General features: G+C 38.4%; 3 protein-coding genes across 7 annotated transcripts; 2 read left to right on the top strand and 1 right to left on the bottom strand.

The window, feature by feature from the left end:
* Positions 1 to 1,265: 1,265 nt before the first annotated feature.
* On the bottom strand, positions 1,266 to 12,692 carry CCNA1 (cyclin A1). Of its 3 annotated transcripts, none has more exons than XM_044250660.1 (9): positions 12,666 to 12,692; positions 11,977 to 12,165; positions 7,135 to 7,381; positions 6,824 to 6,948; positions 5,769 to 5,992; positions 4,423 to 4,627; positions 3,042 to 3,155; positions 1,799 to 1,932; positions 1,266 to 1,530 (listed from the first exon to the last, which is right to left on the bottom strand). In XM_044250660.1, the coding sequence occupies exons 2-9, from the start codon at positions 12,139 to 12,141 to the stop codon at positions 1,479 to 1,481; spliced, it is 1,266 nt and encodes a 421-aa protein (XP_044106595.1). In that variant the 5' UTR covers positions 12,142 to 12,165; positions 12,666 to 12,692; the 3' UTR covers positions 1,266 to 1,478. The 3 variants fall into 3 exon arrangements, with proteins under 3 accessions (XP_044106595.1, XP_044106594.1, XP_044106596.1); XM_044250659.1 differs by lacking the exon at positions 12,666 to 12,692 and adding an exon at positions 12,546 to 12,647; XM_044250661.1 differs by lacking the exons at positions 3,042 to 3,155; positions 12,666 to 12,692 and adding an exon at positions 12,546 to 12,647.
* Positions 12,693 to 80,921: 68,229 nt separating this feature from the next.
* Positions 80,922 to 119,689, top strand: SPART (spartin). 3 transcript variants are annotated; one of them, XM_044249598.1, is made up of 9 exons: positions 80,922 to 81,098; positions 84,805 to 85,616; positions 89,653 to 89,850; positions 92,431 to 92,595; positions 96,024 to 96,147; positions 101,228 to 101,422; positions 102,502 to 102,660; positions 102,740 to 102,830; positions 118,063 to 119,689. In XM_044249598.1, the coding sequence occupies exons 2-9, from the start codon at positions 84,807 to 84,809 to the stop codon at positions 118,334 to 118,336; spliced, it is 2,016 nt and encodes a 671-aa protein (XP_044105533.1). In that variant the 5' UTR covers positions 80,922 to 81,098; positions 84,805 to 84,806; the 3' UTR covers positions 118,337 to 119,689. The 3 variants fall into 3 exon arrangements, with proteins under 3 accessions (XP_044105533.1, XP_044105531.1, XP_044105532.1); XM_044249596.1 differs by lacking the exon at positions 80,922 to 81,098 and adding an exon at positions 81,255 to 81,434; XM_044249597.1 differs by lacking the exon at positions 80,922 to 81,098 and adding an exon at positions 81,256 to 81,434 and having other exon boundaries at positions 92,431 to 92,586.
* A 4,837-nt stretch (positions 119,690 to 124,526) lies between these two features.
* Positions 124,527 to 239,479, top strand: LOC122907435 (spermatogenesis- and oogenesis-specific basic helix-loop-helix-containing protein 2-like). The gene is given in 19 exon segments (XM_044250296.1): positions 124,527 to 124,609; positions 126,175 to 126,254; positions 138,682 to 138,792; positions 138,883 to 138,897; positions 138,900 to 138,919; positions 157,722 to 157,820; positions 158,044 to 158,097; positions 163,277 to 163,353; positions 188,525 to 188,600; positions 198,444 to 198,658; positions 208,430 to 208,491; positions 208,572 to 208,676; positions 210,256 to 210,355; positions 212,426 to 212,536; positions 231,146 to 231,293; positions 231,443 to 231,534; positions 232,433 to 232,554; positions 237,520 to 237,776; positions 239,459 to 239,479. Coding segments are annotated over 19 exon segments (1,848 nt in total).
* The last annotated feature ends 48,879 nt before the right edge of the window (positions 239,480 to 288,358 follow it).

Below are 288,358 nucleotides of genomic sequence, written 5' to 3'. Positions count from 1 at the left end.
TTTTATATTAATAATTTCTCTTTTTTTAAAGATTTTATTTATTTATTTGACAGAGAGATCACAAGTAGGCAGAGAGGCAGGCAGAGAAAGAGGGAAGCAGGCTCCCCACTGAGCAGAGAGCCCGAAGCGGGGCTCGATCCCAGGATACTGAGATCATGACCTGAGCCGAAGGCAGAGGCTTAACCCACTGAGCCACCCAGGCACCCCTGTATTAATAATTTCATTACGGCTTGAAACAAATATAAAATTTGGAGTTAATTTCACCTACTACCATTTTACCAAAACCTATCTGAGTCTAATCTTTTCTATGTACAGGGATCTAGAAAACATGCTTCCTATTGTTCTTGCCTCTAGGAACCTTCTGGGCTGAGCCCAGGGCAGGCCTGGAGACAGGACACACGGCTCAGAAAGCTCATCAACACAGCACAGAAAGCCTCCAGGACCTACTGGTTTGAGATTTACAAAATTTCCATTCAGTCTCCAATAAGCACCACCCTGTATCAGGTCAAGCGTACTCTGGATTTTCCTCTTAATCTTTAAAGAAACTTAAAACACGTGTTTGGTTGCTTGGTTGTTTTTTCAGTTCTCCTCATCTTGCATACTGTGTAAGTGCTGTTGCAAGGGGCCATATATGAACGTACAGTGAACTGTAGGATCATGAATGAGTTAAGCTAGAGCAGAGCTTAGTATGGATAGATCCCAAGGGTCAAATGTAAGGGGTTAGCTTCATTCCTCTGAAGTCCCATCCTGTGTTGAAATTTGCTTTTTCTACCTCTTGGAGCATCTTCTACAGCTGAAATATATGCTTGATGGGTGACGAAACAAAACTGACATAAGGGTATCTATAAAATGAGTGTTGCATCCCTGGATTAGGATTAGATGTAAGCCACCCCTCAGAGGTACGTGACTGCATTTAGTCTCAGTTCACTGTCTTTACTCTGCAGGGTCCTCAAGGAAAGCTAGAATAGAGAGGGCCTGTTTATATCCTGCAACAGTGAGTCTAAGCTTGGAGTTCCTTCCTTGGCCAATTTATGGTGAGCTGTGTGAAGAGTAAAGTGATAGGAAGGAAAAAGTCTCAGGCGGGCCACTCACAAAACATGAAAAATCTCTGAATTCCTCAAAACACTTAATCCTAGTAGCATGTCAGATTTATGAAACCAGCGTAGGAGAATTCTTGAAATAGAGATGACATTTAGAATGCTCCCCACTAAAATTCCAGGCGAGCATATGGGCCATCCTAATTAGTAAATGAGTGTAACACATGGTCACAAGGCAATTTGTTTGTTTATTGTTTAAAAAATGTTAGATGATATTACAAGCTACTAACATCTAAGAGGACCTAACTACATTTACATTTTTAAAAATATGGCATCTATCTTGGAGCAACACTAGTTGACCCAACCTGCAGAAACCTATAAAAGTTAAGACGAATTCGGTTGATCTGGAGGTGAAGTTCTGAAAGTGCTTCCGAAGGAAACTTATTGCAGAGGGAGAATCGCAGGTGGTTCCATCAGAGACACGTGCATGTACCTGAAATGAGACCCAAAGGACTTCAGTTTTATAAAATCTCAGGCCATGGAACTTTCCAGGAGTTTCAGTAGAAAGAGAGAAAGCTTTCTGACTGTATGTACTCCAGGCTGACAAATTATAAATCTAGACCTTTCTATACTGATTTTCCTGATTTAACATGCAAGACTAGCACAAGATTTCTGATTTGTTCTATTTTCGTTCTGACATGACTATAACCTATTAAAGCTTTAAATTAGTAAGCCTAGAGAAGAAAATTTCAGAAACTTACTTTGAAGCCTTATACTTCTCCCTAATTGCTTGCTGAGGTCGATGAGGTATATCAAGGCACGCTTTGTGTAGTTCACTCAGGCAAGGCACAATTTCATTTAATGAATAGCCTGTAAAGGCAGCAAGGGTTTCTGGCTAATCAAGACAAAAGAAAAAAACTGTGTCATATAACTTTATATCAGAAAGCTGAAGATTAAAACTGTGAGATTAAAAAAAAAAACCTGTGAAATAAAGGAAATTTAATTACTTAGGAAGTATCCACAGTCATCTCAAAAGAAACTGTAATCCTCTGTCAGTGACTTTAGAAGTGAAATATTAGGAAGAAGAGCCAGAGTTCTTCATTTGCTCATATTATGTAATTTTTTAAAAAGATTTTATTTATTTATTTATTTGTCAGAGAGAGAGAACGAGCACCCACAAGCAGGCAGAACGGCAGGCAGAGGCAGAGAGAGAAGCAGGCTCCTCGCTGAGCAAGAAGCCCGAGGCGGGACTTGATCCCAGGACCCCAGGATCATGACCCAAGCTGAAGGCAGCAGCCCAATCAATTGAGCCACCCAGGCATCTCTCATATTGTGTGTTTATAATGCTCAGTTTGGGGCCAGGTTATTTATACTGATTCTCTCATGGGCAGGATTTCTACTGGTCCCTAAAGAGCCTCTATTTACATCTTATATATGAAAGATTCTTAGTGAATGCAGAATAGTAAATAAGTATTCTAGAAAATAAAAGTAGATACCTCACTTCTTTTAGCACAAAAGTGAGCCTTCAGAACCAAATCGAGGGGCCCATTTCCAGTCTTGTGTCTTCTTGGACTAAGAGGCAGCACTACCTGCCCTGTTTCCCCGAAAACTTGATGCAACCTTCTGACCATCCTATTGGATCCAGGTTGTTTAACACACAGAGGACAAAAGTCAACAATGTTTGGTTGAAGTGCTCAATGCTTGCACCACAAAGGCATTCTCGTGTGAAGTGGGCATTGAGGTTTCCAGGCCTGCTTCTTCTGAATAAGCATGCCACACCATCTCCTTGACTTCCTGCAATCTCTACTCAAGGCCATTGAGTCAAAGCCATAAATGCTGACCTGCAAGGCTCCATGGCATGTTGCCATCTGTTGGCAAGACAATCGGTTCCTTATCAAACTAACTTTCCCTCTTAAAAGGCCAGTCCATTCTGAGCCCTGAGAGTTACTGAATAGAATCCTAGATAGGCCTTAAATTTCATCTAGAAAGTAGTTAGAATCTTACCCAGAAGTGCCTGTTCACGGTATAGTTTGCCAGGCAATAAGCTGCTGCTGCTATCAATGAAGGAAGATATTTCAAGAATGGGTCAGCTTCAAGTAGACTCAGTTCTGCTACATACTAAGCACAAGAGAGAAAATTCCAGGGGAATTAGAAATTTGACTAAGGTTACAGGTCAATCTAAAAACATCAAGGGAAAAAACTGTCTTATCTTTGTTTATCCTGTATCCAGTGACGAGCAGACAGAAACAGATGCTCAAAATTATTCACTGGGTTAATAATTGCTATGCCTGTCCATAACCGGAATAACATTTATGCTGTAGTAAATGTCAGTATACAAGGATTTGGCCCACCTGCACAGTATTAGGTTACTTTTCTTGTCTTATATTAGTAGTACTGATGCATGCTAGTCACGTAAAGAAGCATTGTTCTGCCACTGGAGTGGGATTAGAGTCTTTGGCCAATGGCAAAACTATGACCATGCTGAAGTTATTAATTATAATACCAGCAAATGCATGTGGTTCAGAGGCTAGAGTACCTGTGAGATTAGAAGAAACACACTGGGAAATGTCTACATACATCCTTATTACTCTTTGAGTAGCATAAACATACCAGATATACTAGATCACAGTGGCTGGTCACCAAGTGTTCTGAACCAGTACTTCAGTGCCTTCCACTAAAGTCCTGTAACCCCAGATAACCAAATAAGGCTTTACTACTTCATATGTTAGAAGACTGGTGCCAAATCAAACTGCATTTACTTTTTTCCCATTCTGTAAACTAAGAAGAGGAGTTGCCTGCACGTGGTCTATATTTGACAAGGGAACCATTTCCAAACTTAAATTTCCTTTAAGAGTTGGGTGATCAGACAACCTGTGTCTGTCAAACAGGATCAACAGTATTGTCTTGTAACCAGAAATCACGATCCTAGAGTTAGCTCTCTTCCATTGCTAAAAAGCTCCTCTGGACCGAAGACAAAGCATTGAAAAGGAAGGAAGAACTGAAGGATGATCAGAAAAGGCTACTTTATCTCACGAAACAAACTGTGGGTTGCTGGGGGGAGGGGGGTTGGGAGAAGGGGGGTAGGGTTATGGACATTGGGGAGGGTATGTGCTTTTGGGTAAATTGGAAGTGGAGGTGAACCATGAGAGACTATGGACTCTGAAAAACAATCTGAGGGGTTTGAAGTGGCGGGGGGGGTGGGAGGTTGGGGGTACCAGGTGGTGGGTATTATAGAGGGCACAGCTTGCATGGAGCACTGGGTGTGGTGAAAAAATAATGAATACTGTTTTTCTGAAAATAAATAAATTGGAAAAAAAAAAAAGAAAAAGAAAAGGCTACTTTATATCTCCCTGGCTCCCAAGTTCCCAGAAGTCACGTGGCTTACCTTGGCCAGATTCTCCGTTCTGACGCACACTCCTTGTCTCCTTAAGTACTGAAGGAGAAACTGGTTGGTGGTTGGCACTGTGAGATCAAAAGCCAGGACCTTGAGGAGCAAGTGTTCCATTCTTAGCAGTTGGCGTTTGGTATAAGTATCATCAGTTATGTAGACAAATTCGTCTACTTCAGGTGGATATATTTCTTCATATTTCCTATGAAGGGTAAAGAGTTTTTGAAAGTAAAGCTTGGAACCTATAGGGTTCCTTCCTATGTTATCACAACCAGCCTTTTGCATGGCCCTTGCAGACTTGTTTACTTCATACCCACATATCCACTTAAATATCATTAAATGGTACTGGATTGAAAATATTAGAGATCTCATACCTAGTGATGCCAGAACAAGAACATGAGTATTACAAGGCTATGTTGTACTTACTGCTACCAGGAGTAACAGAAACAATTTCCACCTGAGAATTTTGGGGTTTGACCTCTGATATGGTGAAAGATTCTGAATGACACACACAGATAAACTCATCTTAATTCTATGAGCCCCACTCATCTTGTGGAAAACAATGTTATATTAAACACTATCACAGAACAACAACGCCTTAGATCTTAGATCTTAAGAAAGATCATGTTCAGAAGAAATAAATAATAAAAATAAAAAGATGTTCAGAAATCTCTACTGAATAAGCAAATGATGCTAGGGATCCAAGAGTAAGATAATGATATAATTCCATTGTTATCAACTTTTTTGCTCTTGCTTTTGTTTCTGTTATCTGTAGTTGGCAAGTTTCTAGACATTAATGACTAGAATGTCTGAGACTAGAAGAATCAAAGAAACTGCCATCCACCAACAGGTCACTGAATTTAAGGCAGTTCAGGCCTAAGCCAGCTCTTTTTTGTACAAAATGATAGTTTGTTCACTGTAACCAAATAAATTGTGTTCTTACCGGTCATTTGCAAGATCACAAAGTTGGCTTTTGTATAACCAAAATCTTTTATATAACTAAAATATTTTTGTATTAGAATGTAGTCAAAAGACCGCACTGCAAAATAGTTAAATTGGGTCTTGAATTAGAGCTGATGGCTGCCTCCGTCATGATACTGAACTTGCTGCTATAAATGTTAAACATCTGAATTAAAGAGTGAACATGTGTTAAGATTCAGTTTCTCAATAAATGCTGCAAAAATGATGATATTTTATCAAGGGAGGCATGAATAAGCTTTAATTATCGAGCACTGCTCGATAATGGGAGCACTGCTCCCATTTATTTCTTCAATAAATGGAAAGAAAATCAAGTGTTTTGACAGGTTGCAGTTTGACATTATTTAAGCTGAAAGAACACTTACGAAGCCAGAAGAATGGCTGCTGTTCCTACAAGCTGCAATTTCCCTCTCAGAACAGACATGCATGAAAGAAACCTGTCCAGGAAGTTGACAGCCAGGTAGAGAGTCTCTGCTCGAAGCTTATACTCTTCACCGACCTCAACGAGCCAGTCCACCAAAATCATTCGCATGCTTTCTGTGATGTCTGGTTGCTTCCTCATGTAGTGTGCTTTGGGCCTGTGTCTTATCTGTTTGGGAAAAGAGTTCTGATACTTAAATACTTGCTATGTCAGAAAGATCACTCCATGGTACAGTTGCTATTTAAAAAAGGATCTTGTGAGCAAAGGTTAGGAAGAAACTGATCAAGAGCCAAGTACATCTTTACTATGTGGAATAAAGTATGAAATTCTGGTTCTGTAATACAATTAGGTAACAAATAATTAACTTAAAGCAGGGGGATAGCAATATGGGTTATTCCTAAGAGTGAAATACCTAATGTATAAAGCCTCATGGAGAAATAGTGCAAGTAATTGCTACTTGCCTCACAACTATTATTATTATTATTATTATTTAAAATATTTTATTTATTTATTTGACAAAGAGAGAGATAGCAAGAGAGAGACAGAGCACATAAGCAGGGGGAGTGGCAGAGGGAGAAGCAGGCTTCCCGTCAAGCAGGGAGCCTGACACAGGGCTCGATCCCAGAACCCGGGGATCATGACCTGGGCCGGAAGCAGCTGCTTAACAACTGAGCCACCCAGGCACCCCAGGGTTTTTTTTTTAAGATTTATTTATTTGGGAGAGAGAATCCCCAGCAGACTCCCCACTGAGTAAGGATTGAGCAAGATTGAGCGGGGCTCAATCCCAGGACCCTGAGATTTTAAAGTAAGGTGAAATCAAGAGTTGGATGCCCAACCAACTGAGCCACCCAGGTGCCCCATAACTATTACCTTTCATAGACAGTCCTATGTTTAGATGTCATAAGAATGCTATTCACTAGTGGTTTTGGCCAAGAGTTTATAACTTTCTTATTATTGTTTTGAATGCTGGAAGTTGAAACAGAATTTGGGAAAACTCACTTCAGCTTCTCTAAGATACTGATGAATTTCTTCAGCATATTCAGTCACGTTTATCACATCTGTACCAAAATCTGAAGCATCTTCAGACTGGGAATGGAGATATGAGTCTACCACCATTGGAGAAACTGCGGGGGTTCAACATGACCAGGTAAGACATCCAATTTAAAAATTCATTCCATCCACTAGCCCTCCACAGGCAGTTGTGAAAGTAAGACTTTACTTCATGGATTTCTCCTGCTAGTTACATGCTACTGAATACAGCAGGCAATTATGGATATAGGGTCCTGTCGGCCTGAGGTGAGTCAGATTACCTGTGTTAAAATCCAGCAGGAAGTGAAGGTCTGACTTGAGTGCGCTGGTGTCTACCTCATACATATTCTCAAATGCCATCCCATCTTTCCCTGTGCCGTCGTCTCTGTCCCCCTGCTCAGGCTCATCCATGTAGATATCAAATACTTGCTTGGCTGGCACCTGGACTGTGCAGTCAGAGAGCACGTTCTTTCCAGCTGGAGGGAAGACATTTTCTGATCCAGAGAAACACCTGATTGTTGTGATCCCCTAGGAGAGGGTTAAGTTTTCTGTTAGAGGCCACCCCAAAGACCATATAGGTGATGTAAGCCTGTGTGACTCAAACCAGCAGGCTGGGAAGAGGAGAACAGTCTTAAATGGAAACATCTAGATCTGCAACTTAAATTCAGAAAATGAAGCTTCTGAAGTATGACTTCTTCCTTATCTTTGTCTACATGTGACATTTGGGAAAAGAGCTACCTCTAATTTGTCATCTTCCTCGCATAATTATCGAAGGGGACTCAAGATTATAGAAAAAAGAGAAACTATAGCTTTCCTCCAAAATGAAATAGGTAGGGGGGAAGGAGATTGTTAATTGGCTTTCATACCTCTAACCTTACAGGACTGTATAAGTACCCAGCAAAGCTCTTGACACACAGTCACTGAGTTCCTGTAGTCTTCTTCCTTAAACAGCTTTTAGTAAGCGCCTTTATAAAGTTCCCATTTTATACCCAGATATTTAGAAACATGATCAGTTTAGAAACTCGTACTACTAACTGCTCTTACAATGCCTCAGAATCTCTTGCATGACACAGTGTAATTACCCTTGGGGAAACCTACCTCTCAATCGCTTCTCCCTTCTATTTATTCCTATAGCATTAGCAGTGGGAACGACTATGTACACCTCCTCCGTGAATAAGCACATTAAGGTGAGTCATTGTGGACAGCCTGAAGGTCAGCTGAACCAGAACAGGTGGGCAAGGTTTATGAATCTGAGTTATATTTATGCAAATGTAAGGTCTGGCTACTATATTCATATTTGACTGCTAGTAATTAATCTTGTTGTTTACTTTTGAAGCTACTTTCAAGTTAGTATGTGTTTTCCCTTCTATCTAGCCAGTTAAATATTTGGTTTCTAGTAAGAAAAAAAATTTTAAGATTTTATTTATTTATTTACTTATTTATTTTTAAGAATTTTTTTATTTATTTATCAGAGAGAGAGAGAGGGCAAGCACAGGCAGACAGAATGGCAGGCAGAGGCAGAGGGAGAAGCAGGCTCCCCGCCGAGCAAGGAGCCCGATGTGGGACTCGATCCCAGGACGCTGGGATCATGACCCGAGCCGAAGACAGCTGAGAGAAAGTGAGAGTGACAGCATAAGTGGGGAGGGGGTAGAGAATCAGGCTCCCTGATGAGAGGGAGCCCAACTCAGAGCTCAGTCCCAGGACCCTGGGATCATGACCTGGGCCAAAGGCAAATGCTTAACTGACTGAACCATCTAGGCACCCTAAGAAAGAATTCTTTATGGTTAATACTAAAAAAACAAAAACAAAAACAAAACAAACAAACAAAAAACTAGGGAATATATAAAGGACCAAAATCACCAAGTTACTAGAACCATGATTCCAAGTCACTACCAAGTTTGGCTTTTGCTCCAGCGACATATCTACCAGGGTTGAGATATACATGCATTCTTGAGCATCTATTATGTACCATACATTGTTCTAGGTGCTCAGAATTTAGACAGGAATTAAACATTCAAGAAGGGCTGCCTTCATGCAGTTCACATTCTAGCATAGGGTATGGGGGGAAGATAAATAAGATAAGACATGTTACGTCAGATGGTGTGTTCAGTGCTTTAGAGGAGAATAATACAGGGAAAAGAGAGTCCTTGACATTTTAAATAGTATGGCCAGGAAGGGTCCTAATGAAGAGGATAGAAGTAAGCAAAGATACAAAATGAGGTAAGGGAGTAAGTCACACAGATAGGGGGTAAGAGCATTCTGAGCAGAGGAACAGCATGGGTAAATACCCTGACATTCAAGTGTGTCTTAAAGACCAAGCAAGGAGCAGAGGACAGAATGAGAAAGAAAGGGGTATAGGTCACGAAGTCAGAAAAACAAGAGAAGCCAGATCAGGAAGGCCTTACCATAGACTATTTAAGACTGTCTACAGCTCAGAGGTGGGAAGCCACTGGAACAGCCATGGAGGAGGAGTGTTATGATCTGATTTATGTCTTAATAAGATTGCCCTGGCTGTATATATGTTTAGAGAGCAAGTAAGGTGACCAGTTATTAAACCTGCAAATTCTTGATGAGACACAATAGGGATCTGAACCAGTGTAGTAGTAATAAAGTCTGAGAAGTAGAGATTCTAGACATTTTAAAAAGTAGAGCCAAAAGTATTTTCTCGGCAAATTAGATGTGGGGTGGGAGAAAAAGAGTCAAAGACGACAAAGGTTTCTGGGCTGAATAATAGGGTGAATATTCCATTTACTGAGATGAGGAAGACTTTGCAACAGCTGTTTGGGTCTAGGGTTAGTGTTTGATTTTGCACAAATTTGAGATGTCTACTGATTCCCTTGGATCCAAGGGGAGATGTTAAGTAGGCTGCCGAATATGGGCATCTGTAATATAGCTAAGAGGTCCAGACCAGAGATTAAAGTATGAGTCATCAACAGATAGATGGCATTTAATGCTAAGAGGCTTGAGAGGTTGCTAAGGGAGTGAGTGCTGATTCAGATCAAATACCAAGTCCTAGAGCACTCTTTTAGATATTGAGGAGGAACAGCCCATGAGGTAGGTGGAAAACCAGGAGAAAGTAGTGTTCTCTAGGCTGACTGAAGAAATTGTTTCAAGGAATAAGGAATAATCAACTGTGTCAAATGCTGCTAGATCAATCAAATGAGGAAAGAAGAATTAGAGACAGAGAGTATTCATTCAGCAAATACTTGCATGCTACCCTGGCCAGACACTGTGCTAAGCACTGAGACTACAGCAGTGAACTTGACATCCCAGTCTTCGTCCTGATAGAGCTTATAGTTGAGCAGGATAGATATACTCTCAAATTATTGCTATAAAGTGGACAGTTACTGCAAAGAGCTTTGTAGTTAAAAGGGTTTTAAGATGGAAAAAAAATACAATAAATTTGCATGCTTAGGAGTTTGACTTACTAGACAAGACTGAGGAGAGAAAGGAGAGTTGCCAGAAATGAGATCCTAAGAGGCAAGAAGGCATAAGGTATCCTGCACATAGGGGTGAGGGGGTTCACCTTGTATATGAGCAGGGACATGTTAAGTCTTGTAGCAGGATGGGGGTGGCAGAGTATATGACACAAGGGAACATGTGGAAATTCTGTTCTCGTTGCTTCTATATTTTTAGGAAAATAGGCTAACAGAGTCATGAGCTGAGAGAAAGGATGGAGGTAGAGGTTTGGGAGGATTAAAAAGAAATCTAGAAAACAGATTTCCAAGGAGGTTGTAGAGGAATAGAGCAGGGAAATGTAGAAGTAGTACGAGGCAACATAAAAGGTTAACTAATCATTACGAATTTAAAGAGACCCTGGACAGCATGGGCAGAACTGACGATTCGTAAGAATCAGGTTTTCGTTTAAAAGTTTAAAAAAGTAGGGCGCCTGGGTGGCTCAGAGGGTTAAGCTGCTGCCTTCGGCTCAGGTCATGATCTCAGGTCCTAGGGGTCCTAGGATCAAGTCCTGCATCGGGCTCTCTGCTCAGCAGGGAGCCTGCTTCCCTCTCTCTCTCTCTCTCTCTTTCTCTCTCTCTCCCTGCCTCTCTACTTGTGATCTCTCTCTGTCAAATAAATAAATAAAAATCTTTAAAAAAAAAAGTTTAAAAAAGTAAATACTGCTAAGCATATTGTTTGTTAAAACTACTTTAATTTTATTCCCAAAGCTTTGAACAGATCACTTTGGGTATTTCTCCCCAACTAATCAGATGCCACCAAGAGGCATGGACGGTCAGTGAATGAAGGGCTTCTAATCTGGTCTCTACCATGCTTTTTTTTTTTTTTTTTTAAACATTTCCTAAACCTCTGAAATTTTCTCACCTGCTAAATTGGAAGAATTCCTGGCCTACGTACTTCACTATACTATTGCCAGCATCATTCCACTACAATGGGAATTAAAAGCTTAAGGCATAGTTACAAGAGGCTTATCTAATAACGGACTCAGGGAAGCTTTTTTCTATCCCAAAATTCATTCTTAAGGATCCAGACCCCTCGTTTGCATTCTTAAGTGTCTGATTTTGTTTCCAATCTGTTAAGGGAGATACCTATGATAAGTTAAGCATAAGCAACTAATATCTAATGTCCCATGATCAATTTGCCCAGCTGCCTTTGGTCAGTCCTGGGGAGATGTCTACTTTCAAAGCACACTTTTGGAAGTAATTTAGCTTAGCTTTTTCCAATCTGGATTCTAACATCACCTCCAATGAACATAGCAAAGATTATTCAAGATTGCCTCAGGCACAGTCTAGATCAGTCTGACTGATTCTAGATCAGTTCAGACTGAACACCACTCTGATCTAGAGGAACCCCAGTTTCATAGTTTATTTTGGTACATTAATTCTTCCTCTTTGCCCAGCACTTAAATAGCTTTACCTATACTTAATTTAAACAGTTCCTAGACCTATTTCCTTGCTATTGGAATAAATAATATAAATAATTATTCACTATTTCTAGTGGAAAAACGGACCAAAGTGATCTTTAACAAAACCAGTGTCCCTAGAGTCCAGATTTCAAGGCTGGAATACTCGAAGATATTTGCGGGTAAAACTCCAAGAGAAACCCATCTCCCACCATGGCATGATAGCCCTCAACGACCAACTTCCACAGCAGTTCTCAGTCATTACCTGGCCACAGGGCCTCCTGTACTGTCCATTCTCAGTTAGCACCCCTAGGACTGTTCTTTGTGGGGGATCCTGGCCGAGCTGGGCTCTGGTTATCATCTGACAGGCATCAGGACCTCGAGACACTGGAGCTAGGGCTACTCCGCTCTTGGAGCTGCTGCGATGCATACCCTCAGTCTCCACACAATGCAACTAATCAGGGAAGGAGAAACAGACAAGCCAATGGTTAGTCAACCTCTTCCACCATGGGCTCCAAGCATGCAGTGAATGTCTAGGAGAGAGAGCAGAACACATATGACCGCTGCAATTATTAAGGCTGCAAGGAAGGGCATGAGCCTTGGTGCAAGCAATCAAAGCCCCTTCGAATCAAAACAGTGATTTGAATCTCTCCGGGCTTTTTTCCAAGACCTGGTTGAGGCTGGAGGGAGAGATTAATCCTCACAAAGCTCCAAGCAAGGTCACTAAACCCCACGTTAACTGGGGAGTCTAAAACTGCAAGCCCGAGTCTTTTCTGACTGCGATGTTTGTCTCATCCCTCCTACTCCCACCGCTCTCCCCACCTCCCTGCAAACCAAAGATCCAGGATACATCACTGCGGGAAAGTAAGTCCCCTTCCCAAATGACAAGCGAGGTTCTCCTCCGCGGCCCTCCTTCCACCAGATACAAGGCCCCAAAACCTGCTTGGAACCCACAGCGGGCCTCGCTCTTCTCAGCCTTATATCTTTATATAAGTCTCGAACAATTAGCAAGTACACACGGGGATTGGGAATGAGGGGCCGCCGGAGGGGGCGGGGCGGGGGCGGGGCGGGGCGGGAGGGGACGAGGTGTTAATAGATTCCAGCGGGGGCGCCGGGCTCCTAGCCGCGGTGGCCACGGCGCTCAGCGCTAATTACTTTCAACCCCCCCGCGTCTGTTGAATCAGCCAATCAGCGGCGCTCCCGGGCCTCGCGGGGGCCGCTTCCATGCCAACCGCAGCGGGCGTGCGCGCCCGGGAGCCGCATCGCCATGACGACCTCCTCACCTGACACGCTCCGGGCTGACGCGCCGCGATCCCTGGGGGTTCAGGGCCGGGCGGGGCCAACGGGCGGCGGCCCCCGGATCCCCACGGATCCCCGGGCGTGCCGGGGCAGGCGGTAGCCCTCAGCACACGAGCCCCTTCAGGCCGGCGCCCCCGGCCTGGGAGGGAAGAAGGCGGCCCACCCCGCGGTGGCCCGGGTTTTGGAAGGGACTGTTTCCGCAAACCCGTTTCCCCAACAGCCGCTAACTCCTCCCGCTAACGTCTTTTCCCCGGCCCGCTCCTGAGAACCTTGGCTCGGGAGAGCTACGCGGGGCCCTCGGGGCTGCGCAGGCCGTGGCGTTTTGACCGCGCCCGCCCGAGGGCGCGGCTCGCTCCGGGTCCCCGGCTCACACACCTACACTTCCTCCCAGAGAGAGGCAGAGTTGCAGCGAGTGGGTTGGCCCAGGGTTTGAGCTGGGGCCTCCTAATCCGTGGTGGCGGCTTGCCTTCGGTCATTTTGGATCCGTGTGCACCAGAGGCCGCACCTGGCCGGCCCGGTTCCAGTGCATGTGGCCCGGACGGGCGGGAGAGTTTAGGGGCTTTAGGGTCGCACGTGGTGCTCGTGGTGCGCGCAGTTCCCACAAGAGGTATTCCCGGATGGGTTCCAGCAGGCACGGAGTGAATCGGGTCTAGGAACAGCGAGATCGTGTCCCAGGAAGAGGAAGGAACACAGGCGGCAGCACTGGGGCCTGGGACGTTGCGGGAACTCGGAAGTGGGGGTTGGGCAGGTGGCCTGGCCACGTGGGAAGGGAACTCTGTGGAACTGGAGGCCCAAGGCGAAGTACGGAGAAAGCAGGGGGCCATACCTAAGGGGCGAGGTGGGAATAAGGGGCAGGGGCCCTCACAGAGGAAGGGAGGAGAGGGTCAATGAAACCAGGGAGCTCTGGCACCCTACGGAAGTAACTGGCAAAACAGGTAAAGTCTTTATTATTTTACAAATGTGCGTGTACATGCAAACACATTGCATATATAGTGTTACTCCTTTCATTTAGTTTTTTAATTTTTTTTGAACACGCATCCCTAAATTTCTAAAGCAGACACCCTCCCCAAGGCCATTTATTTATTTATTTATTTTAAAATTTCTTTTCAGTGTACCATAATTCATTATTTAGGTACCACACCCAGTGTTCCATGCAATACATGCCCTCCTAATACCCACCACGAGACTCACCCAACCTCCCACCCGACCCTTTTAAAACCCTCATTGTTTTTCAGAGTCCATAGTCTCTCATGGTTTGTCTCCCTCTCCAATTTCCCCCAACTCCCTTCTCCTCTCCATCTCCCCATGTCCTCTGTGTTATTTCTTATGTTCCACAAGTAAGTGAAGCTATATGATAATTGACTCTCTCTGCTTGACGTAGTTCACTCAGCATCTCTTCCAGTCCTGCCCATGTTAATACAAAAGTTGGGTATTCATCCTTTCAGATGGAGGCATAATACTCCATAGAGTACATGGACCATATCTTCCTTATCCATTTGTCCGTTGAAGGGCATCTCGGTTCTTTCCACAGTTTGGCAACCGTGGCCATTGCTGCTATAAACATTGGGGTACAGATGGCCCTTCTTTTCACGACAGCTGTATCTTTGGGGTAGATACTCAGTAGTGCAATTGCAGGGTCATAGGGAAGCTCTATATTTAATTTCTTGAGGAATCTCCACACTGTTCTCCAAAGAGGCTGCACCAACTTGCATTCCCGCCAACAGTGTAAGAGGGTTCCCCTTTCTCCACATCCCCTCCAGCACATGTTGTTTCCTGTCTTGCTAATTTTGGCCATCCTAACTGGTGTAAGGTGGTATCTCAATGTGGTTTGGTTTTGACGCAAACGCCATTTAAATGGTCACTGTAAGAAACAGTTATTGCCTTCTTCCTTATTTTTTAATGGAAATGATTGTTAGTCTTACCAAAAAAAAAAAAGAAGAAGAAGAAGAAAGAAAGAAAGAAAGAAATCTTTTGAGTGTTCTTCGTTAGCGAGCTGGGTATGCATTATATTAATGGGAAAATTGAAGTATTCTACAGAAAGTTCAGATGAAAGCATTTGATCCAGTCCACTGTTGAGGAAGTTGGGAAGCATCTTGGAAATAAGTGCAGAGTGCAGAGTGCAAGATACTGATCTTGCTTATTATGAAACTAATTTTTATCATGTTTATCACTGACTTTCCTTCATTGGGAGGCAAGGATCCCCTTGCACCCTGGAATTCTGTACCTTTGAAAATGAAGGCAACACAGGATCCCTCTAACATCTTGATTGCAGCCATAGATGAGTGACATGCAGGCAGGAGCCAACTGCTCCACTTTGCAAGGTGCCTCTACCTGGTAGAGGAAAAGGGCCTTTCTGCCCTCTCCTAGTGCTGGTTTTCAGAAGTGTTCCCGAGAGTCCTCCCCAACCTGGTGACACTGTTGTGATTTCTGGGGACACTGAAGGCCTCAAGCGGTGAACTCTGTCAAAGAGCTAGTCTTGTTTAGAGCCTTGATGGCTTTGGTGGTTTCAAGAGCTCTTTGCACTCAGGGGACCCGACCTTCTGTGCGTCTTTTTTTTGTTTTGTTTTTAATTTGGACATGTAGTTTATTGCCACAAGTCTGTATGTCACAGATGCCAGTACTTGTTTAAGAAGCTAATGAGCTGGGCGCCTGGGTGGCTCAGTGGGTTAAGCCACTGCCTTTGGCTCAGGTTGTGGTCTCAGGGTCCTGGGATCGAGTCCCGCATCGGGCTCTCTGCTCAGCAGGGAGCCTGCTTCTCTCTCTCTCTCTGCCTGCCTCTCCATCTACTTGTGATTTCTCTCTGTCAAATAAATAAATAAAATCTTTTTAAAAAAATTAAAAAAAGCTAATGAGCTCTCTTATTATCCGATTTCCTCACAAAAAAATGACGGAAGACCTCACTCTGCCTTTCTTCTCAAACAAAGGAGCCAGTACAGTGTTTGTTCTTGTAGCCTGTGGTTTTGATCCTTTTTTCTGAGATTGAAGCTTGAGCCAGGGGAAAGGCGGGTAAGGGATAGCGGTGCTGCGCTCCTTGCTCTGCAGCACAGGCAGCGTCCTTTAAGTTGGGTGTTCTCAACCTTGACCTAGTCAGGTGCAGAAGACCAGGCTACTAAGTTGTCTAGTGTTTCTTAGCTGTCTGGAGTGTGAAAGCTGCCTTTAAAAAAGAAAACTTTTTTAACAAGGTGAGATCCTCGGATTATTTCATGATAATCCGAGGATCCTTATATATATGAAATATTATTATCATTACTTCTTACCTTCCTCTCCTCCCGCTTTGTTAAACTTGGCAAAGGGAAGTGATAGCGGCTTATGCTTTTATTGTGCTGCCTGAGAATTAAGTGTTAGTTGTAGTCCTCTGGTCAGATCTTAAATTAGGCAGTAATTCAGATGAACTGATATTTATATATATTTTTATGTGTATGCATATAAATCCAAGTATTTGTATAACTTGTACAATATTATGGCTTTCTTGACTTAAATTTTCACCAAGTATTTGAACAAGTAATTGTTATAGGATTTTTTCTCCCTTGGTGCCCCTGGTTCTTGGTCAAGCAGCTTCGAAGAATGAAGAGGTAGGTAGACCACAGAGTGGTGGGTAGCAAAGCAAGGTTTATTGAGCGATAGCTAAGCGATAGCACAAAGCTCCAGGGGAGGGAGAGGATCTGAGAGGGTTGCCACTGGAGTTTCTAAGTTTAAGGGGCTTTATGGACTTGTTACTAGGCAGCTTTAATCTGATTAACTCTCTCTGTGCCTGTCATCCAATCAGGCTTTGTCATCTGCCTGTCAAGGGAAAAGAGTGGAGGACTCCTTCCAAGGTGGTGTAAAATTCTTTTAAGGGTGATTTCCTCTTGGAGGGGACCAGGCATCCTTTTCCCTGCCTAACTGCCTTTCAACTACGCTTCATTACAGTGATTTATGTTTAACAAAAAACAAACCCAACTGATAAATAAGTGCACAATTTTCATTAAGAATTTAAACAAAAAACAGCCTTATAATTTAGAAAAATAGGAGTGGAAAGAATAGAACAGACTTTCTCACAAACTTTGCAGTTTTAGTGAGATACACAGTTTCACTTTACTGTTGTTTTTATAGCAAAATCAGGATTAGAACTCAAAGTTAAGTCAATTTCAAATGTCTACATGTTCATATCTTGAGAAGTGAACATACATTTAATTATAAATACATCTTTAATATCTAAAATATTGAGGGAAACATACATACCGATATAACACTTTCTTAGCTTAAAAATTATGTGGTCAGCACTTCTGCCTGATACTCAGTACTGAGCTAGTTTTGACACTGGGATCAATTTCCATAATAAGGATGGCAGCTGAATTCTTTGCTAGGATTTTTTAAAACCCAGTGGTCCTGTTAAAATCAATTCCTTTCCCCTCCAAATTACAATTCAAAGACAATCTTTTCTGTTTGCCAGCAATTACCTGGCATTTCAGAAGCTGTTATTACTTCTATTACATTTGCTCATGGTAGCTAGTAATTAACCTCCTGTTCAAACATTTCAGTTTTCATTAATTTCTCTGAAATCAAATTGATTTTCAGCATAGGGCTAAAAAAGGGATGAAAAATAGAAGAGCCCTCCCCTTTTTTTAAGAACAGAAGCCCATTTAAGGACATATTTTGTCTTTTCATGGGCATACAACTGCCATTTTATACATTTAATTTCAGAAAATAACCATATAGTGTGGTGAGGGACAGATGTTGGGGCTGGTGGGCAATTTGTGACATAGTTACAGGAAAAATGACCAAAGGATCAAGTAAGTCCAGTTTGAGAAGCATCCCAAAATGTATAACCTTGGGAAGCATATTTCCTCACATGGTGCAAAGTGGATCCTTCATTCATTCACTCATTTTACAAATATTTTTTGAGCACCCACTTTATACCAGGCAGTAGCTGGATATGGAACAACAATTAAAAAGATTCCTGCCCGCAAGGAGCTTTTTGTTCCGGGCAATGAGATGGTAAACAGATAGTTATGGTGCAGCATAATTAGTGTTTATTTCACCATGGGGAACATAGATATATAAACAGCGAGCAGTTGGAGCTTAGAGAAAAGGAATAATACATGCTGTGGAGATTTGGAAGCAGTATCTAGATCTGACAATAAAGATGATTAGTGTAAAAAAAAATTGGCAGGGCAGATGGTATAGTCTACATATATCCTAGAAAGGGGGAGCCCAAAGAACAAGAATTTTCAGCTGTGTTTATCCAGTACCTTCCAAGATAGAGCAATAAACTGTGATGTCCAAAAATATCCCTCAAGTATGTCTCTGCTGGCTCAGGGACAGACTCCACAGCAACTATCTCATGAAGTCAACCTCCCAGGAACTTGGGTAAAAGGAAGAAGATTCTAGAGACTTCAGTTACCAAGACATTGTCCCTAATAATATGCTCCACTAGAGAAGGAAAATTAAAATCGGACACCTGCGAGTGCAGGGTGCAGAGTTAAGTTTTCAAGGAGTATCCTCTCCAAGACCCTGTGCCAAGAGAAAAACAAGTCTCAGTGGGATGATGAAGCCATTCTAGTTTAAATCATTTAAAACGTTTTGAGTTTCCAGATCTTCAGTGAAAAATCAATCTATTGTAGAGGAAGTCAAGAATCTGGATTTTACACAGTCTTTCAGAGGTCTAAAATTCATTTCATAACTCATGTTAATATGAGGTCATTGCATCCTTAAAATTACCTATCATTTACTGGTTATATCCTTTTATTATTTTTTTATGGTTATATTTATTTGTCAGAGGGGGGAGAAACTGTGAGCACAAGTAGGGGGAGCAGCAGGCAGAGAGAGAAGCAGGCTCCCCACTGAGCAAGGAGCCCACTGCAGGACTGGATCCTAGGACCCTGGGACCATGACCTGAGTCAAAGGCAAAAGCTTAACTGACTGAACCACCTGAGCATCCCTGGTTATTTCCTTTTAATTAATAGTCCTGTTTATGCCGGTTTTTCTGTGCAAATCAGTTATTGTAGCATCCGTTCTGTGAGAGTGGATTCTATAAAATAGATTTCCTATGTTTCATATTTATCTCTAACTCAGTCTCTAATTTTAAAATGTTATAGAATTTCTATGTCAGCTGCCTGTGTCTTTTATTGTCTAGATAAATACTGCGAGTGCAGGCTCAGATACATCAGCCATTTGTTAATATTGTCTGCTTATTGATATTTTTTGTTAAATCCTACTGCCTATAAATCACAGAATATTTGTAAAATTTGTTTTGCACTACCTCAGTCTGCTCATCTACAATAGTATCAATTGTGGAACAGTGGTCACAGCAAATGACATTAGTTTCTATTCTAAACTTTGATTGTTAGGAGAACAAAGTTTTCCATGCTAAAGACAAAAAAAAAAAAAAATCCAAACCTTGTTGCAGAATTGTTAAACCATTTTGACTACTATCAGAACTATCTAGCCTAAAGAATTTATATAGTCCTCACTTGTGAAAATTCTATCTGGATAGAAGAAATCTCAGACACATATAACTTTTCCTATAGCAACAATGAGTCATAAAGTTGTCTGCATGTGTATGTGTTCTTTTTGGGGCATTTGATATCTTTTCTGACAAACTAAGACAGCATGGTGGTTTATTCATATTACCAAAATTGTTTATTATCGTTAATAAACAATTTTTCTAGTCAGTCAGTCAAAACCATTGTAACCCTCTGAAATGCATTGTGTTTTGTATATGAAGAGCAATACATTTTAAGTGTGATTGACATAAGGGTTACATAAATGAGTAAGAACAAGTCTTAAAGTTCAGGGTTATAGAGAAAGAAATATACATAAGTGATTTGCCACAAGGTAGAGTAAGGCTATTGTCTAAAAAGTCCAGAGAAAGTTCTGGCTAACATCCAGGTATGTTTTCAGTTAATTAAGGGAATCAGGAAAGGTTGTTTGAATATGGCCTTTTTATCCTTAGCCTTGAAATTTGAATATTTGGATAGGCCCCATTTGAGGAGCCTATTTTAGGAAGGGGGAAAGTGCTGTGTAAGTAAAGGAATGAGGAAATTGCAAAATATATTTTGGGGAATGATGATAGTTCTCTGTCCTCTGAGGTTATAATACACAATATAGGTTGGTGATAGTAGGCATTCTGAAATGTTATCTCAGAACATTGAGATAACATTTTATAAGGTCCTGAATTCCAGAGTAAGGAGTTTGCTGTAGGACTTTTGAACAGAGAAATGATGGTATTAGAACTAAGTTTATAGGAAAACAATCTGAGACCAATAAATTGCCCAAAATTTGGCTAGGAGATGCTTTGGGAAACAACTGCTGGAGGAAATGAGGACCTGAGCCAGGACCATGCTGTAGGCACAGAAAGGAAAAAGGCTCATGACCCTGGAGTCTACATGACTTAGCAACCGATTGTAGGTTGGGCTTGAAGGAGAAGATGTGGGCAAACAATTTTGCAATTTCTAGGTCAGGTTGATGGAGGAATAGTAGGGTGGACAAAAATGTTGCAATGCCAGATTAACTGGATTCAGAGGAAAAAGAAAGTGAAGAATGAATTTAATTTTGGACATCATAAGGATAGAAGCTTTTTCTAATAGCTGCCCAGGATCACCACTATTTCCCTCCACCTCCAACCCTATGTATATATATGAGTTACAACGATATTGAATATTTTACTTCTTTTCAGGGATTGATGATGGGATTGGAGGTAGAGGTAGATTGTAACACAGTTTTTTTTTTTTTTAATATTTTATTTATTTGACAGACAGAGATCACAAGTAGGCAGAGAAGCAGGCAGAGAGAGAGGAGGAAGCAGGCTCCCCACCGAGCAGAGAGCCCAATGCGGGACTCGATCCCAGGACCCTGGGATCATGACCCGAGGCGAAGGCAGAGGCTTTAATCCACTGAGCCACCCAGGTGCCCCTGTAACACAGTTTTTAAGTGTTGATCCAGTATTCCTACCACAAAATAATTATTAGTGTTTAGTTGCTAATTCCAGGAAAAAACACAAAGAATTGAAGATCAACAGCTTCCTATCTCCTCTCAGGATCCCACTCTTCTATTCAAGAGGTCTTCTTCCAGAACCATCAGCCCATTGAGCTCAGGGACTGAATCTTCTTCAGCTTTGTAACATCATTTCCTGGAGCAGTACCCATGACATAGTAGCATAGTAGGCACTTAATGTGTAGATTGAATGACTGAATCATAAGGTGTACTTTATACTTGTTGCATATAAATGAGCCAATAATGGCCCCTGTGTATTGGCCCTATGTTGTTTACTTTACAGCAGGCCAGGACCATTAGCTCAAAAGCCTACTTAGCACAGAACTCAAATTCTGGCACATGCAATTGTTTTAAATATGCCCATGTTTTCTAGTTATTTGGAGCCTGCCTGCTTTGCATCTCCTACAAAACTGCACTAAATATCTGTTAGCCTTAGATAAACAAACCCTGGAATTATAAAAGCCCCCAAGTCACTGCTGCCCTTCTGTCTAACCCAGAGACTCCCCGTTGTGCTGCAGAGTGACATCACCTAGACATGAAACCTCCCCTCTCTGATTCCTCTCTTCTCCCAAGTTCTCTTGCTTTCGTCCTCTTTTGGGTGGTGGTCCCATGCCACCATCTCCGAAGAGTTTCCCATCCACACCGCTGCACCCATTCCCCCAAGCAAACCGCTCAAAGCACCACCCAAATGAAGCTCATTGTGTGCTCCTGCCACCTTGTGGTCATATCTTTTCCCAGATCGGCTTCCAAATCCGTGAACGTACAATACTGTAAATGTATAAGAGGGGAAACACTAACGTCTTTAAATTGCTTTATCAAGACTATATGGATTTTTTTCCCTTCCTTTTAGTAACTTGAGAGTTTGGCACTCATTAAAAAAATTCTTCGACCTGGCAAGCTAAGAGGCTACTTGGAGGTCATTTCACTAATCCCTGCCCTATATAGGTGAGGACACTTGGGTTGGGACTTCTCTCTCTTTCAAAATTCAACTTCTGAAAGTGCAATTACATAGAATAACACCCAAGAATTCTAAATCCAGGGCTTCCATTAAGAAAATGATCATAAATAGCTTTAAAAATAGCAATAATCTGAATATTATGCAGCCATATAAAATAATGCAGATTTTTAAATAACATACAGAAATGTTCATAATACATTTTAAGACATAAAGTTAAAAAAAAGCTAAGTTTAGTATGTTGCATTTTTATTTAAAATTTTTATGTGCTTAGAAAGGCACCAACAATAAATACCAAATATTAAGTAGTTATCTGTGCATAATAGGATTAGCTGATTATAGTTTAATTTGCTTGACTTCTCTATAGTTTCTAAGTTTCCTATCATAATGTTAATGAGTAAGAAAAAAGTCATTATTAAAGATTTCAATTATCATGGCAAGTTATAGGCTTAGACCAGCAGTACTGCCCAATAAAACTTTACAGTGATGGAAAGGTCTTTTATCTACACTGTCCAATATGATGAGTGGCCAGTTGTAGTTACTGAGCATTTGACATGCCAGTCCAATTGAAGAACTGAATTTCTAATTTAATTTAATTTATGTAGTCACATGTAGCTGGCAGTTACTCTATTGACCAAGACAGGACAAAATATTTGGTGGTTGGGATCAGTCACAGCTCATTCATAAACATCGTAGGCTGTCTCATTCTACAGTGTATGCAAATGTGAATGTTTTTCTTGACTAGCTTCCTCCTAAGTTATTCTTTTAAATTATTCTCATAAAGTTATATTCTTTTATAAGTTATTCTTGTACTTCATAATTTGGGATAAAGTGCACCAACAAATAATGAGATGAAACCTTGTATTCAGTGTAGGTTCTTTGAGAAACATTGAGTTTATGCAGTTCATGAAGAAGACCCATTTATACATGAACAAGGAGGGACACCCGGGTGGCTCAGTTGTTAAGCAGCTGCCTTCAGCTCAGGTCATGATCCCAGGGTGCTGGGATGGAGCCCCATATGGGTCTTCCTGGATTGAGTCCCACATCGGGCTCCCTGCTAAGCAGAGAACCCTCTTCCACTCTCTCTTCCACTCCCCCTGCTTGTGCTCCCTCTCTCACTGTGTGTGTGTCTCTGTCAAATTAATAAATAAAATCTCTTAAAAAAATAAACAAATGATGAATGCTCGATAAAATGCTCCTCCTTTTCCCTGGTCAGGCAATTGTCTAGAGAGAACCAGAACAACAGAAAGATCAAGCTGGATTCTGTTAATCTGGTGAACTAATCAAACTTTCACCATTTTTTAAAAAAGGTTTTATTTATTTATTTGACAGAGAGAGAGTGATCACAAGTAGGCAGAGAGGGTGGGTGGGGAAGCAGGCTCCCTGCCCAGCAAAGATCCCGATGTAGGGTTCAATCCCAGGACCCTGAGATCATGACCTGAGCTGAAGGCAGAGGCTTAACCCACTGAACCACCCAGGTGCCCACCATTTAATTTTATAGCTATAACTATTGACTTAGACTTGCCGAATGCTGGTGTAACAGTTAATGTAAACTGAAGCTTAAGCTTCATTTTTGATACTCAAATTGTATGTTAAATTTTGTAACCAAATTTGTCCTCTCCTTCCATAATTTAAGAATTCACCTTTCTGACTGATACCAGTGTCTGTGAAATCTTCATCTCTCCACCAGTACCTCATCAGCACCCAAGATCTGTCCTTATTTGGGATTTATTGTTTTGTTTCTTCTTGAGTGAGGAGACACTTTTTCTATAGGAACACACTTTTGCTTTCCAGAAAATAAGTAGCTAACTTATGTAGCATTGTGCTCACAATTCTCTTTGATGTTACCGGAAACAATTTTTATCCTGAGTTTTCTTGTTTGAGGGGTTGATTTTTTAATAGATTCCATAGTGGTTCCGCTCATCTATTAATTTACCTGATAAAGCATGGACACTGTAGTGATTAAAAATTCTAGAGAGGTGCTGAGAATATATTAGGGACATTATTAAGGTAAGTTTTTTGGGTAGAAATTTTCTGGGAGAAATCTTTGTAATTACAATGAACATAAAAGATATACAGCTATAATTATGAGTTTCTTTGAATTTCAAATCCAAGAGAATTCATTTAGAACAGATTACAAATTTTTACTGAAGATGGCAGAAACAGTTGCTAAAAAGAAGAGAAATGGAGAGTTTGTAGGAGAGGGAAAGGAAGCTGATATGCTAGAGGGATCAGTCTAACAGCACGTTGCTGTGCCAATTCAGAAACTCATTTACCCGATTAATGAAAACAAGTTCAAATAAACAGTGATGAAGTCATGTATACTTTATAAATGGGATTTGGAAATAAGAGAGTACTCTGAGCAATACCTGAGGTGGTGAAAATAATAGATACTTTGTTTGTTTCTGTTTGCTTGCTTTGAATCCACCCCAGTCAATATTTTATCCCTCTGGAATTGAACCATTTTTAAGTTGTATTTGTTTTGTAAAAAAGTTAGTTCTTGATCCTTTTACTCAAAGAATACGGGGAGAAAAAAACAAATTTGTTTTGTTGGTAAATCAAGAGAAATAGCCAATATGGAAATGTCTCAAATCCTGATTAAGGTTTCTGTTGATTTCAAGTGAAGATCAAAGTAATATCAAGGGAGAAACATTCCATGACAATTGAATCTCATAGGGAAAAATAAAGAAGGGAGGCCATGTTCCCCACATACATTGGGATGCAGTGTTCTGTCTTACTGCTAAGGTTAATAAACTTCAATCTGGGGGCGCCTGGGTGGCTCAGTGGGTTAAAACCTCTGCCTTCAGCTCGGGTCATGATCCCAGTTTCCTGGGATTGAAACCGGAGTGGGGCTCTCTGCTCCGCAGGGAGCCTGCTTCCTCCTCTCTCTCTCTCTGCCTACTTGTGATCTCTGTCTGTTAATGAATAAATAAAATCTTAAAAATAAATAAATAAATAAACATCAATCTGTTAAGGGTCAACCAACCATCTGTCAGTTCAACAATAGCAATGCTTTTTATGTGATGAGTAAACTGGAAATTCTAACACATAGAAATGACTTAATAATCTGTAGCAAAATATTCTAAGAATGTCTCAGTGTAGAACTGATTCAAACATATCTTTTTAAATTTTGATTCAAGTTATTAATCAAAAAGACTTAGATGAATCTTTTTTTTTTCTCTAAGTTATAGTTCACCTCTTAATTTTCCACTTTGAAGCTGGCACTTTTGGGGATAGAATTGAATCTGAGTTATATAGAAGCAAAATTAAACACCCCTTGTTTTTGTTTTTGTTTTTGTTTTTGTTTTGTTCTGAACATTGTTAAGTTTTTTGGGGGACAAAATGTATACTGAACATTATCTTTGGGAAACTCCTATAATTTAAAAATTGAAGTCTATTATATTCTACATATATATTAAATAGGAACTATTTTTCTCATACTAAGTACTGTTTCTCAGAACTTAAATAGGCATACCCCCCCCCCAAATTCTGATTTCCATGGTGCTTCTAAAAAACTCTTAAATCTAGCCTCTACTACTATCTTTGATTTGTTTAATTCATATGTAGAACTTTTTAAAAATTTGGATGAGGGGCACCTCATCCAAGGTGGATTGGTCAGGCATTGGACTTTTGATTGCGGCGCAGGTCACGATACCAGCGTCTTGAGATTGAGCCCCAAGTTGAGTCCTGGTCAGGCTCCATGCTCAGCATGGAGTCTGCTTGAGATTCTCTCTCTCTCTCTCTCCCCCTCTCCTGGACTCTCTGGCCAGAATTAGCCATGGATATTTAAAGACATGACAGAGGAGCCGATGCCAGTGCTATAACCAGAATTTTAGTGCAACCGTGTCCTCTTTGAGAACAGGACTCTCGAAGGTTCTTCACCTTTGGGGCTCCTCACCTCTCATCATCTTTCCTCCTCCAGCAGCTGCAGCCTGTAGCTCTCTGCTGCCCGATGCCCGGTCTTCCTATAGTGCTTAGAATGTTTTTGGTAAAACTTAAAATACATTTGCAACATCACAAAATATGTATTTTTTAACTTTATGAGAACGTTACTTCTGAAACCAGATCCTTTTTTCCTCATCAATCTGAAATTATCCATTTTTAAAAATTCATTCAACGTTATTGAACTGCTACTTTATGCCAGAAGCTATCACAGGATAACACAGTAAGATAGAAAAGACAAAGCTCTTGCTGTCCAGGACTTTACTTCCCATTGAGGGAAACATAAACAGATAAATATATAATGAGAACAAGTGAAAAGTGCTAGGAAGAAGATTTAAAGCAGGTAAGAAGTGAAAGAGAGGAGAACCTACCCTTTATAAGGCGTTCTGGGAAGACCTCTGATGAGGGGACATTTGAGCGGAAATTCGAATAAAGAGAGAACAGACCCTGTGGCTATCTGGAAATAGCTTGAGGCAGAGGAACCAGCAAGTACAAAGACCCTGAGAGGGAACCTTTTTGGCATGTGTGTTAGTTGGCTAGGACCACCATAACAAAATACCAGAGGCTAGGTGGCTTAAACAACAAAAATTCATTTTCTCAGAGTCTGGAGGCTGGAAGTCTGAGATCAAGGTGCTGGCAGGTTTGATTTCTTCTGAGGCCTCTGTCTTTGTCTTGCAGCCGGCCACATTCTCCCTGTGTCCTCACGCGGACTTTTCTCTGTGCATGCACTCCTGTTGTCTCTCTCTCTTGTCTTACAAGGGCTGTCCAGTTGGGTTAGGGCTTCATCTTTATAATTTGAACCTTAATTGAACATTAATTACCTTTTTATAGGCCCTCTCTCCAAACATAGTCACAGTGTGGGTTAGGGCTTCAACATACGGATTTTAGGGGGACATAATTCAGTTCATACAGAGTGTTTGAGAAAGAATGATGTCAGAAAAAACACGTATCAGTATTGCCATCCAAAAAAAGGACATTTGATTTATTACAACTCGTATTCATGTGTTTATTCAGGAATTTTTTATTAAGCATTCACTCTGTGTGAGATACTGTGTTTAGGACAGGGAGATATAGTCTTTTTTTTTTTTTTTTTTTTTTGACTGAGGCAGCAAGAAAGGGAATGCAAGCAGGGTGAGGGCGGTGAGAGAGGGAGAAGCAGGCTTCCCACTGAGCAGGAGCCCAATGCGGGGCTTGATCCCAGGACCCCGGAATCATGAGCTGAGCCAAAGTCAGACGCTTAATGACTGAGCCATGCAGGCGCCCCTGGGAGATACAGACTTGAACATGAAGAATTTGCTGGGAAGTTGGAGATGGGGTAACAATACACTGAGCACGATAAGACACATCAGATAAATGTGACTTACAAGAAGAGACTATGGCAGTTTTTAATTTGATGCCCTTAAACTTGCCTTTATCTTGTTTTCTTTCTTGCATCGCTCTTTTTGACTGAATTATTCTTTAGTTACACCCATTAAAGAATGGGAACAGTTTTATTTTTCCTGATAAGGAACAACTTCCAAAAGAAAGACATTTTACTTTGTTCCCAAGAGCCCTTAACAGAAATTTTATCTCCTTGATACTTACTTTATTATCAGCAATCTCTTTGGAGCAAGATGTGTACTATTCTTTAATGCGTTTTGGCTACCCACTGTTGCATAACCATCCACCCCAGAACTTAGTGGCTTAAAACAACAGGATGTATTTTGCTCTCAAATCTACAACTTGGGCAGGGCTCCACTTGGTGTTGGCTGGAACAGCTCAAAGGCTGGACTCCTCGGATGGCTCGTTCACTCGCATACCTGGCATGCGGTGCTGGCTGTTGGTTGGGACCTTAGCTGGGCTTTCGGCCAGAAGAGCATAAATGCATCGCCTCTTGGTGTGGCTTGAGCTTCCTCACAATGTGATGACTAGTTCAAAGAAAGGTGAGACATAGAGACAGAACCAGGCAGAGGCCATGTCACTTTTCTAGCCTAGCTTCAGAAGTCCCATGGCATCACTTTCACAGCATTTGATGTGTGAAAAGTGAGTCACTTAGGTTGGCCCATATTCAGAAGCAGGGGAATTAGATTTTATCTTTCTATGGGAAAAGCATCAGAGAATGTATGACCATGTTTTTAAACGACCACCCCATGTACTGTTAAATAGCATAGAGAATTTCTGTGACTTCAAGGTCTGAAAAGACCTCCCCTCAGGAGTGATAAGGAATATCAAAGCCAAGACTAGTACAGAAGGTGAATAAATATTATCTGAATCAGAACATAAGGCAAGTTATTTGTGAAGCATGTTTTGTTTTGTGTTTTGCAAAATTAGCCCTCAGAGAAAAGGGAGTTATTGAATATTCAAAGTCCTTTTGAAAATTCTCATATGATGGGGTGGTATTCTTTCAATTACTCTATAAATTACAAAAAGCTATTTATAAAGATGCATTAACCAATCCATGTTATATTGGGAATGTGGTCTTTCATGGTCTTTCATGGAACCAGTAAATGCGGAGCCAAAGTCTTGCTCATTAATTCAGTCAGGACCTTCCTATTGTAAATGTTGTCATGCCGATGTAAACAAGGTGATCAAAATCACGTTTTGGGGGGGGGTTCTTTTTTTTTAATTTTATTTATTTATTAGAGCAAGAGTGTGTGAACTGGGTGGAGACAGAGGGAGAAGCAATCACCCCTCTGAGAAGGGAGCCCTATTGAGGGAGTGTTTCCAGGACTCCAGGATCATGACCTGAGCCAAAGGCAGATACTTAACCAGCTGAGCCACCCAGATGCCCCCAAAATCATGGTTTTTTTTAAAGCAATTTAATAAGTTGTTTATCTTGTGGAAATAACAAACATATGTCTTACAAGATAATGAAAAACAACTGTCTTACTGCTTCACAGTTGGCTCTTTTTTCCATGGATGAAATTCCCAATTATAGCATCAGATGCCAATTTAGTTTTTATCTCAACTTAAAAATTGTTTTATTTCAAAGGACATAATGCTGGGAAACTGTTAAATGGCTTAGAAGGTGACTCTTCTAAAGGTGGAGACTCGTGTCAAAATATAAGTAAAGAATTTAAGCAAAATTCTTTCCGAAATGAGAATATTTCTAAATAAACATATTTTAAAAGATGATTTTAAATATGACTATATAACTGAATTCATTATTACATAGTTGAAGCAAACATTAACTATCTTATTAACATCCATTATGCTTGTATTTTCAGGTTGACCAAAAAGCTTTTTCGTACCTTTTCATTATGAAGACAGAGGATAAGCTCTCATTTAGGGTGGTTTTTCTAATCAACATGTATAATATTTTTAAATATTAGCACTCTTTAATTTATGAATTTATTATTTTCAGATCCATACATAACATAGTCTGTGTTTTCACTAAATGGATTTCGTTTCATTTTGTATCATTGTGTGAACACTAATACATATTTTTAAAGAGTAAATTATCAATATGATTAATCTTTGAACACAAGTGACCCAATGCAGTATGTACCATATATATAAAGGCCCATTCAACATAGAGTTCATTGAAGTAATTCAGAAGGTCTAAATTTGTCCCAATGAGCTCCACCAAGAAATGATAGGATCCTTGTTAGAGAAAGCTCTCTTCTCAGTCTGTGAGGTAATGGGAGCCTGACAGTGATGCTCCGGGCCATGTTCAGAGCTGGAAAGTCCAGCGCATGCTGTCTTCTGTTGGAAAAAAGCTAGAGCTCACACATCTGCCGAATCAGGTAACACCCTAAGCTCTTCTGTGTAGACTGACATTTTCTTACACTGAATTAAATAGGGTTGTTATACTTTCAATGCATTTTAAGAATATATATTGTTCTATATCTCTTATAATGAAATTAAGGAAAAATATTGTCCTTTTTCTTTTTCATTGTAATGTTAATTTTTTAAGTATACTTTTTAGCTCATAGGTAATAGTTATGTCTAATGTTTCATTTGTCCAGCACTTGGATTCTTGAGAGGCTAATGCACCATTATTCTGTTTGGTTGTTCTCCACAAGCCCAGAATGTTAGGAAGAGCAGAAGCTCAACAACCCTCTGCAGACTGATAAAATCAGTTACTTATTTCAAAAGATTTTATTTGTTCTTTGTGGGGGGAGGGGCAGAGAGAACTGGAGAGAGAGAATCCCAAACTGACTTGGTGCTGAGTGTGGAGCCCAAAGTGGGACTCGATCTCATAACTTCGAGACCATGCCCAGAACTGAAATCAAGACCAGTTGCTTAACCGACTGAGCCACGCAGGCACCCCAAAGAAGTTACTTATTTCTAAAAACAGAAAGATGTGTCTTTTCTATTGTGGTTAAATAGGACTGTTGACTCACTAATTGGTTTTCACTTAGAAATTATATACAATAATTTATTATTTAAAATAAGTAAACATCATTGTTTTTCTTTGAGATGAAGAATTAAATGAAAATTGAGTACCTGTTCTGAATAAGGATGATTTTAAAATCAGGTCACATTAAGATCGCTTCAAAATGGGGGGGTTTTGGTCAAAGGGTATAAAGTTTCAGTTATGCAAGATGAATAAGTTCTAGACATCTACTGTGAACCACAGTTTCTATAGCTAACAATACTGTATTATATTCTAAAACATTTGCTACAAGGGTGTATCTTACGTTAAGTATTTTTACTACCAAAAAAAAGGAAAAAGGAGGAAACTTTTGGAAGTGATAGATATGGTTTGGCATTGATTGTGGTGATGGTTTCACTGTTGTATACTTATTCCCAAATTAATCAAGTTGTATACATTAAATATGTGAAGTTTTTTGTATGTTAATTATGACTAATTAAACATCATTTAATTAAATGAAGTATTTTTTAAAGATTTTATTTATTTATTTGATAGACAGAGATCACAAGTAGGCAGGGAGGCAGGCAGAGAAAGAGAGAAGGAAGCAGGCTCCCTACAGAGCAGAGAGCCCGATGCGGGGCTCGATCCCAAGACCCTGGAATCATGACCTGAGCCAAAGGCAGAGGCTTTAACCCACTGAGCCACCCAGGTGCCCCAAATGAAGTGTTTTTTGTTGGTCTTCTTTCCCTGTGAGAGAAGGAATGTGAATTAGCATGACAGTTGATTTGAGTAATTAAATAGTATTCAGGATTAATTAGATTTGAAGCTTTGTCTTCCCAACTATTCTGAATCAGTTTTCTCATGATATTTTATGGTATAGTTTGTTGAAAAGAGTTACCTGCTATTACTCTTGGTCTCATTGGTAGATTCAGTGCTGACAGTACTATTTAATTCTGTTATTACTCAACCACTGTATAAGGATTGCATAACTTTTATGAATATTACATATTAATCTTTCAAGTTCTAGGTGGCTGAATCTTTATCTTGTGGGAATATGTACTCCTCAACAATGAAAATATTGAAAAGGAAATTAAAATTTAATAAAGCTGCTAAGTCAATGAGATTGATTTCTTTAGAGATAATTTCCCTTGTGAGATTGTAGAAATATAAAATTCATTTTCAAACATTTGTCTGCAAAGCTTTTCAGATTTACTTACACTAAGGAGATAACATTGAAGCTCCAGGAGAAAGTATTTCAGCTTTAAAGGCGTCAGAGATTTTTTTTTTTTTTTTAATTTGCTTGCTAAGACAAAGAAAAACATTCTAGCAAAGGTACCAAGTTACAAACAGCCATATATTATCTAAATTTGCTTTGGAAAGAAAATTAAAAAGGTTTGTGGAATTGTTTGATGCTATTTCTCTTGCATGGTTTTCTTGAAATTCTGAAGCCACAGAATGAACAAAAAGATCAGCTGATAAAATGCTTATATTTGGAACAAACCACTGCTCAGAAATGAAGATGACAGTATCTCTCAAGCTTTTGATTTTAATAATGATTTGATGAATATGCTTATTTTTAATTTAACAAAGAATCACACTTACCTACTAAGAATCAAGAATAAGATAGTCTGCTTCTCGCAGTAGGGGAGATAAGTGGGGCTTTTCATTTTGTTTTGTTTTTTAATCCTCCTGCAACAGAACATCTATCTAGATGCCAGATGTATTTCACCAAAAAAAAAAAAAAGTGTAGCTGAGATCATACAAAAGTAAGAGAATGCTTAAGGATCTTACATAAGAAAAGAATAATGTCTGAGTGCTAACCTAGTTATGAGGTCTCAGCTGATCTCAAAGTATCAGAAGGGAAGGAAAGGGAAGTAGAGTCTTGTTTCTTCTTCTTCCTCTTCCTCCCCCTCCCACTGTCCTAGCTCTTCCCCTGCCACTGCCTGTACTCCTCCCTTGTAGAGTCAGTTTATTAATAACCACCCTGAAGATCTACATATGCTGCAACTTTCAGGTTTACAGAGGAGCTTTTTACCATGATCTGTTAGGAATCCCAACTCTCTGGCGAGTTCTTCAAATACTGAAATAGAGAAACTGCTCAAGGGACCCTAGCCTCTCTTTGGCCCAATATGCATGCATAGATGAAGGAGAAAGGGAGATACAGGCTTCCAGTTATGGAATGAGTAAGACATGAGAACAAAAAGGCATAGCATTAAGTAGCCAGGGATACTGTAGTAGTGATGTGTGGGGACCAATGGTAACTATACTTGTGGAGAACATGTGAACCTTGTTGAATCACTGCGCTGTCTCCCTGAAGCTAATGATGTAACATTGTATATCAACTATACTCAATTTTTTGCCAAAAAAAAAAAGGAAAAGTGAGTGTACATTAAAAAAAAGAAAGAAAGAAAGAAAGACATCTTCCTAACGATATACTTCAGAAAGAAGTAAAGTTCTAGAAGGTAGAACTGAGAGAAAGAATGGTAAAGAAGTTTCTAAATATGGATACATAGACACAATTACCAAATTTGGGAGATAAAATATGGTAGGGTCATCAGACCATTTAATCTGCTTCAGAAATCTCTTCTCCATCATATTCCTTTCTCCAGTCATGGGAATTTTCCAATATCTGAGCAGCCTTGGCTTTGTCTTTCAAAGATTTTAACATGTAGGCTCCCTCTTTCTCCTTTCTTTCTCCTCTCTCTGCTCTCCTTTCTCCTTTCTCCTCTCCTCTCTCTCTCTCTCTGTCTCCTTTCAGTGCTATAGATGGAAAATTTACAGATTTAGGACTTTTATTCATCTTTTCAACAAATATTCATTGAATGCATGCTATATGCAACAGATTGTTTCAGGCAATGAATATACAAAACATCTTGCTGTCTAGATACATATATGAATGAGTACATGGACTACAATGCTAAAGATGTTGTGATAGAAATATTCAGATCAAAGAAAGGAGTAACTGATTCCGAAACTTGAGGAGACTGAAAAGACTTCATAGAAAAAGTATTTCCAAGTCAGCAGGAGAAATCAAGGACATCCCAGGCATAAGTATGCATGTGTGTATAGAGAGGATTGGTATGAAACCCTATGACATGTTAGAGGAACCTCAAAAAAAGTTTCACATGGCCTTGGCATGGAAAAGGAAGGCTTGAGTCCATAGCAAAAGGTAAGACTGGAGAGAAAATCAGAGGGTTAGCCCATGAAGCACTTGTCTACCACTCTAAGAAGTTTAGGTCTTACTGCATGGACAGCAGGAAATCATTGGAGGGTTTTTAAGCTGGGAAGTTACATAGTTTGCCTTTAAGATGTCTCATGTGCCATTGGTGTGGTAAGTAAACAAACAAAAGACATAATTTCCATTTAAATACCAAGATATATAGCCAATCTGTAGAGCAATGTAAGAAAACATCTGAAAATTTAAGGGTAAGGTCAGAAAATATGACCATCTAACCTAAAAAAACAGAGAATTAACAAAATGCTGATGAGATTAACCAACCTTAAAATACTTCATAGATATATGCATCAGCCAGATAAGCTTTGTAGAGGTGTAACATACATATATCAAGAAGACCAGACAGGCCCTCAACTCCCTGAGACACCAGAGAGCTACTGAAGAGGATCCAGTTATTTGGATGAGTATGTCTCCAGAGTTGCCAAGAGCTTTCATCATTGGTCAATAACTAACCCTCTTCCATCTCTGTGCTTAGCCTTTGATTTACTCTTCAGAGCAGATACCAGGACAGAGTGCCCTGAGCAAATGCAGGTACCGAATTATTCTGCCAGCTATCACTCCCATTATAAATAAACAGTATTTTTCAGGTCTGTTAGTCTTTTTATTTTACTTTGAATAAGTCAACCCCCAGAATTTCATCAATTTCAAACAAACCAGTAATATTTATTTTTCTGAGCCTAACAAAGCTGAGTACTATGAATTTATCCAAGGTAATGCTCACCTGCAAGAAAGTTTCTCCTATGGTGCTTGGGTGGCTCAGTGGATTAAGCCTCTACCTTCGGCTCAGGTCATGATCTCAGGGTCCTGGGATCAAGTCCCGCATCGGGCTCTCTGCTTGGCGGGGAGCCTAATTCCTCCTCCTCTCTCTCTCTGCCTGCCTTTCTGCCTATTTGTGATCTCTCTGTGTCAAATAAATAAATAAAATCTTTAAAAAAAAAAACAAGTTTCTCCTTGGCAATATCTCTATTGCAATAATATATATGAATGTCCTAAAAAAAAAAAAAAAAAAACCTGTCCTCCTCTTTGCTCCTTCAGTCTATATCCAACTATGCACCATGAAATGGTAGATCTCTGAATTTTATTCCGGAAACCTGTCTTCAAGTTTTCATTGGTTGAACAGCTAGTTGCCTTTTACCCCATAAACCAATGGTAACATTTTAAAATTCACTGGGAGAATTTTAACAGATACATGTTTTAGATTTATGAGTTTTGGATCTAAGGCTTTAAAATAAATTAGGACCAGTTTCATCTTAATAATTTCTGTTCACTGGCCATGCCTGAAATTCTGTACATTAACATTCCACAGATTTTTAAATTTTTTTTCCTTTAAATTCAATGAGCCAACGTATGGTACATTCTTGGTTTCAGATGTAGAAATCATTAATTCATCAGTTGCATAAAACATCCAGTGCTCATCATATCACGTGCCCTCCTCAATGCCCATCACCCAATTACCCACCCGCACCCACCTCTCCTCCAGCAACCTTCAGTTTGTTTCCCATAGTTAATCATGGTTTGTCTCCCTCTTTGATTTCTTCCCATTCAGTTTTCCTTCCCTTCTGCTGTGATCCTCTGCCTTGTTTCTTATATTCCACAAGTGAGTGAAGCCACATGATAATTGTCTTCTCTGATTGACTTTTCTCTCAGCATTATTCTCTGTAGTTCTGTCCATGCCAATGTAAATTTAAGTATTCATCACTTTATTTTTTTTTTTTAATTTGACAGAGAGACAACAAGAGAGGGGACACAACCAGGGGGAGTAGGAGAAGGGGAAGCAGGCTTCCCACTGGGCACAGGGAGCCTGATGCTGGGCTCAATCCCAGGACCCTGGGATCATGACCTGAACCAAAGGCAGACGCTCAACGACTGAGCCACCCAGGCACCCCAGTATTCATCCTTTCTGATGGCTAAGTAATATTCCATTATGTGTATGCATACCATATCTTCTTTATCCATTCATCTGTTGATAGGCATCTTGGCTCTTTCCATAGTTTAGCTATTGTGGATATTGCTGCTATATAAACATTGGGTGCATGTGCCCCTTTGTATCACTACATCTGTATCTTTGGGGTAAATACCCAGTAGTGCAATTGCTGGATTGTAGGGGAGCTCTATTTTTAACATCTTGAGAAATCTCCATACTGTTTTCCAGAGTGGCTGTACCAGCTTGCATTCCCACCAACAGTGTAAGAGGGTTCCCCTTTCTTCACAATCTTTGTTGTTTCCTGACTTGTTAATTTTAGCCATTCTGACTGGTGTAGGGTGGTATCTCATTGTGGTTTTGATTTGTATTTCCCTGATGCCAGATGATATTGAACATTTTTTTCATGTGTCTGTTGGCCATCTGTATGTCGTCTTTGGAGAAATGTCTGTTTATGTCTTCTGCCCATTTCTTGACTAGATTATTTGTTTTGGGGGGTATTGAGTTTGATAAGTTCTTTATAGATCTTGGATACTAGCCTTTTATCTGATATGTCATTGGCAAATATCTTCTCCCATTCCCTAGGTTGCCTTTAGTTTTGTTGACTGTTTGCTTTGCTGTACAGAAGATTTTTATCTTGATGAAGTCACAATAGTTCATTTTGCTTTTGTTTCTCTTGCTTTTGGAGATGTGTTTAGCAAGAAGTTACTGCAGCCAAAGTCAAAGAGGTTGCTGCATGTGTTCTCCTCTAGGATTTTGATGGATTCCCGTCTCACATTTAGGTATTTCATCCATTTTGAGCTTATTTTTGTGTATGGTGTAAGAAAATGGTCCAGTTTCATTCTTCTACATCTGGCTTTCCAATTTTCTTAGCACCATTTGTTGAAGAGACTTTTTTCCAGTGGATCTTCTTTCCTGTTCTGTCAAAGATTGGTTGATCATACAGTTGAGGGTCCATTTCTGGGTTCTCTGTTTCATTGATCTATGTGTCTCTTTTTGTGCCAATACCGTATTGTCTTGATGATCACAGCTTTGTAATACAACTTGAAGTCCAGAAATGTGATGCCCCCAGCTTTGGTTTTCTTTTTCCACATTCCTCCGGCTATTCAGGGTCTTTTTTGGTTCCATACAAATTTTAGAGTTATTTGTTCTGGCTCTGTGAAAAATGTCAATGTTACTTTGGTAGGGATTGCTTTGAATATGTAGATTGCTGTGGGTAGCAAAGACATTTTAACAATATTTACTCTTCAAATCCATGAGCATAGAATGTTTTTCCGTTTCTTTGTGTCTTCCTCAATTTCTTTCCTAAGTGTTCTATAGTACTTAGGGTACAGATCCTTTACCTCTTTGGTTACTTTTATTCCTAGGGATCTTATGGGTTTTGGTACAATTGTAAATGGGACCGATTCCTTAATTTGTCTTTATTCTGTCTCATTGTTAGTGTACAGAAATGCAATTCCAGTATGAGTTTTAGCAATTTTGGCGTGGAGTCTTTTAGATTTTCTACAGAGTATCATGTCATCTGCAAAGAGTGAGAGTTTGACTTATTCTTTGCAAATTCAGAAGCCTGTCTTTCTTTTTGTTGTCTAACTTCTGAGGCTAGGATTTCTAGTACTGTGTTGAATAACAGTAGTGGAAGTGGGCAACCTGTCATGTTCCTGATCTGAAGAGAAAAGCTGTCAGTTTATCCCCATTGAGAATGACATTTGCTGTGGGCTTTTCATAGCTGGCTTTTACGATATTGCAGTATATTCCCTCGATCCCTACACTGGAGAGTTTTAATCAAGAAGGAATGCTGTGTTTTGTCAGATGCTTTTTCTGCATCAATTGAAAGGATCATATGGTGCTTGTCCTTTCTTTTGTTAATGTCATGTATTATTTTGATTGATTTGCAGATGTTGAACCTTGCAGCCCAGGAATAAATCCCACTTGGTCATGGTGAATAATCCTTTTAATTTACTGTTGGATCCCATTGATCCCAAAATTCTTCATAAGAATTTTGGCATCCATGTTCATCAGGGATATTGGTCTGTAATTCTCCTTTTTGGTGGGGTCTTTATCTGGTTTTGGGATCAAGGTAATGCTGACATCATAGAACAAGTTTGGAAGTTTTCCTTCCATTTCTATTTTTTTTTAAATAGCTTCAGAAGAATAGGTTTTAGTTCTTCTTTAAATGTTTGGTAGAATTTCCCTGGGAAGCCACCTGGCCCTGGACTCTTATTTCTTGGCAGGTTTTTGATTACTGCTTCAATCTTCTTGCTGGTTATGGGTCTATTCATGTTTTCTATTTCTTCCTGTTTCAGTTTTGGTGTTCATTTTTATTATTTTTTTTTTAATTTAATTTAATTTTATTTTTTCAGTGTTCCAAAATTCATTGTTTATGCACCACACACCCAGTGATCCATGCAATATGTGCCCTCCTTAATACCTATCACCTGGCTCACCTAACCCCCCCCAACTCCCTCCCTTCCAAAACCCTCAATTTGTTTCTCAGAGTCCACAGTCTCTCATGGTTTGTCTCCCCCGCCGGTTTCCCCCATCTCACTTCTCCTCTCCATCTCCCAATGTCCTCCATATTATTTATTATGCTCCACAAGTAAGTGAAACCATATGATACTTGACTCTCTCTACTTGACTTATTTCACTCAGCATAATCTCTTCCAGTCCCATCCATGTTGATACAAAAGTTGGGTATTCATCCTTTCTGATGGAGGCATAATACTCCAAGTATATATGGACCATATCTTCTTTATCCATTTTTCCATTGAAGGGCATCTTGGTTCTTTCCATTGAAGGGCATCTTGGTTCTTTCCACAGTTTGACAATTGTGGCCATTGCTGCTATGAACATTGGGATACAGATGGCCCTTCTTTTCACTACATCTGTATGTTTGGGGGAAATAGCCAGTAGATACATAGGGTCATAGAGTAGCTCTATTTTTAATTTCTTAAGGAATCTCCACACTGTTCTCCAAAGTGGCTGCACCAACTTGCATTCCCACCCACAGTGTAAGAGGGTTCCCCTTTCTCCACATCCTCTCCAACACTTGTTGTTTCCTGTCTTGTTAATTTTGGCCATTCTAACTGGTGTAAGGTGGTATCTCAGTGTGGTTTTGATTTGAATCTCTCTGATGGCTAATGATGATAAACATTTTTTCATGTGTCTGCTAACCATTTCTATGTCTTCTTTGGAGAAGTGTCTGTTCATGTCTTCTGCCATTTTTTGAAGCATGTTTATAAGTTTCTAGGAATGCATCCATTCTTCCAGATTGCTTAATTTGTTGGCATATAGTTGCTCATAACATGTTCTTAAAATTGGAAGGGGAGGTGAATCATGAGAGACTATGGACTCTGAAAAACAATCTGAGGGGTTTGAAGTGGCGGGGGGGTGGGAGGTTGGGGTACCAGGTGGTGGGTATTATAGAGGGCATGGATTGCATGGAGCACTGGGTGTGGTGAAAAAATAATGAATACTATTATGCTGAAAATAAATTAAAAAATTGGTTGAAAAAATTGTTTGTATTTCCTTGTTGTTGATCTTAATATCTCTTCTTTCATTCATGATTTTATTAATTTGGGTCCATTCTCTTTTCTTTTTGATAAGTATGGCTAGGAGTTTATCAATCTTATTAATTTTTTCAGAGAACCAACTTCTAGTTTCATTGTTCTGTTCTACTGTTCTTTTGGTTTCTATTTCATCAATTTCTGCTCTAATCTTTACTATTTCTTATCTTCTGCTTGGTTTAGCCTCTATTTGCTGTTCTTTCTCCAGCTCCTTTAGGTGTAAGTTTAGCTTGTATATTTGAGACTTTTCTAGTTTCTTGAGAAAGTCTTGTATTTCTATGTACTCCCCTCTTAGGATGGCCTTTGCTGCATCCTAAAGGTTTTAAACAGTTATGTATTCATTTTAATTTATTTCCTTTAATTTTTTAAATTCTTCTTTAATTTCCTGGTTGACCCATGCATTCCTTAGTAGAATGCTCTTTAACCTCCAAGTATGTGAGTTCCTTCCAAAGTTCCTCCTATGCTTGAGTTCCAGTTTCAAAGCACAGTGGTCTGAAAATACATAGGCAATAATCCCAATCATTTAGTACCAATTGAGACCTGATTTGTGACCCAGTATGTTTTCTATTCTGTAGAATGTTCCATGTGTACTCAAGAAGAATGTGTATTGTGTTGCTTTAGGATGGAATGTTCTGAATATATCCATGAAGTCCATCTGGTCCAGTGTGTTGTTCAAACCCTTTGTTTCCTTGTTAATCTTCTGCTTAGATGATCTGTCCATTGTACTGAGTGGGGTGTTAAAGTCCCCTACCATTATTGTGTTATTATCAATGTGTTCCTTTAATTTTGTTGTTAATTGGTTTCTAGAATTGGCTGCTCCCAAGTTAGGAATGTAATTATTTACCATTATTATATCTTCTTGTTGGATAGACCCTTTAAGTATGATATATTGTCCCTCTTCATCTCTTACTACAGTCATTGGTTTAAAATCTAATTTGTCTGATATAAGGATTGCTACCCCAACTTTCTTTTGATGTCCATTAGTATGATACATTGTTCTGCATCTCCCCACTTTCAATCTGAAGATGTCTTTGGGTCTAAAATGAGTCTCTTATAGACAGCATATGGATGGTCTTGCTTTTTTTTATCCAATTTAATATCCTGTGACTTTTGACTGGAGCATTTGGCCCATTTACATTCAGAATAACTGTTGAAAGATACGAATTTAATGCCACTGTATTACCTGCAAAATCATTTTCTGTATATTGTCTCTGTTCCTTTATGGTCTGCGTTACTGTGGGGGTTTCTTTTTGCTTACAGAATCCCCTTTAATATTTCTTGCAGTGCTGGTTTAGTGATCACAAATTCCTTAAGTTTTTGTTTGCCTGGAAGCTCTTTATCTCTCCCTCCATTTTGAATGACAGCCGTACTGGGTAAAGGATTCTTGGCTGCATGTTTTTCTCCTTTAACACCATGAATTAAAAAAAAAAAAAATATATATATATATATATATATGTATATATGTATATATACATACATGTATATACATATACATACATACACATGTATGTATGTATATGTATACACACATGTATATGTATATGTATATTTTTTTAATTCATGGTGCTAAAGGAGAAAAACATGCAGTGTGTATATATGTATACACACACACACACACACACACACATATATATATATATATATATATATATGTATATATAGAGAGAGAGAGAGATCATGCCAGCCCTTTCTGGCCTTCCAGATCTCTGTGGATAGGTCTGCTGCCAATCTTAATGTTTCTAAGTTAAGGACTTGTATCAAGCTGTGTTCAGGATTTTCCCTTTATCTCCAAAATTTGCAAGCTTCACTATTATATGTTGGGGTGAGTGTTGATCTATTTTTGTTGACTTTGAGGGGGATTCTCTATTCCTCTGTACTTGAATGCCTGTTTCCTTTCACAGATTAGGGAAGTTCTCAGCTATGACTTGCTCAAATATACTGTCTGTCTGTCTCTCTCTCTCTCTCTCTCTCTCTCTGTCTTTTATCTTCCTCTGGAACCCCAATCAAATATATGTCACTCTACAGAATTGTTGATTTCTCAAAGCCTCCCCTCATGATCCCTTAGTTGTTTTTCTCTTTTCTCAGCTTCCTTACATTCCAACATTTCATCTTCTATGTCACTGACTTTCTCTTCTGCCTCATTTACCCTGGACACTAGAGCATCCCTTTTAGACTGCATCTCAGTTAAAGCATTTTAATTTCAGCCTGATTAGATTTTATTCTTTTATTTCTGTACTAAGGGATTCTCTAGTGTCTTTTATGCTTTTTTCAAGCCCAGCTAGTATCTTTATAATCATAATTCTCAATTCCAGGTCTGACATTTTACTTCTAGCCATATAAATCTACGGCAGAGAGTATTTCTTTTTTTAATTTCTTTTCAGCGTAACAGAATTCATTGTTTTTGTACCACACCCAGTGCTCCATGCAATACATGCCCTCCTTAATACCCACCACCTGGGTCCCCCACCTCTCACCCCCTGCCCCTTCAAAACCCTCAGATTGTTTTTCAGAGTCCATAGTCTCTCATGGTTCACTTCCCCTTCCAATTTCCCTCAACTCCCTTCTCCTCTCCATCTCCCTATGTCCTCCAAGTTATTTGTTATGCTCCACAAATAAGTGAAACCATATGATACTTGACTCTCTATGCTTGGCTTATTTCACTCAGCATAATCTCTTCCAGTCCCATCCATGTTGATACAAAAGTTGGGTATTCATCCTTTCTGATGGAGGCATAATACTCCATAGTGTACATGGACCACATCTTCCTTACCCATTCATCCGTTGAAGGGCATCTTGGTTCTTTCCACAGTTTGGTGACCGTGGCCATTGCTGCTATAAACATGGGGGTACAGATGGCCCTTCTTTTCACTACATCTGTATCTTTGGGGTAAATACCCAGTAGTGCAATTGCAGGGTCATAGGGAAGCTCTATTTTTAATTTCTTAAGGAATCTCCACACTGTTCTCCAACGTGGCTCCACCAACTTGCATTCCCACCAACAGTGTAAGAGGATTCCCCTTTCTCCATATCCTCTCCAACACATGTTGTTTCCTGTCTTGCTAATTTTGGCCATTCTAGCTGGTGTAAGGTGTATCTCAATGTGGTTTTAATTTGAATCTCCCTGATGGCTAGTGATGAGAACATTTTTTCATGTGTCTGATAATGGCAGAGAGTATTACTTCTGGTTCTTTCTTTTGTGGTGAATTCCTCCTTCTAGTCATTTCTCTTCTAGTCATTCCTCCAACTAGTCCAGAGAAGAATAGATCAATGAGAGAAGGAAAAATAAATAAAGAATTAAAAATTTAAAAAATATATCAACCATGACCCTAGTGAAATATATACCAGACAAATCAGAAGTCAGAAACCAAAAAAGAGAGAAAAGGGAGGGAAAAAAATATAATCAAACAGATCAACAGAGCAGCGTGATACACTTGGTCCTGGATATATTTTGGTCTGTTTGCTAGGAGACACTTGATCCCACAATTATAAAGATAGGGGGAAAAAATTATATATACACACACACATATATATGTACACACACACATATATATACAAAACTAAAATTGAATACAGTGAAAAGAAGCCAAATATCTATAAAACATGACAATAAAAGTAAAAGTTTAAAAAGATGTAAAAACAGGGGCACCTGGGTGGCTCAGTGGGTTAAGCCTCTGCCTTGGCTCAGGTCATGATCTCAGGGTCCTGGGATCAAGCCCCGAATCAGGCTCTCTGCTCAGCAGGGAGCCTGCTTCCCCTCTCCCTCTCTGCCTGCCTCTCTGCCTACTTGTGATCTCTGTCTGTCAAATAAATAAATAAAATATTTTTAAAAAAAAGATGTAAAAACAAAGAGTTGATATAATAAGAAACTAGTTGAAAAGGAAAACTTTAAACTGAAAGATAAAAGAATCACAAGAAAAAAACCTGAATTCTATATACTACTTTCCCCTAGCGCTGGTGTCTTGCTATTCTGCGTGCTCCATACCCTTGGTATTGGCCTGATGTTCTTGCTGGTCTTCTGGGGGAGGGGCCTGCTGCACTGATTCTCAGGTGTCTTTGCCTGGGCGAGTTATACCACCCCTTGCTGGGGGCCAGGCTCAGTGTAAGCTTCTTTGGTTGGTTCTACCTGGCTTTTATTCCCTAAAGGCTTTCCATGCCACTCCAGAGGTTGAAAATGAAAGGGTCCAGCCCTGATCTCCAGCTCTGGAGCTAGAAGACCGTGGCCCCCTCTCTTCAGTAAACCCTCAAGGAAGAGCAGTCTTCACTTTTGTATGCACCAAATTCTGCAGAGTCCTGTGGTGTGCACCCATGCGTTGCCCCTTCCAGGGGAAGGAAGAAGGTCACTGAGTTTCTGCCCTCTGCAGGGTCCACGTATGGAGAATGGTCACCCTATCATGCTGCAGTTTGCGGTTTATGTCAAACAGAGCTAAAAGCCCACTCCCAGGCTTGCTATCTGTGGCCAGTTTCCCCGCTCTGATGTTTGGGAACTGTGTCAGCTCAGGCACCACTGTCCTTTCTGTGACCCCCGGGGATCCTGAGACCACACTGTCCCACCCAGGATTCATCCCACTTCGCCACTTTAGCACCTTTCAGGCAGAGATGTCTCTCATTGGAGCATACTTCTAAAAGTCCTGATTTTGTGCTTTGGAGCTCTATCACTTTCCTCTGGCCAGTTTACAGAGGCTCCCTCCCCCATGCCATTTATCTTTAGGTATATCCCCTTAGATTCACTTCTTCATATCTCTTACCTTGCAAAAAGTGGTCAGGTTTCTATTTGTAGGATTCCAGCAATTCTCTTCTTACAACTCAGGTTGAATTCACTGGTATTCAGAATTTGATAGCTATCTAGCAAAATTCAAGGGACCAGGATGAAACAAGGTCCCCTACTTCCCTGACATCTCGCCTCCCTCCTAGCATTCCACGGATTTTAATAAAATGTTTAGGAAGCAGTTTTAAAATTTCCATTGACTCATAATTTCAAAAAATTTAATGCTTACTTTTTTTAAGGTTTTATTTATTTTAGAGAGAGAGGGAGAATGTGAGTTGGGGGGAGAGGAAGAGGGAGAGAATCTCAAACTGAGAGCAGAGCCCCCATATGGGGCAGGTCTCAATCCCAGGACCTCAAAATCATGACCAGAGCCAAAATTAAAGAGGCGGTCAGTCACCCAACTGGGCCACCCAGGTGCCTCTAATGCCTACTTTTAAACATCCTCAAATTTGTTCATATTATAACAAAAAGCAGGTTTTGAAAATAATTGGAAACATTTCAAGCACCATCTATCAATCTCCCAAAAGAAGTTGTAACCTTTGTATATAATGACATTTTTGTAACTAAATTTACACATCTTTTTGGTTACAAGATATATATATGGTACGAATTAATTATCAGCTTCAGACCGTACCTAAATCTTGTCACTTTTTAAAGTTGTTAATGAGCGTGATGTTCTGTAAAAGCCAATGCTTAAAACAAATAATTAATGTACTTTCATCCTGAAGTAATCACTAACTTGCTATCACATCTTTTTCTTTTCCTTTTTTTTCTTATTTCACAGCTATAGTATTAATTGGCAAATACCAGCTGCCTAGTCAGTCTGTATCTCACTGTCCTTTAATTCCTTCTCCAACCCACATACTATTCTAAACACTCACTGCCTTACCTCCATGTCCTTTTGTTCCATTCGGTGACATCCACCCTCATATTTCCAAACTGGATCAGCCACCGCTGATTTTACAACTGTCAGCATATTGTGATGGTGAGAATAAAAATTTGTTCTGGGATAGCTGAACGTGTAGCTTAAGTAGAAGCCAAAGAATAGCTTCCCGCAACTGCATCTTATAATCTGTGATTTCTCACTCACGCCTCATAATCTTGACTCGCCGGTGGGATAGGGCTTGGTTAGAAAGAATCAGATGATATGAGTACAATGATGTGCAACTTCATTCAGCGGCAGTATTTATTGAGCCCTATCCTCTGTGTAGCATTATGGACATGAGATGCTAGGTTATATTTTAAGATCAAGCATAGACTCAATCCCTTTCTTTGGCTGATACTCATAAGAGTTTTAAGAGAGTCTCCCGCTGAGAAGGAATTGCTGTACAAGTAACACCTGCCTTTGCAACAACATGAATGAATCTAGAGGACATTATGCTAAGTGAAATTGGCCAGACAGAGAAAAATGCTACATGCCTTCACTTAAATGTGGAATCTTTAAGAAAGGTTGAACTCATAGAAGCAGAATGGTGAAAGAGTGGGGGAGATGGGGAAATGCTGGTCAAAGGTAAAAGCATTCAGTTAGAAGAAGAAGTTCTGGGGATCTAATGTACACCATGGTGACTGGTTTATCATGTGTTGCCTGCTTGAAATTTGCTATGAAGTAGACCTTAAGCATTCTCACGCACACGAGAGTAGCTTTGTTTAAGTTGATATACGTGTCAACTTAATTGTGGTAATCATTTCACAAAGTTTATGTCAGATATTCATATGGTATTATACACTTTACAGATGTAAAATTTGTCAATTCTGCCTAAATAAAGCTCAGAAATCAGTGATGGAGACTCTTCTGGTTGGGATGAGACTTTCATAGATGCACAGAGCTAGAGGTGACATAAATATTAACATGGTTATCATCCTTGTAGAGTTTACAAAATATTTTTTTTCTCCATTTAAGAGGCTTAAAGAAGTCAAATAACTGACTATGGTCACTCAGTGTGATAGGCTGAATAAAGGATATAAAAGTATCCACACCCTAATCCCTGGCACCTGTGAATCTTACCTCACATGGTAAAAGGGATGTCATAGAGGTAAAGGTAAAGATCTTGAGACAGGGAGATGATCCTGGATTATCTGGGTGAGTCCAAAAGAATCACCAGGGTCCTTATGAGAGAGAGCAATAGAAAATTTCAAGAGGGAAGGAAAAGATTGGAGTGATGGGAGGCAGTGGTTATGAGCCAAGGAATGTGGGAGCCTCTAGAAGCTGGTAGAGGCAAGGAATGGACTGTCTCCTGGAGGGACCAGGAGCCCCATAAGGCTCATTTTGGGCTTTTGAGCTGCAGAATTGTGAGGATAAATGGGTGTTTTAAGACACTAAATTTGTGGTATTGTGTTATAGCAGCAACACTATCACCAATGAAACTAAGAAACACTGGTGTTTGCAGTGCTGGGGAGACTATGGACTCTGAAAAACAGTCTGAGGGGTTTGAAGTGGCGGGGGGGGTGGGAGGTTGGGGTACCAGGTGGTGGGTATTATAGAGGGCACAGCTTGCATGGAGCACTGGGTGTGGTGAAAAAATAATGAATACTGTTTTTCTGAAAATAAATAAATTGGAAAAAAAAAAAAAAGAATTGATACACTTGTCACTCGGCACTCATAGTGCTCGAACTGTCCATAACTTGCTGAGATTTTTCAAAATTCCACATCATCGGGTAAGTGTTATATCGAGTTCAAGCCTTTTCCAAGGAGAAAAGAAGACATCCTTTTAAATTGTATGGTTTAGAAATTTTCTTTCTAAATTATAGATGCAAAGGGAAATTACTACTTTTTTCAGTTGCCCAATAGGAAATCTCTTTGGGCTTAGACAAAGTTTTAATTACTCCCTGAGTGATTAACATTCTTAATATTAAGCATAACTAGAATGTCATAAAAACAATTTTTTAATAAAGTTCTCAAATGGGATGGACTTGGTAGATCTTAAAATTACCCTGCTACTCTAAAATCTTATTTCCAACAAGTATTGTCTTGTTTTACACAGTTTCACTGAAAGTATAAACACCAAAATATAGTCTGTATTATAGCTTCTAACTAATGGTCCCATTATTGTCTCCAATAAATCCTAATGCGGTAATAATAGGTTTGTCTTTTTTTTTTAACTGCTGCGGGTTTTTTATTTTGTTTTGTTTTTGTTTTTGAAGATTTTATTTATTTATTTGACAGAGAGACACCATGAGAGAGGGAATGCAAGCAGGGAGAGTGGGAGAGGGAGAAGCAGGCTTCTCATTGAGCAGGAAGCCTGATGTGGGGCTTGATCCCAGGACCCTGGGATCATGACCTGAGCTGAAGGCAGAGGCTTAACAACTGAGCCACCCAGGTGCCCCAATATGGTTGTCCTTTACCAGAATCCGTTCAGCCAATTTGCTGAGATAAAAGAAAATTATATTTTTTTAGCAAGAAAGATTATAAAGCTGATTTCTCTAATGCTTTATGATTCACATAAGCCAAAGTTAAAAGATGATATATATTCAAATTTCAGAACTCTAGTGGTTACTTGGATTTCCTAAAAGAGTTTCAGAAAGAGAAAAAAAGAACAGTCAATCCTATTTCAGGGAAGACAAGTGGTATTATAATTTAAAGTAGGCCATTTTTTTTTTTTTCCCACAAGACTTCCCCCATGGGCATTGTTTCTGATGGATGTGGGAAATTGTGTCCGGAGTCAGAGAAGCCATCCTAGAAAGAAAAGTAGGACTGTTTGGGCTGAGAATAGGAGGAGGATTCCCATTCCCTTCTTGGCCAACCTCAAACAACTCCCAAAACATTCAAGTTTTAGGAGCGCCTGGGACCAAGAATATTTCATACGAATATTTCATATCTGAGAATAGAAAATAAAGAAAGAGGACCTGGGACTCACCCTCATGCCACTATAATCATAATTCCTAGAACAGCGCTTGATATACGACAGACACTCAATAGTATTTATGGAATGCATGCACAAGTGAATGAATAAATATAAAAGCAGTTGCTTCCCTGAATCCCTTTTTTAATAACTAATGACATGTCTAAATTGCACTAAGCTTATTTACTGCTAGTGGAATCACCATCATTCTCAACAAACATTTGAGATGGCCGGGGGTATTGGATATTTTATCAAGTCAAGTTAGTTTAATTATCAAAAGATCTTCCTCTGAAAGCAATGCCTTCTCCAACTGAGCATATAACAATTTATTATTCTTAAGGAAGGAAGAATCCCCTGTGGCTTGATAGGTTTCATAACAACTAGTTGTTTTTGAGGCTGCCTTGCAGACTCAGTGGTCTAAGAAGGGAGAGAGCAGGACACTTGGATCCAACAGTCTCTATCCCTGAAATAGAGACATGTCACCAGGATGAGGATGTAGTTATCTCCAACCAATATGTATCATGTAATGTTCTTCATCATAAGAGAGCTGAGATTCTTGATTAGCATTTGATATAGATGAATATGGTAAATGACTTCCTCCCAAGCTATAAGCATCAACTTTTCCACAGAAGTCTGAATCTGTGAAAACGAAGAGAGTGTGGGGCACCTGGTGGCTCAGTGGGCTAAGTGTCTGCCTTCATCTTGGATCCTGATCTCAGCATCCTGGAATTAAGCCCTGTGTCAGGCTCCCTGCTCAGACGGGAGCCTGCTTCTTCCCCTCCCTCTGTCCCTCTCCAACCCTGCTTCTGTGCTCTCTCTCGAGCATGCTTACTCTCCTTCTCCCTCTCTCAAGTAAATAAATAAAACCTTTAAAAAGGGGCAGGGGGCACCTGGGTGGCTTAGTGAGATAAGCCTCTGCCTTGAGCCTAGGTCATGATCTCAGGGTCCTGGGAGGCCCATGTCATGATCTCAGGGTTCTGAGATCGAGCCCTGCATTGGGCTCTCTGCTCAGCAGGGAGCCTGCTTCCCCATCTCTCTCTTACAGTCTCTCTGCCTACTTGTGAGCTCTCTGTCTCTGTCAAATAAATAAATAAAATCTTTGAAAAAAAAAAAGGTATTTCAAGCCGTGCCTCTAGCCTGCCTTCACAGACATAACACACGTGTACTGGGACGTGGGGAGAGTAATAAGGCGAGGAAGTGGGTGGCACATGCATCTGTCCTGTCAGCCCTCAAATAAACAGGGCAGCAAAGTTAAGAACCTAAGCCAGAGGGAGAGAGTAAAGCATGATATACAATCTCCCAGTCACAGGCGGAGGGACGGTTAAGGGCATAGATGGAAGGTGCACATCTCAGGCAAGGTAACATTCCATGGAGGAGGGTGAAGCCAGATGAAGAGGGAGGGAGCCTGACTGGTCAGGCAGCAATGGGCTCAAGTGTGATTCTGGTGCAAGCATGGTCAGGGTGGCTGTGTGGAGTTCAAGACAGAGGCAAGGACATTGATTAGGAGCAAATATCAGGAGGGACACATTAGATCTGGAAGTGGCAAGCTGAACTATAGGAAGACATAAAGTTGATCTTTGTTTTGTGATTTTTTTTTATTGGGATAAAACAGAAAAACCATGAAGTGTACCATTTTAATTATTTTTAAGTGTATAATTCTGGGACATTAAGACTATTCACAATCATTTCAAACCAAAAGCAAGGCAACAAAAGCAAAAATATACATGTAGGACTACATCAAACTAAAAAGCTGCACAGCAAAGGAAACCATCAACAAAATGAAAAGGCAACATATCAAATCAGAGAAAATACCTTCAAATCATATATGAAGAGTTAATATCCAAAATATATAAAGAACTCCTAGCACACAAGCAAAAAAAAAAAAAAAACTGATTAAAAATCAACAGAGAATGGGTGCCTGGACGGCTCAGCATGTTAAGCATCTGCTTTCAGCTCATGTCATGATCTCAGGGTCCTAGGATCGAGTTCCGTCAGGCTCCCTGCTCAGCCTGCTTCTCCCTCTGTCTGCTTCTTCCTTTGTTGCTCCCCCTGCTTGTGCTTTCTCTCTCTGTCAAATAAAATCCTTTAAAAAATCAGAAGATCTGAATAGATATTTTTACAAAGAATACCTACAAATGGCCAACAGGTATGTGAAAAGGTGCTCAATATCTCTAGCCATCAGGAGAATGCTAATCAAAACCACAGTGAGAGATGACCTCATACCTGTTAGAAATGCCTACCATCGAAAAGACAAGAAATAAGTCTTGGCAAGGATATGGAGAAAAGGGGACCCATGTGCCCTGTTGGTGAGGATGAAAACTGGTGGAAAACAGAGGTTCCTCAAAAAATTAAAAATAGAACTGTCATGTGATGCAGCAATGCCACTTCTGAATCTTTGTCTGAAGAAAACGAAAACATTAATTCAAAAAGATATCTGCACCCCTATGTTCCTCGCAGCACTTTTTACAGTAGTCAAGATACGGAAGTAGCCTAAGTGTCTGTGGGTGGATGGCTGACAGGCCGGCAACCGCAAGCTCTCGCCTAGACACAGAATGCCTTACCTTCTGGGAGCCCAGAGTGTGAGCATTTGGAGCAAAGTGAGGCCTCCTATGCTGAACTATTGAAAAAACAAAAAAATCAAACAAAAAAAAACCCTGAATTTTTCTTAAAAGATTTTTTTTATCTATTTACTTGACAGAGATCACAAGCAGGCAGAGAGGCAGGCAGAGAGAGAGAGAGAGAGAGGAGGAAGCAGGTTCCCTGCTAAGCAGAGAATCCGATGCGGGGCTCCATCCCAAGACCCTGGGGTCATGACCTGAACCAAAGGCAGAGGCTTTAACCCACTGAGTCACCCAGGTGCCCCGAAAACAACTGAATTTAAAATAAACCTGCCAAAGGGAAAGAGTTGTTAAATTACGAACTTTCACACCAGTTGTCTAGTAAGAGAGAATCGACACACACTTCTAGAATTAAGAGGTACTTCTTTAGAATGCCTGAATTGACCGGTGAGTGCAGCAGTCTATTTTGTATGCTGTGGTCTGTCTCCTTTTCAAAATCCACTCTTTTGTGAAAGTGGTAAGCACGGAGTTGATTATTTAAAAGAAAAAGAAAAAAAGAATATTTCCCTCTGAGGGAAATCCAGGCTCTCAGGCAGTCTTCGCACCACCACAAAGGCGATTTTGAGCTGCTGAGAGAACTTGGCTTCAAATGTATCTTCCTTGCCAAATTCTCTTCAGCCTAGGGTCTTCATTTCCCTCAGGAGCAAGGCTCCTGAGGGAAATGTCTGTAGTGTCTGAGAAATGTCTGTAGTGTCATTTGCGAATATCTTCTCCCATTCCGTGGTCTGCCTCTTTGTTTAGTTGACTGTTTCCTTTGCTGTGCAGAAACTTTTTATCTTGAATAAGTCCCAAAAGTTCATTTTTGCTTTTGTTTCCTTTGCCTTTGGAAACATGTCTTGAAAGAAGTTGCTGTGGCTGATGTCGAAGAGGTTACTGCCTATGTTCTCCTCTAGGATTTTGATAGATTCCTGCCTCACGTTGAGGTTTTTCATCCTTTTTGAGTTTATCTTTGTGTACAGTGTAAGAGAACAGTCAAGTTTCATTCTTCTGTATATTTCCAATTTCTGTCCAATTTCCCCAGCACCATTTATTGAAGAGACTGTCTTTTTTCTATTGGATATTTTTTTCCTGCTTTGTCGAACATTTGTTGACCATAGCGTTGAGAGTCTATTTCTGGGCTCTCTATTCTGTTCATTGATCTATGTGCCTGTTTTTGTGCCAGCATCATGCTGTCTTGGGCTGATATACAAGATCTATAAGGAACTTCTCAAGCTCAACACCCAAAAAACAAAGAATCAGGTCAAAAAATGGGCAGAAGACATGAACAGACACGTCTCCAAAGAAGACATACAAATGTCTAACAGACACATGAAAAAATGTTCATCATCATTAGCCATCAGGGAAATTCAAATCAAAACCACATTAAGGGGTGCCTCAATGTGTACTATAACTGGGTGTTATATGCAAACAATGAATCATGAAACATTGCATCAAAAACTAATGATGTACTGTATGATGACATAACATAATAGAAATTTAAATTTAAATTTAGAAAAAAAAAAGGAACAAGGCTTCAGATTTGACACACATCTCCCCAAGTCACACTTCATATACAGCGGCTCTTTTTTCCTTGAACGACCAACAGAGTGGTCTGGGGAGCAGGAAAAGGGAGAATAGGAAATGGTCAGTGCCCGGTATCAGAGGAACAGTCCTGACTGTAGGCTGAGCAGGAAAGTCAAACTGCTAACTGAGCACTTGGCATGGGCCGGTCACTGCCATTATTCCACTTTAATGGGCTCACAGTGCCCCCTGCAGGGAGGAGAGGAGGAGAGGAGAGGTTTGGCTGTGTTTTAGGTTATTTCACTATTTGGGTAGAAACTGGAGAAGCTGAAAAATATGAAGGAGTTTAGCTCCTTCATATTTAATGAATAGGAGTTTAGCTTTCCCAGCTTGCCCCCGAGCTCGCCAGATTTGTGGTCAACAGAATCAGTACATCTGGGAATGATGACCTTTCTTTCAAAAGACAAGCAGAAGTCATTTAAAGTTTAATCTTAGGGGTGCCTGGGTAGCTCAGTGGGTTAAAGCCTCTGCCTTCAGCTCAAGTCATAATCCCAGGGTCCTGGGATGGAGCCCCGCATCGGGCTCTCTGCTCAGCAGGGAGCCTGCTTCCTCCTCTCTCTCTGCCTGCTTGTGATCTCTGTCAAATAAATAAATAAAATCTTTTAAAAAATAAAAATAAAGTTGCATCTTAGAGAAACACATGACCCCTTTCTCTTCGCCTTAATTGACATATCTTGCAATTTTTATGACTTTTATGATTTTTAATTCTGTGTATGCAAATTAGTCTTAAATGATTATAATTATAGCTACACCAAAGTACATTTAATTTGTTATCAATCTATTTTATAATGTTTCAATGGCCACATTAGTCTATTAATATTAAGTTGCTGGATAACAATGTACTTAATCATATTCATATTTTTGCACCTTGACGCTTTGGCCTGTATCTAATCTAAACGATGTGTACAAATGACTTGTTTCCCCTGAATTAATTTTTTAGGATAACAGGCATAGTGATAGATGTGGCAGATGTGTAGACTCTTGAGGAAGAAAGATTTGAATTCAGACCTGGACTTTTCCACTTTTAGGCAATGTGCCTGTGGGAATATTAATAATTCTCTCTGAAGCTCAGATGTCTCCCCTTTATAACAGGGCTGGTAAGACTTTGATGACAAAACACAAATACTGCATCTAATATGTGGTTGCAGTGTAGTAATAACATAATGAAGGGCAGCTATTGTGTTGCAGCAAAGATTATTAAGTTTAAAATTAAGTACTCCTCCTTAAGGAGAAGTAAAATTAGGATCTCCTGACCCTCTGCTTCCGAATCCCAGTCCCGGGCACCTGGGTGGCTCAGTTGGTTAACCAAATCCCAGTTCAGCAACACTGTAAACACAATGCCTATCTAGTGGTCCCCATCTCTCATCCACTTAAAGAGGATGTGTTTTTCATTGCTGGACTAGATGTCAAGGTATCTACACAGTGGAGAGCAGGGAAGAAGGGGCGCCTGCAGGGCTCAGTCAGTTAAGTGTCTGCCTTCAGCTCAAGTCATGATCTCCAGGCTCCGGAGTCAAGTGCTGAGTCAGGCTCCTTGCCCAGTGAGGAGTCTGCTTCTCCTCTCTCTCTCTCTCTCTCTCTCTGCCCCTTCCCACCACTTGTGCTCTCTTGCTTTCTCTCTCTCTCTCAAATAAAATTAAATTAAAAATCTTAAAAAAAAAAAAAGAGAGAGAGAGAGAAGGAAGAGGAAGAGTTCAGTGTAAGGCAGATGGTGCGTGGAGGGACAGTGTTAGAGCACTGATAAAGGACAGACCCTGGACCGTACAGGAAAATCGGAGAATGTAGGAAAAGGCTTTTAAAAAGTGTTGCCCCAGATTATGAACCATATCTCTCTAATGTTCTTCAGTGAATAAAAATAAAGAATGTAAACACTTCATAAAATTTGTGGCTGCTGATTCTGCCTCTGGAATGTGACTTTGCTCTGCAAACAATGTGGATCCCTAGATGTGGAAGAATTAAACATCATCGTCATCTTTACTAATATTATCACATACTTATCCATAGACTGGAGATTATAGTATGAGGGGTGAATTCGTTTTCATGACTAAGCATTTCATGGATTACACTGATCTGAGTGCCTTTCAAAAGGGAGTACCAAGCTCTTCCCCTGGTCATCCGCTGTACCAGGGCCTCCTGCTGGTTGAAGTAGGTCAGTCATCAAGTATCCTCTCTAGAAACCTGAGTATGTCTGGGCTTGCTGGTGGTGGGACTCAATCTCGGCGGGGAGGGGAAGGAAGGGATGCTTCTGGAGAATGCTGTTGTCTTCATGAGAAGTAAAGGCAAGACAAGGAATTGGCAGCTCTTCTCTCCCCAGGCCACTTCCTCTGGCCCTTCTGGCAGGCATATCACGGTGGGGGCAGGGATGGGCGATCGTTAATATTTAACATCTCAGCAGCTCCACAAGTAAGTATATACAACTATATCACAAATCACAAAAGGTCTAATCTAGACTTATGAGGCTAATGAGAATGGCAGTTTCAGCCTTGAAGGGATCCTCAAGGACTTCTGTTTTCAGAGTTCAAGCAGATCTGTTATCTTCTTGACCTGAATACCTAGTGAAAAACTAAAAACAATATCCATATTAGCTCAAGGTTATAATTAAATGGAAAGCAAAATTTAGAACAAGAGCAGAACCATGGATGTAGACCAGTTCACAAGAGTCATAAAACATTACCAGCTCTGTAAATAAATAATGCCCCTGGCCAGAGTAAATAATTAGGAGGTATCCATCTTTGCATATGAATAGCTGTAGAACTGAGAATATTCACTTACTAAAGCAATGGCCACTTAAGTAACTCAGTCTAATTAAAGATGAAAAAAAATGTAAGACATCTAGAAAAAGGAGCTGTTTAGATCTGCCAGTCTATTCTGATAAAAGTCCTGGAGTAACATGATAGCTTCTGCCTGCTGTAATAATTCACAACACCGCCAGGAGAGTCAAAGCATTGTGTTCGGTTCGCTTTTGGTTTTTTTTTTTTTTTTTTAAGATTTTATTTATTTATTTATTTGACAGAAACACAGCAAGAGAGGGAACGCAAGCAGGGGGAGTGGGAGGGGCAGAAGCAGGCTTCCTGCTGAGCAGGGATCCCGATGTGGGGCTGGATTCCAGGACCCTGGGACCATGACCTGAGCCAAAGGCAGACGCTTATCCAACTGAACCAACCAGGCGCCCCAAAGCATTGTGTTGATAAGTTTTGTGTAATATTGGAATCTCTTTAGTAAAATATGATAGATGTTTCTGGAAATGTGAAGTAGTCAAAGATGTCACTGAGTGAGTAGCTTTCAAAAAAAGAAATTATTTCATATGTTTAAGCCATTTTAATGGGGAGCTTAAAGTTCTATTGAACAGATTAAATGTAGCAGAAAGTTCTAATTCAGAAGCATGAGATGAAAAGAAGTTTGGAATTCTTGAGATGGAGGACAGTGGCTAGGATACTGAAGCCCGAATCATGGTAACCCTTACTCTTACACTTATACACACAGAGAGCACATACTAAAAATATACATGCAATTTTTAAAATTAGTCATAATGGCCATGAATGGAAAAGAGATGCCTTAGTACCTGGGAAGGCCATTGATTGGGCAGAACTTAGAAGGGCTGGGATGAGTGGCTGGTTTCAGCAAGTAAGCAAAACTTGGATCCTTTTAGTACTGGGGTGAAATTCTCCCACCCCGTGCCATCAGCACCAGCAGCAGCACTGTTTCATCTGTTCCCACTGGACACCCCCGGACTCACCTCTTTCTGCCAAATGCCAAGACTCTATGAGCAGGAAGGGAAGTGGGAAGGAGGGGCGGGAAACAGAAGAGTGGATCTTGCTTTATCAGCTTAAAAGAGGGCCATTGGCTGGCTCAGCTAATAAGGCATGTGACTCTTGATCTCAGAGTTGTGAGTTCAAGCCCCACCTTGAGGGTACTTAAAAAAAGAAAGAGCCTTGCTAAATAAGCCTCCAGAATTGTGTTTAAGTGCTGGCCCTCTAACAAATCAGGTTGGTTCCTCATATTGGCAGATAAAAAGAAAACAGGGCATGTAACTATACCTCTAGCATAAGGTATCAGCCTTTTAAGGAATTAAGTCACATAAGTACCTTAAGAAATTATGGTTTTACCTGGTGGTGGGTATTAAGGAGGGCACGTATTGCATGGAGCACTGGGTGTGGTACATAAACAATGAATTCTGGAGCACTGAAATTAAAAAAAAATAAATAAAAATTTTAAAAAAGAAATTACGGTTTTTATTTCATACAAATAAACACCCTTTCTCCTTTTTATTGCTGTATGATAGATGTATGTATGATAAACATAATTTATTCTCTAGACCCCTCTTTGGAGATAGGGACCTACCACATTGATTATAACCACGCTGGTTATAAAGAGGCATTAACTGAAAAGCATTTCCTGTGATTAGGGGTATAAAGCTGTTTCCCTGTTATTAAAGACTATCAGCTAAATACTACAAAATAAAAATTTTAAGCCGAATCCTTCCACAATCTTGGGCTCATATCCTGCTTCAGACAAAAATGAACACTTGGTACAACAGACACGATACTGCCCCTCTATGCATGTTAGCGAAACGCACCGCGAACGTCTGGTCTTGCTGCCCTGACTAGACGGGCTTCGCGCGCTTCCATTTATTTTGTGTTCTGGGCAGCACAGAACGTTTGGCAGAGTTTTGGACCACAATGGCTGAGGGATTAAAAAGGGATACATGCTAGTGATAATTCTTAATCTGCTGCAAAAATAAAACAGAAGGAAAACTAGGTATTAAAACGCAAGATTTACAGTGGCTTGAAATCCTGTGAAGGAAATAGTCAAGAAAACAGAGAAATCGGTGGGCAGTTGGTGAGGAATAGGTGGAAAGTTCTTTGACGTGAAGAAAAACAACCATTATCATCAGGACTTGCTGACAATGGACAAACCGTGGAGCAGAGAAACTATTGCCTAAGGCACATTCCGACTTGAAGGGATTTGAAAAAAAACAGAAGCTGGGACATGGGAATTCTGCTAAAAAGCAGCAGTTTTCCGAGCATGTTCCTGGACCAGCAGCATCAGTATCACTTAGAATTTCTTTCTTTTTTTTTTTTTTTTAAAGATTTTATTTATTTATTTGACAGACAGAGATCACAAGTAGGCAGAGAGGCAGGCAGAGGGAGAGGAGGAAGCAGGCTCCCCGCCGAGCAGAGAGCCCGATGCGGGGCTCGATCCCAGGACACTGGGATCATGACCTGAGCCGAAGGCAGAGGCTTTAACCCACTGGGCCACCCAGGCGCCCCAGTATCACTTAGAATTTCTTAAAAACTAACTCTTGGGCTCCCTTTACCTACCAAATTAGCTAGGTGATTCTAATGGCTGCTGAAGTTTGGGAACCACGGGGTTACGTTTTAGCTGGGCTTTTATTTCCATGCTGTGTCACCAGCTATGTGTGCATGTCTATATTTAAAATTTTGGTTTGGAATAGAAACCTTTATAGTTTTGCTTGTTTTAAGCCGGAGATGTTAGTGGAGGAATAATCAACACAAAGTGGAGTCACTAAATTATAATAGGTAAACTTTTTCTTTTTAAAGATTTTATTTATTTATTTATTTGACAGAGAATGAGAGAGCACAAGCAGGGGGAGCAGCAGAGGCAGAGGGAGAAGCAGACTCCTTGCTGGGCAGGGAGTCCGATGCAGGGCTTGATCCCAGGACCCTGGGATTATGACCTGAGCCAAAGGCAGATGCTTAACCACTTGAGCTACCCAGGTTCCCCTATTAAAATGACAGAAAAAAGCCAACAGGAAAATAGGCAGATACTTTTTTGTTTTTATATTCTTCTTAACAGTCAAGTGTGAATCACTTGAAATTCTCTTGATTTAAACATAATATTTGTTTTCATTTGGAAGGAACCTTAGAAACATCTATTACCACCTTCTCGTTTTTTACAGTTGAGGAAGCCGATGGGGTAAGGATAGAACTAATATGCCATGTTAATCAGAAATTCACCATCCTGATTCTAAGGCAGAGGGATTACAGGTAGAAGTTTAAATCCGTAGCTATTCTTGATTTGGAGGGAAAATAAAATGTGCAAGCACATTTTATAAAATTAAATGGGCCATTTAACTGCCTTCCCCATCTCCTGGCTAAGACTCGGATCATGAGAGGAACACATGCTCTCTCGCAGGAGGCCAGGGCTCCGCAGAGCAGACCGTGGCCCCAGCTGCAAGGCTGTCTTTGCCAGAGGAATGAAAGAGCCTTTTCACTGCCTGCTTCTTCCTGCCCCCATGCCAGGCCCAGCCCCAGCAGCAGCAGCCCCACCTTCCTTCTACGAATGCATTCTTCTGTTCTAGAAGGAAATCATAAGTGACCTCCCAGGGAGGATTGCTTGTGAGTAAAGGAATAAACTTCACGATAATTATTAATCACTATTATTTTACTTATGCACTATATCCCTCCTTTCAGAAGGTATTTAAGGAAGCACTTTGTTGTTTAAGGGTCTGGATGTCTGTCCCATCCCCTACCAGGCCTCAGAAGGCAAGGGGACGGAGTCAGCCGTGAATCCGCGTCTCAGTGCTTCCTGCAGCGCTGACTTGGCTGCCTTGCACACACTAAGGTTCCAAATATCCACGGACAGAGGGATTAGGGAAAGTGGCAAGGGAAATTTTCCCATTTGTCAGATGAGAGGGATAATTCCTAAGAACTGAATCCTTTGGGTTTTGCTTTACTTTTAGGAGTAAAGATAGTAAGAGCACACAAGGTCACCCTGAAGTCAAGCATGGCAGCCCAGGTCCTTAGGTATTTCCAAGTCTGGGCAAAGAGCATTTTCTAAGAGGGTAATGCTGGGGTTGGGAACCATTCCAAACCAGAGTCCAAGCAGGCTTCACAACTGGGATAAGTTTTGGTTCCAAATGAAAATGAAAACTCAGAGTTAACCAAAAAAGCAATGGTGAAATCATTCTGAGATTTGGAAACAGATTGTTATATGTCATTTAACTAAGGTGTCTGCCAATACTCTGATACCAGTTATCCTGAGGAGTATAAAACTAGAATGTCAGATAAACTCTCCATTGCAATACTACTAATCTATTCTTTTCCTACTACAGCTTCTGCAATAGATCTTAAGTGACTAGATGAATTAATATGATTTTTGTCTTTTGTTTTTGTTTTTTCATTCTGTCTGGGCCTTTTGCTATTTAAAGTCTTAATAAACAGTGACGTGGACAAGATGTTGACATTTGGAAGAAAAAAAGCTAGGACAATGACCGTGGCAGCAAATTAATAGCTGATTTAGTTTAGAGGAAAGTGGAAGTATTTGAAGAAAAAACCCTACAATTTATTTTTTGAAACATTATATTTATGCTCAAAAAGATTTTGGTTTGATACATTAGGTTTTAAATTTTCACTTTAGTAAAACTTGATTAAAATATAAAACAAACATCTAAATATATAGATAGCTTCACTTTGTCAATATTGAATTTGACACACACAGTAACCAACCAATTAAGTTGACAGATGTTTTAGTTTCTAACACCTTAGCTTGCAACTCTATTAGGAAAGGCGTAGAAATGACATATTAGAAATAGCTTCCTATTGGCGATTTTTTAAAAGTTAAGAGGCATAAAAATATCTTGGCTGGGCGCATGGAGATTGTGGGGAAGTCATATTCTATTCCAATGATTGATAAACATGATCTGAACACTGAAATTTTCTCTGTTTTGTTTTGGATGGCCCTTCTTCCTCAAAAGCTTTCCAGATTGGTTTTTCTTTATTTGGAAGTTCAGGTAAGCCCTATGAGGGAAGAGGCCCTGCCTGTGTTGTTTATTCCTGTATGCCTGTAAGCAGCTAATGAAGTGCCCGGCTCATGTGCATACAATAGAAGGGAGACAGAAGCAACCTAAGAAACAGTATTTTGTTGTTGTTGTTGTTGTTGACATGTGTAAAATATCTTAAACTGATCATTTCCTTAAAAGAGAAACAATGGGCTTTAAAATTTTGTAGCCGTGATCATTTCATGAGTTGTCATATACATACCTTGAATCCTTTTTTTGTTTGTTTGTTTATAGTATTTAGATTTCAACTATGTTGCAGCAAGAACAGGGAATGCACACAAAAAAGTATGGACTGTGAATGTGCTGAGGAAAGTGATTATTTATACTTATCAGAGAATGTATTATTTTTTAAAAGCTTAATAAAAGTAATTTTAATATATGTGTCTATGGTTATGTTTGAACCAAAAATTTTTGGGGTTAAGGACTATCCATCACACTGGTGAGTGAGAAGGTGTCACCAGGGGAGCAGAAGTTCTGCTTCTCCTTTGCCTGTGTGACTAGCAAAGCTGACAAAACATGGACATCTACCTCCCCATTTATTCTCAGAATCCCTGCTCTGAGAGGAGCTCAGATTACACTATTTTAAAAAATGCACATAGGCTTCCAGGCTTTTATAACTAACATGCTTTCAGAATTCAGCTGTCCTCAAAATTTCAACTGGAAACTGAATGGAGTATCAGAAATAGAGTCAGTGTTTCATACGCAATAGGTAAACAGGTATTTGACTGTGTCTTTGAAGTTGCTGAATCAGAATTCCTATCCAGGCAAGAAGATGAAAGGGGAAGAGAAATATAAGATTAGCTTCAAAATAATGAGCGAGTCTAGAGACTTGGAGGGAGGTGCCCAAGGCAAGGGTGGCTGTGGTGGTGCTGATGGGGTTGATGGTGGGGAGAGGGGTGTGATCATCTCGGTGGAGGAAGAGGACAAGTTTCCAGGGCAGTTGTGGCATTTGAGATAGATCTAGAAAGCAAAGAGTATAGAAAGCGTAGTCTGTTCTGGAACATCTGAAAGTGCAGTGTGGCTGAAGCGTAGACGTGTCCAGAGAGGGAAGGAGGAGGGATGAGGCTGAGAAGGGACATCTGGCCAGCTGTTATGGAGACCCTTAGACTCTTTCTAAAGACCTTACATTCAGTTTCCAGGCAATGTGGAATCATTAAAGAATTTTAAGCAGGAGAGTAAAGTGAACAGATTATGTTTTAGAAAAATGTGGTCACAGGGGCACCTGGGTGGCTCAGTGGGTTGGGCCGCTGCCTTCGGCTCGGGTCATGATCTCGGGGTCCTGGGATCGAGTCCCACTTCGGGCTCTCTGCTCAGCGGGGAGCCTGCTTCCCTCCCTCTCTCTCTGCCTGCCTCTCTGTCTACTTGTGATCTCTGTCTCTCAAATAAATAAATAAAATCTTAAAAAAAAAGAAAAAGAATAAGAAAACTATGGTCGCAGATGGAGAAAAGATTGAGTTAGAGAGACCGGAAAGAGGAGCCTATTACGGAAACCCAGGTAAGGAATGACAACAGTCTGAACTAGAGTGGCAATAGTGGGATGTTGAAAGACACTTTGAAGGTAGAGTTCACAGGATTTGCTCGTGGTTCTGTGCGAGAAAGGATAAGGAAATCAGAGGATGAGACCATATCCCCAGTACCTGGGCACCCTAAAATGAGGAGATGTGGCTTTACTCCTCTCATTCATTCCCCAAATATTTGTCTACCAAGGATTCTATTTCAGGCATTCTGCTCGATTGTGGTGCTACAGAGGTAAATATATAGGGTTGTAATTCTAAAGGCACCAACAGTATATGAAATTACATCACTCCAAATTACATCATTACAAAGTCAAAGCACTAAGGATAAAGTTGAAAAAGTATTCTAACATGTATAAACAATATCCTTAGTAGAAACCCAGTAGAGAAGGGTAGATATCTATAGGCAGTTCTTAATAGAAGAAACACATAAAGAGATGCTTGGCTTTCCCAAAAACCAAAGAGACGTACATTAAAATAACAACAACTAAATATTTAGGGGGAGAGTCAAGTGGATTGATAAAAATGAAAAAATAAACATAGCAACATATCCCAATTTTATAGACTGGAACACACACACACACAGACATGAAGGAAAAATGAAAAATGTAAACACTAAATTGTTAATAATGCTTCTTCCCAGACCATGAGGTTATAGATCTGGCGGTTTTCATTTAATTCTTCATGATTTTTTGTATTATAAATTTTTTTCTTCTCAACTATGCATTACTCCTATAAGCTGAAAGTAACTAATAATGCTATTTCTAATTCAGAAAAAAATGGTAAAGAGCATTGCATGTAGAGGGGATGGGAAGAGAGCCATCTCAGCAGTGGAAAGGAGTTGGAAGTGTGGCATGTTAGAGACCCATAGCACTTCAACATTCCACAGCATAAGGTGCCACAGACAGCCCAGAAGTCAAGCACCAGCAGTTAACACTTACCCTAAAAGTAGTAAGGAACTAGGTACAGTTTCCGATCAGGAGAGACAGGGTCTGTGAGCAGATGCCTCTGGGGTCAGCATGGAGAATGGACAGAGGGGAGTTGCTGAGTGGTCGGGAGGTCACAGTAGGAGGCCAACGGGTGATGGGACCTCCCGTGGCAGGAGGACCCTCGTCAAGTTAAGTGTGTGAACTTCCTCTGCCTCAGTTGTCTAATTGTAAAACAGAAGTAAGAATAGCACCTGCCTTGAGGCTGGATGTGTCCTGAAACTAATGAAGGTCAATTTTCAGGACCCATCCCTTGTGCCTATGGAAGTGTTTATTTTTTAGTACTAATTTTGATATTTGTAATTTCTTTTATTTTCTTGTGATAAGAACAAACATGAGATCTATCCTCTTTAAAAAATATATAAGTGTAAAAAATATATAAGTGTTCCATATAGTGTTATTAACTGTGGTACTATGTTGCCTAGCAGATCTCTAGAACTTATTCATGGTGTGTGTGATTGAAACTTGATATCCATTGATTAGCAACTCCCCAACTCCCTCTGCTGCCAGTCCCTGGTAACCACCATTTTAGTCTTGGATTCTATGAATTTAACTATTCCAAGCATCTCATACATGTAGCATCATGCAGTATTTGTCCTTTTGTGACCGGCTTCGTTCACTCAGCACAATATCTTTCTTTAAAGTTTATCCATGTTGTAGCATACTGCAATATTTCCTGACAGTTGTATTTTTCTGTTCTTTATCTTCAAAAGGGTCGGACCCTATAATGGTACAAGTTTTAGGCTTCCGGGAACTCGGAGCCATTTCTGACAATGCTTAGGATTGCCCTCAGGGTGGAATGAGCTAATTTATATTGATTGTGTCACCCACAGTACCTGCCAGAGGGGTGTCAGCTGTTTGTATTATGAGAAGGTTTGGGGCCAGTATGAAGAATGAGAGCTGAATAGGGCTCAGGGCTGAATCCTGGGGGACACCAGACTTTAACAATCAGATTGCAGTGGTGGTTACATGAATCTGAATGTCATGGTCGCGTATACTCTCCCCGCCAAAAAGCACGTGTAAAAACTGGTGAGATCCAGCCTTACAGTTAACTGTACTGTGCCCGTATAGATTTCCTGTTTTTAATACTGTACAATTGTTTTGTAAGATGTTATCCTTGTGGAAAACTGGCTGAAGGGTACTTGAAACCTCTCTTCTTGCATCTTTTTCCGAGTCTTTGTTTCAAACTAAAAAGTTAAAAATAATTGGAAAAAAAAAGTTAAAAATATTGGCCTGACCAAAACAGTCAAATAGTTTAGAGTAAGATATTGTGTGCTGATGTTATTTTTATGGCTCTCTTGAGCAGTGATCTGATTTCAGGCTAATTTTAAAAGAATGCAACCAACTGCTCAAGCTAAAACAGCTGTGACATTCCTGCTATCATCTGTCTCCGGTCCATAGGAACCCTAAATCTTTATAGAACAAAAAAAAAAAAAAAAAAAAAAAAAAAAAAAATCAGGCAGAGGCAAGACGACAAGGCAGGAAAATTCTGAGAAGGGGCTGAGCCAACAGGGAGCAGCTTGGCATTTCCCTGTGGCACTGGGTATTGTAGAGAAGGAGAAATGCCTAGTCAACCCAACCTTTGACTTATTCCTAAGACACTAGGAAAACAAATTCTATTTCATTCACATATTTCTATAGAAATATTAATAAAGGGAAAATAAAATCAGCTGGAGTTTTCCTTTTTTTGGTTGTCTGTTGCTTTGAGAAAAAATAAAATCATTAATAACCTTTAGATTTTCCTCTTCTCATAGATCCTGGGGGATAGATGGTGTGTTTGATGTGTTTGGTTCCATGCTACTCAAAATTTGGTCTGTGGATGCCAGCAACATTGTCATCCTATGGGGACTTGCCACAAATACAGAAACTCGGGCCCCACCCCAGACCTACTGAAGATGAATCTGTATTTTTCAAAGTATTTAGAGGATATGTATGCACATTAAAGAAAAGCCTTGGTCTTGCCAATCCTGTGTTTCCACCTTAGTCATGATCACCAACAGAAAATTAATAAAGAGGATAATTACTGCCAGCGGTTGGGAAAATAACTTCCCATCACCAAAAAGATCCAAGGAGTAAGATACTAATTTTTAAATACTCTATGAACAAAATCCCATTTTTAAAAAAGATTTTATTTATTTATTTGTCAGAGAAAGAGTGTACAAGCAGGGATGAGGGGCAGAGGGAGAAGCAGATGCCCCCGCTGAGCCAGGAGCCTGATGTGGGACTCAACCCCAGGACCTGGCATTTCGACCTGAGCCCAAGGCAGCTGCTTAACCAACTGAGCCACCAACGTGTCTCACAAAATCTCATTTTAAAAAAATCTTCCTGTTCCACGTGATGGTCTGCTTTCTTCTACTGGTTTTGGGTTAGCAATGGAGAGGCAGTGAGCTAGGGGGCCTTTGCAGGCATCAAGCCACCCCTTATTCCTAAGACATAGGTGGGAGAGCTTGATAGAGGAAAGGGCCCACACTTGTGGCCCCTACAGCTTCCACCTGGCCAGCCAGGAGCTTTCTTTTCCCTATAGTGTGGAGGTTGCCCTCGGCACTGGAGCTCAGAAAGAACCAGAGAGGAAAGAGGCAATAGGGATTCTGTATCCTGAGGTATGTCCCTGTCCGACTCCCGTGCTTCCTTCTGAGTGTGATACTGGAATGCGTGTTTTGTTCAGTGACGGACTCACTCTCGGACAGGTTGTTTAACAGTGATGTAGTGAATCCATTGCACTCAGTTATGACCCAGGAGATCTGGGGTTAGCCAAGCCCGTCCTGGACAGGTCACCTCACTGAACATCTGGTTCTTCTTCCATAATACATGGGTAATATTTGCCCACATCTGGTGTGAGGGCTGGAGTGATAATAAATGCCCAACTAAAATGAAGGGCCATAGGGATCACATGACATAGTACCTGCACAGGCCTGCTGACAACTGCGAAGCCTCACACAAGCATAAGACATTTTTATCATTGATATTCACGATGGCAAGAGTTGGTCTTAAAATCAAAGAGCAAAAATATCAATTGCAAATATATCTGCTGCAATTAGTACAGCTTGATTATAAGAATATTGTAACATGAAAAGTAAGTAGTAACCATAAATAGTAAAGCTCAGTAAGTTTTCAGTTTTGGCTTTCCATTAGAATAAAAAGAGGGCTTTCATTCACGGACCTGTACCCCTGGGGATAAAAATATATGTTTATAAAAAATAAAAAATTTAAAAAAAAGAAATACATTGTAATAATGAAAAAAAAGAGAGCTTTCAAAGAATGCAGGGATTTTAAAAATAACTATGGTAGTTAATGTTCCTTGAGATTTATGAACTATGCTTTTTATGATCTATTAGGTGGAGCCACGTGAAAGTGCTTGTATCCGCATTTTAATATGGCTCCATCCAATATTTGCGTTACAGTAAACTTAAAAAACAGATGGGAAATCTGCTTTGGTGGTGCTTTTGTTGACAACTTCATAGATTCTATGATTCAGAACTTTGTTGTTAGAAAGTTTGGATATACCACCCTTAAAAAGACAAATTCTTTTAACCAGTTGAGGTTCTGCTTCATGCATTTTGTTCCCCAAAATTTGAGGTAATGAAGATGGCATGCATTATTCAGAAGATTGGAATAGAAATGGATATACTGTGATTTGCTTCCAGTTGGAACCAGTTACATTATATCAATGGTGAAATCGATATAGACAACATTACTGGGTTAAGGAGCAATATTGTTACCATGAATTTTAGCTCTATGATAGTATGTCTGTGCCTAATGTAAATATTAGAGAAAGAGAGCAATTCCCATGACATTTCTGGGCAGAGTAATCTAACTATTACAGATTTCCAAGTTATAACTGAACTTTTAGAGTCTTCCTGGCACCTCAAAATGTTCTTTGTCCATGGAGGTATTAAAGGACTACAGGGAATAGGAAAGTGTTGCTTTGGGTTGAAAGTGGTGGCTACGTTAACATACCGATGTAAATATTGTTGTGAACATTCAGGACTTAAGGGTAGGGGGAGGGAGTGGGGGCTATAAAAAAATTCTTACCACCTTATGCAAAAAACTCTTATTTGAGAAGTCGAACTCGTTGTTTCTCCCGCACAACACACTTCTTCAGAGATTTTTCACAGATCTGTGAAACTGGTGGGTGTGAAACACCCATAGGGTGTTTCTGAGAGTGGAATGAGGTAATATGGACACAGATATTACTTGGGAGATACTAAACAATTGTTGGTTCTCTTTCTCCCCACTTTTCCCATATGTACAATCCTCTCCAGTGTCTCCCATCTCAGTAAATGCATCTAGAGGCATGTCCAGTTGCTTAACCCCAAATCTGAAAGACACCCTAACACCTTCTTTTCGTTCCGCCTCCCCTCCCCGCACTTAAACTTCAGGGAACCTATTAGGATGGCTCTAGGACTCATCACTCTGGGTTGCAGATTTCTGTTTTACATGTTATTTTATTGGTAAAGGAGGAATTTTCTCCACAGATAAAAAATTTAAGTACCAGTAGAACTATATACATATAGGGGTGCCTGGGTGGCTCAGTGGGTTAAAGCCTCTGCCTTCGGCTTGAGTCATGATCCCAGGGTCCTGGGATGGAGCCCTGCGTCAGGCTTCCTGCTTGGCAGGGAGCCAGTTCCCCCCCCCCACCTTCTGCCTGCCTCTCTGCCTATTTGTGATCTCTGTCTTTCAGATAAATAAATAAAATCTTTAAAAAAATTATTTATATATATATACATATATATATATATATACAATTTTAAAATCACCCAAGTGATTTTAGGATAAACTAGCTACAATTTGTCCAGCATCTGCTATGTTCAAAGTGTATTTTTGAAATTTAACAACTGCTTAAATCATGAAGTAGTTATTATCACTAATTCATTTTACCACGAGGCAACCGTGGTACAAATGGGTAAGTAAATTTACCCAAGATCACAGAGGTGATCAGTGGCAGACTGAGAATTTGAACTCAGGCAGCTGGTTTTAAGGTCTGTACTCTTGACCACTCCATTCCTCTGCCCTTTGTGAGGTACAGAACACTGCATTCCTTATCTTATTTAATCCCCAATGTAGTATTACAAAGTAGCTCTTGTTACCTGAATTATACAAAGGTGGGAACTGAAGCACTGAGGGGAAATTGCCCAAATTTATGAAGGTGGTAGGTGTGACAGCTAGGAGTCCAACACAAATTCATCTGATAGTCCATGATTCTAGTATATATTTAATTTTAGAGTCAAATCAAAGAACCCAGAAAATTTGTAGTCTTGACAAAATTTTCTCTGTCCCAGGATGTTTCAGATTCTTCCAAATTATGTTACCTTTTGGGAACTGGATAACCAACCCTAAGATACTGTGTTACAGTGGAAAATGCTAAGTTTTTTTTTTTTAAGATTTTATTTATTCATTTGACAGACAGAGATCACAAGGAGGCAGAGAGGCAGACAGAGGTGGGGTGGGGCAGGGACTAGGCTCCCCACTGAGCAGAGAGCCTGATGCGGGACTCGATCCCAGGACCCTGAGATCATGACCTAAGCTGAAGGCAGAGGCTTAACCCACTGAGCCACCCAGGTGCCCAATGCTAAGGTTTTAAAGTCAAAAATTCCAGTTTAAATTATAGTTCTACCTCTTATCTGTTGTGAGATTTTGATTACATTACTTAGTGTTAAAAAACTTCATTCCGATTTGCAGAAAGTGGGAATTCAAAGATAATACATGGAAACTACTCATACTGAGCATAGAGTAATAGTTACTCAACAAAACATTAATTTTTGACAAAATAGTAATTCTGAAAACAATCTTTAGGAATCTTGGCTTTGTTAGGTGTTTGCTGTGTTGTTTGGAATATATTAAACTTCCTGAGCTTCCATTTCTTAATCTGACAATAGCCTCCTTATTGGTTTGTTGGGGGGTGAAATAAAATGAGAGAGGTAAAAGGACTAGCTAAGGACATTCTGCACAGCTGGGCTTCAAAAAATTGATACAACTAAGGCCCCAAATTTGACTTTTCAGAAAATTTAATGGAAACTGTTTTCATCTGAAATAGGTAAATACCACAGTCCGTCCTTAATATATCCTGATGGAGAAATTTACAAACTCCAAGAGAGGGCTTAATACATGCATACTTTCTGTGGGCTGTTTAAAACTGTTAACATTTTAATTTCAGTGGGAAGCACCCACTGTTACAAGTAAAGCTTGTGATTAAATACAGTTCAGTGATGCTTAGCTATGCTGTGATCTGACACCATAGGAACTTGTCTATACGTAAATTAAAGAATTTCTCTGGTTGACAGAACTGGTTCTTTTAAAAAGAAACCAGTATTTTCAAGTTCCACCTCTGTCCTGAATGTGATTTTGTAATAGCCAATAACTTTTTTGTTGGTAATAACAATACCAATTGTTCCAAACAGACTGAGCCTATAGAAAAAAAAAATTCAAATTTATTTGATTTCTCATTTTCATATGGGCCCAAGTCTTTGCAGCCATACTAGGTTGATGAGTGTTTTTTTAAAGTTTGTGTTGCTTTAGGAAAAGAGACTTTATTTTGAAAGAAACAGCTTCAATTAGAAATCCAAACTGACCAAAAGAGAGAGAGAGAGAGAGCACTAAACAAACTGTTCAGAAAACAAGTATGATTAAATGATGAAGAAAGAATTTCTGGAAAGAATTGTTTGAAAATTTTAACTATAAAAATATAACCCTTGGCGTGCCTGGGTGGCTCAGTGGGTTAAAGCCTCTGCCTTTGGCTCAGGGCATGATCCCAAGGTCCTGGGATCGAGCCCCTGCTGAGCAGGGAGCCTGCTTCTCCCTCTCCCTCTCCCCCTGCTTGTGTTCCCTCTTTCACTGTCTCTGTCAGATAAATAAATAAAATCTTTAAAATATATATATAACCCTTGGTATATTTTTATAAAGTGCCACAAAATTAGCAGGCTTTTTTTTTTTTTTAAATTTCATGAACAGCATCATTGCTTATGAACTCTCTATGAACTGATGCATTCAACTCTGTGTTTTGCTGAGTATTGTGTTCCTGGCTATCTGCTCTCACATCAGTTTATTTGGGCAGGCAGGCTGGGATGGACCAGCTCCAAGAACTGAGAGTGCTGGAGAAGGAATTTCCAGATCTAGATCTTTCCATTGAAATTGCCTGGATATTGCCAGAAAAGTGTTAGCTGTTCTGCAATGGGAATCCCTCCAAGACAATCAGGATACCCAATAATGAATTCCTAGTGTTCAATGGATTTTGCCAGCAAGTCATCACACATTTTTTCCTCTTAGCTTCTCTAATAAGTGACATACTCAAGAGGGAAAGGAGCTAGTGTCTAACTATTATCAAGGCCAATCAGCACTAAAGATAGCTTCTTGAGAGTCTTTATTCTTATAATCCCTAATTACATGGAACTTGAAAAACCTTTATAAGTATACATGGGATGCGTAAATATAATCGCAATTTTAATAATGTTGAAGACGTAACCGTTTTGGTGTTTTATCAAGGAGTTCTCTTTCACATTCCACTTATAGGTTTCTTCTGTAAAAAGACAAGCAGTGTTACAAAAAAAAAAAAAGACAAGCAGTGTTTAAACAGAAGTTCAAACTTCAGGTGTATTCTTGATTCTCTCTGACTGAAGGGCACTGACATTTTCTTTGAGCTCCATCTTTACCTCTTGTAGAAAATCTGATGCTGTCTTTGAGACGTCCAGAAATTCCCCAAAATTCCCAAGGGGTTTACAGTCTCAAGAACACCTCTAAGTCTGGGCCTTTACTTTCCCTAATTGAGCTCATGGATTCTCCCAGCATTATTCATATACTTGTCTTGTTCGGTCCCATGTAAACAGGATGGGTATTGAGACTATTTTCTAAATTTCTTACCAAAACAAAACAAAAACAGAACACAAAGAATTTTTTGAAAACTATACTGACGGATTCAGGAAATTTAGGCTTCTTACATCACAACAGCAAAAACAACTTCAAATGCAAAATCTGGCAATTTTTTCCTTCTGAGTCCTTTGTCAATCTACCATGTTGCTTTTCCTCCGTTCTCAGTTGTCACTGCCCCTCATTCTTCCTCCACCTGCTGCCAGTCTGCTCATTTCTAATGTAGTATTACAAAATGCTCTAAGTATTCTTTCATTTATTTTCTCTTATTTGCCTGTGTCCTTGGGGACTCACCCTGACCCTAAGTGGCTTACCAAAACTTCCTTAAAGCAATGCAGCTGCTATAAGGTCAATTTTGGTGTTTGGTTTTAAACTCTTCTGCCATTTCATTATGCATTTTAAGCATATAGAAAACGAAGTACTTTACTATACCAGCCATTAGCCCCTTTATAACATAATATAAAAAATACCAACTTGGCTAGAACAAAGCCGAATCAGGCTAGTAAGAAATACTAAAGGAATTATTTTCCATACTATGATTGGTTTTTTTAAGGATATGTATATTTGCTAAGGAAGAGACTCAATATTTCATATGGAAATATAAACTTACAAGGCCTACATAAGTATCTCTAACTCTATAAGTACGAAATTACTTTTATTTATTTATTACTCCATTTTTAAAATATTGCATTTGTCCAACATCCACTGTTTGCTCAGCAAAGGGAAATTATACTGTACTAAGAACATCACAATTATTGACCTTTGGTCAAATTCGTGCTTTCCACATGCAAAAAGTTTAAGGAAGAAAAGTGTAATGACATCATACATTGAAGACCTAGCCTCATGTGGAACTTTTAGAATATTATCATCACATAGCCTTCAACATATTGTACTTACTGGGAGTTTTATTTTACATTGAGTCATTTTATTGAATTTAACATGAGCTGGGAGCAATTAGGTAATAACACCAGTGATAACCTAAATCAGTTCATGTTATGTGGACAGAATTTCTCAACCTTTACATTTATAAATATTAAAATTAGAATAGAATTGAAGCTGAGCTCTGTCCCATTCTAGAAATAAATGATAATCATCTAGAAATATATGAATTAATTGAAAACAATTCCTGTCACCTCTTCAAGATATATTTCCAATAAATATATATTTTTGTTTAACAAATACTTATCCAAACATAAAATACATACAAATAAAAATAGTTATAATAATCCTTCTACCCAGGAGGTATTTTTCAAACTGCTTTAAATATGATACATACACCATAAAGTTCACTCATTTTAAATGTACAATACAATGAATTTTATTATATTTACAGAATTATACAATCATCATCACAATCTAATTTTAGAATATTTCTATCACCCTAAAAAGAAAACTCCATGCCCATTTATAGTCCATTCCAATTACTAACCATATCCCTAGGCAGCTACTACTTTCTGTCTCTATATATTTGCCATTTAAAAAAATTATAAAAACAGAATCATACAATATATGCTCACGTCTGGCTTTTTTCACTGAGGTTCATCTATGTTGCTATTTTGGGGACTGAATAATATCCCACTGTATGAAATTACCACATTTTCAAAAATCTATGAATCAGTTGATTGATACCTGTTTGGGTTATTTTTACTTTTTGGCTATCTTTAAAATGCTATGAACATTTCTGTCAAGTATACCTGTACACTTTGTATATGTATGCCAGTATTTGTATTGTTTGTATTATAGATGTTCTATTTCCAAAATAAGGCAGGATTCAGTATCAATTGTATCTCAGTTTTAACAATGCTGAGAAACTCTTCCATCCAAACTAAATAAAGAGAAATGGAAGGAATTTTATAATAACAGCATTACTTGATATTTTTGAACGAAGAGAAATGAAAATATGAACACAATTTCACTTTTGATGGGAATTGCAGGCCATAAAGTAAGACTACATATAACTTTTTAAACAAACAAATTGATTACCAAAATATGGCTGCATCATTTTACATTGGTATCAGTAATACATGTGGGTTTCAATTTCTCCACATCCTTGTCAACACTTGTTAGTATCTATCTTTTTTATTACAGATAATCTACTGGGTAAATAATGACATATTGTGTTTTTTATATCCATTTTTCTAAATACTAATTACTTTGAACATATTTTCATATCCTTTCTGGCCATTTGTATGTCTTTGGAGAAATGTCTATTCAAATCCTTTGCCCATTTTAAAATTGCATTACATATCCTTTTAGTTATTAAGTTATAATAGTTCTTTATATAGTCTAAATACAAATCAGATATAATTTGCAAATAATTTCTCATAGTCTGTGGGTTGTATTCTCCATTTCTTGACAGTGTCTTTTGAAGAGCAAAAGGTTTTAATTTTAATGATGCACTATTTACCAACTTTTCTTCTATTGCTTATATTTTGGGGGTAGTACTAAGAAACCATTGTTTCACCCAAGTTTATGAAGATTTACTCATGTTTTCTTCTAAGGGGTTTATAGTTTAAGTTCTTACCGTTAAGTCTTTGATCCTTTTTGTGTAAATTTTAAAATATTGTATGAGATAGGGATCCAAATTCACCTTTTTAAATGAATTTCCAATTTTTCCATTTGCTGAGAAGACTATTTCTTTCCCATCAAATTTTCTTGGCACTTTTGTCAAAAATCAGTTAACTTTAAATGGGCTTATTTATGGGTTCTTAATTCTACTCCATTGTTCAGTTCTATCCTACATATGTTTGTCCTTATGCTAGGACCAAACTGAATTGGTTACTGAGGCTCTATAGTAAATTTTGGTATCAGAAAGTATGGGGGAGCTAAGATGGTGGCATAGTGGGAGGACCCTACGCTTGCCTCGTCCCTCAAACACAGCTAGATAACTATCAGATTATTCTGAATACCCAACAAATTGATCTGTGGACTTACAGACAAACTGCACTAGAGGGAGGGAAGAGGCCACATTGTGAAAGGTAGGAAGTGTGGAGATGGGCTTTAGGGGAGAAATGGATCATGGGTGCTGCAGAGGGGAGAGAGCCCTGGTTGTGGAGTCAGGCAGGAGGGAATGGAGCACGCAAGAATATACACAAGGGAACATCCTCAAAGCCAGTGGCTGGGTAAACAAGAGGGGCTGATTTTCCTGAATTTTTGTAACCACTGAACTCAAAAACTGGAGTTTTAGAGGTCCACAGCCTTGTCTGGGATATGCCTTGAGGGCACTCCCCTACTCCAGGAAAGAAGGAATGCAAGCAACCCTGGATGGACGGCACAATCTGAAAATCACCAAAGGCACATAGGGAGAGACTGTTCACTCTTCCTAGAGTGACATTTGCAGAGTTGCTTCTCAGGTGACAAAAGATCCAGCTGACAACCATTTCCCTCCCCGGCCCCTCAGCATAGGCAGAGAGACACCTGCTGAGGGCGGCTCACCCAGACACTGGAGCTTTAGCCTGCTTTGTTCCAAATTGCACACTCCTGTGCTCTAGCATGACTGCCCTAATCAGTCAAACTTGCATCAGTCCCAGCATGGTAAGACATTCCCCTGGAAGACCAGTGCAGGTCCCCACCACACCAGGTCCCTAAAGTTTGGAGTTTTAAAGTCAGCAGGTTTAGCTGGGATAGAACTCAAACTGCAGTGCACTGCTCCAGGCAGATAAGGAACCCAACCCGGAGAAGACAGCATGAAAACAGCGACCTGAAAAATGCCTGGGATGCACTAGGGGACATTATTTGCTCTTCTGAGGGTGTTTCCCTAAGAGTAACAAGCACTGAGTACCCTCTCTGGGCACAAAGGAACTGGTCGGCGCTGTTTCCCTTCTCCATCCCACAGCATAAACCAACTTCACTCAACAGCACAGTGCCAACCCTGGCTGCCTAACCTGCTTACACCAAGTCCCACCTCCCTGCACTCTGCCGGTACTGCCTTTCTTGGGCAAGAGTGCCTAAGGACCAGCACAGCAGGCCCCTTCCCCAGAAGACCAACACAAAATCCTGAACGCACCATGTCTACAGACCAGAGTTCTGCAAGGTTTCAGTTCTAGCAGAAGTAGCATCAGGTTTCATTTAACAAGCAGACCAGAGCACATCTAGTTAAAACTCACCACTCTGGCCAAGGGCCAAACACTACCCACTGCAAGCAAGAAGAACTTTTGCAGATGACTGATCGAGGGAAAGAGCAGCCAAAACACAGCAGCAGAGTACTAACAGCACATACCAGAGACACTCCCTGGAGCACCAGGCCCTCGACTCTATATGGCCTCTTCTTTTAAAAGCCATTACTCTCAGGAATAGGAGACATAACAGGCTTTTCTAATGCACAGAAGAAGACAGAGACCTAGACAACATGTCAAGACAGAGGAATTCATCCCAAAAGAAAGAACAAGAAAAGGTCACAGCCAGAGATCTAATTGAAACAGATATAAGTAATGTGCCTGATGGGAAATTTAAAGCAACAATCATAAGGATAGTCACTGGACTTGAGAAAAGCTGGAAAGACCCTTACCATAGAGATAAAAGAGCTGAAAAACAATTAGACAAAAATTAAAAATGCAATATCTGAAATTTGAAAACAACTGTCTATAATGACCTCATGAATGGAAGAAGCAGAGGATCAAAAAGTGATATAGAAGATAGAATTATGGAAAATAATGAAGCTGAACAGAAGAGAGAAAGAAAAACTATGGATCATAAGAGCAGACTTAGGAAACTCAGTGACCATATCAAATATAGTAATATTTGTATCATAGGAGTCCCAAGAATAAGAGAGACAAAAGGGAGCTGCAGGTTTGTTTGAGGAAATAAAAGCTGAAAATTTACAAATCAGGGGAAGGAAATAGACATCCAAATCCACAAGGCACAGAGAACTTCCATCAAAATCAACAAAAGCAGGCCAACATTAAGACATTTTGTAGTTAAATTTGCAAAATATAGTGATAAGGAAAAAAACAAATCCTAAAAGCAGCAAGACAAAAGAAGTCCCTCACTTGCAAGGGAAGACCCATAATCTACCAGCAGATCTCTCTAAAGAAAACTGGCAAGCCAGAAGGGTGTGACATGATATATTCAACCTGCTGAACTGGAAAAATGTGCAGCCAAGAATACTCTACCCAGCAAGGCTATCATTCAGAATAGAAGAAGAGATAAAGAATTTCCCAGACAAACAAAGACTAAAGGAGTTTGTGAACACTAAACCAGCCCTGCAAAAAATATTAAAGGGCATGCTTTGAGTGGGAGGGAAAGACCAAAAGTGACAAAAACTAGAAAGGAACAGAGAAGAGTCTCCAGAAACAATGACAAAATAAGTAATAAAATGACACTAAATATCTATCAATCAATAATCACTGTAAATGTAATTGAACTAAATGCTCCAATCAAAAGACATAGGGTATCAGAATGTATAAAAAAATAAGACCCACCTATACACTGCCTATAAGACCCATTTTAGATTTAAAGACATGTGCAGATTGGAAGTGAGGGGATGCAGAAATATTTATCATACAAATGGACATCAAAAGAGAGCCAGAGTAGCAATACTTATATCAGACAAACTAGATTTTAAACCAAAGACTGTAACAAAGGATGAAGAAGGGCACTATATCATAATAAAGGGGGCTGTCAAACAAAAAGACCTAAGAATTATAAATATTTATGCCCCAAACTTGGGAGCACCCAAATATATATATATGTGAAACAACAATAAACATAAAGGAATTTATTGATAATAATATAATAATAGTAGGGGACTTTTATATCCCTTTTCCAACAAGGAACAGATCAGCTAAGTAGAAAATGAACAAGGAAATAATGGCTTTGAATGACACACTGGACCATATGGATTTAACATATATATTCAAAACATTCCATCCTAAAGCAGCAGAATACACATTCTTTTCAAGTGCACATGGGACATTCTCCAAAATAGATCACATACTAGGTCACAAATCAGTGGTCAACAAGTACAAAAAAACTGAAATCATACCATGCATATTTTCTGGCTATGATGTTATGAAACTTGAAATCAACCATAAGAAAAAATTTTGAAAGATAACAAATACATGGAGACTAAACATCATGCAACTAAAGAATAAATGGGTTAGTTAGGAAATTAAACAAGAAATTTAAAAAATACATGAAAACACAATCATCCAAAACCTTTGGGGTGCATCAAAAGTGATCTTAAGAGGGAAATATATTGCAATACAGGCCTACCTCAAGAAACGAGAAAAATCTCAAATAAACAACCTAACATTAAACTTAAAGGAGCTAGAAAAAGAACAACAAGCAAAGCTTAAAGCCAGAAGAAGAAAGGAATTAATACAGATTAGAGCAGAAATAAATAAATGATATACAAACTAAAAAAAAAAAAAAAAAAAAGAAAAGAAAGCAGAAAACATAAACAGAACAGATCAATGAAAGTAGGAGATGGTTCTTTGGAAAAATTAATGAAATTGATAATCCCCTAGCCAGACTTATCAAAAAGAAAAAAGAAAGGACCCAAATAAATAAAATCACAAGTGAGAGGGGAGAAATAACAACACCATAAAAGTATAAAGAGAAAATTATGAAAAATTATATGCCAACAAATCAGACAATCTAAAAGAAATGGACAAATTCCTAGAAATACATTATATACATAACTACCAAAATCCTAATAGAAAACTAGAACAGACCAACAGCCAGCAAAGAAACTAAATCAGTAATCAAAAATCCCCCAACAAATAAAAGTCCAGTCCAGATGGTTTCACAGGGGAATTCTACCAAACAGTTAAAGAAGAGTTAATACCTTCTGTTCCAAGGAACAGAAATAGAAAACTTCCAAACTTGTTCTGTGAAGCCAGCATTACCCTGATTCCAAAAACAGATAAAATCTCCACTAAAGGGGCGCCTGGGTGGCTCAGTGGGTTAAGCCTCTGCCTTCGGCTCAGGTCATGATCTCAGGGTTTTGGGACTGAGCCCCACATCGGGCTCTCTGCTCAGCAGGGAGCCTGCTTCCTCCTCTCTCTCTGCCTGCCTGTCTGCCTGCTTGTGATCTCTGTCTGTCAAATAAATAAAATCTTAAAAAAAAAAAAAACTCCACTAAAAAAAGAAAACTACAGGTCAATATCGCTGATGAACGTAGATGCAAAAATTCTCAACAAAATACTAGCAAATCAAATCCGACAGTACATTAAAAGAATCATTCACCTCAATCAAGTGGGATTTATTCCTGGGCTGCAAGGGTGGTTCAATATTCACAAATCCATCAATGTGATACACCACATTAATAAAAGAACAGAGAAGAGCCATATGATTCTTTCAGATATAGATAAAGCATTTGAAAAAGTACAACATCAATTCATGACAAAAACCCTCAACAAAGTAGGGATAGAGGGAATACACTTCAACATCCTAAAGGCCATACGTGAAAAATCCACAGATAATATAATCTTCAATGAAGAAACACTGAGCTTTTCCTCTACAGTCAGGAACAAGCCATGATGTGCACTCTCACCACTGTTATTTAAGATAGTACTGGAAGTCCTAGACTTGGCAATCAGACAACAAAAAGAAATAAAAGGCATCCAGACTGGCAAGGAAATAGTGAAACTTTCACTACTTGCAGATGACATGGTATTCTATATAGAAAACTCAAATACTCCACCAAACAATTGTTAGAATTGACACAGGTATTCAGTAAGGTCGCAGGATACAGAAATCAATGTACAGAAATCCATTGCATTTCTATACAGCAATAATGAAGCAGCAGAAAGAGAAATAAAGGAATCAGTCCCATTTACGAAAGCACCAGAAACAGTAAGATACTTAGGAATAAATCTAACCAAAAATGTAAAATATCTGTACTCTGAAACTATAGAATGCTGATAAAAGTAATTGAAGATGACACAAAGAAATGGAAAAACATTCCATGCTTATGGGCTGGAAGAACAAATATTGAAAAAATGTCTATACTACCCAAAACAATACACATTTTATGTAATCCTTATCAAAATACTACCAGCATTTTTCACAGAGCTAGAACAAACAATCCTAAAATTTGTATGGAACCACAAAAAACCCAGAATAGCCAAAGCAAACTTGAAAAAGAAAAGCAAAGCTGGAAGCATCACAATTCTGGACTTCGAGTTCTATAAAAAGCTATCATGATGAAGAGAGTATGGTAGTGGCACAAAAACAGACACATAGATCAATGCAACAAAATGCAAAATCCAGAAATGGACCCACAATTATATGGTCAAGTAGTCTTCAACAAAGCAGGAAAGAATATCCAACAGGAAAGAGTGTCTTCAACAAATGGTATTGGACACCATTTGGAAAACTGGACAGCAATATGCAAAAGAAGGAAACTGAACTACTTTCTTACACACCATATATAAAAATAAATTCAAAATGAATGAAAAATCTAAATGTGAGATAGGAAACCATCAAAATCCTAGAGAAGAACACAGCCAATAACCTCATTTACCCTGGCCATAGCAAATTCTTACTAGATATGTCTCCCAAGACCAACGAAACAAAAGCAAAAATAAACTATAGGGACTTCCTCAAAATAAACTCTTCTGCACAGTGAAGGAAACAAGCAACAGAACTAAAAGGCAACCTAGAGAACGGGAGAGGATATTTGCAAGTGATATATCTGATAAAGGGTTAGTATCCAAAAGAACTTATAAAACTGAACACCCAAAAAATAAAATAATCCAGTTAAAAAATGGGCAGATGACATAGACATTTTTCCCAAGAAGACATATAGATAGCCAACAGACACATGAAAATATGCTCAACATCACTCATCATCAGGGAAATACAAATTAAAACCACAATGAGATACCACCTCACACCAGTCAGAATGGCTAAAATTAACAGCTCAGGAAACAACAGACATTGGCAAGGATGCAGAAAAAGAGGAACCCTCTTGGACTGTTGGTAGGTATGCAAACGGGTGCAGCCACTCCAGAGAACAGTATGAAGGTTCCCCAAAAAGTTAAAAATAGAACTACTCAACCATCCAGCAATTGCACTACAAGGTATTTACCCAAAAGATAAAAAAGTACTGATTCAAAGGGAGAGATGCACCCTGTTGTTTATGGCAGCATTATCAAGAATAGCTAAATTATGGAAAGAACCCAAATGTATATGAATATTACACAGCCATCAGAAAGAATGAAATGGTGCCATTTGGAATGACATGGGTAGAACCAGAGAGCATTATGCTAAGCAAAATAAATCAGGCAGAGAAAGACAAATACTATATATCTCTCATATGTGGAATTTAAGAAACAAAACAGATGAACCCATGAAAAAAAGAGAGAGGCAAACTAGGAAACAGAATCAACTAGAGGGAACAGACCAAGGGTTCCTGGAGCAGAGAGATAGGCAGGGGGATGGGTTAAATGGATAATGGTTAATGGAGGGCACTTGTAGTGATGAGCCCTGGGTGTTGTATATAAGTGACCAATCACTAAATTCTACACTTAAAACTAATATGAGACTGTTAAGTGATGGAAATTCAAATAAAAACTTGAAAAAGGCAAAACAAAACAAAGGAAATGTCAGTCCTTTCACCTTTGTTTGTTTGTTTGTTTGTTTTTTAAAGATTGTTTTGGGTATTCTGACTCCCTTGCATTTCCATGTGAGTTTAGGATTAGCTTGCAATTTCTTCAAAATAGTTGTCTGGTATTTTCTTAGGGATTATGTTCTATCTGTAGATCAATTTGCGGAATATTGCCATTATAACAATATTAAATCTGTCTGCAAATGTGGAATGTCTTTCCATTCATTCAGGTCTTCAATAAACCCTCTCAGCAAAGTTTTGTAGTTTGGGGTGTAGAAGTCTTGCACTTATTTTGTTAAATTTATTCCCAAGGTTTTTTTTTTTTTTTGATAGTATTGTCAGTGACATTCTTAATTTCATTTTTGGAACTTTCATTGCTAGTGTTTAGAAATACTATTGATTTTTGTATGTTGATCTTTTATCCTGCAACTTTGATGTAGTTAGTAGCTTTGTAGTAAATTTTAGAATTTTCTATATATGACTTTGTATTTAGAAATTTCATGTTTTTAAACACTTTAACTTTTATGCCTATTTCAATATCTTAAAATTAGACTTAAGTTTATGTACTAATGATGCAGAGAAGTATGATAGTTGATCAAGAAAAGACTTTCCCAAATAAAGAAATACTGTATTGGGATAAAATTTTATGAAGAACTAAGGAAATACAGATTCAGAAATAAAAGGAATGATGTAAGATTTCATATTAAAGACAATTTTGTTCCTGTAGTTTTAAAAATTGATGAAGGATATCAAGTTGCCTGGTATTTAGGTACCACTGTCTACGATTTAGAAGGGTTATATAGCAGTTTTATTTTAAAATGTCAATTTACCATAAAACAACTTGCATCTTTTGCAACTATTTACATCAGATGAAAATTTTTATGTATGGTCAATCTAAAAATGAGGGGAAAGGTGCACAGTCACATTTTCCAGAATTCTTGTAGGGAGTAGAAGAGCAAAATCATTTAAACCATTGTACTAACGTATATCTTCCTAACAGGTTTTTCTCTCTGGGATGACTGTTACCTTTCTTCGATTTGGGGAAATTCCCAAATGGCCTCTACCTTAAAAGCCTTGCCCAGTGTTCATCATAATGATGAACAGTGTTCATCATTAATTAATTTTGACATTAATTAATGTCATCTATAGCATTTTAGTAGTTTTAAAGACGTTTTGGGAAAAGGTAAGGTATGTTCACTTTGATTTTTTCCCCTTTTAGCCTCTCACATTCATAAATGGTATTCGTACAGTTGCTATTTATTCTGAGGAGTCAGGAATTTAACATTGATCTCTGTTACATAGACTTTTAGTGCGCGCGCACACACAACTTCGAGACTTTTACCATTGGAGGTTAACTGTCTTAGAATACATTAATAACAAAGATTAGGTTCCAGAAGAGTTGAGAGAATCAGCCTTTGTTCTCCCACGTGCACCGTGTCCAGGGCTCCCTCTAGCCGTGACGGCTCTCACTGCCCACCACTCTTTCCTAGCCCCTCCAGCGGCCTTGGTTCCGCTGCGGAGAAAGATATTGCGCAAGCGCGGGGGCTGAGGACGTGGCCGCGAAGACCTGGACTGGGGGTCCGCGCTGAGGGCCTGGTTCGCGTGATTCTCTGAGGGCCTTCTGCCCTCGTCCTTTTCTCTTGGCAGAGTTTCAGCTAGACTCTGCGATTCGAAGCTGAGTGACGTCTCCCCACACACCATTTTGAAGGTCAGCGTGGGAAGGACTTGGGCTGGGCGGACCGTGGGTAATCAGCCCCAGTGGGCGTCTCGCGAAAGCCGACCTGTGGGTTCCTGCCGCGGGAGCGAGGGCTGACGGGCGGGGCGGCCGCGTGACGTGGCGCGCTCTGGAGCGCGCGACTTGGAATGCTTTGTGAGTCCCGGCGTTGGGTCGCGCGCGCGTGTGAGGCGCTAAGAACCACGGGACCGGTCCCGGCCCAACGCTTCGTAGCGGCGCGGCGTCTGAGGAAACTGGTCGCTGGGCTGAGGCAGCCGGGCGGGGAACTCTTCAGGTGGCGCCGAAGCGCCCGAGGTCTGGAAGGCGCAGGTGGGGCAGCGGCTGGCGGGGAAGGATTCGCCCTTGGCGCGGGCCCCCCACCCCGAGACGGGCGGGTCGCGTGAGCGCCCCGGTCCCCGCGGCCGGACCGGGGTGGGGGAAGGGGCGGGGGGCGGGGCAGGGTAGAGAAGGCCCGGAGCCCTCATCCAAGTATCAGACGTGGAACTTTAGTTGAAGGAAACAATTTCGAGAGGATACTTTGCGAAGTTCTCTTCGCCGCCCCCGTCGTATATTTATGGGACCTCTGAGCCCCGAGCTCCCTACGCCCTTCGCTCCTGTTTACTAGCTAATGCTGCCTCCCACTCGCACCCCTTTGATCGTGCACTTGGAACATCTCTGTCCACCATTCTTGCTGCCTCATACGCGCTGTTTACTTGGCTTCGAAAATGGCTGTGGTTTTGCGCCCTTAACAGCTTCGTGAAAGTTCGGTGGTCTTTACAGAGCGTCAGCAACCAACAGCAATTGTTTTGGGCATGGATAGCGTTCGGGTTTTGCTCTTTCGAATGCATTTGTTTATGTTCCTTAGGGATCGAGCATCGCAGAGGCCCTCTCCGACCTAATTTCTATGTCTGGAAAAAGTTTCTCTTGGAATGTGCACTGTTTCGTGTCACGGCATTATTGCGTTACCGTAGAGTTGGCTCATTTTCCCACCCACTAATGAATTGTTTTACTCTGTCACTTAAGGATCCTCGAAATTTACTTTATTGTATTGTAACAATGGAGTTGCAATCATATTCTTGCAGCTTCTGAAATACCGGTAAATATGTAAGAATTCAGCACGTTTTCTTTGAAATGTCCAAAAGCAAAACCAAGAAAAAGGGAATGTAAGAATGTCCCCAGTTACAAACGGAGCTATTTTTCAATTGCTGTCCTTTGCAATAACAGATCCCATTTGGAGACATTTTATAGGAAACCTGTTTGAAACAAGAGGGTTTTATGTTGGTACTTTCTCACCTGTGGGGTTTTCTGAAACGTCATTTGTGTAGTTCCTCTGACAAGAATGGATGGGAAGCTATTGGAGTGAGTTGCATACAGGTATTTGAAAAAGTTCCATCTTCGTTTTTCTTGTAAAGGGCCAGGTAGGCAGGCATTAGAGCATTTTCTGTATTAGAGGCTATTTGTGATGTTGCCGGTAGCTTGTTACTGCTTTTAGGGCTTTTTTTGTTTGTTTGTTTTGTTACTGCTTTTAGGGGTTGAACTAAGTTGTCAGGTATTTGATTCAGAATTTTGCCTTTTCTCCCGGGATTTTTTTTTTTTTTTTTTAAGCTTACACATATGCACACCCACACATAGTTCTGTCTGAACCAAACACGTTTTACTCCTTCTATTAGAACGTTTCAAAAAATAAATGCGCTATTTGTATCTGGAACCAGGGTTTGGGTTGGGATTTAACATGATTATACAGGTGCAGGTACTGTTTTATTTAATACTACAGATTGACATTTCAAAACTTTCTGTTCTCAACTTTAAAAATGAAAGTATGCGAGGGGCGCTTGGGTAGTACAGTCCTTTAACCTGCTGACTTTTGGTTTCGGCTCAGGTGGTGATCTCAGGGTGTTTTCCATTCAGGTGGTGAGATAGTGCCCCCCTCCCGCTGCACACTCACCACCACAGTTGGCCTAAGACTCCCTCTCCCTCTCCCTGTGCCCCTCCTCACCTTAAATAAATAAATAAATCTTTATTTTTTCTTCTTTTTTAAAGACTTTAGTTATTTGAGAAAGAGCACAAGTTGGGAGAGAGGTAGGGGGAGAAACAAGCTCCCAGCTAAGCAGAGAGCCTGAGGCAACTGGCTCCCAGGACCCCATGATCATGACCTGAGCTGAAGGCAGATCCTTAACTGAGAGACTCAGGCACCTTTGAATCTTTAAAAGAAAATTTGAAAATAAAAAAGTATGTGGAATCATGTAATAACGGTTTTTGCCTTTTCAAGCCACTTGATAAGCTCTTAACTGTGATTAGGGATATCACAGGTATTATTTTTAAAAATCTTTTTTTATTCTTTTAAGTACTATTCTTCAGTGCTTACTCTTGTGAAATGCATTTTCTCAGAGACTTCTGAGAATATATCAAATCCTGGAATAAATCCCAAATTAAAAATGCAGTATTTTCGAACAAATTTTTACTTTCTGTGCTGAAATTCCCCACTACATTTCCCCTAATAGATTTCCAGGTGTTTTTCCCCTGCTAAACTTTTTTTTTTTCTCTCCCAAGATGAAGACGCTAGCAAGAAATGCTTTTTAAGCAACTGACCCATGGAATTACACCATCATCACTACTCCCCCACCCCCCTCCCACACTTTCCTTTTCATTTTCTCCAGTGACACATTATTTGAGGAAACCTTTCAGCATACTGTGCAACATAAGCTTTGATATGTAGGTATACACAAGATCAGGTGTTGAACACCTTTTCACGTGCCATTTAAAGATCCCCTTTTGTGAAGTACCTGCTCATTTTTTTCCTCATTAACAAGAATGAGAAGTTATGCATTTTAATCTGTTAGAGTTATTTTAATGGAGTTTTGGGAAAGAACAGGGCTAACTGCATGTGAGTAACCTGCCACCTTGAAGTGGAAGTAGGTAACTTTAAACTTTCATCCAGATAATTTTTTCTCACTTCTATCCTCTCCAGTGTGTAATTCAACCTCATTTCTTTTTTTAAAGATTTTATTTATTTATATGAAACAGATCACAAGTAGGCAGAGAGGCACGCGGGGGGCGGGGAGCAGGCTCCCACTGAGCAGATAGCCAGATGTGGGGCTCCATCCCAGCACCCTGGGATCATGACCCAAACCAAAGGCAGAGGCTTTAACCCGCTGAGCTACCCAGGCACCCCAGCCTCATTTTTTTTTTTAAAGGATTTATTTATTTTTTTATTTGAGAGAGAGAGTGGGCATAAGCAGGAGGAGCAGAGAAAGAGAGAATCCAAAGCAGACTCCTTGCTCAGCACAGAGCCTGACTCAGGGCTCAATCTCACGACCCTGAGATCATGACCTGAACTGAAATCAAGAGTTGGATGATTAACTGAGAAAGCCACCCAGGCGCCTCTCAACCTCATTTTTAATTAGCTGGATATAATCTGGATTTATATTATAATGGATTTTAAAATGAGGCTCTTTGGTTCCAACATTAGGTACATGGTAGGAAACATTTATTTATTACATGAAACTGTAACAAGAAAATTATTCAGTAGATATATTCTAACTTATTCTCCCTGTTTTTATTTAAGGATTTAGGAACAAGGGCATTTAGGAATTTAGGAATTCCTCTCTTCTTGAAATATGTTTAGGTAGGAGAAATTGATGATAATTCAGTAAACAAATAGTTAAATTAGATAATTAAAATAATATTTTCTCTTCGACAGAAATGGAGCAAGAGCCACAAAATGGAGAACCTGCTGAAATTAAGATCATCAAGGAAGCATACAAGAAGGCCTTTTTATTTGTTAATAAGGGACTGAATACAGATGAATTAGGTCAGAAGGAAGAAGCAAAGAACTACTATAAGCAAGGAATAGGACACCTGCTCAGAGGAATCAGCGTATCATCAACAGAGCCTGAACACATAGGTGATGGGTGGGAATCTGCTAGACAGATGCAACAGAAAATGAAAGAAACACTGCAGAATGTACGTACCAGGTTGGAAATTCTGGAGAAGGGTCTTGCCACTTCTCTACGGAATGATCTTCAGGAGGTGCCCAAGTTATATCCAGAATTTCCACCTAAAGACGTGTCTGAAAAGTCACCAGAGCCTCAGTCCTTTAGTTCACCTCCTCAGCACACTGAAGCAAATGGAAACACTTCAACAGCGAGTACAGGGTTGGTTCCTGCACCTAGTTCTTTATCCTTACCATCTCAAAGTCATCCAGCAGAAGCACCTCCTGCTTATACTCCTCAGGCTGCTGAGGGTCACTACACTGTATCCTATGGAACAGAATCTGGGGAATTTTCATCAGTTGGAGAAGACTTTTATAGGAATCATTCTCAGCCACCTCCTCTTGAGACCTTAGGGCTAGATGCAGATGAGTTGATTTTGATACCAAATGGAGTACAGATTTTTTTTGTAAATCCTGCAGGGGAAGTCAGTGCACCTTCATATCCAGGGTACCTTCGAATTGTGAGGTTCTTGGATAATTCTCTTGATACTGTTCTAAACCGTCCTCCTGGGTTTCTTCAGGTAAGCCAAAGAAAAATGTAAACATGATTTGAAATATGTATATATATACATTATTAATGTTTGCCAGTATTTATTATGGGTCCATGACAATAAGTGCAAAAAGATCACTCTAGTTCTTTTTTAATATATTCTGTGAAATTTATGAGCCTTAAGTGTCTATGTGTTTAATAGCTTCTTTTTTTAAAGATACAAAATTGTGTTATTGTTTTTTCAAAATTGTGTTTTAGTATTAAAATTGTGATGACAAGACCTAAGGGGCATCGGAACATTCATCCTTAAAATTTTAATTCTTTACTGAAGAAGAAACTTAACAACTTCAATTTCAAAAGTGATTTATGTAACTCATGTGGATGTGTTACTGTAAACCGCCACAAATGTTGTCAAGCCCCACCTGAGGGGTTGATCTGGGCTAGACCCAGCCCAGTAAGTAGAACAGTGGTCCTCAACCAGGAATGATCCCCCCCACCTACCCAAGGACATTTTGACAATGTCTGGAGACATTTTTGGTTGTCACAGCTGGGAGGTGGGTTGTACTACTGCTTCTGGTATCTAGTAGATAGAGGCCAGGGGGACTGCTAAACCTCTAAACAGGATCATTTTCATCAGTTGAAATTAACCCAAAATGTTAATCATGCAGAGGTTAAGAAACTTTGGTATAGAAGTAGAGATTGTGGTGATAATTTAAGATGCATTTCTAACATTCCAAGCAGATAAATTTATTGGCATGCCCTTGGTTGAAGAGTAAAAACTGTTGCTAAATAACAGCTGGTGTTGTTAGGGCACTGCTGTGGAATTAATGAAATATTCTAAAGGCAGGATTTTGAAGGTGATGTTGGAATAACAATCTGTTTTTTAAAAACTGGACGTCAGTATAGAGAGTTGGGTTCTAGAAATGAGGACTCCTTTACACTGGGTATAACAAAGAATTTTGCATGCATGTAAAGAAGATGATTGTTTGAGCAAAGCAGGTCTTTTTGTTCAGAGTCCAGATGATGCAGTTAGTTTAGTTACAGCAGTAGTAACCTAGATTGATTTTGTCTTTTTTGGTTTACTCCACTTTCAGTTCTTACGCAGGTTTTACATGGAATCAACTTGAAAGTTGTTTAAAGATAATTGGAGACTTACTAGGTGTGTTTAAAGGAGTTATTGGTGGCATTGGTGAAAAAAAAAAGACTTCATTATTGGATAGGAAGAATATTTTATATCTCTGTAGGTTATTTTAGGAAAGAATCTTTGAGGTAGAAAAAGTAGACATTATTGATTGAGATTGTGAGGAGGCTGATTAAAGCTGTAATACTTTCTGCTGACCTGGTAGTAGAGCTGTGTCGTAATACTGGAATTTAAAACCTTTGGTTGGGGAGGTGAGCGGGTACCTGGATGGCTCAGTCAGTTAAGTGTTAGACTCTTGATTTCAGAGCAGGTCATGATCTCAGGGTTGTGTTATGGAGCCTGCTTAAGATTCTCTTCTCTTCCTTGCATACCTGGATAGCTCAGTTGGTTGAGTATCTGCCTTTGGCTCGGGTCATGATCTCAGGTTCCTGGGATTGAGCCCCATGTCTGGCTCCCTGCTCTGCAGGGAGTCTGCTTCTCCCTCTCTCTCTGCCCTTCCCCTCCTGCTTGGGCTTCTCTCTCTCTCAACTGAATAAATAAAATCTTTTAAAAAAAAATTCTCTCTCTCTTCCCTCTCCTCCCCAATGTACACACATTTATAATACATACATACATACATATATAAAATAAAGTACAATAAAAAATAAAAAACTTTTGGGGCCCAGGCTACTGGAGATGATGGAAAGTGAGTATCAGAAATACTCTACTTGGTTACATGAGCTCAACCATTAAAATGATTTGTTCTCTAGTAAAAATTTGTCCTGTTTGAGTGCTTTAAATAAAGTGTTTTTAATCTTTCTAGTATCTCCTATTTTGGGTTGTAAATAATAAATTGCACCCAAAGTTTAATTTGAGTCTCTTGAAGAGGGTCTTATTTTCATGTATTCAGATATTTCTAACAGTGACCTAAAGGCAGTTAACATGTGTTCACTGAATGTCCCTGTTCTAAAAAACAAACACTAAATCAACTGAGTATTAGAAGTTAAATAAAATTTTTAAAAATATAACTTCTTATACTGCAGAAATCCCTGTAGGTCTCTTTGTGAAATTAGAAATTAATTTAGTCTTAAGTAGGCAGGCATAGAATTCTAGGGTTTCTAAAAACTATATTTCTTTAGGTTTTAGTTTAATATACTTTTTAAACCTATTAAATTTGTAGTCAGTTCATTAGAACTTAGACATAAGGTTGTTCTCTGAAAGTGAATCTGAGAGAAATCAGCCTGTGGTGGATAAGCCCTCCAACCTGTAATGATCTACCATTACTGGTAGATCATTGAGAAAAAATAGACCTTGAGAAAGGTCTATAAAGTTTTGGTTCAGAAGATTTGGATACCCCAGTTAAATCAAGGTGTCCAGAATGTAGAGAAATCATAACAATAAAGGAAACTTTATCAAATTTTAGTTCTTTTAAGTACAACCTTTGCAACTTTGTTTTGTCAGTTTCATATCTCTGCTATTACTACTTTCTCAATATTTCAATTTAAATGTCTCATTTGTTGGTGTTCCTGGGTGGCTCAGTCAGTTAAGTGTCCAATTCTTGACTTCAGCTCAGATCATGGTCTCAAGGTTAAGATTCTCCCTCTTCCTCTGCTCTACCTCCCTTCTCTTAAATAAATAGATAAAGAGATACATAGATAAATAGATAAATAAATGTCTCATTTGTTAATTTTATTATCCCAACCAATATAACAGCTGGGAAGTTGAGGGATAGATGTATTTCTTCTTAATATATTGAAATACATTACTATTCAAATTTAAATAATCTGGTATATTACTTAAAGTCATTTCATATACCACTTATGGCAATACATCATACTTTGGAAGACACAGTAATCAGTTTTATTATGACTTCTCTAAAGCTTGACTTGTTGTAAAAGATGAAGAAGAGTGGTGTTTGAGGTGACTGAAAAAGAGAATTTATAAAAGAAGAATTTAAAAAGGGTTATTAAGGATTTTCCAAGAAAGAATCAAACTTGGATACTCTGATCCTTTTAGGTTTATTCTGTTGGTCAGAGATGATGGCAGTGTACCAGAATTTTCCATTTTTGTTATATGAAATCTTTCAGGCTTTTTGACTCATTTAACAATATTTTGATAGAACTTAATGTTCTATTCTAGCTATGTCACATCAGGTTCTCAGACTTAGTTAAAAAAAAAAATTAAGCAGCATTGTGAAGGCTGGGTTTCTTTTTTTGTTTTTTGTTTTAGATTTTGTTATTAAGAGAGCGTACTGTGGAGTGAGGGGCAGAGGGAGAGGAGACAGAGAATCTCAAAGCAGACTCCGTGCTATCTCATGACCTCGAGATTGTGACCTGAGCCAGAATAAGTCAAATGTTTAGCCAACTGAGCCACCCAGATGCCCCTGTAAATGCTGGGTTCTAATTAAAGGAATTGTTTGGCTTCTCTGGTGCCAGATTGCTTGTGTCTAAATACTGTCTCCACTTTTTTCACAGACTCAGAGCAACTTAATTAACCTCTCTGTGCCTCAGTTTTTTTGTGCATAAAATGACAATATCTAACTTCATGGAATTGCAAGCATTAAATCAGTAAATACATGCACTTGAAAATGGTTTGATTTTATTTCCACAAAAGCATGTCTAATTTGAATTATAAAGAAAGTCTTAATTTACTTTGTTATTTATTTTAAACTAAACTCATTATTGGTTATCTGTGGGCTATTTAAGGCCACTAATTTGAAGACTATGTAGAGCAATAACATTTTTAGGATAGTTCTTGTGAGTGATCTACACAAAGATCAGACCAGCAAATGGCTAAGTTTTAGTGGGGATTTGTTGATGCTCATGATTTTGTAAAGTCTTGTAAAATGCATTTAGAATTTTGAAATGTTCTATGGTATAACAATTCTCAAACCAGTGAAAACCTAGTTTTATTCATTGATTTTTTTTTTCCTAATTAATCCTTTCAGGTTTGTGACTGGTTGTATCCTCTAGTTCCTGATAGATCTCCAGTTCTTAAATGTACGGTGGGAGCCTACATGTTTCCTGATACCATGTTACAAGCGTCAGGATGCTTTGTGGGGGTTGTCTTGTCTTCTGAATTACCAGAGGATGATAGAGAACTTTTTGAGGATTTATTAAGACAGATGTCTGACCTTCGGCTTCAGGTAACTTGTGTGATCATCGTTAGAATGCAATCTATTTTAATGTAAGCACTCATTTTTAAAGAAATTGTAATAGGATGTTATATGATCAAAATTAGAAAAATTAGAATATATAATTTGCTTGTGTGTTCACAAATACTAGTTAGAAATTGGCCATAAATAGTGAAAAAGATCTTGGGCTTTAGCGTCAGTTTACCTGGATTTGAATTTGAACTCTTGCATTAATAGCTGTTTTACTAAAGTTATTGATCTTTTTAGTTTCTCTATCATAAAATGGGAATAAAGTTACTTCATTGGGCTGTGGTAAAGATTAAAGTTTAATACATTAACTGTCTTATATCAGTGCTGACAAGTAATAATGTTCTGTGAATGTTAGCTCTTGTTATCACCACAGTCTTCCTGTTCAATTGGAAAAAAAAGCCTAATGGGACTGAATGGTGAAGTGAAGGTAATTTTGGCATTAGCAGATCGGTTATGTTGGACATTTTAAGGATATGATTGTCATTTTGAGGAAGAAACAGGTTTTACTTGAGTGAATCATCTTTGTTCTTTTGATAAATAAAACTAAATAAAGAGAAAATAAAGTGCAGTTTAAAATATGGTCTGTCATCCAATGAACTTGCCTAATTAAGCATTTATTTTTTTTTTCTCCCCATGTGTTGATCTGTCATAAGGAGTTAAAATGCAGAGTATTAAGGAGAGGTATTCTCAGGTATTCTTCCCCATCCTGATGTAGGAGAATAGGGGGAAGATATTTTTGATTCTGAAGTTGAAGGAGATTGACAGCATGATAGTATACTCTTTTATTCACCACTTCAGTCAATGTATATTTAGAATCTCTTCTTTAACTAGGTAATATGTTAAATGATGGATGGGAAGACAGAACAAGAGACTGACTTTAAAGATACCATTTAATAGCTCCTATTCTCAGGCACTTACAGTCTGCTAAATAATCCAATGCAGGATGATGATAGGTAATGAAATAAAAGTTCAGGAAGGAGATCAGGGAATATTTCACAAAATAGTTGCCTTTGGGTTCAGTCTTAAAACTTCCGTTCCTGTTTTCTTAGGAAGTAGAATACACTTTCATTCTACACCTATCTTGAAAAGATCACAGGTGACAAGAACAGACTACTCACTAAGCATAAGAGCAGAGTCCTCTCTAGCGTTAGGTGTATATTATGAGAATGATCTGGTGATCAACATACACTTTACCATAGCCAATGCTATACACTTAAACTATGGTAACAAAACATGTGGTACCCTTACAGAAATGTGTGTAGCCTCAGTGTGCTCATGGAGAGTAGTTGACAAAGGCAAAAAGGTGGTCAAATGGGAAGAGTTCAAGTCTTAGCTTTGCTGTTTACTGGCTGAATGAAATGACATTCTTTTTTTCTTTTTTTCCAATTTATTTATTTTCAGAAAATCATTATTCATTATTTTTTCACCACACCCAGTGCTCCATGCAAGCCGTGTCCTCTATAATACCCACCACCTGGTACCCCAACCTCCCACCCCCCCCCCGCCTCTTCAAACCCCTCAGATTGTTTTTCAGAGTCCATAGTCTCTCATGGTTCACCTCCCCTTCCAATTTACCCAAATTCCCTTCTCCTCTCTAACGCCCCTTGTCCTCCATGCTATTTGTTATGCTCCACAAATAAGTGAAACCATATGATAACTGACTCTCTCTGCTTGACTTATTTCACTCAGCATAATCTCTTCCAGTCCCGTCCATGTTGCTACAAAATTTGGGTATTCATCCTTTCTGATGGAGGCATAATACTCCATAGTGTATATGGACCACATCTTCCTTATCCATTCATCCGTTGAAGGGCATCTTCAAGAACTATGGTTCTTTCCATAGTTTGGCGACCGTGGCCATTGCTGCTATAAACATTGGGGTACAGATGGCCCTTCTTTTCACGACATCTTCTTAATTATTTCAGACCTATCACGGAGCAGTTTCTCCCTTCACCCCTGCATTCATTGGACCTATCTTACTTTTATATATTTACTTTTTGGTTGCGCATCATTTTTAGTTTGCTGTGTTGTCCCAGAACTCCCAACTGTAAATGGAAGTTAGTTACTAGCTATAATTTTGACTTGTCTTTACTCTTAAGTATTCATTCAGCAAAGTATATGTGAGCAAAATACCTTCAATATTAAGTGCAAAAACAGAAAACAAAATCAGTCTTCCAACAATGCAGAGTGGTTAAACTGGACATGAGTTTTGTTCATTGCTTTTGATAGCATTTAGTTTTACACATGTTTCCTAAAACTTACCATTTGTTATTTAATTAAATTCAAATGTAGCTACATCTGACTTAGTGATAACTTATACTAACAACTTCTCTAAGTTTATCTTTTATGCTTTGTCTTTAGAAGTTTGGTTTAGCCCATATGCTGTGAACTAAAGAACTCAAGGGATTGAGGTTTGGTGATGAGATAAAAGTATAGAGGAAAGACCGGCAAAAGTGGTTGTACTTATAGACTGTCAAACACATCAGTGTTTGAACAAGCACATTATTATAACACAATTTAGAGAAAATTCAAATTTGATCTAAGGTTTAGTCTACCTCCTAGGCAAACTGGAACCGGGCAGAAGGAGAAAATGAATTCCAAATCCCTGGAAGAGCTAGATGCTCCTCTGACCAACTGAAGGAAGCCAGTGGCACTGATGTAAGACAGTTGGACCAAGACAATAAGGATGTGCGTCATAAAGGAAAAAGGGGGAAAAAAGTAAGTAAAGTAAGTAAAAAAGCAATAAGGTGGTATGTGTGTGTATCCTATTCTAATGGTACCTTTTACCAGTTTCAATTATTTATAAAGTCTTATCCCTGTTTACTAAAGCAGAGCAACTTCCAAATTCACAAACTGATCACTGGCAAAAATAATTAGAATCAACTTTAATATTGTTTTTATTGTTTAATATTGTTTATTGTTTAATATTGTTACACTGCTTTAAAACATATTCTATGTTTTGGGGGATAGATTTTTTTGAAGTATTTGAGAAATTGCTGTATTTACATTAATGCATATCTTTTATCTTTTGTGTTGTGTTGTTCTCTACCTTCCTTAATACACCAGAATCTTGGGGTTAGGTATGCTTTTCCTTACACCACCATTTTTATTCAGTCCCTTGTTTCTTTATGGATGGTCATCAGGAAAGAAAATGAATTTTTTAAAAATATGTTTAGTAGTGGAACGCCTTGGCACAGTCACTCGAACATCTGACTTTTGGCTTTGACTCAGGTTTAGATCTTGGGGTCCTGGGATTGAGCTCCACATCCAGTTTTATGCTCAGCACAGTCTGCTTGAGACTCTTTATCCCTCTCCATCTGCCCTTCCACCCCCCACTTGAGCATTTACTTTCTTATAAGTAAATAAGTCTTTAAAAAATACGTTTAGTAGTTTTTCATTTCTTAGATCCTGAGTATATGATATGTTCCAAGTGGCAGTAAGTTCAGTAAGGTTTTTTTTAGTGCTAGAATGCTGAGCATTCTGGAAAAGTTAAATTTCTTATCTCAAGAAATTTCTTGTCTATTGGGGAGGACAGATTAGTAAAGAGGATTTCTAGACTGTGTGATCATTAGATGAAGGTACATAGGTTATAGAGTAGGCTAGATTGCACCATCTAATATACAACCTAGCTTCATCAATAAGTGTGAGCCTATAGTGGTGTGGGAAGCAGTAAGGAAGGCTTCTGAGAGGGCATTGTGACCAAGATAACTCCTGAAAGATGAAGCAAAATTTGGTCATACACATAGCAGTTTGAAGGAGATTCTAGGCAGAAGTAGTAACATAAGCAAATACATGAAGAAAGAAAATACCATTGCGTGAGTATTGAATTACAAACAGTTTTGTATTGTTCATTGTTTTATTCCATATTGTAAGTGCTCAATAATTATCTTAGAATTATCATACCACTTGAATAGTCTGCACTTTAAAATTTTTTTTTAAAAATTGTATTTATTTGTGAGAGAGAGAGAGCACAAGCAAGATGGGGGCAGAAGGAGAAGGAGAAGCAGACTCCTGCCCAGCAGGGAGCCTAACATGGGGCTAGACCCCAGGACCCTGGAATCATAACCTGAACTGAAGGCAGACACTTAACCAACTGAGCCACCCAAGTACCCCTTGAATATTCTACATTTATTTGTGGATTATGTTGAACATCTTAGACCAGCTTTGTGGAGGACACTGGGAGTCCAAGATGGTGCCAAGAAATATATTTATTAAAAATTTTTTAAAAAATTTTAATTTGCATAAAATGCAAATACAAATGATACTTAGTGAAAAGTAATTCTACCTCCCATTCCTCTCTATCCCTTAGCCACCTACCTCCTTGCTCTAGATATATTATTGCTAGCTTCTTATCTTTGCAGATACATTCAAACATATAAACATACACATTTATTTTGTGTGTGAATATACGTGTATATGCACACATTCACATAAGAATATGAATGGAAGCATGGAAGACATACTGTTTTGCTCCTTTCTTTTTACTTAGTATGTTTGGAAATTTTTCACATTTAAAACTTCCATTTTTAAGAAATTTAATTTGTTAACTAAAAAAAATCAAATTATATAAACAGGTATATACATTGAAAAACTCTACTCCCACTTTTGTCCATGTCATTGTCCTTGCCATAGTAGGTAATCACTTTTTATCAAGATCTTGTGTTTCTTCCCTAAGTTTCTTGAGGCAGGTAAAAGCAAATAAAAACAGATTTCTCTCCCTTTCTTATACCAAAGGTAACATCATAGAATATCTTGTATTTTGTTTTTTTTTTTATTTGAATAAATTCTGGGGATCTTTCAGTGTTATAAAATGGAGAACCCTCTTAGTCTTTTTTATAGCTACCTCATATTTCATTGTATGGATTTATGATAGTTTTCTCTAACCAATCTATTTATTGAGTCTTTGGATGATTTTAGGCTTTTGCTATTAGAAACCGCTTCAGTGAGTAGATTTGTAGATCCATTGATTCATACATTTGCAGGTAATTCATCAGATACACTCTTAGAAGTGGGGTTACTGAGTCAGTAAATAGATACATTTGTAATTTTGATTGATTTTGCTAAGTTGCCCTCCCTAAGGTCTATACTCTAGCACTTCCACTGGCATCATAGGAAACCTGTTTCTTCATAGCTTAGTCCACAGAGTGGGTGATCAGCCTTTGTGTTTTGGCAGTCTGGTAAGAAATTGTGTATTGGAATATCGTAATTTGCATTGATTTTATTGTGAGTGGTGTTGTGTATCTGCTTAGGGGTTCTTTGAATTTTGTGTCCTATGGGATGTCTCTTCTTGTCATTTGTCCATTTTTTTATCACTGGGTTGCTAGTCTTTCTTCCTGATTTCCGGGGGGGGTCTCAATGTATTAGGACTTTGGCTCATTATTTAAGATAGAAGTTCCTAATATTATGTTCATTTTGTCTTTGGGTTTTAATTAGGAATGACTTTCCCTCCCCCCATAGAAGTTTTCATTTCATTTTTAATATTTTATATTTTAAGTGAAGTTCTCTTCATATTTCCATTGGGAAGTTTGATTTTCAAGAAATTTTATAGTATTATGAGGTCTGAGTTAGCCTGCTGTTAATTTCTTAGAATGAATAAATTTAGCTTTGACATTTTAAGTGTTGGCTCTAGTTCTCATAACAACTGTTAAATTAGCAAAATGCAGGTATATCTGTGTCCCTATTTCCATTTAGATGGAATAGTAGTGTTTATATATTTTTACTTGCTTTTACTTGATTTCTATCAAAACCAGTTTATTTGGATACATCCTTCCTTACTGATTGAGTCATATAACAAATGTTTTAAATCTTACTGAGTATCATGTGCATACTGCCATCAAGGGATTGATAAGTTTATGAAGGAACTCATAATCTCATCATTTTAAATATGATTTGATAAATGCTATATTGGAAGAATGTTGATATTTAAACCTTACTTTCCAGGGAGACCTTATATAAGACCAGGATATTTTTAAGCTTTATGGCAGTTGTGGTATTTTGCTTTCTGTTATAAAATATACTGGTAACTATGTTGGCTGGAGGTATTTTTATTAATTATATCTAACATTTGTTGGCTTAATATTTTATTACATAATGCTTATTATATTTTCCCATTATAACTTTTCTTTATTGTTTTACATTTGAAACATTTTTACTAGGCTAAAGACACTTCAAGTGAAGAAGTTAATCTGAGTCACATTGTACCCTATGAACCAGTTTCAGAAGAAAAAGCAAAGGAATTACCTGAATGGAGTGAGAAAGTGGCTCAAAATATTTTGTCAGGTATTAACAGTAATGTTAATTTTTTTCCCCTATAATGTGAAACCTTTGGAATACATAAGAGAATACTTAGAAGGACAGTATTTTGTATTTTGGTTCTAAATGATCATTTTATAAATACTTTAAAACAGAGGAACTAGTCTTTTAGAACATTACATATTATCCATTCATCCGTTGAAGGGCATCTTGGTTCTTTCCATAGTTTGGCGACTGTGGCCATTGCTGCTATAAACATACCCAACTTTTGTAGCAACATGGACGGGACTGGAAGAGATTATGCTGAGTGAAATAAGTCAAGCAGAGAGAGTCAATTATCATATGGTTTCACTTATTTGTGGAGCATAACCAATAGCATGGAGGACAAGGGGCGTTAGAGAGGAGTAGGGAATTTGGGTAAATTGGAAGGGGAGGTGAACCATGAGAGACTATGGACTCTGAAAAACAGTCTGAGGGGTTTGAAGTGGCGGGGGGGTGGGAGGTTGGGGTACCAGGTGGTGGGTATTATAGAGGGCACGGCTTGCATGGAGCACTGGGTGTGGTGAAAAAATAATGAATACTGTTTTTCTGAAAATAAATAAATTGGAAAAAAAAAAGAACAATACATATTATCACATAGGTAGAAATTCTTGACTATTTTCTGTTTCACTCTAGGGAAAATTGGTAGTCAAAATCTTTGGGAATCCCCAGACTCTCAGGATAGCTCTTCTGAACATAAAATTAGTTATTTTCCATTCTTCTTTCAAATTCCTCTTCAGTCCTTTTCTCCCCTTCTACCCCTTCCTCTTCTTCTAAAAAAAGTGATAAGGAACTCTTCACTTTGGAAGCAAAGTAGCATTCCCTAACCACACTGCAATGGAGGTATGAAGAGACCTGAGGATTATAGCTAAGCTGTTTGGGATGTAGGCTGTACTATTTAATTCTGGTTGAAAGGGTATCAGATCAGTTATTTTAAAACCACAATTATCGGGGCACCTGGGTGGCTCAGTGGGTTGAAGCCTCTGCCTTCGAGTTGGGTCATGATCCCAAGGTCCTGGAATTGAGCCCCACATTGGGCTGTCCTCTCAGCAGGGAGCCTGCTTTCCTTCCTTTCTCTCTGCCTGCCTCTCTGCCTACTTTTGATCTCTGTCTGTCAAATAAATAAGTAAAATCTTTAAAAAAAAAAAAAAACAGTGATTATTACGGACATATGTCTTTCCACGTTTATTCGTTAACATTTTGGCTTTTCAACTGTTTTAGCTCTCAGATTTTTAGACCTTCTATTTTGTTTTTAAAAACATTGCCAGTCACTCTTTAGTAAGCCAAATTTGTGACCCTGTAAAGAGATCTTGACCAGTCATTTAAAAGACTGTCAATATAGATTTCCATCACTGCACTAAAAACCCATTAAAATAATAAAGATGTCTATAGCAGAGGAAACCTTCAACATGAAAAACCCAAAAACTAAAATAAGTGAAAATTAATTAACTAGGAACTAAAATACTATTTTGCCCATGTCAGAGAGCTGCTAGAGATAAGACAAAGCCATGTTTTTCAGTTACAATTTTAATAGTTAAAATTTAGCCTTGATAAAGATTTTCAAAGACATTCTAAAGAAAAATCTTCACTCTTACTATCCTGTCCCATAACTTTACAGATTGCTAGGCTGTTAGGTCAGCATTCAGAAAATTTGCCTATATTCACATATAAGTAGATAACTAATTTCAAAGGTTATTTTCTTAAGTTTTTTTTAATTCTTACTGCTCAAGATAGTTCTGTTTATTATTCCTATGTGACAAACCATCCCAAACTTAATGGCATCAAACAACAAACATTTGTTTGTGGTACTGTGGGCCAGGTATTCCAAAAGGTCACAACAAGGATGGCTTACATCTGCTTCATGATAGCAGGACCTCAGCCAGGAAGACCCAAAGACTGACTAGTGACTCAGTAGCTGGGGGCTGGAATCATCTGAAGTCTCCTTCATTCACAAATCTGGCGTCTGGGTTAGAAGAGCTCAAAATCTAGGACTGCCAAATAGAGTACCTAGACATGGTCTCCATGTGTTTGACAGCTTAGCAACCTTAAGCTAGTCAGGCTTCTACATGGTAGCCCAGGGTTCCAAGCATGAATGATATAGCAAACAGGCAGAAGCCACATACCCTTTCTAACAAATTCTTAGAAGTTTCCAGCATCTCTCACTACAAGAAGAATAACAGATTTAAGGGGATGTGACATAGACCTACCCCATATCTCAATGGGAGGAATGTCAAGGTCATGTTGAAAGAACATGAACAGGTGATACTGTTTGGCTACCTTTGGAAAGTATTGTATGCCACTAAGTCTTTTTTTTTTTTTTTTTTAAGATTTTATTTATTTATTTGAGAGAGACAGTGAGAGAAGGAACACAGCCCGGGAGAGTGGGAGAGGAGGAGTCTTCCTGCTGATCAGGGAGCCCAATGCAGGACTCGATCCCAGGACTCTGGGATCATGACTTGAGCTAAAAGCAGACACTTAACGACTGAGCCACCCAGGCGCCCCCCTATGCCACTAAGTTTTAGGCCTCCTAAGTACCACACAGATTACATGTACTGGTTCTATTCAAAGAGCAGAGTACCCTTAGAATTAGCTAATTCTGGGGACAGATGGCTTTAGAGATTTCAGAAAAAATCTGAGCAGTGCATCATTTGAAAATGAGCAAAATCACACTCTGATAACACTTAGGGGACTGCTTTACTACTTGAGACTTTAGTAGGCTTTTACAACTCTTTTCTTTTCTTCTTATCTCCTCAGTTCTAGCAATAGCCCTAATAGTTGGTTACGTTAAAATTATTTAACTGCCACTCAGAGTACATACCTCTTTATGTGCTTTTTAATAGGTAGAATGAAAACCAACTAGCTCATCAAATACTTACGGTACAGGTAATAAAAAAAAGTGGCAGAAAATATTCAAGATTTACTCCAGGGAAAGTGATCTGATCTGTCCGGAGACAGTTTCTACCTGACTCATGCAGGCTCTATACAAAGATAAGTAATCAGGGATCTAAAGAGCTTATTCACTTTATCCCATGGTTTGTTCCTATTAGTGTCTGAAGATCAGTAAAGATCAGTAAAAGTTACAGTACGGTGTTTTGTGAATATAAAAAGTGAAAAAACATGAAGTTACTGCTTAAAATTTACCTGTGTAGCATATTGGCTTGAAAGGCTAGAATTACACATTTAAGAAGGCAACTGCCAAACATTTTAGATGGCGATTTTAATCTCATTTGGGAAGAGGTAGAGGATCATCAACAGTAGACTGATAAGAGTACCAGCTGCATTGGGTTAGATTTGAGCGAGATCATTTATTCAGCAAACATCCATTGCCTGGATGGCATGCCATTAAATGGTTGCATATAAGATGAATATGGATAGAGTAAATCTGTATCTGGCTCTACACAAGCCATTTAAAAGATTTTAATAGCTACCAGTAAAATACTACATTTCCTGATCTTCTATTGTAATATCTTAGGTTTTAAAGTATTATCTCTATTATACACTCTTTCATGGTGATAACTTCTTTATAATTTGCATCTAGTATTTCTCTTTCTCAATCTTATGACTTTTCACTTATCTAATTTCCATTTATTCTTAGTCACCAATGGACTCTGTCCCTCTTGTTTATTTTATTGTAGGAGTATAGTCTACTTAAGCTTTCTTTTGCTTCATTGTCATTTATGATTTCTCAGTCTTCCTTCTTCAAGTTCAGCCAGTTTTTTACTTCTTAAATCTTTTCAACCTGTAAGTTAACAGCAAACACCTTATGTATATTTTTAATAGAAGTCTTCAGTCCCTATATTGTTATGGGAATTCTTTGCTGGAAGATACTTGTCTGGGTTTGAGACCTGGTCCTCCTGCAGGGGAGGACAGCGGGGGAGTGTTTGAGCTAGAGGTGGAAATGTTGACTGAAACAGGAAGAGAAACACAACAGTTTTTCTAATCAGTTCCCACTTGGCAACTTTATTTCATTGTTTTTTATTTATTTTTATTTTTCATTGTTCATATTTTTAAATAAACAGGATTTTTACATGTACTGGATGCCTACTCACTCACAGGCCAGAGTAATTACATAAAAACCATGCCACAGACCTTTGGAGAATATACTTAGGTATTTTATATGTCTAGCTTTAAAAGCTGCTTTTTTCAGGGTATAGCCAAAAAGGAAATATTTAAAAACTGTAAGCTCTCCAAGGCAAGGTAACGCCTTCTTCTTCCTCTTAGGGGAAACTATTCTCCTGGGGATTTTTCCTTTCTTTTTCCATCTCTTCCCACTTCTCCTTTCCTCAAGTGTACACAGGGACTTTTCACTGGAGAAGTCTATGCTATCCTGCTTTCTGTCTTGACAGTCTCATTTTTCGTGTATGCTCTAAGAAACATTGAGCAAAACCAAAGGGCTGGGAACTACTCTCATGAGAAATGGCTAAACCATCTAGGCTTCCCGTTTTCTTCTTATGTATTGAGTATTCTTCTCTCTTTGTCATTCAGGTTTATGTTATAAATTAAAAGGTGTGGAGATCATGGGATTTGGGTTTGGGATTGAGGGAGGAACAGGACCCTGCCTTGTGCCTTTTGTCTAAAGCAAGCAAGCAAGAGTTCTTCCCTGATGTTTGAGATCTAGCAGGTTTATTGGTTTCTAATTTGCATCATTTGTGTCTAAACCCCTCAGCACTTCATAGAGGAAAAGTGGTACCTGGACTAAGGCAAGAACAAGGAAGCCTGGGTCCTCAAGCCAAATACTGTGTTATTGACACCAAAACCCAAAATTAGTCCCTAACAATAGTAATAATAGTGTGATAAATAACGTATAGATACCTACAAGTTGTAGTAGCAGCAGAGTAATACAGAAGTATGTTACTGAGTAATCTGTGACCTAAGTACTGAAAGATAAATTTACTTAGAAAAAGTGTATTCCAGGCAGAAAATTACAATTGTAAAGTCGGCTTAAAAGTTTATGGTGTGTTTAGGATCTGAACATTGAATTCCTTGGGTTTTTTCCTTTGATTTATTAAAGGGTTTATAGGTATAATCAGCTCTAATATTGTGGACTTCTTAATTTTCGTATAAAAAGGTGCTTCCTGGGTGAGCTGGGGTTTGGTCAAAGGTGCTGAATTTACCGGCAAAGCAATCCAGAAAGGTGCTTCTAAACTCCGTGAACGGATTCAACCAGAAGAAAAACCAGTGGAAGTTAGTCCTGCTGTGACCAAGGGACTTTATATAGCAAAGCAGGCTACAGGAGGAGCAGCAAAAGTCAGTCAGTTCCTGGGTAAAGTAACTTTGGAGGACTTTACTTCTTTCAGTTAAATTAAAAATGATCTCTTAATTCAGGTTAATCTAAATGTTCATTTAGATGGTTTAACCTTAAGAATAAAGGATTAGGACAAAGCAGTATCGTCTTGCTACTCATAGTGGGATCTATAGCAACAACATCAACCTATCTGAGAGCTCTAGAAATATTTCAGATATTTGGTACACATTACTGATTCAGAAACAAGATCTCTAGGTGATTGTTATTTGCATATTAGTTTGAGAAACATTGGTTAAAGAATTATTTTGATGTGTCAGAAAGAGGAGTGTCCATGCCTTTGAAAAGGATTTTCAAATGTATTTGCTATCCTTGAATGTATTTGCTATCTGAATGTATTTGCTCTGAATGTATTTGCTATCCTTGAATATGACACGTTCTTTTAAGGACAACTCACTGTGTCTTAGTTGGGGTGGAGTTGAAGGGATGTATTGTTTGAATTAAGCTGATTTGGTGATTCTGATGTCAGCCTTCCCAAGTAACATGTCTCTTCATCTTCCTTGAGAATCATAGATTTAAAGTTTAGTATTTTAAGATAGCCAGATAACTCCTTAATGAATTATCATTAGATTTAGTAAGATTATCTTTTTGGTATTCAGTATTCTTCCAATCAGATTTTGGTTTGTTTACTTTTATATAGACTTAAATACTTTATTACTATTTCAGTGAAATATTTGTCAATATGGAGAAAACAGAAGTATACATAGCTGGAAAACATGAAAGATGGACCTACAAGTCTTGTATTACAGCAATCTTGGTTTTTTTTTTCTTGTTTGTTTGTTTTTTAAGCAAACTGCCAAAAAGAACATTATGTTTAAGAGGCAAAGTTTTATCATTAGGTTCTGCAAACGTGTCTTTAAACCAAATAATATGCTTTGTTTAAAAACTGGCCAGCCTTGGTTCTCCTCCTTATATAGAGTTGCTAAATTATGCAATAAAACAACTTTAGATGCTCATGTAAGAATTTTGCTAAAAAGTGGTAAAATCAAGGAAAGAATACATTTTTTCTAAGTGTTTCCCCTTTTTTATGGTTTCATTAGTTGACGGAGTTTGCACTGTAGCAAACTGTGTTGGAAAGGAACTGGCTCCACACGTCAAGAAGCATGGAAGCAAACTTGTTCCAGAATCTCTTAAAAAAGACAGAAATGGGAAGTCTACCTTGGATGGTGCTATGGTTGTAGCTGCAAGTAGTGTTCAAGGTAACAATGACCCATAAATTTAACTAGCAAGGTCCATTTGTTTTGCTGTAGTTTTACTTACTTTTAAATATATTTGCAGGATTTTCAACTGTCTGGCAGGGATTGGAATGTGCAGCCAAATGTATTGTTAACAATGTTTCAGCAGAAACTGTACAAACTGTCAGATACAAGTAAGTTGAGTTTTATCATTTTAATGAATAAATCTGTTCTAACATTTGCAAAAATTCAGGACAGTTAAAATGACTGTGCCATTATTGAATATCTAATAAAACAATTTTTTTACTGTTTTTCTATTTATTTATTTGACAGAGATCACAAGTAGGCAGAGAGGCAGGCAGAGAGAGAGAGGAGGAAGCAGGTCCCACTGAGCAGAGAGCCCTATGTGGGGTTCGATCTCAGGACCCTGGGATCATGACCTGAGCTAAATAAAGGCAGAGGCCTTAACCCACTGAGCCACCCAGGCACCCCTACTCTGTTTTTCTTAATATTTTTGACAAATTAATAGAAATATGTGACTTTGCCTTATATTACTATTGGTTATATTTGTTCATCATTCATGCAATGAATAATCTTAATGAAAAAAAATCCAGTTTCTGAATACCTTATTAACTGCATGTTCTTGTGATGGGTGATGTTTGCCAGTAGTTTTGATGGGAAAAACTTGAATTTTAATTAATCTGTTGTACCTTGTTAACGTTAGCCCCTTCTGTATATAAAGAATGTTAAATATTGCCACATCTTATTTGACTCTACCATTATTCATTCTTATTGGAATGGACAGATGGTATGTTATCTATTTCCTATATTAAAATGTGGGCAAACATAGAAATGATGGATCTGCCCAGGCTAATCTGATAAGTGTTAAAGGTGAGACTTAGAACAGGATCATCTGATTTTAGCTCTTTATTCTTTATAAGTCCTCGAGGAATCTAGTTCTAAAAAATAAATCTAGTTTGAAGGACCCGAGTTCCTTTCTTAGCTTTGAATTAGTTTAAAGCCTAATATTAAATTTTTATTTAGAAACCAAAAAGTAATATTCATGGTATTCTCAACTCTCAGTTATTTGTTTTAATTATCTACTCACAACATTTCAGATCATACTTACGTATCAGACATTTGTGTTCAGTGCTTTTTAATATATGTATTTAATCTTCAGCACTATTTTTTTTTTTTGAGAGAGAGGGATAGAAAGAAGAGTGGGGGAGGAGCAGAGGGAGAGAGAGAGAGAGAGAGAGAGAATCTTAAGCAGGCTTCATGCCCAGTGCAGTATCCAATGTGGGACTCCATCTCACAAACCTGATGTCATGACCCCAGCCAAAATCAAGAGTCAGACACTTAACCCACCGAGCCACCCAGGCACCTCTAATCTTTAACATTATTATCTCCATTTTATAAATGAGGAAGCCAAAGCATAGAGCTGTTAGCCTGGGTGGCTCAGTGGGTTAAGCCACTGCCTTCGGCTCGGGTCATGATCTCGGGGTCCTGGGATCGGGTCCCGCATCGGGCTCTCTGCTCAGCGGGGAGCCTGCTTCCTCCTCTCTCTCTCTCTGCCTGCCTCTCTGCCTACTTGTGATCTCTCTCTGTCAAATAAATAAATAAATTCTTAAAAAAAAAAAATAATAACCTTGGTGAAGATTATATCCCTGGTAAGTAGTAGACCTGGGATGTAAGCCAGGTCTCTCTGTGTCATGCATTGTGAAGAACAGTACTGGACCAACCCTGTGCTTGATGGGACTTATGTGCACGTTTAGTATCTAGAGTTAAAAATCACGATCTATCATGCATTTACATTCTCTCTCACTATAGTAAATTTCTAGTGGCTTAGGAAAAACTAACTTAGTTTCCAGACTGAGTTGATTTGATCTCCAACTGGAGCATGCATACATTTTGAATCAAAGCAACATAGCATGTTGATCAAAAGATTTGGCAAAGAAAATATAGAATAGATCTGAAATTCTTTTTGTGGAAATAAAAAAAAACAAGTCTTCCAGCTTTCTACCTCTGGGTACTTTTAACTTTGATCTCTAGTACTCTTTGTGTTGTGACTCTGAGGTTATTTTGGTGGATCAATTATAATTAGAAAAATAGTTTTGTTGCAAAAATCCAAGAAAATCAGCTGTGCCTTTTCGGCCATAAGTGAATTGTCTTTAGATTATCAGGATCATTTGTTGCCTAAATTGTTAGGCAGTCATGTTAGAAAGTAATAAATGCTTCCATCAGCTTTGCCTATTTCCTACTTTATTTTTAAAAAAATGCTTAACTAAGTACAATTAAATAGAGCTTTATTAAAGGTTAGCAAGGTTTTGGTGTAGATACTCTATTTTTGGTCCTTAGTGAGGATATCTTAATATGATGAAAAGGACACTTTTTAACAGTGGTTCTGAGCTAATTTATTTTTATAATGGTATGTATTGCTGTTCTTTTTATGCTTTACTCCAAAGATCTGTGGAGTGAAAAAACAGGTGAGAATTTAGTTAAGTAGATTTATATTTCTAACTATAAAGCTACTTTGGTCTTAGCAGTAATTTAATTAGAAACTTGGAAAGATATTATGTGCAGTGGGGAGGTAAAGGGTTTTGTAATACTGTTTCCTCATTTATGAATAATCTGGCCCAGAAGTAGAAATTATCTTTTAAATGAAGAAACTGCAAGTATCAAACCAGTAATAATTTAATATTTATCACTGAAGAAATGGAAGAGCTAGTTATTCATTTAATTTAGTTCTGATTTGTTTACATAAATTTACATTTCTGAATGTAAATGTAATAAATCTATATTTTATATTTATGATTTTATACTTTGAAAAAGTATTTGATAGCGTAAGCATTTATGTTTCTTTTCTAATCCAACTGATGATAGTGTAATAAAATTTGTATTCTTATTGACTATAAGTTATTCTCCAAGTTGTTTTGAATCTGCCATAATTATATGCATTATGCCTAGGAGAAAAACAAATGTATTATATATACTTCCTTATCTGATTTCTGGTGTTGAAAGCCAGTACAGGAGATTATCTTTTCATTTAGGCATATTTAAAAGCAGATTGTGTTAAAGAAGTATATTATTTATACATTTCATGGATTTATTTATTTATTTTTTATACCTACAAATGCCTATTTTTATTTATTTACTTATTTATTTAATTTTAGTTTATTTTTCCACTGTTCCAAGATTCATTGTTTATGTATCACACCCAGTGCTCCATGAAATATATGCCCTCCTCAATACCCACCACCAGGCTCACTCATCCCCCCACCCTCTTCCCTTGCAAGACTCTCAGTTAGTCTCTCAGAGTCCACAGTCTCACATGGTTCGTCTCCTTCCCCAATTTCCCCCAGTTCACTTTTCCTTTCCTTCTTCTAATGTCCTCCATGTTACTCTTTACTCTCCACAAGTAAGTGAAACCATATGATAATTGACTCTCTCTGCTTGACTTACTTCACTCAGCATAATCTTCTCTAGACCCATCCATATTGATACAAAAGTTGGGTGTTCATCCTTTCTGATGGAGGCATAATATTCTATTGTATATATGAACCATATCTTCTTTATCCATTCGTCTGTTGGAGGGCATCTTGGCTCTTTCCACAGTTTGACAACTGTGGCCATTGCTGCTGTAAACATTGGGGTACAGATGGCCCTTTTCACTGCATCTGTATCTTTGGAGTAAATACCCAGTAGTGCAATTGCAGGATCATAGGGTAGCTCTACTTTTAATTTCTTAAAGAATCTCCACACTGTTTTCCTAAGTGGCTGCACCAACTTGCCTTCCCACCAATAGTGTAAGAGGGTTCCCCTTTCTCCACATCCTCTCCAACACTTGTCTTGTTAATTTTGGCCACTCTATAACTGGTGTCTCAATGTGGTTTTGATTTGAATCTCCCTGATGGCTAATGATGATGAACATTTTTTCATATGTCTGTTAGCCATTTGTATGACTTCTTTGGAGAAGTGTCTCTTCATGTCTTCTGCCCATTTTTTTATGTGATTATCTGTTCTTTGAGTGTTGAATTTGAGGAGTTCTTTATAGGTCTTAGATATCAGCCCTTTGTCTGCAGTGTCATTTGCAAATATCTTCTCCCATTCCATGGGTTGCCTCTTTGTTTTGTTGACTGTTTCCTTTGCTGTGCAGAAGCTTTTGATCTTGATGAAGTCCCAAAAGTTCTTTTTCACTTTTGTTTCCTTTGCCTTTGGAGACATGTCTTGAAAGAAGTTGCTGTGACCGATGTCGAAGAGGTTACTGCCTGTGTTCTCTAGGATTTTAATAGATTCCTGTCTCACATTGAGGTCTTTTATCCATTTTGAGCTTATCTTTGTGTATGGTGTAAGAGAATGGTCGCATTTCATTCTTCTATACATGGCTGTCCAATTTTCCCAGCACCATTTATTGAAGAGAATGTCTTTTTTTCAACTAGATATTTCTTCCTGCTTTATCAAAGATTATTTTACCATAGAGTTGCAGGCCCATATCTGGACTCTCTACTCTGTTTCACTGGTCTTTGTGTCTGTTTTGTGCCAGTACCATGCTGTCTTGGTGATCACAGCTTTGTAGTAAAACCTGAAATCAGGCAACATGATGCCCCCAGTTTTTTTCTTTTTCAACATTTAGCAATTTGGGGTCTTTTCTGGTTCCATACAAATTTCAGGATTGTTTGTCCCAGTACTTTGAAAAATGCTGGTGGAATTTTGTTCGGGATGGAAGTATAGATTGCTCTGGGCAGTATAGACATTTTAACAATGTTTATTCTTCTGATCCATGAGCATGGAATGCTTTTCCATCTTTTTGTGTCTTCTTCAATTTCTTTCATGAGTGTTCTGTAGTTCCTTGAGTACAGATCATTTACCTCTTTGGTTAGGTTTATTCTAAGGTATCTGTGGTTCTTGATGCTATAGTACATGGAACTGATTCTCTAATTTCCCTTTCTATAATTTCATTTTTAGTGTATAAGAAAGCAATTAGTTTCTGTACATTGATTTTGTATCCTGCCACACTACTGAACTGCTGTATGAGTTCTAGTAGTTTGGGGGTGGAGTTTTTTGGGCTTCCATATAAAGTATCATGTCATCTTTGAAGAGAGTTTGACTTCCTCTTTGCCTATTTGAATACCTTTTATTTCTTTTTGTTGTTTGATTGCTGTTGCTGGGACTTCTAGTACTATGTTGAGCAGCAGTGGCAGGAATGGGCATCCTTGTCGTGTTCCGGATCTCAAAGGGAAGGCTGCCAACTTTTCCCCATTGGAAATAACATTCACTGTGGGTTTTTCATAGATAGATTTTAGGAAGTTGAGAAATGTTCCCTCTATCCCTGTGCTTTGAAGAGTTTTAATCAGGAACGGATGCTGTATTTTGTGAAATGCTTTTTCTGCATCAATTGAGAGGACCATGTGGTTCTTCTCTCTTCTCTTATTGATTTGTTCTATTACACTGATTGACTTGTGAATGTGGAACCACCCTTGCATCCCAGGGATAAATCCCACCTGGTAATGGTGGGTAATCTTTTTAATGTACTGTTGTTGGATCCTATTAGCTAGGAAATTCTCCTTTTTAATGGGCTCTTTGCCTGGTTTGGGGATCAAGGTAATGCTGCTTCATAGGAAGAGTCTGGAATTTTTCCTTCTGTTTCTGTTTTTTGAAACAGGTTCAGGAGAATAGGTATTATTTCTTCTTTGAATGCTTGGTAGGATTCCTCAGGTAATCCATCAAGTCCTGGGCTCTTGTTTTTTGGGAGGTTTTTTATCAACTGCTTCAATCTCATTACTAGATATTGGTCTATTCAGGTTGTCAGTTTTTTCCTGTTTCAGTCTTGGAAGTGTATAGGTTTCCAGGAATGCATCCATTTCTTCTAGGTTGCTTAACTTATTGGCATATGGCTGTTGATAATAATTTCTGATGATTGTTTTTATTTCCTTGGTGTTAGTCGTGATCTCTCCCCTTTTGTTCATAATTTCATTAATTTGATTCCTCTTTTCTTTTGGATTAGTTTGGCTAGTGGTATATCAATCTTATTAATTCTTTCAAAGAATCAGCTTCTAGTTTCGTTGATGTGTTCTGCTGTATCTCTAGTTTCTAACTCATTGATCTCAGCTCTGAGCTTAATTATTTCCTTTCTTGTGCGTGGGGTTGGCTTAATTTGTTGTTGATTTTCCAATTCTTTAAGGTGTAAAGAGAGTTGGCATATTCGGGGTTTTTCTATTTTTTTGAGTAAGGCTTGGATGGCTATGTGTTTCCCCCATAGGACTGCCTTTGTGTATCCCGTAAATTTTGGACCAATGTGTCTTCATTCTCATTGGTTTCCATGAATTGTTTAAGTTTTTCTTTGATTTCCTGGTTGATCCAAACATTCTTGAGCAGGATGATCTTTAGCTACCAAGTGTTTGTATTCCTTCTAACCTTTTTCTTATGGTTGAGTTCCAGTTCCAAAGCATTGTGGTCTGAGAATGTGCAGGGAATAATCTCAGTCTTTTAGTATCGGTTGAGCCTGATTTGTGACCCAGTATTTGGTCTGTTCTGGAGAAAGTTCCATGTGCGCTTGAGAAGAATGAGTATTCTGTTGTTTTAGGGTGGAATGTTCTGTATATATCTTTGAGGTCCATCTAGTCCAATGTGTCATTCAAAGCTCTTGGTTCTTTATTGATTTTCTGCTTAGATGATCTGTTTATTGCTGACAGTGGCATGTTAAGATCCCCTACAATTAATATTTTCTTATCAGTAGGACTCTTTATTTTGATTAACAGTTGGCTTATGTAGTTGGCTGTCCTTACTGGGGACATAAATACTTAGAATTGTTAGATCTTCCTGGTGGATAGACCCGTTAAAAATGATGTAGTGTCCTTCCGTATATCTGGCTACAGCCTTTAGCTTAAAATCTAATTTACCTGATACGAGAATCGCTACCCCGGCTTTCTTTTGAGGCCTATTGGAATGAAAGATGGTTTTCTATCCCTTCACTCTCAGTCTGAATTTATCTTTAGGTCCCGAATTGTCTCTTGTAGAGAGCATATGTATAGATCCTGTCATTTCATCCAGTCTGCAACCCTGTGCTTTTTTATGGAAGCATTTAGGCTGTTCATATTGAGAACAATTATTGAAAGATAAGTTTTTATTGACATCATGTTGCCTGTTTCTATCAGTTGTTTCTTGTTTCTATAGGTTGTCTCTGTAAATTTCTGTTCTGTGTCACTCTTGGGTTCTTTCCTCTTTTATGGAACCCCCCCCCAATATTTCTTGTAGTGCTGGCTTGGTGGTCACATACTCTTTCAAACCTTGCCGGTCTTGGAAGCTGTTTATCTCTCCATCCATTTTGAATGTAAGCCTTGCTGGATAAAGTATTCTTGGCTGCATGTTCTTCTCATTTAGTGCCCTGAATATGTCTTGCCGCCCTTTTTGGCTTGCCAGGTTTGTGTGGAGAGATCTGATGTTATTCTAGTGGACCTTCTTCTGTATGTAAGGAGTCTCTTCCCCCTAGCTGCCCTTAGGACCCCTTTTCTAAAATTATGATTTGTGAATTTCATAGTTATGTGTCTGGAGGTTTTTCTAGATTTGTTGGTCTTGGGGGGTATCCTTTCTGCCTCTAGGACAGAAACACTTGTTCCATTCCCCAGACTAGGAAAATTTGTTAGGCATCCCAGTAATTGGTTAGGCATCCCAATAATTCTAACATTGGAACGTTTCATGGTGTCATTTTTTCCCCTAATTCTGTTTTCATGGCTTCTAAGCTGTTTGTTCCAGGCCTCCTCCCGATCCTTCCTTTCTGTCGATTTGTCTTCTAGATCACTAATTCGATCTTTTGCCTTGGTTACCCTAGGTGTTAAGAGTATTTAGATTAGATTGATTTCACTGATAGCATTTTTTAGTACTGCCAGATCAGCCCTCACTTCCACCCTTAGAGTTTCTATGTTGCCACTAATGGTCTCCTCCAAGCCAGCCATTGCCTGGATAATTGTTCCCTGAATTCCCTTTCCAACATACTGTTTATTTCCTTATCCGGTAGTTCGTGGCAGAGGGCAGAGTCTCTGACTTTTCCTCTGTTGGGTGTTCCTCCTCCTAGTCATTTTGGTGAGAGGTGGTTGAGGGGATGTATAGCTGAATATATCAGCCACACTCTAGGCAAGGTGCACCCTGGAAAGTTTTGGAGCAAAACTCCAAAAAGAAAAGTCACCACCAAAAAGAAAGAAAAAAGAGAGAGAAAAAAAAAAGAGAAAACCCAGCCAAAATGCACCTCAAAAGTAAGATTTATAAGGTACATGAACAAAAATGAACAAACAAAAAGACCAACAAAAGTAAAAGACAAGAGAAAAAAAACACCCAGCCAAAATGAACCAAGAATAAGATTTATATAGTACAAAAACAAATACACAGAAACCCTAAAAGAAGAATATGATGGGAAGATGGTTACAAACTCTCGATGTGGGCAAGGAAGGTTATTTCAGTTCTTCCTGTGTGAATCTTGTTATCTTTGTCAAAGGACTCAACTTTCCAGAGATACAGGGAAATTGAAACTGGTTTATATATAGGGATGGCATTGAATAGGGAAAAAAGATTACATTGAAGCTTATATCTATATGTATAAAAAAAAAGAAATACAGGTATATTATACAGGTATGAAAAAAGTTCCAGTTAAAAAGTTATTATGGAATATGTTGCATTAAACCTCTAGTCATAATGGAGAGTAGGCTAAAAAAATTAAAAGAATAAGAATCGTAAGAACGAATTTTAAAAAAAGAAAAAAGAAAAGTTGTTATCTATGAAATATACAGGTTTTGGGGTAATACCCAGAGATTAATATATTGTTTTCCCCAGATGTTAGGGTTTATGGGGACCCTGTGGTGGTTATCCTCTTGTTCTTTTGGCTTATCTTCTGGGGGAGGGGCCTTTTGGCTTATCTTCTTGGGGAGGATCGTGCTTGGGCTGAGTTGCCCTGCCCCCTATTAGGGGATTGGCTCTGTGGAAACTGGTTTTTCAGGCTTTTGTTCTCTGGAGGTTTTATTCTTTGGCGGCTTTTTGTGCTTTTCAGAGGTTTAGTAGAAAGCAAACTGTCCACACCCAGACCTCCGCCTCAGAGACAAGTCTCAGACTGCTTCCCTCTGGGTGGTCCAGAACACACAGACGCCCCCCCATGCAAACTCCGCTGAACACCACAGCTCCACTACACCACAGGTGGTGCGCACTCCCAGCCACTGTTATCGGTTGTCACCCAAGGCCCTGGCTTGTTTCTGCACCCCTGTGCCACTAAAACTGCGATACTGGTCCAGGTGAGCCCAAACCCAGGTTGCTGCCATTGCCAGTACTGCTGTCTGGGGCCCACACCCACAACTGATGCACTCGCACAGAGGCACAGGTCGTGTAATGCTGCCAGTCAAGGGACCCTGACCTCTGAGACTGCCCTGGGTTCTCTCAGGCACAGGCTGCACACCCCGCAGCCACGCAGGTAATCGGCTGCCAGCCCAGAGACTGCAGGCTGGCATCTACACCGGACTCCCTGAGGCGCGGGGGGGGTGCACCCAGCCCGAGAGGTGGTACAAGCAGCAGAAAGCCACAGGCTAAGGGACCACGGACTGGACTCCCTTGCTGGACTCTCTGGCTCTAGTGGTCGCTGGGTGGTAACCACCCTGGGATCCTGGGCTTAGGTCTGTGCCCCTAACTGCCCAGTTCCACCAGTTGCCCCTCAGGATCTTTTGCTTTTTTTGAGTGCTTTTAACCCGTCTCCAAGTTAATGCTGGTCCCCAATCACAGGGCACTTTCGTATTGGGGTATTACTTTCAAATGGTTTGCTTCTGGTGGCTCCCTTCCCCTTCTGTTTATCCTCCAGTATCTGTCCAAGTGTTCCCACTCCCATCACCTCTCCACTTATATCTCCTGCCACTGTAGAGATCCGGAAGTGTACAGTCTTAAATCTCAGGCCGATTTCATGGGTGTTCAGAGTTTTCTGGTAGATACTTAGCTTACTTTAGGAGACTGGTTGAAACAGGGTCTCCTACTTCTCTGCCATCCTGCCCCCCCTTTCATGGTTTTATGGTTAAAGATTATGTTCATTAAGAGTGGTTTATCTAAAGAGCTGTATGATTATGTTCTTAAAACTTTTAGGTAAATATGTAGGAACTGTTTACTAAGACTGTTTTTGTCAGTTACATTAATAATTTTGTCTTTAAATTTAGGATCCTGAAGACATACAGGAACAATAAAAATAAGTAACTTCAAATCTGCTGTATTTAATTGCAGCATGGTATCTACTAAATAATTCCTCACTCTTCTACATAGCTTCTAAATTTCAGCTTTAAGCTCCTTTTTTTTTTTTCCCATTTGAAATTGTTTAGAGGATGGGGTGCCTGGCTGGCTCTGTCAAAAGAAGGTGTGACTCTTGATCTTGACGTCCTATTTTCAAGGCCCACACTGGGTAATAGAGATTACTAAAAAAAATAATAAACTTTAAAAAATTAAATAGTTTAGAGGAAAATCATATAAATTCAGAAAGTTAGATCCATTCTTGTTTTCCCCTTATTAAAATTTTATCTTATTCTAAGATAAAATGTGTTCTCCATTTTTCAGAAGAATAAGCTTAGTAAAATTGTTTTTCTATAAGGAATTTACCTTTTCAAGGTGTACAGTATTTTATTGGTTTGTTTAGTGAATTTTAATTAAAATTCCCCTTAAATTTGCACTAGGTGAAGGGGCAAATTCACATCCATTGATGGTAATTCTTTTGGCAGATGTCATATTACCCAAAACCAGTTCTGTATAGCATCTATTCAGGAGTTCTATAAAATCAGTCTTCTCTTTTCCATATGGTAACTATACAAGTATTTAAACATTATCATCATGTGTTCCACTTAACTTTTTCTTAACTTCGAAATACTCCCTGTTCCTTTAATTCCATATATAGTATGGTTTCCAAATCCTTCATTTACCAGTGTTCTTCTCAAAATGGAACCCAGAATTGAATGTAGTGTTATGTATTATGACCAGATAGAATACAGTGGCATTTGCCTCCCTCATTTGGTCATATTTAGCATTTGAGAAAAAGGGCATACAACACAAAGAGTGTATCTTTTTAGTAGCTGTTACTTCATTGACCCATATCAAACTTGGGCTTTTTTTAAAAAAATGAACCTTTTATTTAAAATCTGGGCCTTTGTCTTATTTTTGGACAGTTGACACATGTACCTAAAACTAAGAACTTTGTATTTACATTTGCTTAATTTCTTGTTTTTGATTTTGACTCATCATTAAGTCTGTCTTTCAGTTTGGCTTCAGATTTAGTGTATATTATATTAGCCAGAGTTCCATTTAATGTTATCTTTAGATTTGAAAGACTTGTCTTTTTAATGTCTTAGATATTTTCCTCCATTTTTCATGAATAAAGTCTAATCACATGCTCACTGTAGCCTCTCCTTCTGATTGATCTTGCAAAGACTTACTGCTTGTGGACGGTCAGCCATCCACAAATTTTAACAGTATTCTCATTTAACTCACACATCAGTTTTGTCTTATCAGACTACTTCTCAGGGTTGTTGTCTTCCATATACATTCTTTAAATATTGATTCTAAGCTTTCACTCTTTGTTCAGTCTTTTTCTGTTCTTTGTGGTGGTTATCTATGCTGGTGTCTATAGTTACAACCTCTCAAATCTATGTTTCCAGTTAATTTTTGTTTTAAACTTTAAGCTTCATAAATCCCAACTGCATCACCCTACAGCTGTTCATTCGCTAAATCCTGTTTTTTATATTTTTTTCCTCTCCAATCTCATGACCACTACTGTAGAATAGAGCCTCATCATTTCTCTTCCATCTTATAACTTGTTTCCTAACTGGTTCCTCTGTCTCCCACTTACACCCTTACAATTCACAATGCAACCTGACTTAGAGGTATCTAAAACATAAATTTGGTTGTGCCATTCCCATTAGTTTCAAGATAAAGTTTAGGGGCGCCTGGGTGGCTCAGTGGGTTGGGCGACTGCCTTCGGCTCAGGTCATGATCCTGGAGTCGGGGGATCGAGTCCCACATCGGGCTCCCAGCTCCATGGGGAGTCTGCTTCACCCTCTGACCTTCTCCTCGCTCATGTTCTCTGTCACTGTCTCTCTCTCAAATAAATAAGTAAAATCTTTTAAAAAAAAAGATAAATTTAAATTCCTCAGCTTCACTTATAAGGTCCTTCTTAAAGAATTGGCCACAACCCACCTGCCTTGGATGGACTAAGAAGATGCTATTTCTACTTCAGATATTTAAGATTAATATTTCCAAGAATATTTTTGAAGGTTGCATGTAAAGTAAATTGAATTTTAGGCAGATTTACTAGAAATTTATTATGACTGAAATTTTGTTATAATTAATGAAATCTAGAATCACTGCCAATTTGTTGTCTTTGTAGACATTACTGAACGTGCTCCAGAATATTTTCTGGAGAAATTTCTGAAAAGTCTCATTTAAATTGTATATTAAGTTTCATTGACTTATTTAGAGCACACTTTATATTCATTTTTAATTCTCTTCAATTGGTAGTGTTACTTGGCATATAAAATCTAATAAGCTATAATTAAACTTTTTAAAAATAAATAAAAAACAAATGTCTTTTTACCAGAAATAGGCTTTTTAGTTTTTAGCAGTGTAGTCCGAATCTACAGTATAGTTTGAATGAAGAAAAGAACTGAGCAGTTACTTCTCAAGGAAGAGAAGAACAGATTCCTGCCAGAAATACTGGTTCTAAGGCATACTAGGAAGCAGAAATGATAGAGAGGATATATTAAAGTAAATAAACACAACTGCTTAAAAGCCGTTTTATAAGGTCTTTAAAAATAATTACACATATTGTATAATGGAATTTTCAAAGTGCTTTAACCTAAATATTTCATTTTATTAAATGAAGTAATAATTGATGAAATGTAAAGAGGTTGAGACCTCACCAACATCATATGATACAATTGGTATTAAAATGTAGTTTTTTGACTCCTAGTTTGGTACTGTTAACCAAATTAACAGGAATTGCTGCTGAAATGGAGATAGCGTGGGAAAACAAAACCTCAGTGTATCAACACAGACTCCTTTTTAGCACATTACTACTAATAATGTAGCCTTTAGAATTGTGTTTCATATAAAAATATCATGAGTGCAGTTAGAGGTATCAGAATGTATCAGTAGAATAGGGAAGTGAAAGGTCCTGAATCTGGAGGATTTCCTATATTCACAAACACTGATACAGCCAAATTCTTAGGTTAACCATGTCACTTCCTTATAGCTCACACAGACATGGAAAAGAAAAGCCTAAAGAGAAACCTGCTCAACCAAGAGTTAAGCTCACTCTTCCAGTGCTGAAACTGCTGCCACCTCTCTCTTCTCATTTAGCTTTAGCCATTGCCACCTGATGATAGTATTTGTGGGGGCTTGATTGACAGTGAGAAGGTTCCATGTCTTCTGCAAAATCAGCAATGCTGTGGAATGTTGAGGGACTGCAAAGCAACAGGTACTGGCAGGTGGCTGTTAAGGAAGCTTTGATGTCTGGTAACTGTGAGAAAGCCCCAGTCAAGACTGATATGGTGTCCCCTGAGTGGCTCAATCAGTTAAGCATCTGACCCTTGATTTCGGCTCAGGTCATGATCTTGGGGTCCTGGTATTGAGCCCTATGGCCATGCACTCATTGAGGAGTCTGCTTTGGGATTATCTCTCCCCCTTTCCATCTGCCTCTTCCCGAAGCACATGTGCTTTGTCTTAAATAATAAATCTTTTTTAAAAAGAATGCATAGCTATACAGTTTGACAAACTGTAGATTCTGTCATCCTCTGGTTCTCATTATTAACATGAGGCACAGGAATGAATGGAATCCTCATTCAGGAACATAATAAGATTCACACTTCTAGCACTGAGATTGAAAAAAAAAAAGCATGAGCAAGCTAGCAGTATCACAATCCACTGTTCCAGGCAGAGTAATCATAATAGAGGACTTGGGAATTCAAAGGACAGATCCAGTATTAAGACAAAATGTCCAGATACAGATCACAAATCACCTAGGAAATTTCAGTGTGTCCTGGAGAAAAATGTAAAATGTTGCCTTTTTGTTGGTTATTGCTAGGCAAGAAAAAAGCTGGTACTTTGAAAAGGGTAAAGAGAAACAGCAATGGGATAATTTTTAGTATCTTTGTGTAGGCCTTTAACTTGTATTTTCTTATAGAAACAGTATTAAGCACAGATATTGGTAATTGTCAATAAGGACTACTTTTGCATAGTGCTTTTATAATTTCCCAAGCACTTTGCTATACATGTGATATACTGGAAACTGTGTTGACAGGGCAGGAATTAAGTCTATTCATTCAACAAATATTGAATGTCAGGCAGTGTTCTCACTGCATAGGATATATTAAAGAACATGGCAGAGTCCTTTTTCTAATAGGGTTTCTATTCTGGCAAGACCATAAGCAAAGCAAAAACAATGGGAGTTCCTAAGTTCTATAGTATGTAGCAGGTGATAAGTTATACAATAAGAACAGCTTAAGGACAGATTGATGAGCAGTGGGGTAGAGCATATGGAGTAAGGCAGTTGAAATAGGTGAGATAGTGAGAAGACAATTAGCTGATTTGAAGAAGCTTAGGCAGTGAGACATGTGAATACCTAGGGCGAGAATAGTTGAAGCAGATTTCAGCCAGTACAGAGGTCTTAAGGTGGCTCAGGTGTGTTTGATGGCTTCAAAGAACATAAGAAGGCCAGTCAATCTGCAGCAGAGTGGAGTGAGGGAGGAAGTGTTGTAGAATCTTTGCTTAAGGACAGCCTTAGATTCTGGCGCCTGGGTGGCTTAGTCGGATAAACATCTGACTCTAGATTTCTGTTCAGGTCATGGTCTCAAGTTTGTGAGATCAAGTTCCCTGTCGGGCTCTGCTCTGGGCATGGAGCCTGGTTAAGATTCCTCTCCCTCTCCTTCTGCTTCTCACCTCTCTCATCCTACCCACTATCCCTCATTAAAAAATAAATAAAACAAAAATAAAAGACCTAACCAAAGTCTAGTTAAGGGAGAACTCAAAACCATTTATAGTGACTATAGATTCTTTGTGCCCTATAGTTGCTTCATTGAAAATTCTCTCTTTCCAGAAGGGGTGGGTTAAAAAAAGGGAAATAGTGACTGATGAATAATCTTTATTATAATTTACATTTTATTCTTCAACATAAACCGTCTTTATTAAATAAATCTCAGCTAGCCTGAGTTTATTTTCACAGTTTTTGCTAAAGGAGAAATGCAGCCTTGGCACAGTTTGATTTTATTCTTTACTGTGTTTTAAGTTATTAATTAACTTGAAACATAACCTTTGATTTTGCTTTCAGGAATAACATACTAAACATGGGACTATTTAATACTAATTCAAAAGATCTTAATTTATATTTATAATTTCATTACACTTTTTTCCTAATCTTTTCTTTTAAAGATATGGGCATACTGCTGGAGAAGCTACACATGATGCAGTAGATTCTGCCATCAATGTTGGTGTAACTGCCTATAATATTGACAACATTGGTATCAAAGCAATGGTGAAGAAAACTGCAAAAGAAACGGGACAAACACTCCTTGAAGACTATAAAATAGTTGATAATTCTAAGGGAAGAAATCAAGAAGGAAGAGCAAATGTAAACATGAAAAGGGAGAAGGGTGAGCAGACAAAGGAACTAGAGAAGAGTGAGGCAAAGAAGAAAGAGAAATGATGGAAGTGCTGTGAATCACCTATACCAAAGCCTTACAAGGTGGATACATTTTTGTTAAATAGGCAAAAGTGGAATTCCCCACAGATTAACCAGTGTTTTAAAAATGTATTCATTCCTATGAAGTGACTGTTTCATAAGCTTTATAGCATGTATTCTATTTACAAGGAAAAGAATCAGTATTCTTGCATATGGCCTTTAGAATATAGGGTTATATTCTCATTATTTTTTCTAAATGTGGCTGAAATATTTTTGCAGTTAAAATAAGATTAATAATACATGTGCTATAAACCTCATTAAACCTGATGTTAAACTATTTTTGTATTTGCTGTCTTTCAAAAAACAAGATAGGAAATTATATATTTACATAAAATTTGGCATTTAGTAACCTTAGCTCTAGTTGTACTTGAAAGAATGACTTAAAATATTGTCTGCTGGCTTTGCACTAATTGTGGATTTTTCCCCCCTAGGTGCTTATCAGAATTTTCAGTGTGTAAGCTATAAATAACTATAATCCTAAACTAAAAGAATTCTCAGATAACGTTTAAAAGACTTTTTTAATCATGAAAAATAAGATAAGGCTCTATAAAATTATTTGGTAGCTTATATCTTCGTTAGGAAGGGGGATGGTCTTTCTCATTCAGAATGAATACAAAGATTTTTTTTTTAATCTTCTAGATTTAGACTGGTATTGATCTACTAGGAGCCTAGGAAGTTTTGATATACGATTGATATCGTATTAAAATTTGTGAATATCACCACCTTAATTGGACAAAAAAGTACTTTAAGAAATTATTTTACCATATCTACTTCTTTAAGTTACTCCAAGAGGCTAAATTTGTATAAAAAATATAAACAGAATTTTTTGGATGGTAAATGTATTTTTATTTTGGGATTTAGTCATTGGAATTTTTATGTTAAAGCCAATAAATTATTAGAAAAGCTTCTATTTATAATCATGGTTAAGAATGTGAAGAATTCAAGCTTAATCCATGGTGGGTGAGGTATAATGGTTTCCACTCTGTCAGAAGACAGGACATTCACAGACCTATAAGGTACAAATACATAAGTAAATACCTAATGGCATTTTATTTTTGTTTACTGATTATAAATGATTGGTATTGATTTTCATAGCTATTGTCCGTTCTGATATTTCTGGCTACTTTAGTTTAATGGCTGCTTAGTTTTTTAGACCTTATTTGAAACTGTCTTAAAAACACCCTTTATGAATAAACTGTTTCTGAATTACTTGGCCTCAAATGTATGCACAGGATTGTATTTTGGGAACACCTAGAATTAATGGATCCTTTCCCTAAGGCTAAGGATAATGTGGAAATAAAGCTGAATTGGTAAATAGCTTCCAGTTAATCTCTGCCTTAAATTTGAGAAGTGGAATGACAAATAATGAACCCTAAAGTTTACAAAGTTAACTTAGAGCAGTGGTCAGCAAAACTGGATTTGTCAAAAATTGGATTTGTATTTAGTTGTCCATTTTACTTCATTCTGCTCTGCTCATTTGGTTGTGGGTTGCTATTTTAGATTAATAGACATAATCTTTATAAGTATAGCTTCTATATTAGAGTGTTCCAGAGAAACAGAACCATTAGGAGGGAGAAATAAACATGCGCATGCATGTGTGTATGTAAAGAGATTACGAGGAATTGGCTCACTGTTATTTCTGAATAGCTTGTTTTCGTCAAAATTTTTTTTTATTCATATTTAAAGATATAGAAAGCTGAATATCTTTAAGAACATAGATTAGGTGGGGGGGGAAGGCCCCAAATAATATCTTTTTTTTTAAGATATTATTTATTTATTTGACAGACAGAGATCACAAGTAGGCAGAGAGGCAGACAGAGAGAGAGGAGGAAGCAGGCTCCCTGCTGAGCAGAGAGCCCGATGCGGGGCTCGATCCCGGGACCCTGGGATCATGACCTGAGCCGAAGGCAGAGGCTTTAACCCACTGAGCCACCCAGGTGCCCCCCCAAATAATATCTTCAGATGTATTCTATGCAAAAAATTGTCACATGTGAAGAAATAATTTTATGACCCTGAAAGCTGTTCATTAAGAGGAAACAGTGACTAATGGCAAGTGTCCTCTACACAGGCACATACACACACACACACCCCAATCCATTTTGGAAGCCAGCTGAGGAGCAAATTGCTAGAGTGTGCTGTTAAGGAAGCAAGATCGCTGTGAAAAGGGATAGGGTCCCAGCGTTTACAGATTTAAGAAGCTCCACAGACAATTAGTTAATAAAACATTGCTGTTTAGGGAGTAACTGTTTTGGGAGCTGAAAGAATGAGGTTTTGGTTGATAGCAGTTTTTGAACTTACGTTTTCTCAGGTAAAGCCACTCTGGTGACAGGTTTCAGAGTATTTATAGCTATGGAAGTGGAGTGGAGATTAAAGCGATGAGAGTTGCAAGTTGAAGGGCAAGGTTATGGGAAAACTTTCCATGGAAAGACACTTTTAATGTCAAAGTCAGTAGATAAGGAATGACTGTGAAGTCTCTGGGTAGAACCAAGGAGAAGGAGTAGAAGGCTGTTACATCAGGAATGCATGCCATTTATAGTTGCACCAAAAATATAATACCTAGGAATACACTTAACCAAAGAGTTGAAAGGTCTTTACTCTGAAAACTGTAACATTGAAAGAAATTGAAGACACAAACAAATGGAAAGATACTGCATGCCCATGGATTGGAAGAACAAATACTGTTAAAATGTCCATACTACCCAAAGAAATCTACATATTTGATGCAATCCCTATCAAAATAGGGATTTTTTCGCAGCATTTTTCACAGAACTAGATCAAATAATCCTAAAGTTTGTGTGGAACCACAAAAGACCCTAAATAGCCAGACAATCTTGAAAAAGAAGAACAAAACTGGTATCACAATCTCAGATTTCAAGATATACTACAAAGCTATAGTAATCAAAATAGTGGGGTACCGATACAAAAATCAACACATAATGGGATAGAGAGCCCAGAAATAAACTCATGATTACATTGTCAATTAATATTTGACAAAAGAAGCAAGAATATGCAATGGGGAAAAGAACAGTCTCTTCAACAAATGGTGCTAGGAAAATTGGACAGCCATAATGCAAAAGAATGGAACTGGATCACTTGTACACAAAAATAAACTCAAAATTGATCAACCTAAAATGGTTCTAACCTAAATGTGAGAACTGAAACCATAAAAACTTCATTATTAAGAGGATACCAAAATTAAAAGCTTCTGCACTGCAAAGGAAACAAAACTAAAAGACAACTTACTGAATAGGAAAAAATATTTGTAAATGATATCCAATAAAGGATTAGTATCCAAAATATATAAAGAACTTCTATAACAACACCAGAAAGCCAAGTGATCCAATTAAAAATGGGCAGAAGATGGGGCACCTGGGTGGCTCAGTGGGTTAAAGCCTCTGCCTTCAGCTCAGGTCATGGTCTCAGGGTCCTGGGATCGAGCCCCGCATCAGGCTCTCTGCTCAGCGGGGAGCCTTCCTCCTCCTCTCTCTCTCTGCCTGCCTCTCTGCCTACTTGTGATCTCTGTCTGTCAAATAAATAAATAAAATATTTTTTTTAAAAATGGGCAGAAGACATGAACAGACATTTCTTCAAAGAAGACACACCGATGGCCAAGATGAGATACCACCTCACACCTGTCAGAATGGCTAAACTCAAAAACACAAGTGTTGGCAAGGGTGTGGAGAAAAGAGAACACTTGTGCACTGTTAGTGGGAATGCAAACTGGTACAGCCAGCACGGAGGTTCCTTTAAAAAAAAAAAAAAAAACTACCATATGATTCAGTAATTCTATTACTGGGTATGTACCCAAAGAATACAAAAACACTAATTAAAAAGATTTACGTTTGTTTACTGCAGCATTATTGACAATAGCCAAATTATGGAAGCAGCCCACAAATCCTTCTATAGATGAGTGGATAAAGAAGACATTATATAATACATGTAATGGAAAGTTACTCAGAAAAAAGAATGAAACTACCATTTTCAACTGGATGGATGGTTGTAAAGAATATGATGCTAAGTGAAGGAAGTCAGAGAAAGAATAAATACCATATGATTTCACTTATATGTGGAATGTAAGAAACAAAACAAATGAACAAAAAAAACCAAAGCAAAAGAAACCCACCAGATTCTTAAGTATAAACAAACTGATAGTTGCCAGAGGAAAGGTAGGTGGGCGGATGGGTGAAATAGATGAAAGGGATTAAGAGTACACTTATGATGAGCACTGAGTAATGTATAGAATTGTTGAATCACTACATCCCTGAAACTAATATAACACTATGTTAACTTCTGGAATTATTTTTCTTTTAATTTAGAAGGGAGTGGGTTTTTACATGAGGATGGAAGAGTAGTGATCTAGAAGTGACATTAGAGGTGAAGAGAATTCTTGACCCTTCTGACCCAAAGAGGCAGAAGGTTCTGTAAAGAAACCAGAGAACAAAAAACCATCCCCAGCTCACTTCCATCCCCACCCCTTCAGTCTGTGAGAGACAAACTAAGAATTCTGGCTGGGAGAGAACAAAGAAAGCCACCAAGGCTGGGAATAGACACGGGTGAGTGTCTGAGCCCTGCAACTTGCTCCCCACAACGTGTCTTAGGCTGAGCACAAAAGTGGGAGTAAAGAATTTGCCATACTCCATGACTTAATTGATGGAATTCTTCCATATTAAACTTTTTAAATTAACTATAGGGTTTTTTGAAAGCGATGAACCTATTTAGCATTTCTTACAAATCACTTTGTACGTAATAAACCCTCAATTGTTATTAATTGAATTAATTTCTCAAAATCCTTCAAATTCTCTTTCCACCTACTAATCTGGGTTGTTCTTGACACTAAACAGGTACCAATCGAATGTGCTACTTACTACACTTAATGTTCAATTCAAACAATTAAATTCTGAATTGTCCCCATGCTTAAAATATCCCCCAATACAGCCTTTCCAAATTTCCAGAATCTCCCCTCTCTCTTTTAAAACCCATTTTTTAATTGAAGACTTGCCTTATTTCCAGCATGTTATCTAATGAACCATTCTACTATTTTATACAAACTTTAAGTATAGCAACCATGGGTTCAAAGGTTTTTTCTATTTTTCCCACAAATGATCAAGTTTCCATAAGTATGCTGGTAAGCAGCAACCCAATGAAACAAGCATTTACCAAGTATGCTTTTTATGCTTAAAAAAAAAAAATCTTTGAAAGAGTACATATCGGATATATCCAATATGTATATACTGACCACTACCATGGGTCACTCTTCTCAACACTGAAGACAAAGCAATAAGCAGAATAAAGAAGTTCTTTACCAAAGTACTTGTGCTGATTTGTGTCAGAAAATGTACCATGCTCACACTTCTTAAATTGATTCAGGGTATGGAAAATGTAACAGAGAAGTCAGAGGTAAAGGCAGCCCATCTTTCTACTCAAAGATGGATGGGAGCCAGGGGTAATACTAAAGCACAGACATGTCAGGAGCAGAATGCAAAATTTGTGATTACAAATATAAGCATGAAACTTCAAGCAGTTGTACACGGACAGTCCGCAGATTTAGCAAAACAAAGAATAATCTGTACTGGAAACTCAGAGTTCAGGCCCTGCCTTCTCAAAGTCTGCTCCTCAGGCACTCCGAACCAGAGCCTGTAGTATGCAGTAAACTTGAAGAAAGGCACTGCCATTCTTGGATTCCGCATTTCCCTAACAAGGGATAAGAGTAAAGTAAACATCAGGCCTGGATCAGTGTTTTTAAAAAAAAAAAAAAAGCACCAAGGCCAACAGTCCCTACTCCCTTACAGTCAGCCATGTAGCTGGTAAACATCCTCCTTCCACCTGGAAAAAGGAATGGGGCCCCAGCTTTTGGGCCTTGAGAGGCGCTTTTCTGACACCGTCTTTCCAGGACAATGAGACCTTTTTCCGTTTTAGCTACACTCGGTGGCGGCGGAAACTGTCCCATTCCTGCACTAGGTCTGTAAGCCATCCTCCGCCCCGGGGGCGATGCCCTGTGACGTCACTGCGAGGCGCCGGGGAGCCGGCGATTGTGAGTACACCTTGACAGCCGCTCCTGACAATACCCGCCTTCCCAGCTTCTGGATGTCCCTTCAGGTCTTGCGGTCTTAGCTGTAAAAGGCGAAGGGCGTAGGGGCGTTTCTGATCCCACAGTATGGAGGAAGGGAGAGGCGATAACTTCGACGGTGTGAGCACCTACCGCCTTATAATGGAGTTACTGGAAGAAATCCGTTTGAAGTGAGTTGGAGGGCGGCGCGCGGGCTACCACGCGGGTGTCTGGTTCAGGTACACGCCGCCTGAGGAGATGCCCACGTGTGTGCCCTGCTGTTGAAAGCTGGAGCCACTGAGGTCGATGTGACGCCAGCAATGTGATTAATACCCCGGCAGTCCGGCGACTTGTAGAATCTGTTTTGTAGGAAAGATTCATTTGACTAAGTGTTTGGCAATAAAATAAAATAAAAATAGGCGGATTATGAAGTAGGATCTTCTGTCTTTAGCATCAAGTCAAATGGAGTGTATGGTGTGCATATACTGTAATGCTAAAATATGTCTTTGATTTTCATGTTCTGCTAAATTGAGCTTTTCTGTTTCAGAGAAACAAAGGTTTTGTTTAGTTATGCTTGTCTTAATATCCCTTGAGGAGAAATTATGAAACGGTGACATTTTGTAAAAATAATGCTCCTCCTGTGTACTTTTTAAAAATACTCAATATCATAGTTTTTATTAAATCTTTGAGACATTTTAAGTGGGTTTTTTTTTAATACCCAGTCTCACCAGCAGGCCCCATGAGATTTATACTCACCTCTGTGCCCCTAAAGCTTCCTGTGCTTTCCTCTGTTGTAGCTCTAACAACACTTGTTGAATTGCTTGGTTATTTCTTGGCCTAATATTAAGCTGTAAGCATTCTGAGAATGCTTACATTCTGGGAATGTTCCCTGAGTCAGTAGAGTATAAAAGCAAGCACTTTAGAGGAATCCTGCATAAATTTAAATTGCAGCTCTTACCACTGAGTAACTACATGATCTTGGGCTAGTTAATGAACCACTAAGCTTCAGTTTACTCAACTCTAAGATTGGTATGCAAATCATTATGCCCCATATGGTTGTTGCCAGGATTGAATGAAAAGTGTGTAAAGCACTTAACATCAGTTTATAATAAGCACTCAATGGATGTTAGCCACTGTTAGTGTCATTGTTCAGTTCATGTAGTCACTGTAGTATTTTCAGCATTTATCACAATGCCTTGACATAATAGGCAATCAAAAGTACATAGTGCATAAATGATTCTGCCATATTTTGATAATTAATGCGCTATTTTATTGATGTCCTAAATAGATAATTTCTGGAATGCTATTTGTGTGTATGTGGGGTTTTTTTAATTATTATTTTTTTTAATTTTTAAATTTTTATTTATATTTATATATTTTATTTATTTTTTTATTAGTTCCTCTTTTACTCTTTGTTTCAGGTTTTCTGTTACCTGTTGCCCTAGCTATTCCATTCTCTCATCCCAGTTCATTTTTTTAGGTCTTGAGAAACCAGATAACAACTTCTTGGGATCATATTTAAGTTAAGAGTAAAGGGTTTCTAAAGATCACCAGGGGGCTTCTGAGCTTTAGTGCATATTACGGTCTCTATGGACCTTGGTAATCAGAAGTCTCCCATTTGCCTGATTTCGGATTCTCAACCATGCCTTCAATAAGTGATGTTTCATAATAAATTGTTCCTAAAGTAGTGGTGTGTTATTATATGTTATTATTTATACATTATAATTGGATCATAACAAGATATTTTTAATAATAGGGATATAGTGCAACTATCAATTCTTGAAATAAGACACAAGTTAGCGGAACTGGAAGCCAAACTCAATACTGATGATGAAGGTATATAAGTAAATATTTTTATATGTGAATCTTATATAATTATTGTTTATTTTGCCAAGATACTTACAGTGCATTAAATACATAGGAAATAATAGTACCAAGGTTTCAGTACTGCTTTTTAGTGTAAGGGTGGGGCAGACTGAGTGGAGTCATCCAATCAGTAGGCCGTATGTATATCCACCGGGAAGGTTGGAATTCAATTGGCCACCTGTGTAGGGGCGGGGCTTAACCACCCCCATAAAGGTTGCTCTGCCAGGCTGCCAAGGGGGGCTGCTGCAGGAGAGCCGGGGGCTGCTGCAGGAGGGCCGGGGGCTGCTGCAGGAGGGCCGGGGGCTGCTGCAGGAGGGCCGGGGGCTGCTGCAGGAGAGCAGGGGGCTGCTGCAGGAGGGATGGAGTCGGCAGAGAGCGGTGAAGTCCGCGGAGAGCGGTGAAGTCGGCGGAGAGCGGTGGAAGTCCGCGGAAGGCGGTGAAGTCGGCGGAGAGCGGTGAAGTGGAGCGGAGAGCGGTGGAAGTCGCAGAAGAGCAGGGGAGTCAACGGTGTATAGAAGAGCTGTAACAGCTCTTGTAAGAGCTATAACCGCGTTTGGCGGTCCAGCCTCCATCCTCCGGCGGCGGCCCCGAGCGCCGCCGCCTGCAGCTTCCAGCCTCCGGCCCCGAGCACCGCCGCCTGCAGTTTCCAGCCTCCGGCGGCGGCCCCGAGCACCGCCGCCTGCAGCTTCCAGCCTCCGGCGGCGGCCCCCAGCACCGCCGCCTGCAGCTTCCATCCTCCGGCGGCGGCCCCGAGCCATCGCCTGCAGCCTGCAGCCTCCGGCGGCCCAGCAGTCCAGTCGTCTGCGGTCCAGTTGTCAGCGGTCTCTCGACGCCTGCGGTCCTGAGACATCTGCGGTCCAGTTGTCAGCGGTCCCTCGACGCCTGCGGTCCTGAGACATCTGCGGTCCAGTTGTCAGCGTTCCCTCGATGCCTGCGGTCCTGAGACATCTGCGGTCCAGTTGTCAGCGGTCCCTCGACGCCTGCGGTCCTGAGACATCTGCGGTCCAGTTGCCAGCGTTCCCTGGACGCCTGCGGTCCTGAGACATCTGCGGTCCAGTTGTCAGCGGTCCCTCGACGCCTGCGGTCCTGAGACATCTGCGGTCCAGTTGTCAGCGGTCCCTTGACGCCTGCGATGCTAGCGGCCCTGCCCCGCACTCCAGGACCCTCAGCAGTGACACAGTGAGAAACGACCTAGATGTCAGCAACCTCACTGGGAGTAGGCTCGCCGGGGTCAAAGTTGTCATCTTTTATAAAAGAAAGCCCTGACCGGTCAGTGCGATTCATGATGCTTGGCGCGAAATAAAGTTTTGCTTGACCTTCGCTTTGTATCAGTCTCGTTCCTTTGATCACGGACCCTAACATTTAGCAGTATTAATAATAATTTATTATAGAGACTTTTAAAACTAATTTTTCAGTATCAAACCTGTTAAGGCATAATTATTCATCTACTTAAGTTCAAAATGTTCATTCAACAGTTAGTAAAACCTTTATTACATGACACCAATACATTATTTTTTTGGTAAATAATAAAATGCCACAAGTTTTCTATTTAACGCAAGTAATACCCCTTGTATCTTAACTTCTGGATTTGGCTATAACTTGAAAATCTTTAACTAGGTTTTGGCTATTTGTGTTGGAAGAATGATGGGGGTAGGGTGTGTGGTGAGTGTTGGGCACACACACACACACACCCGCATACCCACATATCCATATAACCTTAAAATTTATAATGTATGTAAGATATTAATTCATTCTACAAATATCGAGACCCTGCCATGTGTCAACACTTTGAATGGAAGACCTTTCCCTATTTTGAAGAGGTTCATTGACTATAGGGAGAAAGTATCAAACAAAATGTGAATATTAGAAGAGATGTAAGGAGAAATGGAAACTTAGTTAAGGAAACCTAACACAACTTGGATGAAGACATAAAGGCAGCCTTTCCAGAGGAGGCAGTGTTTGAACTGAATGCTAAAGGAGTTTCTTAGGTTAAGGTGGTAGAGTTTTGTTTTATTTTAAGATTTTATTTATTTGAGAGAGAGAGAGAGAAAGACAGAGATAGCAAAGAGAGCACGGGTGGGGAAGAGAGGGAGAAGCAGGCTCCCCACTGAGCAGGAAGTCTGATGTGGGGCTCGATCCCAGGACCCTGGCATCATGACCTGAGCTATAAAGGCAGAGGCTTAATCAACTGAGGCACCCGAGTACCCCTGGACTTTGGTTCTTAAATCCATTTATACTTTTCTGTTGGGGAAGCCATGAAAAACACAGTTAGTAATCATATGATAAATAAAATGCTATTTTTCTTAAGTACCCAATGCTCTTTTAAAGCTTGATTGGAGAACACTACTTTGTCCTAAGGCTGAAGTAGCTTCCTATGTCTCCACATCTATATCTGGGATAAAAAAAACTGCCTTTTGGGGGGAGACTGTGAGTGCACTTACCAAATAGTTGCATTGGCAAGACTAGCTGGAATTTTCTCATCTATCCAGTTACAGACAAAACAGGTCACATGCACAGCAATGCAGGTGACACTCACAGATACGCATGCAATTCAATAACCATGCCCATTAGTAAAATGTAAGCCCAACAAATGGTATTATCAGTAAATCTTACGGGGAGAAACTGGTACATGCGTATAAAAAGAAAAGGTAAAATGATGGACAAGTAAGTTATTTCCTCCATGGGCCAAAGCTAAACTCTAAGCTGAAGTGGTCAGAAATATATACCCCTTCTTTAAATAAAGCCAGGAACTATGTCAGATGAGGTCATTATTATTATCTCCATTGATAGAAATATGGATTTTAGGAGTTTAAGTCACTTGCTAAGATTATATAGCATATCATTTCTTCCTAAATCATCTATCCACCAGTACCACTATTGCTATGACAACTGCTCTCTACCACATCAGCATTGAACAGTTCTAGTTATCTATTGCTGCAGAGCAAACCACCTAATAACTTTGGAGCTTGAATTAGCAAATTATCTCACAATTTTGTGGATTGACTGGGTTCTCCTGAGAAGTTAGTAACTGGGGTCTCATGTGATTACAGTCAAATGTCTGGAGCACAGTTATCTGAAGTTTCAATTGGGATGGACATTCCCAAATGACTTACTCACATAGCCAGCATTTGTTACTGGCTGTTGGCTAGGAGTCTGACAGGGTACTGCCTATCAGAGATACCTACTCCTGGCTCTTGTAGCTTTTGCTTCTCACAGATGGTGCCTGGGTTCCAAGAAAATGTATCCCAACAGCAAGCATTTCAAAAGGCACAAGTGATAGAAACTGCCAGGCCAGTTAAGGGCTACTCCCAGAACCTACCGATTCCACTGTATTCTATTGGTCAAAACAGTCACAGATTCAAGGGGCTGTAGAAGGAAACTCTACTTATCAAGTTGACAGTACAGAAGAATATAGGAGATGGGATATTTTATTTCAGTCATCTTTGGAAAATACAATCTGTCACAGGGGCATTAAACATAATGCCATTTGAGGAGAACTGTTATGTAATTGATAAAAATGGAATAGAGACTGTCCTGAAAATATGACAAGAGATGAGATTAAGGTTTATGAAGAAGACAAATGAGGAATAATCTTTGATATAATGCTAATTAGTTTGTATTGATCCTGAAGCCAATAGGGCTATATTAAACATGTTCTAAAATAAACTTTTTAGGGCGCCTGGGTAGCTCAGTTGGTTAAGGACTGCTTTTGGCTCAGGTCATGATCCCAGAATTTCAGGATCGAGTCCCGCATCAGGCTCCCAGCTCTGCAAGGAGTCTGCTTCTCCCTCTGACCTTCCCCCTCTCATGTTCTGTCTCAGTGTCTCTCTGTCAAATAAATAATAATAAAATAAAATTTTTACTTTTTTTAAGACTTGATTTGAGTGAGAGATCACAAGCAGGGAGAGCAGCAGAGGGAGAGGAAGAAGCAGACTTCCTGCTGAACAGGGAGCTGGATGTGGGGCTCAATCTCAGGACCCTGGGATCATGATCTGAGCTGAAGGCAGACGCTTAACCAACTGAGCCACCCAGGTGCCCAATTTATTACTTTTCATATTATAAAAGAAATAGTGCACAAGGGGCCACTCTGGGTACACTTGTGTAGATGATTCTTTCATACTTACCACTGTCCCCAAATCTCCATCACCCCTATCCCCATCTCCTTATCAGCTAATGAGCTTACTTTCAAAGAGAAAAGAGAAACAATCAGAAGATTTCCACATGTTTCTACCAAGAAAGCTACCCACCTGCCTGTATCTTTGCACATCCTCTTCCTTCCCTCCCGTTCTTCTGCATGTTCTTATCTAAGAACTCCTTCACTTGTGTGACCGATCCTAACTACTCTGCCCACCAAGCACATTACTCCGTTTGTTCTCTCTCTTTGTGCTGGTTCCCTGCTCCATTGGATCTTTTCCAAAAGCATACAGATGGGCTGAATTTATTTTGTTGAGAAAACAAATGACAAAGTTTCTTTGGCCCCACATTTCCTCTTCTACTGTCATCTTTCACTGCTCTATGTGCAGCAGAACTCTTCAAGAGTGGTTACTGTTTCCACTCTGACCTGCTTCTACTTCTTTAGTCTATCTGGCTTATAACTATTAATTTTTAGGCTAAATGGTAAATAAAATTCAAGGGCTTCACATTCCTATAGTGGCCTCTCGAAGCCCTTTATGGTTCATAGGAAACTACATGCAGAAAAAGTAGTTTATATTTTAGTATATATGCTACTGAGGTGAGCACAAAAGTGGTTTATGTTTTGATTAAATCTGAAGTTCATCTTAAAGCTCAGTGAAAAGACAAAGAACAGGAAAGGATGTTCAGGTGGTCTTTTCAAAAAAGTGAGAAGAATCAGCATTTATGTAGAGCTCTAAGTGTATTTTAAAAATTGAAACTTATTATTACCCCATTTTATAGATGAAAAGGCTGAGACTTACATATCTCTCTCAAGGCTACAGAAGTGAGTGATCTGCATTTGAATCTAGACATTCTGGCATCAAAGCCCACACTCAGCCTCTTCTTGTTCCACCGCTTATGCTTATTTGTTTCTCAGTATTTTTTCATCTAGAGAAGAGAAACTTGATTTATGGAGGCTCTGGAACATTTGTTCATCGAGAGTTAAAAATGGGCTGGATTTGCTCAGCACAGGCATGATAGTTTTGTTCTTTCTTGAACTCATGCACCCACTACTTAGGTGATCTCCTCTGATCATATGCTACTAAATCCCAGCTGTATACTGACAACACAAAAATTTACATCTAAATCTAAGACCTGTCATTTGAGCTCTTTCGAATATTTATAGGCCGGTTTCTATCCACAAGCCACTTTGGCTATTAACTATATTAACTAATATATTCACAAATCAAATAGTTTTCTAATTCCTCTCAGTAAATGCTAAAAAATATTTTGATAAAATTCAATTTATGTGCCTTTTTTTTTTTAACAGAAGAACACTTCTATTTATCTTAAACTGGTCTAATACTTAGTGATGAAACATTAGAGGCATTCCTATTATTGGGGGAAAAAAAAAACACAAAAAAACAACCCCCCCCCAAAAAAAAACCACAGAGATGCCAACTGCCACCATTAAAATTTAATATTTTTGAAAGTTTCAGTCAGCAATAAAATATGAACAGACATAAGAGTTGTAGATTTTAGATAGGAAGAGATAAAATTATTATAATTTTTAGCTTTTATAATTTGATATCCAGAATTTTCCAGAGATCAGTTGAAAAACTGTATTAGTAAAGAATTAAGAAGTGGTTGAATGCAGTAATGGAAGAAATGCTTATTTAAGGGGGGAAAAAAAAATCCACCAGCAAAAATCAGTTCATAAATAGGATTTTTAAATGATTATGCTCCCAATTTCAGCCCAAACTATAAAATATCTGATAATATCCTTGATAAAAAAATACTCAGAACTTATATGAAGGACAGCAGACTATTACTATAAGGCAGTAATAACAGTTTAACCAGAATTCTCACCCTTTTCAATATAAGAGATTTTACACTAGAAAGAAACCCAGGAATAAAATGAAATTGGGAAAGTTTGTAGCCATAGCACATGCCTTGCTGAGTCCAAGATCAAGATGTTGGCAAAGTTGGTTTCTTTTATGTCCTCTCTCCTTGGGTCTGTAGATGGCCATCATCCTGTGTCTTCTCATGGTCTTCCTTCTGTATGTTTGTTCTAATCTCTTCTTCTAAAACCTGTTATACTGGATTATGGCTATCCATATGATTCATTTTACCTTAATTACCTCTTTTATTTTTTATTAGTAGTATTTTTTTCCTTAATTCCCTCTTTTAAAGGCCCTATCCCTAATTAGGATCACATTCTGAGTCTTTGGGGTTAGGACTTTAGCATATGACTTTGGGAGGAGGAGGGAACTGATCACAACTCAGCCAGTAGCAGATAGAAGAGAAAGAGATTCTGGTTTGTTAAAACCATATCATAATGCTGTGAAATTCAGGGTCAAGCTATTGTTAATTTTTAAAAACTCCCATCTTTTCAATCATCTTCCAATTACCTATGAAAAAAAGGAGAAAACTATTTTCATTCATGAGACTTGTGAGAAATAGATTATCACAAACAAAACCTGAACCATACATTGAAATAGGAAAGACCAAATGATCCTTATTTTAGCCTGCTCTGGTTGCCATAACAATATACCATAAACTGGGTGACTTAAACAACAGAAATTTATTTCCTCATAGTTCTAGAGGCTAGGAAGTCTAAGATCAAGCCAATTTGGATCCCAGTGAGGGCCCACTTCCTGTCTTGCAGATGGCCACCTTCTCATTGTTTACTTACGTGGCAGAGACAGCAGATTCTGGTATCTCTTTCTCTTCTTATAAGGGTACCTGCCATTTTGACCTCATTTAACATTTAGCACTTCCTCATAGGTTCCATCTCCAAATAAAGTCACATGGGGGTTAGGTCTTCAACACAGGAATTTTAGGGGGACACAAACATTCAGTCCACAACAACTTTCTAATTGCTATGTGGTCCTTTCTCCCACCATCAAGAAATAAGAACTTTGGCCTGCCTGCCCAAGTTTGAGAAGAGGCTTCTGAGCGGAGAATTGGAGCCAAAGAACCAATTATCAGTAATGTTTTATTGGAATTTGTGTCATCACATAGACCTTTAAAGGAGCTAAAGGCAAAGGGATGAATTATTCATTAAGTTCTGTTTGGAAAATTGGTATAACATTTAGAGAAAAATCCCTTTATATCATCACTGCTTCCTTAATTCTAAAACCTTCCAGATGCATTATAGGATTAATTTTTTTTTAATTACAAGAAAATATTGATGAGTATCTATCCTTTTATGGCTAAAGAAGACCTTTCTTAGTTTAAGACAATAGATCATTGAGGAAAATATGTTTCATTTTGACAAATACCTTCCCTTAAATTAAAAAAAAAATGGTGTGAGAAGTGTGAGAATATTCCCTATATTAGGGAATATATATTAGGGAATATTAGGGAATATTATTAGGAAATAATATTATTTCCCTAATATATGGGAAATATATTAGTAGTCAACATGGTGGACAAAAGGTCCATATTTTTACTACATCTATATCCTCTGCAATTTGATTAGAAAATACAAAGTTCCCAGTAGATAAATATGAGTAGAACAGAGACAGTTTATGCATATGGAAGATATCCAGTTTGTTCTTTCTTCAAAGAAACTTGAAACAATTTGTTGCTATTGAAGAAGTAAAGTTTGTTTGTTTGTTTGTTTGTTTTAAGTGAAATTGTAACTTCATAGATGACTGCTAACAATATAGTGCTACCCTTTTGGAGAACAGTTTTGCAGTAAATTTCTGCTGGTGTTGATGACGATGATGTGATAAAGAAGAAGGAGGAGGAGGAGGAGGAAGCGAAGAAGAAAAAGAAGAACAGGAAGAGGAGGAGGAGGAAGGGGAAGAGAAAGAGGAAGAAGAAGAAGAAGTTGAAAATAATGACAATATCAACTAACTTTTATAGAATTTGCTGTGTGCCCTGCTCTATTCTAAGTATTTTACATATTTTAATGACTGCTCTCAATATCCTATAATATAGGAACTTCAATTATCCTTATTTTAGAGATGAGATATTGAGGCACAGAAAAGGTAACTTCCTCAAGATCACAAAACAAGCAAATAAGTGGTAGAGACATGACTCAACTAGTCCTACTTTGGGGATATTTTTCCTCATGAAATCTGAAAATTTTGTTGGGGACACCTTTGCCACAGGAGTTTTTTTCATTTGTTCATGTTGTTCTTGCTGCTTCGAAATCCTTTCTCACCTCTTCTGGCTTGGAACAAATGTCATTTCCCCCAAGAGCATTTCCTGAGCCTCTTCAATCTTGACCTCCCTGTCTCTCAGTGTCTTCTACCACCTTCCAGACTGGATGTCCTTTTGTGTTTTCCATAGCATCCACTTAACCAAGTTTTCTCAAATGTTCTGGCCGTATGTCTTCCCCCACCACCATCTGTCCTACTGCTGATTGACTGCAGGACTGTGTCTGTCTTATTTTTGTATTCCTAATACCCAGTACAGTGCCACATATTAGGCCTTTTCCTTTCCTTGTTAACATTTTCTTATTTTACAAAGTCTTTGCAAATTAACACAACTTCATCACTGTTATCCTTATAAATACAGCAATCAGCACAACTAAACATGACTGAATTATTAAAGTCTATGCAGAGTCAAGTTTTGACCAATTCCACTGTGTTGTTTTTAATACTTAAAAATGTATTATTTGACATTGTTGCTTGGTGAGGCTTTGTTTTCGTTAACACTGCTATCTCTCTTAGGCTAAATAAATAAATAAAAATCCATATCTAAAAGGTAGAACTCTACCTAGTTTAATTTTTTAAATTTTTAAATGTTTTTGGTTTTTTTTAGTTTATTTACTTAGTTTAGTTTAAATTTTTTTTTAGAGATTTTATTTAATTATTAGAGAGCAAGCACAGAAGCAGGGGGAGGGGTTGAGGAAAGGGAGAAGCAGACTCCTGTATTGAGCAGGGAACCCAACAATGAGGGGATTGATCCTAGGACCCTGGAATCATGACCTGAGCTGAAGGCAGCAGATCCTTAACTGACTGAGCCACCCACGCACCCCATAATTTAATTTTCTCTTACTTTATGAACTTCCTCTTCCAAGGGCAATTCATAAAACTGGCCATGAATCAAATTTCTACAATGTTTCAAATTTTGGTTTGATTTTGCTTTTCATTGCACTGATCCTAGCCAAGATCCTTCTTTGATAATGCAAAGCAATTTGATTTTTCTTTAAAAATTGGTGCTTGTTTTGGGCACCTGGGTGGCTCAGTCAGTTAAGCTTCATACTCTTAATTTTGGCTCAGGTCATTACCTCAAGGTGAGGGATCCAGCTGGTATGGGGCTCCGTGCTCAGTCGGAAGTCTGCTGGAGACTTTCTTTCTCCCTCTGTCGCTCCCCTTACCCCACTCCCAGGCATGTGCTCTCTCTTGCTCTCTCTCTCTCTCTCAAAATGAATCTTCTTTAAAAATTGGTGCTTATTTTTTTCTTTGTTTTTAGAATGACTGAAGGAGCAATGGTTCATGGAAGTATTGCTCAGGGTATTTTTTCCACCAAGAGACACAAATGTTTCTGTTAAATTTTTATCTTCATAGTCTGTATTTTAAATAATGACTTGTTTGTACGTTTATTGTTGGCCTTTATAGGTTGGCTGCTATTGTGCTGAAGGTCAAGTATCATCTTTTTTGGCGTCGAGTGTATTGTGGCTGTCTCAAAGGTAGCATCACATCTCTTATTTGGCTGTTCCAGATGTCTCTTACCTGCCCTTAGTATCAAGTGTATTAAAAAAAAAAAAAAAAAAAAAACACAAAAACTTGCTATTTTTAACTGCCACTCTTATTTCCAATTAAAAATATAATTTAAGCATTATTGCATTTTAAAGACCAATAAAGAATTATACAAAAATGATATACCTTAATATTTTTGGTACTTGGGTTATCATAGAACAAGATGTGGTAGGGAAAGAAATAATCAGTATGGTCTTTTTTTTAGAAAAAGGAAATATTTGGTAAGTAGGAAGTTGATGTGATTTGTGTGATACTTTTAGAGGCCAAAGAGATATTTTATTTTCACATCAGAAGAAAAAATGAATATGATTCACTCTGGAGTATATTTGTCTTTATACCAACATAGTAGTAAAGTAGAATTTTCAATATTTTTTTTTATAGAGGAAGAGGCCCACAAAGGCAAAAGCACCACAAGGGCCGATGAAAGTCACCCTGTGACCCCACAGCAGCATACGTCTATTTTTTCTCTTTTTATAGGCACTACTATTTTACATTTTTCTCTTGTAATTCAGCAGTCCATATGCTTTCTCTTTGTCTTTTGTGCCCTATAATCAGGAGCAGTCTGTATATACTGAAGGAGTTACACTTTTGAGTGTGTACGTACATTTGAGGTCAGTTCATCATATTGGGGAAGGTGAATATTGACATCATTACCACCAGAGCCTGGCACTTATTAATACATGATGGTTAACTACTAGACTTATATTTGAGGATCTCTCAATCAATAATATTTTATTTTATTTTTTAAATTTTAAGATTTTATTTATTTATTTGGCAATAGAGATCACAAGTAGGCAGAGAGGCAGGCAGAGAGAGAGAGAGGAGGAAGCAGGCTCCCCGCTGAGCAGAGAGCCCAGTGTATGGCTCCATCCCAGCCAGGACCCTGGGATCATGACTTGTGCCAAAGGCTTAACCCACTGAGCCATCCAGGCGCCCCATAGATCAATAATATTTTAAAGTGGAGGCAAACATTTCTAGACTATTGTCGGATGTGCTAAAAATAAATTACATTCTGAAATTTTTTGGTAGCTTCTGATTTTGCTCTGAAGCCCCCATTCCTATGGTGGGGGAAAGGGGTCCAATTACAAAGAGACTAGCTAGCCAGTTATATAGATAATTGCATCTGTTTGGACTCAGTGTTATCTTTCAGATAAATGTTCAGTCTCTCAGGCTTCTCTTTCCTTCTTGTTCCTAAAGCGTTTGGATTAATGACTTTCAACTTCAGTTTGGGAGGGTGTTCCTGCTTCTGATTTTGGAACACTATATTTGCTAGAGTTGAGGGGGTTAAGGGAGATGTGTGGCCGGGCTGAGGAGGTTGAGGCCAGTGGTATGTGCTAATACTCTTCCTACCTAGATTCCTCTGTCAACTATAATGGAGCAGAAATTGTCTCATATATGTAAAGAGCATTTTTTTTTTAAGTTTGACAGACCAAGATCACAAGCAGGCAGAGAGGCAGGTAGGTAGAGAGAGAGGAGGAGGTAGGCTCCCTGCAGAGAGCAGAGAGCCTGATGCGGGGCTCGATCCCAGGACCCTGGGATCATGACCTGAGCCGAAGGCAGAGGCTTTATCCCACTGAACCACCCAGGTGCCCCGAGCATTTAAAGTTTAGAAGCAAGCCACCTTTTTTCTCTCTATAAACCATGACTTTCAAGATTTTTTTAAAAATTGGCTTTGCGCCTTGAAGCTGACCAAAGATGTTTTAATTCTAGACTGTATTCTCCTCCCCTCCTATAGCAATTAGAAAACTGTTTTGGCCTTAATAATCCAAGGGCCTTGGTGAAAGAAACCTGCTTAAGGATAAGAGAAGATGCCTGAATAGGCAGCTGCATGTATTAGCATAGCAATTAAGAGGATACACTTTGAAATCAGATAAAACCAGATTCAAATCCCAGTTCCTCCATTTATTGACTTTTTCACTTTTAAAATGTTATTTGACATGTCTGAGCCATGGTTTCCTCATCTGTAGAACAGGTAACAAAGTTTTTTCAAATGAGGATTAGTTAGTTAATATATGTGATTATATATGTGATTGTGTACTTTTTACATAGCAAACATGTAAGTGGTAGTTGTTAAAAGGACTTAAGAATTTGTTTGCAAAGGAAAAAAAAAAAGTGGACATGACTTTGGATGGAAGCTAGAACTATTTAAGCTGTTATGTATGGATATTTCAAGTTCCAAGGAAAGAAACACGTTCCTGATAGTCCCTTTAATGGAATTCCTTGTAAGGGTATGTGAGGAACTAACAGACAAAGGAACTAGGGAGTGAGAAAACCAGGAATCACAATAGTCCTAGTGAGGTCTGACTGTGTGGTAATCTGCTGTGAATTTACTGTCTGCAATCTCAAAGATCCTATCTAACAGAGAAATGCAAACTTAAAAACGAGTTCACTCTTGTTCATCTACATTGCTAACAAAGTAAAGTCCAGTAGGATTGGGCTGATTAATGTTGTTTTAAGTGCTCGCTTCGGCAGCACATATACTAAAGGAGATTTAAATGAGCTGATTAATGTTGTAGATAAATGAGAGGTGACAAGATGATCTTGATTTAACCCCATTTTCCCATCAGGTGGTGAATGGAAAGTTCGTTATGAGACACAACTTGAACTGAATGATCAATTAGAAAAGCAAATTGTTTCTCTAGAAGATAAAATGGAAAAAATCCATGGAAATTCTCCAGGTACAGAAACAACTATATATATATATGTTTTGTATGTTGAATTAAAAGTGATAAAATATTGTTAATATTTTCATATTTGTTTTGTTGTAGATAGATTGTCTTCTGTGCTTATGAACAAATGCCAGTGGTAAGTAAAAGCTAGTTAAACAAAAAGAATAATAGAAGGGAAAAAAATTTTGTACTTTTTTTTGGGCAGCTTCCAAAAAAAGCTTGAAGACTGTGGCTAGTTCCAAATAAAATATTTTGTTCAGTGGAACTGTTTCTACGAAGTAAGGAATCCTAATCTCTACCTTATAAAGCTGGACAGAGTTTCAGATACATACCAAATGGAAGAAAAAGAATCTCAATAGTTAGTCCAGGTGCAACCTGAGTGTGTCTACTTCCTGCAACCTAAAAGAGCCTATTAAATACAAAAATATATTTCATAACTATCTGAAAACATATCCATTCCATTTCCTCTGGAATATACATATACACATGTAGATATGCACACACATATATTCACATTCACATATACAATGTATAAAATTCAACAGAGAACCCATAAAATTACCCTATGACATGAAAGAAATCTTACTGTACTGATCAACCTACTTTTTCTTTGGGCTGGCCAAGTGACTGCCTTTCCTCTGGAAAAATTCCTTGAATTTATATGTTTTATACTTTACAAAGCACATTTATTTGTTTCTCATTCGTTTAAATGCTTATTTTTTTTAAATGTAGAGAAGACCTAAAGAATAGCTTATGCCAGGTCTAGAGCATGGTTGGAAGTAGGCTTTTCTTTAGAACTCTTGCTGAATTTTAATTTCAAGAATATTCAGGAAAACATGGAAATCTTATTAAAAAAAAAAAACCAAGGGTACTTTATATGAAAATGAAAATACAATACTCTGCTAAATTGGCAGAACTACATAATCCAATGAGATAAAATTTAATATTATTTCCTTTAATGCATGTGACACTGAACTTAAAAAAATTAAGTGATTTGCTCAGAATCACACAGTCTGGAAATGTGGAGGTCGATTCTCTTTTTAAAAAAATCTATGCCCATTTGACTAGTGTGTGCGATGACAGCAGCCATTCTATACAACCTATCAGAAATAACATGTTTTTTAATAGCTTTAATGTAGAGCACTTAACTGACTGCTATATTCACAGAGGTCCTGAGGACCAGAGCATTATAGAGATTGCTTTTTGAATAAGTGCAGACCTTTAGTGAAAAATACAGAAAAATATTATATTTTTAAAAATAATTAATCAGGGGAGAAATAACCTAATTTGTACACCTCTGTTATTTTCAACCCAGAAATACCTTTTTTTCTGTCTTGGAAAGTCAGGAAAAAATCATGGAGTCATATCTCCATCTTGTGGTGGTTAGAAGTTACTGCAAGGGCCATTTTAAGCCTTGTATTTACTAAACTATGGATAGAATTTTAATTCTACCTATAGAATATAAAATATAATACTAGCTACAGAACATAAAATATTCTGACTCCAAGTTCCTTGATAACTCATCATCAGTGCTAGCTCAATAAATCGGGTATTGCCAGAATAGCAGCAAATGCTGGTGGGACCTGCTATGATAATTTATAGCATAGGTAGGAAGCAATTGATTGGCTTTCTAACTGCTACCTCTGACTCTGTAACATACTCATGTTGGCAAAAAAATGTATGATGAGTTTGACTCCTTTGATGAGTTTGTGTTATTCTTGAAAAAAATGTGGTTCTCTAAGAGGTTTAGATCTGGAGGCAGAGAATTCTATTTCTCTTCACTAAAGGACTTAAAAAATGGTAGAAATACCAAGAGTGGGACCATGTACCTGTAGAAAAGGAACATGATGAAAGTTCAGGCACTTAAGAAACTGGTTCTTTCTATTCTGTGGGCAGAGGCATGCATGAATATTTTTGGGTTTTCTTACACAGTGGAATCTGGGAGGAGTTCGTTAACAGCAGGTGTTAGGAATCTCGCCAAGGAGCTGGTGGTAGAAGTAGCCAAATATTGAGCAAAAAGCACTGGGACCCAAGAATCCTATATCTAATGATGAAATCTTCTATTCAAGGACAAAAGATAGTATACTAAGTCTTATTCTTTATATAAAAACAATATTTATGAAATTCAGATATATACTCTAAATGAAATGCAGACATTTTTGGGTTTCTATGAAGTTGATATTTAGAGAAAAGGGATTAAATTGTTTGGGGGGGATAGAATATGAATTAAAACACTATTTGTAAATTTACTAATTCTTTATCCTTGTAAATTGTTTGGTCTTTAGAGTAACCTATACAGACATACTTAAGAAACTGATGTCAGTTTGAATACTAATTTTGAGTAATTTCAAATTTCAAGCTTGCTTATGGGCAAAAACAGGGATGAATACAAATTTTTACCAATATAGATGGAATTTTTTTTTAAATGTTACCATTTGGGGGCACCTGGGTGGCTCAGTTGCTTAAGCTACCGCCTTTGGCTCAGGTCATGATCCTGGAGTTCCAGGATGAGTCCTGCACCAGACTCCCTGCTCAGCTTGGAGTCTGCTTCTCCCTTTGAACCTCCCCCAACACTCAAGTGTGCTGTCTCTCTTTCTCTCTCTCAAATAAAAAAAAGTTACCTTTTGAGAAAGAATTAAGAAATACTAAATAAGTAATTTACAAACTGGATCATTAAAGTGGACTTGATTTTAACATTTTATTTTATTTTATTTTAAAGATTTTATTTATTTATTTGACAGAGAGAGATCACAGGTAGGCAGAGAGGCAGGCAGAAAGAGAGAGAGAGAGGAAAGCAGGCTCTCCGCTCAGTAGAGAGCCCCATGTGGGACTCAATCCCAGGACTCTGGGATCATGACCTGAGCGGAAGGCAGCGGCTTAACCCACTGAGCCACCCAGGCGCCCCTGATTGTAACATTTTAGAACAAGGATTCACTTAAGTGAGAGTGAATTTCTGGTCCCTGTTCTGATACAGACTGGTTTCAAGCCTTCAATCTTTTTGAAGATTATTTTTCTGATCTTCAGGTACTATTGGTTAGGCAATCTTTAAAGTGCCTTTCAACAGTATAATTTTTTTTAAAAGATTTTATTTATTTATTTGACAGAGAGAAATCACAAGTAGATGGAGAGGCAGGCAGAGAGAGAGAAGGAAGCAGGCTCCCTGCTGAGCAGAGAGCCTGATGCGGGACTCGATCCCAGGACCCTGAGATCATGACCTGAGCCAAAGGCAGCGGCTTAACCCACTGAGCCACCCAGGCGCCCCTCAACAGTATAATTTATTAATACTTAATTTTAGCAAGATGTTTCAGTAAATGGCTGCATGTAAAAGAAAGGCTTAAAGGGAATAAGGTCTTTGGTTTTGTTTTCTCATGTACAGGAAGTGTTAGAGGGATGCAGTTCAGGTTGGCACAGCGGCTCCTCCAGGCTCCTGACTTGACTTTCCACTCTCATTCTTTAATGAGTGACCTTTGTTTGCCATGCTCATAAGGTGGCTGCTTCACTTTCTCACCTGCTTCACCTTCTCTTTCAATAGAAAGAAGTAGGTGAAGGGAAAAGGGCAAAGTAAAGGCCAGTCAAGTTTGTTTGGTTTCAAAGCATTTCCCAATATGCTGCACACAGAGTCTCCATTTACATCTCATTGGCTAGAACTGCATCATATGGCAAATACCATATGGTATTTGCAAGAAAGGCTGCGAAATTTAGTGTTTTACTGAGTAAAGTAGCAGGAAGAAGGGTAGAATGAGTATCTGTTATGCAATTAGCTCTATTTGCCACACAAGGTCACTTTCAATGAGTACCATTTCATTTCTTTTTTTTTTTTTTTTTCAAAGATTTTATTTATTTGAGAGAGAGCTCACACAAGTCGGGCGGGGGTGTTTGAGTTGGGTGGAGGGTCAGGGGCAGAGCAAGAGGGAGAAGCAGACTTCCCACTGAGCAGGTAGTCTGACTGTCAACTGGGGGCTCTATCCCAAGAGCCTGAGATCATGACCTGAGCCAAAGTCAGACGCTTAGATAACTGAGTCAACCGCGCGCCCTAAGTATCATTTCATTTTAAAGTAATATGTATTCATTTAATACTATTTGGAAAATAAAAGACAAAGATAAATATTAAGTCAAATATATCTACTGTTGATCTCTTTTTTAAAGTTTTGCATGCATGTTATATTGATTAAAAAATACAACCCATTAAATAAATGAACCCCCCCAAAAATAAATAAATAAACCCCAAAAAGGAACAAATAAGGATAACCCTTTAAATATATATATATATACATATATATATAATTTTAACCTTATTTCATGAACAATTAAACCAGTAATTTCTCATGTTATATTTTCTTCATGTGTATTTTTAAGAGCTACATTATATTTCATTGCATTGGATTATTAATGTTTAATTCCTTTTCCCTATAGTTGAATATTTTAGGTTATTTGCGGTTTTAATTTTGAATAAAATAAAACCCACAGAGGATAATATGGCAAACAATATATTCTAGTATTAGCAAATCTTTAATTTTTGTCACTTTTTGATTTCAAATGTTTTAATGAAGTCTATAGATTTGAGGACTATCTATAGAGTTCAGGACCCTTTTATTCCCTTTTCTGTCTCTTTTGCTTTTATAGGCAAGTATGATCATAGCTTTGGTATATACCATTCTAATTTATTTTTAAATTCCTTTTAACAGATATTGTGTCTAAAAATGCATGTAAAAATATATTGTATGTATCATCCTTTTTTATTCTCTCCATGTTAAGGCATAAAGATCTGATAAATTTTATTTACTACTATATTTTATTTATATACTATGTATATAGTAGAATATGTATAAATATACACACAGAGAGTATCTTTATTTATTACCCTATTTACGTACATTGAGGATTTTTTTTTCTAAGATTTTATTTATTTATTTGAAAGAGAGAGATCACAAGTAGGCAGAGAGGCAGGCAGAGAGAGAGAGAGGAGGAAGCAGGCTCCCTGTTGAGCAGAGAGCCCGATGCGGGACTCGATCCCAGGACCCTGAGATCATGACCTGAGCCGAAGGCAGCGGCTTAACCCACTGAGCCACCCAGGCGCCCCATTGAGGATTTTTCAAAATCTCACTGTGACAAACATTGCCACAGGGAACATACTTATACACATCTCCTGAAATGAAGTGTTCCTCCAGAATTGGCTAATTTTTCTGTAAAGGGCTAGATACTTAATACTTTTGACTTTGCAGGCCATTTGATCTCTCCTGCAACTATTTGATACTGCTGTTAGAGTGTAAAAGGAGCCATAGATAATACCTAAATGAATAGGTAGGGTTTTATTTTAACAAATCTTGGCTTATAGAAACAGCCTGAGGCTGGATTTGGTCTTCAGGCTATAGCTTGCTAGCCCTTGCTTTAGGGCAGAGGTCCTCCAACTTTGGTAGGTAACAGAATCATGTAGGGATCTTCATAAAAATACAAAGGCCAGCCCTATCCTTCAACCAGCTTGCCACTTTTGAGTTCTTTATTAACCCTCCAGATAATTCAGATATACACCAGAGTTTGAGAACCACTGCTCTAGTGCACATGGAGTGAGATTTTTAGATCATGGGATATGCGCATTTTCAAATAATGATAGACTCCCTCCAGATCAATCGAAAGACACCCCAGGTCTGCGGTTAGTTCAGTTGGTCTGTAATAAATAAAAGAGGTGATGAGAGATAAGACTGGAAACATAAGCAGTGCCTCGATAACAAAGGATTTTATACGTGTGTGAACCTTTCTATATGTGGTGGGAAGCTTTTGAAGTATTTAATATACAGTTTAAAAGCCTTTGCCCCCATGGAGAAAGGCTTTACCAGGGTGGGTGGGATTTGAGGCAGGGAAACCAGATAGGACGTGACTGTAGCAGTCCAAGTAAGGGAAAGTGAGTTGTTCAGCTTGGGCAGTAGTATATGATGATGTAGGCAAGGTGACAGACTGAAGAGATATTTATAGGAATGCAGATTTTGTGAGTGCATGGACACTCGGGTGAGACTGGGAGCAGATTGGAGAAAGATTAAGGACTCTCCTTTGAACAACAATTACAGTGAACAGCACTGTAGGATCAGAAGCAGGGGGAGTTTAAGAAATGACTTGAGTTTTGTGCGTATTACACAGATGATCGTGATCAGCAAACACCTGGACATGGATGTAGACTATGGAAAGTTGTCTCTCTGGATGGAGAATCATGGAGTCATCAGTGTCACCTGCAGTCATGAAAGTATGAGATTGTTCGGAAAGAAATATGAGGTCTGAAAAGAAGGGTTAAGGATGGAACACTTAAGGTGTTAGCTGAGGAGGCGATTGAGCGAAGGTAACTGAGAAGGAAAATTATTGAGAAAGGGAGCAGGGAGAACTGAAAAAGAGTGGTATCACAGAAGCCAAGGGAGGAGAAGGGTTTAATGAATGCTCAGCAGAAGAATGTTCTCCAAGTAATTTCAGGTGCAGGGTAGCATAAAGAACATGGTCTGAAGTTCCAGCACATAATTGATTCAAAGGGAAAGACAGTAAGCAGGTTAGAAGCAAGTTAGAAGGTAGGCTATTGAAAGAAAAGGTGGTGTAGTGGAAAAAGAAGGGGCAAGACAGTGGAGTGGGTGTAACCCCTTTACCCAGAAACTTGGCTTTTAGAATTAGACTGTCCTGGTTCAAATTCAGACTATGAGGTACTAAGGAAATTATTTTATCTCTCTGAGGCTTAATTTCCTCATCTGTAAAATGGAGTTAATTAAGCACTCTTGCAAGATTGTCATAAAGGTTATTACAGAAATGTATAAAGCAAATAGCATAGTTCCTAACACAGTAAGCATGTCTCTTGATATGTGTTAGTTCCCTTCCTCCCTTTCCTTAATAATGGGAACTTTAGAGGGAGCTCTAAGTCTCATTAGAACAAGTCTGTTGTGAAATTAACCTTAACCCATTTCAAGGAAATAAGGGCAAGTGTAAGTTGGGCAATATATTTTCACTTACTCAGCTGTGCCGTTATGTAAGTTGTGAATCTTCTGGTACCTCTTAAAAGTGTAGAAGAATTCTGTGCCTTTTTAGTACCCTTCCAGAAAGCAGGGGCTTCTTCAGGGATATAATAAAATGCACTGAACTTTTACTTCTCTTGGCGTTACTGGGTGGACATTTTCTAACCCCTCATATTTACATTCACCAGAAGAACCTACTGCCTACCTTCAAGAATTTCCTGGTATATTGAGCAAAGATCTATAGTCATTCACTGGAAGACTAGAGTCTGTTTTAACCATTCCAGATGACTGCAAGTTAAGGATAATTAGGCCATGTTGTCTCTGATAAGCAGTAGCTGTTTTTCAGGTTCTGATAATGGCATTCTAGGCTTCTTTTATCTCCAGTTAGAATATGAAGCTGAGAATTCAGCTAAACTCTTTATCAGAACTTTATGGCTCCTGGTAGACAGGCCCATAGGTGGTTCCCCAGCAACGTTTTGAGTAATCATCAGTGCTTTACTGTTCATCATTAGCAAATTGGTAGTTGATGTCTTCTCTCTTTGATTAGTTTATTTAGGCCCACTCAAGCTTAGTACCTCTGACACTGTGCCACAAACAAAACAGTATTTGACCCTTCTAGTTCCCTACTTTCCTTTACTGTCCAGCACTGCCTTGTCCCTAGTTGCTTGTCAATATGTAGAGTTGTGGTCCTTTAATTTTCAAACTGTCTAAGAATCATGTGAATAACTTACCAAAAGTGCACATTCTTGGGCTTATGCCCAGAAACCCTTATTTAGTAGGTCTGGGATAAGGCTTGGACATTTGTATTTTTTAGCATATATTTCAATAGGTTTTATTGCAAAACACTATTATATATAAAATAACAACAACAACAACAGATTTAGGGGATCTCTATCCCTCAGAGAAAGATAGCCTCTCTTGTGAAAAGATACTGTGAAGTCTTTATCAAACACTTCCACCATATCCCTGTGGTCAACTCTATTTCATGGTGGAAGTTCTCTTCCTTGATTCATTAGGAGTCAGAAAATTGATGACCCCTTACTTAAAGTCTGTTTTGGCTGCTATAAAAAAAATAAAATTAAAAAAATAGCCACAGACGGGTGTCTTACAAATGATAGAAATTTATTTCTCACAGTTCTGGAGTCCAGGGTCACGGTACCAGCAGATATGGTGTTTGGTAACAACTTGATTTCTGGTTCAGAAATGGCTCCTTCTTATTGTGTCCTCACATCATGGGAGTGGACTAAGGACTTCTGAAGGGTCTTTTTTTTTTTTTTTTAAGATTTTATTTATTTGACAGAGATCACAAGTAAGCAGAGAGGCAGGCAGAGAGCCTGATGCAGGGCTCGATCCCAGGACCCTGGGATCATGACCTGAGCTGAAGGCAGAGGCCTTAACCCACTGAGCTACCCAGGTGCCCCATATAAGAGCATTGATACTATTCATGAGGCCTCTACCCTCGTGACCTGAGCATCTCCCAAAGTCCACACCTCCTAATACCATCATAAGAGTCATTAGGATTTCAACATTTGAATTTTGGGAGGATACAGACATTCAGACCATAGCACTTCTATTTCTCTCTGCTTCTTTTTCCAATCAGTGCATTCCCTTGTTTCTCATTACACACATGCAGCTTGATCCCTTAAGGGAAACCTCTCACCAGAACACACACACTGCCAGTCAGACAGAGATAGCACAGAAGATCCTGCTCCCAAAGCCAACAGGGATATCTGGTGATGGGAGACATGACGGAGAAAGTATGGAAACAGAGAAACTTTATTTAGGAAAACATTGAGTTTGACATTAAATGTTCTCTGAAAGACTCTTGCTCAATTTGTAGAAAATCAACTCATTGGGAAATTAACTTGCTGAAATCTAAATCTTTGAATACATTCCTATGATTATAACCTTAGCATTTTAAAGAGTGTTCGATTTGTTAAAAACTAAAACTTAATGAAAATGGCTTAGCATTTATTATCATCATGGAAAAATGTATTTGGGAAAAGAATATGTTTTGGTTATAAGTTCACATGCATGGAAGACTCTCCTAAAAGCAAGATTTGGATAAATTGGTAAATTTAGAATCCTAGGTGAATGGCCTCTTTGTAAGTTAATCCTTTGGTCAATCGACTTCTTGAAATATTAACTTTTGGATATTTACCTAGCTTCCCTTCTGAAGTATGTTTCAGCTTTCCTTAGGACAAACCATAAAATCTCTCTCCTTGCCCTGCTTAGCAGGAAAAGCATGAAGGAAGAGATGGTTTTAAGTCTAACAAATTCTTTCAAACAGCCAGACTAGTCTCTTCATCATGCACTTTGAGCCTTTAAAGAAACAAGACTCTCCCCTCATATCGTTTTCTATTTTGGTCCATTTATGTTCTACCTGCTGCTTTCTGATGTCCTTAATCATCGCTCTGCTCTTTTTTTTTTTTTTTATGATTTTTATTTATTTATTTGACAGACAGAAACCACAGATAGGCAGAGAGGCAGGCAGAGAGAGAGGAAGGGAAACAGGCTCCCTGCTGAGCAGAAGCCCCATGCAGGGCTCCATCCCAGGACCCTGGGATCATGACCTGAGCCGAAGGCAGAGGCTTTAACCCACTGAGCCACCCAGGCTCACCTCACCAGGGTGAGGCACCCAGGCCCCTCACCCTGCTCTTTTATTCATCCTGATGCCCCATACCATTTTCCTGAATGTGATTCCCTTATTGTGAGTCAGATTCTTCTTTTAGTTATGCTGCTTCATGGGGCCTGAAAATATCCAGCCCAGTTTGGGCCTTCCAGGGAGCTATTATTACCTCACTACAGTATCCGGTCATGATTCCAGTGGGTTCATTCTTGTCATTTCTACCTTAAGAACATTCTTAGAAATTTTGTTTTAAAATTCGTAAGTATGCAGTTAGAACCTAATAACCAGGCATTAATAGTAGTCAGCCTAAAGCACTATTGACACCCCTAAATACATTTGTGTTTAAGTGATATATCAGCCACATAGTGAAAGGCCTACTGAAGAGATCTTGGATTCTCAAGAATGTGATAGAAACAAAGCAAGAAGAGGAATTCCCACTAGCCATCTGGCTAGTGGTAGATCTGTAGAACCCATCTGAGACTTCTTCCTGATGTATTCTTTCCCAGATATCACCAGATTTGTGTTCTCCCCAAAGATCATATGTCAGTTTGGACACAGGTGTGTAGCCTCCGAACACAAAACAAGTAACGTGTATTTTATATATAAATCTAATAACAATGTTGTCCACAAGGGGGCATTTGGTATTTAAGCACGCAGAAGGCTGCATTCATTCATTGCAATTGCCTTCATTGAAAAAAGTATAGCATTATCTAGGAGCTGTGATTAATTGTATTTTATTTTTCTTTTGTAAGCATTCAGTAGAGTGATTTTTTTACTTGTGGCTTTTATATGTTCCTTAGTATAGTATAGCAATTACCATTGCTTAAAAGATAGGTGGCTGAAACAGCTTTGTTTTTACTTAGGATAAAAGAAAAGGACTTAAAAAAATTTTAACTAAGAATGTTTGATTTCACGTAAGTAAAAGTATCCTGAAATTTCTTATTCTTACACTGTTGTTTCAATGTACTGTTGGGAAGTTCCAAGCAAATTAAGACATGAGTGTAGGTGAAATATTAAGGACTGATTAACATCAGAAACAAAACAAAGCAACCCCTGTATGATAAGAGAAGAATTAATTTTTATGTATCTAATTTCTTTTTGGTTAATTTCCAGTGGAATCTTCAAGTGAGCTATGGCTTTAGTATGTCTTTTCAGGCTATAGTTTTCTAGTATGTGGCCATTGATTATATAATTAGCTAAAACAAGCTCCTTGGAAAGAGCTTAAGTTATGGGTCTTCTAATGGATTATAAGTCATGGGATGAGAGAATATGTGACCTTGATAAAACCATTTTTAAAGAATAGTTCATTTTGGAGTCAGTAAAATAAAGAAGCAAAATCTAGAATGAATGGATGTTGAAGTTACTATAGTATAATTTTTTAATTTTAGAGAATTTCTGATGTTTATAATAATTTTTTAAATGGATAATTACAAATATCTTGCTTTTAATGACTCATGGTACTTAATGACTAATACAGTTTTTACAAAATCCAGAATGTATTCTTATTTTCTCTCCAGGACAATTTTTTAAATTAATTAATACCTTTTTTTTTAGAGCAGTTTTAGGTTCTTAACAAAATTGCAAGGAAGGTGCAGAGATTTCTCATATACTCCTTACCTCTACACATGCATAGACTTCCAATTATCAACACTATTCATTCCATTACTAAAATGAACCTACACTGACTCATCATAATCACCCAAAGTCCATAGTTTACCTTAGGGTTTACTCTTGTTGTACATTCTGTGGGTTTGGAAAATGTATAATAACATATATCCATCCTTGTAATATAATAAGGAGTATTTTTAGTGCCCTAAAAATCCTCTGTGCTCCATGTGTTCCTTCCCACTATCCACCCCCAACGTCTGGCAACCACTAATCTTTTTATTGTCTGCATAGTTTTGCCTCTTCCAGAATGTCATATAGATGCAGTCATACGACATATAACCTTTTCAGATCGGCTTCTTTCATTTAGTAATATGCATTTAAGATTCCTCCTTATTTTATTTTATTTATTTATTTGGCAGACAGAGATCACAAGTAGGAGAGAGGCAGGCAGAGAGAGAGGAGGAAGCAGGCTCCCCGTGGAGCAGAGAGCCTGAAGTGGGGCTCGATCCCAGGACCCTGGGATCACGACCCGAGCGGAAGGCAGAGGCTTTAACCCACGGAGCCTCCCAGGTGCCCCTCCTCCATGCTTTTTCATGCCTTTATAGTTCATTTGTTTTTAGTGCTGAATAATATTTCATTGTCTGGGTGTATCACAGTTCATTTATCCATCCACCTACTGAAGGGCATCTTGGTTACTTCCAAGTTTTAGCTATGAATAAAGCTTCTATACACATCCATATGCAGGTTTTTGTAGGGACATAAGTTTCAACTCCTTTGAGCAAACACCAAGGAGTGCAATCACAGGATCATATGGTAAGAGTATGTTTAGTTTTGTAAGAAACTGCCAGACTGTCGTCATCTTCTTCTTCTTCTTCTTCTTCTGCTTCTGCTTTTTTAAAAGATTTTATTTATTTATTTGAGAGAGAGAGAACAAGCAGGGGGAGGAGCAGAGGGAGAGGGACAAGCAGACTCCATGCAGAGCCGGAGTCAGAGCTTGATCCCTTAACCCTGAGATCATGACCTGAGCAGAAATCAAGAGTCCTACCCTTAACCGACAGAGCCACCCAGGCACCCCTGCCAGACTGTCTTCGAAAGAAGCTGTACCATTTTGCGTTCACACCAGCATTATATGACAGTTTCTATTGCTCCACATTCTCATTGGCATTTGGTATTTTCACTGTTGTGGATTTTGGCCATTTTTATAGATGAGTAGTGGTATCTCCTTGTTGTTTTAATTTGCATTTCCCTGATGACATATGATGTAGAGCATTTTCTCATATGCTTCTTTTCCTTTTTTTTTTTTTTTAGATTTTATTTATTTATTTAACAGACAGAGATCACAAGTAGGCAAAGAGGCAGGCAGAGAGAGAGGGGGAAGCAGGCTCCCTCCCAAGGGAGAGCCCGATGCAGGACCCTGGGATCATGACCTGAGCTGAAGGCAGAGGCTTTAATGCACTGAGCCACCCAGGCGCCCCTCATGTGCTTATTTTTCATGTGTATATCTTCTTTGATGTATTTGTTAAGAGCTTTGGCCCATTTTTAAATCAGATTGTTTGTTGTTGAGTTTTAAGAGTTCTTTGTGTATTTTAGGTAACAGTCCATTATCAGATGTGTGTTTTGCAAGTATTTTCTTTCAGTATGTGGCTAATCTTCTAATTCTCTTGGCATTGTCTTTCATGGAGCAGAGTTTTTTAATTTTAATGAAGATCAGCTTATTTATTATTTCTTTTATGAATAGTGCATTTCGTGTTGTATCTAAAAAATATCACCATACCAAAGATCATCTAAGTTTTCTCTTATGTCATCTTATGATGTTATATAGCAGGAGTTATATATTTTTGCATTTCATTTTATTATTTTTTAAGATTTCATTTATTTATTTATCTGAGAGAGCCAGAGAACATGAGTGGGGGCATGGAGAAGTAGGCTCCCCACTGAGCAGGGAGCCTGATGGCTGGGCTTGATCCTAGGATCCTGGGATCATGACCTGAGCTGAAGTCCGACTCTTAACCAACTGAGCCAGCCACGAGCCCCTAGTTTTGCATTTTACATTTAGGTCTGTGATCCACTTTGAATTAATTTTTATGAAGAGTGTGGCTTAGATTTGTTTGTTTGCATGTGGATGTCCAGTTGTTCTGGCACCATTTATTGGAGAAACTATCTTTGCTCTGTGGCATTGCCTTTGTTCCTTTGCGAAAAAACAGTTGAAAAAAGATCTATTTGTTCTGGGTGGTCTATTTCTGGGCTTTCTGTTCTATGTATATATATCTATCCTTTTGATAGTACCAATCTTGATTACTGTAGCTTTTTGGTAAGTCTTGAAGTTGGTAAACATCGGTCCTCCAATTTTTTTCTTTTTCAATGTCATATTGGCTCTTTGAATTTTTTACTTCTATAAACTTTAGAATAAGTTCATCAATATCCATAACATGTTGGAATTTTTATTGAGATTGATTGAGATTGCACTGAATCTCAAAAAAAAAGATTATGTTGGGAAGAACTGACATCTTAATAATACTGAGTCGTCCTATCCATGAACATGGAATATCTTTTCCATTTATTTAGTTCTTTGATTTTGTTCATCATAGTTTTTTAGTTATCCTTTTCCAGATCTTACCCATATCTTTTTAGATTTATATCTAAGTATTTCCTTTTGGGGGTGCTAATGTAAATGATATTGTGTTTTTTTAATTTCAAAATTCTTCAAAATTTCAAAGTTCATTGCCAGTATATAGGAAAACAATTGATTTTCATATATTAACCTTGTTATATTATTAACCTTGTTATATATTCCATATATAACAAGGTTGTCTTTTGGCAACCTTGTTATAATCACTTATTAGTTCCAGAGTTTGTTGTTGATTATTTTGGGTATCCCACATGGATGATCATGTTATCTGCAAACATAGTTTTTTCTTAATCTTCCTTCCCAGTCTATACACATTTTATTTCCTTTTCTTGCCTTATTATATTAGCAAGGACTTTCAGTGTGATGTTGTAAGAAGTGGTGAGAAGGGTCATCCTTGCCTTGTACCATCCGATCTCAGTGGGAAAGCTTCACGATTCTAACCATGAAGGGTGGTATTATAGTTTTTGTTGTTGTTCTTCTTCTTCTTTAAGATATTCTTTATCAAGTGAAGAAAGTTCCTCTCTATTCCTAGTTTACTGCGACTTTTTGGTATAACTGGGTGTTGGATTTTGTCAATTGCCTTTTCTGCATCTATTGATATGATCATGTGATTTTTTTTAGTCTATTGATATGATAAATTCCATTAATTGAGACCTTTTTTTTAATGCTTGCCTTATTACCATGAGGTTGCCCCAATGAACCACCCTACTTTCCTGAGTTATGGCATAATACCAAAGTATAGTGCATCTAAAATTCAACTAGGAAGCAGGCTCAAGGAAGAAAAGTGAGAGGGGTCCTAGGAATTCTACTTGTGGGAGTAGTCCAAAGGTTAACCAGAGAAAATAAAATACTTTGTGTTTCTATACTGAGTCTAGGGGAAACAAACAAGCACAAAGCTAGAGATGGTGTGTTATAGACCGGAGGGATAAGAAATCAAGATGTTAAAGGTGAGGGTGGTTATAAAGAAAGTCAGAAGAACTAGCAAGGGGTCCACATCTGATATGAAGTTTCAGCTTAATAACATTTTCCATATATATCTATAAGTTTATGAAATTAGTATGTTGCCATTTTTTGTTGGATGGATTTACAAATTTATTTATTTATTTGCTTATTTATATTTATTTATTTGACAGAGAGAGAGAGAGAGATCACAAGTAGGCAGAGAGGCAGGTGGGCGGGGGGAAGCAGACTCCCCACTGAGCAGGGAGCCTAATGTGGGGCTCTATCCCAGGACCCTGAGATCATGACCTGAGCTGAAGGCAGAGGCTTAAGTCACTGAGCCACCCAGGTGCCCCCAATTTTATTTATATAGAAATAACTTCAAACTTACGGGAAAAAATGCAAGAATAGTGCAAGAAACTTCTGTTTTCAAGAACCGTTTTAGAGTAAGCTGCTATCACTTCTGACTACAATACACAAGGACTTTCTCCTACACAATCATAGTGTAGCCATCAAAATCAAGAAATTAGCATGGATTCTTCACTGCTCATACAGTTTCATCAGTTGTCCCAATAACATTCTTTATACAAATAGGCCCTATTCAGGATCATATATTGCATTTAGTTGTCATGTGCTTTAGTGACCTAAATCAAAATAATTTTTCATTGATGGGGAATAGACTTCCACCATAATCTATCTATCTATCTACCTTTCTATCTCAAATCATTACGTTGTACATTTTATGTCTTAAACGTTATAATTTATGTCTTTTATGTTGTAATTGTACATCTTACAATTTTAATTGTTAGACCTCAGTCAAGCTGGGGAAAAAGTAGTTTTTCAGATTTTTTTTGACTTTCAACCTTGACACTTTCAAAGATTCCTTGCTAAACATTTTGTAGAATATCCTAGTATGTGTGTTTAATGAGTCCTTATGATTAAATGCTAATTATACATTTTTTTGTAAGAATGCCACATAAGTCAAATAGTGTTCTTATTTCATCCAGTCAATTGAGAGGTTATTTCAACTTGCCTCATAATTGTTAACATTAACTTTGATCACTTAATTAAGAAGATGTCTGTCAGGCATCTCCATTGCAGTTATTCTTTTTCCCTTTGTAATTAGAAGGCATTTTATGGGGAAGTATTTTGACAGCATGTAAATATACCATTCCATATTGACTTTCATCCACTATTTTAGCATCTGTTGATATTTTTAGTTGATAATTACTATCATGTCCATGACTTTCACTATTTATTAGTCATTCTACTATGGAGAAAATCTTTCTTTTCTCTTTATTTATTTATTTGAAAAATTTAGATCAGGATTAACTCATGGATTTTTATAATATAATTATATGTTATATACTTTTATTTTTTTAACCCTTTTTTTTTTAAAAGATTTTATTTATTTATTTGACAGATAGAGATCACAAGTAGGAGAGAGGCAGGCAGAGAGAGAGAGGAGGAAGCAGGCTCCTTGCCGAAGCAGAGAGCCTGATGCGGGACTCGATCCCAGGACCCCGGGATCATGACCTGAGCTGAAAGCAAAGGCTTTAACCCACTGAACCACCCAGGCGCCCATATGTTATATACTTTTATATAATTTTTAGTATTATTACCTAATTTGATACTCAGATTTTCCCAGCTTTAGTATGTTGCCATTTTTAACTTAACACTTTTTAATTTAGGGATTCCTAATAAAAGTACCAGGACAGGTAGCTGACATCTTGTATATAGCCTGTTTTATAATTCATGCTGTTTGAGTACAAAATTATCGAAGAACTATTAGTGAAGTAGAATGGTGCTTTAAAAAATGTGCTTAATTATAATGGTTCACATTTTGGCCAAGATTTTTTTGGTTATAGAATTAAGAAGGGAGATAGTGTATGTAGTAGGCTCTCAGGCCTGAGCTCTGTTAGTGAAAAGTTTTTAAAGACTCCTATAGTTCATTGTTTGACATATTCACTCTTACATGACCCTATCTTACAAACCTATACTCTTCTTCCCATGTACAAAATTCCTAAAATACTCCCACTTAACGAAATCCAAATGTCCCTTGCAAAATTAGAAATCTATGCTTGGTACCATTAAAGCATTGAGTTTATTGGGATATAAGTTGTGTAAAGTTGTAGAAAGTGGTTTTGGTAAAACTGAGCTTGAGGTGTCAAACAAATGTTAAGGATAGGCACACAGATTTAGATTTGGATGTGATATTTATTATCAGAGAAGTGATAGCTTATAATTAAAGTGAATGGATAAGACATATATAGAAGGAGATCTCAGGAGGTGGCAGATTGATTGAGTGATTGATTTTAAAGATTTTGTTTATTTATTTGACAGAGAGATAGGGAGAGCAGGAACACAAGCAGGGAGAATGGGAGAGGGAGAAGCAGGCCTCCTGCCTGAATTTTACCTATTTCATATGATTTCTTCTATGAGTTTCTAGAGTTTTGGGTCATATCTCACGCAGGTGATCTTTAATATAAAAATAACTTGTATTCTAGTAGTTTGTTGATAAGCTAATTTCTTTTAAAACTTAGAATGCATTTTCCCATTGAAACAATATTAAAATGAGTAGGTTCTTTCTCTTTTACATTTATAAAAATGTATTTAACAAATGATATAACTAAACCATATTACTATGGTTATAGTATATACCATATATATGGTAGACTAAGCTAGAAATTCTCCTAGCAAAGGTCTATACAGCAAAAATTTGAACTGCTTTCATCACTCCTTGATCATTTCTTCAAAAACCGTTCATACTTGAGCAGTGATTTATTTCATAAGGGTTTAATTTTCTATACGATAACTCAATTTAACCTCTTAAATTTGTGGGGCTTTTATGGACTTTCTTCTGGAGCAGGTTTTTATTTGGGGAGGGAGACTGAAAGCTATTTATGACACCAGTGCATGGTTTTCAAAGACAAATAAGGCCTGCCTGTGAAATATCACCCAGTTATGTCTTAATGGCAATCAAATATGCATAGTGGAGAGTTGTCATAACCAAGAGATTTGTATTATCACTGATGTTATTTTTAGAGACAAGAACTTGCCTGTTTCAGCTGACCTAATTATCCTATTGATACAGTTTTTTATATTCTGTAAGTATTAACAAGTATCTAGGAGAGAATACGTTCTTAGAGAATTAGCTGTTTTTCAGGAGGAGGGTATGAGCTCTAAAATCTCTTGCAATTTTGCTTTGTGGAGATTTAAATCAGATGCTTCTGTTTTTCTTTAAATGTTTCTTTTAATAACTTCAGTGACCTAAATCATGACCAATAAGGGTTATGTAGAATTCAGTCTGGAGGGTTTTTTTAATGTTAATGTGGTAATGTATAAGAATATGAGAAAAAATTGAAGTTACTGCAAATAATTTGTTATTGGTTTAGGGATTAAAGTTTTAAACCAAATTACTGTAATGCAGTATTTTTCTGGCATTTGGCTAAACCTCTACTCAGCTTCAGCTATTTGTGATGAATGACATTTGGCTTGAGATCTTAGTTTCCAGAACTGTCCTACTCTGCAATATTTTCTCAATTTTCCTGGTCATCAACTATTTGTCTGTTCTTTTCTATTGTACTGTTGTTAAACTGGTACCAGTCATGTGAAAAATATATAATAATATTGTTTAGCATGTGTGGCCTTTGGAGTCAGATTACTGGGTCCTTTTTTTTTTTTTTTTTTTTTAAGATTTCATTTTTGAGTAATCTCTACGTCCAACGTGGGGCTTGAGATCCAGAGTCTCATGGTCCAATGACTGAGCCAGCCAGGCACCCTAAAATACCTGGATTCTAATTCCAGTTCTACCATTTATTAGCTGTGTGTCTTTGGACCAGTTACTTAACATCTAATAGATGCAATTTTCTCAACAGTAAAATGGAAATAAATATATTAGCCATCTTCATGGCTTTTATAAGGATTAAATGAAATCATCTATGGAAAGCACTTAGCGCAAGTACTGACTTGGAATATTGTTAGGGTTAAATAAATATTGTAATTATTATTATTGTTATTACTTAAAAAGTACATATTATAGAATTTGAAGTCACAGAATGTTATGAGGTAAAGGCATTTGCCAGTGAAGAAATTTCTTACTATTATTTAGAATATGAGTTCATGTAAAATTTACTATTTATACTTTCAGGAATACTTAAATACATTACTTAAACAGCTAGAAAAAGAGGAAAGAGGCCTTGAAAATCAAGTGAAAGACTGTGCACTCAGACTGGAACAAGAATCAAGGGTTTGTTTTTATTCTACACTAGACATTTCTTTGTAACTGCTATTACTCTTAGTATGTTATCTACAAACCTACTATATTATTATCACAAAATACTTATAAAACTATTTCCTATACTATTTTAAAAAACAGTGTAGAGACATAAACTTTACTTATTAATAGCCTTGCTAGTATTGCAAATCCTCTCTGATGTTGGATTCTTTACTTTTGTATTTTTTTCCTATAGGCTTACCGCAAGACCAACAATGAGCACTGTAGGTACCTAGCTGAAATGTCTTGGGTAACTTTTCTTGTCTTACTTCTAAATTTTAAGAGTATTCCCCTACTGTAAGTTACACTTTTCACTTTTCTAGACTTTTGATTGGTTTGGTTTGGTATACAAACATACATTGGAATTATGGGAAAAAATCTACCAAGTTTCTAAATATGAAAGGTAAAAGGAAAATTTATAGGTTTTATAAAAGGAGAAAAAGGAGATAAAATTTGCCCAGATTAAGGTAATATTTTACATACTTGCTTCCTTAGTTATCCTTTTAGTTTGATCTATAATTTCTAGAATTCAAACAAATAAGCAGTTATCCCTCTACTATCATGAAATTCATGGTGTTTTATGTCATAATTATGCACATAATTGTGTATCTGTCTTAGATACAGCACTGCTATTACTAGAAAGGATTAGTAGAAAGGTTGTATTTACGATACAGGATAGGAAAGTGTGCACATACATACGACAGGATAGGAAAGCGATCAGTAAATTATGGATGATGTACATATTTTCCATAGTTTTCCATTTGCCTTTCAGTTTCATTTATGATAATGTTAGTATTACTGAGTTTTTGTTTTGATGTTATCAGAGCTATCTTTTATTTATGGCTTCTGATATCATAGTTTAAAAGTCTTTGTTGCAATATTTCATAACATTTATCACATCTTTTTTTAGTACTTGGCTAAATAGTTTACATTTATTTAATCCTTGTTAACTTTATTTTGACGTATATTTTAAAATTAGTATATGAGTTTAGTTTTCAATGCACACTATCTACATGGAAGTGTCCAGAGAGCAGTTGGATATATGAATATCAGGGTAGAAAAGATAAAAAATGGGAGATACAGATGTATCTCCCATTATTAGCATATAGATAGTAAATGAAGCCATTTGAATGAATGAAATGCTTCAGGGAGAGTATACAAGGTGAAAAGAAAAGATAGTTTAGAATATAGCTCTGAAGAGTTTCAACAGTGATAGTCAGGGGAGGTAGACCCAAAAAGAAGGTTGGAGTCGTCAGGACATTAACTAGGTGAGGCAAAGAAGTAGAAGACCTTGAGGGCTTGGTTTGCCATAAAATAAGTCTGCTCATTACTAATCTGGCATTTCCAGCAGATTCATGAAAAGATTGAGAGGAAGGGAGTTAGGATTGGGGGTTGGAGCTGCTAAGGAGATGTATAGAACAATTTGGGAATGAAAGTCAGGGCAGTGGTGAATAAAGGGAGGCCTGGACTTCTAGTAATGACTAAGATTAAGTTAGAAAATTGAGACAAAATAGAATCAATCCGTGTAGTCTCTTACTTGTAAAACAGTCAGTTCACACTTGATGGTTCCTGGATACTCAGTTGGCATCACTGCTTACTCCTGCAGCACAGGCACCCTCATGCCTTTCCTCAGACCATTACTCCGCCTGGAATTTGCTGCTTTTCATACATGCTAATTCTGCTTCTTTTCGGTTCTAGCATAAATGCTAACTGCTTTACAAGACGTGATTTGAGAAAAGACCACAGATTTTAGAGTCATTTAAATTTGGATTTAAATCCCAGCCTGGTACTTAATTGTAATGTGACCTTTTGGGGCCTAATTTCTTTCCTTCTTGGTAGAATGGGAAATAATAGTATTGTCTTGCAGGGGATTTGTGAGCATTTAGAGATGTAATGTATGTAAAGTGCTGAGTAAAATGCCTAGCCCATAAATATGTTCTAAATTCTAGGAAATGGTGAACATTATTTTCCTGTGGGTTTTTTTTTCCCTGATCTCCCTAGCCTCTCTTTCTGTGACAGGGGCATTAGAATTTCTAGTTGCCTCAGCCTTCCTCCTTGCCTTTGTTTGTCTGAGAAATTCACTTAGGTGGAATAGGTTCTACTCTGATTATACAGGCTCACTCAGCATATAATCAAAGCCTATTTTAACAGCTTCCCAGGAAGATGTTAATCCTGTTTCCAGTATAAATGTTAATAAGGATTTTCACTCTAGAATGAATTGTTAATCTTTGTAGTCAAAGATGGTTCTGACCATGTAGATATTAGGGTGACTGGAAAGGTCAAGAGATGATCTGCAGTTCTTTCCATGCTGAATACATAAATAATTGATTCTTAGGTAGATAACTAGAGCTGTTTGCTGAGACTGCTGTTTATATTTCTGCTGTCTTCACTGTTTTGAATGAAATTGTGTGTTTCCATATCTCAGTGCTTTTCTAATTTATGCAGTATGTATAGAGTACAGACATTGAGTTTTAAGATATATAGGTTTATTGCATTAAAGTCAGGCAGAAAAGCTGCGTAGAACTTGTAACACAATAAACTTAAGTTCTACATAGAACTTTGTCAGTAGATCTGAAATATTGTTGAATATAATGTTTTGGTTTACAGATAATGAACCTGAGGCTGTTCTGTTTCATTGTCAGGCAATTCTAATTATTAGAATTGTTAAAGCATCATATGATGCTCCTTATTCTCCTTCCTTAAAACATTTGTTTTGGTTTCTTCCTCTGCAGAACACAGAACAATTCTATACATCTCCTATGTGACAGCTTCTCAAAGATGTGAAACCAACTCTTAAGTGTTTCCATAGTTTTTTTTTTCCCTAAACTAAAATATTAAATTACCACAGAAGTCACACTAGCAATTCCTTACATCATAGGTTCCAGACTATCCAGCTGTTTCTGTTGTCTTTTTGGACAACTCTATTTTATTATTGTTTGTTTGAAAATAGAGTTCCCCAGATTTATTTTTATTTTCTTTTTAAAAGATTTTATGTAGGGCGCCTGGGTGGCTCAGTGGGTTAAGCCGCTGCCTTCGGCTCAGGTCATGGTCTCAGGGTCCTGGGATCGAGTCCCGCATCGGGCTCTCTGCTTGGCAGGGAGCCTGCTTCCCTCTCTCTCTGCCTGCCTCTCCGTCTGCTTGTGATTTCTCTCTGTCAAATAAATAAATAAAATCTTAAAAAAAAATGATTTTATGTATTTGAGAGAGAGTGGGAAAGAGAGAGAGAGAGAACATGAGCAGGGGGAGGGGCAAAAGGAGAAGCAGACTTCTTGACAACCAGGGCTTCAGATGGGGGGCCCGATTCAGGGACTCTAGGAACATGATCCAAGCTGAAGGCAGACGCTTAACTGACTGAGCCACCCAGGAACACTAGAGCTCCCCGGATTTAAATCTAGACTTTAAATATAATCTTAACAGCATAGCTATTAAAATCTTGCCCTCACCATACTCATTTTTTTTCCCTCTGCTGCCTGAGAAATCATTCTGAAATATAGATATGATGTTGTTCCTTATTTTTTTTTTTGGAAGGTTTATGTATTTATTTGAGGGAGAGAGGGGTAGAGAGAGAGAGAGAGAGAATTCCCAAGCAGACTTCCCACTGAGCATGGAGCTGACTTGGGGCTGGATCCCAGGGACCCTGAGATCATGACCTGAGCCAAAATCAAGAGTTGGACACTTAACTGACTGAGCACCCCAGGCACCCCAGTGATGTTCCCTATTTAAAGCCTTCAGTGACTTTGCATTGTCCAGGGGATTTCAACAAAGTTCAGTGCAGTCTACAAGGTCCTTTCCAACACCCAGTGCCTGCCTTTCCAGTTGTGTCCATACTCACACCCTGTACTGCCCCCAGACCAATGACATATGTGGTCCCTGCATATGCCATGCTGTCTTATTCTTGTAGGCCCTTCCTGCTTTTTCTGCCTCGAATATCCTTTCCTTAACTCTTAATTGGCTACTCTTCCAGGCCTCTGATGGCTTGAACTAGCATCTGCTTTATGCTTACAAAGCACCTGTGCAAACCTCTGCCAAAACAGTGAATTGTACAATCTATTTATCATGCTCCAATAGATTGTAAGAACTATGACTTATCTTTGTGCCCTGGTGCTAAACTAGAAGTGGAACCTAGTGGATGCTCACTAGTGTTTGCTGAGTGAATAAATGAATGAATTTCATCTTCTGGTCCAGTGTGCACCAAATTGTCCCACTTAGCAAAGATGCTCTAATGTCTTCACAAAGACGCTCATCCCTTCCACCAAAATAAAACAGAAACCAACTTTTATTTTACCCCCTCTTAAGAAAACTACTACCTCAGCTTTCCTTTTCTCAGTCAAACTTCATGCAAGGGTGGATATACTCACTGCCTTGCTTTTAATCTTTGACCTCTTTCAACTTTCTGACCCCCAGCACTGGGCTCTGGCACAGTTTACTTTTTAATAGCCAAACATAATGACTCCTTTTCAAGCCTCCTGGCAGTGTAGACCTCTCTTAGGAATTTCATATTGCTAACCATGTTCACTTTTTTGAATATCACCCACCTCTTGACTTCCATGAAGTATTTTTTTCCTGGGTTTTCCTATTCTTTAAAGGATGGCCTTTAGTAATTCTCCTGCCCCTTAAAAGTTGCTTTCTCAAGTTTATGTCCTCAACTCTCTTACTTCTCTGTGTGTTCTTACCGAGTGATCTCATTTACTCATGTCTTCAACTGCCGTCTCTAAGGTCACCAGCCTCAACTCTTCCTGTACTGGAAATTTTATTTACACCACTTATAGGAAGTCTCCACTTTTGTATCACAGAAGTATCTCAAAACAGACAAGAATGAAAATACGATCTTGTTTTTCCATTTCAAGATACATACAGCTTCTATTGTTATGTCTTTCTTAATGAGAGAACATATGTATTATTTATATTCAGTATCTATTACAAAAACTTTTAATGGTCTTTATGCCACAAAGATGATATGATTGTCAAAATTTCCTCTATATTTATTTTAAAAAATCACATGGAATGTGGGGTTGAGATGAAGGAGTTTACATAATCTTTAGAAACCTTTTAATACTGGAGAAAGCCAGGCGTGCCTGGGTGGCTCGGGGGGTTGAGCCTCTGCTTTCAGCTCAGGTCATGATCTCAGGGTCCTGGGATCGAGCCCCGCATCAGGCTCTCTGCTCGGCGGGGAGCCTGCTTCCCCCTTTCTCTCTGCCTGTCTCTCTGCCTACTTGTGATCTCTCTCTCTCGCTCTGTCAAATAAATAAATAAAATCTTAAAAAAAAAATATTGGAGAAAGCCAGAATTTCCAATTATTCTTTAGCTTCTCTTATGTATACCACTTAAGGGCCTGGTTATAAAAGAGTTAGTTGAGAATGGACTATTCTTCTTATCTCCAAAATCAGTCATGAAATAAGAGGACAAATTCTCAAATGTTTGTATTTCAGGTCTCTGACTCATACCAAGTTTTTAAAAGGAAACAGATGGATCAACTGCCTAGAATGAAAGAGAATCTAGTGAAAATGTAAGCCTAACTATATCTTTCCTTTCTAATTAATTATATTTGCATGTGAATGATACTGACAAAACAGGTGTCCATTATATTTTGGAAGTTGAACTTCTAGATTTTATAGCAATGATATAAAATGACAAACAGATGGTAAAAGTACCTAAAGAAATTTGTGCTCTCTACTCACTACTTATATACATTTTTGTAGATCCCAAGAATATGTTTTGTCTTCCAACATGATAAGTTCTTATTTTCTAGGGTAAAACAATACCCTACCCAAGAGGAGCCTAAATCTATACCAGGAACAACATAAATACAATTAAACTACCAGCCTTAACTTCTTTACTGACAAAATATTGACAATGAAATTAGTGTAAGAAAACAGTGCAGTTTAAACTGTGTTTTCCAATGCAAACAAAAATAATTTAGGATAAATAAAGAAGAGAGGAATGTTTTATGAGTTTAGGAGGTTATGTCTACACATAATTTTTCCTGTTCTGTACTAAGTATAGAATAATTTGTCAGGCAATTCTTGTCTTATATAACCTTTCTATGTAGGGGAATATATTCATATATAACTTAACAATACCAAAAATGTAAACCAGGATATAAACTAGCTATCAATCAGAATTCTTTTGAAATACAGGCATTCAAGATATATGCAATATAGCAAGTGTTTTTGGTAGAGATTCATGGGATAGGAACATTTTGTCCAATATGTGGCTAGATGGATAAAAGTGTATTCTTCCTTGAGTAGTCATAAATATTATAAGTTATAACTTATTATCCTATACATTTATATCCATAGAAATATAATGTAGTTAAAGCATTAAATTCTGGAAAATGACTTCCCTGTGAAAAAATATTATACCTCTGTGCTGGGGAGCCTCAAGACCAGTCCCGTATTCAGTGATTTGCTAGAACAACTCACAAGACTCAGCATATATTTGTGCATACAGCTAATGTATTGCAGCCAAAGGATACAAAGAAAACTCATCAGAGGAAAAAGGTGTATGGGGAAGTTTGGAGGAAACTAGGTACAAGCTTCTAGAAGCCTGTAGTGTGGTCACAGAGGACACACTTCGTTCCTCCAGCTGTAGGTCAGGGAACATATGGGACAACACATGAAATTTTATCTTCTGAGGAAATTCATTAGATACTTAGTGCCCATATTTTTTCCTGGGTCCAGTTGTGTAGGTACCCTCTGCTTACTTAGCACATAACAAATTCCAGACTTCCAGAAGGAAAGCATGTTCACAGAAACCACATTGTTTGTACAGTTTAAGTACAGTAAGCCATTCTTTTTCATTTAAGGAGAGTTTTCTATCAGTGTAGGGAACTTTTTACCACTAAGTTCCCAGACACCAGCCAAGGGCCAACCTGGCAAGAAGGCCTTTCTAAGGAGAGAGGTTTCAGACCTGCTACAACTCTTTCTGCATGATCCCCTACATATATATTTTTTATTTTTACCATTTATCTTTTAATTCATATTTTTTTATTTTTACATTTATCTTCCAATTGTCTTTTATAAAGCTAATACTTCTTTTATTCAAATTTGCTTAAATGATAGAGAAATATTTTGAAAATACAAATAAAACTCGTTCTATTCATCTATATACACATTCTATACACATCTATATCACTAGACTATAAGTCTATTAGGGCAGTTCAGTTTTCCACTGATACTATTGTAGGTTGGATCTCTCAGGGAGTAGACTCTGAAATGGAAATCAGCACGTAGGAAGTTTACTTGTGAGCATTCTTAGAATGAGTACCTTGAGGGGAAAGGAAAGAAATAGATTTCGGCAGAGAGAATAGGGCTACAGTCTCGTGTATCCCATCCAAGTACTAACCAGGCCCGACCCTGCTTAGCTTCCGAGATCAGACGAGATCGGGCGCATTCAGGGTGGTATGGCCGTAGACTACAGTCTCGTGTATCAAGCTGATTTATCAGTAAACGAAGTCTGGATTTTCTCTTCTTCTGATGGGGTGACCTATTGTGAGAATTGGAACCATGTTTGTAACATTCTTCCCAGGCCATGTATAAATGTTTCTCATCCACTTTACTGTCAAATTGGACAAGGTGGTACTAAAAGACACTCAAGTAGATGACCTGGATATCAAACCCATTCCTCCTTGAGCCTCACTATATCATCCTGATGATCAGTTTCTCTTTCGGGCCCTCCACACCATAGGTCTGAACTGAGCTGCAGGTGCTTGTGAATTTGAGGTGGATGACATGGTCTGAGATACCTGCTCAATAAGCTTGTCTGTGCCCTCTGGCAATGCACATGCTCCATCTCATATAAGTCTCTTCCATCTTTGGTAGAGCCTAATTTTGAGTACAGTGCCTGGCATAAATAAATGTTTACCAATTTTTTAATGAATGTACGAGTGAATAAATGGTCATACAAATAGGAAAAAAATTCTTCACTTTCTGGAAATATTAATAAACCAAATAACTCAAATGATAGAAACATTTCTATATACCTATAATCTTCTAAATTAGGTATATGTAATTGGTACTACTTTAAAATATTTTTGTTCTGAGTTATTGCCTCAACTTTGGAATTTAGTATACTTTTTGATTCAAGTTTTAGTCTTTAAACCAAGTTTTAGTGTTAAGAACCTCACAGGGGAGCATATCCTAATGGCCAATGGACTCAACACCATTACTTGTTCAGTGGAATGTGAGTTAAAATTATGAGAGGCCACTACAGATTTTAAAGGTTGGTGATTCCAAGTGTAGTCAGAGATATGAAGTGTGAATTTATGCAACCATTTTGGAATAGTGTTTACTATTACTTTCTACACTTAGCTGATCATACACCTACTCTATAACCCAACAATTACACTCTTAGTTGTACACCTAACAGAATGGTACATATATTACACCAAAAAAACCTGTGCAAGAATGTTCATAACAGCTTTATTCATAACAGCATAAACTGAACTCAAATATTTATCAGTAGTAGATCAGATAAAATTTTTAAGAGATATGTATTCATAATATATATTATTCTTATATAAAAACAAATATTCATATATTTATGAATAGAAACATGAATATATTTTATATATATATATGAATAATAACAGCAATAAAAATAAATTACAGCTCACACAACGTCATGGATAATTATTACAGTTTTGAGAAAGAGAGGCCAGAAATAAAAGAATACATATAATATGATTCTATTTATATGATGTTCAAAGACAGGCACAACTAAACTGTGGTGTCAGAAGACAGGACAGTGGTTACCAATGGGAAGGAGAAGGGGAATGATAATTGGGAGGAGCACAAGGTCTTCCAGTGTGATGGCAATGTTCTGTTCTGTTGACCTTGATGGTGGTTATATGAGTATTTGCATTATTATAATTCATGGCACTTACATATCTATTTTGTTCTATTATGTGTTATACTTAAAGTGGTGCTTTAGAAATTAATTTTTAGTAGCTTTTAAGGTTTCCTTTGGTTGATATTCTTACATATGCTAATGTTAAATACTGACTTTTGGAGTTTTCCTAATGCTCAGAATAAATGAGAGCATTAGAAAATACCCATAATGGGTGGCTCAGTTGGTTGAGTGTCCGACTCTTGATTTCAGCTCAGATCATGATCTCAGGTGCATGAGATCGCATTGGACTATGCACTGGGCACGGAGCCTGCTTAAAATTCTCTCTCCCCCTCTCTCTGCCCTTACCCCCACTCCACCCGTGCACACCCTCTTTATTCTCTTTTTCCTTCTCTTGAAAGAAGGATGGAAGGTGGGAAGGAAGAAGGGAGGAAGGAAGGAAAGAAAATGTCAATTTAACTGTGATATACTATTAAAAGAAATCTTTCAAAGAGGGATACTGAATATTATCTATTACATATAGTACTATGGATTCTGCTTCTCCCTCTGTCTCTTCTCCTCCCCCAACTCATGCATGCTCTCTCTCTCTCTCTCAAATAAATAAATGAAATATTTTAAAAAAAAAAAAAGGACAGAAATCAAGAGGTGCCTGCCTGGCTCACTGGTAAAGCATGCAACACTTGATCTTGGGGTTATGAGTTCAAACCCCACATTGGGTGTAGAGTTTACTTAAAAAATTTTAAAAAAAGAAAAAAAATAAAAATTTAAAAAGAAAAAAGCATAAATATTCAATAAAATAGAAAAAGTTCATCTACTAGAATGACTATAGAATACCTCAAGTCAAAATACAAGTGTAAATATTTGTGTAGGTAATGCAGTCTGATATTTTTAAAAATAGTGAGTGTGGTAAAAGTAAGGTGGTAAATGAAAATTTACACTGTGTTTGGAGCAGACAGATGAATCAATTTTTGCCTCTGTCAGGCATTATTTAATGTGGCTTTATGTAAGTAACCAAATTCAGTTTACTCACCTATAAAATGGGGATGACAAAATCCAAATTAAATGGTTAATATGAGGGGTGCCTGGGTGGCGCAGTGGGTTAAGTCTCTGCCTTCTGCTCGGGTCATGATCTCAGGGTCCTGGGATAGAGCCCCACGTGGGGCTCTCTGCTCAGCAGGAAGCCTGCTTCCCCACCTCTCTCTCTGCCTGCCTCCCTGCCTACTTGTGATCTCACTCTCTCTGTCAAATAAGTAAATAAAATATTTTAAAAAATGGTTAATATGAGAATTAGAGATCATTGAAAAATCCCTAGTTCAGTAAATATCAGCTATTATTATTCCTCTACAATGTATAGTATTTTGTTGAGTATAAAGAATTAATAAAGTAACAAAGAATTTATTTGTGGGAAGAGATAAAACATATGACAATAATTTGAAACTGCAAGTGACAAAGCTACAACACTGTTAAGCTAGCATAATCTTGCAAGGGTCTTAGCTACTATCATGTTTGCAAAAACTACATACATGAATGGAATGGAATGGAATGGAAATGGTTCCATTTCCAGGAATGGAAAATTGTTTCCAAATGTTGTTGACCGTGACTGATTGCATATTGTGACTCAGGATACCCATATATATTTTCATATATAACTGAAAAATATTATGAAATAGTACTTAGCCTTATTATGTGTGATGCATGCTGGTATTTTCTATTTTGTCCTATTTTTTTATACTGCTGTTATAATTCACTAAATCAATCTACTATTGAGTTGCATTCTGCAGTTTGAAAAACAGTGTTCTAAAAGAGGTCTAGGAAATTAAACATTTTTAGAGTTATGTACCTCACTTTGATGATTAGTGGCATAATCATGTCAGTTAGATCTTATAGAACTGATTGATATTAAGGAAACTATTTAAAATACCCTTAACATAATATAAAAGCATTTAGTATAGTAAACAATAAATATCTAGAATGAGCTTTTAATTGAATAGGATATAATTGAATGCTTGTGGTTAATTCTGTATTACACCAGAAGATGAAATTATTCTAAAACATTGTTATTTGATTAAGGAAACTCTTTGCACAGGAAATGGTTTGTTCCCAAAATACATTTAAAAATATTTATATTGAGTTATAATCGACATAACCCAAAATTTACCCTTTTTTTTCTTTCAAGATTTTATTTAAATTCAGATTAGTTCACATATAGTGTGCTATTAGTTTCAGGGGTAGAATTTAGTGATTCATCAGTTCTGTATAATATCCAGTGCTCATTACATCAAGTGCCCTCCTTAATGCCCATTACCCAATTACCCTATCCTCCTACACACCTCCCCTCCAGCAACCTTCATTTTGTTCCTGCAGTTAAGAGTCTCTTATGGGGACACCTGGGTGGCTCAGTTGGTTAAGTGGCTGCCTTCGGCTCAGGTCGTGATCCCAGAGTCTTGGGATCGAGTCCCACGTTGGGCTCCTTGCTTGGCGGGGAGCCTGCTTCTCCCTCTGCCTCTGCCTGCCACTCTGTCTGCCTGTGTTTGCTCTCGCTTCTCTCTCTATGACAAATAAATAAAATAAAATCTTTAAAAAAAAAAATAAGAGTCTCTTATGGTTTGCCTTCCTGTCTGTCTTTATTTTACTTTTCCTTCCCTTCCCCTCCCTATGTTTATCTGTTTTATTTCCTAAATTCACCATATGAGTGAAATCATATGGTATATTTCTTTCTCAGACTGACTTATTTGGCTCAGTATACTATTCTCTAGTTCCATCCACGTCATTGCAAATGGTAAGATTTAATTCTTTTTAATGGCTAAGTAATACTCTATTGTGTATATACATATATCACATCTTCTTTACCCATTGATAAGTTGATGAACATTTGGGCTCTTTCCATGTTTTGGCTATTGTGGCTAGTGCTGCTATAAATATTGAAGTGCTTGTAGTGCTTTGAATCACTATTTTTGTATCCTTTAGATAAATACCTAATAGTACAATTGCTGCGTTGAAGGGTAGTTGTATTTTTAACTTTTTAAGGAACCTCCATACTGCTTTCTAGAGTGGCTGCACCTGTTTGCATTCCCTCCACAATCCAAAAGCGTTCCCTTTTAGCTGTACTCTCACTGATGTCTGTTGTTTCCTGAGTTGATAATTTTAGCCATTCTGACTAGTGTGAGGTGGTATCTCATGTTTTTGATTTGTATTTCCCTAATGATCAATGATGTTGAGCATTTTTTTTTTTTATGTGTCTGTTAGCCATTTGTATGTCTTCTTTGGAGAAATGTCTATTCCTGTCTTACACCCATTTCTTAACTGTATGATTTGTTTTTCAGGTGTTGAGTTTGATAAGTTCTTTATAGATTTTGGATACTAGCTCTTTATCCAATCTGTCATTTTTAAGTGTCTTCTTCCATTCTACAGGTTGCCTTTTAGTATTGTGGATTGTTTCCTTTGCTGTGCAGAAGATTTTTATCTTTTTTTTAAGATTTTATTTATTTATTTGACAGAGAGAGGTCACAAGTAGGCAGAGAGGCAGGCAGAGAGAGAGAAAGGAGGAAGCAGGCTCCCTGCTGAGCAGAGAGCCCAATGCAGGGCTCCATCCCAGGACCCTGGGATCATGACCTGAGCCGAAGGCAGAGGCTTAACCCACTGAGCCACCCAGGCGCCCAGAGCTTTTTATCTTGATGAAGTCCTAATAATTCATTTTTGTTTTTGTTTCCCTTGTCTGTGGAGATTCGTCTGGCAGAAGCTACTATGGCTGAGGTAAAAAAGATTGCTGTCTGTGTTCTCCTCTAGGATTTTGATGGATTCCTGTCTCACGTTTAGGTCTTTCATTCCATTTTTAATTTATTTTTGTGTATGGTGTAAGAAAGTGGTCCAGTTTTATTCTTCTACATGTTCTTATTTACCCTTTTAAAGTGAAACTCGTGCTTTTTTGCTATATACACAATGTTGCATGGCTATTACCACTATGTGCTTAAAAGGACATTTTCATCTCCCTCCAAAACTCTTTTACCCATTAGCATCACTCTCCATTCCTCCCTCACCCCAGCCTCTGGCAATCACTAATCTACTTTCTGTCTCTATAGATTTATTTCTTCTTGTTATTTCATATAAATGGAAGCAAACAGTATGTGTTCTTATGTTCCTGACTTTGTCACTTAGCATAATTTTTCAATGTTCATTCATGTAGGAGCATATATCAGTACTTTATTACTTTTTGTGGCTGAATAATATTTCAGTTCTTAGATCTGTCACATTTTGTTTGTCCATTAATCAGTTGATGGACGTTTGGGTTGTTTCTACCTTTTGACTATTCTGAATAATGCTGCTATGAACATTCTTACATGAGGTTTTGTGCATATATGTTTTTAATTCTGTTGGATATATGCCTTAGAATGGAATTGCTGAGTCAATTGATAGCTGTTTTATCTTTTTAAGGAACTGCCAAACTATTTTCCAGAGCAACTGCACCATTTTATTTTCCCACTAGCAATGTATGAAGGTTCCAATTTCTCCACATATTTATCAACATTTGTTGTTGTCCTTTTTTTTTTTTTAGCCATTCCAGTACTTGTGAATTGTAGTTTTGATTTGTACTCTTATTATAGTTTTGATTTGTATTTCCCCAAAGACTAATGATGTTAAGCATCTTTTTGTGTCCTTCCTTGCCAATTGTATATCTTCTTTGGAGAAATGTGTATTTAAGTCTTTTGCCCATTTTTAAAAAGATTTTATTTATTTAATTATTTGAGAGAGAGAGCATATGAAAGAGTACAAGCAGGGGGAGTGGCAGAGGGGGAGGGAAAAGCAGGCTCCCTGCTAAGCAGGGAACCCAACGCAGGGCTTGATCCTGACCTGAGATAAAGGCACACACTTAGCCTACTGAGCCATCTACTTGCCCCCATTTGCTGATTTTTAAATTGAGTTATTGTCTTCTTGTGTTATAAAAGTGCTTTATATATTCTGGTTACTAGACCTTATCAGATACATGTTTTGCAAATATTTTCTTACATTCTTTGTTGTTATTTTTTCTTTGTCAATGATGTCCTTTGAAGCACAAAAGTTTTGATTTGGGTGGAAGCCAATTGACCTTGGCTTCCTAGGATTTTTTTTTTCTTGGTTACTTGTGTTTTAGATATCATATCTAAGAAATTTTTGCCTAATCCAAGAGCACAAAGATTTATACATATGTTTTCTTCTTAGAGTTTTATAATTTAAGTCCTTTTTGATTCATTTTTGAGTCAATTTTTATATATAGTGTGAGACTGGCATCCAGTTTCAGTCTTTTGCACATGTCTATCCCATGGTCCTGCACCATTTATTTTATTTTTATTGAAAAAAATTTTTTATTGTGTTGTTTTTATCACCATAAAATACATCATTAGTTTTTGATGCAGTGTTCCAAGATTCATTGCTCCATGCAATACGTGTCCTTCTAATACCTACCACCAGGCTTACTCATCCCCCCACTCCATCCCCTCTAAAACCCTAAGTTTGTTTCTCGGAGTCCACAGTCTCTCATGGTTCAGCTCTCCCTCCTATTCCCCCAATTGACTTTTCCTCTCCTCCTAATGTCCTCCCTGTTACCCCTTATGCTCCACAAGTAAGTGAAACCATATGATAATTGACTTTCTCTGCTTGACTTATTTCACTCAGCATAATCTCCTCCAGTCCCATCCATGTTGATGCAAAAGTTGGGTATTCATCATTTCTGGTGGCTGAGTAATATTCCATTGTACATACTGACCATATCTTCTTTATCCATTCATCTATTGAAGGACATCTTGGCTCTTTCCACAATTTGGCTATTGTGGACATTGCTGCTATAAGCACTGGGGTACATATGGCCCTTCTTTTCACCTCTGTTTTAAAGACTATTCTTCCCTATTTGATTGTCGTGCACCCTTTTAAAAAATCAACCATAAACATATGAGTTTATTTCTAGACTCTAAGTTCTAATCCATTGATCTATAAATCCTACATGCTGGGTCATGACTCAGTTTTCGGTAAGTTTTGAGATAAATGATTGTAATTCCTCCAATTTAATTCTTTTTCAAGATTGTTTTGGTGGGCACCTGGGTGGCTTGGTCGTTGAGCATCTGCCTTCAGCTCAGTTCATGATCCCAGGGTCCTGGGATTGAGCCCCACATCGGGCTCCCTGCCTGGTGGGAAGCCTGCTTCTCCCTCTTCTACTTCTCTGCTATGTTCTCTCTCTCTTGCTGTGTCTCTCTGTGTCAAATAAATAAATAAAATCTTTTAAAAAAAAAAGATTGTTTTGGTTGTCCAGAGTCCCTTTAATTTCCATACGAATATTTGGGTCAGTTTTTCAATTTTTTCATAGGGATACCACAAAGCTGGGGAAAGGGGTCTAGGGCAAGTTAAAATGCTACAAAGTTCAGTGTTTTTGCTGAGTTTCAGCTCTGTGTGTGTGTGTTGAATGTGGTAAATAGTGTGTTTAATGAGTTCTCTCGTATTGCTTCAAGTCCTTGGTTAATTTCCAGAGCTCTGAAAAAGTTGCTTCTCACCATTTTTGCCAATTTTCCCATTGCTTTTATGGAGGAACGAATTTTCTTTCTTTCTTTCTTTTTTTTTTTTTTGCACAAGCAGGCAGAGAGGCAGGTAGAGAGAGGAGGAAGCAGGCTCCCTGCTGAACAGAGAGCCCGATGCGGGCCTCGATCCCAGGACCCTGAGATCATGACCTGAGCCGAAGGCAGCGGCTTAACCCACTGAGCCACCCAGGCGCCCAGGAACGAATTTTCTAAAGTCATTCTGTCATTTTTCCTGACATCACTCCCTGAATAAAACATTTTTGAAAAGCACCTTGCAGGGAATTGAAGCTGACTCTACTCTTAAGTAAGAGGGTGGGAAAGTTGGCTTTATAAAGATATGTAAATGAATAAAGGAAAGATGGCCCCATGGAAATCCAAGAACAGGAATTCCAATATAACTGGGCCCACAGGTATTAAAACTAGAGGTCAAGAAATCTTTAAAAGTCTGAGCAGAACTTCATAGTTCTTCACTTTAGTTGTCTGCCATACAGAAAAGTAGTTAAAGGTATAGACATTGAACTCAGCCTTTCTGGATTCAAATTCTAGATCCGCTTACAAACTATATAACCTTGTTTTCTCACCTATCTAACAGGGCTAATAATCAAACATACATCATAGGGATTTTGTGAGGTTGATATGAATCAATTAATAATTAGAATTTAGAATAGTTCCTGATAAAGGGGCGCCTGGATGGCTCAGTGGGTTAAGCCGCTGCCTTGGGCTCAGGTCATGATCTCAGGGTCCTGGGATCCAGTCCCACATCAGGCTCTCTGCTCAGCAGGGAGCCTGCTTCCCTCCCTCTCTCTCTCTCTCTCTACCTGCCTCTCCATCTACTTGTGATCTCTCTCTGTCAAATAAATAAATAAAATCTTTTTTAAAAAAAAAGAATAGTTCCTGATATAACTTATGTGCTTTAAAACTGTTGCTGTTATTATTTCAACTAGTTCAGTCTTCTACTTCACTTTTCTTCTCATTATCAACTGCCATCTTCACTCTTTTTAATATCACAAACCTTGGTATGTCTTAGTTTCAATTTTATTATAATTTTAGGTAACATACCTTTGGGTTACTCATGAATCTTATTTCTTTATTCTCCCTGCCCTACTTAATGGCTTCTATTTTCTTAGCTTTAATTCATATTTCCAGAGGCAATATCAGAATGGCCCCTCTTATCCCTTTTTGGTCAGAGCTTTCTACATTAGGACACCTCATGGACTCCTTCCTGGCTTTTGGATTATCTGCCCTTGAGTTGGTTTCCTCTCTATCTGTAATGAGATATTATGGTATAACATATGGCTGTTTACGATGGTACTATAAGCATATGTTTTTGTGATACACAATGATGACTTTAAAATAATGATTAACACTTGTTTTATTTCAGGGGAAGATATAAACCAGTTAACCAAAGACAATGAATTCCAAGAGAGGACCAGTAAAAAAGATTACAAGATCAAACCATCTTCCAAAACTCAATCTATAATTCTAGAACTGGGTGGATTTCTATTTCTTTCCTCTTTTCATATGTAATATTCAACTTGTGAAGTTAATGTTTAACTCATTTTTCAGGGAATGAAATAGATAAGAAAGAGCTATTAAACTTCTTTTTAGCTCCTTTTCCAGAAGTTTATTCCTTTGTCTGTATGAAAGTAATTTTCTAAGTGATCTTAAAATATCTAATAGCATTGCTTATGATTTTAAAAATATTCCAGAAAGCCTGAAGGTTGGCATTACTACACTTACTTTTAATAATATATCCATAATCTGTGCTGATAGTAACATTGCTGTATTATATTTGGTTTCTAGTTGACTAGAAATGTGAATAATGTGAATTCATGAGAACATTTTGCTGTTATAGGTCATATGTTCAGATCTTTTAAACTTATGGTTTAAACAAAACTACAAATCAGATGGATTTTAAACTTTGATTTGAACTATGATGGTGTTATGGAAATAGCCTTCAGTCAGTAATCAGCTTGGTTATAATTCCCAACCTGCCTTGAACTTAGGAGATCTTGGACAGGTTCCATTTTCTCATCTTTATGTCCCACATCTATAAAATGATGGCGGCAAATGATACAACCTCTAAGGTCTGTACTTTGCTAGAAAACCAATATTTAATCAATTACAAGGTCCTATTACTTAGCACATAGTGATTTAAATCATTTTATGATGTTTCTTAATTCATAGTGATGACATAATTCTTTAGACCATACATTGCAAGCCTTCACAATACTTAAGTCTCAATGTGGAGATATACTGAGGAGAGGAGAGAGGTTTGTGTAAGGGATTAATGCAGTTTATTGCATTTTTCTATATATGTTTAGGTTGTTTTATAACTTTTACCTAGGTTTGGAATATACCTATGATCTATTTGCCCAACTTAATAAGTAAAATTATTGGGACTTTATATTTCTAGAAATAACTCACAGCTACCTTAGTTTCCCACTAATGGTATTCTCATCTTATATCTGGAACTAAAACTTCTGTTCAATATCAACAGTAATGAATACTAAATGCATTTCTATAATAACTTTTATAGATACTCACTTTCTTTAAGGAAGCATTCACAAATTTCATGTAGACAATTCCTTTATGTGACTTTATAAAGTAATATAGAAAATACAAAGTAACTTTCTATAAATTATTCCAAACAGGAACTGTTTGGAAATATCTCCCCTGCTTTTCTTTGGGGGGGGGTGGAGAGTTAGTGAGAGAAGGGTAAGGGAGAAGCAGATCCCTTACTGAGCAGGGAACCTGATGTGGGGCTTGATTCTGGGACTCCAGGATCATGACCTGAGCCGAAGGTAGATGCTTAACCAGCTGAGCCACACAGGTGCCCCATCTCCCCTGTCCTTAAGCTAACTGCAGAGATCAGATAATATAACCCATATTATTAAACAAATAATAGATTTTTAAATCTTATACAATCTCTTTTAGCATTAGTAGCAAACTGATGACTTAAATTTTCATAATTATCATCACAGAGTCAACACTGAAAAATAAATTTATTTCTATCATACAGAGCAAGCCATTGTGGGGATTGGATTTGGAATATTTAAATTTATCGCCATCACTAGGACAGAATATTAGATGAAGTTCTTTTTATGGGGAATCTGTCATGTTTAAGCATTAGCTCTGCAGGAGCTACTCTGGGATACTTTCCAATGGCAGAAAAGGCCTGTCTTAAACAGAGGGATGGGGTAGCATAAAGAACTGTTAGGGGTCTGTCTACCAGCTTGCTACCTCTAAGCTTCTGAGATTGAGTAAGTCACTTTTACTTTTCATTGCCTCACTTTCATCATTTATAGAATTGGGAATAAATTTCTGTGGAGATCAAGGATACTTACTGCATTTATTTGTTATTTTTTTATACCCTATTTCTAAAAAGGATTATGTTAGCTTTTACTAAATGTAGAGGTATAAAAACAATGATCATTAAAAAAAAAAAGATCATAACAGATAACAGTTAATGTTTTGTGAGAATTCCCAACTAAAAAAAGCTCTAGCTTTTAAGATTTCTAGCAATAAGCACAAAGAATGAATGAATTATACAGCTCTCTCTCTCTTTTTTTTTTTTTGTAGAAGGAAAATACAAGAGATGTTTTGCCTAGTTCTGAGGTTTAAAGATAATGTATCATGTGAAGTGTTATAAGAAAATGCAATTATTTATTGAAATAACTAGTGCAAAAATGATAGCTTGGGATTTTAACTTTAATACTGAAATATGTATTAATATCAGTGTTTTTTAAAAGAGTTTAGAATTCATAAAGCAAAATATCATTAAACAATATAGTTCAAAATTTTGATGTCTAACATAAAATATCAGTGTCATTTATAAAAACAAATGTTGCTATAAAAAAGGCAGATGATGGTGAGTAAAAGCAAGGATGTGGAGAAATTGGAGCCCTTATATACTGCTCATGGGAACGTAAACTGACGCAGCCACTTTGAAACAAATTTACCATATGGCCCAGCAATTCCACTCCCAGGTATATACCCTAGATAAAACCTATGTCTACGTACTAGGTAGGTCTACGTAATGAAAATTTAAGTCTACAAAAAATGTGTTTACAAGTGTTTATAGCACCATTATTCATGATAACTAAAAAGTAGAAACAATCCAAATGTCCCATCAACTGATAAATAGATAAGCAAAATGTGGTATATCCAAACAATGGGGTATTACTCGGCAATAAGAAAGAATGAAGTACTGACATACGCTACAACTTGGATGGATCTTGAAAATATTATTCTAAATGAAAGAAGCCAGTCACAAGAGATCATATATTGTATAATTCCATTTATATGAAAGGTGCAGAATAGGCAAATCCATACAGACAAAAGTAGGTTAGTAGTACTTGCCAAAGGCGGGGGGGCTGGGGGAAGGGTGAGTGATGGGAAATGACCGTTAATGTGTACAAGGTTTCTTTTTGGGGTGTGATGAAAATGTTTTAAAATTAATTGTGGTGATGGTTGCACAACTGTAGAATACGAAAAAACATTGAGCACTTTAAATGAGTTAGTACACATTATATGATTTGTACCTCAATAAAGCTGTTATTAAAGAAAACAAATACTAAATATGCTAATATTTTAATAAATTAGCAGATAAATTTTAATGAAATGTTATTTGATCTTCCTCTGAAGATGTGATCTTAAAAATTAAGATGCATCATCATTTGGTGCTATTGTTGGGGGAAGAGCATAATTTTCAGCATGATTTTCCAACTAAAAAACTTTCAGATACTACACTAGTCAGAAAAATAGTGAGGATTAAGGGCTACTTCTCAATATTCCTTGATATCTTTTGAATAATTTCATTTCTTGCTTGATAATCTTGTGGAGATATTTATAAAACATCTTTTGATTTTTTTATTCAGATTAGATTTTTTTAAATTTATGAAGTGCTATGTAGTTTTGTGTCAGAGAAATTATTTCTGGTTTCATCATCTTCATTTGTTTTATCATGTGCAGCTAGACATTCCAAAGCAGAGTTATCTATTTCAATTTTAGTACCATGATATTTGTACTCTACTGGACAAGAAATTCTTTATTTTGGACTAAAAACTATCCTTTTAACAATCTTATCAATAACACTCTTTGGTTTCTTTTTTGTTATGTCCACATAAGGACATGTCTGGACTTAAAATAGTCCACATATTATGTGTCTTTTTTTCATAAATTAAGTAGTTATATAAATAATTTTGATCTTTTTAAAATACCATAATAACAGAATTATGACAACAATGATGCTAGGGGTTTGATATTTAAAAAGCATAGTGGGAATGCCTGGGTGGCTCAGTTGGTTGAGTAGCAGACTCTTGATGTCAGTTCAGGTCATGATTTCAGGGTCCTGAGATCTAGCCCTATTTCAGGCTCCACACCCAGCACAAAGTCTGCTTATGTCTCTCCCTCCCCATCTGCCCCTCTCTCCCATTGAGGGATGTTCTCTCTCAAATAAATAAATGAAGTATTTTTTAAATAAATAGATAACAAAAGTACGGAGTATACCAGAATACTAAAACTCTTGTTAAAATCACTAAACATAATTGAAGTATGAAAAAGTATTTTTAAAATAATAAAATACTACTGAAATGGAAGATCATTTCATGATAGTTGGGCACCATTTTAAAAACAAGTAGGATAATTTGATCTATGAATTAGAAAAATTTTGAATTTACAAAACATCCTTTTAATTTTATCAAAAGACTTTCATAGATATTATCTCAGTTACAGGAAAAGTCTTATTATCTGAAGAACCACCCAACAGTGAGTTTATCATTATTGGAACTGTTCAAGGCTAGGAGGCCCTTTGTCGGGGATATCATAGAAAAAATTCCTGCAGTGGGTGAAGTTGGACTCAATGACTGCAAATATCCCTTTTGTGATATCCTGCTTACTTATCAGATAAGGAAACTAGACAAAAAAATCACTTCCTAAAATATGATTGTGTCATATAGGCTGTACATATGGACTTTCAAAAACATTGCTTTACCAGTAACCACAACTAACAAAACCAGCTATAATATTATTAATGGCCATTTGTTAAAAGTAGTCCCAAAACAGTTACAGTTTTTCATCTGTAATAAGCAGTGGTTTTCCAAAAAGATAAATTTCAATGCTAATACATCTGAAGCTAAAAAATTCTAGTATACTGCTGGTGGGGGTATAAATTAATATAATTCTTTTGGAAAACAATTTGATTATATTCTCAAATAGCCTTAATGTTCATACATTGACTCAATAATTGTATTTCTAATAATCTGTTCTAATGAAAAATCATACATATAGAAAACAGGAAGACAATCGTTTTATTGGCATTTAAAATACCAAAAAATGGAGACTTCCTTAACATACAATTATATGCATAAGTGGATTCATCCACTTGTGATTCATCCACATGGTTGATTATTATGTAGCCATCAGCACTTTCTATATTATATTGAAATTATTTCACCTCATATATTTCTTGCACTTCAAGCACTTCAGTGTCCTTTATCTCCAGCACTTAAATGAACAATTTTATTCATCATTTGTCACCAGTTAGCTTAGTACTTGGTATATGATGGGTACTTAATACACTGTTTAACTTAAATGAATGTTTGCAAAACAGAGTTTATAATATCATGGGACGTCTTAATACTAAAATGTTAACACAATGATACAAAATCATTGATTTTAACTATTCAAACGTATCTGTAGAAGAGGCTTACAGAAAAGGGACTTTAGTCTGATGCCAAAAGATGTGTTTCTATTCTACAAATTTACTGTCCACAACTCTACAGAAGAATGTGAGTTGGGCTCCAAATGGTGATCTAGCAAAAGGGGTAAAGGTGGAATGGAGACCTGTGGAGTAGAAGGGAAAGTAGAAAAGCTTGCTTGCTATCAGGTTTTTACTTCATTGAATGGAGATAGAAATAATCGATTTCAAATGTACCCTTATGGGTGTGTGGAACAGGGGTGGGCGTGGAGCGGGTAAAAGCCTTTTTACTGCAACAATTCTGATATGGTAATGTAATAAAAACAAGCAATAGAAATTACAGAACATCATAAGGTATTTAGAAAATGTATATTGACTTGCAAGTGTATAAATAAAGTCTTGAAAGCAGCTGACAGCATTAGAGTTAATGTTAAAAGAATTGAGACAAAGAATAAGTAAATAGTGGGAAGAGGTCAATGAAATAACCACTCTAGGATTTAGGAGCTTTCAAGGAGAATATTTTATCTCTATCCTTTCCTTCTCCTTGTCATTTCTACAACTTAGGTAAGCCTTTATTATAGCCAGATAGCTAGACAAAGGTGGTAAAAATTTCATACTAGGATGTTGAGAGTCAGTTAGTAACGCTTACTGCTGACAGACATGGAGAATCCTTTGATCTTCCTAACTAGAGTTGACTTCTTTAATAACTGAACTCCTATGTTTAACTTCCTTGCTTCTGCCACTTTTATGGCTCTAACCACCTTCTATCCTAAATAATAGGTTTATTTTGTTGTATGTTTTGGATGTCTTTTCTGTTACAAAAGAGTTTGCTTCTAGTGCAGATTTTGAGTCAGGGAAGGGCAGGATGTGGGTAGGGCCATGTCATATTCATCTTTGTATCTCCATCAGAACTAAGCCCAGGGACATGCATATTTTTGATGCTCAGTATATATTTGGAATGAAAAGGTGGATCTGGAATAAGGTAATTGTTCTATAAGGACTCTTCCACATAAGGAATTAAAAAGACTTGTAGTGTATGAAATATAAGAATGACAGCAAAATATCAACTAACAACCCAAGGATTGAGGTTGAATCCTAGTTTGAGAGTAACACTTAACAATGATTACCTGCTGAGAGGTAATGTTAAATGGGAAATATGGGGGCATTGCACTAAAAGAATTTTTTTAAAAGATTTTATTTATTTATTTGACACAGCACAAGCAGGGGGAGCAGGAGAGGGAGGAGCAAGGGAGCCCACAGCAGAGACTCAATTCCAGGATCCTGAGATCATGACCTGAGTCGAAGACGATCACTCAACTGAATCACCTGGGTGCCCTATAACATTTTTTTTTAATGTTATCACCTAAATAAATTTTTTCACCTTAACCGCTGAATCTTACACTGCATAAAATGATTAGACAGAGCTTTGTCTTGTATTTCTTGGTGGGGAGCTAAGTGTATTCTGGGAAGAAAGGAACAAAAGGATATTTGGTGATCAAATTGATAGACTGTGGTGAAAACTGCCATGTGCTTACCAGACTTACCTTTTTTCTAGTAGGACAGAACAAGGCCACATTTTCCATGTGGGAAACACACTGTCTACCAGTGCCTGGTGCATACATGACTTTATTTTTAGTGATCTATTTGTGAAAAACACTATTGGGTAGTGAGTAATGTATATGCTGCCATGTTTAGAAATAACATCTGTGAAGCTTTGTGTGCAGCTAGGTGTGGCCTTGTGATTGACTTTAAGGCAGTATAATCTAAACAATACATGATACATGTCATTTCTGTGACTGGCCCGTAAAAACCTCCCAGGTGATCGTTCTTCATTGTGCTTCTTGAGAATTTTGTTTGATGAGTGGATGTCTAGGGTTGAGAAGTAAATGCCAAGACTCCAGGGGATGGTAGAACCACAGATGGAAGACACTTGTGGGCCTGAATTATTGCATGTAGCCCACCTTTGGGGATCCACAGCTTTTAGAGTTCATTTTCTGTTGGAACAAACATAAGTATCCTGACATGGCTTCACAGTTCAAATAGTCAAAAGCTTTTAGTCAAAGTTTATGGTTTCTTGAATAATATAATCCCATCAAAATATTAGCAATTGAATGTATAATAATGATCATTTCAGAGCATTATTTGTTTCTTTGGCCTATACCTCTTTCTACCTAATGGCAGCTACCTTGCAGCTAATAGGTCAGGGTGTAAATTTAACACCCATAATCTGATCTTTGCCCAAGGCTGCTTTAGTGGCCTCCCATTGCTCAAAACCCTTCTCTGTCTTACCTCTTGCTTTTTGGGGTCTAAAGGCATTGGCCTTTCCAACCCTTGAATGCCCTTTGATGCCCCAGATTTCTAGACTCTCCCTCAGACCCTATTTCTTTTTCTCCTTGCAAACTGGCTCGTCATATCCTAAGTTCATCTTCTCTTCTGCCCTGTCAAAGGCAGTCAGTAACATACATCACAAATCGTTAGTGGTAGGTTGTCGGGAACATCTTTTCCTTGACCTACAGGTTTGGCAAGCACTCAGTCTGCTCTGTGTAACAGGGAAGTTCAGGCCTCTATTACACATTGCCCGACCTCCCACAACAGATCTGCTAAGTTAATGCCTCCCCACTTGCTTTATTTTAGTATTTTGTTAATGCAGCACCTAAATCCAAGTTATTCTGCATTATGACTATAAGAAACAATTCCAGACTTCAGAGGCATAACAAAAAGGTTTATTTCTCTCTCAGAGCATAATCCATTTAGGTTTTAGTAGCTAAAGAAAATTAAATTTAAAAAATCAATAAGTAAGTAATCTTTAGATCTTGGGGGAAAGAAAAGAGAAAGGGAATGGGAGAAACACATAAAAGATTTCAAAATTATTGGTAGTATCTGCTAGGTGGGGTCATATGTATTTACATTTATATACTTTATATTGACATCTGTAATATGTGTACTCTTGAATATGTACAAAATTTTCCACAATAAAAAATAAAAATTACTCCTGACTTTTGAATCATTCATATACATCTAAGTATTCACAAGGAAAGTGTGAACTACATTTTTTTCTCCTTCATTTTATCCCCTACCTTCCCATACAAGAAACTTCTCTCCTTTAAGACTGCCTGACTTCTTTGTGTTACAGAAATTCCTCCTGACTTCAAGTTGGCGGTCATTGTGACCAAAGAAAAACTAGTTATTTTGTAACTACGTGATCTGCTAGGTAGTAGAGCCCTAATCAATAATCCCAGTGGGGGCTGCTTCTAACGGCTCTGCTGTGTTGTTGCCCTGGGAGGATGCCCTCCCACTTAATCAGTGGCCAGCCTCTCTCTGAACCTTGTGTGACAGAGTCCCCCAACCAGCATTAGAGTGTCACTTTGGTATAGCTCCACAATTCCTAGCAAAGACTTGTGGTTAAAATGAGGCCTTTGCCTCATTTTAATTTAGTTAAACTAACTCCTATTTTTTGAAAACAAATTGGTGCGGGGATGCCTGGTGGCTCAGTCAGTTAAGCGTCTGCCTTCAGCTCAGGTCATGATCCCAGTGTCCTGGGATCAAGTCCCGCATTGGGCTCCTTGCTCGGCAGGGAACCTGCTTCTCCCTCTGCCTGCTGCTTCCCCGGTTTGTGTGCTCTCTCTTTCTCTCTCTGACAAATAAAATCTAAAAAAAAAAAAAAAAAAAACACAAAAAACCAAATTGATGTGTTGAATGATGAGAAAACTGTCACCTCTTATTGAGATGACTATAGGACATCACTGGAAGTTGCCAATTTCTGACCTTTATTGCTGTCTGCTGGCAATGGTTCCTAATTCATCAGGGAAAACATGTATTTATTGATCACCCTCTATATTCTCGATATTAGGATATGAAGTCTAATAAAACAACCTCTGCCTTAACATTCTACTAGAACATAGTTCTAATTGTTGAACAGAAGTGTAAGATGAAATTAAGAATTCTTTGAGAATTTTCCTGTTGTCTTCCCAGATTGCTCACAAAAGGAGAAAGAGAGAGGGTAGTGTCGGAGAGACCCCGAGACAAGGGAAAGGAGAATGCTTAGGGTAGGTGGTTGTCAGAACTGAACCTGCAGTTTGGGAGAACTAAGCCAGAGGCAGGAAGGAGGCAGGCAAGCAGGAGAGGTCTGAGCCTTTTGGACACAGGGATCACAGGACAGGTAAAGTTTTTAGACTGAGGTCAGAATCAAAGAAGACCAGGGCAAAGATGAATTAGAAGCTGGGAAGGATCAGAGGAAATATCCAGGGGAGTTCCCAAATTAGTGATCTGTGCTCACAGAGGTTTTCTGGAAAATACTGTCCTTTAGAAGTAGCTCAGGATGTCTTGAGCCTTGAAATGATCTGTCCCACTGACCCTGAAGTTCCAAAGAATGAAATTACTCAACCTGATTGTGGAGCTCCTACACTGGACACTGTTGGGAGGAATCCCAGGACATTTTCAGGGAATAGAAACAAATCTCGTCAACTTGATTAAAAGCTGAATCTAGAAAGCCAAATTGGGCAAGATAACGTGGGCCCTAATGCCACAGTGAGGAATGAAAATATAATTTGATAAACATTTGCACATTTTTTAACATGGAAAGGACAGGTTTAAAATATCTTTCATCTTTTCTGTGACACAACCAACACAATTTATATTAGTTTCCAACTATGAGATACCAACGTTGTTGTTTTGGTACAAACAATATTTTTTCCTTTCCTCCAAACCTTGTCTTTTTCTTTCCACTACAAAATGAGTAGCATTGTGAAATAGAGGACAGATCATAGGCAGAAAGACCCGAACCCAAGTCTACATAGACCAGGCAGCTACTGATGCATTCAAATAAGTGCCTGCTATGAGCCAGGCTAAGGTGATGGCAGCGGATAGTACAGACAGATTCTCTGTCCACGAGAGGAGAGAAAGATAAGTAAAAACAAATACATGTGCTATGAAAAATAGAGTAAAGGATTAGATTCTGATAGGGAATGCTTGCGGTGACTTCATAACAAAAATAAATGAAATGGAGCAATCTGAGGGGAAAACAGAACAAGAAATAAGAAATAAGAACATTTAAGCAGAAGAAAGAACCGGGACGAAGTGTTGGTTTGCACTTACCTGGTACTCTCCAAAGAAGGCAGTGTGACTAGAGGCCTTGAAAAGTCGTAAGAATGGCAGAAGATACGTACGGTTGGAGAGGTCGAGTCAGATGATATAAAGTCTTGTTGGACATGGAAAAGAATTGGGATTTTTTTTGAGGGGATGATTTTGAGAAAGGGAGCTAATATTTCAGTTTATATTTTCAAAGATTATTCTGCCTCTTCTATAATGAATTGCTTGAAAAGAGGAGGGGAAGTTGGCATATGTGGAAGTAAAATCACCTTCCTCAGTTAATATTATGAAAATATCCTTGCTTATAATTCTGTAATAGAGCTTAATGGTTAGTCAAGTTAGAGTAGACTCCTGGATTTAATATTCCAAAGATAGTGTAAGCATAGTGTTCTAAAGTGTATTATCTCCCAGGTTTTGACACCAAATTTAAAAAAAAAAAAAAAAAGAATTTGGTGCGTTATTAAATGTAAAAAATTGTTAGTAAAATGATTGCAATTAGTTACCTCTCTGGCTTACTTACAAGAGTCCTACTTATGAGAACATTGTTCGGGCCTCAGCATCTTTGAAAGGGAAGGGCAATTAGGTAATCTCTTGGGTCTCGTGGAGTTCTAAATTTCTGTGTTTCTGAGAACAAGCCAGGTAAGCATAATACTGGACATAGCTTTATATATATTAGTTCCTATAAAATAGCTGGGTGGAAAAATTCCCAACATTTTAAGCATAGGTTCTTTTCAAGAGCTCATTTGAACAGAACATTATACTATAGTACTTACAAACCTATTCAGGGTTGTATGCTTATTGTGAAGAATACATAATTGGAAGGGAAAATAATGTAAAGCATATACTCTGAATGCTAATAATCTTAAATGACCAGAAAACTATATATTTAAAAGTTTTTATTTATTTATTTGAGAGAGAGCAAGAGAATATGAGCAAGGTGAGGGGCAGAGGGGGAAGCAGACTCCCCACTGAGCAGGAAGCCCAATTCGGGGCTTGTTCCTGGGACTCCAGGACTATGACCTGAGCCAAAGTCAAATACTAAACCAACTGAGCCACCCAGGGACCCCAGAAAGCTGTATTTTAAGAAACAACTTAATTTGGAGTGCAAGTTTTATTTTTATCTGAGAGAGAGAGTGCAAATGGTGGGGCAAGGCAGAGGGAAAGGAAGAGGATCTCAAGCGGATCCCACACTGAGGGCAGAACCCAACGTAGGCTGGAATTCACGACCCTGAGATCATGACCTGAGCTGAAACCAAGAGTCAGACAGACACTCCACCGACTGAGGCACCCAGGTACCCTTGAGTGTAGGTTTTAAAGTACATTTCTCTGTGTAGAATTATTCTTGTCCTATTTTATAATTCATCATATTCAATTTTCCATCAAGAGTATAATTAGTGTATTATTTTTGGTAACTACAGAGAGCATCCATCTGCCCACTTTTCTGCCCAGTAATATATGTATGACTCAATGTTAAAGGTGACAAAGAATTAAATGCTTTGCATTCTATGTTATAACTTAGAAGGTTTATAGTGGAGTTTCTCAATCTCAGCACTCAGGACAATTTGGGTCAGATAATTCTCTGTTGTAGGAGGCTGTCCTGTGTATTGTGGGATGTTTAGTAGCATCCCTGACCTCTACCTATTAGATACCAGTTGTGACAACCAAGAAATGGCAAATATCCCTTGGGGGGCAAAATCACCCCCAGTTGTTTTATAGAAGATATCTGCTTCTTTGTCTCTATTTTAGGAGATTGGAAACTTTTAAAATATCTAAGTTGATTCTATGAAGTTTGTAATCTTATATTTTGGATACTGGAGAGATTTCTTTTTTCTTGCTTTTTCCAACAAAGGAATGGTTATTCCTTCTCACATAGACTTGGGGGCATTGCTTCCTCATTGTTTAAAAACAATGAGTTGGCTGCCTGGGTGGCTCAGTAGGTTACACCTCTGCCTTCAGCTCAGGTCATTGATCTCAGGGTCCTAGGACCCAGGCCCACATCGGGCTGTCTGCTCAGCAGGGAGCCTGCTTCTCTCTCTCTCTCTCTGCCTGCCTCTCTGCCTACTTGCAATTTCTTGCTCTGTCAAATAAATAAATAAAATCTTTAAAATAAAATAACAATGAGTCTGTGTCAATTACAGCAGTGTCTTTGTCAATATTAGATCAGATTTGCTCATCTCCACCCCTGGAGCAGTGCCTTGATTATCATACAGGGGGGAAATGCTCAAAGCTGCCTCAGTTCACACACACACACACACCCGTCCCCAACACAGTGCATGGGCACTTTTGCCCAATATTGGTAAAAAAACTAACTGCCTCACAGATATTTATCCAGATACTCAGTTTCCTATTAACTGGAAAAACAAAGAGCCAAAATTCGTTAACTATTAAAATGTGTACATTTACTTCCAAAAATATTGCAGAATGATTCCATCAGAAACATCTGCACACCTTTTCTTCCCCCTCAAAATCAGAAAACTACAATAATATTTTTGCACGTTCTCATGGTCAATATCAGGCCCTCAGAACATAGCACGACCTGCTCAGGGAACCAACCAAAGACTTGCCCAGAGACAGCAGGCACTGGTAATTCTAGGAGAGCACATTTGTGTAACATGTTCAAGTGAAATCCAGAGTCTAGGGAAATCCAAAGTGACAAACCACCAGATACCATTCTCTACCTCATTCTCATGCACCACCCCCCAACTTTAACTTTTGGCAATGGGAGCAGTAGTTAAGACCTGCAAGAGAAAGGATTCCCCTACAAGTCCTGGCACTCCCATCAAATGTCTAGCCAAGGCTGAATAAATTGAGTTACACACCAGGAGCTACCAGAAGGCTTTTTGGGATTGTCGAACTTTCCCAGTTGAGAAAATGGGGACCATGTGGAGTGACCGGACAAAATGAAATGCTTCTAAAAATTTAATTTCTTAGTGACTGGGAAAGAAAGCACTAACAGCACTTGCCTTCTCTAGCCTCTACATATATTTATCAAGGATAAAGAACAACAACAAAAAAGTTTGCTAATCCTTAATATTTAAAACTTTAAAGATTTCCCCTAAGCTATAAAGATTTTTAGAACAGCCTGAGCGAGGCAACGCTTCCGCTTTCTCCGGGCGAGAATGGCATTCTACTAAAGCCTGGCGCTGTGTGACCGCCCTGCATTACGGGGACTGGAACTGAGTGTGGGCGGCGTGCCAGTGACGCAGTGACAGGGTCTACCAAGGACCCCTCAAGACACCCTGGACACCCCTCTCCCTGGGAGCCCCCCGCAGCCCCTCCCCCAGCCCAGGTCCCGCAGGGCCCCTTCCAGCAGCCTGCAGCTCCCCCAGGTGCCCAGGCCCGGGGCAGCAGGGCCACTTTAAGGCAGGCCGGGGCTAGGGGGGTGGGGTGTGGGGGCGGGGGTGGGGGCGTACGCACCCACAGCTGCGGACCACGAGCCATCAGAGCGGCGGAGCGGGCGGCCAGGACGCAGAGGCTTGGCCGAGTTTCTCCTGCCCCAGGACCCGGCACGTGGGCAACAAACAGGCCATGGCGGCCTCAATTATCCGCCCAGAGCGCGGCCAAATCTCTGGCCAGGTAAGAGGAGGAGGAAGGGGAGGCAGCTGCGCTGTTTGTAGCCGCGCGCGGGCCCTGAGCCCGGTGGCCCCCTTGGCCCGCACAGCCATCTCTCATTTGGGGGACGCCGAGGAGCAGGACTCCAGGAGGGCCACTTCCAGGGGCTTGAGCCGGTCCCCGAGGCGGGAGGCCGGAGAGGAGGCCGGCTGAGCGGTTTTGTTACACAGACATGCCTCTCTGGCGCTTGACGCTTCCCAAACTCCCAATTTTCAAGCCAGCCACCGGGAGGCTTACCCGGGAGCGGAATTTAGTAGGTATTCCAGAATGGGAATGACGACAACTTTGGTTTTACTTTGAATATAGGAAAAGTGTTTTTAACCCGGGAAAGCTTATTTTGAGCATGCTTGTTTCTGCACAGCTTGGCATGCTTTTTTCAGTTCGCCTGCGGGCATTGGGTCCAAAAAGTCCTTGCATGTCCTTCCCCAGGCTTACACCCAAACCGGCAGTTGTGCCTGGAAACCAAAGCCCGTTGGCGGGAAAAGGCATCTGTGCTGTTCACACATCCTCCCACCCTCCGGGGAACTCAAAAAGCCCACTGGCCTCTTTTGAAAGCATCTGATTTATCTTCCCCTTAGCAGAAGCATAAAACCATGACTGGTTTAGAATAAAAGAAAGAAAAAGAGAGGGAGGGAGGGAGGAAGGCAGGAAGGAAGTTAGTTGATGATGATTAGCCCTCCAGAAAGAGAGCATAAAGCCTCGCCCATTTCAGAAAGCAAGGCAATCTGGTGTTAGCTTTATTATTATTATTATTATTATTTCTGGATAGAGAAATAGGAGAAGCAAAACTTTTGGGCTGCCTGAAGTTTTGTTGCCCTTAGAATGTTCTGTGTACTTAAATCTCATTCCTTAATCACAAGCTTTCTGAAATGACCACTTTGAAGTGGACCAGTTTAATCGGTTTTCAAAACGGACGCACCAATTTAAACTCGAAGGAAAAATAGTATTTTATGGTGCAGGATTAGGCAAAGCTGCACAAAATAAAATTCTGGGGCGCCTGGGTGGCTCAGTGGGTTAAGCCGCTGCCTTCGGCTCAGGTCATGATCTCAGGGTCCTGGGATCGAGTCCCGCATCGGGCTCTCTGCTGGGCAGGGAGCCTGCTTCCCTCTCTCTCTCTGCCTGCCTCGCCATCTACTTGTGATTTCTCTCTGTCAAATAAATACATAAAATCTTTAAAAAAAAAAAAATTCTGCATAAAATATCTGATTATCCAGTTGTGCAGAAATGATCGAGTCTTCCTACCCTTAACGAAGGTCTGAAGCCCCAACCGAACCTTTTGTTTGCATTTGAAGAGAGGCTTGCTCAGTTTCTTCAGATAGAGCTGTTTAAATCCCTTGACTCCTGGGGAAACCAGAGGCCAGCAATTGCCCTGTGAGAGCACCAGCCCATGCAGCTGCTGCTGATTGTCAGCTCTGCTCCTGGTGATAAGAGTGACATAAATAACAACTCACTAAAATGGAGGAGTGATTTGCTTTAACTACATCATCACCTGCTGTTACTAATTAAGGGTTTAGCCTGCTGCAGATTGCAAATGGAAATCCAGTGTTTTAAACATGGTGGAGACTGGAGTGCCCTGCGTGATGTTGTGATTTAGCAATCAAACTGAGTGGATGTAGACCAGAGGTGACGATTGTGTCGAAATTTTAAAACTGCCTACACCTCAACGATCTATACCAAGGTGTTAGCAGTGTTTATCTCCGAAAGGTGGAATTGAAAATACTTTTTATTTCCTCTTTAGGCTTTTTAAAAACAATTTTCCAGTATCTCTCGATGTATATGCATTGCTTCTGTTTAAAAAAAAAAAAAGTGCAGTAAGCAATTCAAATAGAAAAAAATTTCCCATGTAATAAAGTCCCACCATCAGTCGAAGTTGTGATGCTCACAGGTGAAAATCTTGGATGTACTAAAAAAGGCAGTTTCCCAAAGCAAAATGTCATAGAAAGTTTTGTTCGTTTTCATTTTATTATTCCTATCAGTGGATTCTTCTCATCACCTGTGTTCATATTACTCTGCCAACAAGATATTTTTAACTGCATGAATATTCAGATTTATGTTGATTAGAAGCTATTCAGTTAATTTAAGGTACCTTAGGATAGTGGACTAGGGCAGTGTTCTAATTTGTCTGATTGTTAACATTCCACATGTGCTATGGCACCAGTTTTGTAGGACAGGGAAGGAAGCCTTTGGCAGGATAGCAAATAAGTTCTTTCCAGAGCTGCTTTATTTCATGCTCCTCTGTAAATTGCCTTGCATCATGGCGCAGAACTGTAGACGTTTATGCAAAACGGCCTGTTAGTGGTGCTGTATGGCCTTATCACTTTCTGGATCTTTCCTCTCTGATCTCCCTCATGGCCTGCTCTTCAGAGCTTGCTCTTGACTTCTCTCTGTAGTAGCTGAGAGATTCTGGGGAAATTAGCCACTGACTGCACTGGTAGGAAAGGGTTCAAGTTAGCTGCTGTTTTCTGTTATTTAAGGCTTTTCTCCTCTTTGGGCCCTGTTTCCCCTTCTCCATGGCTCAACATAATGAAAGAGCCATTTGATTTAGGGCGGTTTCACCACTTGATGGGGACACATGTTCCCCCTCTAATTCCACTTCCTTCCTTCCCCATCCGATTGACTGGATGTTTTCTGTGTGCAGGCTTGGTATTATTTCAGAAAACATGGCCATAACTACCAAATACAGAACATGGTCCTAACAGGGTAACAGCCTTTGGATTTAAGTATTATCACCTTTCAGACGAGGATCACAAGGGTCTTACTCAAAGCTGTTAGTAAGTAGCTGGAACAGAACCTGGTCTGTGTGCCTCGAAAGCCTTTGCCCTCTGCCCACAGCATCCAGCTCTTGAAAAAGAATCAGTAGTAGCTTTGGTAGAACTGAGGCTTATACATGATTCTTCCTGTGCTCTGAAGACTGAAAGCTATACATAGCAGCAGGAAAAAAAAGGATTAGAATGTCAGTCCCGTGAAGGCAGGGACCTAGTCTGTCTGTTCACTTTGTATTTGCAACACAGCATCTGCCATGCAGCAGGGGCTCAATAATTCTCTCTGGGGAGAGAATACAGATAACATCCATATTTAAGTGATGCAAAGTGGCAGGATGTTTTAAAGGAAAGAGAAAATAAATGTTGGTAGTAGAAAGTTTTACAGGTTATTAATAGCCCAGTACACCTTTGTTTATATGTACTATTTTAGTGCAGTTATTAATAGCACTCTCTTTCCCTCTCAAAAGTGTCTCAGTTTAGAAGATAAATGGTCACCTTGTCTGTAGTAGATAGCTTAGTTTTGGACATTCATAGGTTGCTTCAGTTAACCACATTAATTAAAAAGCAAAACCATAATCGCTCCTTTCATGATCACTTGTTAATGACCATTACAATTCTTGGCATTTGGTTCACAAAAGACTATATTGGTATAGAAGAAGCCCTGTGCTACAGTGGAGATTCATAATCTGAGCTCAAAGGCATCGCAGTAGCTTTGAGTCCCACATTGCTCCTAAAGTGCTATTGGAGATGGAGGATATTTTTTAAATGAAAAGGAAACATTCTAGAAGGGTCCTGATACTCTGTACTGTAGAAATTCCCAAGTGTTATGCTACCTTCTTAGAACATAGGACATTTGAGGGAAATAGAAGGAAATAAGACTAGTGACATGGGTTGATACCAAGCTATTGAAAGGCTATGCTAAGGAGTTTGAATTCTTACCTGTTTAAAACAGGGTGGGGCAGGTGAGTGAGACTGGGTCCTGATGGTGAATGGAGCACGCAAATCAACCTCCTGGTCCCACCCAGACCCCAGAGTAGGACATACTTAACCATGAGCTGATACCTTCAACAAGGAAACATGGGGGGAAAAAGGGAATGTGTGTGTGTGTGTGACAGGTGGGGGGGGTGTGGCGGTGAGGGAGAGGCAGCAGGTAATCCAAATTAGAGGTCCAAGGTTGACTTAACCAAATGCAATGTACAGCACTTCATGGAATCTTGGCTTAAAGCAGCTTCTTTCTGACCATTAAAAAAAAAAAAAAAATCCACAGGGAAACTTGAAATTTAGAAAGCAGATGTGATCAAATTGCCATTAAAAGAAAAGTACAAAACCATGGCTTAAAAGTTCTAAAGAAGAAAGTCAGAGGGAAAACAATTCTAGTGGCAGGCGAGGCTGAATGTTAGAGGAAACTGATGAAAGTTGACCAGAGTGGGCTCACCTGGTGATGAATTAGGTATATGCAGATCACCTGGGCGAGGTGGGCCCCTAGACTCTCCCAGCTCACTCCTACTTCATCCTGAAGAGAATGAACTGTATGTGGGACCTGGGTTCCTAGTGTTGGTAATATCCAGAACTTTATAATTGGCCGGGAGAAATAAAGGAATGGCAGGTCTGCCCGGGAAGGAAATAGACTAAAGTACTTGGCTTTCAGAGTATTGCCTTCCGTTATTATTTTGACAGTGAGCTGGCCTCAGGCTCTCTGGTCTCCAGCCTTGCTTCCACTGTCTTACCCACACACACCAAGCCTACAGTTGTCCCTTCAAAGAAGCAGCCACTGGGGAGACTACTTGTACATGATGACTTCGTCCTTGATTCATACTTATGTCTGAATAACCAAGGATCTCCAGACATTAACAGAACTAGACACAAATGCAGACACTAGACACAACTATTCCAGAGACAGGTTATTAAGGGAATAGAAAAAACTTCTGAAATTCTGATTTGCATTCTCGGTGAGGGTATCACATCCTAAAAATAGCAAGTTATGAGGAAGTACCAAAAAAGAAAAATCTTAGAAGTGAGCAATTCACATTAAATGAACTGAAGTCATGAAAATCTTTGGAAGGAATGAAGAATGAGCTGGTGATATAAAAAATGAAGTTAAGGGACTCTCTTTGAGAAAAGCAGAGACATGAAGAATCAGTTGTGGATGCCCCACATCTAGTGGGAGATTGCCAAGGAGGGATGAAGACGGAGTGAATTGGGAAATGGAAGGAAACTTACAGAGCCAAAGTTCCACTGAGTGCCAAGTAGGATGAATAAGACCTATGCTCAGACACATCCTAGAAAACCATCAGAACTGGTAGCATAAAGAGAAAAGCACAGACGGGAAAACAAAGCAGCTCATTCTTTTTATCAACAACTGGATGCTAGAAGAAAATGGACTAATAGCTTCAAGCTTCAGAGGCAAGGGATTTTTGACCTTGGAAATATTTACCAGGCAAAACTAGCACTGGATTGTGAGCCTTCATGCCACTATTAAGTAACAGAAATAAGGGGTTTAACTCCTGAAGTCTTATGGGAACAGCAAGAGGGAAAAAGGAAAATCCAATCAGCCTAACAGAAGGCATGGGAAAAAGAAACATAATTACTGTGGATGGGAAACATGAAATAACCAATGAAGGGAATAAGACCATTTCACATTAAGTTATAAAAATTTTATAATTGATATTATATGATAATAGTTAACGTACATTAGTTAATGCATTAATATAATTAATTAAATTCCTACATTAAAACTAAAATCACAGATTATGGAAAGAAACCTAAAAATTCAGATACATACTATTAACAGAATTCACACAAAATTAAAATGATATAGAAACGGTCAAAATAAAGAGATATGGGGGCGCCTGGGTGGCTCAGTGGTTTAAGCCTCTGCCTTCAGCTCAGGTCATGATCTCAGGGTCCCGGGATCGAGCCCCACATCGGGCTCTCTGCTCAGCAGGGAGCCTGCTTCCCTCCTCTCTCTCTGCCTGCTTCTCTGCCTACTTGTGATCTCTCTCTATCAAATAAATAAATAAAAATCTTTAAAAAAAAATAAATAAAGAGATATGAAAAATATATACTAGAAAAAATTTCAAGTGAAAAACATTTAAAAGGACAAAAAATTATATTTCAAATATATAGTTTCCTGCCCATAAAATTATCAATGTATGATCTATAGACTTAAAATATGTCATATAAACATTTAGGTTATTATATAATATATATCAAATATTATAATTATGTTTTTATGTGAATATGTATAATTATCATGAATCTCTATATACCTAACCAAAAATTAGATACAGTCTGTAGTTGGAGAAATTTATAAATTCATAAACTATAATTAGGAAGGATTTTACCACATCTTATAAACTGAAAGTTGAAGTAGACCTAAAGTAAGAAACAAAACAGTAAGTTCTGTCTAAAAAATAGAGAATACGTGCCCAGCACATATGTGCCCAGCAGAAAATACACATTATTTTCAAGTATCCATGGAACATTAACAAAAACTGTATTACACCACAAAGAAAATACCAATGCATTCTAAGAAGAAGTCATGTAGGATACATTTGCATTAACAATGCACTGAAATAAGAAATGAGTGACTATAAGTCACTCATTTAAGTTACTATATAAGTCACTCATTTAAGTCCCTATAAGTCACTCATTTAAGTCACTATATAAGTCAATAGCCAAAAAAATTAAAAACCAAAACCAAAAACACCGTACTGTTGAAATTTGAAAACAGTTCAGGTAGGTGTTTAATGGAACTCTGAGGTTAAAATGGAAGTATAAAGTGAAATTACAAACTAACAATGAATGAACGTAGACACAATATATATCAAAATCTTTGGGGAACAACAGAGTGCCACTTGGAGGACTGTGCCATCCAAAAGCACTTTTGGCAGTGATGACAGTGTTCTATAATCATGCTGTCTGATACAGCAGCCACTTGCCATATGTGGATATTGACCACTTGAAATGAGGCTAATGCAACTGAAGTGAATTTCAAACTTTAATTTCAGTTAACATAAATTTAAATAGCCACATGTGTGGGCGCCTGGGTGGCTCAGTGTGTTAAGCCGCTGCCTTCGGCTCAGGTCATGATCTCAGGGTACTGGGATCGAGTCCCGCGTCGGGCTCTCTGCTCAGCGGGGAGCCTGGTTCCCTCTCTCTCTCTCTGCCTGCCTCTCCATCTACTTGTGATTTCTCTCTGTCAAATAAATAAATAAAATCTTTAAAAAAAAAAAAAAATAGCCACATGTGGCTCTCAGGGTGGACCACACGTTATAGCCTCTGATAAAGCATTGCCAAGGAAAAGAAGATAAGAAAATTTAATTATATATTATCCTCCAGTTAGAAAGCAAGAATAACAATAATATAATAAATATTATATACATTTAAAAACTAATACATTTAAAAAGAATAAAATGAATTAAAATATATATATATGTGAACATAATTCACTTAATGTAGAAAATCTAAATTTATTGGTAGTCATTAAGGAATTGTAAAATGTACTCTAAAATCCATCTCTGTAAATGGCTTCAGGCCCAGATTCTGCAGACATGTTTATCTAAATTTTAAGAAGCAGATAATTCTGTTTTATAAAATATTCAAGACCATAGAACAATATTGAAACTTTCTGTTTCATTCTTCAAAGCTGGCATGACCCTGAGATACCCAAACCAGATAAGACAATACAATAAAACAAAATTGTATCCAGTTTTACTTAGGAACATAGATGGAAAAATCTAAAATACTATGAATGAATTTAGTCTACACGTTATAGGTTTATCCCAGCAAGGGAATTATGGCATGACATTAGGAAATCTATTAATGTAATTCACTACCTAACAGAATATAGAATAAAGGAGAAAAAAGTATAATCATGTTGATCCAAAAAAAGCATTTGGTAAATTTCAGCACCTCTTTCTGATTTAAAATTCTTAGCTTCCAAATAGAAACTTCGTTAATTCAGTAGACGGTTTGGACCAGAAACTTTCTGTATCCTATTTAGTGGCAAAAACATTGAATTATTTCCACTAAACTCGGAAACAAGAGAAGAATGCCTAGTGTCACTTCTATTCACCATTGTTTTGGATGTTCTAGCCAATGGTTTAAGATCAATGAATAAAAGCATAAATTCTGGATATAGGGACAAATGTGTCATTTTTATTTTATTTTATTTTTAAAGAGAGAGTGTGCATGCATACTCACAATTGGAGGGTGAGAGAGGGGCAGAGAGAGAGGAGAGAGGGAATCTCAAGCAGGCTTCTTGCCCAGCTCAGAGCCTATCATGGGACTCGGTCTCATGACCCTGAGATCATGACCTGAGCCAAAATCAAGAGTCTGACCATTAATCACCTGAGTCACCCAGGCACCCCACACAAAATATCATTTTTGAAAGCAATATGATTATATATCTAGAAAATTCAGAAGAATCAACTAAAACATATTGGAACTAAAGAGAGAGTACCATAAAGTTCTTGAAGCAAATTCTTTGTAAATTAGTAGTAGTCTCTGTGTTAGTAGTAATCAATTAGAAAATACAGAGAGTGAGAAAATCTATCCCCTTTACAATGACTCCAGAACTTTGAAATATCTAGGACCAAACATGAGAACATGTGTAGAATCCATATGAAGATAACATTTAAAAAGGCCTGAGGAAGGCACCTGGGTGGCTCAGTGGATTAAGCCGCTGCCTTTGGCTCAGGTCATGATCTCAGGGTCCTGGGATCGAGTCCCGCATCGGGCTCTCTGCTCAGCAGGGGGCCTGCTTCCTCCTCTCTCTCTCTCTGCCTGCCTCTCTGCCTATTTGTGATCTCTGTCTGTCAAATAAATAAAATATTTAAAAAAAAAAAAAGGCCTGAGGAATTGTTGAACTACTGTGAGAAAAGCAACTCACTTTTAAAAATATAATAACCTCTTCATGGAAAAAAGGTGTATATATAAAATTATCTGGAAGGATATAGACCAAACTGTTGACAGTGGTTGCTTCTGAGGAGGGGATTAAATGAGTAAATGAAGATACACTTTTTTCTTTTTTAACAGAAGAAGGAAGAAAATTAGAAGGCAGATAGAAATGGGAAGTGCCAAAGTTTTGCTTACTTTGAACTTGACTAGTTTCTTGCACCTCAAATCTTCCTTCCACCCACCCCTGGGAAACCAGGCTGAAGGGGAGTGGAACCCCCATGGTGGAACAGCCTTCCCAGCATCCTGCCTTGCAGATTTGTGTCTTTGGCAAGCTGCCTTTCTCTTCATAGGTGTTTCCAACTCTTGGACCCACTTCTTTAGGCTTCAAGTCTGGTCAGCTCCCAAATCTGTTTTCTCACATGGACCTGTCTGTGGCCTGCCATTTCCCACTGTCTCCTGATTGTTTGCATTAATTCAAGCATCCTTGTTTTTTTGACAGTTTTAGTGGATTGTGTTCAATAACTGTAGAGAATAAAATGTAGGAAAATGTGAAGATGGAAATTATATTTTTTTCTAACTGAATATGCTTGAAAATAATCCCAAAAGGAAAGAAAGATGCTTTTTTTGGCCCCAAAATATTGGGTTTTGAATAGCATGTGTATTCCATTTAAAGAAAATACTATGCATGTCTCTTGGAATTTAGGAATTTGGAGCTTACTGTGTTTTCTGGAATGCATGTTTCATCAAAATAAATGGTTTGGGAGAGCCACCAGTTTGTTTTTCTCACTAGTAAACAGATTTTTGAGCAGGATGAGTGATTGGGAAACTGGGCCTTAAGAATCCTATTGGTTGTTCCTAGGATGAGAAAGAAACCCGTGTGAAAGCCATAGTAGAATACCATTTGTATGCAAAAGTATTTTTAAAATAGCATGACCTTCAGATCCATTCATGACCCCAGGTACTGAAGGCAAGAAATTAATAGTTCCCGTCCCTGAGATGCTTCTAGTGGACCATTCAGTCTACTTGTAGAGTCAGTCGTTGTGTTCTTTATCACCTTTATTTATTGTATCCTCTTGTACATGACATTTTCTCTCTGCTCAAATGTTAATTATGTGGTACTTCTGCCTTTTTTCTTCTCTTTCAGGCAAAAATAGACCTCTTGTTAGTTGGAGACCTCACTGTTCAGTACCTGGCAGATATTGCACAGAAATCCTTTTCAAATATTGCAAAAGTCACCATAACCATCAGGAATGTGGGGCAGGCAGCCGCACTGCTGAAGGACCGCCCATTTGACATGGTTTTCCTGAAGATGACTTCTTTGCCAACAGCCGAGTTGCTGGGAGCTATCAAATTAATTAGGTGAAGTTCAAAAACCTTGACTCTATACCTTTATAATAGTTTTTTATTAAAACCCTTTTATAGTACAGAAAAAAACACAAACTTTCAAAGTTGGTACTATGTATGCTCTAATTTTTAAGATGAGAGATATTTTCATGGGCAGAATAGGTACACATATTATTGTTTTTGTTACCAGTTTGACATGCTATTATAAGAATTATCATTTTAATTTGAAAAATAATAGATGTGGGTGAGAATGTGAGAATTAATTTGTCATAGAAATTTATTTGGTATATAGTACTTTAATCCCACAACTACTTTCCTTTTTAATAACTATGTCACTTAAAATGGCATATCTTTTCATTATTTGTGATGGCAGATACTAAAGCAGGGGAGCACCCTCAGCTCTATGTCATGGTAGCAATGGACTAAAATGATCTTTTTTAAAGATGTCCTGATGTGGAAGAGCCTTAAGGCTCTCCAGATCTGTCCAGTCCAGATCTATATTACATCCAATACTTTTGCTTCATCTTGTAGCTCCGTAGACATTCTGCTTCTGTTTGACCCACTCCGCTCTAGAGGTCTGGAGTCTGGTGGTTGGAGAGTTAGGTGTGTGCTTTCTTGCCTGACTACATAGGATTTTGAGCCATTTTGGATTTTTTTTTTTTTTTTTTAATGAGAGAGAGAGTTTGAGAGAGGTGGGGTGGGGCGGAGGGAGAGAATCATAAGCAGGCTCCACACTCAGCTCGGAACTTGACATGGGGCCTGATTTCACAAGCCTGAGATCATAACCTGAGCCGAAATCAAGAATCGGATGCTCAACAAACTGAGCCACCCAGGCACCCCCCATTTTGGGTGTTTTTAAACAAGGTTAGGTCAAAACGAATTTCTTCCCCGTCTATGAGAAGATTTGAGAGAGCGAGTATAATCACAGATGATATCAGAATATTGAAGGACTTGTAATAATCACAGGACAGGCCTTTCTGTCAGAGACAATGTTGTTATCCCTGAATAACAAGGAGCAAGCCTGTTATGTTAGGGGCCAAGAAAAGTTGAAATGGGAAGAAGCCAAATTGACGAGCTCCTTGTTAAAAAAGAGAGACAGATGCAGCTCCAGAGGTTTCTTAGAACTGGTGATCCTCTGCATTTCTTTTGGCTTTCCACTGGGAATATGCACTCTAGACAAATCAGGTAAACTACCTCAAAGAGAATTTCATTTCCAAGATATGTTGTGAACTGTCTTTCTTCTGAAGATATGCCTCTTTTATTACATACCTTTAAAAAACGACTCCTATGAATAGAGTTCCCTGGCTGGGACTTCATCATAATTTCGCATTTATTGTATTTCAACACTTTTACAACAGTGTTATGAGGAAGGTAGAGCAGGGTTTTGTCATCCCTACACGACAAATGATGAAAGGTGAAGGGATTTGCCTAAGGCCACATGACTGACTTTTACAATACTCAAACTAGAACTCTTTTTTCTTCATGTTCTTTGTAAAAGTCTGTAATTACTTGGTTTCTCTGCTGAAGCCCCTTATTTCACACCCATGAGGTTCAATGTTTGCCACACTTCGTACAAACATGCTTAGCATTTTGGAAGAGTACTGGACAAATTAGTGTGGCTAATCTCTTTCTTCATTTCAAGAGTAGGAACCTAGCCAGGTCCCTCTGACTGTAGTAAAGGCTTTGTATTTGCTAGCATTGAAGCTACATTTTGAACAGGAATAAGATTATGGTTCTATTTAAGAACCAGTTTTATGTCTAGTTGCAAATATTAAAAGCTGGAAGGTTAGAGGAGAGAACTCCCCGTCTGATACTCACCTGTGTGGGTTCTCCCCACTGGTGGTTTCTTTGCTCTGAATAACACAGCTGACGACTTTTCTGCAGGGAAAAGAAGGTAGACGAAGGTACTAAATATACAGAAATGCATATGGTAGTTCTGTTTTGCTATAAAAACATTTGTTTCAAAAGAAAAAGATCATTTGAAAACCCCTGGATATGTTTTTCTTGTTTCTTGTTCTGCTAATACCTAGTGTATAGTATAGTACCCAATACCTAGCTGGGGTGTGAGGAAACGACTGTGTGGGTGTGTTGGGGAAATGCCATTCAGTGCAGACATTGCCTTCTAGCTTTTGCCTTCCTCCCTAGAAAAGGGATAGTTTTCTTTGTGGAATCTTAGCCTTTCGTGATGCTAGCTTCAGAGGTTTAGGATGTCCCTGGAATTCCCTTTCTTGCCCTCAGAACTGTTATGAGTTTATGACTTATGAATTATTTAAACTCTTGTGGGGTTATACATGTTTGTATTTTTGTTTCTATTTTTGAACCTGTGGTTTCTCTTAGAGTAATGAGTCCTGTAAACTTACTGCCCCATTTGTAAGGCATTTAAACCTTCATCATTCCTAAAGCACTGTATCTTTTTTTAAAGATTTTATTTATTTATTTGACAGAGAGAGATCACAAGTAGGCAGAGAGGCAGGCAGATGGGGGGGGGGGGAAGCAGGCTCCCTGCTGAGGACCTGCCAGGACCCTGAGATCATGACCTGAGCCGAAGGCAGCGGCTTAACCCACTGAGCCACCCAGGCGCCCAGCACTGTATCTTTTGAGTTGGCACTGACATTTAATGTGCAAACCAGAACGAAATGTTTAGCTTTTCTTTTGCTGTATTTTAGATTTTTCCCTCTTACATCCTTGTTGCTTTGTAATGTCTCAAAATCTGGATGAGTTCTGCAAAATACACAACTGTTTATGTTCTCTCTCTAGGTATTTTATACATTTCACCAGTTAGTAAGAAGCTTAATGTAGAGTAGAAATGTCCCCATTTATTTGCAGTATTACAGCCCATAATCACAAATCTATATATTTATAATACATATGGATTTCTACTGAGGATAAGAAGGAAGTATATAGCCTGTTAGCTATAACATTAGGCTTTTTTTTTTTTTAGAATAAAATGTAAGCAGCCTATTCAGGATTTTTAAATTTATGCTTATATAAGAACTATGTTTTCAGTTTAGAACTAATCAATGATCACTTTTAATCATTCATAAAAATATTGGTAATTTACAGACTGACATTCTCAAGAATTATGGCACATCTTAGGGGCACCTGGGTGACTCTGCCTTTCCTCAGGTCATGATTCCATCATCCTGTGTGGGGCTCCCTGCTCAGTGGGAAGCCTGCTTTTCCCTCTCCTCTGCCCCTTCCCCTGCAGTCTGTCTGACTCACTCTCTTCTCTCAAATAAATAAATAACATCTTAAAAAAAGAAGAATTATGGCACATCTCAATTATAGGTTAATGATCTTAATAGTACTCCCCAATTTGGTTTCATTTTATGAATACATTGTTATTGAGCCAGATGAACTCAAATACTACCCACTGATAGAATGTTTTAAGAGTCTTAGGGTTCGGGGCGCCTGGGTGGCTCAGTGGGTTAAGCCTCTGCCTTCGGCTCAGGTCATGATCCCAGGGTCCTGGGATCGAGCCCCACATCGGGCTCTCTGCTCAGCGGGGAGCCTGCTTCCCTCCTCTCTCTGCCTGCCTCTCTGTGTACTTGTGATCTCTCTCTCTCTGTCAAATGTGAATAAATAAAATCTTAAAAAAAAAAAAAAGAGTCTTAGGGTTCATATGCTTGGCTTCAGACTTCCAAATTGAACCCCACTCAAAAAGCAGACACTTGATAATTCAAACACATCCTGATACCTTATCTTCCAAAGCCAGGTATGGAAAATTAAAATGTGTTTTAAACTCATCGACAATGTATGGATCCTGTCTGAAATTGTGATTTTTCCATTCCATGAAATGTCTCTGCGGTCCTTAGAATTCTGTGCTTGTGAGCTCTGAGTAGTTCAGCAATAGCAAAGGAATGCAGAATGTGGTTCCATCTGTTCTGGCTACAAATCAAGTTTGGATCTGATTTTATTTTTCCCATGTAGTTTCAATTGTCTGATCAGTTAACTTATTACTTCACTAAGAAAACCTAATCTTGTGAGCCACAGGGATCTATCCAACAAGCTGTCCATTTGTGTCCCCAATTCCAAAACATCTTTGACTTGACAGTGCAACTCAGTAAATCTTACTAGTTAGTTGGCATGACCCAGCCCCTGAATGCTTGATGATAAAATAACAACAAAATATCAAAGTAGTTTTGCTAAAAACATAATCCTATGAATTGACAGTTGAGTGTAAATGTGGTGATCCTGACTTAGGTTCACGGCAAGAAGAGCATAATGGGAACAGAGCAAACCAACCATCACTATCAACAGAACAAACCCTCAGAGTTCAACTAGATTTTATCACAGGTGCCCTATTAGGAGCAAGGGAGCATAACGTTTTCACATGTAAAGCTCTCAATTTTCTCATTGAAAATGGTTGTTTTAATTAAGTCATTAGCAAAGAACATTATTTGTTACAAGTCCCAAATAGGCCTGCCAGGTTAGTTTGGCTCCAGTTGGCCCACAGATGGCATAATGGATAACTGTACTCAAGAAGGCTACCACCCAAAAGCGACACTGGCTTTTGTCCCTTGAAGTCCTTGTATTCCAGAAGTTTCCCCTGGCTTCACAGGGACTTATAAGACACCACTGGCCCTTTTATTAGATGGTAGATTTCCGAGGCCAGTGCTTTCTTGAGGTTCTTTAATTAGCTGTGTGTATGACTCAGCTTAAGTCACTTTATACGACCTTTTTTATTTTTTTCAGCTACCAGGGGCCAGACCTGGGCGTAGGGGCAAGATTGGGGATCTGTACTGCTGTGGTTTGAGCTTATTTCTCCAGCTCCAGAGATACCAAAGACAGGCGTAGGAAGGGACACTAGAATATCAACATCCAGTCTTGTCTGTAGAGTATGGTCTCAGGAACCGTGTCGACATTTAAATGGTATGTTGTATGGAACATGAGGAGAAATGAACTGTCCCCCAATGAACTGCAAATTTTTAAAGCCCAACAGATTTCAACTGAGAAGGTACTCGTTAAGGTCTCAAAACCTGCAATTTGATTTTGGTATATGGAAGAAGTGCTGTTAATTGAGGTGGATGAAAAAGATTTTTGCTTTATTTCTGTGTTGCTTAGTTTTAAGGAACATTCATTCATTAAGAAGAGGATTTTTTTTCTTTTTGTGACCCTGGAAACCCTTAGCTTATCGATCTGTAGAGAATATGAATAAGCAGCTGAGCACCGGACCAGAGTGCTGGATTCTGGAAATTCTCTTGGTTCGTGGAGCTCCTGTACAGCATCACAATTAGAGTTTCACTGGCAGGAGAAGTGTTGGGGTTGGTAATTGATTCTGTACTAATGACAAAAATCCAGGAATTCCAACTCTGTCTGATGTAAAGCTTGAAATTTGAAAGTCATCGTGAGGGCATAAAAATTCACTATCCAAGTCTAATCTACTTTTGTGCCAGTAATGTCAATTTGTAAAATAAAAAAACAGACACAGAATATTTCTAAAAGCAAAGAATCTGTTTTATTTAAAATTTCTCTAATTCTAGAGTATTTTAGCTTATAATTTCTCTTTGTGAATCAGCAAAATATTTTTTATTTCAGAAGTTGAGCTGGACGTTTCTTTCTGTGGTCCTATTTGTTCAGTTCATTTTTCCTTTCCACTTCCGTTTCCTGTCTCATTATCATGCCTCCAACATATCCCACTTAAAATTATACATGAAATGCTTACATCGTGGCAGGTGACATTCTTATCTCCCTCCACGCCACCAGGCCCCCCCCACCAGTAAGCTAATGTGCCTTTTTTACCTCCACATCTGGTCCGCCAGTCAGTCCTAGGCTCCTTCCCGCATATGCCTGTTTTGATGGTCGTACTTCTGCCTGAGCGTCTCATTTCCTCATAGAAATGTGCATTCTCTCTTTTTTCCTCTTTTAGCCCACACTCCTCAGAATTCATACAGCAGAATCAAGCCTGAAGAAATCTCAGTTGTGTGCATGTCATATGTTAGCACTGTCCTGCTTGTTTGAAGTAATTAGTAAATACTCTGAATTATTTGATTTTTTTTTTTTTAAAGAAAGTTCTCTGGTATGTCTACTTTACTCTACCATCAGTTCTTGGCTGTGTACTTGGAATATGGTCTCCCAAATCTACCCTGTGCTGTCATCCTCCGTCCACCCATAGAGTGGTCTTTCTAAAATGCAAATATATTCCTGTTAATAGCTTAATAGCTTTTAAGAAAATACCAAATCTTTAATTGAGCCTGAAGTTCTACATACCTTCTCTGATCTTATGTTATGTGTCTCTCCCTTAGAGACTCTGTACCATCTTGGACTTGTTTGACTTTCTCTATATTTTGGGGCCTTTTCCCAGGGCCTGTTCTGTTTGTCCAGAAAGTAGTTTACTGCTTATCTGCTTCTGACCCCCACACTACCCAGTAGCTTTACTACCTTGTGTAAAGCTAACTCCTACTCAGCCACAGAGGCATTTCTGCCTGGAAGCCTGAGGCTGCAGGGTGGGGTAGTTCCCAGTTATGTCCTTCCGCTGGCCTCTATGACTTTTCTTCACAACACCGGGTACATATTTGGCTACTTAATTAATTATCTATAGTGATTTGTCCAATATCTGACCCCCTCAAGAAACTGTTCACTCCTTGAGAGCAGAGACCTTGTTTTCCAGTCCATGATATTCCCTAGAGCCTAGCTCAAGTCTGGCATTTAGTGGGTTCTCATAGTATATGACTCAGATAGATAAATTATTTATACAGTTGACCGTTGAATAGCATGAGGGATGGGGGTACCAATTTCAAAAACCCATGTATAACTTCTTACAGAGGGTTTTTTTTATTGTGTTGAAATCCCATAACCCAAGTGTTACCATCTTGTCCATTTTTTAGTGTTCAGTTCAGTAGTGTTAAGTGTATTCACATTGTTGTGAACTGTACCTCCAGAACTTTTTCATCTTGCAAATCAGAAACTCTATTCCTATTAAACAACTCTCCCTCTACCCCTCTCTGCATCTCCTGATAACCACCATTTTACTTTCTGTTTCTATGAATTTGACTACTTGAGATACTATAAGTAGAATCATATAGTACTTACTTTTTTGTGACTGGCCTATTTCACTTAACATAACGTCTTCAAGGTTTATCCATATTATAGCATTTAACATCTTTTCCTTCTTTTTAAAGGCTGGATAATATATTCCATTGTATGCATATAACACTGTGATGGTTAATTGGGCCATGGGTACTCAGGCATTTGGCCAAACATTCCACTGGGTATATCTGTAAGGATGTTTCTGGAATATTTTCACATCATGTTCACAGCAGCACTATTCTCAATAGCCAAGAGGGAGAAGGAACCCAAATGTTGACAGGCAGATGAATGAATAAACAGTGTGACTATATTAATCAGATTGGATTCTCAAGAAACAGAACCAATAGGATGGTGAGCTATCTATTGATCTATCATCTATCTGTCCATGTACCTAGAGATAAAGGGGGAGAGAATTTGATTTATTTTAAGGAAGTGGCTTATGACATTATGGAAGCCAAGACGTCTCAAGATCTGTAGTTGGCAAACCAGAGATCCAGGAGAGCTGATGTGTAGTCATTCAGAATTCAAAGGTCTGAGAACCAGGAAAGCTGATGGTATTAAATTTCATTTGAAATGCCGGCAGGCTCACCACCCAAGAATAGCCAATACTTCAGTCTGAGTCTGAAGGCTGGAAAAGGCCAATGTCTCAGCTCTGGAGTCAGGCTGGAGGAGTTGCCTTCTTACCCAGACTTTTTGTTTTATTTAGGTCTTCAATTAATTATGTGAAACCCACCCAACTTTAGGAATGTCACTCTGCTTTATTCAGTCTGTCTCCATTCAAGTGTGGTTCTCATCCACGTGTAACTTCTGACTACCTCCAAAAACTGAATTACTAATTACTTGCTGTTGAACTGAAGCCCTGCAGATAATTTGGAGCAATCAATTAATACCTGTTTTGGATTTTATATGTATTATATGCTGTATTCTCAGAATAAAGTAAAGCTAAAGAAAAGAAAATGTTATTAAGAAAATCATAAGGAGGGGCGCCTGGGTGGCTCAGTGGATTAAAGCCTCTGCCTTCAGCTCAGGTCATGATCCCGGGGTCCTGGGATCAAGCCCCACATCAGGCTCTCTGCTCAGCAGGGAGCCTGCTTCCCCCTCTCTCTCTGCCTGCCTCTCTGCCTACTTGTGATCTCTCTCTGTCAAATAAATAAATAAAATCGTAAAAAAAAATCATAAAGAAAAGAAAATATGCCCACTACTCTCCTATATTATATTTATTAAAAAATCTACATGTAAGTGGATCCACATAATTCAAACCCTTGTTGTTCAAGGATTAACTGTAATGTGACTTGGAGCATAGAATTGTGTGTCTTTACTTTCAATGCATATATAAGATAACCTAACAATATTGTTTAGTGAGGGTTCTTCCAGGTCCTGTCTTAAGGAATAAATAATAACCATGCCTAACCACATACTGATATAATAAATGATGCTTTAAGCATTAGAGAATAGTTATTTTTTCTTAAGCAGTTGAGCAGTTCTCTTTAAAGCCTTGTTCACAGTAATATTCTCCTTGGAAAATAATTTCCTTCTAGCTAATGCCAATGCTCAATATCCATTAAATTATTAGAATTTCCAACTTACTGATCTCCTCAGTGTAGTTTATTGTAATGCCACATTTCTTTGTTTTATTTATTTATTTTTTGCCTCAATCATGTAAAAGTAGAGAACAGTATAACGAACTTGCCTGTACCCATAATGCAACTTTAGTAATTACAAATACATGACCAATCTGGTTTCATCTCTGCCCCCTCCTACCTTCGCACCCCGTTTACTGGTGAATTATTTTAAAGCAAATCTAAGTACTTTCATCCATAAGTACTTTAATAAATACCTTGAAAAGATAAGGATTCTTCTAAAAAAAAGAGAAAAACACAATAACAATATCACACCTGAAAATTAATAAGTTCTTTAAATTATCAAATACCAGTGTTCAAATTTTTCTGCTTATAATTTAATTTTTTTATTTATTCATTTTTTAAAGCTTTTTTTCTATTTAAGTAATCTTTATACCCAATGTAGGGTTTGAAACGAGACTCCAAGATCAAGAGTCACATGTTCCAATGAGCCAGCTACTGCCCTATCTTTTGATTTTTTTAAACTGTTAGTTTATAAAAATCAAGATTAAATTTTCCCTTTCCTCTATTTTAATTTCTTTGTTTCTTACTCTTTATATTTTTAAAAGGAGTCATTTGTCTTACAGAATTTCTCACGCTCTGGATTTTGCTGATTTCATTCCCACAGCATTCTTTAAAACATTTCTCTTTTCCTTAAATTTCTTGTAAAATGGTGGTTAGGTCAAGAATCTGGATATGATTTAGGCTCTTTTTTTTTAAAGCAAGAATAGAAATGGTCCAGCCCTTCAAACATCTCTGATTGGAGATGCTGCTTTTACTAAATTTCCATATTAATGCCACCATTTTAAATTCTACAGAAATAAAGGAAATCATTCTAGTTTAGTTCTTAGTAAGGTAAAATACTGAATCCCAATTTTTTTTTTAAAGATTTTATTTATTTATTTGACAGACAGAAATCACAAGTAGGCAGAGAGGCAGGCCCAGAGAGAGGGGGGAGGTAGGCTCCCTGCCAAGCAGAGAGCCCCATGCCAGGGGGGGGGGGTGTTTGATCCCAGGACCCTGGGATCATGACCTGAGCCAAAGGCGGAAGCTTTAACCCACTGAGCCACCCAGACGCCCCCTGAATCCCAATTTTTTAAATGATGATTTTGGTTCATGTTGACATTTTTTCCCTCAGATTTGGCAAGAAGAAAAATACACATTTGCTGTTTGTTTTTATCACCCCTGAAAATTTTAAAGGTATGTGCCTGCTGGACATAATATTTGTTTTTTCTTCAAATAGAAATCATAAGGTCAATATTTAAAACAAAAACTCTTAGGTTGTGTTTCAGGGCACGGAGCTGACATTACTCTAAATGAACCAATGACCATCGAGAAAATGAGTATTGTGGTAAAGTACTGGAAAACCTATTTCTCAAATACTGGTGAGTGAAAACTGAATATCCAAAGGTTTGAAAAGTCCTAATTAGATCTACAAAAACTACACTTAAACATTTTCAAGTTGGCTTTCCACTTATGCTTTCTATTTGCTAAGGATTAACTATTTACTGTAAAGCACATGCAATCCCTATTAATCATAGTCTAAAGGGAAGATGTGTAAATAAAATAAAAGGAAACATACGTTTTCTACCTGTGAAGAAAAAATTTACATCTTCCAAAGTGGAAAATGTGTTGCCCAAGGGCAAACACAGTGCTGTGGCAGGCACAGGGGTTTTCTTTTTAGTGCCCTAGTTGGTACCATCATTGCTTACTCTTTAAAATGGAATTAATCATATCATTACATGAGTGTCTAAAAGCCAAGGCTACTAACCTTGAATTGTATCACACTTTCTGCTTTGCAAAACACTCTCTCATAGATTAGTTTATTTCTTTAAGTTCATAGGGCAGTTATCCTTTCTGTTTTAGAATTTTAAATACAGATAATTAGCGTCAATGCTTCAATTAGACCTCTCATTTCTAAACTCTTCACCTGCATTGTATTATGTGTATCACCAGCATCTAAACACTTAAGCTGATTAAATTTACTTTAATTTGGCTTCTAAAAGGACAGACTCCAATTTCTGAAATTAAATTCTACTGGAGTCATTGTTGTTCAATGACTATGGTTTTCCTAGGCCTGGACACTAGGTAGGAATTTTTTTTTTTTAATTAAGATGATGTATTTCTTAAAATGGGCCTGAAAAACACTTTCAGGATTATCCTGTATAAACTCCTGCTCCAGATGGTATGGGACTCAGTATATCCCTCCTTCCTTCCTCCTTCCTTCCTTCCTTCCTTCCTTTCTCCCTCTCTCCCTCCCTCCCTCCCTTCCTTTCTTTCTTTCTAACATTCAGGGAAGATTAGTGAGCCTGTTCTGTAACATTCCAGTGGCTCCCAGTCTCTGCAGCCTCAGAGTTCTTCCTGAAAATGGCTAACTGGTGACCCAAATCCTCTTTGCAACCTCTTATTCAGCTCTCAGTGGAAATAAAGCAGCTGCTCATCACCACCTGTCCAGCACCCTCCCTATTGGTCATAACCACGTCTGCTTCTGGTCATCTCATTTTTGCTCTGAGGATGAGCAGCTGCAAAAAAAGAAAGAAAGAAAGAAAGAAAGAAAGAAAGAAAGAAAGAACATCAGCTGTCATATTTTGACAATACAGCTGCTTACTGTAGACTTAAACATATTTTCTTTCTCTGACGTTTACCTATAAATAAGAACTTAATAAATAAATTCAGTTGAGTGTGTTTTAAGCTCATCTATCACTAAGTTATTAGAATCTGGTTGAAAAAGGATGTCCTGGAGTGAATGGAATGTATATTTTTGTTTTGTGTTCTAACCAGGGTGGTTTCATACTTTATAGACTAAAATCCAAATTGCTTTCTATTTTAAAAAAAATACTGCTTTTTAAAATCTATTGAATAAAAAGTGGCAACTGTTTTTTGATGAGGGCTTGTATGTATGATCAACATTGTCCCCACCAGTGATTTTTAGAATTAAAATTGTCCCCTCTTTAAAACTTTCAGCTAAGATTGAATATTCTTTAAAGCCTGAAGAACCAAGATTGCCCCTGCAGAAGTCCTGCAGTGAACAATTGGGATATTTTTCTACTGATCTATTTGCTTGGTTAGTTTTTTTCACTTTTTCATAATAACAATGTTTCCTGTATAACTTCTGGAGAACTTACTGATTGTAGAATACTAGTTCGTGTGGTAGGGGTGATGCAAAAGGAAGAAGAGGTTGTGTGATAGAAGGGGGATGGGCCGTTTTCTGTATTTCAGAGTCCTGAGCTGGGACTATGTGTATATATGGCAGGGAGATTCACTTCAATATAAGGAAGTGCTTCGTAGCAATCATGGTTGACCACAGCCAACCAAAGTGAACTGCGAGGTAGTAAGTTCCCCAACACTGGATGTGTTAGAGTCTGGTTATTGTTCATTAAAGTTAAATAATAGCGGTGATATTCAAATGTTTTAGAAACCGTACAATCATCTTCAAACAAAAACTTTACATATAACCTCAGTATTTAATCAGACAAGAGCAGCCTCAGATGTTACCATCTAACACTAAGTTTCTCCCTGATGTCTTTTTTTGGACTCCTGAATCTATCTCCCCAATTATTGAAAACAATACTTAAAAAGGTCTATCTCTGTCCCCACTTCTCCCACCCCAAGATATTAGAACTGGTATTCAAATCTGCATTGGACAAGCAGTTGAACTGGGGTGAGACCTTTCCAATGCTAGAATTATCTGCTTATAAAAAATTCGATTTTTATGAATTTCTTTCATTCACTTTAAGCTGATTTCCAAGGAGATTTTAAATAGTATATAGGGTTACAAGGAATTAACATAGCTGCTAAGGACATGGGTGATGATGGTGAGAATTTTGAGTCAGTCACTTCCAGAATTTGTAGAATGTGACCATCAACTATTTGTAGAAATGTGACCATCTATTATTTTGAACAAGGAAAAGACTTGGCAACTAATAAGTGAGGGTAAACCGAGATGTGCTCACTTAAATGATGCAGAGATAGCAACAGGTTTCTTGATTTTAACCTGAAAGAAATTTATTATATTATACCATTTTTGGATATGAGGTTGGGCAGGGTTTTGAAAGGCTTTGAGATTTTCTTGAATTACTTATAACTTCTTTTTTAAGCCCCCTTGTCTTAAATCTTTGTTTTTCCTCAGAATTCTACCACTACAAGTGAAAGTAAATTTTCAAATCAAGCTATGTCCCTTGGGATAGAAGAAATAGTATTAGTTTATAAGTTTCTTATGTAAATATATATATTTTTTTCCTTAAGATTTTATTTATTTATTTGGCAGACAGAGATCACGGGCTGGTAGAGAGGCAGACAGAGAGAGGAAGGGAAGCAGGCTCCCACTGAGCAGAGAACCTGATGCAGGGCTCAATCAAGGATCCTGGGATCATGACCTGAGCCGAAGGCAGAGGTTTTAACCCACTGAGCCACCCAGGCGCCCTTATATTTAAGGATTTTATTTATTTATTTAACAGAGAGAGATACAGTGAGAGAGGGAACACAAGCAGGGGGAGTGGGAGAAGGAGAAGCAGGAAGCCTGCTAAGCAGGAAGCCTGATGTGGGGCTTGATCCCAGGACCCTGGGATCATGACCTCCTGGGATCATGACCTGAGCTGAAGGCAAACGCTTAACAACTGAGCCACCCAGGCAACTCTCTTAGGGAAATATTTTTAAAAAGAATTAATCAAAATGCTTGGAGGAGTTTTAGACAAATGGTAGAACCAGAGGATTTCTAAATGGAAGGAACTTGACCTCTGCTAATCAGGTTGGAATGGCGTACTGTGGCCCTTTAATCCTTTGTGTTGTTTTCCTATAATACACCTTTTAATACAGTCATATAATTTTTGGTAGTCATAATCAATGAGGTCAGAATATTTTAATCCTGCATGTCTCTGTTATTCTTTATCTGTATATTTTAGAACTTTGATTAGTCATTGGACTTACGGTGACCTTGATCATAAATTCTTTAGAGTCCCTGAAATAAAATATTCTGCACCAAATACGTAAGGCAAAGTGCTTTGGTATTTTCCACACCTTTGCACGAAGCAAGGGACTTAGAGAAGCACTTTTGATTAGCGTATTGGTGCTTATTGTTTAATATTGCCTGACAATTTTCCTCTAAATCTACGACATGATTTTCTCTTGTTTCTAGCTCTGGATCTCTAAGAAATGACTTTGGGCTTGAATTAAAGGCTCCGTTGCCAGATTTTGAAAAAAACAAAAAGATTTCTCTTCTTCATTCAAGCAAGGAAAAGCTAAGAAGGTGAATTATGGTACAGTCCGTTTTTAGTATTATTCCTTTCAAGGAAGAAATTACCTTCATGAATCGCATAATTATTTGTAGTACTGTTAAAAGTTTCTGTGAAACTAGTAAATCTGACAACTAAACATATGCAACTCCATTCCTTTTCATTCAGCAAATATCTGTGAGTATCTGATATGTGCTAAAATATGATTATAGCACCAGATAAAAAAATTAATCCTTGCCCTTCAAGGACTTAGTCTGGTGCTCAAACAGATTTCTGGATAGGCTATTACATAGAAAGTTATATTTTCATAAGTTTCATGATAGAGAAGAACACATAGTAAGCACATTGGGAAAGTTACTTAAGACAACCTCTTTCAAGGGAGCAGGAAGGCTTTCTTGAGGAAATGATGCTAAATTGAGCTTTAAATGAAAAGTGACAATTTGGTTTAAAAGTCGGGAGGATGTTTCATGAGGCAGGAATAGCAGGTGCAGAGGCTGGCAGTATCAGAGAGTTCAGTGGATTTATGAACTTGCCAGTGTGTCCATGTACTGGGCTCTGATGGCACAAGTGGAAAGAGGCAAGAGACAAGAAGTAGGTAAGGGTCATGCACATCATGTTAAAGAATTCAAATTTGAATCTGAAACTGTTGGAGAGGCACTGAAGGACTTTTACCAAGGAGGGACGTGATAAGATTTGTACCTGGGGAAAAACAAAAAAACAAAAAGGATTTGCACCTGGAGTGAACACGAGCAGGATGTTAGAGAGTGAGTTGAATCTGGAAGTCTGTGGAATCTGTCAAAAGAAGTGATGAATCCTAACTATGGTTTTAGAAATGGGAGTAGGAAGAATAAATGCATTCCAGATATACTAAGTGGGTAGATTCAGTGGAAGCATGGATGTGGGAGGAGTCAAGTGTAAATAGGTGTTGGGTCGACCAACTGCCTGGGAAGTCTAGTAGAATGGCAGGCTGGCAGTGGGAGGTGATTTTTGCTCTTGTTGGGTGTGAACACTTCCTTTTTTTTTACACAAAGCTGTCTAGTCAGGAGTTGGCCCTTAGGTTCTAGAGAAAGATCTAGGCTAGAAATACAGACTTAGAGCTCTCAGAGATAGCATTTACTTAAAGCAGTGGATGTAGGGATGGATATGATAACTTTGCAAAGCTTGTAGAGAAGAGATAAGTGGGAAAAAAAAAACCTTGGGAAAAATCTAAGGTATGGGAAGCAGAAAAGAAATCGGGGTAAAGAAAGATCAAGAAACCAAGAGGGACTGGAATTGAGACCAGGGAGAAGAGTTTCCTAAGGGAATGAGTGTTCAAGAGTGTCACATGGCAGAAAACAAGTAAGGGGAGAACTAGTAATTAACTATTCGTATTTGGCAAAACGTAAACATCATTGGTCTTGGTAAAAATAATTTCATTGGCATGGTTAATGAAGAAACACCATTGTGGAATGATGGAAAATGAAAGGTGGGAGCATAAGTGAAAGGAAAGAGAAAACGAGGGTATATGATATGTAAAAGGGGATCTAGAGTAAAATGAGAAATTTTGATAAGATTGGGCCAGACTTGAATATGTTTATATTTATATTCCAAAAGAAAATAGCTGGAAGAGAGATAGAGGTCTTAAAGATATTCACATTCTGATTATCAGTGTTATAAAAAAAAAACAAGGTGGATCTGTGGTATAAAAAATGAAACCAAAATTTGTTGGCTTGATATATGGTTTTATGAATTAACAATTTGAGTAGGGCTCAGTGGGCAATTCATTTGCCTCTATGATGTCAACTGGGGTCACTGGTGGTATTCAGCTAGTGGGTGGTCTAATCAAGACAGTCCAAGACATTATGCCTGGAAGGCTTTGCAGGGATGGTTGGAAGGCTAAGCCCACTGGGACTAGCAGTTGAAGCTTCTTCAGCATGGTAGTGTCAGGGTTGAAAGCCTTCTTACATGGCAGCCCAGGGCTTCACCGTTCCAAGAGACAGACAGAGGAAGCTGCCACTGTCTTAAGGCTTGGGACCAGAAACAGTCTTGGTTCTATTTCTTCCATATGGGGTTGGTCACAGCAGTCACAGAATTATCCCAATCTAAAGGAAGGGTACCTAGAAACTTATCTCTCAGTGGGAGGAATGTAAAATAATATTAATCCCCAGAGTTGAAAAGGGAGGTTGGTGAAGGACTTGGTATCCCCTAAGTAGATAGAAGTTTATGGATTCTAGTACCAGGTGGAACATCTCTTCTACTGAAAATGGAGAGAAGGAGCTAAAGCTAAATGTGAATGAAGATGAATCTTTTAATGGGGGCCAGAAAGGAAAAGGACATTGAGTAATTTCTGCCAAATGGCCTCCATTTCCTGCTGAAGATCAGTGGAAAGGTAGGTTTGGGGCTTGGTGAGGTAGGCTGGTGGATGGGCTAGTTTGGTGCAAAAGACCCACTCACATGTTTGCTGCTTTGACTGAATGAAGGCTTAGGTAGGGTCTGCTGGCTAGTGCTACCGCATAGATTTCACTGATCTGCGCTAAGAAAAATACAGTGCAGTATTTTTAAAGCTATATATTATGGAACTTATATTCTAAGATTTTGCTTTTCTTTTTTTTTTTGTTTTCCATATTTTATTTGGTGATATTAAATTTGTGATATTTCTAAATGATTGCAATGGAAGGATATTGGGAGATGCTACCTCTTTTATTTTTCATGTTGAGATCTAACAGTGAAAATCCTTTACTGGTCCTCCAAACTTCTGTGTTGTTTGTATTTTCTTCATTTTAATGGTTGATGAAAAAACTAAATGGTTGATGAAGCACTCATCTACCAGACTAAAAAGAAGCTTTGGAAAGTGTATACCCCTATGGCATTATTTAAAGAACTAGAAATCTTGGGACACCTGGGTGGCTCAGTTGGTTAAGCAGCTGCCTTCGGCTCAGGTCATGATCCCAGCGTCCTGGGATCGAGTCCCACATCGGGCTCCTTGCTCAGCGGGGAGCCTGCTTCTCCCTCTGCCTCTGTCTGCCATTCTGTCTGCCTGTGCTCGCTCTCTCTCCCTCTCTCTCTCTGATAAATAAATAAAATCTTTAAAAAAAAAAAAAAAAGAACTAGAAATCTTTGTCCCCCACCCCCCAAAAAAAGCTGTAACCGGAGTGCCCCATCTTCCCCTTTAGAGATTTGCTTGAAAGATACCAGAAAGTAAAGAATCCATCCCTAATTATTTTTTGCCTTTTCCTCCTCTTAACCCTTATGATGATGCCTGTGAATCTTAAAATGGATGCTTCTAGTCTGTTTCCTTTCCTCCTCCCAATCAGCTGCTTTACACATGCTTTTCTCTTGTCTTACTCCCAGTGATGTTTTGCACCAAAAGGTAACAGGATGGGGGCGCCTGGGTGGCTAAGTGGGTTGGGCCGCTGCCTTCGGCTCGGGTCATGATCTCAGGGTCCTGGGATCGAGTCCCGCATCAGGCTCTCTGCTCAGCAGGGAGCCTGCTTCCCTCTCTCTCTCTCTGCCTGCCTCTCCATCTACTTGTGATTTCTCTCTGTCAAATAAATAAATAAAATCTTAAAAAAAAAAAGTAACAGGATGTTGACTAAGGCTGAGGAGATAATGGTCCCAGCTGGTGGTTTTGAACATTTGCTTTTGGGAAGTTCTTTTTAAAACAAGTATAACAATTCTGTTTTCTTTATCAGAACAGACTAAAAAAAATTGGCTACCTTATTCTAATATTCTTGGTGAAATCCCTTTTGTTATATGTCTTTTAAATACATTAAATATGTTTTCATCTTGTTAAGGTATACTTTTCAGAGTGATTCCAAGCCATGGTTTTGTTTGTGTGTCCATGAATCTGAAATGATGGTGGTTTAAAAATCTGGGGGGATGTCTATTCACTTGGAAAGACGTGAGAGCGAGCTTTGCTATGGTCTCTCACAAAGGAAGGCTTTTCCAGGACTGAGCAAGTCTGAGGAATTCAAGGAAAGTAGAACAGGGAGTTTCCAGAGGGCCACAGATCCAATCTGGCCAAAATGCTTCCCTCTCTGAGTTTTCATTTGCTTGAGACACATTTGTGCAGAGGAGAGACCTAAGGACTTAGTTTGGACGAGATCTTTGGCCTCAGATCCTTTGCAGCCCCTGAGAATCACTCAGCTAGGGGAGAATGACTGAACTGGTTCTTTCCTGACTTATTTGGAATGGATCCTAACCAAGCTGACTGTGGGCTACTGTGATAGATGACAAAGACCAAACATGCCCTTTGACAGGTCCTTGTCTATTGCTGTTCCATACATAAAGGAAAAAGAAAAAAAGCAGGACCATATGGAGTCTCTGGAGCCTGTTACCCTGTTTCTTTGAGCCAACATCTTCAAAGTTTGACTAACCATTTCCTCCTCACTCTTTTCTTCTGTTTTCTTTTAGTTAAAAAAAACATCGTATAATTAACATAAAGGAGATGTGTTGAAGTTAACCTACAATGAAATCTTTAGTGTATGGTTTTTTTAAATCTCTTTGGTTAAGTGCTCATCTTTGTCTATCTTTCTACTGGGTTTTTCTGTTGTTGTTTTTTTTCCTTATTGATTTTTAATAATTCATTGTATATTCTGGATATATGAGCCTTTTGCCAAATATATACATTGCAAAATCATCTCTCAGACCATGTGTTGAGATATATATATATATATATATATGCACACATATATATATATGTAAGACTTGAAAGAAATTCTGCTCCCAAGAGGTCACTTTGAGTTGTGTCTCACTCAAAGGATGAAATTTTAATCTCTTTGATCCACGATCACTTAAGGATACAGATCTCCTATTTTCCCTGCCCTGTCCTAATCTCAAATTCCTAATCTTGATGTGAAAGCCAGAAAGATTTGAGAAGCAATGGACAAGGCTAGATCTATAATGTTTGCTAATACACTCTCTAGTCTCAGGAATATTTGAAAATTTAGAATAGAGTTATACCTAATTGATACTAGAAGATTAAATTAGTGTCTGTAAGAGGTAAGTTGCATGTGTTTAAGTGTATGGTTTGATGAGTTTTAAAGAGATGGTTTGTTACCCACTGTTCCCAAGAGGAGGGGGTATTATCATGCCATTCAGGGCTACGTAGGGAAGCACCAGGGTTGGTCACAAGGCAGACGAATGGATATACTCCTCTAAACCACAACATTTCCATTATATTAGAATGTTTCTTTGTGTATTAAGCATGTTTTTTTATTCTGATTTTTTTAAAAGGATTTACCCAGTTATTTGACAGAACGAACAAGAGAGAAAGCACTCAAGCAGGGGGAGCAGCAGGCAGAAAGAGGGAGAAGCAGACTCCCTGCCAATTGGAGAGCCCAATGAGGGACTCAATCCCAGGACCCTGGGATCATGACCCAAGCCAAAGGCAGATGCTTAACTGACTGAAACACCCAGGTGGCCCTATTGGTGATTTGACATCAGGGAACTTATTGACTGTGGGGAGACTGCCCATCCCACAGGTAGCTACTTTCTAGAGATCGTAAATGACTTGCCAGTGAGCATGCCTTGCATATGTTCAAACTGACCCATCCAGAGAACCCTCCATCCCAGAGCCTGATGCAGTGATTCAAACTAGCCAGTCCTAAGCCTGCTTACCTACCTTGCCATTCCTTCTCTCAGATACCACAATAAAGTCTCTTGCTCTTGTTTTCTTCTGACTCATTCTACCTCCTAACTGCCCCTGGTGCTTTCCTATGTGGCCCTGTGTGGTGTGAAGTAGCCCCTTCCTCTTGGGAACTGTGAGTAACAAACTGTCATTTCAATGACAGCCATCTCAAGATCTGTTGGCCTCCCCGTATAATAATAAAACCTGCATTTTAAATTGCCTCATGCTCTTTCCTGGTCTATCCTCTGCCATCGCCTGGAGGCAGCTACTGTTCTGATTTCTGTCACTATAGATTTGTTTTGCTTCTTCTAGAACTTTATGTAAGTGGAACCCTCAATATGTACAGTTAGATCTGGCTTCTTTCGGCCAGCAGATGTTTTAAGATTCATTAACGTTGTTGTGTACTTTAGTGGTTTGTTCCTTTTTACAGTGGAGGAACATTCCACTGTGTAAATACACCGCCCTTTGGTTATTCATTCCTAAGTTTTATCTACGAAGAATAAAGCTACTGTGGGGGAGCCTGGCTGGTTCAGTCAGTGCAGCATGTGACTCTTGATCGCAGGGTCCTGTGCTTATTAAAAAAGAAGAAGAAGAAAACTACCATGAACATTCTTTTATATGTGTGTTTTGTGAACTTAGATTTCCATTTCTCTCAGAAATAGGGTTGTGTACCACAGGATTGGTGTATGTTTCTCTTTTTTTAGGAGACTTCCAAGCAGAAAGCTAAAATAGTAGCACCATTTTGCACTCCCACCAGCAATAGATGAGAGTACTTGTTGCTTCCTATCCTCATCAACATTTGGTATTGTTAGTCTTTTCCATTTCAGTCATTCTTGTGGTTGTGCAGTGTCATCTCACTGTGATTCTAAATTTGTATTTTCTGGATGATTAATGAGACCGAGCAGCTTTTTGTGCACTTTGGGCCATTTGTGTATCTTTTTTTATGAAGTCTGTGCAAATCTTTTGCCCCATAAAAAAACCTTTTGCTTACTTGTGTTTCTGTTATTGAGTTGTAGGTGCTCTTTCATATTCTGGATTCAAATCCTTTGTCAAGGTTAGGTCTTGAGATATTTTCTAGCCTGTGCATTACTGTTCATTTTTGTGAACAGTTACATCTTTTGATGAGCAGAAGCTTTTAAAAAACTTTGATGAAGTCCAATTTATCAATATTTTAAAATATGTACCATATTTTCTCTATCCTGTATTAACAATCATTGCTAATGTTGCAATTACAAGTTGCAATTACATGTGCTTATGTTGTCTACAAGACATTTTAAAGTTTTAGTTTTTATGACTATTTATCTTAAATCAATTTTTATGCACAGGATGAAGTGTTGAGATTGTTTTCTTTCAGATGGAGATTTTCAGAATTTTATTGAAAAAGCTTTCCATTCTTTGGTGAATTGCTTTAGTACTTTCATAAAAATCAACTATCATATAACTGTCAGTGTATTTCTAGATTCCCTGTTCCACTGATCTGCTTATCTATCTTCTCTTCCTCCAGTATTCCATGTAATAATTAATGAAGCTTTAGTATTCTCAAAATCAGATAAAGTCCTCCAACTATGTTCTTCATTTTCTTTTTCTTTTTTTTTAATATTTTATTTATTTATTTGACAGAGATCACTAGTAGTCAGAGAGACAGGCAGAGAGACGGGGAAGCAGGCTTCGCTCTGATCAGAGGCTGATGTTGGGCTCCATCCCAGGACCCTGGGATCATGACCTGAGCGGAAGGCAGAGGCTTTAACCCACTGAGCCACCCAGGTGCCCCACTGTTCTTCATTTTCAAGTTGCTTTGGATATTAAAGGTCCTTTGAATTTTCATGTAAATTTTAAAATAAGCTTGTCAATTTCTTCCTTTAACAAATCCTGCTAAGATATTGATTAGGATTGTGTTGAATCAGTAGATCAGTTTGGGGAAAAATTGATGTTGAACAGTATTGATTCTGGCAGTCCATCTCTCCATTTTTAAAGGCCTTTGTTTACTAAATTTATTTCTGAATATTTGTCCAGTTTTAAAAATTTTGCTTAAGGTTTTTTATTCATATATCCAAAATTTTCATAACTAACATCAGAATTAAATTTATTTTGTATGTTGACCTACTGTCCCATGACCTAGCTTTATCAATCACGTCTAGTCATTTTTTGTGGATTTCTCACATACGCAATTATGTCATCTGTGAATAAAGACGTATTTTTTTCCAATCTTTATGGGTTTTATTTCTATTTCTTGCCTTAGTACCCTGGCTAGGTTCACCTAGTTTTTTGTTTTTTGTTTTTTTTAATTAGTTGTGATGAAAGTGGCATCCTTGGGGCATCTGGGGAGCTCAGTCATTAAGCAGCTGCTTTTGGCTCAGGTCATGATCCCAGGGTCCTGGGATCAAGCCCCGCTTCGGGCTCCCTGCTGGGCAGGAAGCCTGCTTCTTCCTCTTCCACTCCCCCTGCTTGTGTTCCTTCTCTCACTGTGTCTCTCTCTGTCAAATAAATAAGTAAAATCTTTGGGAAAAAAAAAAAAGTAACATCCTTGCTTGCTTACAATATTACAGGGAAAATGTGAAATCTTTTACCATTTCTTATGACGTAGACTCTATTTTTATATATGCCTTTTATCAGCTCAAGAAAGTTTTCTTCTATTCCTATTTCAGGTTTTCATCATGAATGGATGTAAAATTTTGTCAGTGTGTTTTCATTATTTATTAAGATGATTATAGATGTTCTTTTTTTTCTGTTGATGTATTGGTTACATTGATTATTTTAAAATTCTATACTGTCTTGATATATTCTCTTATTGTTAGATTTGGTTTGCTGATATTTCATTAACAATTTTTGTATCTGTGTTCATGAAGGTTAGTGGTCTCTGATTTTCTTATGTCTTTATTGAATTTTGGTGTCAGGTAAATGCTGACCTCATATAATGAAATAGAAAGTCTTTTTTTCCTCTTCTGTTTTCTGAAAGAGTTGTGTAAGGTTGATGGGTTTAATAGAATTCAACAGTGAAATTATCTAGGCTTGGAATTTTCTCTTTGGGAAGTTTTAATTAAAAATTCAATTTCTTTACTAATTATAGGACTAGATTTTCTATGTTTTTCTGCTCAGTTGCTTTAATTTATGTCTTAAGAAATTTGTCTGTTTAACCCACGATGTTAAATATATTGAATGACTTTTTGTTCATAATACTGTCTTATAATCCTTTTAATGTCTATGGGTCTCTGATGATATTCCTTCTTTCATTTCTGGCATTGATAATTTGTGCTTGCTTGGTTTTTGTTTGTTTGTTTGTTTTCCTTGATCAGTCTGACAAGGGGTTTATCAGTTTTACTGACTTTTTTCAGTGAACCAAATTTTTATTCATTGATTTTCTGTATTATTTGCCCATTTAATATTTGATTCCACTGTCATTTCCTTTTTTGCCCTGTATCCTGCTTTTTTTTCTATTTTCTTAGAAACTGAAATCACTGATTTTAATCTTTTCTTCTTTGTTTTTAAAGATTTATTTATTTTAGAGAAAGAGAGAGAGTTAGGGGGGTTTAGGGAGGGTCAGAGAAAGAGGGAGAGAGAGAAACCTCAGGCAGACACCCTGGTGAGTGCAGAGCCCAAAACAGTGCTCAATCCCACAACCCTGAGATCATGACCTGAGCCAAGATCAAGAGTCAGTCCCTTAACCAACTGAAAAAAAGAAGTTTCCAAAACATATATAAAAGAATGTGTATGATGGGGTGCCTGAGTGGCTCAGTGGGTTAAAGCCTCTGCCTTCGGCTCAGGTCATGATCCCAGGGTCCTGGGATTGAGACCCACATTGGGGGGGGGGTTTCTGCTCAGCAGGAAGCCTGCTTCCCTTCCTCTATCTCTGCCTGCCTCTCTGCCTACTTGTGATTTCTGTCATCAAATAAATAATTAAAATCTTTAAAAAGTTAAAAAAAAAGAATGTGTATGATAAATTTTATTGTAAGCCATTTTTATTCATATATCCAAAATTTTCATAACTAACATCTAGAATTAAATTTATTTAATCAGCTGAGCCACCCAGGTGCCCATCTTTTCTCTTCTAATAAAAGTGTTTAAAACTCTAAATTTCTACTTATAAAAGTTTTTTCTTATAAGTGCTTTAGCTGCATCTCACAAATTTTGAATAAATGAGATTTTCACTATCCTTTAGTTCCTTTAGTTCAAAATGTTTTTCACATATCCCTTGTATTTTTTTCTTTGATCACTGATTATTTAGAAGTGTGTAATTTGATCTCCAAGTGTTTGGAGATTTTCCAGTATTGAGCGGGAAAGGGAGCAGGAGACTCCCCTCTGAGCAGGGAGCCAGATGCAGGGCTCAGTCCCAGGACCTGAGATCATGACTTGAGCTGAAGGCAGAGGATTAACCTACTGAGCCATCCAAGTGCCCCAGTTGCCTGTCTTCTTAATGAATTGACCATTTATCATTAAGAAATTATAAACTCTAATTATCTATGCTAATACTGCATCTTAAAATCTACATTTATATTCATATAGCTTTTATATGAAAGCATGTTTCTTTATAACTGAAATATGTCTTTATATTTAAAGAGTACCTCTTGTAAACAGCATCTAGTTGAATCTTATTTTCCTTTTTAATTTGCCCATTCTTTTTTATTTTTTTAAAGATTTTATTTATTTATTTGACAGAGAGAGCCACAGTGAGAAAGGGAACACCAGCAGGGGGAGTGGGAGAGGGAGAAGCAGGCTTCCCACTGAGCCGGGAGCCCAAAATGGGGCTCCATCCTAGGACCCGGGGATCATGACCTGAGCCCAAGGCAGACGCTTAATGACTGAGCCACCCAGGCATCCTAATTTGCCCATTCTGACAATCTCTGCTCTTCAATTGAAATGTTTATTTGATTTACATATAATATAATTATTTATTAAGTTTGACTTTAGGTTCATGATTTTTCTATTTGTTTTCACTAGTTCTATCTGTTTTATTTTCCTTTTTTCCCCTCATTGGCTGCCTTCTTTTGGATTAGTCAAGTGTGTTTTGCTTTCCTTTTTATCTCCTCTATTGACTTTTGAACTAAAATTATTATTCTTAATAATTAATTAAAATTAATAATTTAATGTTGCTCTAGGGTTATAATATGCATCCTTAACTTACCGTAGCCTACCTTGATTTGACATTATGACACTTAATATACAATAGTGTTTTTCTATTTACCTTCTATTTTTGTTATTGTTGTCACATATTTTACTTTTACATAACTTATCAACCTACATTTTTATTATTTTGCTCCAAAGTCTAAGCTGTTTTTCCAGTTATCTTTTGCTATGTAACACATTGCCCTAAAACTTGGTAGCTTCGAACAACAGCCTCTTCATCATATCTTAAATTTTATGGATTATCAATTTTAGTAAAGCTTGATACTGTGATTCTTCTCTACATGGTGTTTACTGTAGTGTTTAGCTGGCAAATCGCCTGTCCAGAGTGCCCAGCCAGCTTCATCCACATGAGTAGTCTCTTGGTGGGGGGTGGTTGAGATGTTGGGCACAGATGGGTTGCTCTCTTTCCCTGTAGTCCCAGCACCTCCCCACATGGTCTCTCCAGCAAGCTAGCCAGAGGTCTTCCCTAATGGCTTAGGGTTTAATGAGACCGTGTAGAAGTTATGGTTTCCCAAATGCTGGTCCTAGAACTGTTGTAGTCACTTCACTGGGCATCTTTTGATTAAAGCAGGCCCAGGCCAGCAGAGATTCAAGGGGAGGGGAAACAGACCCTACAAATTTATTGAAGAAGTGGTAAATAATTTTCAGTCATTTTAACCTGTAACTATTGTTTTTTTTTCTTTTAGCGCAAATTTTAGATTGATCGATTGATTGATTTTAGTAAAAACATTAACTTTACTATTTACAGGGTTATTTTTGAGTGGCAAAAATTCTTTTTGTGTTTTTTCTGTATTACCTTGTTTTTTCCTCCTCTGTATTCTCCCATTCAGGCTTGGCTGCCACAATCAGACAGGTAGAAAGTATGAGAACGCTTTGTTCTTGCATCTGTGGTAGAAACCTCAGCAGCAGACATAACTGCTCCAGAACTGTCAGAAGCCTACTTTTGGGTTTTAAGATATTAATAAATTAGAAATAGATCAGCCTTTTAGGTATGCTACCATACTTATTATATCTGACACCCACCACTTCTTTGTGTAAATCATACTTCATCAGGTATTATTTCCTAACAGTAAATCATGAAATAAGGTACTTTCACAAAAAAGATGACTCGGAGATTTTTGACACCAGCAGACCTGCAGGGTAAGAGATCTAAAGGATATTCCTTATGCTAAATGGAAATGATAACAAATGGAAACTTGGATCTTTAGGAAGGGCTGAATAGAATCAGAAATGATAAATATGTGAATAAATATTAGAAAACAGACATTTTTCCTCTATATTTATATAAAATGCTTCAGACTGTTATAAGTAAAAATTACAGCATTACATTATGTGACTGGTAATACAGCTGACTCTTAAACAACACAAGGGTTAGGGGCACTGATAGCTGTGCAATCAAAAATTTGTGTATAACTTTTGACTCCCCCCAAAACTTTTAGTTACTAATAGCATACTAGTGACTTACCAATAACATGAACAGTTGATTAACACATGGTTTATATTATATATAATATATATTCCATACTATATTCTCATAATAAAGTAAGCTAAACAAAAGAAAAATATTATTAATAAAATCATAAGAAGGATAAGATACATTTAAGGTTATACTGTATTTACTGAAAAAAAATCTGTGTATAAATGGACCCATGCAGTTCAAACCCATGTTGTTCAGGGATCTACTGTTCATATAGATGTAGTACATATGACAACTATAGCATGAAGGATGAGTGGGGCAAAGGTACTTACATGATTACAGCATTCATGTATTTTAAGGGATGTCATAAAATTTTAACTCTAAATAGACTGTAAAAAGTTATATATTGTAATCCCTAGGACAACCCTAGGCCAACAAAGAGATATGCATAAGACAGCTTTGAAGCCATTAAACAAATTAAAATTGACTTTTAAAAATGATTCAAAAAGAAGACAAGAAAGGATGAACAGAAGAACAAAAAAGCCAAAGAAACTACAGGGGAAAAAAATCATAAAACAGTAGACCATTACCCACATATAGTCAACTTATAGCACAGATTGTCTGAATGGATAAACAAACAAAAAAAAAAAACAAGATCCATCTATCTGTTGTCTACTATAAATCTAAAGACACAGTAAGGTAATTAAATAGAAAAATATATACTGTGAAATAAATGTATAAGAAGACCAGACTGGTTACATTAATACCAAATAAAGTAGACTTCAAGGCAACCAGTATCACTTGAAGTGAAGGGCAGCTTTTCATAATGATGAAAGAATCGGCTTATCAGAATGATGTAACAGTCACAAATAGTGTGTGACTATGTAATAACAATAGTTCACAGCATTAAAGATACAAATATCAGTAAGCATTATCGGAGATTTTACATCCCTCTCTCAGCAATTGATACAGGAGCTGGACACAAAAATCAGTAAGATTTAGAAGCTGTGAACACTTTTAATCACCTTGATCTAGGAGATATTTATAGAACATTACATACAGCAACTGCAGCAGAATACACATTATTTTCAAAGGCATATGGTACATTCACTTAGATGAAGTGTATGCTGGGGGATATAATATGTTTTGATACATTTAGAAGAGTTGAATTCAGGAGTATATTTGCTGACCACAAGGAAGTTAAGTTAAAAATCAGTAAGAATTAGATATAAAGGAAAATCTCAAATATTTGAAAGTTTAAAAATGTACTCCTAAATAATCCATGGGTAAAAGAAAACTATCATACAAAAAAATTAGAAAATATTGCAAACTGAATGGTGGTAAGAAGAGAATATTTCAAAATGTGCAAGATGCAGCTAAAGCAAAGATTATGGAAAAACACTATAGCTTTAAATGCTTATATTAGAAAAGACAAAAGGTCTAAAAATCAATGACCTAAGAGTTCATTTTAAGGAGCTAGAAAAAGTAAAATAAATTAAATCCACAGTAAGAAAAAAAAATACAGATTAGAAAGAAAGAAGCCAAACTTTCTTATTTATAGATAGCATTGTTCGTGTGTGAAGTCCTAAGACACGTATAAAACAACCTCTAGAACCAAAAGATTAATATAGCAAGGTTACAGGACATAAACTTACAAAAATTAATTTTTTTCTATATAAGCAACAAACAATTAGAAAATGAAAATTAGGGACACCTGGGTGGCTCAGTTGGTTAAGTGTCTGACTCTTGGTTTTGACTCAGGTCATGATCTCAGGGTCATGAGAGTGAGCCCTGCCCTGGGCTCCCTGCTCAGCAGGAAGTCTGTTTGAGATTCTTTCCCCCTGCTAACCCTACTGCTCCTCCCCCCACTTGCATTCTCTCTCTCTCTTTCTCTCAAACAAATAAATAAAATCTTAAAAAAAAAAGAAAATTAAAATGAAAAATAATTACATTTATAAATGAGCAAAAAAGCCTTATAATACTTGGGGAAAAACATGCAAAAGACACAAAGGATTATACATTGATCACTCAAAATATTGCCGTGAGAAACTAAGGAAAGCCTAAATCATGCATTATACCATAACTACAAATTGAAAGAATCATTATTGTTAAGATGTTAGTTCTTACCAAATTGAAATATAACTTTATTCAAATATAAATCATAATTCCAGTAGGATTTTTTTTGGTAAAAATTGGCAATCTGATTAAAAATGAAAAAGACCTAGAATATAAAAGGACTTAGAATAAAGCAGTCTTGAAAAAGTACAATAGGGGTGCCTGGGTGGCTTAGTGGGTTAAGCCGCTGCCTTTGGCTCAGGTCATGATCTCAGGGTCCTGGGATCGAGTCCCGCATCAGGCTCTCTACTCAGCAGGGACCCTGCTTCCCTCTCTCTCTCTCTGCCTGCCTCTCCATCTACTTGTGATTTCTCTCTGTCAAATAAATAAATAAAATCTTTAAAAAAAAAAGTACAATAAAATTGGAAGAAACTGACTTTAAGACTATATACAGCTACAGTAACCAGCATGTCACTGTCATAAAGGTTGACCAAAAGATCAATGGAATATAATATCCCAATACTGGATCCACACATTTGTATTCATTTGATTTTCAGTAAATCACCAGAACAAACTTATTGGGAAATGAAAGTCTTTTCTATAAATGGTGTTGGAATATCTGGATATCCAAATGGAAAAACAATGAACCTTGACCCCTTATTCATACCATATAAAAATTAATTCAAGATGGAGCATAGACAGATCTATACTATAAAGCTAAAATTATAAAGCTTCTAAAACAGCACTGTTTAATAGAACTTTCTGCAATGTTAGGACTGTCCTGTATCTGTTATTTTCCATTGAAGTAGCTGCTAGTCATATGTAGTTGTTGGGTATTTGAAATGTGTCTATTGTAACAGGAAGTTAATTTTAAATTTTATTTAATTTTAGCTAGTTTATATTTATTTAACTAATGTCTATATTTGTCTATATAAACCAGTTTAATGGACTGTATTGGATAGGAAATTTCTAGAAGAAAGTGTAGGAAAATATCTTCACAAGCTGAGGGTGGGCAGCTATTCCTTAAACATAGAAAGCAATAATGATAAAAGAAAGAGATGAATTAGACTCATCAAAATATAAAACTTTTGCTATCTAAACACACCACTAAGAAAATAAATAGGCAAACCATAGACTGGGAGAAAATATTTGCAAAACAAGTATGCTGACAAAATTCTGGTATTATAGAGAATACAGAACTCCTAAAGCTCAATACCAAAAAGATGCAATCCAGTTAAAATGGGGATAAAATACTTGAACAGACATTGCAAAAAGGAAAATATACAAGGGCCCAATAAGCACTAAAAACAAAACAAAACAAAAAAAAACCCGAATGCTCAACATAATTTTTTGTCACGGAAATGCAAATTAAAGTACAAGGTACTACCGTATACTACTCAGAAAGGCCAAAATGCTAAAATTAAAACTACTGACAATATTAAATGTTGTCAAGGTTTTGGAACAACAGGAACCCTCATACAGTGATGATGAGAGTGTACAATAGTACTATTTTGGGAAAAGTTCTGCCAGTTTCTTATAGATTTAAAAAATTAACCTATTAATTCTATTCCTACATTTGTTCCCAGAGAAATAAAAACATACATTCACAAAAGATGTACAGAATGATCTAGCAATTTTCTACATAAATGACCAAAACCTGGAAATAGTTTATCAGTAAGAGAATGGATAATAAGCTGTGGGTATTTATATTATGGAATTTATTATGGTATTTATATTATGGAATACTACTGCTCAATAAAAAGAAACAGACCACTGATAACAAACAGCCACATGGACAAATCTCAAAATTATCATGTTTAGTGAAAGAAATCGTACATAGGGGCACCTAGGTGGCTCAGTGGGTTAGGACCTCTGCCTTCGGCTCGGCTCATGATCCCAGAGTCCTGCGATCGAGCCCCACATTGGGCTCTCTGCTTGGCAGGGAGCCTGCTTCCCTTCCTCTCTCTTTGCCTGCCTCTCTGCCTATTTGTGATCTCTGTCAAGTAAATGAATGAAATATTTAAAAAAAAAAAAAAAGTCGTACAAAAAACATGCTGTAAGCTTTGATTTATATGAAGTTCAAAGAGAAGTGAAACTCATGGGGGATGGAAAATAACAGAAACTTTTATTATCCCTTTTGAAAGATAAGATTGGGAAGTGGCATAAGGAGCTTTCTGGAGTTGTGATAATGGTAATTAGGGTTTTTGTTACATAGTTTTGTGCAGTTGTCAAAACTTACAGAATGGTACCCTGAAGACTTGTGTATTTTGTGTAACTTTTATTTGAAAATAAAATAATTCTAACTAATGATATGTTTAAGACGTTAGTGCCTTAAGTTTACAATTTACTTTGGGATGCTTCAGTATAATACAATGGATTGATGCGTGGCCAGTGGGATGAGTCATACACAACAAAGCAAGGACAGTCTGTGTTCTTTATAGATTCTAGGTAGGTGCAATACAGACATGTTCTCTGCACAAATTTCTTCTTTCAATTTTTAAGAATTAAAATCCTAAATTCTTTCAGTCTTTCTGTGTGTTTGAACATTTTCCTAATGAACAATGGAAAAAATATCTACTATGATTTTTTAAGTAAAAAAGTGACTTGCACCCAGCACAAGTATTTGGGAAATATAAAAAATAAAAGGAAATAATAATATTTTCCATAACCCAGCCATCCAGAAATAACTATTACTTGATGGTATCACTTTCAAGTATTTTTCTGTGCTTTATTTTTACTTTAATGTTTATGTTCATATTTTATATACTGCCTTATATTTTATACTTGTACCCTATAAAATATTGTTTTTCCCTAATAAGATTTATAGTTTTTCATTTCCACTACCAGATAATATTCAACGGTTAGTATACTATAGCTTACCTATGTATCCTATGTATCCTTCTATTTTGTGTGTTTATGTTGTTTTTTTCTATCTTATTAATATACTGCTATCATGGATATCATTTTGCAAATTTTGCAAAAAGTTTATTCTGTGTTTTGGGTCCTTATAAGTGCGAGTACCATGTCAAGGGGTATGAAAATTTCAAGTCCCTTCATACACATTGTCAAATTGTTGCCATTTTTCCTAGACTAGTCCCTGAGACACCTCTATAGAACCCTCAAGCTGCTCAAAGCCCAATTAAAACACCACTGACCTAGAATATTTGAGTTATTCACAGGCTATGTATCAACTTGAATTTTTCTCCTTATGGTAGCAGATCAGGTTTATTTATTTATTTATTATAATTTTTAATTTTTTAAATTAACATATAATTTTTAAATTTTTTAAATTTTTTAAATTAACATATACTTATTAGCTTCAGGGGTACAGGTCTGTGAATTGCCAGGTTTACACACTCAAATTTATTTTTTTTTAAATTTATTTTTTTTTAGAGAGACAGAGAGAGCATGTGCACACCCATGCAAATGGGAGAGGTAGAGGGAAAGAGAGAACCCCTAGCGGACTTCCTGTGGAGCATGGAGCTCAATGCAATCTGGTCCCACAACACTGAGACCATGACCCCAATTGAAATCAAGAATTGGATGCTTAACTGACTGAGCTAGCCAGGTGCCCCAAATTGGGTTTTTTAAAAGGATTGATCGATTGATTGATTGATTGCCATTTTGAAGTTCAGAAGTTTTAGTGACTTGCCAAAAATTCCCGCTGGTTATTGACAGAGCCATCACTTGACCCTGTATATGTCACGGTGCTATTTAGAAAAAAACAGGTATTAATAATGTTGGTTAAGTGAACACATGCATAAATGAAGATACCAAAGTCTTAGATCAAAGCCTTAGATTTACATTTTCAGTGCATTTCCCTTCAGAACTATGAAAGACTTAGGTTATCAGGCAGATACCAACCTGAATGATGTTCTCATTTGCATACTGGTTTATTTGTACCTCATGTGAAGAAAGCAGCTTTCTGATTTTTCTTTGGCTCAGAACACAGAATTACATGTAACATACATGTAATTACAAGATGCTCGTTGATCTCTTGTTGGAAATGTGGTCCAGGTCACAGTGACATGAATATCTCCTGACTTGTCTTTGTCCGCTAGGCTTCTAGTGTGAATCACAAAAGCACTAATGCAGAGCATGCCACTCCCTCCTCTGCGGGAGGGTGCCCTGCATGGGGTCATCCCACAGAGTGCAGCAGGCCTGGGGCAAGGGAACTGGGGCCACCATCAGCACAGGCACTGTACTTGGCAGCAGTGTGAGCAGACACCCCAGGAAGCTGTGGTTCCAGGGGCTGCTGAGGCTGCTGTCTTATGGGAACACGGCCTTTCTGTGAAACAGAGACTAGATGGGGAGGGAGGCAGTTCCTCTGTAAACATACCCAGGAGCAAGGCTTGTTTGTCCTTATGTACAAGGTAGAAAACGAGACTAATTTTTCCTTATTCACTACAATTCTCTGCTCAGAGAACGAATCAAGTATTGCTGTGAGCAGCTGCGTACTCTGTTGCCGTATGTAAAGGGAAGAAAGAATGACTCGGCTTCGATTCTTGAGGCAACGGTTGATTATGTGAAGTACATCCGGGAGAAAATCCCCCCAGCCATTATGGGCCAGGTATTTGACTCCAAGCCCTTGAATTTTATCCTCACACACAGTGCTTTAAAGCCACAGTTTTATTTCTTATAATTAGAAATGTATATGTGTTTGTGTATATGAAAAAGTGTCTGTGTCTAAATAGATTGCGCACTTTCTCTCCCTCTCAGATTACGGACATACTTCAGAGCAATCGGAGGTTTTGTAAGAAGCAGCAGATGTCCGTCCAGCTATCCCTCCCAGGCACGATCACGGCACAAAGGTATGATGAGGGCTCTTGTGAATTGGAAGTTGGTTTGTTAGTTTCCTCAGATGCAAACATTAGAGGGATTGTATACAGGCACTGAACCCCCCCTCCCATAACGAAAACTCAAGTATTTATTATGAATCCGTGAACTTGGAGCTCCTGGGTGGCTCAATCAGTTAAACGTCCAACTCTTGATTTCAGCTCAGGTCATCATCTCAGGGCTGTGAGATCAAGCCCAGTGTGGGATCCCATGCTGGGCATGGAGTGTGCTTAAGATTCTCTCCCTCTCCCTCTGTCCTTCCTCCACTGCCCCGGTACCTCCCCACATGTCTGCACTCTGTCTCTCAAGAAAAAAAAAAAAAAATCAGTGAACTTTTCCCATTGCCATTGTGTGTCATTTAGTCACAATGATAAAATATGTAATATTCTCAGCCCCATGATCCTTTCATCATTTGACTCCCTCTTATTTCTTTTCTTGTTAATTCTCAAGATCTTAAAATAAGGCTTTATCAGTAGTGATGGTCATGCCTGGCAGATGGACAGAGGCAGGATGCATTCTAGCATTCCTCTGTCACAGGAGGTCATGGGCCCTGAAGCCGTCCGGACCTATTTCAGTTGGGAGTTTTTAAAGAATTTGCTAGTACAAAATGTGACATGCCAAATGAATACTTTCTTATATTAATTTATTAGAATATATAAACAAATGAAAACTGTAAAACAAATCATTCCTCCACATCCTAAACTATCATCATGTACCTGTTCAACCATTTGTTCCTATGCCAAAATTATTCATAGTGCAGGCTCTGTGTATTTAGAACATGAATGATAGAACAATTGAACTCAGCAGTGTTCATGTAGTCTTCCTTGAGAATTGTATAAGGTGTTTTTTGGCTTTTTTTCCTGTCCTTTTAAGGGAAAATGGTGTGTTGACAAGCACTTATTCACCTGTGAGAGGGATCAGATTCCTGACTAATAAGTGCTTGAATGTGTACTCTGTTCCTGCCTCAGGGGGCTCCTTGGATGAAGCTGTGAAAGGTGAGCTCCCCCTGAAACCCTTGTGGTTGTAGTATCCTTGGCTTATGTGGTGTCCTGGGCACCCTTGCACTCCTCTGCATTCATTGCTGTAGCCAGGGAAAGGAGTGTCACTAGATGATTACACCACGAGTCCTTCTGGTATACCTGCTTGAAGTACAAAAGATGGCCACAGGCATTTTTATGGTTTTATTTCAGAAATAGGACTTAAAATTGACCATCATTCCCAGAAAGCTCATCTTCTTTTTATTGGGGAATAATTGACATATAACATTATATATATATATATATATATATATATATATATATATATATATATATAATATTAGCTTCAGGTATACAACATGATTTGTTATGTATACACCTTGCGAAATGGTCACCACTATAAGCTGAACATCTGTCAACAAGATTACAATATTTTTTCTTATAACTTTTAAGATCTAGTCTCTTAGCAACCTTCAAATATGCAGCATAGCATTATTAATTATAATCATCATGCTGTACACTCTATCACCATGACTGTTGTATTCTGTAACTGCAAGTTTTATACCTTTTGACTGGTTTCACCCATTTCATCCAGCCCCCCAGCCACCAGTCTGTTCTCTGTATCTATGAGCTCAATATTGATATGTTTGTTTGTTTTTTGAGATTCTATATATAAATGAGATCATACAGTATTTGTCTTTCTCTGTCTGACTGATTTCACAAAGCGTAATGCCCTCAAGGTCCACTTATATTGTCATAAATGGCAAGATCTCATTCTTTTTTATGTGCGTGTATTTATATATCTATATCTATCATATTTTCTTTATCCATTTATCCATCGATGGATACTTGGGTTGTTCCTGGCTCTTGTCAGTAATGCTGCAATGAACATAGAGATGCCTATATCTTTTTGAGTTAGCATTTTCATTTTCTTTGGATAAATACCCAGGGATAGGATTGTTGGATCATATAGTAGCATTATTTTAATTTTTTTTTAGGAACCTCCATACTGTTTTCCATAGTTGCTGAATCAATTTACATTCCCACCAAGAGGCACAAGTACATATCCTCACCAACACTGATTATTTCTTGTCTTTTTGATGATAGCCATTCTAATAGGTGCGAGGTAATATCTTGTGGTTTTGATTTATATTTCTCTGGTGATTAATGATGTTGGGCATCTTTTCATGTACCCATTGGCCATTTGTATGTCTTCTTAGGAAAAATGCCTATTTCGATCCTCTGCCCATGTTTAAATCAGTTTGTTTCTTTGCTATTAACTTATAGTAGTTCTTCATATATTTTGGATATTAACCCCTTTTCAGATATAGGACTTGCAAATATCATTTTCAAGACCAACATCAAGGAGCTTACCCACTATTTTTTTCTAGGAGTTTTATGGTTTCAGGTTTTATGTTTAAGTCTTTAATGTATTTTAAATTAATTTTTGTGTATGGTGTAAGATAGGCATCCAGTTTCCTTCTTTTGCATGTGACTGTCCAGTAAAAAGCTTGTCTTTCTGATAGATGAGAAGCACATTGGTGACTTTACTACATGAATAGAACCTAAAGGAAAGGGAAGGACTCACACTAATTGAGTACTAACTATGTACTGAGCATTTAACATATCAACCTTTTTCCTCCTTCACATCTTTGCTTAAATTGCTTAAATGCTACCTTCTCAGTGAGTCTCAACTGCTCAACCAAAACTGCGTACTTTCCAGCATCATATAACACATGTTACTGATTATCCACTTTCGTTACTGTATTTTTTTCATAGCACTTATTTCCTGCTAATATTCTTTATTTGGATTTGTTCTCATAGCCTGTCTTCTCCGTAAGAAGAGATATCAACTCCATGAAGGCAGGAAATTGTTTTTGCTTCTTTTGTTTATTGCTGTATTTCTTTCTTTCTTTCTTTCTTTCTTTCTTTCTTTCTTTCTTTTTTTAATCTATTTATTTGACAGAGAGAGAGATCACAAGTAGGCAGAGAGTAGGGAGAGGGAGAAGCAGGCTCCCCACTGAGCAGAGAGCCTGTTGCGGGGCTCAATCCCAGGACCCTGAGATCATGACCTGATCTTAACCCACTGAGCCACCCAGGCACCCATTTTGCTGTATTTCTAGTACCTAGAACACTGACCAGCCTGCAGCTGGTACTCAGGAAACCTTCATCAGATGAGTATTTCTTCTGAAACAAATGTTTACCCACTGTGAGGCATTTTGTTATTTGGGTTATAAAGTCTGGGCATGCCCCTGTACTTGTAGAAATAAGAAGATGCAAAAAAGCAGAGCCAGTGTAAAAGAACACAGCTACCAGTCTGTGCTTTTTTTATTCCTGACGGTTACTTTTCATTGAGAAACCAGCAAGGCCCTGAGATCCTAATCTTCATGTTGGATGCTAGATGATGGGACACCGTGACCTACCTTTTCAGTGCCTGAGGCTGAGGTCACTCTTTTGCGGACTTCCTTGAAGGGATTCTTCTCACTTACCTCAGCACCTTCCCTGTACTGGGGATGTCCTTTTCATACTCTACCTGGGGGAACTCCCTGTTCATCCCTTAGTTCTCAGCTCAAATGTACCTGCTTGAAAGGTGGGAGCACAGGGACAAACAAGATGCATTCTTCTTATGGAGCTGGTGAATTAGTAGCAGAGAGAGACACAAAAGCACAATACGATTCCTATAGTGTTTGAAATAATGTGGTAGAGGGCACGATATGTAGACATAGTAAACGCCACAGGAACAAGTGATGTTACTAGGGATGGTGACTAAAGTCAAAAGGACAAAGAGGCCAAAATTAGAACATAACTCCCTTGTTCTAAAAATCAGATAAGGGGCACCTGGTGGCTCAGTCCTTAAGTGGCTGCCTTCAGCTCAGGTCATGATCCCAGGGTCTTGGCATCGAGTCCCGAATTGGGCTGCCTGCTCAGCAGGAAACTTGCTTCTCCCTCTCCCACTCCCCCTGCTTGTGTTCCCTCTCTCACTGTGTCTCTCTCTGTCAAATAAATAAATAAAATCTTTAAAAAAAATCAGATAAGATTCAGGGTGTTTTATTAGTCCATTTAGACCCTTCTGACTTGGGGCAGAGTGGAGAAGAAGCAAAAAAGGGTAGCCATGAGCCATGGTTAATCTACTTCAAGTATTTGTGGCTTAATATCACCCAGAATGATCAAATCAGCACAGATTAAATCAGAAAAAGGCCAGGCCACAGGCATATATGCCTGTCAGTGTTACTTCTTGGACATGCAATGCTTACGTCTGTGTTCTCATTATTTATATTCTGCAGAAAGTCTGAAACACTGTTTTCCCGGTGGTAGGTTCTGGCCTCTCTGTGCCCCAGCATCTCTCAGTTTTCATCACCTAAAGCAGCTGTTCCTGGGAAGACACACAGATACTAGGATCATAGACTTGTTCAGGCTGGGGAATACCTTGAAAGTCATTGAGTCAGACTCCCCCAACCCCATTTTAATTTTATTTATATACAGTTTTCTATTTGGAAAGCATTATTAGTCCTCAACGAGCCCAGCTAAAATAATCACTGTTCATTTTTAATGTATTTCCTTCAAGTCTTTTACTATGTATATTTTTCTACAGTAGTACTCATATTGGACACCCAATTTTGTTGCCTTCTTTTACTTAACACTGTGTCATATGGGGTGCCTAGGTGGCTCAGTGGGTTAAAGCTTCTGCCTTCAGCTCATGTCATGATCTTAGGGTCCTGGGATGGAGCTCCACATCGGGTTCTCTGCTCCATGGGAAACCTGCTTCATCTTCTCTCTCTCTGCCTGCCTCTCTGCTTACTTGTGATCTGTCTGTCAAATAAATAAATAAAATCTACAAAAAAAATTTTGTTAAAAAAAAAACTGTGTCATATATACTTTAATATTTCTTTTATAGCCCTTACCACCATTTTAATGGTTTTAATGTTTTATCAAATAATTTCTAGAAAAATCTCAGCCACCCTCCAATTGCCACATTTAGTATTTGTAGTTTTATGGGGAGAGTAATTCTACATATACTATGAAAGGAAATATTTCCCCATACATAGATTTTTCTAATTTTGGATTTTTTCTTGGGCTGGATTCCTGGACATGTGTAATGAATAAGTTCAAGAATGTGAGCTCATTTGTAGCTCATAATGCAGTTTGCCAAATTGTTTTTGAAAGAGCACTGGAACTGTTGAGATCAGTTAAGTCCTCCAATGTCACTGTCACCAGTTAGGTCAGTAAATTGGAGGCCGGATAAGTGACATGGACACCTGAGGTCACCAGGTGTCTGCTCACATCTGGCTTTGTAACACAGAAGCGCTAACCCAGCTCAGTGTTTAGACTTTGCTATGCTACATTTACCTGTCCTTTCTATACATCTCTGTCCATATTTGCTGAAATGACCTTTCACAAACATTCTAGATACATTTGTATGCAAAGTGGACATAAAATTTCTTCACTTTCATTATTATCAATGTCCGATAGAAAATAAACAGGTATTCCCAATGTTGCTTCAGATTACATTGCTAACATTCAGGATATACTTTAAAATCTTCTTCTGCCTTCTAGTTACTATGCAGAATATAGGCATATAATTATACAACCCACTTCATTGATAGAAAATCGACCAAACTTTGTTACTGTTTGGAACATTCTACTTTGGAATGTTCCTTGGAACATTCTTCCTTGCTTCGTAGGGATGATAGGGATGGTCATGATTTTGATTATGATGAAAGCCACACCCACACACAGGCACAGAGATCTCATGCTCCTCGAAAATCTGTCTTCTGATGACACACTAACGCTGATTTATAGTATGTGTATTGTGCTAACTGCTACTACTTAAAAGTTCACTGTGTTTTTCCATCAGCATTGGCATGTAAGAGTAGTGTAAGTTTGTAGCATGAGGAAATGAAATAGAAGACTATTTCAAATACAGTAATTCCAAGTTACAGAGTTGTGAACACTGATGGATATTTGTTTTCTTTTTTATTAAAGGTCAGTCCAGCTCCACTTCAGAGAATGCAATTGGTGATGTGTATAAAACTCGAATTCCTGGCAAAGCCCTCTCCCTTAATTCCTTCCATGCTGTCAGATACTATTCTAAAGTCATCCCTTCCTATGATGCAGCTGCTGTAACAAATCAGAACATTTCAGTTCATTTTCCATCAGCTGTGCCCAGAGTCTCCAAGTTTCTTCCTCAGCATTGCAATGCTGTGCTGGGCCAGACGTGCACCACACATCCCAACTGTCTGGTAAGTTCACTGGGGTCTTCGGGCAGATTGGATTCTTTCATTCCAGTCATCAGGAGCCCCTGGCTTGCACTGTGTTGTTCACACTCTGCCCAGAAGTCTTAGACCAGGACCAGGTGTGCTTCACCCTGGCTCTCATTCCCAGGCTGCAGGGTTGGTGTCTAAATATCCAGGATCCACGAATCTGGATGGGGGCACTGCTGGTGTGAATTTAGGTGCCCAGATGATTTCCTCTAGAGCCCTGCCTTTAACCCCTCTTCTTCTAGGATACCACATCTCATTCAGCCTCACCTGCCTCACCCTCACCTGCTGCCCCCACCCCGCTCCCCCCTGCTGTTTATCTCTTCATCTGGCAGCAGTCATGCCCAGTGAAAATCTGATCTTCCAACACCCACGGGTCTGATTTCAGATCTCATACCACAGATATTTATGGAGCATCCCCTCGGTTCTAGCATTGTGCTAAGCACCAAGAATGAAGTGGATGCACAGGTGGGATCTCTGCCTGAGTGTCACAGGGAAGTAGATGTAGAAGCTAGTCATCGTGTTCCACACTGGGGCATGTAGGAGGAGCACCCTAGTATATATATAGTATAATCTAGAAGAAATACTATCTAAGCCAAGATCCAAAGAAAAAGAATTAGTCCAGTGGTCAGGAGTTGAGAGTGAGGAGGACAATAGCATTCTAGGCAGACAGATCAGTATATATAAACAGGGATGTCTTTTTTTTTTTTTAATGTTTCAAGTTTTTATTTAAATTCTAGTGAGTTATATAAGCAGTGGTATCTTTATTTTTTGGAAGAACTGTCCTGTTCTGGAAGAAGACCCAAACCAGATTGGCCCATTTTAAATGGACTTCTGATAACCTTAATAGAGTTGTTAATATTGTGCATATTGATAATATCTGCCATGCTTTGAGCACGCAATAAGAAATGTGCCAAACACCCTGTGTGCTTAGTGCGGATGCTCTAATGAATTCCTGATGTGACCCATTAAGGTAGGTGCTGTTATTATTTTCCATACGACATCTATAAAATGGGAATAATAGTGACCTTCCCAGAAAACATTTATGAGAAAAATATTTTTTAAATAATTACAAAGGAATTTTGAACTATGAGTTATCTACATATGTAATACTATTGCTAGCGAACATCAATATACCAACAGCAAAACCAGGGTAAATGAAAAGGAGATTGTAACTTTTTTATTTTTTTATTTTTTTTTGTTATCATTGACCTATACTTCTGTGTGTAGTTTTTGTTGGAGAATTGTTGTAAGACAATAATTACTTTTAATAACAATAAATAGCACCTATTTTATTTTATTTTATTTTATTTTTAAAGATTTTATTTATTTGTCAGAGAGAGGGAGAGAGAGCGAGCACAGGCAGACAGAGAGGCAGGCAGAGGCACAGGGAGAAGCAGGCTCCCTGCCGAGCAAGGAGCCCGACGCAGGACTCGATCCCAGGACACTGGGATCATGACCTGAGCCGAAGGCAGCTGCTTTAACCAACTGAGCCACCCAGGCGTCCCAATAGCACCTATTTTAATGGGTTTTTTTCACCTGAAGTTTTCACATGGTTTTATAAATCATTTTGTATGGCTTTAAGACGTACAAACTATATTTGTGACATTATGAGTCGGAACAGGCTGAGATTCAATTAATGTGGTTTTCTTTCCCCTTTGCAGCAACAGTTTTGGGCATATTAATAGCACATGTTTGAAATTCACACTCTAGACCACCTGTTGGGTGCAGTTTGACCGTACAGGAAGAACGGAACAAAGAAAGATCTTGAAAGCTACACCCAGAGACCTAATATCAAAAGCACTGTAAGGCTTCTGATAAATGTGCTAAAAGCTTCTGCAGACAGATAGCAAAAGTGCTAGCCACCCGCTTTCACTGCTCTTCATATGTACTTGGATCTCCCCAGCCAGAGCACTACAAGAACAAATGGCCTGGTGACCTAGACTTTTTTTTCCTCCAAAAAGATGCCACAATTTATGATCCACTTGATAAAATGAGAAGATTAGGGAAGTGCTTTGATACTCCGGCATCACCGAGTATAGATGTTGCAACCTGATCCTTATTTTTAGTATCACTGTGAATTACTGTCACACATCTCTAGGTGGTATCTTTCTAGATTTTTAGAGAGCTCCCTTTGTTATTCACCATCCAATCTAAAATAGTTTGAGAGAGGAGTTTACCTCCTCACTTGACTCCTAATGAGTAAATTGACGTGTTTGTTTCTGTATTTCACAATTCCATGAGTGAAATCATAGCTAATAGGTAGATTTTCCTTCCTGGATCTTCAGTTACAGCCTAACAGGCTTTTCTTTGTTTTTCATCTCTTCCTCCCTACCGGCATTAGAAAAGACCGCTGAAAATAAGGGGAGAAAAATATTTGTTTTACATTTCACTGAAATGTTCTTATGCACAATTTAAGTTTTATTGTTAAAGAAAATACTCAGTTTTGACCCTGAAAATAATAATCTTTCTTTGTTTTGTTTAGAAATATGTGTTCCCTCTTTTAGTAGTACAGTGTAGGGACTTTAATTTTACTTTTTGAAAAGTAAGTAAGATTTTTGAAAAGTTTAAAAATTCCTTTAGGCATAGCCTAATTTTTATGTTAAATTTGTACAACTTTTCTTTGAAGATGCCATGATGATGGAACCTGTAGATGTTTGACAACTTTATAAAGGAACTAAAAGTTTCCAACTAAGATTGTACGCTTATTATTACAAATGTGTGGTCGACCCACTTGCTTTTAGGAGTAATTGCTTTGATATCATAAAAGAACCTGTTGAGGTATTTTGGGCTCTCGAGATTACTTCCTGTGTTCACAACTGGTCTTAATTGTTACTGGGACTTGTACTTTGCATTGGGATTTCCCTAGGTGTACGTGTGGATTATGAGAGACAGTCTGGGGCTGAGATCTCAACTGAAGACTTGACGAGTGAAAGCCATATGTCCTGGCTCCTTGTTGCTCTTAGTCTCCCTTTCCTTTCAACATGAAGAGCAAGGCTACCAGACCCATTGTGATAGCTCTGTTTTTTCCAGGGCTGCTTCCCATTATCCTGAACTGCATGCAAGTGTCCAAATTTGTTTCAAGATTACGTTCTTCAAAGTAAGTTCAACTCTCAGCCAAGGAGGAAGAGTTAGTTAAGCCTTAGCCTATTAAAAAAAAAAAAAAAAAAAGCAGGATTTTTCTTTTGTAGAATCAACTTGGCTGGTCATGAGACAGTTGCAGTGTTATTTTTACAATTAAAAAGGTGCAAGGAGTTTGCCTAGAAAAAGCGATAGCTTTCAGGTTTCACACTGCTGATACAGAAGACACTTCCCAGTTTGAACATTTATTGAGCCCTTCCTGTGGTCGAGGGAAATTATTAGACTTTGTCTTGAGGAGAAGGACTTAGTTTCACTCACTTCTGTATCCTCAGCGTCAGCTGTCTTGCTGGACAGATGGATGGATGCACAGGTGCTTAGATGTGGAGCCAAAAGGTATAAGGGTCTAAGCTTGAGTAATGATAATGAGAGAGGAAAGCAAGAGACATAGTCAAGCGCTTAGGAATCCATTTGAAGTCAAGACAGGTGGGAGAATGAAAGTTGATGTTCAACCATCACTATAGTTTTCATTAATAGTTTATCAGTCTGTTTACTATTTTCTTTCCCTCTTACTAATATATGAGCTAGGTGGTCTCCCAATGACAGAAATGACAGTAATTGGTAATGTTTATAAGCACAACTGTTGTATGTTTAAACACTCAAATGTTGAATAACTCGAGAATTATTCAGTCATTTATTAATTTGTTCAGAAACTATTTATTTGAGAGGCATTGTCCTAAATGCTGGGAACATAGCTATACTTGAAGCATAGTCTTTTTACCTTCTATATCCAGGAGCTTGGAGTTTGTTGGGAGAGACAGATAGAACAGATTTACGGTGAAATTTGGTGGGTGTTCTGACAGGGGAAAATACAAGATACTACTGGGTATCTATTAGCATCACATATTCATTCAGGGGACTCATGGGAGGCTTTTGAGGATAGTGACATTTAAGCTCTTCTCCTCTCTGAAGTACTTGCCTCCTAATGTTGCTGTGAAGGTTAAATGAGATATGTGTACAAGTTTCTAAAATAGCACCCTGGCACATACAAAGCATTCAATTCCTGGTTGTGATCATTGTGGTCATAATGATTAAGCTGAGATTTTAAGAACCAGGAGACATAGCTAAGCCAGAAGGTGGAGATGTGGGGACAAGTGAGGGAGATGAGTTTTCAGGCAGTGAGAACTGCTTTTGCAAAGGTACCAAGGAAAGGATTGCATTGCACAAATGAGGAGTAAAGGAAATAAATTCCACAGGGCTGTTTGTGGATTTCAGATGTGGGATGGAGAAAGAATGGAGCAAAGAGACAGCCAAGAGCCATGTGATACTGCTTTGATTGAACTTATCATGGTGCTCACTACTGTCATGATATTGACATAATCAGATTTTCCTTTTAGAATCACTGTCCTGGCTTCAGTGAATTAAAGGCAAAATGAGTTGAAGGGGGCTAAAACCAATTGTGGCGGGGGGGGTAGCTATTTAATAATTCAGGAAAGAGATGGCATGAAATAAGTCATTGGCAGTGGGGATGAACAAAAGTAGACAAATCTGATGAATGCTAAGGGGGCAGAGTTAGAAGACTTGTAGATGATCCCTTATGGGGTTTGTGAAGAAGTAAGGCTAACACCTATGTTTCTGGGTTTGGTAGTTGGACAAGTAGTACCAATGACTGGAACATAAGGAAAGAGCATTTGGAAGATGACAGCTCTATGTGGGGATGTGCTGTGTGTCAGATATCTTAATGCAGGGAGCCAAGAGGCATTCAGATTTGTGTAGCACAGGCAGGATATCTGGATGAGAGATGATGTGGTTTGGGGAATCATCACCCTGGGATAGGGGGAATGCTAAAGTTGGGGATACAAACATTAAATGGTGGGATTGGCCTAGATGACTCATAAGGACCTTCTAACCCTACAAATTCTATTACAATTCATCATAAGGAGTCACTTGGGCAGGCCCATACTGTTTCATGCGTTTCCAGAGATTTGAGATTTGAGATGCTCTGGTAAAACCCTCAAAGGCAGAGGGCACAACTTGCCAGTGGCAGCTGTGTTTGTTTACTGGTTGTTTTTTTGAATTGTGAGAATTTTCTCTGAATCTCTGAGTTCAGAAAAATTCATAATTTAGGCAATACCAGATCTGTTTCTAGTCTGACAAAGTAACAATGAGCTGCTCAAGAGGGCATCAGTTAACCCTGTTCATTTCCCATCTAGCTTGCCTCAGGAAGTGTCTTGTCTCGTCTCCGTAGGGATTCTGGTGTGACTCCCATATAGGGAAATCACTTTGGATAGGGGCAGCATGTTAAAATGCAGATTCCTAGCCCATATTCCACAGGGACAAATGGGTAGACTTGGCTGATGCTGGGGAATCCACATTTTAACACGGCCAGATGTGTTGCGGGTATCTGATTATTCTACTTAAAAACCCAATGCACATAGGGGCACCTGGGTGGCTCAGTTGTTTAAGCATCCAACTTTTGATTTCAGTTCAGGTCATGATCTCAGGGTGGTAAGATCGAACCCTGTGTTGGGCTTTGTGCTGGTTGTGGAGTCTGCTTGGGATTCTTTCTCTCCATCTGCCTCTTCCCCTCCCTCCCCTACTTATGCACACACTCTCTTTCTCTCTGTCTCTCTCTCAAAACAACCTCCCCCCAAGCCCCAATTCATATAAATGGATGCAGATACCCAGAGAGGTCACAAAAACAGAATAGACAGTAAAGCTACACGTCACTGACTTCCCAACCTGGCAGTGCACCATAAGCACTCGTAGGTTTATGAAAACTATACATATCAGGACTCCGATCCCAGAAATTCTGATTTTATAATTCTAGAATGGGGCCTAGTACCCTGCATAGATGATTCTGATAGGCAGCCAGGTCTGGGAGCCACTGTTAGATCTATAACCTGCTAATCACATGTATGTTAAGGGCTGGTATTGAGAGGTGAAGCACAAGGAGCATTGCTCTCCTAAACCAGGCAGGTCGGCACGGAGAGGATAATCACTTCCACGCTAGTTGACTGAGAAAGGTTTTGCCGAGGAGGTGAGTTTCAGAAACAGCTTTGGTGAGTCAGAAGGATAATTTAGGTAAAACCATTTCAGGCCTGGAGTATAGTAGTGAGAAAATTTAAAGGTTCTAGAGCAGAGCCAGAGAGTTTTGAGTAAGTATAACTAAGAAGAGTGAAAACCAAAAATAAAATAAAATAGAATAATAAAGTACGGTTTTGCTCCCTTTTGTTTGTATTGATGGCAGTGGAAACTGCTTACATGAAGGCTCGTTTTATAAAATTACTTCCACATTTTATAAAATTACTCTAAAGATATTGTTAAAAGCAGAACGCTACTTTTGCAAAATAATGAACATTGGAAAACATGTCATTTCTTTGAATCCTTGATATTGACATGTCATAACAAATTTTGAGGCCAGAATCTTCATTTTCTGTGCAGTTCTTGGGCACACCATTGGTTTTCCCCTTTTCCTTCTGCCAGTATCCCTGTTACATGGAATAAGGAAGCAGGAAGCCCAGGGATCACTTCGGTTAATCCGGTATCAAGAGCTTGTTTCATCACCATGGAAATATGACACTCTCATGGAAGACAGCAAAACCTCTTATCTCTGTCTGTTTCAAGGTTCTTTTTATATCCCAGAATAATGTTCTTTCTGAAAACAAAACGCAGGAAAACATACACATATCACATTACTTAGTATCATGTATGCTGCTAAATTTTACTCATAAGATTCCAGAAAAAAAGATTTTTCGTATTTTGCTGGAGGCAAAGATTTCTAGAAGTCAGAATACAAACTAGGTGGGCTTGAACACTGCTGGGAGAAACTTCAGGGTAACAGACTTCAAAAATGCACAGGGGCACCTGGGTGGCTCAGTGGGTTAAAGCCTCTGCCTTCAGCTCAGGTCATGGTCCCAGGGCTCTGGGATCCAGCCCCACGTCAGGCTCTCTGCTCAGCAGGGGGCCTGCTTCCTCCTCTCTGTCTCTGCCTGCCTCTCTGCCTACTTGTCTGTCATATAAGTAAATAAAGTCTTAAAAAAAAAAATGCACAGATAAACTTTCTGAAAACTCTGCTAAACCGTATTTTCTAAGAAGTCCCTGCAAACAGATATTCCTTTCCGCTTATTTCTTCCCCACATAGTCTTAAGGCTATGTGAGAATGTTGGAAGGAGAGCGTTTTTTTCAAACACTGAATTCTGTCTCCTTCCATCCCGTCTCACTCAGGCTGTTTTCCAGTGTCTCTCAAAATAATAGCCACAATCTTTAAAAATTCTAGGGCTTGGGCCTTTTTTTCTTTTTTTTTTAAAGATTTTATTTATTTATTTGACAGAGGGAGACAGAGAGGGAACAAAGGGAGAGGGAGAAGCAGGCTTCCCACTGAACAGGAAGCCTGATGCAGGGCTGGATCCCAGGACCCCTGGGGTCATGACCTGAGCTTAAGGCAGATGCTTAACAACTGAGCCACCCAGGCTTAGGCCTTATGAGACCCCATGCCTCTTTTAAACCCCAACAACAGCTCTCAGTACCACAAGCACTGTGGAAAGTCTTTCTCAGTTCTTTTCCCCCATAGACCTGAGGTTGATCTCAGTTTTGAACTAGAAACTACTGGAAAGGAGAAAATCTTGCCATAGCCATGTATATGTCAGGGCATTTGCACAGAAATGAGAATAAACATTGATTCCTCCCCCTCCCCCCAACCCACTGCTTTGGTCTTATACTGCCTTTCTCACGTTGTAGTATTCTAAGACTCTTAAACCTCTTGTTTATAAAGTATTAAGGGGTGAAAAACCCACAGGATTCACTTCCCTATAGGTAATTATGTTTTGTAAAATACTTTTTTATTTTATTTACTATAATAAAAAAAAGAAGGCCAATATAATTGAAGCACTGGTTTTTATTTCCTCGTGGAGCACTGTAGACCTACCCTTTTATGACATCTAATTGGTAAAATAACGATTTTAAATGTCTTGCTAAAAAGACTCCAGAACTTTTTTCCAGCGTAAAAGGATGTTCAATTCTTTTATAGGGTTAATGGGTCCAGACCTGGACCAAAATGTCTTTAAGCCTTTGATAGAGTCAAAGGAAGAGGTAATGGGGGAGATATCAATTAAGTTATTTCTTTTTCTTTAAAAGTAAAAAATAGTGTTTGGAAAATTTGAATATGAGCATGTTATCTTGACATTAAAAAAGCCTCTTTGGGGGGGGGTTGGGAGAAGGGGGTTAGGGTTATGGACATTGGGGAGGGTATGTGCTTTTGGGTAAATTGGAAGGGGAGGTGAACCATGAGAGACTATGGACTCTGAAAAACAATCTGAGGGGTTTGAAGTGGCGGGGGGGTGGGAGGTTGGGGTACCAGGTGGTGGGTATTATAGAGGGCACGGCTTGCATGGAGCACTGGGTGTGGTGAAAAAATAATACTGTTTTTCTGAAAATAAATAAATTGGAAAAAAAAAAAAAAGCCTCTTTAAAGGGTTAATCCCAATCTTAAGTAACTAAGAAAGGACTGCAGGAGTTGCTCTAATCTCAAAATACTCCCTTGTTTCTTGTCATGTGAGAACCATTGTATATAAGGAGGGGAATTCCTTTCTTGACCATCATTGCCCTCACCCTCTGTAGCAAGAGCTGAGTTTCAATGTAAATATTATTACTGGCCACAAGTCTTCCCAGCTCCTTTTTAAAAACTTCACCACAGAACCTGACTGGCAGAGAATGTTTTTGTACTTAGTATCGCTATCAGTTCTCCCTAAAATGGAAAACCTACAACAAAGGATGCAATAAAATGCTGCTCTCAGGGTGGGGTTGTGTCAGCCCAAGGGGCAGTTACAGGGAGATCATGTTGAAGGATTTGTACTTACAACCTTGGCTCTGGTCCAGATAAGGCTGGGAAAAATACTCCCAGTTCTCCAGCTCTGCAGCAAATGATGTAAATTCATGCTACAAGGAGGCAAGGCCTCTGGCCTTGTTTGGGGAAGATGAACTTGAAGGTGCTTGTATGAATGGTTTGGTTGTTGAGGCTCAAAACAGTTTGCAAAAAGAGGGTACCTAACCAGGTTAACTACATTAGAGAAATTGAATTAAAAATTTTAAATCTCAGCTCCTAGAATTGGCTTTGTGTCATTTGGGTATTTCCTTCAAATGCTAATGGAAGCTCAGGAGTACTAATGAGATCCCATTGGCAAAGCCAAGCTAGTCACAGCAGGCTTCCAGCTAAAAATTATTTTTCACTGTCTACACATGGATATTCTGCTACCTCTTAAAGGCAAGGCAAAGCTGTTGGTGATTGTGTTCTTTCTAGGGCCAGTCCGGGCTTCCAACAGTATGTCCCGAATACGACTTGCTCTTTTACATTTCCCTGGCCCTCAACTCTTCATCATCAATGTCTCATGCTCTTGCTCTGTTCACCTCTGGGTGTCTGCCTTACACTTGAGCCCCTAAGCCTCCCAGAGTGGCTGAGTGGCTTGGAAGAAACTTGAGGTTAGAGGTCAGAGCGGCTTGATGGAAGTCTAGGTCCACCACTTATTAGTGGCATAAAATTGAGCTAATCATTTACTTACTTGTTCCTGTCTCTGTAAAATGGAAGTAATAATATTCACTTAGTTGATCAGGTTCTGAGGACTGAGAATAATGTTGGTAAAGTTCCTGGCATGCAGTAGAGCCTCCCTAAGTAGTAGTAGTGGCTATTATTTTGCTGCAAGAGAATTTTTGCTTCCCTTCCTGCAGCATCTCTGGCTCACCAGAACATGTCCTACACAGGAGGAAGAAGAACCACAGTTCTCAATATCATTTTATGCCACTCTTCCAGCTTTGTAGGACCCTAAACAGTGAGGGTCTCTCTCCAAACCTGCCTTCCTTCCTCTGTGACTAGCCAGAGGGGCAGAACACTCACAGGTGAGGCAGGCCCTCTTCCCCATCGCCCGCCACTCCCCACACCTCCCACTGGAGTCAGGCTGAAGCATTTTTGTGGCAGGAAAGGAATAGGCAGTTTGGATTCTCCACATGATTCTAGGGTTGCTAGGGGCCCTACTCCTGGGTTATTAATCTCCAGGTCCAGGGTTTCTCTTCCAAACTATAATATGCCAGCTTTAGGGGCTCATTTATGTGAGAGGCGGCATGGCACATCTGAATCCCAGCTCCATTGCTTCTGGTCTTTATTTAGGGCTCATGAGGACTTAGTTTCTCTGAAACATTGTTTTTCTCATCTGTAGAGCTAATACCTAACTTGCAGGTTTGTTCTGAAGGTTAGAGAAAATGTACACATGTCATTGAGGATAGCACCTTTCCCATAGTAGGGGCTCAATAAAGAAAACAAATGGCTTGTTATATTTTCTTACTCCTTTTTGTGCAAGGTTTGCTCTCTGCCCCTTGTTTGCTGAAAGCATGCAACATACCACTGGTCGTTTCCCAGCATAATTTCTGCTTTCTTGCCTTTCTTTTCTTTCTTTCTTTCTTTCTTTTTTTTTTTTAAGATTTTATTTATTTATTTGACAGAGCGTGAGATCACAAGCAGGCAGAGAGGCAGAGAGAGGGGAAGCAGGCTCCCCACTGAGCAAAGAGCCTAATGCAGGGCTCCATCTCAGGACCCTGAGATCATGACCCAAGCCAAAGGCAGAGTCTTTAACCCACTGAGCCACACAGTCTTATTTAGACCCATAGACATCAACCAACACTAATCATTTGTAGCTTTTTGATCTTTTCAAAGATTTTAATTTGTTTTATAAAAGTAGCATGGATTTATAAGATTGAAACAAAATTGTATAACAGAGTAAAAATCTATTTCTTCCCCTGAAATCCTGTTCTCTCTGGAGGTAACTACTCTTAACAGATTGGTATGTTTCCTTTTAGATTTTCTTTTATGCACCCAAAAACATGTGAATTATGCATATGGAGAGACATTTAGATTTCTTACAAAATTAGAATCGTATAATATTCTACATTCATTTTTTCCCCTACTTAACTTGTTTACAGACATTTTCCATACCGGTATGTGAAGACTTCATTCTTTTAAATAGCTGACTTTGTGTTCTATTTTAAGAATATCTCAAAATGGGGATGCCTGGGTGGCTCAGTTGGTTAAGCGGCTGCCTTTGGCTCCGGTCATCCTGGGATCGAGTCCCACATCGGGCTCCTTGCTCAGCAGGGAGCCTGCTTCTCCCTCTGCCTCTGCCGGCCACTCTGTCTGCCTGTGCTCACTCTCTCTGACCAAAAAAAAAAAAAAAAAAAAATCTCAAAATGTATTTAACTAGTTTCCCAATGACAGAGATTTATTTTTTCTTCATTTTTAAAATTTTTTAAAAACTACTATAATAAACAACATAATTATTTCTTTGCATGGTATGAAAATATATCTGTGTGATATATTCAGCCAAGAAATACTTATTGCTAACCCTCCACATAACAGGCACTGTTCTAGCAAATTCTGTAACTTTAAGGAGCTTAATTTCTAAGGGGGGATACCTGAAGTAAATAAATATAAAATGCTATGGCTGCTAGTCATGAACTGTGATAAATACCTTAAGGAAGAGAGAACGTGGAGACAGGGACAGTTAGGATGCTATTTTAGATAAGCAGGGGGAGGGAAGTTGAAAAGTTGGCATTTGGAAGAAATTTGACTAAAGTCCTATAGCAAGCCATTTCAGTGATCTGGGAAGAGAGCATTCCAGGTTAAGAGGCACAAGGACTACAAAGGCTCTTGGGGGGCTCTATTTGAGAAGGAGCAGTGAGGACAGTGAGGCTCTAATGGAGAGAAGAGAATGATGTAGATCCTCACAGGACTGTGGTTTCTTTTTTTTTTTTTTTTTTTTTTTTTTTAAGATTTTGTTTATTTATTTGACAGAGAGAGACCACAAGTAGGCAGAGAGGCAGGCAGAGAGAGAGAGAGAGAGAGGAGGAAGCAGGCTCCCTGCCGAGCAGAGAGCCCGATGCGGGACTCGATCCCAGGACCCCGAGATCATGACCTGAGCTGAAGGCAGCGGCTTAACCCACTGAGCCACCCAGGCGCCCCAGGCCTGTGGTTTCTTAACAGATGGAAGCCAGTCTAAGATGGAGCAGGGAGGCACGTGATCTGAGGTACATTTTGAAAGGGCCAGTGTGACGGCTGGGCAGAGCACAGACTGGGGACCCAGAGCAGAAGTGCAGAGATGCAGTTAGAACACTCAGTACGAGTGCTGGGATGTATTATTAAAAATAGTGGTTTGGATGGCCGAGTGAACATACAAATCTGATGGGAGGGGTCCAAGAGAGAATGAGAAAAGATGTAGAGGCATCAAGAATAGACAGCTGTAAATGGAGTTTTGCCATGAAGGAGGGTTGGGAAATGGGGTAGTTGCTGGGAGGTATGTGTGGTTAGTAGAAGAAATTTATGCATGCCTATATGCTGATAGAAATTATCCTGTGAGGAAGGACATATTTATAATGCAGAGAGGTGACGTAATGCTGGGGCAACTTCTTTGAGTAAGCCAGAGGATTTCGGAGACAAGAGCAGGGGTGTCCTATGAGTGGTCGTAGGAGGGAAGGCAACATACATGGGCCCAGGTGCAGGAGAGAAGATAGATGTGATGGTGGGAGTTTTGAAAGGCTGAAGAAGAGATGAGGATGTTTGACCTCACTTCCTAGGAGAATGGGAGTGTGAATGAACTGGGGCAGCATAGGGTTGCTGTGCGGCACGAGCTTTCCCTTGAAGCATGTGGTCACGAACCGAAGGGAGACCAGTCAGCCCATGGGTGGGTGGATTTTTTTCTCCAGGCAGATTCAGCTGCCTGGAGGATGGTGTTCGATAGGCAGAGATATAATTGGGATCTCAGTAAGCACTTTGACAGCGAACATAGGGTCTAGAGAGTCAGTGGAGTATACAAGAAAGTGAAGATAATGAAGGCACAACATAATGGGTGAACTTACCGAAAGCCTCTGTTGTACACCTGAATCTAACTTAACATTGTATGTCAACTGTACTAAATATGTATATATACGTATGTGTGTGTGTGTATATATATATATATATATATATATATATATATGAGTGTGCTCATGCATATGTGAGGGGGAGGGGCATAAGGGCAGAAAGAGAGGGAGAGAGAATTCTAAACAGGCTCCATGCCCAGTGTAGAGCCCCACGTGTGGCTAGATCTCATGACCTTGAGATCATGACCTGAGCCAAAATCAAGAGTCAGATGCTCAACCGACTGAGCCACACAGATGCCCCTCCCCCCCCCCCATTTTATTTTAAAGTGTCATCTGGGGGTAAAAAAAAGAGCCAGAGAATGTTGGATAGGTAAAGGAGGTGGAAAGGACACTGTAAAGAGGATGAGTAGATTGAGGTCTTTGTCCTGCATGGATAAAAAAAAAATTGTTGGCATCACAGCACTAGATAGAGCACTGAGATGTAAGAATAAGGTGGGGTAAGATCAGACGTGGTTAGAGAATGGGATACTCGACATCGTGAGTATGGAGTGGATGCTCTTATTGATATAACCTTGGGAATGTTGTTTCTCATTTGTGAGAAAGTGATCATACCAGGTTTTTGAGAGAACACATACACCAGTAACTACAGCAAGGCCTCGTTTATCCAATACTGTCAGCAGTAGAGAATTATATTCTGGAATACGAACATTATAGAAAAGAAATACTTAAGGCATATGCTTTATTTTAATAATTTTGATAGCATTCTTTCTAATGGCCATTTTTAACAGAGTAGCTTCGATCTTATCACTAAGAGAGATTGTACTTAAATAGAATATGTGCACAGAGAGAGAAAGAACACAGGAAAATGAGAGAGATTGTGTACTTTAAGGAAGTGCCAGTATTTTCAGAGAGGAACCATTTCCAGGGAGTTAGATTTTATAAGGTAATAAATTTCTACTTTTATAGCAGATGTAGGAAGAGGACTCTAATTATTTGCTGATCAGTTGTTTATTTCCAGTCAATGGCAATTAGTAGGAAACTAAAGATACAGAAACACAGTAAGAGACCCAGATTAATGTCACCCCAGATACAGAGTTCAGGAATACAAAGTAAGTGCCAAGTACTCAATGTACTGAGGAAGAAGGTTAAGTCCTTAGGTTGATAGAATGTGACTGGATCCAGATGAGCCCTCCTCTTGAGTTGAATGGTAAGTACTTTAAAACGAGAGGATAAAGTTAGTCTTTCCAGTATGTTCAGGGAAAGTAGATTATTCCAGAAACAGTGACGGGACCACTGCTAGCAACGGGAGAAAAGATAGAAGCAGTAAAGCTGCATTCCTACCTCATTCAACATAATTAATTCCTGATATATTAAAGAGTTAGAAATCAAAAATCAAAACCAGAACAGTTATAAAAGAAAACAGATGTATGTTTTTATAAATTTGAAGTGATGACTTCTTTTAAAGAATGGTAATGAAACCCAGACCCATGTGATTAAACATATATGCACGCACCATATTTTCAATTAATATGACTGGCAAATGGCTTGTTTCTCTAGCATATAAAGAGCTCTTTATATGAAAAGACAAGCAACCAGAAAGAAAAAGGACAACGTTAATAAACAACATCTTCATAAAGAAGCATAAGGAAAACAAATTTATGAAAAGATGTTTATGATAATCATTGATAAATAAAAAACAATGAGCTATTTCCCCGCTACTAGATTTGGCAAAGGTTATAAACTTTAACTTAGTATTGGCGAGGGAGTGGGGAAAAACTGTCACATATGGACAGGAGTTTAAATTTGCATCACCTTTTTGGCAATGTTGGTCAAAAATTTAAATGTATGTACTTTTAATTCCATAATCCCGTACCTCGGAATTCAGTATAAGTTCAAGACCTTTTTCTTCAGAGGTGACATAAGGGCCATAAAGACAGCTTGCCTTTTTCCCTCCAATCACAACACAGTCTGCCCCACCACTACAAGGGAAACCAGTCCCCACGGAGCCAATAATGAGAAACAGTTTCCCCTAACAGGCCATGGGGACTAACTAGACCCATGCTTATTTAATTTAGTCTCCACCAGAAGTCCTAAAGTTCTCAAGTTACTCTCCCACCATTATAGCTCTTGATATATCCTATTTGGATCCAATCTCTTCTGGAATCTAGTCATCAGCAAATTCCTTTGTGCCATATTCCTTTCTAAGCCTCACCCTCTATCCCCATTCTGGGTTTTATCCCCTCCTGACTACTCAAGGACATTCCTCTAAGCAATTGTTCTCACCCCTTCTTGAACACTGGATAGTCCCTTAATACAGAGTAGACCTCACAGCATAATAAACATGTTTTAAAATCTCCCATTAAAAAGAAAAAAAAAAAAAACCCAAAGGGTGCCTGGCTGGCCTAGTTGATAGAACATGCAACTCTTAATCTTAGGGACATGAGTTCAAGCCCCACATAGGGCAGGGATCCTACTTAAAAAGCAAACAAACAAAAACCTTTTGACTCTTCTTCCTTCTCCACACTCCAGTCTCCATCCAAACTCACTGCCTTCCAGTCATCACTCTAGTTCTCTAGTCTCCTTCAGAGGAAAACTCCTTGAGAGGATTGTTTCATGCTTGCCTTCTTCACCACCTCTCATTCTCTCTCTGTAAGCATTTTTACTGAAGTATAATTAACCTCTTGGAAGGTACACAAATAGTAGATCTACAACTCAATGAATTATCACAAAGTGAACATACAGTGAACCAACACCCAGGTCAAGAACTAGAACACTCTCTACACCCGAGAAAACTTATTCCCCTCTTCTGCTTACTATACACTCCCTCCTCCCCCCAAATAACTGCCATTACTTTTAACACATCATTTTGCCTCTTCTGAAAAATTGCTTTGAAATAATATGTATTTATGTGAAATAATACATATTTCTTTGCACATATTTTCTTTTGCCCATTATTATGTTTGTGAGATTTAGTCAAGTCGTGGTGTGTATCAGGGGCTGGAACACATCCGACCTTGTAGGGCCTGAGGATTTATTTTCTGAGTGAAATGAAGCCCTTGGAAGGCTTTAACAGAGGAGCAACAAGATAGGATTTTTGTACTAAAAATCTCATTCAGCTACTACCTTGAGAATAGATTGAGCTGGAGAGTGAGGGTGAAAATGAAGCAGAGAGATTGGTTAGGAAACTGTTGCAACAATCTGATCACATTTTTCTACAGCTTTAAAAAGAAGAGGCATTTTAGGTCGGTCCCTCAGTGGTGCTAAACAAAGCAATAATAAACCAAGCTCAGTGCTGGACTGCAAAAATTAGGCCAGCTAACACAGTTTAGGCCTAGGAAATAATTAACATCTTCACAACAAAAATAGCCTTTGGAAACAACTGTAATTTTAAAAAATTAAAATAAGATCATTTATGGCTGAGAATAAATAGAAGCTTCAGTATTCTGAAAATGTGTGTCTTAAAAGCAATTAATACCGTATCAACACAAAAAACATACTCAAGGTCTGAAAAGCAAACTAATTTCAGCTCCTAGGGGAAGGACAAGATGGTAATGTTCATCAAAAACTGATTGATAAGCAGTATTAATGTATAGATTCCCTGGACATACATATTGGAGATACAGTGACACACTATCCAGCATTTTGCATTACTGTTTACATTTACTCTTGTTACTCTGAGCACTTATGGCAAGGAAAAAAAACACGAAGATTTGTTTTCTTGGTAAGAAATTTTTTACTTTTATTTTTTAAAAGGTTTTTATTTATTCATTAGAGAGAGAAAGCTCAAGCAGGGGGAGGGATAGAGGGGAGAGAGAGAAGCAGGTTCCCCACTGAGCTGGGGCTCCCAGGACCTGGAGATCATGACCTGAACCAAAGGCAGAGGCTTAGCCATCTGAATCAGTCAGGTGTCCTGGTAACAAGTGTTTTTAAATGACTAGGATGAAACCAAGGATTACATATGGTTGGGTTTTCATCTATCACTGCATGTTTTGTCTTTGTCCTGAGAGTTCTCAGCTTTTGAAATGGAAATTATAACATTTTTACTCAGATCCAAGTATTTGGTTCTGTGTTGGTTTTCAGAGCACTCTGGACAGGAAACAGGGCTGGACTTTATGGGTTTTATATCTGGGAAGATGACAGACCGCAATTGAAACCATACACAAATATCAATTCAAAATGGATTAAAGATTGATACCATAAAATTCCTAGAAGTAAACATAGGTGGTAAGCTCCTTGACACTGGTCTTGGTGGTACTTTTTTAAGATTTGACACCTAAAGCAAAGGCAACAAAAGCAAAAATCAACCAGGAGACTACATCAAACTAAAAAGCTTCTGCAAAGGAAACCAACAAAATGAAAAGGCAGCTAGTGAAATAGGAGAAAATATTTGCAAGCTACACAGCCAATAAGGGGTTAATATCCAAAATACACAAAGAGTGCCTATAACTCAATAGCAAAAAACTAAACCAAAACAACCCAATTTAAAAATGTGCAAAGAGCAGGGCACCTGGGTGGCTCAGTGGGTTAAGCCTCTCCCTTCAGCTCAGGTCATGGTCTCAGGGTCCAGGGATCAAGCCCTGCATCAGGTTCTCTGACTGCCTCTCTGCCTGTGATCTCTCTCTGTCAAATAAATAAATAAAGTCTTTTTTAAAAATGTGCGAAGAATCTGAATTTTTCCAAAAGAGTCATACAAATGGCCAACACAGACATGAATTAGCTACATACCCACATTAATTAATGTATGTACATTAGTACATGAATTAGCTACATATATACATTAGCTCAACATTGCTAATCACAGAGGAAATGCACATCAAAACCACAATGAGCTATCATCTCACACCTGCTAGGATGCCTATTATCAAAAGACAAGAGATAGCAAATGCTGGCAAGAATGTGGAGAAAAGGGAAACTTTGTGCACTATTGGTGGGAGTGTAAACTGGCTTAGCAACTGTAGAAAACAGTATGGAGGTTCCTCAAAAAATTAAAAGTGGAGCTATATACTCCAGCAATCCCATCTCTGAGTATATGTCCAAAGGGGAGAAAACATATTATCTCAAAGAGATATGTGTATTCCCATGTTCATTGCAGCAATATTCATGAGAGCCAACCTATTCATGGGAACAACCTGTACTGGTGGAGAGATGAAAGGATAAAGAAAATGTGATATGTATATATATGATAAATTTATTTTATATATTCACATATAAATATATATTTGTAGACATCTTCATATATTTACACATATAAAATATTCAGTCTTTTTAAAAAAGAGTTTATTTATTTATTGAGAGAGAACAAGAGCACAGGAGAGGAGCAGAGAGACAAGCAGACTCTCTGCTGAGCATGGAGCCGGATGCAGGGCTCAGTCCCACAATTCTGAGATCATGACCTGAGCTGAAATCAAGCATCGGATGCTTAACTAACTGGGCCAGCCAGGTACCCCAAAATATTATTTATTCTTAAAAAAGAAAGAAATCCTGTTATTTGCAACAATATGGATGAACCTAAAGGGCATTATGCTAAGTGAAATATACCAGACCCCCCCCCCAAATGCAGCATGACATTACTTATATGTGAAATCTAAACAAAAGAAGAAAACTCATAGAAATAGTAAAAATGTGGTTGCTAGGGGCTAGGATATAGAAGAAATGGGAAGAGAGGGGGAGAAGAATCTCAAGCAGACTCTCCACTGAACAGAAAGTCAGACTTGGGGCTCAGTCTCATGACCCTGAGATCATGACCTGAGCCAAAACCGTAAGCCGGACGCTCAACTGACTGAGGTATCCAGACACGCCATGGTTTACTTCAGGTAATTCAAAACCTGAATATTGCTGTCGCTCCATCAGCTGCTCAGAATCTTTATTTTTTTCTACCAGCCAACTGAAGACCATGCCTTTGTCTGTATCTGCTGACCAAAAAAGATGCATCAAGTGACACTCGGAAGCCCGGTTAGACATGAAGCCAATAGTGCAAGAACTTTGGAGCAGACAGACCTACATCGTTTATGAGTGGGTGACGACCAACAGTTTGCCTTACTCCTCTACACTTTGGTCTCCCCATTTGTGAAAAGGAGGAGTTTAATCGAGCCTGACTCTTCAAGTCGTGCGAAAATTCAGTGAGACAATGGGCCTAGCACACGGCTTTCGTTATGTGTTGGCCACTGTGATTATTGTTGTTGATGATGTTATTATTCCCATCTGAGGCCAGTGGGGGCAAATGAATTCTGTGTCAATAGACACCCCCCACCTCACGCCAAATCCTACTGGGTAAGCAGCTGCCTCTGCTTCTTTCTCAGGCTGCTTTGTTGGACTTCCTGCCTGCTGGAGGCACCAATCAATAATAAGAACGGAGCCCGCATGTGAGATGAGGCAGGGAGAGGGAGTTGGAAGAGAAGGAGGTGATCACTGAAAAAGTCACGGCAGGTCTATAAACCCAGCACCCCAGGCATGCAGGAAATGTCAGCATTAAATTGGTCTTTCTCTCTTTACACCTGGAGTCTCTAAGAGACTTTTTAGCTTTGTAAAGACAGCATTTTGTCTCCTTCTTGAGTCCCCCCACATTGGTGATCTTAGGTAGCGAAGTCAGCAGCCCTCAGTCTTTTCTCTACTGACTCACACAGTGGACGCCATTCACAGGATTGCCCAGGTTCACAGGGTTGCTCAAGATGTGACGTTCCCAACAACCCAGCAAGCGGTAATTCCACCTTATTCCCTGTCCAGAACGCAAGGGAGAGTGACAAAGAGAGGAACACACTTCAGCCAGCTCCAATTCACTTTTCATAATGTTCATGTCTATTTTTACTGTTAGTAATAAGTTCCTTTTGACACCTCACACTGATCACGCTCACCATTTTGACAAGCAGCTTTCTGGGTGCAATATGATAAAACAGGCCAGGGAGCCAGCTAGAAGGAGATAGGATGAGCAGAGTATGGGGACGTTTATCAGTGTTTCCCTGCAAGTGTTATGGGGCTTTTCTTTTCAACTTGACCCTCCTGTAGGAGCAGAAATTTTTTTGCCAAAAGGGGCTTAAAGGACTCTTCCTTTCTCTTTAACAAATCACAACCTGCGTAGAAAACAAGAATGAGTTGCTCAGATGGGAGCAGTGATTTCAATGGCTGGTGTCCAATATAAAAAAAGAATCCCAATGTTTGTATGATACCAACTTCTGAAAATAATGTTTGACCAACTTTCTTGCATAATGGGGATATGAGAAAGGCAGGAATAATTACTAAAGGGGGAGACTTGGAAGAGTGAGCTGTATTAGGTCAAAGAAGATGGCCAAGAGGGTTGGGGCTCATTAACATACTGGGTAAAAAGGCACCAGGCCATGGAGAGGGCTGGGTTAAAGCAAAGCAGAAGCTGAACTCTTGATTCTTTAACCCCAACCAGCCCTCTTCCTCCCTCTTCCTAAATGAGCCAGAAAACTTTGAGTCATCCTTAGCTCCTCTATTTCTCTCAGACCCTCCATCTGATTGACGAGCAAATGCTGTCTGTTCAAGTTTTAAAATTGTACTAGAACCTAATCACTTCACACCATCTCCTCTGTAACTTTTCTCCAAGCCACCAGTATCTCCTGATGGGTCCATAATCAAAGGAACGAGACTGATACAAAGCAAAAGTCAAGCAAAGCTTTATTTCGCGCCAAGCATCGGGAATCAAACCAACTGTTCGGGGCCGCCTCTTACAGAGAGGGCTACCCCTCTCAGCCTTGCAGACTAACTTTTATAGAGCAAAGGCCGTGTGGTTGAGCCTAGCCACACACAGGTGGCCAATGAGGTTGTAACACACAGAAGAAGATGCACAGTCATGCTAGGTCACACACGGGTGGCCAATTGTCCTACAATTCACCCCATAGTAGCTATTTGAATTAGCCTATCACCTTAGTCGGAATTGGCGCCCAAAAGGCGGGGCCCACACTCTTTGGTAGCTAGAGAGACAGTTTGCACGCCCCACTGATTGGGTGTCTCCACCTGGCCCGACTCATCCCTGCATTCCGGCTCTGTTACCTCCACCTGACCTGACGCACCCTTATATTTGGGTTCTGTTATCAGGGACCGGTCGACCATATTCTACTGGTTTCCCGGACTTGCTTTTAAGTAAGTTTCCCTGGCGTGGGGGTGCAGGGTCAGTTTAAGTTTTACTGCATAAACAACAAAATCACTGTTTAACCAGATGGAATCTCTCTGGCTAAATAGGCCCTTACATCTCCCACCTGGGTTATTGCAACAGCCTTCTAACCAGTCTCTCTACTTCTCCCTCTTCCCCCTCACAGTCTGTTTTTTGGTTTTGTTTTGTTTTTTAACTCAGTAACCAGAATGATCTTTTTAATATTTAAATTAGATGTCATTCCTTTGCAAACCTCCAGTGGCCTCACATTTACATTCCCTGAAAGCCAAAGGCTTTGCCTTGGGGCTGAGAGACCTTGAATGGCCTTGACCCTTCCAATCTTTTTTACTTCATCTCAGACAACCGTTCCCTCAGACAAGTCACTCTGCTCCAATCCCAGTGGTCACTACAGTGTTGCTTGAAGAAGCCTACTCAAGCGCTTTGCACTTGCAATTCTTTCTACAAATTATTTTCTTCCAGAAATTTGCTTGGTTAACAATTCATTCCAGTTGCTGCTCAAAGCCTTCATTATCAAAGAGGCCTTGCCCTTCTGTATGGACACCTTGATCTTCAGCATCTGCTCCAGCAGTCAGTAATTGCAAGGAAATTAGCAACGTTGAACTGTGTAAAATTTCTAGAATTTTTTTGTTTGTTGTGTTTTGTTGCTATGTTTTAAGGGCCTCAAATGGAAAGCTTCTGTATCATATTAGTGAAGGGGGGGTATTATTATCCTCAGCACATTGTTGCATTTACATTACAAACTCCTTCTTATTTTAGAGAATGGTAATTTGAGGACTTTTGGAATTTAAATCCATTTTTAAACACAGGTATGTATTTTTGTAACTGTTGTTTTTCACACTGACACTAATTGTATTTTATCCACCCTTAGTTCCAGAGACCCTTAATTACAGAAAGCAGAGGGAAGCACAAGATGAAGCAAATTGTAATGATGAGAGGAAAAATAACAAATTAATAGACCTAATGACTTGGAATCTAAGGTATTTATGAAGGGCTTTTTTTCCCCACTTCTTCCAAACATAGGTAGGTATAATATTATGTGGATTCAGGAAAGTCATAACTCATTCTGACAATTTAAACCCCCAAAGCTATTTATTTATGAAGCTTTGGGTATTTTGTATTCACCTAATTCCATCACGTGGTGACAATTATGCTTGGGTGTGGACTCCTGCATGGAAATAGGCATCCCCTTATTGTGTTCACACAGACCTTTTGCATCTCAAGGGGGATGAGCAGCTGTTGTGGAGTCTGATGAGCCCAGTTCTGAGAGAGAAGGAGCCCTGAAGAGACCCTGGTAGGTTTGGAGGGAGGACAGAACAACGATTTCCATTGGAGGAGACCCCAGGGGAGAACACAGCACGCCTTCATTACAGGACCTTCCCACCGGCCAGGCCGTTGATCTCTCCCCAACCTCCTGGCAATGCTCCATGCTCAGGGCTGGGGCAGGAAGGTCAGGCTGTACCACTGCCACTAGCCACATCCTCCTGCTGTGGGGAGACCCTATGGTGACCTCTGCCCTAGGGCCTGACAGCTGGGGGCTCAGTGCCCCCCACCCCTGCTGTCATTGTTAGGTGACCAGTGATTAGTGATCAGCTCCATCATCCACGTGGGAGACGCATGACCCAGCTTGCTATGCAGACTGTGAGCCAATGCCTGGAAATTTCCTTCACAATCTGCTTTTGCATCTAGAAACCCAATGTTATTAAAGTAATATGTTTAACTCCTACTACCCCTGGGGCTGTGGGAAGTGTTACAGCTCTGTAAACCACTGCTTTCAGGGAAGTTCTTTCTTTTTCTGCCACCCTAGTTGTAGTGACATTCTCTCAGTTCTTTCTAATTCCCTGACCAGGAAGATAATGAGGAAATAGGGCCGTAGTGGCTGACTGGAGCCGGATTGGGGAGGCACCCATACTATTTACCACTAACACCCTGACCACCCCAAGGCCGGTAATCCTCAGCTTCCTCAATTGTGAAATAAAGCATTTAGATGAGTTGTTTACATTTTGGTTGCTTTCTGAGCATACATCAGACTCCAAAAATTGAGACAGTTTCTCACACTGAGTTAAGTAGCAATTCCATCTGCTATTTCCACATGGCAATATTTTTGTCAATACAAAGGACAGTTGACCAATTTGCCAGGTATCGATTTTGGTAAAAATTTTTACATTCTCGAAAGAGGAGTCAAGATGCCAGAGAAGTAGCAGGCTGAGACTACTTCAGCTAGCAAGAGATCAGCTAGAGAGCTTATCTAAAGATTGCAAACACCTGCAAATCCATAGGCAGATTGAAGAGAAGAAGAACAGCAATTCTAGAAACAGAAAAACAACCACTTTCTGAAAGGTAGGACTGGCGGAGAAGTGAATCCAAAGCGACTGGAAGATAGACCCCGGGGGGAGGGGCCGGCTCCCGGCAAGCGGCGGAGCAACGGAGCACAAAATCAGGACTTTTAAAAGTCTGTTCCGCTGAGGGACATCGCTCCGGAGGCTAAACCGGGGCGAAGCCCACGCGGGGTCGGCGTGACCTCAGGTCCCGCAGGGTCACAGAAGGATCGGGGGTGTCTGAGTGTTGCAGAGCTTGCGGATATTGGAACGGGAAAGCCGGCTGCAGAGACAGAGCCGACAGTAAGCTCGCAGCTCGGTGTTGCCTTGAACCGGTTGCAAGCTCGGTGAGCTCGGAATGCGGCCGGAGGTTAGGCAGATGCGAGTTACTAAGAGCTGTTCGCTGAGGGCACACTGGGGAGCGGGGCCCCAGGCTCTCGGCTCCTCCGGGCCGGAGACCAGGAGGCCGCCATTTGTATTCCCGTTCTCCGGAACTCTACGGAAAGCGCTCAGGGAACAAAAGCTCCTGAAAGCAAAGCCGAGCGGATCACTTAGCCCGGCCCCTGGTAAGGGCGGTGCAATTCCGCCTGGGGCAAAGACACTTGAGAATCACTACAACAGGCCCCTCCCCCAGAAGATCAACAAGAAATCCAGGCAAGACCAAGTTCACCTACCAAGGAGTGCAGTTTCAATACCAAGGAGAGAGCAGCAGAATTCCAGAGGAGGAGAAAACAAACCATGAAACTCATGGCTTTCTCCCTGTGATTTTTTAGTCTTGCAGTTAATTTAATTTTTTTGTTTTTCATTTTTTTTCTCTTCTTCTAAAAATTTTTTTTAACTTTTACCCTTTTCTTTTTTTAACGTTTTTTAACTGGTTTATCTAATATATATATATATATAATCTTTTTATACTTTTCTTTATTCGTTTTCTTTTTTAATTCTTTTTTTTCTTTATTTTTGAACCTCTTTTTATCCCCAAATCAGAAGAGATCCCAATCTCTTCAATCTTTTTTTTTAATTCTTTTTTAAATTCTTGATTGAATTTTTGATTCAATCTCTTTTTTTTTAATTCTTTTTTTTTCTTTCTTTCTTTTGAACCTCTTTTTATCCCCAAGTCAGAAGAGATCCCAATAAGAAGAGATTGGGAGATCCCAATCAGAGGAGTACCCAATCAGGGGAGATCCCTCACCCAATCTTGAGGGGGGAGAAATCCCCCCTCATGATTTGGGATCTCTTCTGATTTGGTTAAAGCATATTTTCCTGGGATTGTTGCCATCCTTTTAGTATTTTACTTGCTCCTTCATATACTCTTAGCTGGACAAAATGACAAGGCGGAAAATTTCACAACAAAAAAAAGAACAAGAGGCAGTACCAAAGGCTAGGGACCTAATCAATACAGACATTGGTAATATGTCAGATCTAGAGTTCAAAATGACAATTCTCAAGGTTCTAGCCGGGCTTGAAAAAGGCATGGAAGATATTAGAGAAACCCTCTCCAGAGATATAAAAACCCTTTCTGGAGAAATAAAAGAACTAAAATCTAACCAAGTTGAAATCAAAAAAGCTATTAATGAGGTGCAATAAAAAATGGAGGCTCTCACTGCTAGGATAAATGAGGCAGAAGAAAGAATTAGCGATATAGAAGACCAAATGACAGAATAAAGAAGCTGAGCAAAAGAGGGACAAACAGCTACTGGACCATGAGGGGAGAATTTGAGATAAGTGACACCATAAGACGAAACAACATTAGAATAATTGGGATTCCAGAAGAAGAAGAAAGAGAGAGGGGAGCAGAAGGTATACTGGAGAGAATTATTGGGGAGAATTTCCCCAATATGGCAAGGGGAACGAGCATCAAAATTCAGGAGGTTCAGAGAATGCCCCTCAAAATCAATAAGAATAGGCCCACACCCTGTCATCTAATAGTAAAATTTACAAGCCTTAGTGACAAAGAGAAAATCCTGAAAGCAGCCTGGGAAAAGAAGTCTGTAACATACAATGGTAAAAGTATTAGATTGGCAGCTGACTTATCCACAGAGACCTGTCAGGCCAGAAAGAGCTGGCATGATATTTTCTGAGCACTAAACGAGAAAAACATGCAGCCAAGAATACTATATCCAGCTAGGCTATCATTGAAAATAGAAGGAGAGATTAAAAGCTTCCAGGACAAACAAAAACTGAAAGAATTTGCAAACACCAAACCAGCTCTACAGGAAATACTGAAAGGGGTCCTCTAAGCAAAGAGAGAGCCTACAAATGGTAGATCAGAAAGGAACAGAGACAATATACAGTAACAGTCACCTTACAGGCAATACAATGGCACTAAAATCATATCTCTCAATAGTTACCCTGAATGTTAATGGGCTAAATGCCCCAATCAAAAGACACAGGGTATCAGAATGGATAAAAAAACAAAACCCATCTATATGTTGCCTCCAAGAAACTCATTTTAAACCCAAAGACACCTCCAGACTTAAAGTGAGGGGGTGGAAAAGAATTTACCATGCTAATGGACATCAGAAGAAAGCAGGAGTGGCAATCCTTATATCAGATCAATTAGATTTTAAGCCAAAGACTATAATAAGAGATGAGGAAGGACACTATATTATACTCAAAGAGTCTGTCCAACAAGAAGATCTAACAATTTTAAATATCTATGCCCCCAACGTGGGAGCAACCAACTATATAAACCAATTAATAACAAAATCAAAGAAACACATCAACAATAATACAATAATAGTAGGGGACTTTAACACTCCCCTCACTGAAATGGACAGATCATCCAAGCAAAAGATCAACAGGGAAATAAAGGCCTTAAATGATACACTGGATGAGATGGACATCACAGATATATTCAGAACATTTCATCCCAAAGCAACAGAATACACATTCTTCTCTAGTGCACATGGAACATTCTCCAGAATAGATCACATCCTCGGTCCTAAATCAGGACTCAACCGGTATCAAAAGATTGGAATCATTCCCTGCATATTTTCAGACCACAGTGCTCTGAAGTTAGAACTCAACCACAAGAGAAAGTTTGGAAAGAACCCAAATACATGGAGACTAAACAGCATCCTTCTAAAGAATGAATGGGTCAACCGGGAAATTTAAGAAGAATTGAAAAAAATCATGGAAACAAATGATAATGAAAATACAACGGTTCAAAATCTGTGGGACACAACAAAGGCAGTCCTGAGAGGAAAATATATAGCGGTACAAGCTTTTCTCAAGAAACAAGAAAGGTCTCAGGTACACAACCTAACCCTACACCTAAAGGAGCTGGAGAAAGAACAAGAAAGAAACCCTAAGCCCAGCAGGAGAAGAGAAATCATAAAGATCAGAGCAGAAATCAATGAAATAGAAACCAAAAAAACAGTAGAACAAATCAACCAAACTAGGAGCTGGTTCTTTGAAAGAATAAATAAAATTGATAAACCCCTGGCCAGACTTATCAAAAAGAAAAGAGAAAGGACCCAAATAAATAAAATCATGAATGAAAGAGGACAGATCACAACCAACACCAAAGAAATACAAACTATTATAAGAACATACTATGAGCAACTCTACGCCAACAAATTTGACAATCTGGAAGAAATGGATGCATTCCTAGAAACATATAAACTACCAAAATTGAACCAGGAAGAAATAGAAAGCCTGAACAGACCCATAACCAGTAAGGAGATTGAAATAGTCATTAAAAATCTCCAAACAAACAAAAGCCCAGGGCCAGATGGCTTCCCGGGGGAATTCTACCAAACATTTAAACAAGAACTAATTCCTATTCTCCTGAAACTGTTCCAAAAAATAGAAATGGAAGGAAAACTCCCAAACTCATTTTATGAGGCCAGCATCACCTTGATCCCAAAACCAGACAAAGATCCCATCAAAAAAGAGAGCTATAGACCAATATCCTTGATGAACACAGATGCAAAAATTCTCACCAAAATACTAGCCAATAGGATTCAACAGTACATTAAAAGGATTATTCACCACGACCAAGTGGGATTTATCCCAGGGCTGCAAGGTTGGTTCAACATCCGCAAATCAGTCAATGTGATACAACACATCAATAAAAGAAAGAACAAGAACCATATGATATTCTCAATAGATGCTGAAAAAGCATTTGACAAAGTACAGCATCCCTTCCTGATCAAAACCCTTCAAAGTGTAGGGATAGAGGGCACATACCTCAATAGCCATCTATGAGAAACCCACTGCAAATATCATTCTCAATGGAGAAAAACTGAAAGCTTTTCCACTAAGGTCAGGAACATGGCAGGGATGTCCATTATCACCACTGCTATTCAACATAGTACTAGAAGTCCTAGCCTCAGCAATCAGAAAACAAAAGGAAATTAAAGGCATCCAAATCGGCAAAGAAGAAGTCAAATTATCACTCTTCGCAGATGATATGATACTCTATGTGGAAAACCCAAAAGACTCCACTCCAAAACTGCTAGAACTTGTACAGGAATTCAGTAAAGTGTCAGGATATAAGATCAATGCACAGAAATCAGTTACATTTCTCTACCCCAACAACAAGACAGAAGAAAGAGAAATTAAGGAGTCAATCCCATTTACAATTGCACCCCAAATCATAAGATACCTAGGAATAAACCTAACCAAAGAGGCTAAGAATCTATACTCAGAAAACTATAAAGTACTCATGAAAGAAATTGAGGAAGACACAAAGAAATGGAAAAATGTTCAATGCTCCTGGATTGGAAGAATAAATATTGTGAAAATGTCTATGCTACCTAAAGCAATCTACACATTTAATGCAATTCCTATCAAAGTACCATCCATCTTTTTCAAAGAAATGGAGCAAATAATTTTAAAATTTATATGGAACCAGAAAAGACCTCGAATAGCCAAAGGGATATTGAAAAAGAAAGCCAAAGTTGGTGGCATCACAATCCCGGACTTCAAGCTTTATTACAAAGCTGTCATCATCAAGACAGCATGGTACTGGCACAAAAACAGACACATAGACCAATGGAATAGAATAGAGAGCCCAGAAATAGACCCTCAACTCTATGGTCAACTAATCTTTGACAAAGCAGGAAAGAATGTCCAATGGAAAAAAGGCAGCCTCTTCAATAAATGGTGTTGGGAAAATTGGACAGCCACGTGCAGAAAAATGAAATTGGACCATTTCCTTACACCACACACAAAAATAGACTCAAAATGGATTAAGGACCTCAATGTGAGAAAGGAATCCATCAAAATCCTTGAGGAGAACACAGGCAGCAACCTCTTCGACCTCAGCCGCAGCAACATCTTCCTAGGAACATCGCCAAAGGCAAGGGAAGCAAAGGCAAAAATGAACTTTTGGGATTTCATCAAGATCAAAAACTTTTGCACAGCAAAGGAAACAGTGAACAAAATCAAAAGGCAACTGACAGAATGGGAGAAGATATTTGCAAACGACATATCAGATAAAGGACTAGTGTCCAAAATCTATAAAGAACTTAGCAAACTCAACACCCAAAGAACAAATAATCCAATCAAGAAATGGGCAGAGGACATGAACAGACATTTCTGCAAAGAAGACATCCAGATGGCCAACAGACACATGAAAAAGTGCTCCATATCACTCGGCATCAGGGAAATACAAATCAAAACCACAATGAGATATCACCTCACACCAGTCAGAATGTCTAAAATCAACAAGTCAGGAAATGACAGATGCTGGCGAGGATGCGGAGAAAGGGGAACCCTCCTACACTGTTGGTGGGAATGCAAGCTGGTGCAACCACTCTGGAAAACAGCATGGAGGTTCCTCAAAATGTTGAAAATAGAACTGCCCTATGACCTAGCAATTGCACTACTGGGTATTTACCCTAAAGATACAAATGTTGTGATCCAAAGGGGCAGGTGCACCCGAATGTTTATAGCAGCAATGTCCACAATAGCCAGACTATGGAAAGAACCTAGATGTCCATCAACAGATGAATGGATCAAGAAGAGGTGGTATATATACACAATGGAATACTATGCAGCCATGAAAAGAAACGAAATCATGCCATTTGCGACAACATGGATGGAACTAGAGCGTATCATGCTTAGCGAAATAAGTCAAGCGGAGAAAGACAACTATCATTTGATCTCCCTGATATGAGGAAGTGGTGATGCAACATGGGGGCTTAAGTGGGTAGGAGAAGAATCCATGAAACAAGATGGGATAGGGAGGGAGACAAACCATAAGTGACTCTTAATCTCACGAAACAAACTGTGGGTTGCTGGGGGGAGGAGGGTTGAGAGAAGGGGGGTAGGGTTATGGACATTGGGGAGGGTATGTGCTTTTGGGTAAATTGGAAGGGGAGGTGAACCATGAGAGACTATGGACTCTGAAAAACAATCTGAGGGGTTTGAAGTGGCGGGGGGTGGGAGGTTGGGGTACCAGGTGGTGGGTATTATAGAGGGCACGGCTTGCATGGAGCACTGGGTGTGGTGAAAAAATAATGAATACTGTTTTTCTGAAAAGAAATAAATTGGAGAAAAAAAAAAGAAAGGCAAAAAAAAAATTTTTACATTCTCTCTCTCTCTCAGCTTTCTTGACATGTAACTGACAAGTAAAATTGTAATATATTTAAAGCGTACAATATATACATATAAATGTATGAAATGATCCCCATAATCCAATTAACACTTCTATCCCCTCACAATTTACCTCTGTGTATGTGTGTGTGAGAATACATTTCTACTCTCTTAGCAAATTTCAGGTATACAATACTGTGTAATCAACTATAGCCACTAGTAGATCTTCAAACTTTATTAATCCTACAGCTGAAATTTGTATTTTCCAAACTTTTCTCCATTTCCCTCACTCCCTAGCCCCTGGCAGTCATCATTCTACTCTTCGTTTCTATGAGCTTGCCTTTTTTTATGATTTCCCATATAAGTGATATTATGAAGTATTTGTCTTTTCCAGGCTTATTTCACTTAGAATAATGCCCTCCAGTTTCATTCATGAAGTTGCACATTTTTTGAGACTGAATAACATTTTGAGACTGAATAACGCGCGCGTGTGTGCGTGTGTGCGTGTGTGTGTATGTATATGCATGCAATTTCTTCATCCCTTTATCTGTCCACAGACACTTAAGTTGTTTTTATACCCTGGCTATCATGAACAATGCTACGACGAACATGGGAGAATAGATATGTCTTTGAGATAATGGTCTTTCCTTTGTATCAATACATATCCAGAGATGGGATGAATTATACAGGAGGTCTATTTTTAATTTTTTGAGGAATCTCCATTTTTTCCCACAATGGCTATGTCAGTTTATGTTCCCATCAACAATGTGGAAGAGTTCATTTTTCTCCACATTCTTTTTTTTTATTATTTTTTTAATTTATTTGACAGAGAGAGATCACAAGTAGGCAGAGAGACAGGCAGAGAAAGGAGGAAGCAGGATCCCTGCTGAGCAGAGAGCCCGACGTGGGACTCGATCCCAGGATCCTGAGATCATGACCTGAGCCGAAGGCAGCGGCTTAACCCACCGAGCCACCCAGGCGCCCTTTTCTCCACATTCTTGCCAGCATTTCTCTCTATTATCTTTTTATAACACATATCCTAACAGGTGTGGGGTGATAGCTCATTGTGGTTTTGATTTGCGTTTGCCTGATGATTAACAATGTTGAGCATCTTTTCATATACCTCTTGGTCATTTGTATTACTTCTTTGGAAACAGGTAACTTTTTTTTTTCTATTGAATTACATGATTTTGTGTATTTTGGATATTAACTCCTTATTGGATGTATAGTTTGGAAAAATTTTCTCATATTCTATAGGTTGCCTTTTCATTTTGTTGATGGTTCCCTTTGCTATGCAGAAGCTTTTTAGTTTGATGCGGTGCCACTTGTTGATTTTTGCTTTTGTTGCTTTTGCTTCAGGTGTCAAATCCAAGAAGTCATCACCAAGACCAATGTCAAGGTGCTTACGACCTATGTTGTCCTCTAGAAGTTTTACGATTTGAGGTCTTATGTTCAAGTCTTTAATATATTTTGAGTTGACTTTGTTGTTGGGTAAGATAGACATTCAGTTTCTTTTTTTTTGCTTGTGGAGATCCAGTTTTCCCAAAATCATTTGAAAAGACTATTCCTTCCTCATTGTATATTCTTGTCATGTTTGCCAAAAAATTAGCTAATTTTATATGCATGGGTTTATTTGATGCCAGTATATATTGTTTTGATTACTGTATCTTTGTAATATAGTCTGAGATCAGGAAGTATGATGCCTTGTGCTTTGTTCTTCTTTTTCAAGATTGCTTTGGCTGTTCAGGGTCTTCTGTGGTTCCACACAAATTTCAGGATTGTTGGTCATATTTCTGTGAAAGATGTCACTGAAATTTTGTTAAGGATTGCATTGAAGCTCCAGATCACTTTGAGTAGTATGGACACTTTAATAATGTTAATTCTTTCCATCCATGAGCACAGAGCATCTTTCCATTTATTTGTGTTTTCTTCAATTTCTTTCATCAGTGTTTTATGGTTTTCAGTAGATGAATCTTTCACTTCCTTATTTCTAAGTATTTTTTTCTTTTTTATGAGATTGTAAATGGAACTATTTTCTTAATTTCTCTTGTAGTATATTATCAGCATATGGAAATGCAACTGATGTTTTATACTAGTTTTGTATCCTTCAACTTCACTGAATTTGTTTATTCTAACAGTTTTTTGGTAGAGTCTCTCAGGTTTTCTATATATAGTATCATGTCATCTGCAAATACTGATAGTTTTACCTGTTCCTTTCCGGTTTGGATGATGTTTATTTTTTTTTCCACTTTACATAATTGCTCTGGGTAGGACTTCCAGTATTATGTTGAATAAAAGTGGCAAGAACCAATATCCTAGTATTTTTCCTGATCTTAGAGGAAAAGCTTGCAGTTTTTCATCACTGAATGTGGTGTTAGCTGTGGGCTTGTCATATATGACCTTTATTATATTGAGGTATATTCTACCTACATTTAACTTGTTGACAGTTTTTATCATGAACTTTATCCTACTGAATTTTATCGAATGCTTTTTCTGCGTCTGTTGAGAAATTATATGATTTTTATCTTTCATTTTGTTAATGTGTTGTATCATGTTGGTTGATTTGTGCATGTTGAGCTATCCTTGCATCCTAGAAATAAATCCCACTAGATCACAGTGTTTGATCCTTTTAATCTACTACTGAATTTGGTTTGCTAATATTTTATTGAGTCCTTTGGCATTTACTGTCTTGATTTTTCATATTGCATTAGAGTTTCCCAGGTCACTTGGTCTTGGAATAGAAGAGGAGAGTTAATGGTCACTGTGGGACTTGGTTCTATTAAGTTATCTTGAACCTTTTCCAAGTGGGCTCTCAAGAATCATGTGCTTTGCTCCTTCCGCCAGTCTGCCTACAGCTCCTGCTTCTTGCTATTTACTCAGGCCAGGCCCTGGGGGAAGAGTGCCCAGGGTCTCAGTAAATATTTTGCCTTCGCCATTTGCTCTTAGAATGGTCTCCAACTTTTTTCTTCATTTGTTCATTTTATTAATTTCAGAAACCCCAGAATCTGATCCTGGACCTCCTCTATCAGACTGGAGGAAATTCAAGCCTCTTCCAACATGTTTCTTGCAAAGGGGCTCACAGAATTACTTGTTTGAGTCAAGCCTCAGGAAGATTCCCAATTTCACCATGGATCCCATCCCATGGTTACTCCATCCCCTGGGAATAATCCGTCTCATTCTTTACCATATACCACACAACATCTGTTTAAGTTCCCTCAAGTATCTGGCAGCTTGGCCTACTAGAAGAGACATTGAATTTGAGACCCACAGACTTGACATTGAGTTCCAGCTCTTCTACATACAAATTTTGTGACTGGGACACTGCTGGTCTGAAACTTAGTCTGCTCATCTGTAAAATGGGAGTAATAAGAGTTTTATAGGAATTAAATCAAAGAACATATGACAAAGGATCCTGTGGATTTTTTTTTTTCAAAGATTTTATTTATTTGAGAGAGAGATTATGAGCAGGGGGAGCAGCAGCGTGAGAGGGAGAAGCAGACTTTGGCTGAATAGGGGGCCCCATGTGGGACTTGATTTCAGGACCTGGGATCATGACCTGAGCTGAAGGCAGATGCTTCACTAACTGAGACATCCAGGGGTCCCTGGACATTAAAGCATTTTACAATGTGTTTGTGTGTGTGTGTGCTTCAGCTGAAGGCAGATGCTTCACTAACTGAGGCATCCAGGGGCCCCTGGACATTAAAGCATTTTATAATGTGTGTGTGTGTGTGTGTGTGTTTGTTTATTTTTTGTTTCAATGTAATGGAGTGTGGTAACTAGGAGCACAACTTTGGGGTTAGACTTCTGTTTGAAGCCAGGCTTTACTATTTACTAATTTTATAACCATGGATAAGTGACTTTTACCCCTTTTCCCCCAACTTTAACATCTATAAAATAGAAGAGATAGAGAAGATAGCAATATCTGTATTTTAGAATTATTGAAATATTAAGTGAGGTATGTTTGGTACTTAATTATAGTTTTTAACATATCATAATAAAGGGTAGTTGCTTTTTTTCATTATGATAGTGATTTTATCTTCATTATAAGCATATTACTGACCCTGAGGATGTTTTTGGCCTCAAAAGAAGGTACATCAAGACCCTTTAGACTTCTAATATACCTCCTTTTGTTCCCACCTCAGAATGCTTATCTTTAGAAATAAATGCATATAGATTTGTCTCACTTAATTTCAGTGTTTAGAAAATACTTTTTTAGTAGTTTCAAAATACATAAAAATATAGCACACTAGCTTCTTAGCAGCTGAGATTATTTAAGTTGACCCTTGGTTTTCAAATTCAGTCAAAAATTTACCAGGAAATTCCTGGAAGAATCAGTCCTCAGAAACCAGCGTTCTAAGGGAAGCCCTTTCTTGTGGGAACAACAGACCTGAGGTAAGTATTTTGAGAAAACAGTTGAGCAAATGAAACTACCAAGATCTTTTGCCTAAACCCTTTTGCCAATAAACCAGAAGGCTTCATCATTCGGTATGTATGTCAAGGTTGTTCAGGGGATTTCTTGGAGAAATGTAGTCCAGTATCTCTAGGAGATTCTGTTATAGGGCATGTCTTTTGTGTCCACAAGTGGCCCTTGTCAGGAAAGTGAGATGTTTGCTTCTGGAATAGAAAACCGTAATTATTTTTGCTCATGCATCTATGGTTAGTTCAAAGGTGGCTGGGGGCTGGCGGCTCTAGCGTCGCCTCAGCTGGGGCAGCTAGTCTCCGCTGCATGAAACGTCTTCAGCAGGCTTGTTTTCAGGGCAGTTACAGGAAGCAGGAGCACAGATGAAAGGTGTGCTTATGTTTGAGGCCCAGGTTTCAAATTCTCTTTCGCTGCGTTCTGTTGGCAAAAGCAATGGAAGGGAAACCAGCCTAGATGGAAGAGGAGAGCAAATAGACCCCCTTTTGATGAGAAGAACTGCAAAATCACATTGCGAAGGGAGAAACAATGGATCACAGCCATTTTTGCAATCCACCATATATGGTGTGACTGCTCTGCTGCTCTCTAAATTAGCTGTAGTAATTTTTCTTCCCTCTTGCTCGTATGTGAATGTTTCTGTTCCCCTACATTCTTGGCAACACTTACTATAACCTAGTCAAATTTTTTTTTTATCAGTCTGATAATTAAAGCTAACTGGTATCACATTGTTATTTGATTTTAATCTCTTTATCGCTAGTGAGGTTGAACATATCTTTATGTATTTATTAGTAATTTGGATTTCTTCTGAGGATTACCAAATCATATCCTGCTAATTTTCATATTTGTTGGGCTTTTTTTTGCTTTTTTTTTATAATTCCTTTCATATCCTAATTCTTTGAATGCCATATCACTGCAAACTTCCTCCTTTTTATTCATTTGTCCTTTTAACTTTGCCTCTCGTGTCCTCTGCCATAAGCAAAAATGTTGTATCTTTATGTGATGAAGTGTGCCCATCTTTTCCTTTATGAGTTATGCTTTTTGTGACTTCAGTGGCTCTCAATTTCAACACCTTTAATATATTACCACATTTCTTTCTTAAAATAATTTTAAAATTTGCTTTTTTATATTCAGTTCCCTCATATATCTGGGATTTATTTCTCTATATCGTATGAAGGCACGAATCTAAGTTTACTTTCACTTTACCAGTATTCTCAATCTACTTTTCTAAAGGGCATCTTTCTCCCACTAGCTTTTGGTGCCTTCCCTGTCAGGTATCAAGACTCCTGATGTGAAAGTTGGGTATTCATGCTTTCTGATGGCTGAGTAATATTCCATTGTGAATATGCACCTCTTAAAAAACAAAAGAAAAGATTCCTGATGTGAGTGAGTGGGACTGTTTCTAGACTCTGAAATTTCCATTGACTTATTTGTCCGCTGTGACACACCAAAAAATGTGCTCTTTTGTTTATGATAATTTGACTATGGAATAGTTTCCAATGAATAAGAATACTTTCTGTTCAGTGAACCATGAGAGACTATGGACTCTGAAAAACAATCTGAGGGGTCTGAAGTGGCGGGGGTTGGGAGGTTGGGGTACCAGGTGGTGGGTATTATAGAGGGCACGGCTTGCATGGAGCACTGGGTGTGGTGAAAAAATAATGAATACTGTTTTTCTGAAAATAAATAAATTGGAATAAAAAAAGAATACTTTCTGTTCAAGATTGCTTAGCTCTTTGTGTAGCTATACTTTTCTATATGAATTCTTTTTTTTAAAGATTTTATTTATTTATTTGACAGAGATCACAAGTAGGTACGGAGGGGGGAAGCAGGCTCCCTGCTGAACAGAGACCCTGATGCTGGGCTCAATCCCAGGGCCCTGGATCATGACCTGAGCCGAAGGCAGAGGCTTTAACCCACTGAGCCACCCAGGCACCCCTGAATTCTATATATACTAGAATTTTTAAAAATCTGTTTCACTTTTGACTTTTCTGTTCTGAGATGCAATGGGCATATATCCAGCAAATGACTATTTTCACTGGACACATAACGCTTACTCCTCCCCAATTCATGGTCATTCCTCATCAAGGGGACCTGTGCCCAGTAGACAAGGGCTGGAGCTATATTCTGCTATACCACCTCTCATCCTGGTCGAGCCATTTTTCTGTTTCTCAATGTTCCTACTTGCTCAATAATGTTACTAATGTAAAATCCTAAAAACAGTACGAATGTTTCTTTAAAAGTAAGTAATTATTATAAATCCCATTTCTAATTAGAGTTCTAGTACTTTCTGAGTTCCTATATAATTCTTCATCTCAGATGTCTCAGAATTTAGCCTCTTCTCTTAGTCATTCAGCAAATATTTACTTAGGCCTTATTACAGGGTTGTTACTGCTTAGGTTCAAGGAATAGGATAGCTTACTTAGCAGTTCTCTGAAAAAGAAGAGACAAGATTATTTTAACTTTATATGTGAAGGAACTAAAGCACACACAAAAAATTCTGTTAAACTAATTTGATTCAATACAAGTTATATTTGCTGAGTGCTGACAAAAGTTCCATCTCAGACTGTAGGGTAATGTGTTAAGTTATCAGGGATGGGAGTGTAGAAGATGAAGAAGAAAGGTCTTCCCTTCAAGGCTGGTCTCTTCCAATATGAAACATTACAGCCTACATGTAGACATTAGAGTTGAGTCCATAAAAGACTGCTTGCCTCGTTTCTGGGCAGATTTTAATTACTTCCTCCAGCAGGTAGACTTTAAATTGGCTTTTGAAGAATGGCAGTATCACTGTCTGATTTCTTAGGAGATTATCATGTGAGACATATTGACAGCCAGAGGAGATATTGGAACAAAAGGGACCTAAGGAAAAATACACATTGCACAGATAGGGGGAGAAGAGGATGTTAGACTGGTTGGAATGGAACTACTATCTGGGACATATAGAGGTGGAATGAGTTAGTTCTTTTTTACCTCCAGGCTAGTAGAAGTCAGTGGATTAGGAGACCTGACCTAAATTAAAATCATGTGTTGGCTCTCAGTTCTTTCTCATTATAATGCTAATTCCTTTCTAGAAGTAACTCCAGTGTAATCTCCTCTTCAAAACCTTTTATAATTCACCACCTAGACTTAACCATTCTTCCATTTATTCCTGCTGTCCTCTGTGCATTTTTAAATCACAACATCTGTCATTGTCAGCATACATGTTGATATGTCTATCTCCCTGAGAGCAGGGACTATGTCCTTTGGGCTTTGTGTCCTTGGCAACTAGCACAATGCCTATTAGTTGAATGAACTTTTTGTTGTTGTTGAATGAACTTTTGTTGACCAACTCACCAGTTAATCCCTATTTTCTACATACCCCTATTTCTGCATATTTAATGCATTTTATGAGGTAGTAGCCTGTAGCACTGATATGATCCTTTGGTCACAGAATCTTGTGATTTTTGTGGGTGTTGATGCAGAGTGTGATGTGATCCCAAGAAGAAAGCTCTAGAGAGTAGGCTTGGCCAACAGTGCAGAAAGAATCATCATTGAGCCACATGTCTCAAACTACTCTAGGCCTTGTTGAGACTTATAAGAAAGATATTTCCTTAGTAATTGGACATTTTCTTCTGAAATCCATGTACTTACCTTGTTCTGGATCTTCAAGCTCAAATAATTCAAACTTGTTTTTAAAAAAGTCTAAGAAAACTAAATAAGCCCAGTATTTCTTATATTTAGATTTTCTTCTGTTTTTAGGTTAAACATTCCTTCTGAATTTCCCAGATACCCTTTATGATGTTTGTCTTGAACTTTGAATGAGTATTCATTTTCACAAAGATGGTGTGACACAGCTAGGAAACTCATTAACTATATCTTCCCAGAGCAAAGAAAGGGAATTTGATTTTGTCAACTTGATAAGCATTTACTAAGACTTTGCCATGCGTCAAGTACCATTCTAAGGAAGAGGAAGCATATTGAGGTTTAAAATTTTCAAGGTACACTTACACCCTTCAAAGGGCACACTGCATTTTTGTTGGGGAATCAACATAAAGCTTAGAAAGCTGCAAATAAGGCAAAATAAAAACATAAGGCTCTGGCTAGTTCAGCATGTAAGTGCTAGAGGGATCAGAGTGTGTGAAAGGATCTTAAGAGGAGGTAGGACAGACTCCTGGGCTTTGGAGTCAAATAAATCTTGTTATGAATCCTAGTTCTACTATCACTAAGTAGACATGTAACCTAGGGCAAATGACATAACCTATAAATCTCATTTTACTCATTTGCAAAACTGGGCTACTATCTACCTCATAGGGTATTATAAATAAAGAATAAGATAGTGTATGTAAAGCACAAGGGTTTGGTGCAAGAGTGGACTCAACAAGTAAAAGCTACTTTTACAACAGAGAAAGTCTGAGAACCTATGTTCAACTACAGTCACCAGAAACATAGTTAATAGTAATAGTAAGTAATAGTGAACCCGCATGTGCCGGGCATTCTGTTATGTACTCTCCATGGGTGTTCTTGTGTAATGCTTGCAACAATTGTATGAAAACTATTATCACTTTAATTTTACAAAAGGAACAAATTGAAGGGAAGTTGCTTAAATTTTTAAAAGTTTCACAATTAGTAAATTTGACTTTTAAACAGGTCCTAGTGTCAACTGACACTAGGCAAGTTTAATCTCCATTCAGGATCAGAATTTATTATCTGACATTTGAATGATCTGTACATACTTAGGCAATCTTTGGACTTTAGTTCGCTTTTCAGTTTGCATATTATTAACAAAGCCAAAGGCCTATTTTATTAAGTCAGCTTCATAATAAACTTCAGTCTGCTCTTGGACTCTTACTGAGAGTTGAGGCATAACCTGGTCGCTTGATGCTGTTTCTGATCTCCAAGCAGGCACATGTAGAAAATTGGAATTGAGTGTGAGATACCTGGCCAGGCTAAGAATGAAATAATGAGTATAAGAGAAACAAGATATACCAACACCTCACTTCTTATCAATATTTAAGGAAGTGCACTTTACAGACAGAGGACTAGTAACTCTGTCCAAAAATTGCTTAAAGGTAGAAAAATATCAAGTCAACATGAAGCTACATGAAGAGAAAATAAAATTAAACATCAGCTAATAAGTATTCTTCTCCAAAAACTAACAATGAAGGAGTAGAACACTGTAACACTCCTCTCCAAACTGAACTAAATAGTCTCTAATAAGCATTCTGAGATATTGAAAATACTCCCAATTAAAACTTATAAAACAAAAACAAAAATGGGCAAAACAAACAGTGCAAAGAAATGCCATAAAAGATACTCAAGCTCTAAAAGAAATCCATTAGGGACCAAGAGAGAGTAGAGTTGAATGGAAATCTAATAAAGACAACAGGCAGTAAAACAACAAAGGAAATGAAAGTGAGATAAAAAGAAGTAACAAAAGGAGTGCCTGAGTTGCTCACTCCGTTGATCATCCAACTCTTGGTTTTGGGTCAGGTCATGGTTTCACGGGGTTGGGTGGAGCCCTGCCTTGACTCCACACTCAGCAGGGAGCCTGCTTGACATTCGCTCTTTCTGACCCTCCCCCTACTCGTGTGCATACTTTCTCTCTAAAATAAATAAATCCTTTAAAAAATAGTAAAAAAATGTTAAAGGAAAGTGGTAGAAGTGAACAATGTGCATAGAAGGTCTGATACATATATAATGGAGAACCTAACAAAACAGTGGTACATAACTAATATTTAAAAGTATAATATAATAAACCTTAATGAAAGAGACAAGAGAAAACAAGTCGACTTAGTGAAAAGGCTGAGCAGGTACCTGGAAAGATTAACTATGACACGTAACCCTAGTAAAATAAAGAAAAATCCCTAGGGCCTCCAGTCAAAAAATCACCTTACCTTTAAAAGTAAGGAAATTAGGCTAGCATCACACTTATCTAGAGCCATATACAAGGAAAAGAAATAGTGGAGCAACATTTTCAAGAAACTCAAGGAAATAAAATGTGAGCCAAGGATTTTTTTTTAATCCTGCCAAGATGTTCTTCAAGTACCAAGATTATTTTAAAAATCCAAACAAAAACAGTTTTGCACATGCAACAATGCAAAGCAAACTGTACACACAAGTACTTTCTGAGCAATCAACCATGGATGAACTCATCCAACCAACAGAGAACTGGGGAGACTTGACAAACGATGGCAAGAATTTAAGATATTTAAGTAAAAAGCTAATATTTAAAGCAAAGATGGGGACATTGGTGGAAAAATAATATGTAAAGGCAATATGTTCTGATGAAGTAGAATGAATATAACGAAAATGAGAGAAGAAAGAAAAAAAATAGGATCATTGACCGACTTATCGGTAATTGGTGAGTATTGAAGGATACCATTGTAAACAGACAAACTTGTAAGAGGCTAAATAAGAAAAAAAAGGAGATTAATGGCACTGTAAATGATAAAAATACAAAACACTCACTAGAAAAAAATGCAAATCTTCCTTAATACCAAAACAAATGAAGCAAGGAAGCTACATCAAATAAAGATCAAAGCAAAGTAAATGCAACATAATACACATAAATTGATTTGACAGAATTGAGACTACACAAATGAGTCATAACCCTAAGTGTGAGTGGGTTTTGACTCATCCGTTAGAAGAATTTCAAGTAGGCTCGTAATGCAAAGCCCAACTCGATGCTGTTTGCAAGGAGAGTACCTAAATTATCTCACTTTAAGCCATACCGGCCTCTGGGCTGTGCAGACCTCCCTCATTATGCTGGTCCTCTGCACAACCGTTCAGACAAGTGTCCTTGCTTTGTGGACCCCAAATGCATTGAAAGAGTCTGGAAAAAATACCATGCATTTTATTGCTGTATCTACTGGGAAGGTTCAGAATATTTTAGCCCGCAGGGTCTTTATTATAGAGTCCTATAGGAGAAATTCCTGCCTGGTTTTTATTTTAAGAACAATTTTATGTCTTCTGAGTAATGTGTTAGTTTTTAATTTCAAAAACACGACACTTAGAATGCTTGGCAATAAGCTATATCTTAATTGGAAACAAGTGCTTATGTCATGAATCTTGTTTCGGCCTCGTTCTACTCTATTTTATATGCTCACCTTTATTTTTCTCATATAATTTCCAGCTCCACCTTTGGTAATCTTATTATATTTTATTTATCTTTTTAAGCTGCCTCAGATACTTTATGGGAGGGATACAGCATAAAAGCAAAATCAATGAAATGTTTTAAATGTTACTCATTATTACAAATATCAAAAAGATTAGGTTGCTTGGGAAGGAAGTGAAAATTTTCTGCTTCAAAAGAGAGCAGTAGTTGGGACGCCTGGGTGGCTCAGTTGGTTAAGCAGCTGCCTTCGGTCATGATCCCAGCATCCTGGGATCGAGTCCCACATCGGGCTCCTTGCTCAGCAGGGAGCCTGCTTCTCCCTCTGCCTCTGCCTGCCATTCTGTCTGCCTGTGCTCGCTCTCTCCCTCTCTCTCTGATAAATAAATAAAATCTTTAAAAAAAAAAAAAGAGAGCAGTAGCATCCCCATGCCTTCATCCAGGCAGAGGGAGTGGGAGGGCTTCTGAGGTCCCTGGGAGGTTCTGAGATGCTCCTCATTGTTACCCAAACTATCTTCATCAGTACTTTTTGCTTTGTAAACACTTGTTTTATCTTCCCTGTTGACTTTTTTTTTTTTAAGATTTGATTTATTTATTTGACAGAGAGCACAAGTAGGGTAAGGACAGACAGAGGGAGGGGGAGAGGAAGGCTCTCCACTGAGCAGGGATCCCCACGTGGAGGCTGGATCCCAGGACCCCCAGATCATGACCTGAGTGGAAGGCAGATGCTTAACTGACTGAGCCACCCAAGGCGCCCCTCCCTGTCAGCTTTTAAGGGTGGAAAGCTTACAAACTGCGAGGCAAGTTTTTCTATACTCTTATTAGTTTGTTTCTTGCTTGGGGAGAATATGTTAAGATCCTTAGTTTTATAACTTTTTCTCAAAGGGCTTCTCTTTACTGAACTTGAAAAAAAAAAAAAACCCTGTATTTTTAGCCTCCACTGTGTTTTCTTCTTGTGCTTTTTCCTCTCTCAATTTTCTAAAGAGCGAGTCCAGTGCCAAAATAGTGTTTATATTTAAAATACACTGTACCTAAGTATTTATAGACATGAATTTTGTGTTTTTTGTACTTTTAACTACTTTTTCTGTGCTTGTATCCTCCTGTAAGGTGACATCAGTCTTTTCCATTCGTTCTCCCATCCCCCTCTTCACCAGTGGCCAAGTCAAGTTGCTGTAGCATTGATTCTTATTTAGTGAGAATATGCATAACTGATAGGTGGGGAAAAAAAAAAGAGGAATAGCAGGTCAATTGTAAAGACTTCAAGGACCTGAGGACTAACACAGAGCAAGAGAAAAATATATTCATTCACTATTCAGCAGACACTTACTGACCACCTGCTATACCGCAGTCACTAACCTCTCTGAAGACAAAGTGCTGAGAAAACACAGTAGCATAGTTTTTGACTTCACAAATGTTGGCAGGAAAGACAGCAGGCATGTTTGCAGAAAGGGAAGTAAATAATAATATAGTAAGTGATATGATGGGGTAGAGTATGTGGTATGGTAGCCTGCCAGAGGGCATTTAGCGTAGACTTGGGTCAAGAAGTCTTCCTGGTGGAAGTAACGTCCAGGATTAGAACTTGAGAAGGAGTAAGCAGCAAAAAAGAAAGAAAGGAGGAAGGGAGGGAGGGAGGAAGGAAGGAAGGAAAGAAGGAAGGAAAAGAGAAAAATAGAAAAAAGGAAAGTGAAGAGAATGAGGAGAAAGTTTTAAGCATAGAAAACAAATTATTGTTAAGAAGAAGCTTCGGGGCACCTGAGTGGCTCAGTGGCTTAAGCCTCTGCCCTCAGCTCAGGTCATGATCTCAGGGTCCTGGGATCGAGCCCCGCATTGGGCTCTCTGCTCAGCAGGGAGCCTCCTTCCCTACCCTCCCAACACCCTCCACCCGCCTGCCTACTTGTGATCTCTGTCTCTGTCAAATAAATAAATACAATCTTTTTTTTTTTTTAAAAAGCAACTTGGCATAGCACATCTGGGCAGCTCAGTCAGTTAAGCCTTTGACTCTTGATTTAGGCTCAGGTCATGATCTTTAGGTTGTGAGACTGAGCCCTGTGTGGGACTCCATGCTGAGCATGGAACCTGCTTAAGATTCTCCCTCTCCAGACAAACCACAAGAGACTCTTAATCTCAGGAAACAAATTGAGGAGGGTTGCTGAGATATTGGGGGACAGGGATAGGGTGGCTGGGTTTTGAACATTGGGGAGGGTATGTGCTATGGTGAGTGCTGTGAAATGTGTAAGCCTGATGATTCACAGACATGTGCCCCTGGGGCAAATAATACATTATATGTTAATTTTTTTAAAAAAAATTCTCCTTCTCACCCTCTCCCTCTGCACCCCCTCACCACTTGTGTGCACTCTCTCTAAAAAAAAGGAAAAGAGAGAAGAAAAGAAAAAGCTTGGCATGTTGGGGAACTAAATATGCATTATTATGATGACAATACAGAGTTCAAGATTGAGAGGAATAGTGTAGGAGAGACACCATAAAACTCTCAATGCTTCTCAAGCTATTTCTCATGAAAACCAGTTTTTAAAAATTTCCCAATCTGTCACCAACCTATACTTTAGTAAATTACCAGGTAAAGGAATGACTGATGACATGTTTGCATGTCGTGGCAATATCAAATGACTCTAAAGATTCCTAACTGCTTACTCTGTTTCTGTCCTGACCTTGTTGGGGACCAACAACAGCTAGCCAATCCTTAGCAGGCCAGGGCCTCCCTTGAAGAGGACTGTTGGGTATCAATATTCACATCCCCATCCTGAGAGTAATGTGGAACCAAGGAAGGTTATTCTGGAGAGGAATACTTGACTGTAATGCACACATGTCTGTTTTTCTCTTTAATTGTCTCTTCTTCCTTTTAATCACCTTTATCTGGCTTAGATATTCTTTCCTGTAAGTCACCCATCCCAAGCCATTCTTGAGTGGGTTAGCATTGCCTGGACCTCCTCTGGGTCATCAGAAATCAATTCCATATGAGCAGCTCCAAAGGCTGGGGTTGGATCCTTTGATAATCACTAGCATGTTTATATGAGTGGATTCTGTAGTCATTATTCCTTTTTTTTAAATCTGTTTTTTTAATGTAGCATAATTATTTTGAGATTTACCTGTAATTTATGTGTCAGTATTCCATTCTTCTTTTTTTTTTTTTTTACTTTTATTTATTATTTGACAGAGAGAGAGCGCACAAGTAGGGGAAGCAACAGGCAGAGGGAGAGGGAGAAGCAGGTTCCCCGATGAGCAGGGAGCCCGACTTGGGGCTGAATCCTAGGATCTTGGGGTCATGACTTGAACTGAAGGCAGAGGCTTAATGACTGAACCACCCAGGCGCCCCTCCATTTATTTTTATTTTTATTTTTTTTCTAAGTTGGCTTGGGGCCTGATGAGGCTCAGGGGCTTTTGTCTATAGTAAGACTTCTGTATCAAATATGAGCTTCTAAGTTTTTTCTGATCTCCCAGTTACAGTGCTCTTAGGACTCTGTTCTTCATTCTGAACTAATATGGAAATGATACAGAAATTCCTGAAATAGTTGTCACTCTATTCAGTAGCAGTGGTTATACCAATTTCTATAAACTGGGATTATAACTTTTCAACAGAAAAATCTTCAACAGGGATTAAATACCATTTAGGCATAAGCTGAGAAAGTAGATATTTTCTTAGATATTGTTAAGACCCAGATAAAGTAAAATTAGCACATAGGAGATGGCTTTTGGATAGGATGTACAAATTTGCAAGAGAACATCAATGCTACCCTAATAATTAGAAAAAGAGGCTATGCTACCAAAAAGGAAGGAAGGAAGGAAGGAAAGAGGAAGGGAGGAAGCAAAGAAGGAAGGGAGGGAGGGAGGGAGGGAGGAAGAAAGGAAGGAAGGAAAGAGAGAAAGGAAGGGAAAGAAAGAAAGAAAGAAAGAGGGAAAGGAAGAAGGGAAGGGAAGAGAAAGCGAAGGGAAAATCAAAGAATTGAAGGTACAAAGAAACCTCAATGAACTATTTCCAAAAATTGATGGGTCCCTCCCAGAAGTAGAGACTCATGAATGCTTTCATCCCCAAGTGGAGTGATGGGAAGAGAAGCAATAGATTCATGGAGTGGGAGAAATCAGCCATTGAACTTTTATTTAAGTATAAATAAATACTTATTTATTGAGGTATAATTGACTGTACATGTTTATTTATTTATTTATTTTAGATTTTATTTATTTATTTGACAGAGAGAAATCACAAGTAGATGGAGAGGCAGGCAGAGAGAGAGAGAGGGAAGCAGGCTCCCTGCTGAGCAGAGAGCCCGATGCGGGACTCGATCCCAGGACCCTGAGATCATGACCTGAGCTGAAGGCAGCGGCTTAACCCACTGAGCCACCCAGGCGCCCTGACTGTACATGTTTAAAGTACACAATCTGATAAGCTTTGACAAATGTATATACCTGTGTAACCATCACCACAATCAGGATAATAAACATATCCCTGCCCACAGGGCATGTTTCTCCTGCCTCTTGATGATTCCTCCTTCCTGCCCTTATTCCATCTCAAGACAACCATTGATCTGCTTAATATCACTAAGGAATAGTTGTGTTATTTAGAGTTTATATGAATGGATTCTCTAGTAATTATTCTTTTTTTAAAAATCTGGGTTTTTTTTTAATGCAGCATAATTATTTTGAGACTTGCCTATAATTTATGTATCAGTATTCCATTCTTTTTTTTTTTTAAGATTTTATTTATTTGATTGAGAGAGCACAAATAGGGGAAGCGGCAGGCAAAGAGAGAGGGAGAAGCAGGCTCCCTAATGAGCAGGGAGCCCAACTTGAGGCTGAATCCCAGGATCCTGGAATCATGACCTGAGCCGAAGGCAGACACTTAATGACAGAGCCACCCAGGCGCCCCTCCATCCTACCCCACACCCCACACCCCGCTAAGTACTGTTCTACTGTATGGATGTACCACAGTTTATTGATCATTCACTTACTGATAGACATTTTGCTTGTTGCCACTTTGGGACTATTACAAATAAAGCTGCTACAAACATTCCTGACCCAGTATTTTATGGAAATATACTTTCATTTCTCCTGAATAATTAGGAATAGAATGGCTGGATCATATGGTAGGGTATACGTTCACATTTTTGGGAAATGGTTAAGGTGTTTTCTGAGGTGGTTGTGCCATTTTACTTTCCCCCAGCAGTAAATGAGTCCCAATCCCTCCACATCCTTGTCAACACCTGGTAAGTCTAGTCTTTTAGCCATTCTAATGGATGTTTGGTGATATCTTGTTGGCTTGGCTTACATTTACTTCACAACTAATGATGTTGACCTTATTTGCCATCAGTATAGCCCCTTTTGTCCATTCAGATCTTTTCCCCACTTTTTAATTAGGTTGTTTATGAATTTTTAGGGTTGTTTACATATACCACATTCAAGTCCTTCAACAGAAATATGATACGTAGATATTTTCTCAAATCAGTGACCTTATCTTAATTTTTAATATCATAATAATTTGTTCCATTTCTCTAGTATCTTTAATTTTGATAAAATATATTTTATTAGTTTTTTTTAATAGATTGTGCTTTTGGCATTCTATCTAAGACAGATTTCCCTGTCCCAAGGTCACAGAGATTCCTCCTGTGTTTTCTTCTTTAAAGGTATTATATTTTTAGGTTTCACAGTTTTTTAATGGCTTATTTTTTATTTTTAAGTATAATTAACATACAGTGTTATATTAATTTCAGATGTACAATATAATGATTCAACAGTTCTATACATTATTACTCAGTGCTCATCCCGGTAAGTGTACTCTTAATCCCCTTCATCTATTTCATCTGTCCCCCACCCACCTCCCCTCTGCTAATCACCAGAATCAGAGTATTGTAGTTTAAGTAGCTTATTACAGAGTAGTATAAAGGCTGTATATAAGTTCCAAATTTAGCATCTGGAATTCTTAAATCCACTTTTGACCAGTGCGATGAATCATATAATTTGAACAATAGCTAACATTAGGAAAAAAGAAAATAAAAAAGAACTTGATTTCTGGGTTCTGATGATTTTTTTTACAAATATAATAATCATTGTAGGACAGATTCTCCCGATGCATGTACTTATATTAGTTCCACTCCAGCTGTGAGTTACATTATGTTACTGTACCCTTCAGTACATTTCTTTTTTATTTTCCCCACCTCCTTGCTTTTTATTCTTCTTCCCTGAAGTGTATTTATTTGCCTTCTAGGCACTTTCTAGGTTTAATGGTATGTAGAAGGAGCTCTGAATTTTGAGAAAGGTTTGCCCACGAATCTTTATTCTCCCACCTTATAATTATGAGAACTTTTGGAAAGTTACTTTGCCTGTCAGTGAACGTAATTTTCTTAAATAAAAACGGAGCCAAAAGCTGATGTCAGGCAGCTGATGTGAGGATTAAACAAGGGAATATAAACCAAGTGGCTGCCATACAGTCGACCCTCAGCAAATGTTCATTCTCTTTCTTTTCCACTATTTAAAAATATAATATAGGAATGTAATATGTTGATCTGAAGTTATGTTACCATAAATTTAGAAGGCTAGACCTAATTTTTTCTAGTAGCTCTTACTTTTATCCCTGAATTTCACTTTTTGTTCATTTCCAATAATTTACACTTAAAAGGTGCACTCCTGAGATGGGTCCTGATACTTATAAATATAGAATTTAACATGTAAGTAGATAGTTTTGGAACCTATATAGCTCAGTCTTTTGGTGAATTATGTCTTCCTGATAATCCATGCACAATTATACTGGTATGAGAAAAAGCCAGGGGAAGAATGACATTTACTTTTATATGATATGTTCCATAATTGGGAGGTGAAGTAGAAATAGAAGATTTTTCTAAAAAAAATTTTATTTGAGTAGAGTTGACACATGATATCACATTAGTTTCAGGTGTACAACATAGTACACTACATCTCTATACATGATGCTGTGCTCACCACAACTGTTACTGCCATCTGTCACTGTACAGCACTATTACGGTTTCATTGACTAGATTCTCTGTGCTGTGCCTTTTATTCCCATGACTTATTCATTCCATAACTGGAAGCCTGTATCTCCCACTCCCCTTCACTCACTTGCTCACTTCCCCACCACCCTTCCCTCTGGCAACCATCAGTTTGTTCTCTGTGTTTATAGATACGATTTTGGTCTCAGTTTGTTTGCTTACCCATTTGTTTTTTAGATTACACATATGGGTAAAATTATATAGTATTTTCTTTCTCAGTCTGACTTATTTCACTTAACATAATACCATCAAGGTCCATGTATGTTGTCACAAAGGCATTGCAAATTATATACCCTGAAAGGTATATATATCCAAAATACATAAAAAGCATATACAACTCAACACCCAAAAAACAAACTACAACTATAAAAATGGGCAGAAGACCTGAATTTTTCCAAAGAAGATATACCGATGGCTAACAGATGCATGAAGAAATGCTCAACATCACTAATCATCAGGAAAATGTAAATCAAAACCACAATGAGATATCACCTAACACCTTCCAGAATGGCTAGAGTCAAAAGGGTAAGAAATAACTTGAGTGGACGAGGATGTGGTGAAAAAAGAACTCTCGTGCTTTGTGGGTGGAACATAAATTGGTGCAGCCACTGTGGATAACAGTACAGAGGTTCCTCCCCAAATAGAAATAACCAGGGGCACCTGGGTGGCTCAGTGGGTTGAGCCTCTGCCTTCAGCTCAAGTCATGATCTCAGGGTCCTGGGATTGAGCCCCACATCGGGTTCTCTGCTCGGTGGGGAGCCTGCTTCCTCCCTCCCCATCTGCCTCGCTGCCTACTTGTGATCTCTCTCTGTCAAATAAATAAATAAAATCTTAAAAAAAAGAAAGTTCACCCAATTAGGTAATGCTCACCCACATACCCACATGCAACAACTGGGGATTAGGTTGGGTATGTGTACAAGGAGAGAAATCTTGAGAGTCATCTTAGAATTTTCCTACCAGAAGTGAAAGAAACTTTTTCTTGAAAAGAAATACTTATGTTGGTTTTATTCTGTTGTTTTCTTTATAACTTCTGAAATTAGAAGCTTAGTTCATTGCTTTTCTAAATTTTTTTTCAAATGCTATTGTGATTTCTTCTTTAAGCAATGCATTATTGAGTATATTTGAAGTTTTTTAAATGTATGGATTTTTAAATTTATTTCCCTTTAATTCTTAATTTCCTTCTTAATTGCTTTGTAGGAGAGAAGATATTGACTGTATGATATCAATACTTGCAAACTTATTGGAATTTTTTCCATTTTCTTATAATGCTATCAATGTTCTCCTTATATTATTAGATCATGTTATTTTGTGCATACCTACTCATGATCATTGTATGTTCTTGATCAGTTAAATCTTTTATCATTATGTAATACCTCCTTATCACTAGAAATTTTGAATTTACTTGTCTCAACTTTATTAGTATTTGTTCAGTGTAACTTTTCTATCTTTATATTAAAAATGTTATTGTGTCATTACAGTTTAGATGTGTCTCTTATCAACATATATATCTGGATTTAAAAAATCAAGTCTAGCAACTTGGCCTGCTAATTGGAGTTTACAGTGCAGTTATATTTTTGTCATTACTGGCATATTCTGGTTAACTCCAGCATCTTATTTTATGCTTTCTATCTGTCCTACTGTTCTATGTTGTTTTTAAAATTCTCCTTCCATATTTTATTTTATATTAATGAGAAAACATAATAGAATAATTTTATAGTAAGATTATTAAGAATTAATAACATTATTATTTTAGAAACTACACATCCTAACCTAGTTTTTGTGATTCTTTTAGATATGTAAACATTCAGGTTTAACCTGTCAATACATAAATTTAATCAGCATTTTCATTTTCCTTTGAAACTCAAAACATTTAAAATTTAAACCACCTCTCCCAAACGTTGAATTCTAGTTCCCTCTTTTTGCAACTCCACATTATTATTTTTACATACTTAGTGTTATCATTTTCTTTACTGTTCATTTTTTACACATGAATGAATTTTTTTATTCTAGAAATGCATTTTTTTTTTTAGAATTTAAGTGATATTTTTAGGTGGTAAACATTTTCAGTTTTAGTTTCTCT

The sequence above is a fragment of the Neovison vison genome, chromosome 5 (assembly GCF_020171115.1).
Source record: "Neovison vison isolate M4711 chromosome 5, ASM_NN_V1, whole genome shotgun sequence".
In the NCBI taxonomy this organism is placed as follows: domain Eukaryota; kingdom Metazoa; phylum Chordata; class Mammalia; order Carnivora; family Mustelidae; genus Neogale; species Neogale vison.
This window is presented reverse-complemented; position numbering and strand designations above follow the sequence as displayed.

Coding starts and splice junctions, on each gene's coding strand:
- CCNA1 (XM_044250659.1), bottom strand. Junction 5,993..6,823: donor AGTATCTTAGAGAAGCTGAA/GTGAGTTTTCCC, acceptor TTTCCCAAACAG/ATAAGACACAGGCCCAAAGC. Junction 1,933..3,041: donor CCGTGAACAGGCACTTCTGG/GTAAGATTCTAA, acceptor TGTCTTGATTAG/CCAGAAACCCTTGCTGCCTT.
- SPART (XM_044249598.1), top strand. CDS start 84,807: ATGGAGCAAGAGCCACAAAATGGAGAACCTGCTGAAATTAAGATCATC. Junction 89,851..92,430: donor TGTCTGACCTTCGGCTTCAG/GTAACTTGTGTG, acceptor TCTACCTCCTAG/GCAAACTGGAACCGGGCAGA. Junction 92,596..96,023: donor GGGGGAAAAAAGTAAGTAAA/GTAAGTAAAAAA, acceptor CATTTTTACTAG/GCTAAAGACACTTCAAGTGA.